The sequence below is a fragment of the Stegodyphus dumicola genome, chromosome 7, assembly GCF_044657685.1.
Source record: "Stegodyphus dumicola isolate Sdum_Otavi_A_Nest chromosome 7, ASM4465768v1".
In the NCBI taxonomy this organism is placed as follows: domain Eukaryota; kingdom Metazoa; phylum Arthropoda; class Arachnida; order Araneae; family Eresidae; genus Stegodyphus; species Stegodyphus dumicola.
Window position 1 is genome coordinate 122,105,643 of NC_140774.1, and position 223,953 is coordinate 122,329,595.

The following is a 223,953-nucleotide window of genomic DNA, read 5'->3' on the forward strand; positions in this document are numbered from 1 at the left end:
CTCTTAAAGCAGAGCGATAAACCAAGGGTATCTAGATATCTAGTTGGCCTTGGATCAACCATCCAGAATCCATATTAGACATGTATATCACCACAGTAAAAAAAAAGAAGTTAATTTTGATTGCAGTTTTTTTATATGAAACATGATTATGAATTCAAAGCAGAACTTTTTAAAATCCAAGTGTTCCAAAAAAAGAAGGTTTGGTTTGGTTGGTTGGTTTGTGTAATTATGACAAAGCCTCGAGGGCTATCTGCCTAAGGGAAGGGATGCCTTCGTAGAGGACTTTCTAAGGGAAACTGGCTCGTATACACGTTACACATGGGGAAAACCACGAAAACGCCCATTCAGCAAGCCCGTTCGCAGTATTCGAACCTCGGACCGAACTACCAGTGTTCAACGACTTTACCGCTCGGCCGCCCCCCAAAAAGGAAGTAATATAGTAGACTCTAATCACAAATATTTCCGTGCCCGGAATTAAGGCATGTGTCAAACTCTAAAAGAAGATTCAAAATCTTTCACTTAAATTCAAATTTACTGTTTGAATCTGAAACCAAAACGAAAGCTACAACTCAAAACAAATTCATGGAATACAGAAAACATTGAAACATGTACAAAAATAAAAAAACTAACCATTAAGAGTCTCTAAAATTACTTCTTGTTCAAAAGTGACGTCATATTTCATGAAGCTCGTAATAATTAAGGCTCTAGTAATAATTTTTCCTGTCAGCAAGTTTGAGAAAACGGCAACACTATGAAACATAATATTGGCCGGAAGTTTTCCGTTACGAGATGGCAATTTGAGTTATTTACTTACGACAACATAGTTTTTGTTTGGTGGTAATTTAAATATGTGTGTGGTTTAGAAATGTTAATTATGAAATGCTGATTGATATAATTGTGTATTAAATATGAAATATGCTACTAAAATATTTTAATTTTGTGGAAAATTGTGACAATGATGTATTTACATTTAAGAACATGTTTATTTCTCACGAGTTTACATTTCACAGGTTAATTCAATTAAGTAAAATTTTAAAATTGCTTTAAAACGTGCCCTGTTTTTTCAGAAAGAATTTATTCCCGTTAGTGTATTATAAATGTATAATTATTTGTATTTATTTACTCAATATGTTTTTTAATTGTTAATCATTTGCAGTTGTATACACAGCTTTAGTCCAGATGCGTGTGGTAAAAGATACAGCTAATTATGGGTAAGTCAGTACTTCTTATTGTTTTGCATAATATACATGAAACTGCCGATTTTATAAGGCACAGAATTTCAAGTAATTAATATAAGTATTTTTTCAGTACTATATCTTGCTGGAATTTCTTTCGACTCATTCAGTTGAAATATTTTCGTGTTTGAAGCTATCAAATTTTATAGTGTGTGTGTTAATAATTTTGTTAGCCTTGTTCATAATGTACTACGTGTAATTAAACTAGAAGAAGTTCAGAATGTTGATTTTAAGTGCCCATACAAAAGCATCTAGTAATCTTATTTCCCCTTTTTAAAAAGCAGTTTTCTGCGATATTATTATTCTGACAAAGTGTTTGCATGCATGTGCACTGTGTTATTATTATTCTGACAAAGTGTTTGAATGCATGTGCACTGTGTAGAGGGAAAATATGATTTTTTATTAGTCAATTCATTTTCTCCATGCGTAAAGTAAATAAGAGGTGGTTCCCTTGGGAAGATCTCCATGTAACCCAGCAGTTTTTAAGCTTCGTTGATTCAAGGAACCAATAATACTGCAATATTTTGCTTTTGGAATTCTTACAGTTCACAAAAGAATTAATGTTAAAAAAAGTATTGTTGCTTTATGTGGAAAATGAAGAAAAATCATTGTTTCACTGTAATAATAATAATAAAAAAAAAAAAAAAAAACGTTATTGAACAATTTGAACAAAGGCTTCATACATGCAGTTATTCATTTATGAAATGTTATTGCATTATGTGCATATTTAAAAAAATTTTTTTATTTATCTTCTCCTCCTTACGTAAGGTGAAAATATGTTTTGCTCAAATAAATTGCAGTGAATTGCATTAGGATCATTCTGAATATTCTGCATTAATATGTAAGTAAAAATTCTTTGAATTTTTGCTGATTTTAATTTTTAATGTTGAATCTGTAGAGATATCAATTAAATGCTTTCTTTCTAGCCCTAGCAACTGATCTGTTATATTGTAATTCTGAAATATATTTTTAATCCAGTCATATAGCTCAGTTTCCTTTAAGAAATATTATTTTTATTTTTTATCTAAAAAATATTTATTAGTATGCACATTTTAATACTGTCACCTAACTTTAAATTAATTTTCCATTAGAAAATAATTCAGTTTTCCAAAACATTGTATATTAATCTGATAGCCAAGCATTTAATATTATAGAAAATGCTATAATTTGTTCATTATTTAGTAATATAAATCTTGAGTGTTTGAAGGGATATATTATTAATTTCATTAAAATGGGAAAGATGTCTGTTAAATAAACCATAAACTGCAACCATATTTCATCAAATAATTTTGGATCATAACTGCATTTACATTTATTAAAAAAAATCTGAAGCTTCATCTTTCAAATTAAAAAATTAATGCAAGAATTTTTGGCTGGTCTTTGGAATATGGTAACTGGTAGTTTGGCGACATTTTGGAGGCGATAAAGGTTACTACCTAGGACTTTGGTAATAATGTGAGAAGTACTCAGTTCCGATTACGCATTATTTTGTGTGAGGTAAATGAGAGATCATGAGATATATCATGTGACATTAATGGACGAATTACTGTTCTTTAATCGGAAAAGAGGGGAAATCTGGAAATTTTGTATTTAGCTTTATTCCGTGTTGTGTGAAACAGTGTTGGTTAATTTTTTGATCCCATGGCCCTATCTAAAGTGAATTCGAAATGGGTATTTAGTAGGATTGAAAGAGGTAGTAATAAGTATTTTTTTAAGGTTGTGCGAGATAGAAGTAAAGATTGCTTATTAAGTTTTATTAAGTCTGTTTGGAGGATGAAGGTTTTCAACATCGTGCTGTGAACTATAAGTATGATTTTAAAGATCCTGAAACAGGCGCACATACGATTGCTTTTTATTTAGCGGAGGAAATAAGAAAAGTGTATCCGCCACGTAATCAAGATTCTGAAGAAGATTAGGTAATTTAGTATTTTTAATTATTTGAGGATATTATTTTTATGCATTGTTCTAAATGTAAGGAGTAAATAAAGTAATATGGTATTATTGGAAAATTGTTATTAGCAATGATTTAGTTTAAAGTAATTAGGATTGTAAGCTAATTTTTATTAATTTAATGTATGTGCTTATTTGTATTTTAAGTAGTGTTTTTGAATTTAATTATATTTTAATTAAATGATAGTTATTTTGTGAATTATATGTTTGTAGGAATTTGGTATACGTTTGAGTGGAAATAAACGTGCATGGAAATAATTTAAATATTTGACAAAGTATTTGTAATGTTTGCGGTATGAATTCGTTGGTGACGTTTATAATATAATAGATAATTTAGAGGTAAAAGATTTTGGATATTTTATTTATTTTGTATGTGGAAATGTTCATCTTTGGAAAGGGTATATACTTTTTCGCGATCAGGTAATTTCATATATGTTCTTTTTACCGGATTTAAAGATTCAGAAAATTGTCATGCATTTTCGTGAAATTTTTCTAATTTATGAGAAAAAGCAGTGTACATGGATATAGTGAAGAGTGTGCGCAATGCCATTTTTGTGCAATTCTGGGATGTTTTTTTAAGTAAAAATAAATCGACGTGTACATGGTTTTAGTGATATTTTAATTAAATGATAGTTATTTTGTGAATTTTATGTTTGTAGGAATTTGGCATACGTTTCAGTTGAAGTAAACGTGCATGGAAATAATTTAAATATTTGATAACTAAGTATTTGTAACCGTTTATAATGTTTGTGGTATAAATTCGTTGGTAACTTTATAATATAATAGATAATTTAGAGGTAAAAGTTTTTGGATATTTTATTTATTTTATACGTGGAAATGTTCATCTTTGGAAAGGGTATATACTTTTTTGCGATGCTATAATTTCATATATGTTCTTTTTACCGGGTTTAAAGATTCACAAAATTTTCATGCATTTTCGTGAAATTTTTCTAATTTATGAGAAAAAAGCAGTGTACATGGATATATTGAAGAGTGTGCACAATGCCATTTTTGTGCAATTCTGGGATTTTTTTTTAAGTAAAAATAAGTTGATGTGTACATGGTTTATGTGTATGTGCTATTCTGAAAAATGCGCAAGGAGTTTGCGATTGTGCACTTTTTCCCAATTTTGCAGTTAATATTTGTCATGATTAAGGAGTTTTGTTACATAAAATTTCTAGCATAAGTGTAATTCGGCTAGTAGATTGTTGGAAAAAGTGTTCAGTAAATAAAAAGAAAAGAAACATGTCTTTACTTCGTGAAGACAAAATGGCGGCGAAAAAAAATAGAGGGTTGCTGTAGCAGAGTTGGTCGCCAAAAAATAGCCAAGTTACCATAATCCAAAGATCAATCGAATTTTTCATACTCTTCTGTTATTGGGATCAGATTCAGAAGTGTATGTATGTATGTCTGCAGATGTTTATGTTTGTATGTGCATATATGTGTGTGTGCAGATATATACACACAGATACATTTTTACATATATACAGTCAAAAGTCATTAATTCGGACACCCATAATCCGGAATGATCTATAATCCGAACCTCAAAGCTAAAAACTTTCTGCGCATGCGCCGCGTTGACATATGCGCATAGGCGCTTACGTGTGCGCATAAGATCTTTTACGACTGCGCATATGCGTTTGCGCAAGCGCAGAATACGTTTTCGCGTGCGCGTTTTATGTATAACGGACGGTATCAGCTAAAATTATCTAATTATCTATTTCAGTTAATGTTGATGATTGCGTTGTTCCTTAATTTTCGAATTGAATCCGGCTTATTATTTTTTGAAGACCGTAAGCGCAAATTATAAAAGTAAACTTGAACTTTCGATTATGTCAAATAGAATTTCCGATTCTGGAGCTCTCAAAGGATTGTATAAAACGAAAATATGTTTCGATGTCCATCAAACAAAAAGTGGAATTGCTGCAAAAAATGGATAAAGACATGAAGAAAGTGACAGAGAGGTTAGTGAAAAGGAAAAAATTTCTATTGACAAGTTAGTCGGTATTCTCGGCACAGCAATTACGGGACTTGAACAGCGGAACTTTGTAACTGAACAAGAAATTGTGTCTGTTTATAGAATTAAAGAGAAAGTATTATCACATAAAACGAAGCAACTTAAAACAACTTACATTGAAAGAAATGTTTAATAAAGTAAACAAATAAATATTAAGCTTTTTTTTTTTTTTTTTTTGTAAATTTTGATACCCTTTAGATCATAATTGTTTTTTATTTCATAAATTACGGTTTCATATTTTTAATTTTAGTATTTCTGCATGCCATCTTACGAGATTTAAACTGATGATCTATAATCCGGAAAAATCGATAATCCGAAATCGCCGAAGTCCCGACGAGTCCGGATTAACGACTTTTGACTGTATATATATATATACAAGTCTGGAGTATCCGAGGAGAACGCACATCTGCTTGCATTTGATATCGGGATAGGTGCATTGCACCTGGTATGATGGTTTGGGCAACCACTGGGTACACGACAGCACATCACTAGTTTGGATTGATAGTAATTTTAACACAGATGGGTACATTTCTGACATCTTTCATCCAGGGATTGTGCCCTATCTTTGAGGCCCTCAAAAGCCATGTTCCAAAAAGGTAATGCAACACCACATGTTGCACTTCGTGTTCTGACCTTCCTTGGTACACAGGGTATTTTGTATTGCTGTGCTGGCCTGCACAGTCTCCAGATCTGTCATCCATTGAAAACATCTGATCATGGGTTACTGAAAGACTGGCCTGCCACCCCTCTCCAGGTAATAAAGTTGATGAAGTGTGGCATAGACTTTAAGCAGTATGGAATGAGTTGCTCATTTCTGTCACAAGCCCAGTTTGACTTCGTGCCTAATGAGGTAAGAACCATTTTAGCTGGATTTACCGTTTTAGCTAGCTAATGGGGTAAGAACTGTTTTAGTTTTTAACCTAATGGGGGTAAGAAGCATTTTAGCAAACAATGGATGGATTGATTTTTTCATCAGAAAAAATGGACTTGTTTAAGGAGAAGAACAATGCTTGCGGATTAATGAGAAAAGGCGTTAGAATGGGTTTGTGATGCAGCAAAGAACAAACTGCAATTATGATCTTGGGCATGTAGGAAATACAGATAAATTCTGTATTTTTAACATGCTTAATATGACTTCAGTTAATCAAAAGGGAACATCTAAATTACTAAAAATTACAGGAACTAAAAAGGGGCACTGCAAGTAGCATACAGTAACAGTAAAAAATTGCCACCTTTATCAGTTTTTAAATAAATGGAAGATGATACTGAAACAAAAACTTTCTTTTGGTACCATAGTAAGGGTAAATGAGGAAGGCTAGATGTTATCCATCTTACTGAAAGAGTAGCTCAAAGTTGTATGGAACTATCAGCCATATGCTCTTCAACATAAGAAGTCACTATTAGTCTTGGGCAGTTTCTTCAAGTATCTCGTGGAAAAACCAAAACAAACAAACAAAAAAAAGAATTGAACAAACACTATTCCTGCCATTATTCCTGCAAGGCCTCAGCAGAGTTGCACAATTTTATTAGAACTTGAAAATCAAAAATTATTTATGGAATTGATTTGCCCTTCAATAAGGTTCTGATTAATAAAATAATAATAGTGTAGAACTGCAAGAAAACAGAGATAATATCTAATGCTCTCAATGGTTCTGAAAATCATTACATGTGGGAAGGCAGACTTAATGGTGACAAAGATGATGGCAGTGGTGATGACTTGCACAGCAGACAATGCAGATAGCAGTTCCAGCAGCATTGAATAATTTGAGCCCTAGGAAGTAGCAGTGGGCAACTATGAACAGATGACATTCAAGTTACAAGGAAATAGAAATCAAGATATCTTGTGAGATACTGCAATGTTAATATTAGTGTATTTTTATTGGAATGTAGGTTTCTTTTAAAGAAATAATATAATAGTTACAATTAATTAATTTATCATTTGCTACATTTATACTGCTACCAAATCCTTTGGAAATTAAATTACTTGCATAATTTTCCCCATATGATTTTCAGATGATAAAATTAAAAAAAAAAGGGGGGGGGGAAATAGGCAAGGAAATATGGTATGTAGCAATAAAGACAGCAATTAAAATATTTAATATTTACTATATTTTATTCATGATATAGCTTCTTTATTCAGGCCCAGTAACTATTTTGGATCATTTGCATAAATATTGGAATATTCATATGTTCATTCATATGCTTATTAATAAAAAATCTTTTTCTGGGTCATTCTATCTATAAGAGGTTTGCCTCCCCAAAAAGGTTTTTTTTAGACTCTAGAATTAAAACTAACCTGTTACATCAAAATAGCCAAGCCAGCTACATCGTAAAATAGTACTAAGCCTGTAAATGAGATATTAATTCATCTTCATATAATAGTGCCATTCAGTGGCTCAACTAGAACTTTCGGGCCCCTATGCAAAAACATTTTTGGCCCCCCTATTAAATTTACAGTACTTTTAAGATGGATATATATTCTGCCAATTGCAATAAAAAAGTGAAGTGCACAACTATCTATTATAGCACTCCCATATACAAGATTTCAACGTTCTACGGCTAATCATCTTTGAGTTATGCGAGATATATATCTCTCTGTACGCGTACATATGCATGTATATGCGAACGTACAGATGTCATGAAACAAAATCCCTTTTGAATTCGTTTTAAACCCATTTTATAATCCTTTTTGAAAGGAAGAGCCCTTTATTCTGTCCATACATACAAATGTCACGAAAATAAACTGTAGAAATGGATTTGAGAACGGTCAAAATGGATATTTCCATTGAAATATACCCGGCATTTTGGTACGTGATTTTTGATAATTCAGTGTTAACTGAATTCAGCTTTTATGGGGGCACCTTGCCCTTGGTCATAGTATTTATAAAAGAATGCGTATTTTTTTAAGTTTAATCATGTGAATGTAGTTCAGGAGAACATTTAAGGGCCCCTTAAGCCTTCAGGCCCCTATGCAACGGCACTCTTTGCATACTCTTATTTACGCCACTGGTGCCATTATCTCAAACTATGTTTCTCAATAATGCTATCAAAGAGTTACATGCTATCAGTTTCTTTAACATATTTCATGAATCATATTTAATTTAATCAAATTTATAAGGTATTACATCTTTAACATATATTTATTAACTTATACATAATTGTATATGCTTCAACTTCCTTAGCAATTCAGTAACTAACTCAAAAAGGAGTCTTAAGAAATGTTAAGTTGGTGGAATATATGCATTTTGAGAATGCTCTTGTTGCACTTGTTAATATATCCAAACTCTCAACTACCTATTTCTTGCTTCTGCTGAAACTTTTAGACATTAATGTAGCAAAAGACTATGTATTTGAGTAATTCAAAAGAATAATTTCTTATCCTTTTGTCTCTATAAGCCCGGTAGCTCATTGGCTAGCGCGTTGCGCAGCAGCAACACCTCGGGTCCGGGGTTCGATCCCTGGGCTGGACAAGGTCGACTCAGCCTTTCATCCCCTGAAATCAGTGGGTCAATAGAATGAGTACCAAGTTCTCTTGGGGTCTAAACACCAGGGGTCCTGTGACAAGCTGACTACTTGTTCAGGGCATATGCTCACGCACCCCGGGGCCCACGGTCAAGAAAGCAAATTTTGAGCACTGCATGCCTTGGCCCATTAGGGCTGTTGCGCCAGTGAGTTTAATTTTAGTTTTAGTTTTTTTTTTTTTTTTTTTTTTTTTTTTTTTATCTCTATAATTTGTAATAATGAGATTTACAAAACAACAGATAAAGATTAGTTGGTTGCATTAATGATCAAGTGAAATTTATTACCTAAAAAATTTAAAAAAAGGGTGGATCATAAAACACAATACAGGTTTTTCGGCCAAAAAAAATTTCCACTACTTTCCCTATATTATCTTTCATTCATGATCAGTTGTGTAAGCTTTTTCTGGAGTTCCGAAATAGAAAAGGGGTGACATGTATTGTATAAAAACTAGCCATTAAAATTGCTGCATCATAAAGATGGCATACAACGATATGCATGAAAGGCACTACTTGCTCGGGTATGCAAAGGATTAGCATTCCAGTATGTGTGCACAAAGCAGGTATGAGTAGTGCTATCTGCATTATGTATAAATGGGAGGACTGCACAGCAGGTTTCTCATTTGGAAATCACATTTGAGCATTGATTATTTGTTTAAAGGTCAGTTATGCCTCATGTAAGAAGGAGAAACTCCTACCATCATGTGTTGGAAATCGGCTATTGCTGGTTTGGGGATTATTGGAACTGAGGTTTACAGTTCTATGACATTACTGCTCGATTGTTCAAAGTCCCATAACTATCAGGCAGATATGGAATCTGTGGGTTCAGAAGGGCCATACTGAAACCTGAGGCAATGGCGAGAACACAAACATCATGTCCTCTCGGCCTCGCAGGATCATACAGCCTTGTTATGTACCCTGAATCAGGAACTGCTGTGTAAAAGATGAAAAATGTCTGTGTGGACAGTGTGACGACATCTGCAGCACCTCGGACTGTCAACATGTTGACTATTGTTATGGCTTCTCTTAATGGTACAGCTGGGACAGGTGCACCTACAGTGGTATAGCAACACCATACACAGAAATGGCATCATGTCATCTTTTCAGATGAATCCCAGTTCTGCATATAATATCATGATATATGTATCAATGTGTAAAGAAGGTGAGAAAAATTAATTGTATTAGCTTGCATTTGTTATTGTATATAAGTCTAGCATTTGCAGAGCCTGGTCACATTTTGTTCACATAGCTAGCAATGTGGACAGTTGCCATTACATTTCTGATGTATTAAGGCCCGTGGCTGTACCCTGTCTTTGAGGCCTGCATGTTGCCTTTGCTGTTTGATTTTCTTCGATACAGAGGGTGTTCAATTGTTGCCCTGTCCAGTACATTCTCTAGATCTCTCACCCATTGAGAACATTTGATCATGGATTTCGAAGAGACTGGCACACCACCATTATGATTGACAAACTCTGGCACAGGGTTGAAGTCTGATAGAGTGAAGTACCAGTGCCTGCCATCTAAGTTCAGTTAAAATGATGCCTAGCTAGATTACAGTCATTGTCATTGTCAAAGATGGTAGCTGTGTATACTAAATTCTGCACACCCTGTACCCTAAACTACCTGCAATTTAATCATGTCTTCCTCCTATTACACCTCATGTGTACAATAAATAAGATTCTGCTAATCACTTTCCTTCCTTGTGCAGTGTTTTAATGGCCAGCATTGTATATAATATTACTAACAATTTTATTGTGTGACTAAGATGTGTTTATAAAATATTTAGTGAAGTTCTTAATTTTTAGGAGTTTTGGAAATATTTATGGGGATACTGACAATACCAATCAGCTATATACTTCAATCCCTCCAGCAAATTTTAGTGGACCAACATTACTGAAGAGATTGGATGGAAAATGCTATAATTTGACTCAGGAAAGGTAATTTTTTTATTTAAATCTTAAGTTTTAGATATGTTTATGTTAGTATCAAAGATTCAACATATAAAGACTTTTCAAAATACTTAAAAAATATCATTACAGCACTTTGTTACTTTTCAAAAATTTCCATTTAATATATTTACAGGAAATTCTAGGATTCTGATTCCTCAAGTCAATTTGATTTAACCATGTAATATTATTCAAGTCTCGGATTATAATATAGAATATTGAATTATTCAACCAGAGTGAAAAACTTTCAATAAAACTGAATCTAATTTGAAATTATAATAAAAGATATGTAATTTCCAGCAGTAACTGATCATATCAAATACTGTCATATTACACTTTTCCAATGAAGACTATTAAATTGCTCAAAATGATTGCATTTCATAATATAGAAATATAAAAATACAATACATACAAAATGTTTTGAATAATGACTCTTTTTAAAATAAAACTTAAAGAAGCATTCGTTAAACCATTTATTGAAAAAGAGATTTTAATAATTTAAAAAGGAACTAGATTAGAAGAGTTTTATTATTTACAAAGTTTTCCACTCTGGGGGGGGGAGGAACTGAAAAAAAAAAGACATCCAATAAAACCATGTCAAATTTATCCCCAAGATGGGGGGGGGAAACACTGAGAAGCATGTTATTTCTGTCCAATCTGTGGGGAGAAACCAGGTTTTTGTGTTCTTTCTTTAATAATTAAAAAATTCTTTTTGGTCTTGGTATTAAATTCATAAAATTGCATGTATGGTTATAATTTAACTTAATTATATATATATATATAGATGTGTGTTCACTGACAAGCCAAAACATTATGACCATCCCCAAATTTTTCAATGAACTCGTCTGGGTGACGTGGAGGGCATGTGATGAAGTGGAAATGGTATTTAACTGCTGCTGAAGAAGGTGAGAAATAGGGATGAAGTCCACCCGCCTCCTTTGAAGGCACCTTCATCTATTGGGTCTACACCAACGTCTACTACTACATCAGTTCCTGTGCCTGGATCCCAGAAAACAAATGCTCCTCAGCATACACGTTCCGGACGTAGAGTCCGATTTAACCCTCGGTACCTTTAATTCATTGCCACTGGAGGGGGAGTAGTGTGGTGACTCTGTAAACTTGTGTTGTACTCGCCAACCGCACGCCGTTATCACTAACTGTAACCGAAGGTGATATCAGCGACACACAGTCATGTCTCGTCGTCGGTGCGGTTGGTCACTCGCTTTCCTCCAACGTGATTGTCTGTCAACTGTACTAATTAAGTTTTACTATTGTAATGTGATTAAATGTTTTTGTTATCTAAAAATTGGCTCTTATGGCATGTTATGAATTCATCCTTAAAAACTCTGGCAAATTCCAATACTCATAGTTTGTTGTTGCACACAGCCGCAACCACGTGCAACACTGCACAGCACTTCCGATAATATTATATGGGGTAACAGTAACATAGAAACACATGAAGTAAGTTATATTGTGAATATCTTCTACACCTGGTACGTTCTCCAACTGGACTTTAAAAAGAGGCATATGAACCTTAGTTTTGAATCTGTGCATTTGTGAGACTTTACACACTTTATAGCCAAGAGCTGTAAGCTCTTCATGAATCTCATCTTTAGAACAATCTATGGGTAGTCCTCTGGAGATAACTTTAATAGGTTTTTCTACCTTGCTGATTATTAAATAATGATCTATCTGTTTGTCATCTGAGTATTTAGTAATTATTCTGTGGTCACTTTCTGTCTTAGGGAACACTTTCAGAAACTCACCATTAATTTTAACTGCAAATTCAAGTTTTGTATCATTCTTTAGTTTTTTAACGAAGTCAGAAAATTTTTCTACAGGTTTTACTGTGATAGGTTTAATTTTCGGGGGGGGGGGGTACAATTTCAATAATCTCGGGCTCACCCTGTTCCATGTTGTGATTACCATTATCATTTATGTTTAAGCCATTAAATTTATTACTTACTGGGATATCTACATTACACTTAATTAACTTAGACAGCCTAGCTGGGTTTTTCGGCTGAGTAAGGCCGTCATTGTCCGTGATATCAGTAGCTGACCTTTTATTCTTTTTTGATGGTCTCTTGGACTTAGCATTAACATTACCAGAATCATCATTAACATTTGATACAGTATTAATACCATTTACATCAGAGTCATTATCATTATTTCCATCAGTATTCTTACAGGCTTTACAGCTTTAACATTTTTAAGTTTGCTAGCCATAACTTTTTTAAATATCAATAACACTTAAATTAATACAATCAGGATCGTGTGCACCAAAAACAACTTGCACTTTCTTTTATATATCTCTAATAGTCTTTCTGCAAATCAGTGCTCCATGGCATAGATAGTCTGAATAGCCTGTGTTACCACTAGCACACAATGATTTCAAATCCATGTTGATTGTCATAATCTTTGTTTTCAGCTTTTCAATAGTTTGTAAAGCACACAAGTAGTCCTATAACATAAGTGAGTCCACATTTATTAAAGCACTCCAGTTGGCTCCCAAAAATTTATCTGCAAAACGAAGCATTTCGTTAGTCGGTTCTAGCATGTGGTTCTGAACTGTAGATGTATCCATTTTATCAGGCAGAGAAGATTTGTTTCCCACCATTGCACGGGGTCGTTAATCCTTGGTGAAGAATTCATTAGTCACAGTACATGAAAAATGTCACACAAATTTGAACTAATCCACATATAAATAGATACAAGATGATGAAAACAGCATATAAATCTATACTGTATTTATGCTATGTGCCATATGAATCTTCGAATTTAATTCCAAGTGACATTTTATTGTGGGAGTTTTACAAGGATATAATTTTTATACTTCGGCAGGCCATTATTCTCCAGAATTTTCGCCCTTTAAATATACATTAATACACCTATATTCTATGACCATAAACACAGCTCCAAACAAAAAGACAAATAAAAGCACCATGAGTTATAGTCAGTGTGTGAACAAGAATATAATCCATAAGCTATCACATAGTTGGCAGTCAGCGTGTTAACCCCACCACCACGTTAGAGCTCTCCTGAGTAGTCATCCATCTTTTATTGCTTCAAGTTGAATCATTCAACTCTGTATAAATATTTCAAGCTAAATATAATACTCATGTTCTCTTGACATTTACTGAGATTTCATATATCTATTTAGTTTCTTTAATTTATTTATTTTACACTTTGATTTAGAATGCACTTTATCACATCACACTTTTATTTACTTTATCACACATTAAACAGATATCCACTAATTGTTTTGACATAATAGCACATTATGATGAATATAGCAAATTTTAGTTTAGTTATCCATATGCATCTCCAAAGTAAACATTTGTTTGCCTGCATAATATTTATAAGGACTTTGCAGATATATTCTGTGGTTATCCTCTTTAATACCCGCACATATTTGTGCATTATTATATTTACACATTGTAAACATTTGTAATTATATATATTTACACACTATAAACATTTGTAAAGTTTTACTCTTAGCATTATAACTGAATGGCTAACTTTTAAAAAGTTAAAAGCATATGCACAATGAATAAAATATAATGCCCAATAAAGATATATAGAAAATGTACATAGCAAAATTGTTATGTTTACTCTTATTGATGTGATCTGTTATATTCTTTTTACAGCCTGTTATCAATTACTAATTATTATTCTATCTGCCATGATATATATTATGAAATGACATAGAAACATCAGCACATGTAACATGTATGTTAAACATATATGTGTTCATGATGTTATTACATGATGAAAGGTTGCTCTTATCTGGAAATAAATTTACTCAAGATATAAAAGAAATGTATTTTTACTGTTGTTTGGAGGGATTAAATTAATTTAATGACAGCAGCTTTCACAAAGATGAGTTCTTGAAATTAGACCTCATTCATCGTATGAATTCTATAATATGCTAAGCATATATCAGATTTTAATGAAAGTTTCCCACCATCGCAAATATCGTCTGCACAAACAGTGTGCATTAGCATGTTTAATCATATTTTGTCAAACGATTTTTGGCATTTGAAAGAAAGATACTTCCTTTAGAACACTGTGTTGTGAAATTTGTTAAAAATATTGTTAGCTTTAAGTACAAGGAACAGAACTATCATATTACCAGATTAGAACCATCATTTACTTCCAGTTCTGTTACAAAAAGTCAGCTACAGAATGTCACAAAATCATGTGCACAATTTTAGGTACTAATGTTGTATTATGTGACACTGTGAAGGTTTGATGCTGAAAGTTCAAGAAATATGACATTTAAGAAGCAGAGCGCTCTGGCTGGCCTACTGATGTTGATGAAGCCTTCCTACAAGAACTTGTGGAAGAAAATCAGTATGCAACCACTTGAGAGCTTGCTAAAGAGTTAGACGTTAGTGCTATATGCAACCACTTGACAGCTTGCTAAGGAGTTATACATCAGTGCTACATCCATTAATCACACTATGCGCTGCATAAACTTGACGCACAAGTTCATTCGCTGGGTGCCGCATGAGCTGACTCAAGCAGATAAGGACAGCATGTTTGGGCTTGCACTAATCTACTCATATATCAATGCAAGGACAAAATTCTGGACTGGATCATCAGTTGGGATGAACAATAGATTTACCTCAACAACACAGGGCAAAAAGGGGGTTGGTTTGCGCCTGGTGAACCCGCTGGCAATGTTACAAAGCTCAATTTGACTAACAAAAAGATAGATCGTGATTTATATCTGATGGGATTACTGTGTTATTATCCACAAAGAGTATCTGGAAAAAGTTAAAACCCTTGATGGTAAGGTGTACAGCAATATAGCAAATTTTAGTTTAGTTATCCATATGCGAGATGCTAGTTCGTGTTGATACTGCTATCAAGGAAAACCATCAAATTGAATTCCGGCAAAAGAAGGTAATGTTTCATCACTGTAGTGCAAGACCACATATGTTGGCATTCACCGGCTGTACTCTATACAGATTCGAATGGGATCTTTTGCCACAACCACCATATAGCCTTGACATCACTCCTGTGGATATCTACCTTTTTTCACACTTTCAGCTCTCTTCCATTCTGCACAGGATGTCAAAAATGAGGTTGATAAGTTTTTGGACTCGGGGCCACCAAGTTTCTGGGCCAATGGCTTTGAAAAACTACCAAAACGGTGGCAAAAAGTCATAGATTTAGGTGGTGATTACTACCCTCACTAAAGGTACTGCTTTCATGTTTTTTTTTTCCTAACTTTATTAAGAATTTATTTTTATTTTTTATTTATTATTAATATTATTATTATTATTATTATTTAGGAAAACTTTTGTTAAAGCAGATATTTTTATTTGCATGATTATATTGTTTAAAAATATTATTTTGGGAGAAAAATGTTTAAAAAAAATATTAAAACTATATTGAAGCATGTATTATTAAGAATTAAGAGGATTAAAATAGTGTTTTATGTTATTTAAGAACTTAATTATAATTTAAAAAATTCAACATTCCACTAAATTAAAATTTTCTAAATTTATTGGTTTGATGTATGATATGCCAAAATTTCCACCTTTCATATGGAATTTGTCCATTGCTTTGAAAGGAAAACTATACAAAATTTTCTGTCTTCAAATTTGAAATTAAAATATCTTGATGAAAAATTCACTCTTACAGAGAACTAAATCTGGATGAAGCTGCCATTTCCAAGCCATTCACAGCTTAATTCATGAATTCTGGATTATCAAGATTTCTATTTCAGTCTATATTTGTACATCTAGTTATGAAATCTTAATCAAGAAATAAGGTCTGATTTCTAATAATAAATAAATAGTTTTGCTTTAGACAGTGGTATTTATTTCATGAGTATAGCTTCAAATAATATCACATAGATCTTCTAACTGTTGTTTTTAACTATCTTTCTATCTAAAACGAAAAATGGAACATTTGTAAATTTGGTCGTGAATGGTAAATAATGTAAAAGCAGTAAGTCATGAATCAAAGATCATAGTTTAGAAAGTTTTGGAAAAGAAAATCTAAGAAAGGTTATATTATGATAAAATTATTGCTATGAAAGAAAAAAAGTCATAAAATTAAAAAGAAATTTAATGATATTTTAACAGGAACATATACTACTGCATTTTGTTTTTATGATATTTTCCCTGGTGTGCATGTGCACACAAACACTTCTTTTAAATTCATTTCAATTCAGTGTATTTCTCAGATTAGTTCTTTCCATTTTTAGTTTTTAATCATTTTAAAATTGTTTCTATTTTCAGGTATAAATATGAACTGTGTCCTTTTCAAAATATTACTCAGTATGAAATTTCTCCTAGATGGAATGCATATCATGGAATTTTGGGGTAATAATAATTAATACATATTTTTTATATTTTAGGTACTAAATTTTCTTTAAAATATATATCTTTAAATTATGGAAAGGCAATGACTGAAAAAAAAAACAATATTTTAGTAACCATATATAATCCATATATGCAATTAAAATATAAAGCACTGAAAATTAGGCAGAAAAGCAGCTGTAGATTTGGAATAAAATTCTTTTAATTTCAAAGGCAATCAAACCCAGGTTTCTCTTCTGCAAGTTCAAAATTATTTTTGCCAAATTTTTCTCTCTTGAAGGAATTTTTTTTTATTCCCACTGAAAAGAGACTTATGTCTGATTGTCTTGAAAGAAATCAATAGAATTTTATTTAAACTTTATGCCAAACTAAGTGTGCTTTTATGGTTACTTTTAAATTTGACATTGTTGAACTTCTTTTCCAATTTAATGTAAGGCATCATATAGAATTCTCTAAGGAAAGGTTAATGCATAACATTAATGCATAAATATATACAGAAGTCTTCGAGTTGCTTTTCATTTTAATGCTTCTTTAAGAAGCACTTCACTTTTAGGAGCAATAAATATGCCTTAATTTTTAAAATGAATGCAAAGATATTTATTGTACTGAAAGTCATATTTTATATATGGAAAAAAATTGATATCTTATTTCAGAAAAAGTCCGATTTTGTGCCAGAATACTTATATTAGAACAATTATATATATAAATCTAATACATATCCTAAGTCTCACTTTTGAGACATGAAAAATGCAAGGTGAATTTAGTCAATTGGAATGGGAGATATAGAACTATCCCTTTTTTTTTAGTACATACATACATATGTAAGAGCTCTCTAACAGGACAGTTGATGCTGGTGGAAGATTGTTTTAAAAAGAAGTACTATTCTTTTTCAAGTTTTGTTCCTCTCAATTTTGAAGGCTGAAGTTAGTTGAGTCATCTGAATTGTTGTCTTGACGATGTTGTGAGTGGCATCTCACAAATATGTCTAGAATAGATTGTGTAGTCTTGTGCAATATGTTATCATAGATAGCTTTGTACCTAGATATTTTATAATGGATATGACTTTTAACATTCTGGAACCACCTGGTGTTCAGATCATGCATTGTAATTTTGCTAGTGTCGCGTCTATGAAAACAAGGATACTTATGTATTATCCCATCAAAAATGAAACTGTCATCAAGCAGTGCAACTTAGTGCTAATTATGGATAAGTGTGATGTACCAACACACTCATAAACTCAACACATCTGTGCTTTTAGTTCGGTATAACCCCGATAGATTTTCAGTTCGGTTGATCTCTACCAACTTTCATGATTCAATGATAGCCAACTTTTACATGCAACAGAATAATACATAAGTACCAAAACAAATGACTAAACTAACCTTACGAATATCATTTGAATGCAAGAAGAACAGGTCAGAGAAAAGAGGATTTGTTTACTGAGTGCTTATTTCTAATTGGAAGATTTTAGTTTGAATGTTACAGCTTTTGTGCATTTATGTAAATCAAGGGATGAATCTAGCTAATTACCAAGTACATTATTGATACCTGGACTTTTATTCTAAGCTTTCATTTTTAGCTTTCATTTTCAAAGACACATACCATTTTCTTTTGTTATCTTTACCCTTTTAATCTGCTGTAATGATATTTAGTTTACTTACATATTTACAGTGCCTGGTTGCTATATCTTAAACTTGCATGTAAATTATGCATGTCATGTATTTCATAAATTTTGCTCATTAATGTTAATTTTTTATATTTCTGAAAATTTCATTAATTATCATAAATTTTTATCATAATTGATCAAAAATGGTATTAATTTTTATTCAGAATTTTATTTTGTATTTTGAAAGTTTGAATGTAGTGAGAAATCTTTTAATGAACATTTAAAATCTAAACAGTTGCCTAGGTTTTGGAGCCCATCCCTTCTTTAGTTTTCTGAGTCCATTAGTGAAACTTATGTATGCTTATTATAAAACATTTTTGTTATTATTTTACTGAATATGTGTAAAAGTTCGGTTTTTTAAACCATATGCATATTAAAAACTTAAAGCTTTCCTTGAGTAATTTTTTGCAGATATACATTTTCTCAAATTGTCAGGTGTGCAATGTTTAAAGTTGCATTAATTGAAAACTAAATGCTTATAGTTTTTGCTATATCTTGTACCTGCATGTAAATTATACATGTCATAAATAAAAATGTGTAAATTATACATTTCTCATATTTAGTTTTGAAGTTCTCTCTGTACATAACATTTTTCACAATCTTCTGCAATAATTTATTTTATTATTCATGTGTATAATAATTAGGCCATCAAGTTGATTTCTAGATCATTAATAAAAGGAAATATAGAATTGTACTTTAAGAAACAAGATAATATATGTAAAGTTATAACAAATCTGCTATTATAAATACATTGGAACCTTGAATCACAAACACCTCACTTCATGAACAATTTGATGCATGAGTTAATCATCTGAACAAAAAATGCCTCAGATGACGAACAGTGTCTCGAGTTACAAACTCTCAGTTAGACAACAAATAATTTTCAAAGGTGTTTCAAGGTGACCTATGTCACATAATTAACACCCAGAAACTTCTGGAAGCATCATTTTGTTGTTTTCTATTGCTTAACTTTCATTAGCAAAGCCTGACAGCAAGCGAATTACAAGATCATGAATTTGGCCTTTAGAAAATTATGGCCAGGCTGTTTTTATTTGTTATCTATGATACTGTCTCTCTAAGCAAAAGCTAAGTAGTCAACAATGAAGATGTGGAGCAGTTACTAGAGGACCATAAAAATTAATTCAAAAGATATTATGGATAACTTCAGAAGGGAAAGAACCCCACCTCTTCTACCACTTCATGAGCAGCAATAAAAGGGCAGTTGTAGAAGAAATATCATTAAAAAAAAGAGGAAGATAGAAAAATGATCCTAGTTCTCCAGTCAACAAAATGAGATAAAATGCAAAGTTTTCACATAATATTATCACTCTGATAATGCAGCAACAAGGTAGAGCATAAGCATTTTCAGTATCAAAGCCATGTCTCACTTGAGAAATATTTTAAAATGTGGACAACTCCAATAACATTGGACAAATTTTAATTGAACCAGAGGTTCAGTGGGTCCCAAGCAGTTTTGGCACTTGCAGACAAAGAAGAGATAAACAAATATGCGTTCTAAAGAATGCCATCCGTTCTCTTTTATATAGATGCAGTATTAAATTAAGGTTTCATATATTTTATCTATTTAATATTGTGTTAATCTCTTTTACTTTATATTTAATGATTTCCATCAATTTTGGGTTATGAACTCATGCATAAAGTACTGTTGTAAAGTGTAAATAAACAATCATCTATAATCCAGGAGCGAATAAATCCATTTTACATTAATTCCTATTGTTTCAGTTGACAAATGGCCATTCAGTTAGTGAATGAATTAAATTTATGAACCAAGGTTTCAATGTGTGAATATATATGCAATTGTAAGAGAATTAATGGTCACAACTGTAAGAGGTGATAGAACATGGCAAACGTTGCAGTTTTCATAATACAGTGTGTAGTGGAATGTGAATGTAAAGACACAATAAGTATGAAGAACATGGAGGATACAAAGCATTTTAATCCGATATTACAAAAATTAATATTTGATATTTACAAGAATTGTTCAAATGAATGAACACTAACTGCAATACATGCATCAAAATTAAAATAAAATTGCTGGCACTCATTTAGGAATATGTGTAGCATGTCATGAATTTCTTCAGGAGTGATAAAGTTTTCGGGAAAAAACAATTCTGCATTTTATAAATGCGATCTGTCATGATTGTGATGCATATATTGCAGTTGCTGGTCATTTATTTGAACAGTTTTCATAAATATCAAAACCTACTTCATGTAAATATGGATTAAATTGACTTTTTGTTTTTCATGTTCTTCATGTTTACTGGTTGATTTCACATTCTATCAGAGGCTTTACTACAAAAACTGTTACTTTTGACATGTTCTATCACACCTTGAAGTTATGACAATCAATTCTGCTACACTCTGTATGAAGTCCAGCAATTTGAAGGGTTAGCAGCCAAACTGAATGTGATATTTTGTGCATTCTTATTAACTTGTTATGTATTGAAATTACAATTAACTACCTACATTTCTTATAGTTTCTTTTATTATTATTATTTTATTTAGAATCTGGAGTCACTGGGATATTGAAAATAATACTTTCTCATCAATGATATATACTCATGGGGATCATTGTGGGAATATTAATAGAAAAGTCAAAGCAAGTATATTTTTTGTATACCAGTTATGATGAAATGTGAAGCTACCTAATGTATTTTATATGTTTTAATGCAAACATATAATTAAGAAATTGCATTTATTTTTTGTGCATTTGTCAGTAAGCATTAGAATGTTGTTTGTTTGCATATATGTTAAATTTGCATAATAATATTTACTCAGATTTTCTTAAAGAAGCATGTTAAGTGTAGCCAAAATTTTCATGATAAATCCTTAGCTACACTCAGGTTTGCCCATGTAACATGGATAGGTTAGAGTAGACTGAAGGGTACCCCTTGTATTATAGCGAAATTGTTATTTCATTTATCGCCAAGTTGTTGTTTCATTTATGGTAACCTGAGTAGTTGAATGTTCTGTAAATATACTTTTACCTAGAATTGGGTGCTTCTTTGACTTCTTAAGTGAAAATACATCGATGTGTACATGGACAAAGTCAAGGGAGTGTGCAGTGCCAAGTTTGTGCAATTCTGTGATTTTTTTTTAAAGTGAAAATAGGTCGACGTGTATATGGATAAGGGAGTTTGCAATGCCTAGTTTGCACAATTCTGTGAATTTTTTTTAAAGTGAAAATAGGTCAGACATATACATGGATATTGAGTTTGTGCAATTCTTTGACTTGTTATTTTGTCTTTGTGTAGCGGTGATTTTTGGCGCTAAAATCGCCGGTATCACAAAATAACAGGTCAAATAATTGCACAAACTCGGTATCCATGTACTGCCAAAAATCGCCAATTTTCGCCAAGGCGTATCCGTTAATATACTTTTACCCGTGGATACGCATAAATAATGCTATTTAAAAACAAAGCTGCAAATACGATTACCCCTATGAAAATTTTCATCAAAAGTAAGTGAAAAAAATTAATCTTGCATGCCTACAAATCTGGTGATTAATTCAGGCAGAACTTGAGAGTATGAAATAAATGTACAGTAGAAATGTTAAAGCATCAATCTGATATGCTTGAGAAAGCATGCTATGACAAATCAAGATTAGTAAAGCTTGGAATCTGTTAAGTTAAACAAAATCGTTAGATAATCTTAGCAACTGTTGAAATTACTTCTGTCTTAGCTTGGCAGTGGAAGTTACTTAGTACGCTATCCAACAGTTTAATATTATCCTTAGTTTTTCATAATTCTTCTTCTGCTCAAAAATCATTGATCTAACGTCTCAATGTGAAGTGTCGTGAGAATATTATAAACAATATTGTCATTGGTTTATGGACCAGAGCTAGTTATTTGAAGCAATGTGTCATTGTATGTGATCTAGCATTCCAAAAGATATATTTAAATCTAGCAAATAGCATATAAAAGCATGTTGTATTAACAATAAAATTTATAGTTGGAAGCATAATGATCTTGGGCCCTTTTTTTAAAAATAGTTTTAGACCTTGGATTTTTAATGTTTATAAAGATATTTTAGACATTAACAAGCTTTCAACAGCATGCTAAGAGTGTAGGAGGAAACTTTTTTTATTGCAGCTGCATAGTTTTGAAGTTTAAAGACATGCAAGTGGAAGAATTTCACTGCCCAAACCACTAATTATCAGCCCCATGTAACATCTTCTGTGAATTGTGGAGCATCAACTGCATGTCAGATTTGGCCATGATCACTTCTTCATCTTGCTATAAGAAAAACAGAAATAAATTCGTACTTTCAGCTCTCGAAAATTTATGTAATGTTTACCCTGATGAACAAAAAGAGTTCTAAGCTACTGTTAATAGATCATAGATCAGTGTATTGTAGTAAGTACCAATGAATAATAAATAACTTACTGCACATTTGATATTATCTATATAGGTACTGTGGTAAATATGGTAGTTAAGTGATAAAACAACACCAAAAAGTGAGAATTTTAGCTTCGGAACAGTAAAAAATATAAAATATTCACTGTTACCCAGTTGAGATAATTTGCTCAGAATGGTAATAATGGTGCTATCTGTAGAAACGTTTTCAGCCAAAAATGATGTAAATCAGTATAAGTTATCAGCTAACATCATGAAAGATAATTTCTGGTCATTATATCTGTAATCCATATGAGGGTCATAGAGTAGCCAATGTCTAGAAAATATTGAAATTCTGAATTATTCTACATATTAAATTTCAGAGTTAATAATAGCTTCTTGATATGCATATAAAAGTATATGTTCTATTAATAATTTCACTTTAGTGAAAGACATCAACAGTGTACAGTGGTTTTTATCTACATAAGTGTACTAACATGAAAATTTTATATAATTTTTTGTGGCATTCATATAAAAAGGAATCCAAATGTTTCTTTTAGATTATTAGCTTTTAAAATTGTAATTTACTATATTCAATAAACTTCTTTAAGCCAACTAAGAATGTGAGCAATTTTCTCCCTTCTAAGGATGTGGTTTCATGGTGTAATTGGAAGCACATATGCAATCTGAATGTCTGAAGTTTGAATTCCAGTGAGGTCATCGCTGATTGATTGTTTCCTGGCTTCAAAAAAATTCTGAATTGCTTTACAATTGGTGGATTAAAACTCACTACCACATGTATTTGGCGATGAGCTCCTTTCCTCAATTTGTTGTCCTTTTAAATGGTGGAGAATGAAGTGAATTTTTTCCATCCATACTATGGGTCTTCATGGCATAATTAGAAGTACATCTGGCTAGTAATTGAAGATCCATAATTCAAAAAGGCTGGTGATGGCATTGTTCATTTTTCATGACTTCTGATCCAAAAACAGATCTCTACAAGCATTTAAAGTAAAATTAGCATATCCATAGTTTTAAACTTGTAGGAAAAAGATAAATATTAGAATAAAGTTTCATAAAAACTTTTTTTCTTTTTCAAAAGTGTATGCAAATATGACCAAAAAAGAATTTTTTAAGAAATCTTGTTTCCAGAGACCATTTTGACAAGCACTGATAATTTTTTAATGCTATTTCTCAAAAAATATTTAAAAGTGTAATAGTAATAAACTCACAGTTATATAATATAAATCATCAGTTTTCAAAACAGGGTGTATGATGATATTTTATATCTAGTACTGTAAAATAATTCAGAAACCGGTAAGTGTAGTAACAAAATTACTAAATTAACAACACTGCCTACTGGTTAATTTTAAGACTGCTTTTTCATCTTTAACTCTTTAATAAAATTACATGAAAATGAAATGAACATTGGTGAGTTGTGACTCAGCCTTAGTGAAATAACTCCAGCCATTCATGAACTGTGCACAACAAGCAGAGCTGTCTCACATCCATTAACTCGAAAAATGTTTATAATTCTATAACATTTGCTAAAATGTTTTATGGCGTATCTTGTATTTATCTATGCATGAACCCTCTGACCGGCCCAGGGTTTCACTAAAGAAGCACAAATTTCTCAGAACTACCACAAGAAAGAATTATTTTGTTGATTTTAATGTCAAAATATCCCTGGTATTTTATACCTGGATTTTAACATATTGCCTTAATTTCTTGGACATATTTTAAGATGCTTGTAGGTAGAGGTTCTTACAAACATCATCAAAAATATTCTTGCCAGTCAGAGGGTTAAATGTATATAATTATTAGTAGAATTTAAGTGAATTTTTATGACTATAGATTTATTTAATTGCAAAAGGGATGCATCAGTTGCATACATATTTCCAGGTGTGTATGAAGTATAATACTGGAAACATCTGATGTAAATAATAGCATTACGTTTACATCTAAATAAGATTATGTTCCAATAAATTGGTGATATAGAGTACATTATCACATTATTGATGAACTTAATTTGTATGTTTCAATGTCCAACTGAGTTTAAACCAATTTGAGTAGATAGCTATAAAGTCTTGTTAAATCAACAAATATAATTGAGAATTATTTTTGAAAATTTAGGGAAATGAGGAATCCTCATTATTCTTCTAAACATACTTAACTTGATTATATTTTTATTTTATAAAATTACAATGATATTACTATGTTCAATATCATTTTCAGGTTCTTTTAGAGTGTGGATTTAAAGAAGAATTATCAAATGTGACAGAACCAGAAAGGTGTCAGTATGTAGCAATATTTAAGTCAAAGTATGTTTGCAATAGTGATGCTTTGCTAGTTTATCCAAGGTTGGATCCAGAATCAAGACATAAATGGGATCAACTAATAACTGATTTACATTATGGCTTTATAACAGAAAAAGTATGGGGACTTTTTATCAATATTATTTATTTGCTATTTTGATTAATAATCTGCAGCCTCTTACAAGGAAAGCTTTTAGGCTTTCCTAAAGAAATTGTCATGAAACTTTCAGGAATAAAATCACATGCAAAGTGTTGCATTTCACAATCACCTGCAACCTAAAAGGGTATACACAGTGGCATGCACTCCTGCAATATTTGCAGCCAAAGATTGGCAAACATATGTATCTGTAAGGTTTAAGATATTCTGTCACCAATAAAAAGTGCATATCACATTATAAAAATGCACATCATATACATACATCTGTCTATGGCATAATAAGATTGTGAGAGAAGGCAGCACTCTAAGCAAAGCTGATGCAACCACCATGAGTAGACAATAACAGTACTGGACTCGCAGGTACCAGTGCTAACATATGTGACACACAAATGAGGTTTATGTCTGAAATATAGGAGGTATTTGAGGTGGTGATGGAATTATATACTGGATTTAAAACTGGAATAGTTGTTTCTTTGGCCTAAATGCCAGTAGTGACTTGAGAGTTCCCTTATTAACTCACATCTGGAATTTGATGCACATATATTAGTGAATTTATGCACTTTATGTTACATTGTACTCAAGAACCATGACAATTAACCTCACTTTGTTTGATATCTTGCATTTCTGAGTAGTTGCTCCTGATTTTTTTTTCTCTCTTTCAGAATAAATAACTCCCATACAAAGTGCTTGTCAATGTAATGATAAAACCCAGTTTTTTATTAGGACTCTTGTGTCACCTCCATTGCTAATACTTGTATCAGAATATTAAAAGTGCTAACCATTTGACTAATTTTACACCATAAATAATGCTGCACAATACTATTTATAAACGGTTGAAAATTCTCATGCTGTCTATCACATTATTCAAGCAATAGTCAGAGTCCTGATATACATTCCACCACTAAATTAGTGCAGGTTTGAGAGCATGATTAGTGCAGGCTTATTTGAACTTAACTACTTTATTTTAAATTATGTATATATATATGTGTGTAATATGAAATATATTTATGAAAGGGATGCCTATTTATCATATAGAGAATAGGTTATTTAATTGCAACTGAGCTTATTTAAGCTTTGTGCCTTATAGAGCAATCCTTTAAATTGGAACTGATAGAAAAATTTTGAAACAAAAATAGTCCTTATTCATACTGCACATGAGGAAACCACAGAAACTCTTTTAGTCAACTGGGAATAAAACTCAGCATGAGTCATTAGTGCTTTATGATTTTACTGCATCACTAGTGCCTCTCATATATGGAATCTGAACTTCTATACACATGTAACTAATACAACTTTTTAATGTATTAGTGAATACATAATTTAGCTTTAAATTATACATTTACATATTCATCCAAGCATGAAATTTTGCTGTGTGTTTTATTTCGTTATTCTTTATCTACTGGGCACAAGTAACACCCAAGAAATTTTCAGTATTGCTTTGATATCGGAATAAAAAAAATATTGATGTCATCTTGTGAAAATTCTATAAAACTATTGATATGGTAAAGTTTTATAGAATTTTCACAAGAGCCATGCCTAGGTATTTTGTCAGAGGCACAGACGCAAAATGCATCCTTACATAAAATCAAATTAGTCTCTTATACTTCTACATTCAAGAAAGTTAGCTATACTAAATCATATCATAAAATTTATAGTTATAAATTTATGTATTGATAAAATTAATACTTATGATAATTTTAAATTTTTGAATGAAAACATTAAGAAGTATTCCACGAAAGCTAATAACACTGAAATAGCATAAAAAATATCACATTAATGTTCAAGCACTTTTTTTTAAATTTAATTTTTCTTGCTTTTCAAAATCTTCTTGATTCATTTCCAAAATCTATTTGATTATTTATGTTCTATAGAGAAAATAGTAATATATGAAACATTTTTGGGTCAAAAGAAAATTTAGCATTTTTAAAAATTATCATTATTTTAAGTTTTCTGAAGCTTCTTTCAGCTTAACAATAGAAACTGTCAATGTTAAAAACATTTTAAATTCAGTTTCCATATTCAGATATGATTAAATTAAACTGTGTTCTTGAATAATCTACAGAAGACTACATTTTGTTTTAGCAACCAGAATTATTGAAATAGCTTAGTTTCTAAAATCAGTTATTTCTGATGGAATATCTGGAGATTTATATCATTTGGATTTTTAAATGCTACATTAGAAGCTTTTTTCCCAAAATACTTAAGCCTCTCTCTCCTTATGCAGTTCTCGTTTGCTTTGCCACACTCAGTCTTTAAAACATCTAAATTCAATGATATTGTTTCACCCGTTATCAAAACTAAAAATCGGAATTTATTTCATATAATTTTCAATATCTTAATTTTAGTTGTGAGATTCAAATATAGATAATTTCTTTCATTTCTACCAAGAAATATTTTTTCATAGTAGAAATGAATAGTAAAATATGAGACTTTATGGAATTTTTTTTTTTTTTTTTTTGAGGAAAGCAGACTCATATTTACATTTTGTGGGAGGAATATGATGAAAACCCCATGCAGCCAAACCATTCGCTAGCAATTATATTAGGTTAATCTCTCTGTTAAGTGTGCAGCTTTATATATATTTTTAACACTAAATTCACATCTCAATGAAATATCTGAATGCTAGACTTTATTTACTTTTCATTTTCTTGCAGTATAAAATTCCACGAAGGCATGCATAATCTTTTGAACTGATTTGCTTAAAGAGGCTATCAAGTTCAACTTATTGTAATGATTTATCATTTGATGCCTTAGTAAGTTTGAATTTTGTGTAGATATAAAATAAGGAGTCAAAAGTCATATAAAATATGTGGTAATGACTTTTATACATTGAAATTTTTTCTGTAATCCTATTTAATTTATATGTTCATTCACATTCATAAGAAACAAAATTTTAACAGCATGTGATTGTATCCCTATTAAATTTCCTTCCAAACTCAGTCTGAAAAATATGACAAGTTTGTTAAATGAAAATACTATTGTACTGTATATCTACTTTATATGAGTTCAAAAAAAGTGGCTATAGGCTTTACTTTCTTAAATATCAACCCTTTGATGGCAGTAAATCACTTGGTTTCACAGCTGGTTGTGGCCTAAGCATGTAGTTTTAATTACACAATTTCTCAAAACATAACACAGAATTTTATGAAACAGTTATACAGTGAAGGGGGTAAATATAAAATTTACTTCATAAATGATACTCATAGCGTAAAAAATGTCCAGTTAGAAAACTTTTCATTATTTGTTTAATTTAATACAAAAAAAATTTAAAAAAAAAAATAAAAAATAAAAAAAATCCACACCTTTGCTTGTTAAATTCAGAGTGATATTTGAGAATGAATATATTGACTTAGATCACCTTTTAGCATTTATTATTAAGCGATTTTTGATTAGATCTCAACCAGTATAGAAAGAAACTACAAAATGGAAGTTGCTTGTTAGTGAGTAATGGTTCAGTATTAGGTTAGCACTCATTATTAACTAGCTGCCCCACAAAACTATTATTTACCAAATTCCCATGAATTCTGCAAGTAAATATATAGAACTCTTTGTATTTAACATAATACAATATAAAGAACATTTTACTAATTGGATTTTCTGTTGTATGGCAAGCAAATAAAAATTTAAATGCTGTATTCACAGAACCCTCCCATAAAAATGATTTCATAAAATTTTCTAAATTATTTTGAGAAACATTATAAATGCATGTCTAGAATCAATAGGTAAAAAAATGTAAGCTACCGACACATTTTTAAACACTTTGTATAATCATGAGAAGAAAAGGAAAGAAGTCAGTTTATAAAGCACATATTTAAATTTATTACGTAAAATATCTGATGTGAACACCACATGACTACCTTTTACGGTCTATTAAATTATACATATTTTTTTGCTGCACTTCATTTAAATTTTATTTCCTCAATTTCATTAGGGATATATTTCTAATTCAATCAATTCAGTTCTCACTTTGCAGCAAGGCAAAAATACATGAAAACTCATAATCTTCAATAAAAATTGTAAAGTACAGAAAAAACTAAAACACCAAGTACTTTGTAAAACAGTTAAAAAAATTTATAATAAAAATTGGAGTATCTATGTAAAACAAGCCATTCAGCAGCAACACATTTAAACATTCTCAGAAACAAAGTAAAATTACTGATTTTTTTAAGAAAAGAAAAACACGTACAATATGCATGAAAAATTAAGTTTGGGTAATCTGTGTTATCCATGACCTGCACTGTATGTATTAGTTCAGCTGATCTATTTCCTTACTAATGCATGTTGAAGAAATTTTTTATAGTGTAAAATCAGTAAAGCTGTTTATGTACTGTTTCAATTAAGGGCTATCAGGCAGGTTTACAGAAGTTGTTTCAATCAGCTGGTTTAGCTGAAACAAGAACTGCAAAACCACCAGATGTTGCAACTACAGAAACAACTTTTAGTGCTGGAAATACATTCTCTGATTTGCTGTCCTGTAATAAGGTAAGATACAAGTAATTATACACATTTAAATTTTAGATAAATGTGTGTATATTTTAACAGGAATCGATTTTAGAATACTTGAGCAAATGCAAAATATTAAAAAAGGGAAATGGGGACAGTGTGCAACGCTCCAAGAGTTATACTGTTACAAATTTTGTACATAGATAGATAACGTTGGTAAAAAGTTATATGTGAGATTGCTGTATTTCCTTTGCATAATGTAACATGAAAATTTAATTGAGTGAAGCTTGCCAGAAAAGTAAGAATGCACGGGCAAGTCTATTTAACACTCAGTAAATGGCTAATTTGGTGAGAGCTAAGGTTTTTGACAACTAATTTATGTCACCAGATTTGGCAAGAAATCCCTAACAGTCGGCAAACTTGGCAACATTTTGACCTGGTCACTATATTGCCATAATAGGTAAATTGAATAATCATAATCAATGTTTTCTGTAACTGTATTTAGTCCTCGTATGCCTTCCAGTAATTTCAAGAAGCAGAAAAAATTAGAAATATCTTGGCAGCCAGGTGAAAACTATATAAGGCCAGAAAGAGTATCTGCCCTGAGTAATTATTATTGTGAGATGTCAGTTCAGAGTGACTTAAGAGTATTGGAAGCTATGCCTTTTAGAAGAGCTTTGCTTGCATTTTGTTCAACATTCTTACAGGTTTGAAGTGTAACTACTGATTGTACATTGTGGTACTGGGAACACCTATATAAGTATTTCTGTGGAAAGTTCCAGAACTCTGAAGTGTTTCTTTTGATAAAATAAATTTTATCAACCTATCATTGGACCTGCGTGCATTCAATCTATTATGACCTCATATGCACGCAACAATATATATATATATACTTGTATTTCAAAGGGTAATTTTGTACAATTATAATTTTAAACATTCATGCAGTTAAAATCGTAATAAAAATGTGCTTCGTATAAGCACAGAAAAAAACACTGCTCCCAAGCAAGGACGCAAGAAACAAATTAGTGGTCATGTCATGGAGTGGAGTTCTGTGAAAGAAGATCGACATCAACAGAAAATCAAATGTTTATATCACATTTGGAACTCCCCTTACCATCACATGGCACATGAGGCAGATATTACAGATCCTTGCATACTCAGATTGGATTTTCTAAGGAAATACAATTTTTCTTTGGACTTTAAAAATAACAAACTGCATTCTGCCTCTGAGGACATAACCTTAATCAGACTTAATGATGAAGGGGTTAAATCTGTCCATCCAATCATAGCTCAAGACAATATCACAGTACAAGCAAAAACATAATTGTTACTTCCTTGATCCATAACCAAAAACTGAAATTTCCAGTATGGTGTATTGGAAAATCCCAAGAACTGTAGCACCCTGCAAGGAGTACTAGTAGCCTCGGCTTATTGAAGATAGTTATCCCAGTGGAGAGTTGCCAACATCAATAATAAATCGAAAATCATTAAAAAAGGTGAAATGATGGCAGCATGTACTCCACTGATCAATGCTAAACAAAATAGTAACCCTCTAGAATCTGTGGTTTCAGAGAGCATTACACTGGAGTTATTGCAGAATGTATAACTAAGTGATGAAGAGAGGAGTGCTGCCAAACATGTCATTCAAGATTTTTCCTCCCGCTTGTCATCTAACATGGGTCGAACCCAGAGTTAAAAAGAAGGGCTAGATCATGCCTTTGTGAGAGTCATCGTCACACCATCCTCATAAGGGGGATTAACATGAAGCAGTCTGATGTCACTATGTTGTATCTGCTCTGACTTCGCCTGATTAAAGCTAGGACACCCCAAATTAATTTTAATCATATATAATTATTTATAGTGGTGTCAAATCGGCCTTGAAGTAATTTTATGCTGCCTGCGAATATATTTCCCATAAATTAATTTGCATTACTGTGTGACAAAAATTTGAAGAAAAAGTTTAAGATTTTAATGGTTTGGAGTCCAGTTTTATGTTATATTTATCACCAAAAACGAATGCAACTCTTCAGAAAAATCTAGAAATACAGCTAATTAATTTGTACTGTGATATAAATCTTGTTCAAAGATTTTAAGATACAAATTTGATTAACTTTTATTAGTACTTGTCAAAAGATAACTATCTTGAGTTACGAATTTTTGCAGTAAGAATACTTGCTTTGTTTTTGAGTACAATTTACATGAGAACAGTTTTTTTTTGGGGGGGGGAGTAGTTGAAAATTGGTAAGTCTACAAAAAGAATCAAACTGCCGATAAGTATCTACAATTTGTGATAATACATTTTAGTAATTTCCCTTCAAGATTACAAACTTCATGAAAATCGAAATGCCATGAGGTGGTGTAGCTGAAAGGTATAGTAAAAAACAAAGATATTTACATACAAGTATTATTTTTTCTGTTTTGCATCATAGAAAAATCTAATAAATAAAAGAAAGAGAATAGGTTGTCATTATTTATTCTGAAGTTTTTCCCTCTTAAGAAGCTTTCATATACTTATTTTTAGTTTAAATTAAAAGTAAGTTACTTAGAAGTTCAATATATTACAATTAGTTGAATAAACACTAGTCTGAAAATTTTTAATATTTAGCTGTCAAATTTTAATATTTAACTGTATTTCAATTTCAAATTGTGACCTATAGAAAACTCTTGCAGATACCAACTTTTAGATTTAAGGCAAAATATAAGCATAAATTTGATATTTTTCTTTGTGTTATTTTTATTCATATGTTTTCATAAATATCTAGTAAAAAGTTTTTAATTTAATTTAAAAATGCTGGTTTGCTAAAAAAATTTCCACTTTTTTTTTTTTTTTTTTTTTTTTTTTTTGGAGACCACTGTTATAAAGTATTGTTTATGTAATATGGCTTCTTGCATTCTAGCAATGTGCCATAAAATTCATGGAAATGAGAAAGATAAGGATATTGTATTTCATATACTTCCAAAGGGCAATTTGCTTTTGGTGAAAAACATGGATACATGTGTCGAAGGGAGTATTCTTTTAAAGTGAAAAGCACAAGAATTTACTGTGAATATTTTCTATGCAATAATTGTGAAGATGACTGCCACAAAAGAAACTGTTAAAATCCAGTACTGTGCCAGTCTCTCTTTTGAAAGATTAAGTAATTCATATATATCAAATTGGAAGAGAAATACGCCAATGTAAAATTTATAATTAGGTCAAAAAAGCAATCTTTGATTAGATTAAATTTTAAATGAAACTATCAATTTCAAGGGCAATCAAACGTAAGTTCCTTTTCTTTAGCTGCAGGGAAAAAAATAAAAATTATATATATATTTAAACATACACCAGACTAAGGTGTTTTTTCCTCCTAACTTTGAAAAGCTGTTATTATAGTTATCTTAGAAAGAGTGATAGAATTCTCCCATTCAGTATGCAGATGAAGAAAAGATAATGAATGCCATAGTTTTTTTTTTTCTTCATGATTTAATAATAGATTCACAGGGCAAAAAACCTGTAACTTTTAGGAAAATGTAGCATATTTTATCTATTATTTTAAAATTAATAAATAAGTATTATTAACTTTTTAAATGCTATAAATGTATACAGTAATAACACCTTCTCTTCTGCATTAAAGAAATTTTTTCATGCACAGTTTTTAAGGCTGCTGTCCCCCCCCCCCGAATTTACAATATTTATTTCTTTGCTGGGAATTGCATCTTTGCAATCAGTGTGAACATGATTATGTCATCTCTCCTCAATTCCTGTTTCAGGAGTAAGGGGTCTATGAACTAGTCCTTCTCTTCTAAGTCTTGTACATGAGCGATCATAAAAGACAGAGTTCTTAATTTTTATAAAATTTATTTTTTAAAATTTAAAAATACAATAACATGAATATGTGCATCATTTCAAACATTTCTATAATTATATAGGTCTGTGTAAGTATTTCTCAACAATCATCGGCTGCAAATAATAAAGGCTGCATAAGGACTTTTACAGACGTGTTACAGTGCATAGGAATATTACACAGTGTTATAAATTTTTAGTCCTTAACTGATTTGGTAGCCGTGTATATGACATTGGAAAGTATACGAAACTTATCTCTTTTAGGATTGGATTATTTAAGCAAAGTGCACGAGAGTTCTCTGCCTAAGCTCTATCCCAGTTTTGATTGACAGGCTTTTTTTTTTTCTTTTTTTTCCAAAATTTAAAATGTTTATTTCTTTGCTGCAAATTATGTCTTTGCAGTCAGTATCAACATGAATACGTCTCTCGCTTCAACATGACTACACCATGTTATGTTGGGGAAGTCATGTCACTCCTTACGGCATTATGCACAGGATGAGGCTTATTAGCCCAGGAGCCTGATACAACGTGCACCGCACCTGAGCCTACAACATGACTATGTCATCACACCTCACTTCCTGTTTCAGGGGCAAAGGCTCTATGAGTTGGCCTTTCTCTTTTAAGTTCGGGGCCGAACCAGTTTAACACAGCTAAGAATCGATACTGGAGGTTATCCACCAATCAAGCAACATTCAAAATGTCTACCAATTGATTGCTAAACAGGAAGAGGTAGGAAAACTTCTACAGGCCATGCAAGAAAGCATCATTATTGAGCATTCAGGAAGTCCCTCGGCCTCTCGCATTGTCCTGGTCAGAAAGAAAGATGGTTCAACTAGATTTTACATTGACTATCACCAGCTGAACGAGGCTACAAAGAAAGATAGCTACCCTTTTCCTAGAACTGACAATATTCTAGACACTTTTTGTGGAAGTAAATGATTTTCGATGCTTGATTTAAAGAGTAGATATACACAGGTAGATATACACCCTAATAACCAAGAAAAGACAAAACATGCCCGTTATGCACACAATACATATGTGTACTTGTAATTTCAAATGGTAATTTTGTAGTTGTAATTTTAAGCATTGCAGTTAAAATCTTAATAAAAATATCTCTCTTATAAGGAAGAAATTCATTCTTTATTTTATACAAAACAGGAATAAAATACTACAGTAGCTCTGTCAATAGATTTATATACTTTTATTAAAAGCACAGTTGTGTCAAAGTATATATATATATTTTTTATATCAATATATGTAGTTAATTCTTTTTAATTTTATTATCTCTGGAAATTGTATGACATTCTTTTTTCTTTTCTAGGAATATAAAAATCTTCAGAATGAAATCTCCCAACTAAATCAGGAATTAGAGGCATTAAAGTTACTACTTGACCTTAATAAAATACAGAATAGAACAAATAAACCTAAGTAAAGAAATATTAAAAGTAGATTCTGATATATTAAAAGTTAAATAAATATATATATTTGCAAATTGTAGTTATTTAACTTCATTTTGTAATGATTTTCTCAGAACATCATAATGATATATTGCCAGGATGAAAGAAGCAAAAATCTTACACACTCTATAGCATAAAAAGTGATGCACCAAGAAGGAGGTTTTGTCTGAAAGGGACAAAAATCGGTAGATATGATTTACATGTATCGAAAACAAAATGCTAACAGTTTCATATGAATTGAATATTTAATTCAGGAAATACAACTATAAGAGGGAAAAAAAAATCAACACGTTGGCAAATGTCCTGCAAAATTGTTCGCCATACACATTCTAATTGACGAGTTAGAATGCCAGTTGGATGCCGAGGATGGTTGGAGATGTCTGCTTATCAGAGCCCAAACAGGCCATATTGACGAAGATTTGGTGATCATGGGATGTGTTGGAAAAGCATAAAGATAAGCAGGTCCACAGCATAAATTGTGTCCTGTGGATGGCCATTCTCTTGATAAAATACGAGGCGTATTCGGAAACTAAGTACCGTTTTGAAAAAAAAAAAATAGTAAAACAATTTTTTCGAATCCCAATTTTATTTTTACATGAAAATACATGTCTTAAACTATTTTTCAACATAGTTTCTGCCAATGATCAAACACTTGTCATAGCGGGTGACCAGTTTTTGTATAGCATCGTCAAAGAAACTTCCCGCCAGTTTCAATAACCACGACTCCACAGCATTTTTCGAGTCATCGTCAGATCCAAAGCGGTTGCCACCAAGCTCGCGCTTCATGTGTAGGAACATGTGATAGTCGGATAGCGCCAAGTCCAGGCTGTACGGCAGGTGATCGAACTGGTCCCAATGAAACTGTCAAATTAACAATTGAGTGACACCAGCAGTATGGGGCCGAGCATTGTCATGGAGCAACACAATTCCTTTACTGAGCATTCCTCTTCATTTGTTTTGAATTGCACGCCTTAGTTTTGTTAAAGTCTCACAATATCGTGCCGCATTAATGGTTTCACCTCTGGGAAGAAATTCAGTAAGCAAAATGCCTTTCCTATCCCAGAAGACAGTGCACATGATTTTTTGTGATGACATTGTTACTTTGAACTTTTGTTTTTTCGGAGAATGAGTGTGTCTCCACTCCATCGATTGTTGTTTTGATTCTGGTGGGAAATGACACACCCAAGTTTCATCACCTGTCACAATTTGGTTTAAAAAGTTTCCTCCCTCATCGCTGTACCGCGTGAGAAATGTCAGGGCACTACCAAGTCACTTTGTTTTGTGAACATCAGTGAGCATTTTTGGAACCCATCGGGAACACAGTTTGGGATAATTCAAGCGGTCAGACACAATTTCGAACAAAACAGTACGTGAAATTTGTGGAAATGCCTCTGAAAGAGTTGTCGTTGTGAAGCGTCTGTTCTCATGAATTGCTTCATCAACTTTCCTTACCAAATCATCGGTGACAACAGAAGGCCGACCACTCTGAGCCTCGGCGTGGACATTTGTTTGACCTGCATTAAACATTCTTACCCACTTTCTCACCATTCCATCACTTATCGCGTATTCACCGTAAACTTCTGTCACTTGACGATAAATTTCGGCCGGTTTAACATTCCTCGCGTTCAAAAATTTAATCACGGCATGAAATTCACAGTCAGCAGGAGAACTAATTGTCTTAAACATTTTGAATGTGCACAGCAAACTGAAAACACAACATAGAGCAACCAAAATGGCGACAATTGAAAGTCAGTGAACAAGAAAGACTAGTGCACATGCGCGGGACACCTACCACAACACTAGAATGAAACGGTACTTAGTTTCCGAATACGCTACGTATATGGTGTTGTGTAGCAAATTTAACGTAATTAATTTAATCACAGAAATCAAAATTTTAATGTGTTGATATTCTAAATTTTAAGCTACACAGCATGTTTTGGTTTTATTAAGTTATTGGTATATTTTGATCAATTTAGTTTATCTGAATTTACACGAAAAGATTAGTCAGCGTCGTTCTCTTTGTCCACTTCGTTTTCAAACTTGTCGTACTCGCCTTTTCACTCAGACAATGGATATAGGTGAATTTCCAAGTAATAAACTCAGTTTTTCATGACAAGAACTAACTTAAACCTTTTGAGTTTGATATCATTAGACACAAAAAAATTAGCACTTTGAGACTACTTTCATAATCCTAGCTTTAATCAATTTTAAGTTATAGCCTTTTAATTAACGAAAACTTCCTAAATTTTTTCTCTAACAAAAAGGGGAGAAGAAGAGTTACAAAAGTTCACTTTCAACAAAAAAATGTACGCTCTTTTGGACTTGAAAAGCCACTTCCTGTCAGGTTTGCCATTCGGGGTCACTGTACCTGTACAGGCTTGGCGTTGTTTTGGCATGATAATGAAGTTCTGGTTTAGTTAAACTCTCGGAAAAAAGTAGAAATTTTGCATTCCTTAAGGCGTGAGGTTTTGGCAACTGTTTTTTTTTTTCACCTTTTCAGGCAGGGGTTTAGCCAAGCTGGCTGTCCCGTCATATCTAAAAGGGGTTGTTTTCAGGGCGAAGGTCACTTTTCACTTTTTTCGTTACTCTACGGTTGCTGCTCAATTTTTGTCGCATACTTTTGCACGCTCAGATTGACTTACGAAATGGCAGTGGTTCTTCCCGCCGAATCTACGAGGCAGTTCGTCCCAGTGGCATTGCAGTTCTTCACGGACATTAAATTTTAAACTTCTCGACCACTCAAATCATAGTCGATAGTAGGTCCCTGCATAGTGAATTCATCTACTGGCTGCAGATTCACTTTTCGATCAACGTACAGCTACTATGGGCCGACTTACGGTTAAATGTCTTCTAAATTCCGATTGTACTCCTAAGAGTTCTCTCTCAATTATCTGAACGTCTTCAATAGTTGAGGTAGAACCATGCCGGATACTTGTCATCGAAGTTGTTTTGAAGTCACTTGTCATCGAAGATGTCCTGAAAGATACTGGTCATCGAAGTTATCATTGAGGCTGCATGTCATTTAAGCGTAACTCTAGAACTTTCGGTTCTTGTCATCAGGATTTGGTCTGGTTGTTTCTGCTCCTGGCTTAACGATGATCCAGTTTCAGGATGCCCCAGGCTTCATCTCAAGTAATCAGCTAAGTTCACCTTTATGAAAATTCTAGTTTGTTAAATCTTAATTAATTCTCATCTTAATTTTCTTCTGAATAATTTGATTTCCATAGAAATTTAGTCACATTAGTTTGGTTCTCAACTCTTGTACGCGTTCAGAAAATTATCATGTACGAAGTATTAATGCAAATTTAGTCACATTAGTTTGGTTCTCAACTCTTGTACGCGTTCAGAAAATTATCATGTACGAAGTATTAATGCAATTTCCTTTCTGAAAAGGCTTAAGAAAATTATCATGCATGAAGTATTAATGTAATTTCCTTTCTGAAAAGGCTTAAGAAAATTATTATGTAGGAAGTATTAATGTAATTTCCTTTTTGAAGAGGCTTATAAACCAAATGGTTGCTATGATAATAGAGCTGTAGGTGGATCCAAAACTGAATAGTTTCTTAATCCCAAATCTTAATAACTACCCAATTTGTTTTAATGCTAAAAAGTTAAAAATGTTAGGGTGATTTTTCTTTTCTTTTTGTTGTTTCATGTAACTCCATGAACTATAATATTTTGTTAAAATTAATTATTAGTGAAGTCTCCTAGCTAGGAATTTCGTTAAAAATTGTTTTCCTTTTATTGATGTATTATGTGCAATATGTTGAAAACTAATTTGTTTTACAAAAGTTATCAAATAACCTGTATGATGATAATTCGACTTTAGGATTAAGAAAGTGAAATAAGAATAGATTATAGATTTCGGTGATAAAATGTTAAACTTAATAGAAATGGAATGTGAAATATACATCCTATGATGGGTTCTTTTTTATTTATTTATTTATTTTTTAAATTTTTCCCGGGAATATCTATTTTTTATTTTTTTATTTGATTTTATCACATTTATAATTATTTGAATTAATAGATGTTCATTTCTAAATAAACCAACTTCTTTTCATTGAAATATTTAAGTGTATGTTTTATTTGATTTGTTCATGTCATTCACCAGCTCACCTAAAATTTGAATTAGGGGTTAATCCAGTAAACATCAAACACAACGCAATGTCTTGATTTGAATAGGAGTAGGTTAGCCAACTAGGAAAATTTAAATTTTGTGTTTCTGTGTCTTTCTTAAAGGGTTCATAGAAACTCATCGATGTACTGCCTTAGTAAAGGATGTTATAGATGACAATTTAAGGGATCAAGCTGTTAAATGAAATGTCATCCCATACCTGGTTCCTCCTCCTGGTTATCAGGCCGTGTGGCAGATGATAGTTGGGTGAGTACAGATACCTCTTTGCTAGTCATAGAGCTTAGTTCGAAACAGGACTCATTGCGTAAAACAATTTTCTAGTCCGTAAGATCCCAGGTCGAAAATGCTTGGCACCACTGCAAACATGACAAATCGTATGCAAAGGCGAGGGTTTGCCAGTGCAATGGCCTCCATTACCTCAGCCCTTGGTTAGTTGAATCATTTATTAATGATCATTAAAGTCACTTGTGGCCCATTTACACATCAGATTTCTTAATAAGGATGAATCAGGGCTGTCAGCACCAACATCACTTTGTCTAATGCTACCTTCTATTGATGCTCTGTACAACTATAGTTTACCCATTCCTGCCATCATCATTGAATGGTCGCTTCACTCCAATCCAAATGTCTAGTGATCCTGCAATTTGACCACCTGACTTCCTTTAATCCAGTTGCACATCCTCTGTCAAATAATGACATCTGCTCATACTGTATGCAAACAATTTCATGTGAGGCATTGGGACACGTGGGTCAACGAAACCACGTTTACATGAAAGTTATTGCAGTGTCCTTTGTTTTATACACCATCTGGATGCTCTATTGCAATGCACTGGAGCTTCAGCTATTTAGTCACCGGCTACCTAGGGTGTCAGGATACATAATTTAACCCCATTTAGATAACTCCTTTGGTGCTTTCCCTTTCATATTATAGAATGTATTTGCATAGTAAAAAATTTTTTTTAACTAACAGTAAATTGAAGTTTAGTTGTGAAGTTGCATATTATCCGAATACCATTTAGAAACTGAATAAATTTGCTATTTATTTATGTTTTTAATGTAATTTTAAATTGGTAAAGATTATAACCTAAAGATAGTTTTATTCCATACATACACCACTTCTGAACCTCACTTGATTTACCCACACAACATACAGGTGAGAAAAGTTTACATGCCCTGTTAACACTTTGCCCATATTTTTGTTTCTCATTAGTTCATAATTTTATCAAGAGATATAAAGCAGTTCACTGAAGCATTACTGTTTTAGTATTCTCCCAACCCCAATTTCATGGAGATTAAATTTCATGCTGTACTAATGTAAAAAATGAAATTATAATATGAATATAAAAAATATTTTTTATAATTATTATTTTTTTAGGCATATGGTTCTGAACAACATGTTAATTTTAAGTAATAAAATTTGTAGAAGTTTCCTCATAAAAGTTGCTCTAAATGCTTATATTTCAAAAGTTGAGGGCACTGAAAAAAAATTACGCTTTTTGGACCAACCTGCTTACAAAAAAGAAACAGTTAATGAGTTTAAAATAGCCTTATCTTTATTTTTCCCACAGTTTGTTAATTTTAAAGTTCTTTGTAATACAGTGAAAAGTCTTTAATCAGGACGTCCATAATCCGGAATGATCTATAATCTGGACCTCAAAGCTACAAACTTTCCGCGCATGCATTAACGCATGCGCATAATACCTTTACGCATGCACGTAATACGTTTGCGTTTAATGTATAACGGCGTTGTTCTTAATCTTCTAATTGGATCCGGTGGCTTATTTTTTGCAGACTGTTAGAACAGTTTTATAAAAGTAAGCTTGAACTTTCAATTATGTCAAAAAGAATTTCTGATTCTGGAGCTGCCAAAGGATATACAAAGTGAAAGCATGTTTCGATGTTCATCAAACAAAAAGTGGAATTTCTGCAAAAAAATGGATATATCATTTGTTTCTCTAACCATTCCGAAATCTGTTTATCAATTTCACGCTGCTCTGCGGGGAGAGGGGGGGGGACACCTCGGCACGCAATGATATAATTTCTGTATGCCATCTTACCAGATTTAAATTGATGATCTATAATCCAGAAAAACCGATAATCCGTAATCGCCGAAGTCCCGACGAGTCTGGATTAAAGACTTTTGACTGTATTCATTTATAATTCTTAAATCATTTTTAGAAATTTTCATTAGCCCACTACCTTTAAAAAAAAAAAAAAAAAAAAAAGTTTGATTTGCAGGATAACTTTCACTTAATCATATAAAAAGAATAATTATGTTATTTAAATACTGAAAAGCTACACAGGTAATTACAATATATATCAAGAGCATAATTACTGCTAATTATAACAGCCATATCTAAAAAACACATAGGTAATAATGTATCGTTAGTTTTCTAATTTTTCTTTCTGTACAATAAATAGACCACTGTACTCAGATAGTTAACATTTCATTCTAATCAGAACCTAGCGATTATCAAATACTCATTTTTATTTCTTAAAATTTATCTTAAAACGTAAGGGTTAGTTTTTGAGTAAATATAGCATACTTGCCAACCTATGACACTCAAAAATCAGGAGATTTTTTAAAGAAATCAGGAGATTTTTCACAATGTTAAAAAGACTTTTTAAATGATAAAAATATAGTTTTTAATAATGAATTAACTTTAAATAGTTACTAAGTCTTAAATGCAAGCAAAACAAAAATACCTTAGACATAAAAAACATTTTTATTACTTTCATCGTTAAAAAAAAATAAATAAATAAAAAAAAGGCACTTTAATCAGTTTTCATACAAATGTTATGGACAGTGGCAGATTTTGCTCTCATTAAGAAAGAAACTTCATAATTTTGTTCATAGCAATTGCCACGTAGGCCTGCTTTCGCTAATAAAAGTTTTTCTAATGTGTCATCACTAATATTAGATCTAAATTTAGTTCTCGTTTTCGCAACAACACTGAAAATCCTCTCACACTCCGCATTACTATGGGGAACTGTCAAGATGGCCAACATAATTCTAGAGAGTTCACTATATTTTAAAATTACATCAGCACCTTTCAATTTTCCAATTAACCTCCACTGGGTGTCAATCCTAGCTGATTTTATAACTTCATCCAAGTTTTCTAATTGTAAACTGCAAAATTGTGACTGAAGTATATCAGTAGCAACATCAATATCATCATCTTTCATGACTAAACGAAGTAACACAGGAAATCTGTTCAAAAAGTACCTTATATCAGAAAAAGATGCATTTGCTAGAGCAGAAATATCAGCAACTTTAGCATGCAAAATCACTTCATCGTTGGCTGGAAATTTATGTAGTGTGTAATCACATACTCGACAGAAGTAACTTCTAACATGAAGATAAAACTTACTTTTGTTTTCTTCTGAAAGTTCTTCCACTACTTTTGTAGTTGCAGCTCCTATTACCAAATCTTCATCTTTCTTCCGATTTTCTGTTTCACCATAAATCACATCATATATAGAATTACAAGACAAAACACAGACTGGTTTTACAAACTTTGATAAAATGTCTTTAAACAGATCATAAATCATTGATTGCAAAACATGAATTAATGGAATTCTGCTTTGTAGAATTGTGTTCAGAACATCGAATGCTGGCAAAATGAATTGTAAAAAAAAGCAAAAAGCTTAAATATTCGTTCTTCACAAGATAAACTTACAGTAATCGGAAAATGTTTCGTGTGTTGAGCAATTTTTTTTTTTATTTTGAGAGAAATTTGTATCAGCTTTACGCTTATATTTTGCAGTATTATTTTGAGAACTGCCAGTTGAATTGCTGAATGATGCAGAAATTACTTTATTTTTCTCAAACCCATTTTTAACAATGGAAGTAGTAACTACATCTTCATTTACTTTAGGTACTTATAACTTTCAATAGAGCCTTTTATCTTAACTCTCGAAGCATTTACTTCTTCTTTAAAAAATGCAAGAAGAGGGTTCCATTGATCGAGGATTCTAGATAAACATTTCTTTAAAGACAACCAGCGTGTACACACGTTTCAAAATTTTTCTCATTTCAGTATTATGCAGCTGTTGGAACTGTTTCAATTTTTCCTTTCTTTTAGAACTCCTTTCAAGATAATAATAAATATCAACAATGTGTTCATCCACATTTAATGGTAAAGAAGCTGCCCTTTTTTCAGTTGCTAAATTTAAGAGGTGACAGGTGCACCTCATAATCTGCAAATCTGAATTTGCCTTTCTTAAAATGCCTGCAACACCAGTCATCAAGCCTACCATTACTGGTGCATTATCGGCACCAAGTGCTAAGCAATTATTGAGAGGGACTGCATTTTCTTTTAAATTTTAATAATTAGCTGTGCTATATTAAAGCCTGTCAAATGTCCTTCTAAAGTGGGGACAGAAAGTAAACTGCACTCAATTTCTGAAGACTCTGGATTAAAAAAAGAAACAACAATTGGATACAGTTTTGAATTGGTATTATTGCTTCCATCCGTAGAGAGGCAGAACAGAGCTGTTTTAATGCAATCAATAACTGAAGATTTATTTTTCAAATCCATTTCTTTAAAAATTGCACCTGTTTTGGTCCTTGCACTTGAGTATTTCTTAGCGATTTCACTATCGGGAAACATTTTTCTAAATAAAGCTGCAGCGTGATCCGATGCATTCAGTGGCAGGTTGTGCTCCAGTAAAAAGGCAGAGAACAGACATTCTGCATTAATCACTTTTTGGTCTTTTGTTTCCGAAGAAAAATTTAATTTTTTGTTTTTTCAAAACAACTCATGTTGTCCTTGTGTTTATGTGTACGCATATGTTTGAGAACATCTGCCCTTCCACCAAGCGAAATCGAAAAATCGCAATGACAGATGGTACCCATCGCAAATTTATTACACTTCCTTGAAGAAATAATGGAAGGAAAGTCAACTGTGTACGATTTTTGAAACGTGCATGAGTATTTCACCTTTCTCGCAGACATATCAAAAGACGATAATTTCTAAAACTATTTCCTAAAAGCACGTGTACTCACACAACTCAGGACAAAATGAACGAAATAGCGAAAGAACGGCCAACTGCCTTGAGCTTGCTTTATGCTCATTGGCTAATATATGCCAGATGACACGCAGTGGAGCTCGATGCCCATTGGAGAACTGGAGAACGACGTTTCTGGATACGTATGCTGTCAATCACAAAGCAGAAATTCTCATCTGATTCGCAAGGTTTCATTTTAGATATAATCTAGAGAAAATTCAGCTTTCAGACGTCCAAAATCACATTTTTTTTTTGTTCATATAACAAAGTATTAAGCCAAGTTCCATAAAAATCGTGAGAAATATTAAGAAAGAAAAAGTCGGGAGAAATATATTGTAAATCGGGTTGGCGGGAGAGCGGTCGAAAATCGGGAGTCTCCCGCCTAAATCGGGAGAGTTGGCAACTCTGAAATAGTAATAAGCTACAGGAAACTTTGAAATATTCTGAATAAGGATATTTTAAACGCATCATTTTATCACAACTGAAATTTTAACATTTTTCAGTCAACATCTTAATTACAAATAAAATAAATGTAATGGTAAAGTTCAAAAAAGGTTCTAGGATACGTTATAATACGTTACAGCCTTAAAAATATTTGTGTGCAAACGCTTTGTTACATGAATGCTAATTTTAAATTTATATGAAATAAACAAATACTTCCTACACTAACACTACAAATTTATGCTATTCAACAGAAATCAAAAAATAAAAACCATATAAAAAGTTTTTTATTCACATATATTTACACTTTCTTCTTTTTGTTAACCACTTTGTGTTTGGCTCTCATAGCCAAGACTGCATGAGAAGTTCTTTTTGCTTTTTGTTTGAGAATTTTAGCTTCTTTTTTCTTTTTTCGTCTCTTTAAAAACTCCTGGAAAGTTTTAGGTTTTTCACTCTGTTTATCTCCTTTCTGTTTTTCTTTTTCAATGGTTTCATTTGAAAATTTCACCTTTTTGGCTGTTTTCCCCTTATCAAATACAGCTTTCCTCTTTTTCATACTAGGTAAAACATCTAGAAGATTAAAAAAAAAAAAAGTAGTAGTAGTAGTAGAAGAATATCACAGATCTGAAATGACAGGACAAAATATTATATATACCAACCCAATAAGCAGACCTGGTTTTTGTTCCAACAGTAGCAGCCAGCTGTATTGCTATTGACTCAGAGATGTTCAGCATGTTGCCAAAGTATCTGCATTGTAGGAGGAACATGTGAGCTTTTCAAACTAATCTTTTTTTAGTCATCCCATAAGTTCTCAACTAAATTATGAAAAGTAATGAGACCATCTTAAGTTTTTTTTTTTTTTTTAAACCTTTCTCTAGCCTAGTTACCATGTGGAAATAATATGAATTATCTTGCTGGAATGATCTTACTGTGTTAAAGGGAACACATTTATGACGAGAGAGAAATGATTGGTAAGGAGAAAAATGTAACTTAATAGTCCTAGAGGCTTTTTTCATGAGTATGATTGTTATGAAATGACATTTACCAACACAATTCTAGCCCTATACAGTTTATCTTTGATGACTTATGCAAAGCAGAGCCTAATTTTTCAATGTCTTGCAGTGAAAGAGTGACAAGATACAGAAAGGTGTTGTCATAACTTATTTTTATAATCATAAAAAAAAAGTCTTCCTACAAAGACCCATACCTAACGACATGTGAGCTAGGAGAAACAAGCTTCTCCTTAACCATAAGAGTCAAAACAGTTTCTGAGGAACCTGTGTCCTGGGTAGATACGTTGGACATTTCACAACTGGAATTAAAATGTTTCATTTCAAGTTGTGTTCCCCATATGTTTCCTCCAAAGAACTGGTTTCCATGTAAATCAACTAATCAGATATCCCAAAAGTGAAAATTTGAGGAAATGTTTAACACACTATTGAAGGTACAGTATACTTTTGCTTGCTAGATCTACTTATGGTACAATGTGATAACTGCTGTTTGTATTATCAAGGTGTATATAACAATTTGTCCTTTTATCTATGCAAATTAAGAACTGGAAAAAATTTATATAGCATGGAGAAGGTGATACTTACTTTCATCAGGATCTTCACCAACTTCCTTTCTGTACCAATTCAAATCATCTTCTAATTCATCATCACTTACTTCTGTATCTTTCTTTTCCCCCTTCATTTTCCTTTCAACGTTTTTCTTCTGTTGCTCTCGTCGATGAATTTTTAAAGCCCTTACAATATAAATTGAATACTTATTAACGCTAATATATATTTAAATGCAAAGCTATTAAATATTATTTTTATTTTTCTGTTTCCTTAAAAGGAAAAAATTTAAACAAAAATAAAATCTTTTATTTTATAATAATCTAAAAGTCCATATAACAGCTGTCAGCACTTTTATTACTAAGTTAAAATATTTGTTTGTAAACTGAGTTAATGATTTGTATAGATTCAAAATTCCGCGGTCTTGCCAGAAATAGAAATCCTAACTCTTCATCTGCAACACTTGCATTTAACCATTATGCATTGCCTTACCCACTTTATTGAACTCAAATAATATGTACACTGCGGGGGAAAAAATAAAAACAATATCTCCCGTCCTACTGGGCCAATTGACAAAATTCAAATTGCGTTTTTGCATCATGTCTTGCGTCAAACAGTCGCAAGGTCTCAAAAGCACAACTTAGGATATATATTAGATTTATATATAGCATTGTTCTAACATAGGTATTTTGGCACAAAATCGGACTTTTTTTTAAATAACATGCACATTTTTCCCCATATTTCGATTCTACAATTCAAATTATGCCTATATTAAATTCTGTAAAAGTTGGTTTGAAATTTACGGAGAAATTGAAAAATTTATCTTTATGTCAACATATTTTCCTTTCCCTTCCATTATGCCAGAGCGGAAAAAAGGCACCTCGTTCTCACCTTTTTACATTGTGCATGAGCGGAACAAAAAGTCACATCATTCCTACTTTCAAATAATTTTAACAAAGCGTCTAAACCACATTTGATGTTTTATCGCTTTTAACAAATATGCCAAATTTCAAAATGTGCCAATATATAAATTCAGGTATATCTTCAGAAATTTTGAATAAAAAACTGTAGTTTTTGGCAGTTATGCTTAGAAATTTATCTACTTTATGATGATGGTAAAAATTTTATAGATAATTCAAAATTTTTTTGAAAAATTTATAAAAATGATTTAAAAATACAAATTTAAAAAATAAATCATAAAAAAGGGATGAATTTTATTGGGAATGAACCTGAATTTCGAAATGTGAAAGGAAAAATCAAATAAGCTTAATAAAAAATAAATAAATAAATAAAAAATTAAAAAAAAAATAAAAAAAAAAAAAAAAAAAAAGAGAGAGAGAAATTAATGAATATATACCAAACTCAATTCACATCGAGGAGCTAAAATTTTTAGAGTTAATTTTTTAAAAACTACTCATGTGATTTTTACAAAACTTTGTAGTTTGGCTTAATTTGAGTCATAGAATCAAAATATGGAAAACAATTAGCATGTCATTTAAGAAAAAGTCCGATGTGTCGAAATACCCATATTCGAACAATGTTATATATAAATCTAATACATATCCTAAGTCACGCTTTCGAGACATGAAAAATGCAAGTTGAATGTCATCAATCGGCCCAGTAGAACGGGAGATGCAGAACTGTTTCCCCCTTTTTTTGTGCAGTGTACATCACTTAACTTTGGATTCAATTTTCTTGCTTATTTCTGAGAGATCTGGCTCAGATCAACAAGTTCATGGTTGTACTACTCTTGTAAATCTCAAAATTAACAAATATGTTAAATAATTACTTAAAAAAAGGAGATCTGAATTTTCAACTAAATGCTAGTTTTTATAATGTCAGTTTTCTGTATATATTGCTGCATTTAGATGTAAGCAGCTTCAAAGTTGGATTAACAGCAATTTTATATTACACTAAAAATCTAAAAAGTTTCAGATTTTAACAGTCGCCCAAAAGGGTTTGTTAAGGTATTTTACATTCTTGCTGAGCTCACAGTCCACCAGCCTGCTAATTCCTTTCCCCCCTTTTTTTTTTTGTGTGTGTGTGTGTGTATTTGCCTTTTTATCTTTATTAGCATAGCAATGTATGTTTAGAATTAACGATGCAGCGTTAAGTATTGGTATACATCTTTGTTTTTTTCAATCTTTTCTCAGATTATGCCAGAGTGGAAAAATCATCATATCAATGTTTAGTTTTCTTATCAAGATGGCTTTACAAAACTTTTTTGTCTTTTTATTATTAATATTTTGTGTGTTTACTTTATCTATTAAATATCACATTCTTGGCACTTGGGTCACACGAAATTCGATTCAACAGCAAAATATTATTTAAAAACAGCATATCTTTAGAACTTTTGATAGGCAGTCAGTATCATATGCTAAAAATATTTTATTCTGTACAGTGTTGCTGACTTTGAAATCCCTGAGTTTCTTAATCAAAATTTCATTAAAGTTTAGCAAAATATAAAATAGGTAATAAAAAAAAAATCAGAATTCGAGCTTCCAGGTGCCCACATTCGGGTGGAGGACTACATTATTCAAAATTTGGTGGCTCTATGTACCATTGTTTTTTCACTATGCAAAAAATATACATATCCCTTCTGGGCTAAAACTTTATTTTCTGTGTAGCCATTGTCATTTTAAAACTGAATTTTACCTAAATTCATCTTTACCATTCTTAGGGGGTTATTACAAAAATTTAGCTTCTTTTATATACGCATGCCAGTTTGGCAAATGAATTTTAACTACTGTTTTTTCTTGCATAACTCATCCTCTGCTTTTACTAATTTTATTGCTTGAAAGCAGAGAGAGTAAACTTATTACATATGTATCATTTTTGAAGAAATAACCTAAGGGAAAAATCTTTTAGTTTTTAGTAAAATGAAAGTCCTATATTAAATCAATAGGTACACTGATATTATTGTATTACATAGTTAAAAAGTCACAGCAGTTTATTAACTTATTCATTTTCCTACCATTTTTCTTTTTGCTATGATCTTTTGAAATTAAATTTCCTGTTAAGCTACATAATTTAAATCTACAAATAAACATTAAATATTATAACAAATTTTGAAACGGTATAAACATGATTAGAGCAAAAATCCTTTTTTTTTTTTTTTTTTTCTGAATTCCAAGAGGAAGTAAAAATTATGTATATAAATAAAAAATTTTAAAATCATCATTAAAAAAACTAGGGAGGAAATGCACAAAAAATACAGGTAGAGAAATGTAATTCTTATTTCCAGCAGTTTGTAGATAGCTATCCATTTAAAGGAAGGAATGTCATAATGGAGGTCTTTCTTACAGAAACAGATCTGTTTTTATGTTAGACATATGGGGGGGGGGAAAGGCAGCCAGCTTATTCAGTAGCCTGAAATATAACATGGATTAATTTATTAATGTTTTATGGCTTTAACTACTTTGCCATTGATGAATCTCCTGTGCTAAAACCTTTTGAACCTTGTCTTCAGGGATGTGTCATTAATTTAACCCAAAACAGATGAAAAATTTAATATTTATTCATAAACTTTCACCTCACATTTTATCAAAAACTATATCGAGTAGCTTTGAATTTATAAGACATTTCTTATGACAAAAATTAATGACCTAACTAAGGAGTCCATAAATATTCATCTTAAAAATAATTTAATTTTAAAATATGAAAAATGCATACTTCTTTTCTAATATTCTAGCCTTTAGAGCTTCAATTTCTTCTCGACTTTTAGTTATGAATTTATGGTACATGACTTCACCTGTCATTAGCCCTTCTTCAATCTTTACCAATTGTAATTGTATTCTGGGGCCTATTTCATAAAGTCTGAAAATAAAGTTATGCATAAATCAAAATTTATTAGCACAGTTTATAGTCATATATATGTTTAAATCTACAATAGAACACTATTTTTTGCTACATATATATAAAAGATTATACAGCAGGTCATGAAATCTCTATTTATTTATTAAAAATATTTTTAAGGTGTCTAAAATCAGTACTGCAATATGTGACTGGAGAAACGTTTTATTGCTTTAGGTATTCTACAACCATATGAAACTGTCAGCAAAGTCCTTGTTTGGGATGTTATTCAACTTGCGTGTGTGTGTGTCCATGTAGTTTGGATATCGATTATATGGTCATAGAATAGATCCTTCCAGTGCAATTCGATTTTGGGGAATTAAAAACAAATTCCTTGTGGGTAATTGGAGCACCGACGTTGCTTATATGGCAGGAAGAAAATCTGTCTTGGAGCAAGTTTTTTTCCTGTTCCAAGACAATCATTTTTGTCTTGGAACAGTCTTTGGACAGACATTATATTCTAAAGGGAAAAAATTCTATGTATAACTGAATGAAGCAGTGATTTTAGGTGGCTTAGTGGTGCCTAAAACTTTGGTGGCTAGTAGATATCTTTCTTCTCATTAAGAGAAATAAAGGACAAATTACTACATCTGTTAATGCTTTGATAATGATGGAGTGGGCTATTTACACTGTACAGTGTTTCTATTTTGGAGGCTATCTGAATCCAAAGAGTCACTCAGAAATCCAATGTCAAGTTTATGTTATGCATAGAGCGGCTAATGGACATGGCACTAATGCCTAACACCTTAGCAAGATCTCGAGTGGTTGCATACTGATCTTCCACAAATTCTCGCAGGTAGGCCTCATCAACATCAGTAGGCTGGACAGAGCACTCTGCTTCTTGAATGTCATATTCCTGGCCCGTATTATGGGCTAACATATATGTGTGTATCGTAGTGTATTTATTTTCAGAAACTAAAATTGTATGTTTACTGCATGCAATTAAATTAGTTATTAATATCTGGTTTGTTTTATTTTGGTGGCAATAACCAGTGTTTTAAATGTAAAGAAGTTACCCATTTGCTAATTGTTTGGGTTCCAATTTTGTATTGTTTTATACTGGCTTCAATGTAAAATTTTATTTTAATCCATGGTGCTCAACCCAGAATTATTTGTGATGATTTATGTTTCTCCAGGGTTCACACACATTTCTGCACACTGAAATTAAGTACTTTTAAGGACCGTTAATGAAAAAAATTAAGGACTTATGAACAAATGGGAACTGAATAAATTCATTTAAAAATATTATCTATGCCTGAACTTCACTTTTATAACACCATCCTAAAAATAAAATAGATCTATAAGTAGGATGCATTATTATTAAACATAATTATTAATAAGTTTGAGAATAAAATAAACTGTTTATCAAGTAGCATTAAACATTTTACAATTATAATAGTTGGACATATTTGAAAGAAGATACGTGACATTATTTTTACATCTTACTAACAGTTAGCATTATGTTTTTTTTTTTTTTTTTTTTTTTTTTTTTTTTTTTTTTTGTCTCTCAGACTACAGGTTTAGTTATTAGCAGGTAGATTTTATGTAAAGTGGCACAGATTAAAATGAGAAATAAAATAATAATCAGTATGGTTCATAACAAAGACTGGCTGTATTCACCGCTGCTGCATGCCTAGAGAGAGGTGTGATCAGAACAAATCTGAAAGGCCTGATTTAGGCATGGTTGGCAATTTTCAAAATTAATTGGGCTCTGTCTGACGATTATGTGTCGCAGCTTCGTGTAGAGTTCCAGGGGTTGTAACCCAGTTAATGTATTTTACAGTTCCAATAAGCCACTAAAGCGCCAGAGGTGATGAGTTGTTTTGTATTATTTTAAGTCTCACTAGATGCAAAGAATAAGTTTTACATGATTTTTTTTTTTTTTTTTTTGTGTGTGTGTGTGTGTGTGTGTGCGTGTATTTTATCTTGTGACCACGGTAAGGATTAATGAAATTCAATGGCACGTTTTCAATATGCAGAGATAATTTTTAAGTGTAAGCAATTAGTTACAGATAATTAAATTAGGTAGTTAGATAACCTTAGTCATTATGGATTTACATGGCCACTATTAAATTTTATATATTTTTAACAATATTTGTTAAAAAGCCCTATTAAAATCACAATCCAATAAAATGTCACAGTTTAAAATACATGTAATTTATGACATTGATTCTTAAATGATATTAGGATAATTCCACATTAAAAGCTACAAAACATAAATGTTTTGTAGCAACAACTCTCAACAAATTATTTATGTGTCATTTTAATTTGAAGCCTTCCCAGACATTTTGGCTAATTTATATTGATTTCCTTCTCTTTACATATCTTTTCTAACAATTAGAAATTTGTCTCAATATGCAAACCAGTGTTCTCGCTAGTTTCTGCGTATTTTATTTAATAACTTAAATCTTTCCACAATGTATGAGGTTTACTTTATCTGGCAAAAGTTATAATCCACCCAACCGACAGCAAATTATCGCTATGTCTTAAGTTAAAGGTTTAAATAAGCCTCTATAAAGGCTAAGAAAATAATTTACAGCTCTTGGTGATGTAATTAAACAAGAAGAGTCAAATTCAAACTAAAAATGTGGACTAGTGGTCAGAGACTATACAATTTTAATTTAAGCTGGCTCAGCAATTCTATCGTCATAACAAATTCAAACTTTATATAAAATACATCCATTATGTGTTTATACCATGGAGACATTTTTCATTTTGTCACATTTTTTTAAAAATCTTCTACAATTGTGCATCTGGCCTTCAAATCCTTCTTAACTTTCTAAGCTGCAATGTTTAAAATCCTAAAGAAAATTACCTCTACCAATTCTGTAACAGTGGAAAGCCAGAAATATTTTGGAAAGGAAAAAATCAAAGGGAAAAAGTGTAAAATTAATTTTATATAGAAAACTAATGCACATTCTGAGACAATTACATAGGAAAAACTCTTACCATGAAAAAACTAAAAAGACATTTTTAATTAATTACATAGCTTCTTTGCTTTTGCTAAGAACTGTTTTGTAAGCTGTGCTTTAAGCATTATACCTTGTTTATTTTTCAGATTCAAAATAAGTGGCCAAAATGGAACTTTATTATATAAGGTTAAAAAATAAAAATGCTTCATTCTTAAGTTATTTTTTAAGCATAATTTCAATATATTACCATTATTTAAATGAAATTTATCAATGTTACTATGTTTTAAAAGAAATCATCAAAAAATTCCCAGATCTCAAAATGAAAAATTTTCTACAGAAACTGATCTTAAAATCGCCAAAATGTTGATACGTTGCCAAATTTAGAATCGTTTAATAAAAAAATTCACATCTCCAAAAGCAAAAAGTTGTTTAAGAGAAAGTTGTCATTAGAAAAAATGACACGAAAAATGAATTTTGAAATGCTTATGTTTCACTTCTTGCTCAGAACTTGAGTATCCCACCATTTATCTTAGAAATAAGAACATATTATAACCCATGAACCCATTCAGCAATTCAAAAGATAACCAAGCTTGTTTGTCAGTGAATTGCCAAAAATATTCCAATAAAATGCTAATTCACACTCAAAATGGTAGTCGTAAAAACAGACAGAAATTTCAGATCAATAAAATTAAGGACCTTCTGCTGATTTTGACAAAAATTAAGGACTTTTAAGGACCAAAAATCTACTCCAAAAAACTTAAGGACTCTTACGGACCATACAAACCCTGTTCTCTGTTCAACTTAAATTGACATTTATGTGACTCTAGGAGATGTAATTTAGAGACTAGCCTGGACTTCTCCAAGCTCCTAGGAAGAATTTGTTGTACCATTACAACATGTGATTTCAATTAATGGTTAAAAAAGCCCAACCATTCAGACAGCCCTTTGGAGAGTCTTCTGCAGCAAAAGAGAAAAGTTCCCAAAAAGGAAGTTTTGGACTTGACTTCCCTGCTGTATTTCATTACTCGTTACAGAGCAGAAAGATAAGGAGGAGAGAATGTTTTGACAGCTGGTAATAAAAAGATGCATTCATGCATCTATGGGGATTTTTCTGCCAGCAAAAATACTATGTTCTTGAGTTTATCACGAAATTTATTTGTTAAGATTTTAAATACAGTTATAAATGACAATCTGCCTGATGTTTCTTCCATTCTGGAAGGTTAAGACTTTATTATATAGGTTGATCGAGAATCTAGTTAGAAACCAGTGATGCACATCTAGAATATGGTTGATTTTTACAGCTTCTACCTCCATCTCTGAATTTTTTAAACAAGTGAAAATATGTGCTGTTGTCAAAAGCATCTCTCTCCTCTGCACTCGACTAATTTCATAATGCTAAGACTTCAATACTACCCCTATCAAACTTGTACAACAAATAATGCCTGATATCCTCCTTATCCTTTGTCATTTTCATAATTTGAAATTTTTTACCGAATGATTTACACTTAAAAGCATGTTGCCTTTACATGCTGTCTCCTACATGTTCTATTGACATCATAATGTCATGTAAGATGTCAGATTCACTAGTAATTTAAACCTTAAAAAAAAAAAAAAAAAAAAAAAAAAATTTGCATTAACCCAATATAAAGACGAAAAATAAAAACTGAAAAGTAGCTGGTGAGTGGTAGGGATTAACACAGCAAAGCACTGCTTGAATTCAAACTTCATTTTATTTCATATCTTGATCAAGCTTTAAATACATACACAACATATATGACATTCTACAACATATTAACTAGCTTCCAGTAAAACAAGCCAATGATGTAAAGTTTCATAAGTGCTTTGTGAGTTTTTATTTCAGGATTGAAATACAGTTTTTAATAACTGAAAAGCACTGCACACACATTATATTTATATACATTTATTATACAAGGTGTGTCTATTAAACTCCAGGACTGTACGTGTAGTTAATGAATGAAAATGTGAAGGAACACGTCATCATGCAGATGTGATAGCGTAACCAATGAGGACCGAAGGTGGAACAAATGTGCAGTTATTGTGTCAGCATTTCCCGTTTGAAGAAGCCCACCAGCGGCCGAGCGGTAAAGTCGCTGAACACTGGTAGTTCGGTCCGAGGTTCGAATCCCGCGAACGGGCTGGCTGCATGGGCATTTTCGTGGTTTTCCCCATGTGTAACGTGTATACGAGCCAGTTTCCCTTAGAAAGTCCTCCACGAAAGGCATCCCTCCCCTTAGGCAGATAGCCCTAGTGTGCTTTGCCATAATTAAATACACCACACCACACCACCCGTTTGAAGAAGGTAAATGCAGGTGGTTCATTAGAGCGCGTGTCATGGTTGGTGATGGAGCAAAGACTGAATATCAAGTTTTGTTTGAAAATTGTGAAAATGGCTAGTGAATCCTACGAGTAAACGAAAATTGCATATGGAGATGCTGCTATGTCCTGCTCCTATACTTTCGAATGGTATGCACGCTTTTGCGATGGTAGGGAAAGCACGGAAGATGACCAGCACAATGGGAGACACATCACAAAACGAACAGAAAATGAGGTCCCAAAAGTCTATGCTTTGGTAACTGCAGATCACTGAAAGACCTTTAGGATGCTTGCGGATGAGTTAAATATGGGAAAGGACACAGTGTACAAGATTTTAAGGGAGAATTTTGGAAAGAGAAAGATTTGCTTGCGGTTTGCGGCACATTTTTTTACAGACGATACGAAGCTATGCAGAATGGAAGCTTGTGGGGACTTGATTGACACAGCTGTCCGAGATCAGTTGTTTTTGCAATCGATTGTGATAGGCGAAGAATCCTGGTGTTACCAGTACATTCCTGAAACAAAAAGACAGAGTGCCAAATGAAGATTACCATCTTTTCCAAAACAGAAAAAATTCTGTTTCCAGAAGTCAAAAGTGAAAGTCCTGTTGATTGCTTTCTATGATGCACATGGACTGATCCATCTTGATCGTTTGTGCCACCTAATCAAACTGTCCACAAACAGTACTATGAAGCTGTTTTGCATCGGTTAGTTGAGTACACTGTGTGCGACTAAATATGGATAAAGGCATCTGGCTCATACTGCATGACAACGCGAGGCCCCACTTTGCTCTCAATGTGAAGTGCTTTTTGACAAAACATGGAAGTTAATCATCCTCCATATTCTCCTGATTTTCCACCTCCTGACTTTTACTTTTTCCCAAAACTTAAGACTGCTCTGAAAGAGCACCGATTTCAGGACATAAAGAAAAACATAATCGCTCAACTTCAAGGCATATCTTCAAAGGACTACAAAGCGAGTTTTCAGAACTTGTACTGCCATGCACAAAAGTGTGTGACTGCCGCAGGTGATTATTTTGAGGACTATTAAACATATGTTTGTTTTTATATTATTCATTCCATTGTATTAGTCCAAGTCATGGAATTTAACAGACACCTTGTATATGTATGTATGTATATATATATACACAAAACATACATAAAATCATTTTTAAAAATTATTCTTACCTAATAGCACTTTTCTCAGATGCGATATTACCTCTTGAGGAGATTGGCTGTGGAAGAGTCACTGTATTTACAGCATTGTCTAACTCTGCTTCACTTTCTGAAAGATTTCCAGACTTTTGTACAAATTCTGTAATATCTTGATAATGACTAAGATCTGGGACTTTACTCTGGATCAACTTTTTAACAGCCTTGCTGACTCCAGTTGGAACCACTTTTATGGCACTGAAATATAACATTCTTAACACATTTTTTTTTTAATTGTAACATTTATGAGGTATTAAAACCATCTTTTTTTTAAAAAAAAAATTTTTATTTCTTAACATTTCAACTTCTTTTAAAATAGTGCAGGGTGGTCAGAGTTAACACACCCATACTCTGGGCTCTCTATACATCGAACTACTGAGTGTAAAGGCTCCCAAATTGGTGAATATACTATTCAAGATGAGACAGATTAAATGAAAAAAAATTAGTTCCAGAAACACCGATAGATGGAACTGTACAACAGAAAATATGCTGAAAAGATTTCAAATAATCTCAAAAAAAAAAAAAAAAAAAAAAAAAAAAAAAAAAAAAAAAAGCTCGTGCGGTAATGGAATTTTACCTTTTTAATTTCTATTGCTGACATAAAAAAAAGGAAATAAAAAAAGTGAAGAAACTTAAGCTGTCATGCTGTAAGAACAAAAATTCGTATAAAACCCTGGTTCACAGGTACAGTTCTGGGCATAAAAGAGGATAAAATTTAAAAAATGTCATACTTATCAGCGATGGCTGTCACACTGCCAGAACACACTTTGCTTGTGAAGTTGTTTTATGAAAACAAAGGAAATGCTGCAGCTGCATTTTTGAGAGTTTTGTCGACTTAAGAATTTATGCAAAGGACAATTACTTCCACAAGCTCTCAGGAGGATGATCGCTTGATTTGAGAACCCTGGAGCTCTTAAGAGTTCTGCTGGGTCGAGGACGCAAATCAACTCATTCAGATGTTACTGAAGATGTTGCCACCGCTACTGTTGAACGGTCAATGGATAACGTTGTAGGCTGTAGTAGTGCACGTGCAGTGTCACAGCACCTGGGTCTTTCCCTACAGTACAGTGCAGAACGTATTGCGAAAAGCATTACATTTTTACCGTACAAAATTCGTCATAATCAGCAGTTGCTACCCATCGACATGGAGAAGTGATTGACGTTTCCATTGACATTTCTTGCTAGAGTTGAAATGGAAGCAGTGTTTTTTTTTTTTTTTTTTTTTTTTTTTTTTTTTTTTAGATTATTTAAAATCTTTTCAGCATATTCAGAAAATATGCTGAAAAGATTTCAAATAACCTAAAAAAAAAAAAAAAAAGAGAGCTTGTGCGGTAATGGAGCAGCAGATTGTATGGAGCAATGAAGCACGTTTCCATGTAAGTGGAACAGTTAACATCCATAACTGTCACATTTGGGACATGAAAACTCCCATACCTTCCAAGAGATTCAACTTCACCGAAAGTTACAGTCTGTTGTGGGTTCACAGCCACATTCATTCTTGGACCTTTCTTTTTCAAAGTGGCTACGCGCAATGGCCCTGCGACATGCACCGTGACGGCCAGGAGGTGCGTAAACATACTAATTAATATGAGTAATTAGTCTTGCGTTTCTGATATAACCTGGCCACCTCGTTCTCCAGATTTTAATCCCTGTGATTTTTAGCTGTGGGGTTACTTAACAAATCTTTTTTATCGAGAACATGCCTGATAATCTTGGCAGATTTGAAAGACAGTATCACTCTGCAAGTGAGAAGCATGTCAATCGACCAATTACGATTCACAGTTGAACAAGCTGTTCTCAGAGTGCAGATTTTACATCTGGAAGAAAAGAACCAAATTAAGCAGCTTGCTTTGTATCAATAAGGTCGGTGTGATATGACTGTTTGGTACATTTGAATAAAATGTGTTACAGATATGTATTTTGTATCTTTAAAGCATATTTTCTGTTGTACAGCACTATCTATTGGTGTTTCTGGAACTAATTTCTTTTTCATGTAATCTGTTTCCCCATGTCTTGAATAGTATGTTCAACAATTTTGGAGCCTTTTCACTCAGTAGTTTGATGCTCAGAATAGGGTTTTTTTTAAAATTCTGACCACCTTGTGTTTAAATTTAAACATACCCTAGAAAAATATACATTAGTCCTATTGCTTAAGGTATCCTTTTTTCCTTTTTTATAGAAAAACATAATTTGATACTTATTCATCAAAGTTTAACATATGATAAGTTTTTAAAGCTATACTGTGCATTCAAGTATTGTTTAAAATTCCAATTTATAGCATATAAATGTTTCTCTCTTTTTATTAATTATTATATACAATCTCAGCAGTGGCATAGCTAGAACTTTTGGGCCCCTGTGCAAAACATTTTCCTGCCCCCCAATAAATTTACTGTGCTTAAAAAAGGGGGGAAGAAAGTCTAGATTTGCGGAGACTTTTAAATAAAATCCAGTAGGTTTTACATGCCAGTATATTTCGAGTGGCAAGTATATTTCGAGTTTCTATATAAAATCTGCGCCAATCCAAGTTTTTTTTTTTTTTTTTTTTTTTTTTTTTTTTTGCTTAATTTAGCTAGCTAGTAAATAACTGGTTATGTTATAAACTGACAGACAACATGATAGGTAAACGTACAAAAAAGAAATTACACTAATATATAGCGCTCTGTGATCAACTGAGCTTATGAACATGACTTATGCAATAATATACAAGTCCTAAATAAGAACTTTTATAATGTAAATGATACAATTGTTAAATATAAAACATATTTATCATAAATTTCATAAAGAAAACTATTTGAACATACAATTTTTGTAGAAAATAAGTATGGTAAAGATTTCCCCCCTTTCTTTTAAAACTTTTTGGTACACTAAACTACTCGAATACATGATTTTTATACATGTTTTAAGTTTTTATTTTAAGTTTAAATATGTAAATGTAGTTCAGCAGGACATTCATGGGTCCCCTAAGCCTTCGGACCCCTATGCGACTGCATTCCTTGCATACCCTTATTTACACCACTGAATCCCAGTTTCAAATAAACTTGAATTAAAAGTGAGTTGGTTTAAAATAATGCAAGCTGAAAATTTGTAAGAAATTACTACACTTCCCCCAAGCATTCTCTTGTGGTTAGCATATCTTAACTAACAATCTAGGTTTAAATCTCAGCAATGGCTAGTTGATTTTCCCCTTTTTATCTTCCAAAAATCCTAATAATCTCTACATGGCACCTGAACTAAAGTGTGGTGGATAATAACTCATTACCAGTTTGATTTGATTGTTTATATCTCATGCATCTCCCCATTTTACCTTTAAGTAAGGAAGAATGTAAGGAATTAACACATTTTCCTGTGCATGCTTTTGTGTTGTATCTAACTATATATAGGAAGATCAGTGGTTCAAATCCCAGTAAGGACACAGTTGATTTTTCACATTTCCTCTGGAAATCCTGATAGTCTTTAAAAGTTGGTTTAAAAGAACACAAAAGAATTTTCACCTTTAACTAATGTCAGTTATAAAACTGATCTACTTCAGAGAATACTTTATAAACTGATTTAAATGTATTATTTTTACTTAACTAAACTAAATATTCACTATAAGTAAAATAAAAGCAACATTTCTACTTTTATGGTTAATCATAATTCTGCACTTCCACAATGTATTTTGGCAAAATAAAATGAAACATAATGGGATGGGGTACATAGGAATTTTTTTTATATTAGGTTTTTATTTGCTTAAGTGAATGAATTGGCAGCTCCCAGATATGAATACCTCCAAGTTCACAAATTTTATTAACAAGTTACAACTTTATTGATCCTGATGTTTGATGCCTTGTGCAAAATGGCAAATTAAACTTCAGTGTAGCATTGATTGCCACCATCTAGATCCCTGACTTATCAAATTTATGTGGCAGCGAATGATAAAACAAATATTCTCTTGTCTATGTTAAAATCGTCAATTTATGCTTCCTTATAATCTGAAATTAATCTGGTAAAATATATTTTGTATTCATCTTAATTTTTTGTATTTAGATTTAATAAAACAGTCATGCTTGTCGTGAAGCTTTACATATTGCTAGGACTGCTGCCATGTTTCGATACTGAGTGGCATCCTATTAACAGAAAAGTACTGGGAAATAAAACAAATTTAGATGAATGAGAAGCTACAATAAAACTATTTTTCATACACAGTTATTACAAGAATTGGAAATCATTTTTGACTTGGGTGTAAACTCATATTATTCAAAACTGCGTATGCAGTAGTGCTTTTTACTACCTTTGATGCAGAAATAACTATAATTAAAATATACAGGCATTTTTACATCTTTACAATAACAGGGGGGAATGCAAGTTTCCAAATATTGAGTCCAAAACAATGTTAGACACTACTGTACTATTACTGCTAGTGCTCTGTAAAGGATTCTTTTGATTTAGCTAAGGCCGAAATCCTACTTTTTTATACAATATGAAAATTATTGCCAGTGATTTAATAGTTTTATCTGAAAACATAGCAACATTTAAATATTACAAGAAATGATGTCAAACTTTAAAAAGAAATAAGTAAAAAAAAAAAAAAATAACTTTTAAGTACAAAAAATTTAAAATAAGAAGAATTATTAGTTAGAAAAGACAAAAAAATTCATCCTCCAATTTTGCTAACAAAAGCTATCTGAGTGTGTTAGTGAAGGAGATGTAAGTAAAAGAGAAGCATATTTTGAATTTGCAGGGTAAATGTTACCTGCTGTTTTGAAACATAAGCTTTGATTATTGAATTATGGGAAAGCACACTACGGCTACTAGTCTTCATAAATGAATTCCTAAGAGAAACTGGCTTATATTCACATTACACATGGGCTCAAAAACATCAGAAAGCAGTTTTAATGATATACATCAGTTTTCTCAGACACAATTAAGCCAGCATTTTGAGCTTTAATTGAAAAATGATAAATTATTAAAAAAATTCTTGATTTCTAAAGATCCTTGCAAAAAAGCCCTATTCACACAGATAAATAAGCTTTATGACAAGCTTTCAATTATTCAAGAAAAATATTCGAAGACATTTAAAGCAAAACTGAGAAAAGCAAGTAATTAAAAGAAAAATTACAGCATATCAAATATTAAAAACTTTTGCATCAAAATTTTTTAAAGAAGCAATAATGAGTGTCAAAATCCTGGAGGATATCCAACTTTTATTCCCCCCCCCCAAAAAAAGTCGCAAGGTTTACTCTTTGATCACAATCAGGGGCAGATGGGATTGGTCTAACCAGCATCGACAACTTGAGAAAAAAAGTGGCAGAACCTTTTTCACAGTTACCAGGTTTTATTAAGGTGCAAATATACTAGCCCCATTATGACATTCAGTGCCATGAGGAAAGCCATCCTCATCAAGCCTGCCAGAATACCATGTGCAGGTTAATCTTCACAAACAGTCACCAATTTACATAGAGGGGCTAGCATCTTTATAACATTCTATGGAATCCTCCAAGTGGAGGGAATAGAAAATTCCTTACTTTTGTATCATAAAGAATTAGAACAATAATTATGAATTTACAATGAGCTAACAACAATGGGTTTAAGACACTGAGTTAAATATAGTTACCATTAGTTCATCTTATTTTTCCTTAGTTAATCATTTTTTATGCATCAATTCTACAATTATGATTAATGTTTCATCTTTTTTTAAAACATCAATATCAGGTAACAAAGCAGCATCACATGCCCTGGCTAGGGAAATGTTTTTAATGCCCAATAGCCTTATCCATCCCTAATCAAAATAATCATGATGCGCTATTATATTACTGAATAAAGACATATTTGAAACACAGCAGTAATCTTTAATATTAAATAATGTGCTATACAGTATAGTTTTACTTCTTTAGTATCCCCCCCCGGCTCCATTTTACCAAACTTCTCTATTTCTTATTTTGCTGAAAGAGATTTGAAATGGAGATAAAAGCATTAGTTATCATCTTCGTTAGTACCATAAATGATTTTATCTGATTATCTACTTGACATATTTTTGTTTGCTTTGTGGCCGCAAAAAAGATGTTCAGTAATCATTACATTGATTAGTTTGTTTGTTGGGGAAAATCTAATACCTAATGAAAATAAGATGCTTATAAAAATCATCATATACCATTTAAAAAATAAACATATTAAATTTGAAGTTTAAAACTTTTGACATGACTTACTACTGCCTAAGATCAACAATATCATCAGCATTATAATGTAAAAGCAAACATCTTCTAATTGCATTGAGATTAGCCTGAAAAGAAGAGAAAATGGGACTTCAATTTTCCAAGAATTTATACATAAAACTTTTTTTATAGAAAGAAGATAAGGTGCATAATGTTAGCTGAAAAAAGTTCAGATGGCAAATTAACTTAGGTACCAAATTTTGGACTACTGGTTCATGAGAAGAGTCCATGTCTGACTGCTTCTTTTAAATGAATCTGTTCATTTAAAATCAACCCCAAGCCTTCAAGCCTAATTTCAACTTCAAGCCTGAAGTTGAAATTTACAAATTTCACTGATCAACAGTCAAAAATATTTGAAGATAATACCAACACATTATGCATTTTGAATTGGTGAATTAAGTGCCATTAATTTTTCTCTGCAACATCATATTTATACTACAAAGTATATTTCTCTGCCTGTGCATACACAATGTAACTATAACATTCTATGAATGCCAATTTAGTCACAGCAGACTTGCCAGATAATAGCTTGTCATAATAAGTACCAATATATCATTATCTCTTTATAGAAGAGTTTAAATGGAATTTTTATTTCCTAATCTGTATTTGCTATTTTGCATTTAAAGGATGAAAAAAGTAAAATGTTAAGGATTTAATTAATATGGCAAATAGTAATTTTAATTTTTTTTAAAAAATCACTACTACATTTGTTTTGCTCATTACATAAATTCAAACTGATAACTGTCAGCATAAGCGGAAAAAAATCATCCTGGCTATGAAAACCTTACTTTTAAAAACTTCAAGAACTGACCATATTTTATTTATTTAATTGTTGGCAGAGTGTAATTCCCAAGAAAATTTTGCTTGAAAACAGAACAGACTTCATACCTTAAAAAAAAAAAAAAAAAAAAAAAAAAAAAAAAAAGCAGTGAATGAGCTACTGAAAATAATTCATCATGTTAGGAATAAGAAAGTTTATAATGGATTTTGGTACTTTCTGATTATCTGCCTCTCCCCCCCCCTGCCAAAAGTCACAAACTGGACAATTTTAGAGAGAAATATCTTTACACCTATTTTAACAATGTATCCAGTGTCAACCTTTTGTTTTACATTCTTTTTTTTTTTCCACACAAGACAAATGCTACTCTTCCACCACCACCACTGCTGTTCTTTCCATGCACACAGTGATCAATTTTCACTTGAAGAAAAAAAAAAAAAAAAACATTTCACCAATGATGATGAAAATTGCAATATGCAGTCTATTGCTATACTTTAAAAAATTGTTTTGTTTCCCATTTTTATGAAAAAAATATATATTCCCACAAAACTTTTACCACAGTTTTTCCCACTGCAGGCAAATTTTACATACTTTAGAATTGAGTTAAAGACAAATAATATCATGATCTGTCTATAAAAACTGTTTCAATAAAAAGAACACATGAAAATGGCACCATTGCTTGTTAAACCTGAAGAACTTTTATGTGCATTGTTGCCAAAGTTTGGTACATTCTGAAAATTTGATGATTTCTTCTCAGGTAGTTGAACTAAATATAAGTACCAGCATTTATTTGAGATATAGTGATATCAGGACATAGAGTGGCATTTAGGTTATTCAGAAAAAAAGTCTCTGGAAAATCATATTTCATACAGGTACATTACATACCATAGTTTGGAAACCAAGAAAAGAGCAATATCTATGCAAACTCTAGGATAAACTTATTTATATGCAGAAAGACTACATGTTAACAAGTTTATTAGCCTAAGTTGTGTTTATCAGTTAACAGTTAGGGCTATGTGGTACTTGTTATTAAAAAAAGTTATATGAGTATATTTTTTATAAGTATACACAGCTATAAGTGCATGTGATCACAAAAATTCATACTTAATAAAGTATGAATTTTTGTAACATTCACTGGAATTTGTTGTTTGCAGAAAATTTAACCGACTCATCTTCTAAAGATCGGCTTTCTGTGTTAAGTCATTTTCAAAGTTTTAGGACTATTAGTAAAATGAATGAATATACGTGTCAAATGAGAAATTGTACGTTTTAACATATCATAACTTTAAGATAAAGGAAAAAATGCATTGCAAAAAACACAATACAATAAGCCCTTGGATTTGCAGAGCATAATTTTGCACATACACTCTACCTTAAGAGTAAGCTTTCGGAAAAGTGAATGTCACCTCTCGTCAGTAGATGGCACTGATTTTTGGAAAGATTCTCACTGAGGTCAAAATGAAATTTTTTATAAAAAAATTAGTTTTTATAGAAAAAATGAAATGCCAAAGAGAACTGAAGCTAATGACTGGGATAAAACAACACTGCATTAGGATTTAAATAAATAATGCGATGCCTTAAGCTATGAACACCATTTGAAATACTGGACAGTTAAAAAAGGCTTCTGTAGGGGATCTATAGGCCTTTTTCAAAGCAGCAAGAAAATACATTCAGTGATTGAATGTATTGCACAAGTGAATGGTAATATTTTCTTTCAGACATTCAGCGATTGTCTTAAAGAAGATATTACCATTCACTTGTGCAATGCTAGTAATGTAATAAATTAATATTTTCTGTTTATTCATTGCCTTCTGTTGATTTAGTAAATTTCAGTTACAATATTTAAAGACACTGATTCACTTATTAGAATTATAAACCCTAGGATAACAATTATTAATAATCAAAGCCACCCTTTTATCTCCCCCCAGAAAGCTAGCATTACATTGTTTTTATTCTTTTTTTATTTAGGAATTTTGATCGATTCAGCACTGGACATTATCAAATTTTTACCAAGGGACAAAAGAATATAAAAAAACGTTCAATCATATTATAGTCGAACTTCTTGAATGATAACTTAAGGGGTCCACCTCTGAAAATGACCAGTATTTCTGAAACATACATAAAACATTGAAACTGAACATCATTTCTTTTAAACAATCACCTTCACAGAAAAGCAATCTTTTGGAAATAAGGAAGATTATCTTAGAAAGGGTATATTATTCTGAAAATTTCTTCGATTTGAATGATAAATTAGAAACTGAAGAAAATATTTTCATAATCCTCACAATAAAATCATATATATATGTATATGTCATACATGACCAGTGGCATAACTAGAACATTTGCTGTCCGCTCGGGCAATCTTCAAAATTGTCACACCTCTTCATATAAGCAAATAACTTTAAAGAATGTAAACATGACACAGAGGAGAATAAATTAATAAATCTACCTTTATTTCTGAAGAAAAATTTTAATTCCATCATTTTAAAATTGCATTATTATTATTATCATCATCATCTGTTTGTAAAACCACCTATTACAGAGTAGAGGCCCACTTGATCACTCCATTTGCTGTTACACTAATACATAGTATAGAACTATTTCTTAAATGCAAAATTAAACATTTGTCATTCTAAAATGATTTTTATTTAAAAAACTCTTAGCTAGAAACACTTACAGCAACTATGAGAAAAGCTCACAACAGTATTACATTATTTGGAACTTTGTTCTGAAGAACTGCATTTTAGGATAAATTGCAAAATATCAACACTCCCTTCCACATTCCTGTTTTTTTTTTTTTTTTTTTTTTTTTTTTTGAAACACTTCTGTCTTACTGAGGAATTCTTCCTTATTAACCTTTTGATGGTTATTAATGAGATAGCTCGCATTTCAGTTAAGCATCGCAGTGGGGTGCAAACAAACGCAGTTGGCACTGCAAACTTACGAATGACAGATATCAAGCGTATATGGGAAGAAAGAAGTGCTTAATCTTGCAACTCCTGAAGGCTTAATGTCACCGTGATCATAATTTCATCGATATTCATGATTTTCAAACTTTGAGGAATAAAAATGGTATAAAAGTGTGTAGCTGCTGAAATCTCAAGGTGATTTCTTTGGATCCCTGACCTACAGAAAAATCTTCTTAAACTAATTCCATATGGCAATTCAGAATCTTGGTCTTCATCTGCCTGAATGATCCACAAGGCTAACCTCACCACCACAGGTCTTACTATTTTCACTTGAATAGGAAAATTAAAATTCAATGATTTTTAAAATAAGAAGTGATGCCAAGCCAAGTGCTATTATACTTATAATAAGGAACTAGCTGACTGAATATCCATTGATATGCAATATACATCAATGCACACATCATTAATGCCTATAAATGGCAGTGTTGCAAACCATGCATTAGCTTCGAATTTTTACATATATTAAAACAATTTTTAAGATCCATCAAGCGGCCCACAGTAAAATTGTTGAAAACAGGTAGATAAACTCCAGTTCAAATCCTGGCGAATGAAATGTCTGCATGGGAGTTTTTGTGGTTTTCTCCTCTATGTAAAATGGATATGAACACTAATTCCCCTTAAAAGGGCCCCATGAAAAAATTTATGCATTTATAACTTATAACATATCAAAACAATACCAGGATATTTTGTAGCAAAGCTGGCAGCATTAGCAAAATTTCACTTGCTTTATAAATGAAAAAAAAAAAAAATTAAATATAACATAATACTTTATATCTAATGGACTTTTTGAAAGTATAAAAGGGAAAACTTGGTAGCGAAACTATCATGAAAATTTTCCCCAGGTATCCAGAACTTTTACATTTTCAACTTTTTGGGCACAGAACTCCAGTGATTGCCTTGGCTTCTTCACAGTTAGATAAATATCTGATTTCTGTGTTAGGAAGAATCTTTTCCCATTGACTCTCTTTCGACTTTTCATTCAATTTTCCATCGAATATCTGTCACAAGCAGAGCCGTAGCTAGGGCTTTCAGCATCCAAGGACAAATGAAGATTTTACACCCTTTCTGTTTGTTAAGAATGGAAAAAATTTCGTTCTAAAATTTTGAAACATTAATTTGGTACCCCCTGGATGTTGCACTTGGGGATAGATGTTTCCCCTTGGCTCCCTCTGGCTACAGCTACTGTTCATAAGTTAGTTTGAAAAGACTGAAAGTTTAAAAATGTTTTGACCTATGCTATGTTTTGACCATACTGGGTCTCTTCAATCATAGCTACCCACATTCAAATGCTATCACAAATTTTGTATGTGATTATAATTGCTCATTATTGAAATTGTAAAATAATGCTTTAATTGAAAATGATTTATGCAGGCTTTATGCTGTTAAATAAAATGAATTTTAAAACAAATCTTTCATGTTATAGCAAAACAGAAATAAGAGATCCGAGTTTTCAAATTTTTTCATGATACACACTTAATGACGAATAAAAATATTGTACTTAAAAAAAAAAAAAAAACTGTCTGAAAACTAGTAGCCCCATCAGTGGCCAAAAGGTTCAGACTGTGAATGCTGGAAGTTGTGACCCATGTTCGATTCCAGGCAAATGGACTAACTGCATGATTGGTTTTAAGGGTTTCTCCCATGAATAAAAGCCACTTACAATTTTATAAACGAATAAAAGCCACTTACAATTTTATAAAAATTAAGTTTGAACTTTCAATTATGTCAAAAAGAGTTTCCAATTCTGGAACTACCAAAGGATTTACAAAGTGAAAGCATGTTTCGATGTCCATTAAACAAAAAGTGGAATTGCTGAAAAAAATGGATAAGGCTATCCATCTCAAAATTATGCGAGAAGTATGCCATTGGAAAGTCCAACTCATGACACAAGAAAAAGGAACTTTTTGTGGAAGCATCTTAAACAACTTACATTGAAAGAAATGTTTAATAAAGTAAACAAATAAATATTAAGCTTTTTTTTTTTTTTTTTTTTTTTTTTTTGTGTGTGTGTAAATTTTGATACCCTTTAGATCATGATTGTTCTTTATTTCATATTTTTAATTGTATAATTTCTACATTCCATCTTACAAGATTTAAATTGATGATCTATAATCCGGAATCGACGAAGTCCCGACGAGCCCAGATTACGGACTTTGTACTTGCTAAATTTTAATCCATATGCTCCCATTGGCCGAGTAGGCGAAATCATGAAACACCGGACTCGAGTTGGAATTCCAGCAAAAGGGTTGGCTTCATAGGAATTTTCATGATTTTTTTCCATGTATAATGTGAGTATAGAGCAGCTTTCCTTAGAAAACTGCGTGCAAGGACTTTTTGTTCCCGTAATGACACTCTTCATGTGCTTTCTCAAGTTCAACTAAAGAAATCCGGGTATCACATTAATTCATTCTTGTCTCGATGAAAATGCTATTTTCACCTTGGCTTAGCACTCTTCTCTATCAAGACCATACAGAGAAAAGACCAATTTAGTACTTGCACATTATTTATATAACACCTTCATTCACATTACTTCTCAAATGTATGCATTTGTGGATGCATTCTCAAATGGAGACATGGTTGCAACTTATTTCAATGAAACCATTTATATTACAATAAAAATTCAGTCTTCGCAAACTTAGTTCAAAATTCCCACGAGCAGCAATGTGCCTGCTCATCGTCAGATGGAGATCTATTTATCAAATATTCTATCATCTGTTATTCCTAGATATGGATACGTATACAAACATGAACATAAAAAAAATTAAACAGCATCATCCAGTAAACCAAACCAAAACTTATATAAAATTGCTTCAACTTATTTCAATGAAACCATTTATATTACAATAAAAATTCAGTCTTCGCAAACTTAGTTCAAAATTCCCACGAGCAGCAATGTGCCTGCTCATCGTCAGATGGAGATCTATTTATCAAATATTCTATCATCTGTTATTCCTAGATATGGATACGTATACAAACATGAACATAAAAAAAATTAAACAGCATCATCCAGTAAACCAAACCAAAACTTATATAAAATTGCTTCATTTGTACATTTGAGTAGCATATAATAATCTCCAAGCAGATTAACATTTTAATTCATTCAAGTTAAATTACTTAATTCTTTTATGGTTATAAACATCAGTTTTTATTCGGGAAACTATCGAAAAAATGAGAGAATGTCTAAAAACTAAAATACTGTCACAGGAGGACGAAACTTTATATACGGCAATTAGTTGAGCTTATTTCAGCCGACCTCGATATCCAAGATTAGACACACAGGACCAGAGGTATCACCTAATAACAGAAAACAGCTACCAACTGCTATTGTAAAACATGATCCTAAGTCTCTTGAATGTTCTGGCAGATTTCTTGCAGATTCATTATATGCTGACTTATCAGCTGCTTTGAAGAAATCGTTATTTCTTTTCATATAACTGTGGATATCTAGTTTAAGATCGGCATGAATTTGAAAATTAAAACTAAATTACGCATTTAGAATTACTCCAAGAATTTTATTTTTAACAATTTTATACTTTTTTTTTACAGTAGGCATTCCATAAGACACATTGGCATTATGTTTAATTAATATGTATACTATATATTTGTGAAGCAATTCTATGGTAAGACTTGTTTCAATTTCCGAAAAAAAATGGGCTTTCTTAGCTTATGACAACTAGTTCTCTCGAACTGGCAATCATTGAAGATGAAAATTTAAATAAATAGAGGTAAAGTAATTTTTGAAAAAAGAACTTCATAGATTCCTTCATGGCTTCTAAGCTACCCGAGGAAGTTAATTTCACAAATCATGTAATCTAGTAGAAATCTTCAGTAATCTAGTAGAAAGAACAGAAAACTGCAATAGTTTTCCCTCTCATGCTATTACTTGAAACTGCATTTAAAATATTGCAAGATCCTTTTATTTATCAAATGTAAATTATAAACATTGTTTTATCTCCCTCTGTTACAGAAAATGTCCCCTCTGTTTTCTACTCTTATATTATGAAACTGTGTTCTATTCTTATGTTTGTTTTCCATTATATGGAATAGATACTGCATATCTTCTCTTCTTTTGAGAATTATGGAAGAGAAATACAGCTCTTTTTATTATCTGTTGTAATGTATAATGCTAAATTATATGCTTTGCAATGTTTAACATATTTCTTGATTATACTTCAACAGTTTCACCTCATTTCTGAAGATAACAAAGAACAATCTCTCTTCTTTGAGACTCCTTTTATTGGTTCTCTGTACATATTCAGAGGAAAATGTCTTCAGTCTGTCAATGTGTTAGCTTAGTCATTTATTTTTATTTTTTAAATGTATTTTGCTCAGCTGCTCTGCTTTCAGAAATACCTCAGATTAATGATGATAAATATTTTGATTAAGGTACAAATGTTCATTTTATAAATGAATAAAATGCTTTCCAACATAGTAATGTTAATATAAATTACACATTTATTTGGTTTAGAATTCTAGTGTATGTATGTGCGTAAAACTACTTTGACTGAACTGAAAGGTACATTTTAAGTAATGATTGTAATATCATCAGCATATACTGTGAATGTGGATTAGAGAATATGCTGTATGTTTTTCAGATAAAAAGTGAGTAGCACATGATTTAATAACTAACTAATAATGACCTAAGAGAAATTTAGTCTGAACTGGTTAATTTGTGAAGTATGTAATTTGGTTTTGCATTATCAAGGGCCTACCTAGATAAGAATTTAATAAGTGTGTAATATGTTCTAGTTAACCCAAAATATTTCGCAGAGTACTGTGTCTAGCAACGCACCGTTGAAATTTATTGATATTTAGAAAGACTGTCTCATGGTGATTGCTTTGTAATTCATCAGAGATGAATTCAGGTTGGTTTGGTTAAAATATATTTATTGCTAATATTTAAGCTTCTTGTCTTCTTGCTAATATTTAAGCTTCTTGAAAATAGTTTCAAACCACAAATATCATTGATTCCCCGTATGGGCGTTAAGTTGATGTATTTTCACAGGATTATTTTAATATCTAAAATTTGATTTTTTTTTATTTCTTATAAATCAAATATAATTTCTGATTTTCTAATTCACTTAGGTCATGATATGTTGGTTTAAGTACTTTCAAGCGCATTTGGAAGGACAATTCTTGTGCTCATAGTCATCATATGTTTTGTTCAATTTCTGTTTTTCCTACATTTAACATTTCCAAGCTCAGTCTTTTTCTAGTATTTTTTTAAATTACATAATGTGGTTTCTGAAGTGTCATATTCCTTGTTGCCCAAGCATCTAAAATTTGCGGTAACAAACAGTCAAAGAAAAATGAAGCGAGTTTGGGGAGAATATTTTCACAAAATATCTCATTATGAAATTCTTGTTCTTTTACTTTCAGCGTGCAGTGGACTGAAAATGAATGTTACATATAAAGCATTCAGATGAAAACAATCTTTTGTGCAAATATTACTCTTCTGCACACATTTCTACAACCCACAGCTATATTTCTGCTTTACTTATTTAACAGAAAATATTGAAGGAACAGTGCTCAGAATATGGAGATCTTAAAATGATCTTCAATGCTAATCAAAGCTTAAAATTATCATTAGCTACAGCTAATGATAATTTTTATAAGGTTTATAGTATAAATATCCTGATCGGATACTTTTTATAAGGTTTATAGTATAAATATCCTGATCGGATACACTGCACGGATACTTTGTAAAACTATATCATCATAAATATCTGTGCTTAATTTATTTATCCAACAGTCATGAAATATTTTTTATAACTTTTTATATTTATTAAATCATAATTAGCTCTTTATGCATGTGAAAATATAGCCAAGTTTCTCTAGGTGGCTGGCTATCTTACCTAAAACGAGCACTTTTGAAAGCAACCATTTCTGAGGACTAAATATTGCTCTCAAACATCTCTCCAAGAAAGCCACCTCCATATATGGTCAGAATCATCTGAAACCATGTGGGTATCTTGGATGATCTCGGAGAAAGTTTATTGTATTCTAAAACCGGCAAAACAAATACTAAACTAGCATCACACGCATGTTTCGTCACATCACATGAACACATTGCATAAATGGCAATATTTGTTTTATTTTACAACCAGCTGAAATCTGACATCATTCAGCTGCTTTTTCAACAACCCAACAGAACTCACCGGCTATGCGCTGAACTTAAAATCGAATTTATTATAATACATTAATTCATGACAGAAATTAAAGAAAATTATATTAAATTTCAGTACATATATTGCACAGCCATTCAAATGATTATACAAAAGCAAAAACTTTCACATACATGTAATAAAACAATTTTAAGACCTATTGGTGGCCTTAAACAGTAAAATCGCTCAAAATTGCCAGATCGACCAATGTGCAAATCCTCATGGCAGTTTTCATCATTTTCCCCATGCATTATGTGGATAAGAGCCAGTTCCCTTTAGAAAGTCTCTTAGGAAGGCAGTCCTTTCCTTAGGGAAAGAACCTTCATATGCTTTGCAGTAACCAAAATCATCAAGTCGAAAGCAATGTTTAAAAGCTACAGAAAGATGCAGTTTCAATTAAAAATGTCAGCATTTTATTTGGAACATTAATAAAGTTTAAAAAAGTATTCTGAAATTATTAAAAATTTCCACCTTTTTGTTATTATGCCGCCATATATGCATCAAACATTTAAATTCGTTAAGAGACAGAAAATCACATCCGACTTAGACTAAAATCAATAATGAAAAAAATCTGATATGGCATGATACTCTTATACACCTATTAAATTTAAAAAAAAAAATTATACACTTCAATTAAACTTACTTTCTTGACTTATTCAAACTTCATTAACTGATCCCTTAAGGCAAGTTGAAAGTGACATCAAGAAATGAAAATTTTAAAATTAAATATCCATGTTAATTTTTCTCGTACAGGAGTCAAGTTTCTTGCACTTTTATTTTTTTGTAACTAGAACTGGGGGTGGGGGCTATATTAAAAATTAGATTTTGTTATTTGTCCAAAATTAATTTTTTTAAATCTGAAATTTAGTAAATGAATTTAATATCTATATAGTAAATAATTTAATAATCTGAAATTTAATACTTTTGTCATTTAAAACATTTCTGCAGTATATGTCTATGACCCATGATTGTGAAAATAAAGGCCAGTTAAGGAGGGTGGTTTTATTTTGTATGTGGGGTGGTTTTATATACATGGTGGTTATAATTAAAGTTCCAATTTGAAATGGTCATAAAAGGAAAACTACTGGACCAAATGTTATCAAACTTGGGAATCGTGTAAAGGAGGTTATGGGAATTGATTTTCCGTCGAAAAAAAAAAAAAGAGTTCAAAAACTCACCACCAGGGAAAAAATGGCGCTGTACACAGTATTGTTAAATGAAATAAGATATGAAAACATCTGTTTAAAATGAATTTAATAGTTTCCAAAACGTGTTACAAAGCATGTTCAATGTAGCGTCCAGCATTTTCCGAAAGCAAGTTAAATCCTGTTACTGCATACTCAACAGCAGCTCTTATCATATAAGGAGGAATGTTATGGACATGTCAGTGTATCACATTTTTCATTTCTGCCAAATTGTTTAGATTATCACCATAAACAGTGCTTTTGAGATAACCCCATAGCCAAAAGTCACAGAGGTTGAGGTCTGGTGGGAAGAGGGGAAGTGTTGGCCTATAAGATGTTCATTTGTGAAATGTTGTATAAGTAACTGTGCGACACACGTGAGGTGGGGTCCAGCCCTGCATAAAAATCGTAGTATCTAAAATGCCACGTTACTGCAGTTTATGTATCACGTAACATTTCAACATTGACTCTAAGCGAGTTGCAATCACAGTGGTCCAGCTGTCGACTGCTATTCAGAGAAAAATGGTTCAGTTATGCAATCGAATGCAGTAGGAGAATGCAATGGAACTAAGTAGATATCATGAGCGATTTCTTTGGCCCAAATCGATGAAAAGCGTTTTGAATCAGTATATTCATGTTTTAGGACCGAATTCAGGCTTCAAAAATTACAAATTAGCGGTCTGTAAAAAAACGACTTCCAGATTGTACGCAGTTGTGCGAGTGATTTGCGATCTCACATTTTCTAATCGCTAATTCGTGGTTTTCACGGACGAATTTGTCCCTTGCACGGATGGCGCGCTCGACTTTTATCGAATTTAACGCCTTTAAATGGTAATTCTTCAAAGTTTCTTAAGGGTATATATACAACATATTAAAACCGTGTAACAAAAGGTTAAGTTAGATTCCGACCCATATTTCGTTTAACAATATTGCATACAGCGCCATTTCCCCCCTGGTGGTGAGGTTTCGAACTTTCTTTTTTTCGCGGAAAATAAATTCCCATGACCTCCTTTACACGGTTACTGAGTTTGATAACATTTGATCCAGTAGTTTTCCTTTTATGACCGTTTCAAAGTGGAACTTTAATTATAACCACCCTGTATATATATATATATATATATAAAACCATCACATATACAAAATTTCAATGTTCTACAGCTAATCATTTTTTGAGTTATGAAAGATACACACATTTATAATAACAGATGTCATGAAAAAAACCCATTTTACAATCCATAATAGTTTGTTCTATCCGTACATGCAATGCATGCCAAAAAAATTGTCAAGATATTTCCACTCATATCTGATAACCAAAAATTTTCACGATTATAATACTTCCTTTACTTTGTGTAAGGAAATAAAAAGGTAAATGTATATTTAATAACAATGAACAAGTAAATTTATTCATTTAACATAAAGGCTCTTCACATAATGCTGCACGATTTTGAACCTATTCAGTATAATGGATAATCACAAAAAGCATATTATCAAGATTTACCGACTCACACAAACACCTTTCAACTCCAAATGAGTTTTAAAATTCTGCTCGGGCTACCATACATTACAGGTACCCTCCAGACAAGTGGTTCCATGTTTAAACAGATGGTTGAGAAGAAAATACAGTAAAAAAAAGGTTGGTGCTGGAGACTATTCAAGTAATTTTAGTATTAGATGTCCTGTAGAGAAGTACTGTGACAATTTTGCTGGATAGATAGCAGCTATAACATACAGCATTGATAAATTAAAAAATAGCCTAGATCAAAATATTGTGTTTTTCATCAATTCACAAGCTACTATTTTATCACTAACCAATTCTAACTATAATGAAAATGCCCAGGTTCATTCTTGTGAAATTAAACTTTTTGAGTTAAGGGAAAACAGAAAGAGCATTGTGATATTTTTGGAAATGACTTGTCAAGGCTGGATCCCTTAGGGCCCAACCTGATTTCCCTTTGCATAATAATAAAATGAAAAATAGCAGCATATCCTTATATTTTGATACAGCAATGGATAAGAAGTGGAATATCCTGCTTAACAAAAGAAAATTCCTACTTCCTTACCTCGACTTGAGTCAAGAATTCAGCTTGTTGTTCTCTGTGTCATCAAGGTTATATATGGATCGTAACCACCTGAAGAACTGCTCCATTATTTTAAAGTTTATTAAGACAACCCCATAGAGGCTAATTTTTACCCTTGCTTTTTTACACTCTCAACATCATTTTATTGGGCTACTCATCAACTAATGGCAGAAATGCTGAAGACGGGTGTAGGATTAAAAAAAAATTTACCAAGGACTTTACACATGGACAGAGAAAGCTTGATACACAAAAAATATTTATGAAACAAGAAATAATTGTAATAATTAAGATTTTAGACACCAATATGCAGCATGTAGTCAGAAAATGAAAAAATTCCTGTTCTCTTTTAATGATTTATGGTGAGAATTCTGCAAGTAACAGAAATAGACATTATAATTTACTTTTTCAATACCACTTAAAATTTTATAGCTTTAATGAAAATTTAATGAAATTTAATGAAAATAAATAAAAATGCCATCCACACGTATTTACATGTAATACATACAGCAACAAGTCGCAATAATCATTGAAATTTTAGTATGTATGCTTAGCAAGGTAAGGACACTTCACCTGTTTTACCATTAATTATTATTTGATGATTTACGATGAAAGACCAGACAAAGCAGACAAAATATCTACAATGTAAATTTATTTTTTACCTGTTGTTTGAATTCTTCTGCAAAACCCGCTTTATTATGGCAGCAATTTCCACAAATTTTAAGGGATTTTTCATGGTTTCACAATATTAAAAAAATTCATGTGCATTTTTCTGATTTCTATTGAAATTTTAAGATGGCTTCTCATTTTTAAATACTTTTAATATTTGATGACATCTTGAATGACCTATTTTTGAATTAAAACCATATTACATGATATCATATTATCAAGTCAACCAACAGCCGAGCGGTGCCAGTGAGCCATCTGTTATCACTGAAACTGGCAGTTCAACCAGGATTCAAATACCAGCAAATGAACTGGCTGCATGGGTATTTTCGTGATTTTCTTCGTGTAGCAGGGATATGAGCCAGTTTCCTTTAGAAAGTCTTTCCAGAAAGCCTCCCTCCACTTATGCAGATAACCTTGTTTGCTTTGCCATAATGAAATAGACACACAAAATCAACAATGATAACAGATATATGGAAAAAAAATTTTTTGTGTGTTTAAAATGCATCAAATTACACTATCAGCTTAAATCAAGATCTTGATCTCTTGTGATAGTACTGTTAAGACTGGCAAAGCTTGACTTTTTGAAAATAAATAGAACACAATGTGTCATTATCTAACGGATTCTTTGGATTTGTAAGTGAAACAGTTGAGAAATATTGGCTGAATTTTGCAATTTATTCTTCCAGATTTTCAATAATTATCAATTATGCCATCCTCCCCACAATGAAATAACATAAATTTACAGTATATGATACACGAAATAATATTGAAATATTCAACAAGAAGTGGCAATATACAGTAACAATTACTGAAAAGGCCAAATTTACTTTATGAATATATCATAGAAACAACACATTATCCCTAATATTACAAGATTATTTTAAATTTTTAATTATGCTTAATTTCTACATATTCAATAAAGTGTTGACCTAATCAGTAAATATAAGCATAATTTAAACACATTTTTTTTTCAATGTTCAAGTTATATAAATTACCCCAAAGTAAATATCAGTTTAGCATTCAAGGTTTTATGTAGAATGGTTCAAACTGATTTTTCCCACCATAGAGGCAATTTTTAAAATATCCCCGATATTCTCTTAAAAAAATATTGAATGATCTTTTCCCATTCTCACAAAACTCTTTATGGAATATTTATTAATATTATTTATCAAATAATTTATTATTTGAATTATATTCAGCAGAGAACCAAACATTGTGCTTTAGAAATTTATTGTTGAATGCACTAACTCATTAACTGAAGAGCCTTGGAAGTAATGTTTCACACTGGTTTCCAGAATCTATAGATGACTATTGTAAGCACTGAACGTTTTGTCCTAAATTGCTTGAGAGAGGAGGTATATACCTTAGTAAAGCCTGTTCAACTGTGCAGACAATCAACAACAAATGACATGAAAAAATTCACCAAGAATGCAATGATATTAACAAAACCTTTAGGTATTTGTATAATCAATGTATGTGCACATTTTCTGATGTAAGAATAACATTTTTATGTATGAAATTGCATCATGGTGAATCTGTAAGTGTTACTTTTGTTTCTACAAGTAAAAAAATAATCACTTTAATGCAGAAAAATTAAACGTTTTCCAAAATGAAAATTGACTATCACCTTAAAAGCAGTTGTGACATGCTCTATTTTTCAACAATGACACTAACTGAAAAAAATACTAAAAAATAGAAGTATTATTCAGCAAATATTTAGTAATAATATGATAAAGCAAGTCATTATTTTTTAATTCTGTCATTCCACCTTATTTGTTTCCACTTAATTTGTCTAAAGCTGGAATTTCATTCATACGTGGTGCATTGTTGCCATAGCAATGCATACATTATAAGAGAATACTCAAGCATGCAACCAGCATTTTGGAAGTGATTCAATATCAATTCACTGTATAGAAATAACTAAACTTGCATGGGAGCAAGTGAATTCATCAACACTGACTGATTGCTGGCATGAGGTCTGGTCAGAAGTTGTCAAAATTTTTTAACATTTAAAGAGTTGTGTCAGTCGTTGTCCCAAGCAAAAATCACCAGCATTAAAAACAAAAATTATAATTATATCACATACCCACTTATTAAGTACTAATAAAAATCTTTTCAATTAACTTTTGTTTTCATTTCTCCCTTTTAATTACAACAATATTCAGGTTCGATTAAATTGCAAATTCTTTCATAATTTGAACTATACCTAAAATATTTTTCCATGCAAAGATATTTTTCCAGAACAGAATTTTGCCAACTGCTTAACATATTAACCCTCTCGCTGCATAATTTTTTTTATCAAAATAGGTTCGAAAATTGCATAATTTTTTAATTACATATTTCAAATCTACATATATTTTAGAGTTAAAATATACAAAAAGTTTCTGTAAAAGAGTTTTTTTTTTTTTTTTTTTTTTTTCCAGTATAGAATTAGCTTATAAGAAAAGGTTGTCAGAAAGTTTAAACTGAAGAATAATCATATGAAAGGAAAATTTTGAAAATTAATCTTGGTTAAATTATGATTTATTTTATAAAATATAAAGGTAAAACGTATATACTAATGAAAATATGCAAACTATTTATAAAACATTTATTAGAAATGAAGTGTAATATGATAAACTTCGAAACAAGGCTCAAAGCATTCTATCTCGCCATCTTTGCACCAAATACGCGTTTCTTTAAGAATTTTTTTGCCATTTTTCGTTCTTTTTTTAGAAACAATCAGCACAATGTCTATGAGTTTCTTTCTTGATTGAATTGGAGGATATATATCTAGCAAAATGTCGAGCAGTTAGTCTCATGTGATTGAGAGTTGAACTACAGACACTTTTGAGCTTTGAAAAGAGCGCGGAAAATGTGTATATTTCACAAAAATATGGACAACTAATGCCATCTGTTAACCCAGATCTGATTAAATAATTGAACATCACAGAAAAGCCAAAATGATACCATGAACAGGAAAAGAGCGGGTTGCACAGTTAAATAACCGAAAAATATGCATCTCTGCGGAAATCGTGGGTTGCACAAATTTTGCTACTTCTATGTTGCCCGTGGAAATCGCGGGATACACAGCGAGGGGGTTAATAACATAGCATCCATATTCAACCAGATTTATTGCACAACATTTATCTGTAAATAATAGTGTTAATAAAAAAATTCAGGGTATTATATAGCCAGACGATAGATGACATATAATGTGATTACCTTATTCACATTGATAGATGGAAACATATTCTGGAACATTGTGGTCATCAGCTTAAAGTGCATTCCTTCACCACTGAAATTGTTCAGCACTAATAATGGATGATGTGCAAACAGCTTTTCATATATTATAGATTTCTTTTGTGAAGAGATAACATCTCTAATAAGAGAATATGCTTTTATTTGAAAAGTAAGTGTAGGTCCATGAGGTAATTTGCCAATGCGAAGAAACATTGCTTTCTTGGATTTTGAGAACATAACAAGATGAGTTACATTCAAAGGACCAGCCATATGAACAAAATCCTTCAATACATTTTGTTTTTGAACCTGTAATTGAATAATATAGTAAATTACACATTGAAAATAAATGCCTTTAAAAATTATTAATAACATCTGCATACATTCAAACTTGCAAATTTACATCTAGCGAAGATATTTCAGAAATGTTAAGAATACCCTTTTAAACTTGCCTTACATGTATATTCTTACATATATATATATATATTCATGTAAGGCATTAGTGTTGAATAACATTTGAATAATAGCAGGTTTGTATAACCAATGGCATATAATTACAACGAATAGTTACACCCAATGAAATCCTAATTAGTCTTTTCTTAGTTGGCATCATTTTATAATTAGCCTTTTATTTGAACAGTAGACTACTATTCACAAATTGATTTCTTTTGCTACAAATTAACTTACTAGTAAGCAAGCAGATATAATGTTTTATTTAGTACTGTAACCAAAATACAAACTCTGTTAATCTAAACTATGTTGGACTAACTGTCGCAATTCGGGTGCCCTCTGGTGAGTAGCCAGAGAAAGACTTCAGTAAACGACAAGTGATGAACCTGTTAGGTTGCATCAGACTCTTGCTCTGTAATAGTCTTAAAATTAAGTGTGATGTTCGTGTGTAATTTAACCCTGTTAATACATTATTGCTACACTATAAATGACTCTTTTTATGACCCCATCCAAAATGACCCCCCCTTATAATTGACGCCCAATGTAAATGTTTAAGAATTTTCATTTAGTCTTTGCTCAATTTACCTTTCAGGAACAGTACTTGCATCTACACCGTTGGATAACCCAGGTCCTAAAACTTCGTGTAAAATACCCAGGTATGATTTTTTTTTTCTGCTGCTCTGATGGCTTACAAGCAACAAATAGTTGTTGTCAATATTATTTGTTTTGCATTTAAACACTAACATTCTGTAATGTTTTAACTCTTGCTTTTACATTGGTAGAAAATTGTTTATATTTGATGATTTACAGTACGGCATGATTCTCTCTGGCAAAATATTTTCTTTTAAGGAAGAGAGATTTTTTTCATGTAATATTTTGACACTGTGTTATATAAACTGGTGGGCAAAACTTAAGCAACAATGTAAAAATTTAGCAGATAGCCATGAAATTGCAGAAAAGGAGGTCTGTAGATCAGTATGATGAACACGTAAGTCAGTAGAAACGTCGTGTGTATGCAAATATCAGGAACAAAACATCAGAGGCGACGTGAGCATACACAAAACGTGTGATGTCGGCGCGTGCAGTTCAACAGTAGAATAAAAGGAAGGACGGAGACGCAATTCAACATATTCACTGCAAGTGCCAGTGAGTCAGTTTGTGAAATATGGCTAGAAGAAATCACCTGGACGACTTCACACGTGGAAGAATGATCAGAAAGCTGGAGGAGGGCCGTACTGTCACCAGTGTAGCTGCAGAGTTCGGAATCAATAAAAGTGTCGTTTTGCAAGCTTGGAAAGCGTTCCAAACCTCAGGTACAGCTGTTAAAAAGGTTGGTGGTGGCCGCCCGAGGACGACAACTGCAGGGGATATATCATCCTGCAGGCGAAAAGAGGCCGACAGCAGTCAGCGAGCGCCATTGCTCAGCAACTCTGTACAGCAAAGGGGCGAGAAGTGTCGCGGTTTACTGTGGCCAGATGCCTTCACAAAGGGGGCCTATTCGCTAGCCGTCTGAATGTTGCTTCCCGTTGAAAGTTGGCCACCGACGCCACCGTTTACAGTGATGCAGAGAGCACAAAAACTGGACAACTGATCAATGGAGTCGTGTCCTCTTTACAGATGAGAGTCGGTTCAGTACCAGACGCGATTATCAATGCGTTTTGATTTGGAGAGAGGTCGGGACCTGGTTTTATCCCAGTAACATCAAGGAAAGACACCGTAACGGTGGTCCTGGAGTTCTTGTCTGGGGAGTCATTATGCTGAATGGGCAAACTGAGCTCCACGTTTTCGACAGAGGGTCTGTAACCGGGGATCGCTGTTGTGAGGAGGTACTCCTTCCCCATGTGCGTCTGGTCCGAGGTGCCATTGGCCCAGACTGAATTTTTATGGATGACAATGCATGGCTACATCGGACTCTTGCTGTTGAGGAGCTACTGGAAAGTGAAGATATCACTCGAATGGATTGGCCAGCGTACTTCTCAGATTTAAATCCCATCGAACATGTGTGGGATGCTTTGGGGAGACGTATTGCAGCACGCTTAAATCCTCTGGAGAACACCTACAACTCAAACAGATGCTGATTGAGAAATGGGCACTCCTACCGCAAGAATTGTTGCACCAGCTGGTTCTGAGTATGCGGAGACTGTGCGAAGCAACCATTGCAGTGAGGGGAGGGCATATCCCATATTAAGGAACATCTGCTTGTTGTTCTTCCTCTTGGATAGACAATCATGAGTCGCGATACAAAGCTTGTTTTTGTTTGTTTCCATGCCATATGCATTGTATTTCCTTTTCAGCTCCAATGCTTTCATCATCCTTTATGTACATAGTACTCTCCTTCAATTCTGCATTTCATGTCTCTCAGTTTATTTCTCGTGGAGTTATGGCAAAAAACCCTGCTGTTGCTTAAGTTTTGCACACCAGTGTATATATTTTTTTCATATTAACTAACTTTAGTGTATTTACATTCTTTAGTAAAATGACTTTATAGATCTTTTCTAGGTAAGGTGACCTCATTACAATCTTTTACTTAGTGCCATAATAAAGTTTTTTTCCCGCTTCGAAAAATTTATTTTAAATGAAACACGTCACCATGTCGTTTTTTGCTATATGACTGAAATAAGATACATGTGTTCTAGCATACAAACTTGGTGTGAATGTTGCTGAATAAATGACAATAGTTGACATTAAGGATGCCATTTTAATGAGTAAGAAATACAATGAAGAGTTCACAAAAGACCTATTTTTTTTTAGCATAACTGAGGAATGAAACGTAGAGGTACATGGATTTAATGAAAGAAAAGTGCATGAAAAACACGAATATAATAAAAGAAAAGAGCATCAGCGACATGAATGTAATGAAAGAAAGAGATAGAAGAATGTAAGCATGAGATTGAAAATACAAACAGCTAGTTCAGGTGCTAGTAATAATTCCACACCTGCTTTGAAACTCATTGACATGGATAGCTCTAAGCTACAACTAAAAACTTTCCTCACTTTAATCCAAAAACTGATAGCGTGAGCCTTTTCTCACTTTATTTGAAAAGCAACTAAAAATTCTGAATGCACCTTGAGGGAAATGGGTAGTGTATCTCTTAGGTGTGTTACCTAATGACGATGCAAAACTAATTGCAAAGGAATCTGCTGGTGATGCACAAGATTATGACATCAAACAAATTATCTTAAAATGTTTTAAATTAGGCACTGAAAAGTTTCGGCAATTATTTTCGCAACATGGCAAAAGTCCTGATAATACATGGCGAGATTTTTACTTCAATTTGAGAACTTTCTTTGATGGCTGGATTGGCGAATTAAAAGCCAATACTTTGAGAAGTTAACGGATTTGTTAATATCTGACCAAATTAAAAGACGCTCCCCTTCTGAGTATAGAGACCATTTTGTGGATCCCTGGTTCGAGTGGACTGGTCTTCTTCAACAAGTTGATAAATTGGATTTATATAAAGAAGCTAAAAACATCAGTAAGGGCACTCCAAAACCTTCTAACGTAGTCGTCCCTAAAATTATAAAAATAACCCTCAAATTGTTAAAAACTCGGCGGTAAGAAATGCTGGCATGTGAGAAGATCAACCGACTGTTAGTTGTTATGGTTGTGGAAAATCAGGCATCATTAAGATTAAGTGTCCAACCTGTTCTCCTTCTTTGAATAAAGAACCAGCTGACTTCAAAGCTATAAACTTACATACAATATCTGTGGAAACACTTCACATGGTTCTTTTAAGAGTAAAAATCAACAGATTTATGGGAATTGTTTGCGCCAACACTGGTGCTAATCACAATACAGTGGAAGAAACATGATATATAATCTCTTGAAAGAACATGGAACAGAATTTAAATTTACCATCGGCATAAGTAACTATGAAAGTCATGCTCGCCGACAGTATTCAAAGGGACAAAGAGGTCCACATGACCCAGGTAGACATTCACATTGAAGGAAGATCATTCCGCATAACTTTATTTGCGCTCCCCTTAAAACTTAGAGCAAAGGGTGACAGGACACTTTTAGGATCGGATTTTCTTAGAAGCGCTGGGATTGTTATAGACCTATTAAGTGAATGCCGGTTTTACCACAATAATCCGAAACAGAAGTTAATTGATGATGGTTTTAAACCAAATGAGCAAACCGAATGTATGCCGGAAGTTGACAATGTACTGTTAAAAGAAGGTGAAGGACAACCTCTATCACCTCATCAATGATCAAAATTAAATGAATTATTGAGTCAATATTCAACTATCTTCCAACCAGGGGAAGAAGCAACACCTTTCATAGAATACAATTAAAACCGGAAAGCATGTCCCAGTAGCTGTACCACTGCACAGAATGAATCTTGTCAAGAAAGAAATCTTAAAGCAGGATATTGAAAAGCTCTTGTCTGAAGGAATAATTAAATAATGTGAATCACCTTATGCATCCCCAGTTGTTTTAATACCAAAACCTAAGGGAATAGAATGCCTCTGCATAGATTACCGGAAACTGAACACTATCACAGTTACGGATTCCTACTCACTTCCGAGAATAGCCGACCTGTTACCTGATGCAAAACCTACTCTTTTTATGTCAATTTTTGATCTTCATGCAGGTTATCACTAAGTGAAGGTTCATACTAATGATGAAGACAAGATAGCATTTGTGTGTCTCTTTAGAACATATTGCGAATGCCCTTTGGTCTTCTGAATGCCCCAGCAACATTCCAGAGATTGATAGACCATTTTCACAATGGACTTGAGGACATCCTAGCCCTCATCTATCTGGATGACATAATCATTTTATCAGAATCATTCAAGAAATACCTTTCCAATCTCATAGCTATTTCTGAAAGGCTTTTGCTCCTTCTTGTGTGAAATATTTGGGATTTTGGATCACAGAAAAAGGAATCAAAGTTGATCCAGAAAAAGTTTTCTCTATCCAGAAAATTCCTTTTACCAAAAGCATCAAGGAATTCCAGTCCTTCCTTCAAATGTGTTCTTGGTTTAGAAGATATATACAAAACTTCACAGAAATATCACGATCCCTTAGTGATTTGACGAAGAAGAAAGTCTAATGGAAATGGGCTTTCAATCAGCAAAACACATTTGAAAAACTTTAAAAAACTGCCTCAAAACACCTCCTGTGTTGAAGCAAGCAAATAGAACTCAACCTTATACTCTTCCAACTGATGCATACAGTTATGCTCTTGGAGCTGTTTAACTTCAAGGGGAAGGGTCAAAAGAGCACAAAATCGAATATGCCAGCCAATTGCTTTCTCCTGGCTAAGTGAAGCTATTCGACGACTAAATGAGAAGCCCTCGCTGCCGTCTGGACCTTGAAGAAATTTGGTTGTTCCTTCGAAGGATCAGAAATAACTGTAGCATCTGATCATCAATTTTTAAAATGGCTTTTGAATCTCATGTCTACAACTGGATGACTTGTTAAATGGGCGCTTGAAATTTAGTCTTTCAACCTAAAAGTATAATACATCCCTGAAAAGGCAAACATCATCGTTGACATGCTGCCCCATCCAAGCTCCGAACATGAAGTTTCACCTTGCAAGATTTCAAATACAATTGTAGCTGTCATGCCCATAAGAAGTCCAAATCCCAACTTAAAGATGAAAATTTAACAAACATTATAGAAAGTTTCGAATTCACTCAGTAAACTGAAGAATGTGCCATTTGGACCGAATGGGGATTCTTAATGAATCAAAATTTCAATGTACAGTCAAAAGTCGTTAATCCGGACTCGTCGGGACTTCGGTGATTCCGGATTATAGATCATCAGTTTAAATCTGGTAAGATGGCATGCAGAAATTATAAAATTTAAAATATGAAGCCGTAATTTATGAAATAAAGAACAATTATGATCTAAAGAACAATTACAAAAAAAAAAAAAAAGCTTAATATTTGTTTACTTTATTAAACATTTCTTTCAATGTAAGTTGTTTAAGTTGCTTCGTTTTTTATGTGATAATACATTCTCTTTAATTCTTTAAACAGACATAATTTCTTGTTCAGTTACAAAGTTCCGCTGCTCAAGTCCTATAATTGCCGTGTCGAGAATACCGACTAATTTGTCAATTGAAACTTTTTCGTTTTCAATAACCTCTGTTACTTTCTTTGCTATCAGAAGCGAATTATAATGACGAGGAATTTGATTTAGATCATATCAAAGATGGAGTACATCGAGATGAAATACTACATTTAATAAGGAATTATAAGCCAAATAAAATAAAAACATCTGCCTTGAAGATAAGGATAGTGCTGACAGATCAACTTCCAATTCAATGCACGACGTTAAAGATAAACAAAGTTTAGATAAACAAAGGATATGCCTTTATCCATTTTTTGTAGCAATTCCACTTTTTGTTTAATGAACTTCGAAACCTACTTTCGCTTTGTAGATCATTTACATATTAATAAATATATATCAGAAATTCTATTTGACATAATCGAAAGTTCAAGCTTACTTTTATAAAACTGCTCTACAGTCTGCAAAAAATAATAAGCCGGATCCAATTCGAAGATTAAGGAACAACCCAATCTGCAACATTAACTGAAATAGATAATTAAATAATTTTAGCTTAGCTTATACCGTCCGTTATACATTAAACGCGCACTCGTAAATGTATTTTGCGCACACGCACAAGCATATTCTCAGCCGTAAAGACCTTACGCACCGCGACGCATGCGCAGAAAGTTTGAATCTTTGAGGTCCGGATTATGGCTGTCCGAATTAACGACTTTTGACTGCATAAGTACTTTTTTAATTTTAACTGCCTTCACATCACCAAACAAAAAATTGCTGTAGATGATAGATACTCTATCCATGGCTTATTATTTTTTTAAAGACAAAAACTAAGGGTGTGGCTTACATACAAAAGAATAATGTAGAAACTATTTTTGACATAATTGAAAATTTGGATAAGAGAGCTACAATAATAATGGCCTTCAAAAAATAATGAACTATATCAAACTGAACTTCTTCTGAATCTATTTCTTTCTCTCTTCTTGCAGTTATGCCAACAAAAGAAAACACGTATTAGCAGCACCCTAGGCCAGCACTATGCATTTCGCAGTGCACATTTACACAGCAAAATATTTTACCCCCCTAAATTCTGTTTCGTAGAATTTACTCCCCCTCCCACAAACTCCATATCACTCCAGAGCCATAAATGTGGTCTCAAGTAACATCAATCACTGTACTGTCATTGGCCGCAATGGGTGCGATTTCCTGGCCAATAAGTGTTGAAAGTTACATACAGAAATATCAGTTAATCAGGAGGAAAATTGCTTTTATGGCATACCTATGTTTGTTTTTAGAATACTGCATTCTTCATCTTAAATTTTGTCTAAAAAAATATTGCTGGTGGTTTAAAGGTTTGGATTGTTCTGAATACTGAACATTTGGACTAATTGTTGTATATATAAGGAGAACAACAGCGGGGGAAAACATTATAGCAGGATTTCTAAAAAAAGGTAAATACTTGATTACCAATGTTTCATCTTTTCTTAAATTTTATTGATTGCTCTTTTACGGAATTTTTAGTGCAGAGCTATTTTGAAAATAACTCTTGCCTTTGGCATATCAGCTTGGTGAAAAGTTTTGAATCTCATCAAGGAGTATTCTGTTTTGGAAACTGAAAAGAACCCTATACATGAAAAAAAAAAAAAAAAAAAAGTGATGAAAAAATTATTATATTACTATAGTTTCTATTATAATTACTAGTTTTAATTATTTATTTCTTTTGGGAGGAAAATGTTCAGCAATTATTGCTTCAAAGGATCTTTTACAGTGAGCTTCATTTTAGCTCATGTGGTGGCAGAAAATGGTGTCTTGCTGTATACCTAAGTTTCTTGATCTGCTATTTTGAAAAACTCCATATCCGCATGATATTTTGCATATGAACTCATTTTTTTTCATATACTCTTCGATATTTTGCATACGTGCTCAATATTTTACATACGAAATCTACAAAACTGAGTTTGTAGTTCACTTTAAAAAGCTCAAAACCTTCCTTCTAGAATTCTTCTGTTTTATACGAGGCTCATGATTCAGATATGGTCATCCCTTTTTTGATCTCATTGGGTTTTTTTTCCCTGCGCACTATAACACACCTGGCAAATGCAGCCAAAAACCCACTGAGGCAAAAGAATGCAAGAATGCTGAGTAAGCCTTCATCACCTATTATTATTTTTTTATTTTCATGACTGCATACTGTAGATGCATATTTGTCTCAAATAACTCTTCCAGTCTATAACAGTAATGTCAGCCACGTTCAATTCTCGGAAGCAAAATTTTATTGGTGTCATTTCCTTACACCAGCAGCAGATGAATCTGACGGCAGAAACACGTAGAAATTTACTTATCTAGCTCTTCAGCTCCATTATGCTGAAAACCAGTTGCCAATTCACATTCCCACAAATTCCATGTATTTTTTAACATCCTCTTAAGCTCTTCGTTTGACTAAAATGAAACTTCATTTCATGCAGACTGGAACACTGACAGTTACTGAGCAATATACAAAGTGGTTAAAATTAAAACACCCCTACTCTGAGCTCTCTATACACTGAACAACTGAGTGTAAAGGCCCCAAAATTGTTGAACATACTATTCAAGACATGGTGAAACGGATTACATGAAAAAAATATTAGTTCCAGAAACACCAATAGGTGGCACTGCACAACAGAGTATATGCTGAAAGGACACAAAATACACTCTATAACACATTCTATTCGAATATACCAAACATTCATATCACAAAGACCTTATTGATGCAAGGGAAGCTACTCAATATGATTTCCTTCTTCAAGATGTAAAATCTGCAGTCTGTGGACAGCTTGTTCAACTGCAGATCATAATTGGTCGATTGAGATGCTTCTCACATGCAGAATGATACTGTCTTTCAAATCTGCCAAGGTTATCAGGCATGTTCTCGATAAACAAGATGTGTTAAGTAATACCACAGCCCAAAATCACAGGGATTAAAATCTGGAGAACGAGATGGCCAGAGAGCAAAATTGCAGTTAGAATGACAGTTTAAGTTTCTTAACTTTTTGTGTGTGTGTATTTTTCACATTAGCAATAGAAATTAAAAAGGAATATTTCTATACCTCATGACTTTTTTTTTTTTGGTGATTATTCGTGCCTTTTCAAGCATATTTTCCATTGCACAGCACTACCTATCGGTGTTTCTGGAACTAATTTTTTTTTCACGTTATTCGTTTCCACATGTCTTGAATAATATGTTCAACAATTCTGGGACCTTTACACTGTAGTTTGATGAATAGAGAGCTCAGAGTAGGGGTGTTTTAATTTTAACCACTATAACCAATCCCTTAACATAAACTGTTGGACTACCTGTGACAACAAGGCTGCCCTCTGGTGAGTAGCCAGAGAAGTACTTCAGTAAAAGCCAAGGCTCCCACTTTATAGGTTGGACCAGACTATTGCTCTGTAATTTTTCTTAAAGTTAAATGTAATGTCCATGTGTAACTTAAACCTGTTAATAAATATTTGTTACACTATACCGGACTCTTCTATGACTCTATCTAAAACGACCCCTTTACAAAGTGACGCCCAACTTTATTTTCCTTGGCTTTTGCTCATTTTCTTTTTCAGAAACAGTACTTGCGACCACACCTGCTGAATCTAACTCCTAAAACTTTAGGAAAGGAGATACCTTGCCCGTCAGGTATGAGTTTTTTTTGTGTGTTCCACTCCGATGGCCTATCAGCAACAAATAGTTGTCGTTAATGGTATGATTTGTTTTGTATTTAAACACTAACGTTCTATAATGTGTTAACCCTTAATGTTGAAAATGTGCAAATACTTAAATATGAAAACGTAAAAATACTTTACTGTGTTCTTAAAGTATATATGTATATCTTGAATATTGTATCTATGAATATATGCACATCTATGAATATTGTATCATTTTGAAGTGATTAAGAAATTCTTTCTTTTTGTTTACACCTGAGTGCTCTAGAACTGCATAATCATAATATTCAGTTTTGTTTCGAAATAGTAAATGTGGTAAAGCATAAAAAGTATAATATATTCAAAGCGAGGCAATTTAAGAGTAAACTTCTGTATTAGAAACTGTTATTATAATATGCTGAATGTATTCAATCTTATAAAGGTAGTTTTGATTTGAGCTCAACTTGACGAACCAGTGACTCAGTAACATGTTTATTACCCTGTTGCCTCCATAATGGTCTTATATCACATGCTTATAAAAAATGAATAGCATCACCTTCATTGTTTAGTAAATCCCACAGACCCATGTCAAATTATAAACTCTATTCTGCATTTTATAAGTAGTCTTAAAACGTAGTGATGTTATACGGTTCCAATAGCTATTAATTTGTGTTACGATGTCGTAGTTGGCAACTATTTAATCTTTTTTGGTGAATTGACTTTTTCTTCCTTTAAGCTCAGTCTTGTCTCATAATTTTACTTTTTTGGAGAATATACAAATAACATTTCAATGTATAATAATAAACATATAGCTAAAAAATAATACAAAGAATCCAGCCCAAATAACAACTTAGCCATGCTAAGTGAAATGCACGAGTTTCATTTAATATTTTATATTCAATCTGTAATCTTACTTTTAGATGTGATGCTGTAAATGGCTCCATTATTTTTCGAAAATTAAGCATCAACTCAGTGGCATTCTTTCCCAGTCTACTTCTGTTTATGACAAAAGAATGTGGAGCTTTCACCAATTCTTCAGGTTCGACATCACATTTATTTTTTGCATTGCGAGCGGCTCGTCCTTTCTGTAAAAAAAAAAAAAAAATCATGTATCACAAACTTATAAATAAAAGATATAAACCGATAATCCCGCGATGAAACCTCACTTCTGGTTACCATGATAGTTTTCACTTTGTTTTTGCTTCCTGATTTTATTTAAATGAATAGAGATTGATGTGTACATGGACAAATTTAAGCCAGTGTGCAATGCCTAAATTGTGCAATTCTAGGATGTTTTTTTAAGTGAAAACAGATCGATGTGTACAAGGGCACAGAGTTTGTGCAATTCTTTGACTTCTTATTTTGGTTTTGTATAGCGGCCACCTTGAATTGTGCCTTCATGGCGCCGAATTTGGCATCAAAAAGAATCGCCAAAAAACAAGGGGCACCCAATTGTAAACTTTTACCAGCAATCATAATATCCCTACACTTCACATTCTTATCCCGACAAAATATACTGTTAAAAGGATTACGAAATTTTTTAATGCACATGAAATAAACAGAAATCATGTTCCTTTAACACCAATTTTTTAAAAGTTCTGCAAAAACGAATAGAACTTCCAATGTATATTTTAAGAGCAATTAAATTCTAAAAACTATTTATGGTACGCTTCTTACAGCCTGAGAGGGGAAACTTCGTAACTGCAAATAAATACAGGTATATTTTATATGTGAAGAAAAATACAAAAATATTTACTTTATGCTTCCTTTTACCCATGTTTATTTCTAACCACGAAGTGTAAATAATACGTGCTTTTAACACATGTGCTGTTTTATGTTGGGTTGAGGATATTTTAGCCTGATATTGTTATTTATTTTTTCCTCTTCTACATGAGATGAAAACAAGATGTAAAACATAAAATATAAAGAAAAATAAGATACGAAAACACTTCAGAAATCTTAATAATAAATTAAGAATTCCAGTGATTGTTAGTGATATACTGTTTCTTATAAGCTAATTTATATGGCCGAACTGAGGCTCAAAACTCGTGATTCACTCATGTTGCGATGAAAAAGTTTTTCTTTTAAACACAATTGTTATTGGAAACACAGTTTGTGTTATAAGATATCTTTTTAAATGCTACGAAATTCTTTTCTCTCTTTATAACTTTTCTTCTTTAATAGCTAAGCTTTATTATTCGCCTTGTGGGCAGAAAGACTTGGCGGATGCTAAACAAGAAATCTTTCTACTCTTCTTTCCGTAGAGCATAATGCAGCTATTATTCTGTTTACTAAAATTAAACTTTATACACTGAATTTGTTCATTTCTGAGATAATTGTATTTTTCTTTGGTAAAAGCGCAGAATAGGCTGCATCAACAAAGTTCAGTATGAGGAGCTGCGTGACGTCATTAAATGGGTGGGACTAAGCTTATGACGTCACAATGTAGTCTCGCATTTACACTACGTGTACTTTCTATTTTCTCTTAAAAATAACAATAATAAATTGTTTATTATTGTAAATTAATATCAAATTAGTTACTTTTAATTTACATTTATAACATTTAAGTTTAGGCGTTACTGATAATAAGTATAATAAATCGTTTATAAAATTACCATGATACAGTGAGCGAATTCTACCAATTATTAAAACGATAAACAACGTCGCAGTCTCTAATAGTTGTAGAGCTTCAATATTAAATTATTATTTTTTTTATTAATTTTTTTTATTTATACAAATAAACTATTTTTTTTTTAATTTAAATTCATATTGCGGAACATTTCAATTTTATCATTTTTACAAATTACCTTCTTGCTACGTAACGACATAATTCCTTACATACCAATAATTAGACAATTTTCATTATTTCTAAAAATTTTAAACTTTACGTTAATAAAAAAAGAATATTTTTTATTGCATATGAACATCATTACACAGCTTTCATATCAGTTTCTAAAATTCCTAAATCACGCTATATTCTGTGCAGGCATGCTACAATTCTACGCATTAATAAATAAAAAAATCTAATTTCTCAGAATGAAAGAAAATAATATAATAAAATAAATACTACAAACTTGGAACACTAAGCAATGCTTCACATACGCACACACACACATATTATTTGCAATTACGATACCAAACACTACGTATTAAAATATGAGGTAAACGTTACTTCAAGCGTTAAAGTTTACAGTTTTGCTACTGTTGAGTCGATCGTCGGACTATCCATATATATCGTAAATCGGAAAGCGTTATAAACATATCAAAAAACAAAAAATTAAAAATACAATTTAAATGAAAAATTATGTCTTAAATATAATTCACAATTAAAACAACAATACAAATTTAAAATACACAAACGATATGTTAAACATTGCACATAAATAAAGTCACATTACTCCTCGACATCACGCACAACCTCGTTTTCCCTTTTACACAACGATCAGTATTCGCTCGAAAAACATTAAAGAATTCCACAAACTCGGTGTCCTTGTGCTCATTTATCTATTTTCACTTAAAGAAAAATCAGACAATTGCTCAAACTCGGCATTGCGCACCACATTGGCTTTGCCCATGTGCACATCAATCTATTTTCACTTAAAAAAACATCCCAGAGTTGCACAAACTCGGCATTGCGCACCACATTGGCTTTTCCCATGTGCACATCGATATATTTTCACTTAAAAAAACATCCCAGAGTTGCACAAACTCGGCATTGCGCACCACATTGGCTTTTCCCATGTGCACATCGATCTATTTTCACTTAAAAAAACATCCCAGAGTTGCACAAACTCGGCATTGCGCACCACATTGGATTTGCCCATGTGCACATCGACCTATTTTCACTTAAAAAAAACCCAGAATTGCACAAACTCGGCATCGCGCACCACATTGGCTTTGCCCATGTGCACATCGATCTATTTTCACTTAAAAAAACATCCCAGAATTGCACAAACTCGGCATCGCGCACAAACTCGGCATTGCGCACCACATCGGCTTTTTCCATGTGCACATCGATCTATTTTCACTTAAAAAACATCCCAGAGTTGCACAAACTCGGCATTGCGCACCACATTGGATTTGCTCATGTGCACATCGACCTATTTTCACTTAAAAAACATCCCAGAATTGCACAAACTCGGCATCGCGCACAAACTCGGCATTGCGCACCACATTGGCTTTGCCCATGTGCACATCGATCTATTTTCACTTAAAAAAACATCCCAGAGTTGCACAAACTCCGCATTGCGCACCACATGGCTTTGCCCATGTGCACATCGATCTATTTTCACTTAAAAAAACATCCCAGAATTGCACAAATTTGGCATCACGCACCACATTGGCTTTGCCCATGTGCACATCAACCTATTTTCACTTAAAAAAACATCCCAGAATTGCACAAACTCGGCATTGCGCACCACATTTCTGGATCTTTAAAACTCAAGCTATGATTGACTTTCAGGTGCGCATACCCTTCGAACTCGAGACAGTCGTACGCTTTCTAACAATCGGATATAATAATCGATCCTGGTAGAACATTCTCTTTAATGATTTCTAGCAATGTTTCGGCACCTCTGTTTTCAACAACTCTAAAGACGCATTTATCTATTCCTCTCTCAACCAAACCAAAAACCCATTTTCCTTCGACTCTTTTACTTCTATGATACTTTTGCTTGCCAAACTTGCTTTCGTCGATTTCGACAATGACACCTTCCCCACCCAACTTAACATTCTCCTTCAAACATAACTCCATGCATACTTCTCTACAAAAACTTTTCCAATCTGTCACCGTATTTTTAGCAATACGTAATTCCGTTCGTATAAAATCATTCCCGCACTTACCCAACCACATATAGGTAACTCGCAAAACATCACACATGCTCAATTTACTCTTCGCAAACCAGTTCTTTCGAATTGATCTTGAAATTCGATGGCTACATTCGCTTTCAGTAACTCTGCACATCCACTCAAAACCGTCTATAAGGTTTTTTCGCTCTACTAGTTTCATATTTGTTCCACAAATTGGGCACTTATACGATATTGCAATCAAACCTTTCTCCATGCACCCCTCAAAAACGCTTTTTTTATCTCTTCGCTCCAACTGATAAAAAAATCCAGATTCAGATACTCATCCATTCTGCAGTAAGCACTGAATTAGACACACTCATCAATAATCAAAACATTCTTTAAGCAAAAGAATTCTTTTCTCTATTTTCAGAAGTTACGGTTATAATTTTTAATTCATGCATTCAATATTTTCAGTCGTTTGCTAATGATCGTTTTCAATCTTTTGGTACCTTAATAATACATTTGTGAGAGATAATTCTTTGCGTTAAATGCTAACACTACCACACAACACACAAAAGTAGATTTATAATTAAAAATATCTCGCGCAGAACATTATAAACCTACCATTTCAACTCAGTTAAAATATAATTTAAGTTTTCTTTAAATACCAAGTTATAGAATACTTATAACTTGTTCTTAAGAAGAGGTGTAACCCATGGACCTTATAAGAAATAGCCTAACCCAAACGGGTTTCCTCCCTCGTCTGAGGCGTTGCCGGCTGTCACCTTATTCACATCCGGAGGAGTAGGGACAACTTGCAGAAATTTAACATTAATTGCCTATTGCAGCGTGTATAATTGTCAAGAGAAAGCTGGTTGTAGCGCACATTTCACAAATTAGAATTTCTACATATTTTTATTTTTGAAATTGAGATTGATTTTTAAAAATTTTAATTTTTTAATTTTGTTAAAAAAAAACACAATTGTGTTCATGAGTGTAGTCAAAGTTGTTATCATTTACATTAAATACAGTCTTCCAGGTGTGTGTAATGAGTGTGTTTTGTAAAGCTGAATAGAGGTAAAGATGGGGAAAATTAATAATAAAATAATAAATTTTGGGGGTCCAGTCACATAACAGTATAAGTCAGGTTTAGAAGCTAACTTTTGCTATAACAGGGAAACTAAAATTTAAAATTTTTTAAATTTAAACTTTTATTTTTTTACATGGAAACCAATATTAGCCTCTACCTTGAGACACAGTAACAGAAGACACATAAGATCAAGATACATATAATATCATGCAAAGTTATACATTAAACTAAGTAACATCATCTATTGCGGTTTCCAACATATTTATATATTCAGAAAACACCATCAGATAAAATCATAAATCCAACACAAGGCGAGATCATATCAGCAAAAATAAATAAGTAAATAAATTACGGAGTTTTTTTATTATTATTATTAATTAATTTTTTTTAAAAAAATAAGCATTTTATTTATTTATTAAGTTAATGGTCATAATTTATTATATGTGTACTATTTTATCAATTTGAGGCACACTGCATTAATATATGCTTTTAATTTAAATAGATAGGAAATATAGATTAAAGGAGCAAAAACTACAACTCTGTACATTCATTGAGGCCCGAGATCGTGTTTTTAGCTCTCGAGACATTCCTCAAAGGGGCCCCAATGGGTAGGGCTAACACTACTGATAAGGGCTAAGGCTCCTCTAAGGAGCCTTAATAAGGGCTACTGATAAGGATAGCGTCCCTACGAGATAGTAACCAAAAAAGAACCACATGATTTAAAGCAATTACTAAGTATTTAATGCCAAAACATAATAAAATGAGCATAATAATAATAATGATCATAATAAATGAATGAATTTAAAGGTACTTTAGTGACAGATATTTGATTTAGCTTAGAGAAAAGAAGTTCTACTTATCTGAACGCTCCGTCTTAGTGCTGCAAAAGATTGCAAGGAAGACAAGACCCCCCAGGTACAGGAGAACTCCCAGCTTTGAGAACGAGACAATGCAGAGGATATTCGCGAAAATTTTCTGAAATAAATGAAGATTTTCCGGAAAACACCTTTGAAAATTAAGGAGCTCTTCCAAGATCCTGCCTCCATCGTACGTGATCACAGCGCCCTCCTCTTTAAGCAAAAGACAGACAGACAAAGTAGACAGATGTCTTGTTTTGCACCCGCTAAGTCTTTCTGCACCGATGGGCGAAAAATCAAGCATAGGTGCGAAGGAAAGGTATATAGAAAGAGGGGCAATTTCGTATTTGAGGAGAGTAAAAAGGAACTTCGTACATCTTGTACGAGTTCAAAAGGCCAGGAAGAAAAGATGGGACAAAATAAAATTTAAAATAAATGGCCCAAAAATAATAGAGGGAAAAAGAAAAAAAAAAAAAAAAAAAAAAAGGGCCTATAGAAAGAAAAGAAAAAGAAGTAGAAAATATCCTAAAATACGATTGTGTCCATGAGTGTAGTTAAAAGGAGAAGAAACTGTCTTCATTTACAATAAATAGTGTCTCACAGGTGTGTTTGTGTAGTGAGTGTGTTTGGTAATGGTGAATAGATGTGTTACTGGGAAAAAAACAAATATTGACGGTGTTAAAATGCTTCGTATCAAGGTATTTAGCATGGAATATAAAGTAATATGTACGCTTGCATCCTGAGATATCAACAAAGGTCATCAAACAAAAGTATATATTAATTTAACCAAAGTAACTTATGCTACTTTCATTCTCAACATTTTCATACATTTTTCAAAAAGCAGCAGCAGACTAACAACATAGAACCATATACAATACAAGACCACAACCGCATACACCCAAAAAATAAATAAATAAATAAAATAAAATATAGATATATATATTTATGTGTGTAAATAACTGAGTATATGTATTAAAAACACAAATTAAACAGTATTTATTAATTTAACTATCATAATTTATTACAAGATTAATTATTTTACTATCATAATTTATTACTAGTTAAATAATGTTAATATAACACAATGAGGCACACTGTTATTTATATAAGCTCATAGTTCTAAAAATTCATTTAAGGCGGTGAAGAATAAACCATCCCTTACATATGGACATTTAACAGATAGCAAAGAACAGTATGAGAAAAAATCGGTGAGGTATAATATTATTTAAAGGCGAAACTATATTCAAGCGATCTAGAAAGAAAAGAGAATCCAGAAGATCCGAGAGGGAAATAGCGCGATGCCCAAATTATCCCTCTCATCCCCAAATTTTCCCTCTCTCGAGATTCTTTAAGGGCTTTGTAAGTGTTGACAGACGTGAACTGATAACGCTGGCGTCTGTTTCGAGTTGATACACAAAGGAAGCCACAAGCAATGGCAATTTCAAGTATTTTTTAATGCTTTAAACTGATGAAAAATTAAGATTTATTGATTTAAAGGTACTTATTTATAGAAATTTGATTTAGTTTAGATGAAAGAAAAGTACTTATCTTAAAATTCCAGGCTTTTGGAGTATATCCTTACATTGTCCGCTGTTTTATTCTCGTCAACATCGGAGCCGAAATTCATTGGAATGATATAGGTTTTGTAGGGGAAAAATAAACATTTTTCAAAGAAATTTAATTGATAATCACCAAGAGGAAAGCTCATAGTTCTAAAAATCTGTGGCTGTGTGATCACCAAGGCGAGCGCAGGATCGTGCTGCCGCTTGCCTCGGTGATCACACAGCCCCCGCTTCTAGAAATTACTAGAAAGCAATATGAAGGACGAATCTCTTTAAGCAAAAGAATTCTTTTCTGTATTTTCAGAAGTTACGGTTATAATTTTTAATTCATGCATTCAATATTTTCAATCGTTTGCTAATGATCGTTTTCAATCGTTTGGTATCTTAATAATACATTTGTGAGAGATAATTCGTTGCGCTAAATGCTAACAATACCACACAACATACAAAAGTAGATTTACAATTTAAAAAATCTCGCACAAAACATTATAAACCTACTATTTCAACTCAGTTAAAATATAATATAAGTTTTCTTTAAATACGAAGCTATAGCATACTTATAACTTGTTTTGAAGAAGAGGCGTAACCAATATTACGTCATAAAAAGGCGTGTCCAAGCATAAGAGAAGTAAACACAGCATCGACTGATGCAGCCTATTCTGCGATGTAGCCTTTTCTTTTAAATCTAAAAATTTTATTGATTTAAAAATTAGTAATTATGCATCGTATTTGCATAGTAGGGGCAGGTATTACAGGAGCTTTGACTGCTATGATGTTAAAAGAGAAATTGCAGCAAATAAGTATCATTATTTTTGAAAAATCTAAAGGAACTGGTAAATTGTTTAAACTAATAATTGTATTTTGTGTGTGTGTGTGTGTGTGCGTGCGTGCTAAAATTTCGCTAATCTTACTTTTTTCTGTAACTGACTTTCTCTGAGCAAATGTGTAAAACCAGTTATTCGAATATATTCTTCCTTGTTTTATTTTTCTAATCTTTTAACAAGAAAGAACTGAAAAGAAAATAGTCAACAGTTATGGTTTGAATTTCATGATAATTACCAAGGGAGATTCTTCAAAATACTAAGAAATAAGATACAGTTGAGATATAAATTCACGACATAACCTAATTGTTATTTTCATTAAATAATGTTGAGAACTTGAGTGCGTAATGAATAGTTGTTATTAATGCTCATATCATTATCTTATACCATAATATCATCTTATCTTAAGCATTTTTTGAAGTAAAAAGAAAGTTTGGATCCTCGCAGAGTCCACACCCTTGGCGCGAATGATTTGGTTATGGCGCGTATCGATGCGTACATGGATAAAGTCAATGGAGTGTACAGTGCCAAGTTTGTGCAATACTCTGATGTTTTTTTAAGTGAAAATAGGTCTATGTGCACATGGATACAAGTTTGTGCAATTCATTGACTTGTTATTTTCAAGTTGGCGATTTTGCGTGCAAAGTAGTGTGCACTTTCCCAGTTTGTCATCATCGGTGTGGGCTCTACTAGGATTTTACCAAAAAAATTTACAAATAATCATACTGAAGTCGTATAACTAATTTGCAGTATAATTCATAATTTCACGATAGCCGTTAAATTATTTTGTACATCGAAATTGTAAATACCATTGATTAATATAAGACATAGTTCTTTTTGGCAAATATAAACTGAAATTAACATATTCTACAAAACTTCATAAATGTCAGTTACAAATTTAATTTGGAATTCTCGTAAGTTTTGTCATGTGCAACGTTTATGTTAAATATATATTTTAAAACCTAAAGTTGAACATTTAACTAGAATTGCATAAAAATTCATGAATTATGTATAATATAATCATATGCTTTTATTTAAGTTTGTGATAGTGAAATAATTATCCTCTGCAAAGAATTTTTTCCTGATCTCTTTTACAAAAGCATTTTTGTATGTTTTTAATAATGACAATATGGTATTTTCTAGTGTATTAAAGTACAGTTTCTCTTTTCTGCTGTACAGGTGGGCGTATGTGTACAAAGAGGAGTCCATTTGGAAGTTCTCTGGATATTGGAGCACAGTTTATAACTAAGACATCAGATATAAATCACACACAGAAAAGGTTAGAAATAAATACTGAGATTCTTTTGAAGTGAAAATGTTAAATACGTATACGTCTTTGGTCATTCTAGACTTATTGAAACTTAGGTGCACGGAAAAAAGTCGCCTGGAAAAAAAAGAAATGGGAAGGAGGGCACTCTTGCCAAATAATATTGCCAATCCGAGTTGGAGAAAAGAGCCAAATTCTCATTTGACCAGCAGGGTTATATCGGGCTGTCTTGAGGGAGGCGTTAAGTGCAAGACGCTGAGCTAGCTGCATTTTACCAAGGTCATTTAGGAAAGAGATTTTTTCAAGATGCGTCTGGAAAGATTGCATTTCTCCCCTACTTGTTCTACAATAGATTTATTTCGCAGCATTCTGGTAAGAGATCCAGGTTGAGGGCAGGTCCCCCGGTAGATAAGAATTAATGGGGAGACAATTTTTCTATTCTATTCTATTAATGATTATCGTTCCTGTAACTAAATGATTTCATCAATCCCTTACTGAAAATTAACAGTTTGTTCACAGTCCACAGCTCGATTTAGTCCCTTATTTATGTTCTCGTTAAAGCCTGGAATCCGCCATTTCATAAAATATCTATGTTACATGAATTACCTTATTGAATCGTTTAAAATATATATAATTGTATTCTACGATATAACTAGTTATTTTATAGAATAACGATTGCCCAATTGTTACATAGTACAGATCCTTCGTTAATGTATTTGAAAATGCCTTATCATTAGTAAAGTTGGCACGCAAAAGCTGCTTTACTGCCAGCAGGACTAAGTAGCCTAATAACTTTTATAAGTTTGTAGGGTTTAAATTTTTATTTTAAGTTTAAGCTATCTTTCCTGTCAAGCCTTTACTTTTCCCTAGAATTGCCAATGCCAGAGTATGTAAATTGTAGTAGAACACGCAGTATATTCAAATTTTAGCAGAAGTAAGTTGAGTTTAAATAGAAGGGAAACGAGATTGTATGTGTGCTTCTTGAATAGCGAGCGTGAAGGTTGCTAGGTAGAAATTTAAGAACCTTGTGTTTCGGCTTGTGTGCCTATTTCGGCAGTTCATTGAATCTTCAACTGCTTAATCAGTAAGCTTGGTGAATCTCAGCTGTATCTTAGAATGCGGTTAAGTTAGTTACGATTTTAGAGCCTCGTAGGTAGTGATCTCGTTATTTATTCATCCTGTGATTTATTTTTAGTTTCACATTTCTGTTTTGTTAAAATGCCGGGTCGGCGTAGTTTGTTAGCGTCAAGTGAACGCAGCTGTTATTTCTAAAGTGGAATAAAAAGGGATTTAAACCCTTCTTACGAGTTTTTGTAATTTACAGTTCATAGCAGTCACTACCACTGTTGCTGACAAGTTGGGGCCATGCAACACTATATTGGTGCCCGAACATCTTACGAACTGAGATGGCCGAAAACTGGATGGAAGCTCCTGTACAACTCCAACAGCAAGAAATGGTGAACCAGTTAGAAGGATTTGGATACCTGGTCCAAACGATGAGACTATCTATCAAGCCAAACATCAATTTCAACAGAAAAAATTCAGTTGCGATATTTTTAGAAGGCCTCGAAAATCACTTCCAGTTATACCCTGTGCCTGAAAGACAAAAAGTTGCCATTGCCACGTCTGCACTAAGAGGACAAGCCTCACTATGGTGGAAGAGTATAGGGAAATTTTTATTAGGAGAATTCGGAGGCCAAACATATACCTTTGAAAATTTCAAAATATCATTATTAAAGGCCTTCCCCATAATGAAAGACCGAGCAAAGCTAGAAGCCGAACTGTATAGTTTTTATCAACGTAATATAGAAGATTTGACGGACTTCATTCTGCGAAAAGTTAAGCTGACAAACATGCTATATGGGAAGAAATCCGACTCAGAGATAATTGAAATAATATTACTACCTTCTTTCCAAGATTATTTAGAAATCCGAAATCCATGTACCTTGCAGGAACTCTTCAAGTTGGCGGTCAAGTTCCAAAATTGCAGAATAGCGGAAAAAGCTAGAGGGGTATCGTATTCTCAAGATCTCCGAAGGCAATCCTCAACTGAACAGGCCAGAAACACAAATCGCTCTTATGGGGGAAAGAGCTATCAAGCTAACTCATCAAAGCTCGAAGGTCAAGGCCCAAAAAGGAAATTTGAAAACAACCGTCCGCGTACCCAGAAGGCAGAAGTTGAAAGGAAAGCTTTAAACGAGTAGAGGGGCCTGTAAAAGCGAGGGTTCAGACCCCGGAAGTTTCGAAAAACCCTCAAGAAGATACTTGAACACAGTCATGATAAAGAATTCCCAATTACCAATTATACAAGTCCTGGTTGGCGATGTACCAGTAGAAGCCCTCATTGATACAGGGGCAGAAGGTAATTTTATGAGTGATACATTTTTCAAGAAGAATTTTAATAGGTTACGATTATTTAAAAATAAAAACACGGAAATCATAGCGGCCCAAGGAAAAACCTGTCAATGTATCGGGAAATTATCATTAAAAATACAGATAAAAGATGAAAGCCTTAAAGTATTAATTTTTGTGGTGAAAAATTTGCAGAATCCAGTCATCTTAGGCATGGAGTTTTTAAAGGCTGCGAAAACCAAGCTAAATTTTCAGGAGAATTCGATTATGCTGGAAATGGATCGGAAGGTGGTGGAGCCAGTGAAACAACCGCAGGTAGACCTTAGCCATTTGAGTGTCCATGAAAGCCAAGCCATCCAGCAAGTGGTGAGTACTTTTTCAAACTTGTTTTCAGAATGGCCTGGTAACTGTCAAATTGTAACACATGATGTACAACTAACTGCCGATAAACCCTGTAGGACTAAACCCCACCGGTATGATAAGCAGAAAGAGCAAATTATCGAGGAACACATTCAGGAAATGCTGCAGAACCAGATAATAATGCCCATAAATAGTGAGTACACGAGTCCAGTCGTACTATGTAGGAAAAAGAACGATTTCCCTCCTTCGAATAAAAGGGCTTGGAGGTTTGCTATCGATTACGGAAAGCTTAATAGTATTACTAAGTTCCTGGTTTACCCTTTGCCGGTAATAGAGGAAATTATTAGAAAGATTAAGTCTACGAGATACATGACTACGTTGGACTTAACGTCTGGCTACTATCAAATAGCTATGAGACCTGAAGATATACATAAAACCGCGTTTTTCACAAAATCAGGCACTTATGCATTTTTACACATGCCCTTTGGGTTGTGTGGGGCCCCGTCAACATTCCAGAGAGCTATGGACATTGTTCTAAAGCCTGTCCTAGGAAAATCGACTTTAATCTATCTAGATGATATAATTATAACGAGTAGTACGTTGTAACAACATATTAAAGATTTGGAAGAGGTTTTTAAATTATTAAAAGAGGCCGGTCTTACAATTAACGCATCAAAATGCAAGTTCGCGACTAAAGAACTTAAATATCTGGGTTATAAAATTTTGCAAAACGGTATAGAAACTCAGGATTCAAAAATAAAAGCCATCAAGAATTTCCCACCTCCCAATACCGCCAAGAAACTTTCTTCTTTCCTTGGGTTATGTTCTTATTATCTGTCGTTCATAAAAGATTTCGCAAACATTGTTGAACCGTTGCTAGTAGAGTCAAAAGTCGTTAATTCGGACACCCATAATTCGGAATAATCTATAATCCGGACCTCAAAACTAAAAACTTTTTGCGCATGCGCCGCGTTGACACATGCGCATAGGCGTTTACGCGTGCACGTAAGACCTTTTACGACTGCACATATGAGTGTGCGCAAGTGCAGAATACGTTTTCGCGTACGCGTTTTATGTATAATGGACGTATAAGCTAAAATTATCTATTTCAGTTAATGTTGATGATTGCGTTGTTCCTTAATTTTCAAATTGGATCTTGCTTATTATTTTTTACAGACTGTAAGAGCAATTTTATAAAAGTAAGCTTAAACTTTCGATTAATATCAAATAGAATTTCCGATATATATTTGTTAATATGTAAAGGATCTAAAGCGAAAGTATGTTTTGAAATCCCAAATCTGTTTATCAATTTCACGCTGCTCGGCAGGGGGAAAGCCGCGGCGGGCGCGTAATGAATTGGAAGTTGATCTGTCAGCACTATCCTTATCTTCAGCGCAGATGTTTATTTCATTCAGCGCAGATGTTTATTTTATTTGGCTTATAATTCCTTACCAAATGTAGTATTTCATCTCGATATGCTCCGTCTTTGATATGATTTAAAACAAGTTCCTCGTCATTATAATTCGCTTCCGATAGCGAAGAAAGTGACAGAGGTTATTGAAAACGAAAAAATTTCAATTGACAAATTAGTCGGTGTTCTCGACACAGCAATTATAGGACTTGAACAGCGGAACTTTGTAACTGAACAAGAAATTATGTCTGTTTAATAGAATTAAAGAGAAAGTATTATAACATGAAACGAAGCAAAACTTAAACAACTTACATTGAAAGAAATGTTTAATAAAGTAAACAAATAAATATTAAGCTTTTTCTTTTTGCAAATTTTGATACCCTTTAGATCATAATTGTTCTTTATTTCATAAATTACGGTTTCATATTTTTAATTTTAGAATTTCCGCATTCCATCTTACGAGATTTAAACTGATGATCTATAATCTGGAAAAATCGATAATCCGGAATCGCCGAAGTCCCGACGAGTCTGGATTAACGACTTTTGACTGTAATTAAAAGAAAAAAAAGTAAGCTTACGTGGACAGCAGAAGCAAATACAGCATTTGAAAGGTTAAAAGAAGCACTCATCAATGCCCCTGTTTTGAAATTCCCGGAAGGGGACGAAAACCTGGAAATTGCAGCAGATGCGTCGGACTATGCCGTAGGTGCGGTTCTCGTGCAGAATGGCCATCCTTTGGCATTTTTTCGTAAAACTTTCTTTTCGGATCATGTGGCTGTTGGTAGACTTTACTCGGGGGAAAACCTAACGCCCAGGTTAATAAGATGGGCTTTAAAACTTTAAGAATATAATCTAATAATTAAATATAAACCAGGGAAAGAAAATAATGTAGCTGACGCACTATCCCGAATAAAACTGGACGATGAAGGGAATGAATTCAAATGCGCTGTGTTGACTTCTAAAATTTTAGATTCTAGAGAAACAGTTATTGCTAAATTGAAAGCTGATTCTGAATTTGGAAGTATTTATGCTTATTTAAAAGACCCCGAAATATTTGAACATACAGATGTCGCCGCAATAAGAAGTAGAGCAGAAAACTATGAAATAATAGATAATTTATTGTTTTATACGAAATCAACAAACGAAAATTTTGAGTACAGACCAGTCATCCCAGCCTCTCTTCGATTGAGCATTTTGAAGGAATTACACGACGCGCCAACATCGGGTAATTTAGGGGTCAGAAAGACTTTAAAAAGGGTACACGAGGCGGTATATTTCCCGCAATTATACAAAATAGTAACTGCGTATGTCAGGTCCTGCAGTCAATGTCAATTAATAAATGATATTAATTACAGCCCGGCCGGGTACTTAAATAGCATTTGCACTACATTTCCGAATGAAATTTTAGGCATAGATCTTCTTGGTCCTTTTCCCCAGAGTGAGTTAAATAAAAATAGTTTTCTTTTTGTAATTGTAGATCATTTTTCAAAGTTGACAGAAATTGTTGCACTTAAACGCACATCAGCCAAAACAGTTGCAGATGCATTCTTACACAGGTACATTTTAAAATACGGTGCACTGATAAAAGTCATTAGCGATAACGGTAAACAATTCGTTAGCCAAATTTTTGAAAACATTTGCTCTGGACTTGGCATACACCATATCAAAATGCTTCCGTATATACCACAGGCAAACATCGCAGAAAGAGTTAATAAAAATACTGTAAAAATAATTCGAAGCTATGTTAGCACACATCACAAGCACTGGGATAGCTACATAAATGAGTTAGCCTATGCTTTAAGGACAGCAAATCATGATACTACTGGAAAAACTCCAGCAGAATTATTTTTAGGGTGTAAGTTAATTACGCCAATAGATAAATTATTCTTTGTGCAACAAAGGGAAGAAGAGTTTAAACAAAAAGATGTACAGAAATTTATTGATCAGGCGGTTAAAAGTTCGGATACGGCAAGAAATAGACAGAAACTTTACTATGATCAAAAACGACGTGAAGCAGATTTTAGAGTAGGTGATAAAGTGTTAAAGCGGAAATTTTCTCTATCAAGTGCCCCAGATAATTTCACTGCAAAATTGGCTCCAAAGTTTGAAGGCCCCTATGTAATACAGGAAATCAAGGGAGTCGTATTGTATCTTAAGAACGAGAGAGGGGAAACCTGTAAAGCAAGTCCCGACCAGGTGAAAAATATTATAATCAAAATGATTTTGAAATCCTTAAAAGTTTCTTGCAGGACTCAAGCACAAAAGAAGTGGAAATTCCAGAATTAATGCCACCCGCTCCACCTCCCAAGAAGCAGAGAACAGAAGAGGAACCTAGCCCTTCTACACAAGTTATTCTAGGGTCCCAAAAAGAAGGAAGGAAAATGGTCACACTCCAGTATTCAAGAAGTGCAGGAAATCAACGCCGCCTCGTAAAGAATCTTAGGTAAACAGGAAAAGACCAATTACAACTTCCTACAGTAGAAAAATCTGCGTCAAAGAAACCACTTCCAGGGCCAGAAAGTCAGGAGCAAACAAGGCCGCCGTTCATGAGAAGAAAAAGACAGATAAAGGAATGAAAAGATTGGCACCGACAGAAGAAATTCAAGCAAGATTCCAGACCGGAGGCCGCCAAGACCAGCCGTCCAGGGGCCAAACGGAAAAGACAGCAACCCGACGACTACCACTCCAAGAGGCCAGCATGCAGAGGGCAAAAAAGAAAAAGCAACATGGACGACACTCGGAGGACACTAAGGAGAAGACTGACGTCGATGAAACCTATAACGTGGGAGCAGTTCTGCCAGAAGAGGATGTCGGAGTTCCAATTATCGAAAACTCAAAGATAAGTTAAAATCTTCTATAAAATTTTTTTCTTTTGTTCCGAAATGTTATGCGTAAATACGAAGTTCTATGTTTTGATGGAAGTCAATGTGTCTCGGTTGAGACTTAGTTTTGTTTTACTTTATTTATCTAAGGCAAAAGTATTATTTTCTTTAAGTATAAAATCTAAGAACAAGCAGTTTCTGTTGGTCGAAAGACTAATTCTGTTATGTTAAAGCCAAAATTTGGCCGAAGATAAAAATAACTTCGTATTCTTGTATTAATGGAATATTTAGTTTCAGTGCCGCCAGCTTGGCGAAGAAGGCGTGAAGTAAAATTTTATTTTTATCTTATTCATCTTATTGTAAATTGTAAAAATCATATGTACTAGAATTTTGTAAATATAGGTAAATACTTGAAAGTTATGTAAAAGTAGAATTTAGTCTAGAAGCATAAAATTTTAGATGCTAAAAGTAAATGCTCAAAAGAAACGAGTACAAATCTAAGTATTAAACAGTAGATAAAATCATGCTTTAGAGCAGTGTTTCTTAACCTTTCTAGCGAGTCGCACCCCATTGAATCTGAAAATATATCTCCGCACCCCATTGAAAAAAGTGTTTTAATTTTTTTAGTCTAGAAAAATACATTTTTTGCAAAACTTATTGCTGATTGAAAAACATTATACATTTTATATGAATACAAATTAATATTATTTGTATTAATGACTAGTCTGTTGTTGTTTGTTCATTATTATACTGGCGAAGCGAGGTCCTTTTTTTGCAAGACATACGCGTAAGTCATCACTTGCATTTAAGCGATTTCTCGCTTTAGTTTTTATATGCAAAAGCGATGAAAATCCTATTTCGCATAAGTAGGTGGTAGCAAAGGGTAAGAGTAACTGCAGTGCTCCGTTCGCCAACTCTGGATAACGTTGTAACTGTGAACACCAGAATTGTTGCAATAATTCAGTGTTCCTGTTCGAATTCCATTTGAACATGTCCATTTGCTTCGAATTCCATTTGAACATGTCCATTTGCTCGCATTTCTATAAGTTGATCTTTTTTCAGATCACTGTCATCCATCAAATTTAAGTCAAATAGAAATGGATCCAGTATCCATCTCTGAGTTTTGGTAATATTTCCAGTAGAAAATTATCCATTGAATGATTCTCTCAATCGTCTCAAATGTCTCAATGTCGGGTATAATTGTATTCTTTTCATTTTTCGCAATAACAGAATCAAGCAAGGGAAAGTTTGCAAAATTCCCCTTTTCTACTCGAAGTATCCAAATTTCTAATTTTGCGATAAATGAGGATAATTTTTCACTAGATATTATTATATTTATACGAAATCCTTGCATTGATAGATTCAATTCATTTAAATGACTAAATATGTCTGCTAAGTAGGCAAGCCTCAGCATTGCATCATTATTCTCAAAATCTTTTACTAAATAACATTTTTGACTTGTCAGTAATTGAATAATTTCCTCACGCAATTCAAAAACTCTGTGCAGCATGCGATCCTTAGATAACCATCATATTTCGGTGTGATATAGGAGCACGGTATGATCAGCACCGATTTCTTCACAAAATGCACGAAAAATGCGATGATTAAGATCGGATGTATTTTACTACATTTACTGCTGTAGTTAGATGTTGTTTTGAACTTTCTGGCAATGCTTTCGACACAAGTGCATGACGATGCAACATGCAATGCGTTATTATAACTTCCGGTAATTCTCTTTTCATGTGTGAAAAAAATCCTGAATTTTTGCCTAACATTGCTGGGGCTCCTTCAGTGCATATTGAGCCAAACCACATTCATTGGTAATTGATATTTAGTAAAAAATTTTTGATGCAATTGAAAACATTAATTCCTCTCGTATTCACCTCAGGCTCACAAAATAGAAATTCTTCTATCACCTCTTTTTCCTTCACATACCTGACAAATACCAAAAGTTGGCTACAATTATCAACATCAGTTGACTCATCCAGTTGCATGCTTATTTTTAGTGGAGTGATTTTTATGTCTTCAATTACTTGCATTAAAATATCTTCACTGAGATCTTGTATTCACGATGGTATAATATCATTCGATAATGGAATCTGTTGGATTTTTTTATGTGCTTCCGAATCTAAAACTGTTTTAGCAATAATTAAAACAGAAGGTTTAATCAACTCTTCAGCGATCATGTGAGGTTTCTTTTTTTTTGGCACATAAATATGCCACTTGATATGATGCTTCTAACAAAGGTTTTTGAATTGCTGGTCAGCACAATTTTAGGATAATTCCACTGGTATCAAACCGAGCCTTCTTTGACTTCAAGCTGTTCATGCTATGCGCTTTTTCGCCACCATGCAGAATTCAATGAAATGCTCTAATAACTTTGATGGTCTGAGATTGCTGTTTGAAAATATTTTGTAACACAAGATGCATTGCGGTCAGCGCATGCGCAAACTGGGATAACGTTCTCCTGTTGTATACCCACAAAGTTTTTTTCTTTTCTTCATCATCTGGCTGCCTGTTCGCGTTCGTTTGTAGCGTTTTAGGCCTTTTCGTAGCGTAGTGTATACGTCCATTGGCACCGGCTCTTTCCTGTGTCTTTTGCCGATAAGTGAGCTAGGTACCAATTTTTATGAGCTTCAATCTTGGGGACACTATCGCAGATTTCAAATATTTTATTATAAGAAATTTAATAAATGATATTTAATAATTTTTATGGTTAGGTAGAGGCTTCTCCCGCACCCCCCAAAATACATTCCCGTACCCCCAGGGGTGTGGGCACCCCTGGTTAAGAACCACTGCTTTAGAGCGAAAGCCTGCATGTCTAAAGATGAATGAGGGGGAATTTAGAATGAATGTGTTTTGTAGGGTTCTCCACCTACACTTGAATTTTAAGAATGTTAAACATAGCTCATCGAGTTTCAGTATGTTGGATTAAGGTGTGTGAGATTTGGTCGTTTGAATTCTAACTAATCATTGTGGTTAGGGGAAGTGTTGTAATACAAAAACACGAAGATTCCCATTTGACACCATACACGGTGGAGAACCAGGGTAAAGTTAAATTCATGTTTGAATATTTGAATGAATGTGAATGTAAGCAGTTAAATAAGGAAAAGAAAAGGATCGAAAATGAAAATGTATCGAGTGTTAAAAAAGTGTAAATCATAATGTATTTCCAATAAGTATCAGTATACTTATTCCTTCCAGATGCTGGAAGGAAGAGAAAAAGATTGATTGATGAAGACCAGAAAGGATCCTGTAAGAAGATATGGTAATTTAATCATCTACAGAAATGATTGTAATTGTTTTAGGAAACAGTTTGTTTTATGTAAACGGGGCTCTTAAGTCTTAGGTCAGAATATGGAAACTTTTTCAACAGGTCGTTTCTAGGACCTGCTTCCATGTTTACCAAATTCTGGCAGTGGCAAATGTAGGGTTTATATTTATTTTAACTAACATTTATTTTAAGCTATCTTTCCTGTCAAGCCTTTACTTTACCCTAGAATTGCCAATGCCAAAGTATGTAAATTGTATTAGAACGCCCAGTATATTCAAATTTTAGCAGACGTAAGTTGAGTTTAAATAGAAGGGAAACGAGATTGTATGTGTGCTTCTTGAATCGCGAGCGTGAAGGTTGCTAGGTAGAAATTTAAGAACTGCATGTTTCGGCCTGTGTGCCTATTTCGGCAGTTCGTTGAATCTTTAACTGCTTGATCAGTAAGCTTGGTGAATCTCAGCTGTATCTTAGAACGTGGTTAAGTTAGTTATGATTTTAGAGCCTCGTAGATAGTGATCTCATTATTTATTCATCCTGTAATTTATTTTTAGTTTCACATTTCTGTTTTGTTAAACCGCCGGGTCGGCGTAGTTTGTGAGCATCAAGTGAACACAGCTGTTATTTCTAAAGTGGAATAAAAAGGGATTTAAACCCTTCTTACGAGTTTGTGTAATTTACAGTTCATAGCAGTGACTACCACCGTTGCTGACAAGTTGGGGCCTCGCAACACTATAAAGTTGTAAAAATATAAATACAATTATTAGTGTGATTTAGTCTGTTATTTTTTATTACTGTTTAAATGATCTAGCAAGAATATTATATATTCTGTTTTACTTTATTATTTGTCAGTTAATCTAGCCTTATTTGTCAGTTAATCTAGAATTATATATGAAATGTATTTTTCAAGAGACTAATGATTTGTCATCAGTTATTTTATAAAACAAAGGATTTGTTTTAATGCCAAATTGTTTATTTTTTTTACTTTAAAAATCTATCTTTAGTTCATTTATAGAATAACTAGTTATTTCATAAAACAGTTAATAAAGTGTGAAATTATTAATCCATTGTTGTTGTTGTCGAGACTTACCTCCCTTGTCTGACAGTGACATCAGAATAAAACCACGAACTTCATCATGGCAAGGAGTGCAAGATTGCATTGGTAATAGCCGTCGGCACTCTACAGTTGACAGTATGACTTTGCTCAGTTCCGCCCCCAATTTTGAAGGGGGCCATCCTGAAGTGGGGTGCGTCCGAGGGTCTCCCACCGCTTCCCCTCTGCAACCAACCTCTCAAGAGGCCTTTTGGCTCACCGCAAATTTAGAGTACTCGCATTCCACACAGACACTATAAATTTACAAACATCGGCCCTTTGATACTTCAGTCAGCTTTATTAACCACTATCTCAAAAGAAGAAAGGATACTAAACACTGTAAGGGATAATCCTTCATCAAGCTCAAGAGTTGTAGGATGTGTGCTGGGTATGAGCCATGCAACTGTTTTAAGGACTTTACATGAACACAGTATACATCTGTATGATTTACAGAGAGTAAAAGTAATGACTGGGATGATTATATTCCATATCTCAACTTTGCTTTTTAGTACCTACAGCAGTCGGCATGCAGACTTTCCCAGCTGCATATGTTTTATTCATTGATGAGGCTACCTTTACACGGTCAGGTAACATTTTAACATTCATAATTCTCAACTGTGCGCTCTTGATAACCCACATGGCACAATAACACACACCTACCTAGAAAGGTTTTCCATTAATGTTTGGGCAGGCATTGTGCAAAATAACTTAATAGGACCGTACATTCTACCCAATCATTTAACTGGCCACATGCACAGCATCTTCCTACAGGAGGTCTAACCTGAATTTTTGGTCGATATTCCTCCAGCTGTTCGTGGACAAATGTGGTTCCAGCAGGATGGAGCCCCAGCTCACTTCAGCCGGAACATCAGGAATCACCAGGGCATGTCTAGGGCCAGCATTGGATAGGACAGGACAGACCAGTTCCCTGGCCACCGTGTTTTCCTGATTTAACCTGCTTGGATTTCTTCTTTTGGAAGTCATATTAAAAACCTTGTGCACGAGAGTCCAATCACATCTGCAGAAAATCTTGTTGCCGTTTTGTCTGTTGCTGCTGGACATGTGCTCTACATGACTGACATCTTTTCTAATGTACGACGATCCATGCACCGCCGCTGTGAATCTTGTATCGCTGTTGGTGGCTGCTCTTTCGAGCACCTATTGTAAACTGTTAATATTTTTTTTTCTTTTTTCTTTACAGTTTTCTGATTCATACTATACATGCTAGCTCCAGCTAGCATGCTATTCATACTATACATGCTTCATACTATACCTTCCGGCACGCGCGCTTGGCAATTTTACATGAGCATGCGCGCGTCATATTTTTTACGACATCCATTTGTATTGTTTTTGGCACAAAAAAATGACAGAAATGAATGAATATTGATAATAAATTTGTTAAGAAATAAAATAATCTTATTATTGCAAAATACAAATGTATCACATTCAAATATAAGTAAATTATTTTTAAATGTTAGTGAGATGGAGATGCAATGATGTATTTCACTATAGAAAATTTTAAATTTATTTTTAAATAATCATATTTTAAAACTGAAGCTAATTTTAATATTCCTCAAAGACAAGTATAGACAATAAAAAGGAAAACACCTTGGTAGGAAAGTTTAGCATTACTTACTTCTGCAAGGAAATTTACTTCTTATTGGTTAAAAAATGCACTTTAAAATAATTTTAATGTTTTTATTTATTTCTAAGAAATAGAAATAAAAGAAAATAAGGAATGGAAATGGCTATTCTTCTCCCATCCAAAGGTTTCCTTTTTTTCATCAGATAATTCTTGAAAATCCAAACAAAATCAGCTGATTGCACATATTTTTTTGCCATGAAAATCGATATAAAATTTACCGAGCTAAATGTATTCCAATTAAAATAATACATGACAATTAATAACACAAAATTACAAAATATTTGAAAAAAATATGTGCCGAATTTTAAAACACGACCACGTGTGTGTCGTAACTTTTATGAAAAAGCTGCCATGTAGCACAGAAGCCCAGTTAAAAAAAAAAAAAAAAAGACTTCCTGTTGGCACATGTGGAAGGGGGAAGGGTAGAAAAGAGAAATAGAAGTAACCTTCAAACGTCTCAGCTTCGATATGCGAAAAATGTGCATTGAAAACTGAATTTGTCGTAAATTTTGCACATATGTGCGTGCTGGAAGGCTAATACAGCATTACCGCACACACATTCCTATGCGAAATCTGCTTACCGAGGTTCCTTCTACCTGCCTTTACATTTTTGACATATAGTTTTGAACTATTCTCTATACTAGGTAGAACCATCTCATGAATGTTGCTTATTATTAATAAATCATCATTTTGAGGAAGTGGATTAAAATTTTATGTTTATTTTCCATCTATATCATTCTGGTGTTCAACTTATGTTATGGTGTAATCATAATAGTATGTAACCTGAAGCCATTAAAACAGTTTATTAGACCAAGCTGTTTAGACTTTTTGGTAGGTATGTAAAGACATTAGGTATTTTTTTAAAGCAGGAGAGATGAAAAATTAGCAATGCCCTCACCGGGACTCGAACCATGGACCTCTCGAATAGGCTCCGAGTGTGCTGACCACTACACCACAAAGGCATGCTAAGAAGGCGGGAGAAATATCTTATAGATATTCAGAGAATGTCATAAAACTTGGGCATGAGAACAGGAGATCACTAGAGCAAAAAGAGAAGGAAAAAAGCAATGGAAAAATCTTACTGGTAAAAAATATTATAGAATATACCCCCTTAGAATAATTAGAACTATCTCTATGGTCTTTCATTCTTTAATGTTTTGTAAACATTAAAGAACAGTGTAATTTTTTTAAATATAAATGATGAAGGGTGTAAGAAATAAATAATTTTTTTAAAAAATCGGCATTATATTTTCAAATTTTCACAAGATTGGTTTTGATGGTTTTACCAAACCATAATCTTCACCTGCAAAAGCGCAAGTGAACAAGATATAGTGATTAGATAAGATAAGGTAAGAAAGGCTGGACAGGAGTTAAGCTACTGGTGCCATCTGTTGATGAAATGAGAACTAAAGCATGATTTCCTTAAAGGCTGAAGGCAAAGATGGATTTGAATTAGGGTCGTTAACTAGAACAGAAAGATTTTTTTGAATGTGAAATGGCTCTAGAAAATTAATTCACTGTTGGAAGATGTTTTTTGAATAATTTTGGCTGCAGAAGAATTGAAAGTGTGATTTTCAGACCAACAATGCCAGGCAACAGAAGACTTTTGTGTTTTCTTTCTTCCTTTTCTCTCATGTTCCTTAATGTGAAATTTTAAAGCTCTCTTAGTTTGACCAATGTAAATTAAACCACACAAGGCAAGGAATCCTGTAAATACCCCAGGAATTCATATCCGGAATGAGGTCCTTGTGTATGGAACTCGGAATTTTATTGATATGAGAAGGACTTAATGTCTGTCAGGGAGTTTTGGACTATTCAACTTTTACCAGATAAAGTAAACAATCATAGGTACATTGTGGAGAGATTGACAAGTTAGAAGATAAAGGACGCAGAAAGTAGTGAGAAAACTGGTTTGCATATTGAGTCAAATTTCTGATTGTTAGAAAAAGGTGCTTAAAGAGAAGGACATTGATATAAATTAACCAAAATGACTGGAAAGGCTTCAAATTAAAAAGAAGGAGAAATATTTTGTTGAGTGTTGTTGTTACAAAACATAAATGTTTCATAGCTTTTAATGTTAAAATCCTAATATATTAAAATCTAAATATAGTTTAAGAATCAATGTCGTAAATTACATGTATTTTAAACTGTGAAATTTTATTTGATTGTGATTTTAATAGGGCTTTTTTAACAAATATTGTTAAAAATAAATAAAACTTAATAGTGGCCACGTAAATCCATAATGACCAAGGTTATCTAACTACCTAATTTAATTATTTATAACTAACTGCTTACCCTTAAAAATTATCTCTGCATATTAAAACGTGTCATTGAATTTCATTAATCCTTACTATGGTCACAAGATAAAACACAAAAAAGTAAAAATTCATGTAAAACTTATTCTTTGCATCTAGTGAGACTTAGAATAATATAAAACAGTGTATCACCTCTGGTGCTTTAGTGGCTTATTGGAATCTCAAAGTATATTAACTGGGTTACAACCCCTGGAACTCTACACGAATCTACGACAAAAACTGCATCAGGCAAAGCCCAACCTAACTTTCAAAACTTACCAATCTTGCCTACATCAGGCCTTTCAGGTTTGTCCTGATAAGCAGATCTCTTTCTAGGCAAGCAGCAGCAGTGACAACAGCCAGTCTTTTGTGATGAATGATGCTGATTATTATCTAGCTTCTTATTTTAACCTATGCCGCTTGACATAAAATCTACCTGCTAATATTAAACCTCCTTTAGACTGAACAAGTATGTGACAAAATGAGACATGACGAAAAAAACATAAAGCTAACTGTTAGTAAAATGAAAATAAAATGTCACTTATGTTCTTTCAAATATGTTCGTCTATTATAAGTGTAAAATATTTGCTACTTGATAAATTTCATAAAGTTTATCATATTCTCGAACTTATTAATAATTGTGTTAATTTATGTTTAATAATAATACATCTTATTTATGGATCTATTTTATTTTTAGAATGGTATTACAAAAGTGAAATTAAAGCGTGGATAATATACAGTCAAAAGTCGTTAATCTGGACACCCATAATCCGGAATCATCTATAATCCGTACCTCAAAGCTGCAAACTTTCTGCGCATGCGTCAACATATAATGCGTTCACGCATGCTCGTAATATCTTTACGCATGCGCATAATACGTTTACGCATGCGCATTTAATGTATAACGGACGGTATAAGCTAAGCTAAAATTATCTAATTATCTATTTCAGTTAATGTTGCAGATAGCGTTGTTCCTTAATCTTCGAATTGGATCCGGCTTATTATTTTTTGCAGACTGTTAGAGCAATTTTGTAAAAGTAAGCTTGAACTTTTGAGTATGTCAAAAATAATTTTCGATTCTGGAGCTGCCAAAGGATACCTACAAAGCGAAAACACGTTTCGATGTCCATCAAACAAAAAGTGGAATTGCTGCAAAAAATGGATAAAGGCATATCCTTTGTTTCTCTAACCATTCCGAAATCTGTTTATCAATTTCACGCTGCTCTGTGGGGGAGGGAAACGTCGTGGCGCACAATGAACTGGAAGTTGATATGTCAGCACTATCCTTATCTTCAGGGCAGATGTTTTTATTTCATTCGGCTTATAATTCCTTACTAAATGTAGTATTTCATCTCGATGTACTCCGTCTTTGATATGATTTAAATCAAATTCCTCGTCATTATAAATATCCCGAATACACATCAAATAGTTTTCTGGTTGCAATTTTCTAATTTCGACTATGTGTAATGTATGCTTTACGCATGCGTGCGTTGAAAGAATGTTTAATAAAGTAAACAAATAAATATTAAGCCTTTTTTTTTATTTTGATACCCTTTAGATCATAATTGTTTTTTTATTTCATAAATTACGGTTTCATATTTTTAATTTTAGAATTTCTGCATGCCACCTTACCAGATTTAAACAGATGATCTATAATCCAGAAAAATCGATAATCCGGAATCGCCGAAGTCCCGACGAGTCCGGATTAAAGACTTTTGACTGTATTTAATTGAAATTATTCAGTAAATTTTTTTCATTTTTTCATTTCCTTAAAAGTACTTAATTTCCATATTCAGAAATGTGTATGAACCCTGTTAAATCCTCTGTTAGATGATTATCCACGTTTCTAATTAATTTGGTATTCGATGGAGGTGATCATCTTAGAGAGATAATGCTCAGTATAAGTGTTTATTTCTACTTTGTGAAATTCTTTTGGAAGAGGTCGCCATAAGAGGGTTCATTGTATATTAAATGTTTAAATCTAGATCACATGGTTATAGGATCCATTTTAATTAAATTTTAAAATTTTAATATAATTTTGAAATAAACCTCTTAATTTTTTATAACTGTCATTTTTTTATTTTCCTGTTCAGACTTAAATGCAAAATTAAACAATTGTTTCCTGTGCAAATACGTTACGTTTAATTAAAATTAAACGAGCAACCCAGCTTGGTGATCTTTCTAGACATGCCTTAGTTTTCCCATTGCAAACAAAGGGTGACTTACTTTCCATTTCTTAATTTTACGTTCCTTTTTTTCCTACTACCGAAAAGTATCATATCTGCCAAGAAATAACAAACAGTATTAACACGGCGGAAGTTGCACCAAGAAAAGTTACTAGAGTGAGGGTGTGGGGTATCACATACCCCAATATTTAAAATACAATAAAAATAGTTTTATTTAGTTTTAAAGCTGTTTTCCTTGTTCTAAATACGTGAAAAAATCTAAAATATGCTATAAATACGTGAATAATAATTGGGTTTGAAAAAAATTAATTTCCAAAATAATCTTCGAGTTAAAATTAAGATAAATGAAAATATAAAAAAATAAACATCATGCCTCTAAGATTCATTGCATCTCTAATACACCATGCTTATTTTATTTCTTCACACTTTGAACGAAATACATTCATGTGCTCTTGGCACAGAATGTTTTCACATTTTAAACATTGCATTCACATTCTTCTGTTCTTGGTGCGAGGGCAAAAAATTTATCACATCTTTCATGCTTAGTTGTTTCGAATTTCATGTATTCGTTTTAATTCTTCGTCGAAACTTCTGCTTTTGTTTTGCATGCAGTATGTCAATTTCTGGGAAAAGTATTAATCTCTGTTCTTTGTTCAATACTTTTTTTCATTAATTGTAATGCTAAGTCCTTCAAAAACGGACTTCTGTTTCTGGTTGGTGGATTAGCAGTTGAATGTAATATAATTCAAGCATTTATTACAGCAACATTCAGTGCAGGAAAGAAAATTACCATTGGCCACCTCCTTGTTATTCTGGCAATTAAATAATTGGCTGACATTTCATCTCCCATATGCACTGCTCCTTAATTCATATCATAAAAACATGTAATTCCTGACGTTTTATTTTCTCCAATAGTATCATCTATAGTATGATTGTTGTATAATGTTGAAAGCATAAGGACAGTTTTTACTTTTTTAGGGACATTAGGAATTAATGTTTTATCTTTTTCGAAACCAAAACAGTGTAGAAAATATTCCTAGTTTCATCTTCAGTTTCCAAAATGCAATCTTCCTTGCTTTCAAATATTTCTAATAAATCTCACTGGCGTTGCATCTCCAATTAGGGAGTCATTCTTTTTACCTTATTATAACGCATAATTAGAAATTTTCAAGAATTTAATGTCAAGTACTTTAAAATCACTTGCGAGTAGAAATATTTAATGTTACACTCTAGAATTAAATTTCTGAACTAAATATTCGGTCAGAAAAACACTTACACGGACAGGCGCGTGGGGTGTGTCATACCCCAGTTCCAACAAAATACTGATAATTTTTTTTTTCTGAAACACACAGACAAAGAAAAAGCGGTTCTGAAAGTCAACCACAACTAGAAACTCAGCTACTGAATGCAGCACAGAATTTCAGTTTCTCAAGTTAGGAATATTCCACTTTTATGTAAGGGTGGGGTATGGTACACCCCACGCGCCTTCCTGCGGGTTAAAGAAAACATACTGTAGGCAAAAGTTAGGCTTTTTCCCCAAAAAATATATTGCATACAAAAATTAATCAATTGTTTTCTAATTTTAAAATTGAATTGGAAGGTATAGAAGTGAGCAAAGCATCAGATTTCACCATTAATCATATAGTCCTTTCATGCTAATTGTACAGCTGCACTCAATTTTGATTGAGAACATCCACAAGGTGGTTAGATCCAAAGCTTTCCCACTCCTCTTCCCCAAAAAACTTGCGAGGACTTTTGGCTTGCCTGTATGTTAAGTGCCCCCATGCTATACAGACATGTACTTACCAACATCCATGCCTTCTCCAGGATTTGAACCTGGGCCCAACCAAATGGCAGCCAGTGTCACAAACGAGGCAGCTTCCTTGAATAGCATTAGTATTAAGGACTCGCACACTTGAAAATTCATGTATAATGTTTGCTTTGGTACTTAAGTATTATCCCGTTGACCATGAAAGTGTCACTAAGCAATGCAATTTAGTGCCAGTTATGGATAATCGTGATAAAAAACACTCTTATAACATCTATGGTCTTGTCGAACGGTATTTAAGACACCCGAGTCCCTGGACAAACCCTACCCCAAATCAAAAAATACAAAGCTTCAAAATAGTATCTCAATTAACTTGATTGATTATAATAAAATTATATGTATAGATTTATACTATTATTTCTTGTTTTTATTTCTAATGATTTAAAATGTATTAAAATTTGTCCCAGAAAATGAATAAATGGGGGAAAAGTAACATAATATCTATGCTTTTGTCTCATAGAGCTCCTATTTGTAACCCTGATTGATTCTCATTAACCAGTCATTTATTTTTATGAGCAAGGATGCAAATTAACAAAATCTATTTTTTCTTCCATTCGTAACACAATTATTAAAATTTGAACTTGCCTTCTACAAAATAGCAAACAGTAGATTATTTTCAAAGTTATGAGATCCTACCATAAATAGAGTGGGTATTAATGGATATGATATGGTTTGCTGAAAATAGCCCAAAAAAAAAAAAAAAAAAAACAGTAATAGACTGGAACTAATACTTGTGGGAAAATTGTACTCATAGCATTTTAAACAGAGCTTCCTGTAAAATCATAGGACCTAAAACTACTAGAAATTGATGAGAGCCTTTTTATGAAGGAGGTCTAATACTGGTTATTTATTGAATAAAGAGATGTCATATCCTCCAGAATTCCATGTTAGGATTGGCATTACTTTTGAGTGATCTCCAGCGGCTGTTGTGGTTTGATGGTAGTCAAATTTCGTGATCGACAGGATAATACAAAAATACGTTTGTCTTTTCAAAAGTAATTGTTTAAGAATTATTATAGCATGTACTATAATTAATCTTACAGTAGCCCTCTGAGCATTACGGGTTTAGCCTCAAATTTCAAAGTTCCTTAAAATGTCATTAATAAATTTTATTTTAATTATAATTTTAAAAAAAAAAAAAACGACTCTCTCATTTTTTACCTTGATTCCTTTCCTTCCAATATATAACCAACCTGAAGTCAGATACATTAAATGCTGGCAGATATTTTCACATGTAATGTATACAAAAGCCAGCCTTCTAGACGAAATTCTCCATCTGTAATGCTGAGAGGGCTAGATATGGTTTATCTTTACATTTGTTAAAATTTTTTTCATTCCAATAGTATGATGTTAAGATGTGCAGGTGTTTTGCAAATTTTAACTGTTTACTTGCACCTTTATCATTATAAGACAGTAGAGATTAGTATCTACACAATTTTATGCATTTATGACAGGCATCTCTAATTTTTTTTAAAACTTTTTTTAATATTTGAGGACCTTTATGGTTTATGTGTTATTTTCTCAGCAAATTCTTCTTCTTCTGAGTAAATCTTAAAGTTTTCAGGAAGGGGAATCTGCATATAAATGAACCCCCGCGGTTTGAACTTGCATATTTTAGACTAACTGTTTATGTCTCCGTTTATTATTATCATGGTCTGTGTATACTGTGATTATTACACTGTTATATTTCTACAGAAATTATAATTATTAAGAAAATGTTATTACTCTTAAAATTTTTATTTATTTATTTTATTTTTTATTTTTATTTATTTATTTCTTTATTTTCAATTGAAGATGTTATAGTGAACTGTTTCAAACTGGTCTGCTAAAGCCTTTGCAAGGAACAGTTGAAGGGTTAGATGTATCATCATACAGTGAAAACTATGCGTGTTCCTGTGGATCTGGTTCTATTGTCAAGCATTTTCTTCAACTTGCAGGTTATTTGTGATATTAAAGTTGAGTGCATTAAAAATCAAATTGGTAAAAATTACTTATTGAGTGCAAGTTTAGGATTTGTTAATTTTTTTAAAAAAATCTGTTGATATTTATTATAAGTTGGCAAACATTATCGACATATCAAATGAAAGCACACTTAATACTAACAGCAATTTAAAAGAGATATTAAAAATATAAAATGCCTTTTTTTTTTGAGAAATCCTGCTGTAAATTTTGCACTGCTGTTTTCCCTATTTACTCAGTGATTTAACTTAAAAAAAAAAAAAAAAAAATCAGACAATGCACAAACTTGGTATTACGTGCTATTCATGCTCACAAATGCCCAAGAACAGTTGAAGCTTTATTCTATGCTCCAACATAAAGAAAATAAAGGAAGGATTCTGTTTTCATTGTTTAGAAATAAGCCATTTTAAAAATAATAAATAATAATCAAAACAGAGAACACATAGTTGATACAAAGAGAAATATCGGTTAGCCTATATTTAAGGGTGCCCCTTGGATTATTGAAAGTTGTTGTTTCATTTATGGTAACCTGAGTGATTGAATGTCGACTAATGAGACAGTTGTTCCATTAAATTTTATCTTGCTTCTATCGCCATTGAGACAATTAAGCCTGAATTTTATTAGTTAAGTTATTTATTATACTTATGTGTATTTCTTATGGCTTATCAGAGTTCTAAATAAATAAATTCCCACATATACTTAAGCCTTATTGACGGCCTGTGCTAGATATCTTACCGCCTGTTGCAGTCAGTCTCTGTGGGTCGTATATTCTACGACTCGGTGTGGCCATACGAGCCCTGGCGTTGGTTCTGGATTTATGTGAATAACAAATCAGTTATTCTTAATTCAAATAGCCCTAAATGTAATCCTTAGGTCATTTTAACAATAATAAATAATAATCAAAACAGAGAACACCTAGTTGATACAGAGAGAAATATCGGTTAGCCTATATTTAAAGGTTTCCCTTGGATTATTGCAAGTTGTTGTTTCATTTATGGTAACCTGAGTAATTGAATGTCATGGATATCCTATTGTGATGTAATTGGTTGCGTGATTGCAGTGAATTTGACTGATGGGAAAAGGTTTGTAAGGACTTGTTTGTGTGTTGGATGTTGGTTAGGAAGTATGTTGCCAATTTTGTGGTTTTACACGGTAAAATGGCTGAATTTGGTAAGATTAATTTGAAGTTTCTAAATGATTTGGAACGAAAGGGGAAGAAAGCATTGACTGGAGTGTAAATGAAGATTTACTTAGTAGCCAATACAGTACAAAGTCCAAAATCCGGACACGTCGGGACTTCGGTGATTCCGGATTTAGGATTTTTCCGGATATTAGATCATCAGTTTAAATATAGTCAGATGGCATGTAGAAATTTTAAAATTAAAAATATGAAATCGTGATTTATGAAATAATGAAGTATTTAGGATCTAGGGGGTATGAAAATTTACAAAAAAAAGCTTAATATTTATTTGTTTTGCCTTATTAAACATTTCTTTCAATGTAAGTTGTTAAAGTTGCTTCGTTTTTTTGTGCTAATACTTTCTCTTTTCTGTAGACAGACATGATCTCTTGTTAGTTAGTGTTAGTTACATTGTTGAAGTCCTGTAACTCCTGTTTTGAGAATTCCGACTAACTCGTCAATCGAAATTTTCTCATTTTCAGTAACTTCTCTGTCACTTTCTTCACTATCGGTAGCGGTTGTATCTAAAACCATACTATGGATTTCGCCATTCATTAATTGATAGATGATTGAGAAGCATTGTCATCACAATGAAAAACTTCTTTTATATCATCTTCATTTATTATTGTCTCTCCACATTTCTTTACAAAATCTGTTAATTTAAAAATTTGGGGCTTTGTTTTGTGATATCTAAAAACCTTTAAAATTAGTGGCTATCATCATCAAATTTAGCTATCCTTCACTATACAAGTCCTGTAACTCCTGTTTTATACAGATACAATACTTATATTGTACTTTATACAATACTTATATCCAAAATGATTTAACCTATGTAGTTATTTAATGAAGAGCTCTTTATTACTAAACAAAAAAAAAATAAAAAATAAAAAATAAAAGGTGTCATCTATGCATCGATTGAAGGAATCATATGTGAAAAAAATGAACTCTACGCTACAGGAAGGAATATAATAATTCCCTTCCCATGTATCTGACAACAAAGGAGGATCTAGCTACTCACACTCTGGTGGCAGCAGTGGGATTCAAACTGAAGAGACTAGAGAATGTGACTAGAGATGACACCTTTTATTTTTTTGTTTAGTAATAAACTTTAGTAAGAAATAACTCTTGATTAGATAAGAACATAGGTTACAATCATTTCGGATATAAGTCCGGCTCTGTCCTCGCTGGACAAAAAAACAATCTCTGCATTAAAAAAAAAACGGCGACAGTCCTCCAACCAAAATATCCAGGGCCAAAATGTCCCCTTGCCCTCACTATCCTTTTCATTCTTTTTCTTTAACCTAAAAAAAAAGGGGGGAGCTCTCTCTCTCTCTTTTTTTTTTTTTTTTCTTAATTGCTTTTGTCCAACAAACCAACTGGTTTTGCCGGTGATTGGTCTGTTGGAGTAATTATTTCTCTCGCCAGGCCTTTTTCCTTCTCCTCATCGGACTGTAGGCATTACAGAGGTACAATGCAAATATTGGTTTGGGAATTACGCTTAAATTTAGGAATACCGTAAAATTTCATAAGCATCGTTATGTAAAACCGAAAAAAAAAAATCATAAATGTATGCAATATGTATTTATGCATAATGAACTGAGTCTGTGGTTTGAATAAGTTATATATTTATACTAATGAGCCAAAACATTATAACCATCTCCACATTTTTTAATGAATATGTCTGAATGACATGGAGGGCTCATGATTAAGTGGAAGTGGTATTTAACTGCTGCTGGAGAAGTTAAGGAATCATTCTTACACTACATTTGCAAGTGATAGGAAAGGCTGCTAAGCGAGTTTGATAGAGGGCAGATTGTAATAGCCCAAAGACTCAGAACGAGTATCTCCAAAACTGCGCAACTGATAGCTTGTTCATGATCTGCTGTTGTTAGTATTTATGCAGAGTGGATAAATGACAATGAAACTATCTTAAACTATCAGTAGATGACTGACTGGTCTACTGACAGACTAACTGACAGTGAAACTACCTGTAGACGCCAAGGTGTTGGACATCTACTCATCATCAAAGAGAAAGGATGTCGGAGATTGTCCCACTTGGTACAGCAAAATCGGCATAAGACAATGGCTCAGCTGACAGTCAATACAATGCAGGTCCAAATGCAAGTGTTTCACACAGTTCAGTTTAAACACTTGCATTTGGACCAAGTTCAAGACTGGACCATGGATAAATGGAAGACAGTTGCCTGGTCGAATTAATCACAATTTCTCATTCATCATGTCGATGGTTGTATCAGGGTATGCCATCTTCTAGGCAAACAGTTGCTCCACCCCCAAACAGCAGTCATAAACAGGCTGGCGGTTGTGATATTAAGGTTTGAGGGATGTTCCTATGGGAAGCTCTGGGACCCTTAGTTGTAGTAGTAGACCATGAAAGCTAAGGACTATCTGAACATAACTGCAAATTAGTTGCACTCTTATATAGTATCTGTCTTCCCAACTGGAAATGGAATTTTCCAGTTGGACAACACCCCATGTCACAAAGCTTGAACTATGTTGGAATGTTTTGAGGAGCATAAGCATGAATTCCACTCCGGCTACCTGACTCGCTGGATCTTAACCTGATAGAGGATATTTCGTATGTCATGGAGCGATAGTTCACAGCTCAAAAACCACCAAGTCGGAATATCTCGACTTTGCCTAACTGTTGCTTACACATTTGGTATAATCTATCTCCTGATTTATGAAACTAAATCTGTCTTGATTTAGTTTCATCTACCAAGAACTTCTCACATCCATGTCAAGGCGAGTTTCAGCATTTTGCAGGCCAAACATAGTGCAATGCATTATTGAGTAGGTGGTCATAATGTCTTGACTCTTCAGTGTATTTCTTTTATATTTATAATTGTGTCTTGCTGTCCTTCTGAATTTTATTCCCCCCCTTTTTTTTAGGTTGTGAAATTTTGTTTGATCACAAAGTAACAAGAATTAATAGTTCACATAATAAATTGAAACTGCTATGTGATAATAATTCAAGCCATGAATTTGACACTGTAATCTTAACCATACCAGTTCCCCAAGTCTTGCAATTAGATGGAATAACATCATTTATTCAAAGTAAACATTTTCTTTTTTAAATTTATATGTGGCAATTTTTTTATATACGTATTCTACACATTGCCATTAAATTACTTTATTTGATGTGTATGTATATAGAAATGATTGAAATTTCTCATATCTTATTATATTGTTGTAAAATTTGATTTTGAGATTTTTTATTAGTAGTGTGTTCAGAAAATCAGACATCACAGCTGGCAATTGTATGAATTTATAACTGTCGTAAGACTAAGTTATATATATATATAATATGTTCTGTCACTGACATATAATCAATATATGGTCTGACCTCCAACATAGATCCTCCATATTAAGCAGGAGATGGGTGTGTCAGGCAAAAAATTATTAAAATCCCCTCTGTGCTGAACTGGTCCCTAGGGGCCATCACTACCTGAGATCAGAGACCATAAAGAGAGGGGAATGAAGATTTGACAGGCAGCTTTGTTGCCTATCAGTACTATACGGGCGGTCCAGTACTGAAGGGATTACCCAGAATACTGTGGGCAATGTTCAAGCTGTTGCACTGCTACTGATACTTATGTGGAATTGCACGGAATACAGATCGAACGGCAAGCCATGACTGCTACTGATACCACCAGATTGAGGACTTGCCACTACCAAATCTGTGAAGAATTGGGATAAAGTCCTTCTTCCACAGCCCCTGAAAAACCACTAGTTTCGTCATTTTTATTCCTGGTGCTAGGCCTGCCAAAGTACGGATCAAAGCCTGTGTTATAAGCAACTGCTAGAGGGGGGGGGTTATAACCCTGGTAATGCTTTTTCATAGAAAGTTTAGTTATTCATTACTTTTCCACATGATCTGCATGCATTTTCCACGGTAAGGGATAAATTGTCTCATTCTGACTTTATCAAGAAATGCATCCACCTTGCTGAAAAGCATATTGAAAATTGTTGAATAATATAACTTATGAGGGGATTCAGTAGGATATCAATATTTCATTTCCGATTACAACAAAGGAAGATGGAATTTTTGTCGAATATTTTTATGATATTAATTTTTCACCTATCTTATCTTTTGTTGTTTGAAAATCAATAATCAGGATTGTGTTCTTCTATTTAAAGATGCTAAATTTCATATTACTGTGCTAAGTGGTCTTAAAGGTAGCATCAGTATTTAGAATTATTTTAATCATTTAGCGAAATTTATTCTTTTGTAATGCATATTTACATTACTTTTCAATTATAAAAATATAATATTAATGTAAATTTTTTAGATGGAGAACTGGGAAAGTTGAAAGCTGTTGAGTATTGTTCCAGATTTGCTTTAAGTCTCTTTTATAAATATAATACAAATTTCTTTGATAATCTTTCCTGGACTGCAAAATATATTTCAGAAAATCCTGTGCTTCGCTTTGTTTCTATTGATAATTTAAAGAGAGGTAAGTTATCTACATGGCTAATATACAGTTCAAGTTCTGAAGAGATTAATGTACTAAATAAGGCTAATATATCATTCAAGTTCTGATGAGATTAATCTACCAAACAGATATTCAAATTGGTCATTATTTTTCTGATAAACTGTCATTTCTACAAATGTAATTCTAGAAGTTACATAATCAAATGATTACATAGCTGAGTAAACAATCAGTGTAAAATTATCAAGTTTCTTAATTTGTTGATTCATTGTTTTTATTACGTGCAAATTCTTCACAGCAAACAATGTTTTTATTGTAACTTATTTGTCTGACTTAATCTGAACAATTTATGAATTTTACTGTGGCAAACAGTGCACTGTTGCTGGCATGAGTCTTGAGCAGCAAATAAGTGACAGCAAGCCTTTGCCCATCTTCATGCCAATTTTTAATGGAAAGCATGCCAGGAGATGGGTACAAGGGTCTGCTACTCTTCTTCCCCCACCACCAAACTACTTGAGACGACTTTTGCCCTGCCATGTATTTTGAGTGCCACCATGCCACACAGATACCGTACGCTTACCAAGATAGATGCTTTCTTTGAAATTCGAACATGAGCCTAACAAACAGTACTGTAGCCAGGAGCACTAACCACTCTATGAGTTGGAACAGCTCTCCAAAATGTTTTTAAGAAATACTACAATTTCACTGTAGAAAAGTTGTAGGTTAATAATAATATGTAATTTGAAATCATGATTAAACACATAGAGCCTGCGCATAGAAAAGAATTATTTTTTATCTCATGCTTGAAAAGCTATATAACTTAGCTTATCTCATTTCACAAATGTTTACTGGGACTGAATTTTCCAGTTAACCAGCCATTTAAGTGCTTCTACTTGCATATCTTCAAATCATTAAGCTAGGCTCCTTGCTTTTCAACAGGTGTATTGTCAAGTTGAAACAAGAAAGGACCAGACATAAATAGTTGCCATGATGCAAAATATTAGGAAGATATCAGACATGATTTGTTTAAATCATGAATTAGTTTAACCATAATATGGTACAGAGTCGGAAATTCAGACCACCATTTTTTTTTTTTTTTTTTTAAATTCTTTCCCCTTCCTTAAGAAAAAGAAGGAATGTTGCAAACATGGTTTTTCTCTTGATTAAATGAGATCCCCATATGGAATTAGATTGAGGAATATAAGTTCAATTAATATAGTAAATTATGCTCTTCCCCAACTTTCTGATTTGAAGCAGTTTATTATTTTGATCTATTTATTATTATTTATCTTATAAAAATTACAGTTTTAGTAAATGATAACGTCTCTATTTTACTGTTTCCCCAAAATGGTTTCAGTCAATCATTCAATGGATGTTGGAATTTTGCACTTACTAAAATGCAGGTTTAAAGTAACTTTTCATAGGAAAACCATCTAAGAACTTCAAAATTTTTTAATATAAAATCTAATGTGGGATCTGTATAATCATGATAGAACGTGTTTGGAGATATTTTTTTAAATGCTTGGCATAATTTATGGCTAGCTACCAAATTAATTGATGATTATGGTGAAAACTGTGGATTCAATTGTGTTTGGTATCCAAAAAAAAAAAAAAAAAAAAAAAAAAAAATTTCTGATTAATGGAATAGGAGATGCAATGCTAAATATAGCTGGAATTTTATTTTGTGAAGGCAGTGAGTGCTTCAGTCATTTAGTGGAATGGTGAATATCTGTAATATGATTTAAAATCCAGAAAACATCACTATCTTGGCTTCAATTCATGTTTTAATTTATGTGGTGATATCTTTTTCTATGCAATTATAGAATATTCTGAAATATATAATTTTTACCTGCAAATGTTACTGAAAATGTTTTACCTGCAAATGTTACCTGAAATCCAAATGTTGGGCATTGGACTGTGGTTAAGTCTAGCATAGTCATAGAAAACCTTAGACCATTTTCCTGATATCTCCCAAAATACTACCACAATACACTACTCTAAATGGGCTACAATGCCAAACCAATTACATGTTTTGTCACTCCATAGGACTCTCTCTATTAATTTGTACTCCAGTGACAATATTTATATGCAAATGATGTCAAATAATGGCATATAGATTTATGGCTTTTGCGTAACCGTAAAAACTAAGTATAATCTTTTTTAATCAATAATCTTATCACTGTCCTCTAAATAAGAGGCAAATTACAAGAAAATTGATTAGTGAAGCTCTGATAATCATTTCTACAACTATGAGACCAATCTGAATGTGAATAAGTTTTTTTTTAAATGTGTGCACCAAACCAAATTATAACTTAGCTTTTAAGTGTAATTTTCTAAAACTAAGCATTACGTGAAAAGAATTTATGAAATTTGTAAATATTCCCTTTTTACCTTCATTTTGTATTATCAGAACATATTTATTCTTAGGTAAACAACATGAATTACCTTCAGTACTAATTCACACTACTAAAGAATTTGGGAAGAAAAATGTAGATGCAAGTTTAACTTCTGTTCTGCCTGTTATTCTTGAAAGTTTGGAGAACATACTTCCAGATATGCCTAAGCCATCCGACATGAAAGTTCACAAGTGGAGATATTCCCAGGTAGTTTCTTAGGTTACCTATTCAGTCTTTATATGAATTACATCTTTTATGTAAATTTTATTGCACTTATAATCATACCTAACAATTCAGCTGCATTACTCTTGTAATGTTACCAAAGAATTTAGTGCTTTGTGTAAAACTAAAGAGGGAGAATATCTATACAAAGGCTAAGTAGATAATTTTCCAGATAATATGTCTCTTAGCACATTTTAAGCAAGTGTTTTCTCACCATATAGCGAGCAATTTTTTGCAGTTTCTTCATGGTTAAACCACAGCCCGTTAACCCTATGATGCGCGCGAAATTATTTGTATAATTTTAACTAAAAACTCTATAAATTGAATATTATGATCTTAGAGACAAATAATATATGAATTAAAAAAGTCTACTCTTACCCATTGTTTTATGGGTAGTGGTCGCACTACGAAACCACCGCACGTTTAGGACTTTGAAACTTACTGAGGTAGTAGGGGAAAAAAAAAAAACTTACCTTTTTCCGTGCGCATTTCCAATAAATGATGAAATTTACGAATTTTAAACAAATGTATGTAAGGATTGCATTATATGTAATTTTAATATAATATTTTACAAAGTAAATAGTCAGAAAAAATTAAAAAATAAACATTTATGCAATTTTTCTATAGCAGTGAAAATATAAATACTTACATAATAAATACATTTAGATAAATGGAATAAAAAAACTCAGTAAAAAAAAAGGATTAAAAAAACTCAAGTGTTTTGTTTTTAAATTTCAAAAAACTGATTTTTTTTGTGACACTGTTCAAAGCATGTTTTGTCTTTTTCGTACATGCATAGATCCACATTGCACGTTTCGCGCATGTATCTTGCTCTATGAGGTTTCTTCCTTGTGCTACAAAATGTACACTGCCTGAATCTAAATTTAACTGCTTCATGTACAGCGTTATTTAGTTTCTTTTCACCTGGCACATGAAATGTTAATGGTAGGGGGGCTTGGTCTTTTTGGCTTTGTACGGATCGTTCGTTTCCCATTCATATTTGTTTTATTCGTATTTCGTCCCAAAATATTTAATAAAAATTTAAATAAAACTTCTCTTGATTTCTGTTTTTAATTATGGCAAAGTATATTTAAATTAAATTTTAACTGCAGGAAATAATTTATAAAGTCACAATACTAGCTTGGGGAGCAATTGTGTTGAGGTCAGAGAAAAGTCTTTGGAAAAGAGAGACCTTTTTACTGAGCAGGTGCATGTATTGTTTAGTAATAAAATAACTCTGGGGTTTGAAAACCCCTTATCTATATTTGGGTAAAAATAAACATTCCTATTTGAGAAGCAAGCAAAGGCCACTGTGAAGAGCATGGTTTCAAGACGCGACTACCGAGCCTCTACCATTGTGAACATTGTGACACAATGCTCTAGTGGCGCAGTGGTCACGCTCTGAAACCACATAGCAAATGCCATACATATAGAGGTTTTTTTTAATATATGCAGTTTAATTATTGCAATTTTTTATTGTATATGACAGAAATCATGATGTGCTATGAATAACTTTTGAAATTTAAAATTGTTTATATTAATAAAAGGAAGTTATTTTATCTCATTGAAAACAAAATTTAAAAGGCATCTGATTTGAAATACTAAGACCTAAAACATGTATGATTCTGCAGTCATTTTGTGTTATTTAGAGGTAAAAGATCACTAATCAATCGATCTTCACTCAAAAATTTTGAAAAGAAGAGGAGAAAAAAATTCGAAAATTGGTGGTTTCAGGGGGACGCGTCAAAGGGTTAAAAAAGAAATAATTGACAGAATAAAGAAGCTTGCACAAGAGGATATGTACCTAAGTGATGCACATACTGTATTATTATGTTCATTGCCATCATCAAATATAATATTAGAAGGCCAGAAGCAGGATATTCTAATGAAACATATGATTAGTCTCAATTATTTAAAGAAGAAAAATGTACTCGCCGAATATCCATAGGATTGAGCAACTAACAATTAATTAAATAAAAGTCTTTTCAAGCAAAAAAAAAAAAAAAAAAAAAAAGAAAGTGCTAAAATGGAAAAAGAATTAGTTGAAGATAAAGTGAAAATGTATTAAAAGCGAATTTCCTGCACAAATTAGAGCACCCAGCTATACACAATTATTAAGTAACATATATGCCTAGTTCAGGTAATCATCCAGACATAAGCTTTATGCTCATGTCTCAAAGTATCTGCAGTAACTTTGTGGATTTTCCAAAAAACAAACAATGAAAAGACAATTAAGAGATAAGTCAATAGCTGTAGTGGCATCTAACAAAGAAGGAAAGTGCATTTTTGCAGTTTTATTGAAAACTTTTGATTTAGGAACTAAACACATTTTTTTAGAGGGGAACATAAGTAAATTTGTCAGATGCTGTAATTCTTCTCCTTGCTTTCAAGGAATAGTTGACATGTTTAAAAACTAAACACATTTTTTTGGAGGGGAAAATAAGTAAATTTGTCAGATGCTGTAATTCTTCTCCTTGCTTTCAAGGAATGCTGAGGAAATATGAAACAAAATACTCTAAAGCAGTTGTTCTCAACCTTTTCATTAACGTGTACCATAAGTACCACTACTACATTTTACAATGATTATTTTTAAATTTCTCAATAGAAATATTAAATGTATACATATATTGCCATTTCCACAACCTATTGGCTATTTGTATGAAATATGCACACATTAAAAGATATTAGATTAAAAATTAGTTACAATTATAACTATCAAAATTTAAGTCATAATACTTTAATTCTAAAATTTGAGCCTGTTTAAGAGAGATCAATATCTTTATGTCTGGTCTTATTTCACTTAGTTTTAACTGCTTTAAATTTCACCTTAAATTTTATTTTCAAACACAACACGAAAGAAAATCCTTGTTTACACAAATAGGTTGCGCAAAAAGGCAATAAAAATTTAATAGCTTTATTTGAAATACTTTTAAATTTTTTTCTTCGGTACAGCCCAAATGTGTTATTTTTTAAAGTTACCAAGTGTGTTATTTTTTAAATCTTCAGTTAGAGTTCGATCTCAGAAAATTTCTATCAATTGTTCTTTTTTCTTGAGATAAAATTTCAGGTATATTTGAACAAAATGGATTTATATTCCAATTTTTTTTTGCCTCTGAATAACCACCTTACTTTGGAATTAACAAAAGCGTTTCATGTTCACTGCACATCTCTTGGCATAAAATCGTAAATATTCTTTTAATAAAATTAATAATTTTCACAGCTTGATTCAAAACATTTTTCAGGATTTTGGGGGTTGTTTTGGCTACACGATGAATGTAGTACTGAATAAATTTAGTTTCAGGTGCGAATTTCTTTATTTGAGAAATCCCTCCAGAATGTTTTCTTTTTAACGCCCAAGCTCTGTCACTGCATACGGCAGTGCACTTATTCCAAGGGATATCATTTTCAGACATAAAATTGTCAATTACTTTGAAAAATTTCACTTGCAGTTGCTCTATCGTGAAGAGATTAACAAAATAAATACTCTTCGGCAATTCGATCTTCGAAACATATATAACACAGTTCATTATATCAGTACACTTTGCATTTATCTTTGTTGAATACAGCCCTTTTCACAAACATCTTACAGTAATCAAAGAAGACATTCACATCAGTGTCATAGATTCTTAAAACACAACATTCTGTAATAAAAAATTAGCAAAGGTGAATAGATATTCAAAGCCTTCATAGTCCTATTAAGAGTGTGGAGTGTAAAATATATTTTAATACAGCATCATAATTATGGAAGACACAGAAAGCCAAGAATAAATGAGACTACAACAAGGTCTTTTTTTTTGGGGGGGGGGCGGGTATTATTGCAGTAAATTTGCAAATTAATGAAAAGTTTTCATTTTTGGAAACTTGATTTTTTTTTAATGTGAACATTATATGTTTTATTGTAGAAATTGCTGAATGACAGAGAAACATTACCAAATGAGTGATTGAGTCACCAAGATTGCTTAAATTTGATTTTGGTTCACCATTTAAAATGGTGGGGGGATGTAACCTTAGGTTTAGATTCTGAATAAAACTATGGTTTTCGAGGACAATCAGACAGATTCCTCTTATCCAAGAACAAACAATTTTCAGCAATTTTTTCTTTTGCTCCTTAAACATGTTTTACATTCAACCTAGTACTTGTTATTTGTTTGCTGGACTGGATGGTTTAAAACATCTCATGAAAATGCAGAACTAAAAATTTTCTTTTTACATTTTCATGGTGTAAGATATTTATACATATTTGAATAACTTACCTTTAATTAGCTGAATATTGCATCAAATGTTATCAAAATAATCTCTTCACAATATTTCTGTTAAGAATAGTTTACTTTTATTCAGTTTACATCAATAACTTCATTTTCTAATATTTATGCAAAAAACACATACATTTCATATGAATTAAACATTAATTAGGCATTATTTATGCTAGTAATTGCTTATTTGTTTAAATATGTGTTTACAAAACAATACATAGGCAGCAAATTTGTGCTTGATACATAAGGTCTTGATTAAGTCAGTAAATATGAATAGTGTTATAAAAGTATGTTAATATTTTAATCATTTTGTCACTGCTTTTCAAATGTGGTATCCATTCAATCAATAATAAATATATTTATCACAAGAAATATGCATCGTTTGCATTTCAAGAATGTAAATATAACAGTGAAACATTTTACCGATTTTTGGGAATCTTTTCATTTTAGGCTCATTTTCAAAGATTAAATTTCTCTTATTTCTATATAGTTTTTATATTTAGTCTGTTTTAACATTTTACATAACTGTAACATATGAGCAGGCACTAAGTAAATATTAACATTAGTGACAAATATAATAAGTTATTATAACGTTATTATCCGTTATTATAACGGAACTCGTAAATTACTTATTCTGTATCATTTCGGTCAAGTAAGGTTTTACTGTACTTCAGGACAAATGCTGCAGGAAGAAAACACAACCTTTCTGCTTATGATTATCTTCCAGTATGTCCAAAACGTTATTTCTAAATGTGACTGCAATTTTTACTATTCAGAAATTTTTATCTTGTTTGATTTAATTAATTATGTTCATAAAATAGACATTCGGTATTCCAAATTTTCAATAGAATGATTTGTGTTAAATATCTCATGCAGGTAGAAAAAAGCTACAGTGGAAACCCAGGCTGTTTAGTTCTTTCTACATTTCCAGTTCTTATATGTGGAGGAGATGGATTATCTTTTTCAACATTTGAAGGTTGTATCTTATCAGCAGAAAGTATTGTAAAAAATTTCACTGAAAATTTCGTAACTTGATTTTTCATCCCTTCCACAGTAATAAATTACATACAAAAGTTAAGGTAATTATAATATTTATATGATAAATTTCCTGAAATACATAAAACATTAGCTGCTAATTTCAACATTTTTCTTTTAAAAATAAGTTTTTATGCTTTATTATTTTAATATAATAATAAAACATTTTTTAATGTTTGAGTACACTATGATAACATACTTTGTTAAATTTTTTCCTTTGCTCCCATTTTTATTTTTAAGATCTTTAATTAAGAAACATATAAATTTTACAAAAAGGATGTGCTAAGTATTTAAATTAACCTTTTACATGCTATTGTTCCTTTTTTTTTTTTTTTTTTTTTTTTTGGAACATCACGTTTAATATTTTTTAATGAATAAACTATCATATCAGTTTGAAAAATTTACCGTTTATTATAGAAGGTATGACTTTTTTTTTTTTTTTCAATAAAGTCTATTTTTTAAATATGAATATTTCTGCGTTGAAAAGTTTCTAAAAATCAGCTTTTATTTTTTTTTACAATTTTTACACCTCTTTAGAAAAAAAAAATTCTATAAAATTCCTAAAAATTCAAATCTACCCAAATATTTCCCCCATCGTACTTGCAAAGGGCAAGTTTAATGAGTTAATAAAAGAAATTGAAATATTTCTATTAATATTCCCTCGCGACTGCTTGAAACTGCAATGTTCCAAAAAAAGAACATTGGCATGTAACGATATACAAAATCAGTAATATGAGACGCATATTTTTCTTTATTAGATTTAAATACATTCAGTGATCATATCTTGTAAAAATGCCTTTTTTGAGAGGCATTAACAATGAGGCATTTGTTTCTGAAGAAAGGAGGGGGGTCTCATCTCTCTCTCTCCAAGAGGAGGTGGTAAATGGTTTCAGCTGCATTTCCCTGTTTTGAGCTCCGACAGCTGCTTGTTTCTTTTGTTGTAAATGACTACATGTGCTGCAAATCTCTCCCTTTTATGAAGACTGGAAAAAACTTGTCAGTTTGGATTTTTCCATGAAAATCTTGAGTATCAATGAATCCATTGTTCCGTGTTATGGATATCATTCTGCTAAGATGTTCATATGTGGAAAACCAATTTGCTTTCATTTCAAAGTTTGGGTGCTCTACTCAGCAAATGGTTATCCATATGCTATGTCTATCTACGATGGAAAAAGTTTGAAAAAGGAAAATTTGCCATTTGGATAAAAAGTTTTCTCCGAACAATTATCTTTTATTGACAATCCAGCGAAACACATTTTTTGATAACTTTTTTACATTGCATAGTCTGCTGACAGATTTATCTAACAAAGGATTTATGGCAATCAGCACAGTACGAGATTCTAGAATGGAACAATGTCCTCTTAAAAAGCAAAAGAAACGTTGAATTTGATTACTGATGCGATGGAGAAGTTTATATGTGCCATTGGAAAGATAGTTCTGTTGTAACCATTGCATAAATTTTATCACTCGCGAACCATTAGGAAGAGCACAAAGGTATGTCCAAGCTAAAAAAAAAAAAAAAAAGAAAGAAAGAAAGTTGATGTTCCCCCAACTTGCATTATAAAATTATATAATGAAGGAATGGATGGAGTAGACCTGTTGAATCGACTTCAAAGTTATCGACCAAAATTTCTCAGCAAAAAATGGTACTGCAACTTATTTATCAATGCACTTAATATGTTTGTGGCTGCTGGCTGGATCTTGCACACTTATTTACACAAAAACACCACATTAGAAATGACTAAAGGCCCGTTTCCACTACTGCGTATGCGTTTCTCCAATCAGCGAGCGAATTCACTTTGATTGACATCTGCAATCCGGTCGGTGTGCGGTGACGGATGACATACGGATGGAGTTCAACAATGTTCAACTTCTATCCGTATGTCTGCGGTTGCGTTGGGGTCACGTGGTGAAAAAGGAGCAATCAGGTGCAGTGACTAAAAATTAATGGCGGCAGAAGTAGCGATGAATGCTCGCTAATAGGGAAAGAATGTTTTGCTAAAAAATACTTATTTCTGAATTAACATTATAGCGAGAAATCTGCGTGCTGAAAATGACAGCAATCAGCTGAATTTAGTTTAAAATGATAAGAAAAACAAGATAACTGCAACTACAGTACTTGTTCATTCAAGAAAATCAGCAGCAAAAATTATCATTCCAAGTCCATGAAATAGCAAAATTTGTTCTGATAATCATTTTTTAGTTCTGCATACTCATTTAGCTTTAATGAAAATGAATGTCTGACTATATCAAACTGCTATAGCAAATTAGATATGATTAAAAGATTTGCTATTTTTTTCTTTTGAAACAGGTAAAAACTAAAAACGTTAATTATAAATTAAATTTGATAGCCTTTTAAATACTCCAGTTCATTGAAGAGTATGTTAAATTTGTATTTCCCTTTATAAATATATCTTTTTGGATAACATATATTTGTAAGCACATGAAATATATTTTTAGCAGCCCGTTTAAACTTCAATCGGAACGCCACTTTAAAAGATAATGATTTTTCCAAAAAATGTACTAGAAGCTGAAGAACAAACTCTGGTGAATTTTTCAGACAATAGCAAAGTGAAATAGGACCAAAAAACTTAAGTTTTAAGAATTGATTTACTTGATGATGTATATAACCCAAAATATGCATGCGACTTACGTGTAATCCTAGCTTAGTGGTAAAGCTGATGGTAACGATGTCCACTTTTTGGAGTCGTGAGTTCGAATCCCATACGCTTTTTGCACCATGTCTGCAACTTTCTTACCTTTTTATTCCAATTTGATCTATATTCGTGTTTTATAATTTATTTCTATTATTATATGCATTAAATATATTGTTTTATTTATGCTCTTATTTATTTAAATTTTTCCTGCAAAAAAGTTTGAAAATTATATAATACTAATTTAAAGCATATCCTGTACATATATATTTGAATTTAACAAACATTCTCTATTCGTAAAAAGCAAATTTAAAGTTAATTAAATTTAAATGAAATTTAATGCAAACAAAGAAATGATTAATTATTGCTGTGCAAGTATCAAAATCCATGAATAAATATATAATTCCAAAAATTTATTAATCCTTAAAAAATTTATAAAAATGCATAAGTGAATAATGGGATAGATTATTAATCCTAAAAAAATTATAAAAATGCATAAGTGAATAATAGGATAGATTATTAATCCTAAAAAAATTATAAAAATGCATAAATGAATAATAGGATAGATTTAATCCTAAAAAACTTATAAAAATGCATAACTGAATAATAGGATAAATAAATTTTTGGAATTATATATTTATTCATGGATTTTGATACTTGCACTTGATTTACATATGCTCTCAGAATTTAAATGACATTGTATATTAGTTCGCAGCAATAATTAATCCTTTATTTGTTTGCATTAAATTTCATTTAAATTTAATTAACTTTTAATTTTTACGAATAGAAAATGTTTGTTAAATTCAAATTTCATTCCTTGCAGCAATGGCGCAAGAGAATTATTTAAATTTAATTTATTTTGAAACCCTGCAGATATATATATATATATATTTGTTTCACTTTTATGTGAATGTATATACATGTGCTCAGACTTTGGGATGTTTACGACTCTAAACTTTCATTCCAATTAACATGAGACAGTATTAATGCCCTAAACATTTTTTTAACAAAAAATTACTATAATAATTGCTTTTAAATTCAGTCTTCTCCTGCAGAAGCGCAGGAATTAATTAATTAAATATTTCCATTTTCTTTACCTAATGTGTGTATATATAAAGAGAAAAATCTTATTTTTATAACTTCTTGTATAAAAAGAGATATGAATTAAAAATGTTTAAATTAAAAATAATATTTTATGGATTATGTATAAAATATAACTGCCCATAGTGCATTTTAAAACAAACGAGATTTCTAATAAATTATCCAGCTATGACCCTGAAGTCAGCGGCATACAAGCATAGCAAATTTTGCTTAAATATTGTGAACCTTTCCTTACAGTTGCTCTGTACTTTTAAAGTATCAACTATTTTTTAATCCCTTTAACTTTTTTATTTTATGTTATTTATTTGTTTACTTTTTCACTAACAGTACATTTTAGTTTTAATAATATATATATTATTTCATAATATTTAAGGCTTCTAGAAACACAAAAAAATTTTTTTTTATTTAGTTCAGCTTCTATGGAATTCGTGATGTTCATAATATGCATTATACTTATCTAAAATACTTATCTAAAAATCCATATCAAATCCAAAACAAACAATACTCGCTTAAGCGGGAAAAATTCAGATGTTCAGCGTCGTAACTTGCGAACTGCTTGCGCCAAAATATTACAGTGACACCTAGCGGCGGAAAATGAAAATATTTTACGCATACGCAGCAGTGGAAACGCTTGTACGGATGCCGTAGGCGTGTCTTCAATTGACGCAACGCGTTCGCACGCAGTAGTGGAAACGAGCCTTAACGCGAATTTTAGAAGAGAAATTACTTTGAATTTTCTTCGAGCAAGGACTAAAATTCACGTTGTACCTGGACCCCATGCCCATAAGTCAACATCTGCAAGAAAAATCAGATGCACATTACATAGTTACATCATCACAAGGGCATTGTGTAATGTGCCAAAAATGCACTACAAACATGTATTTTGAATGCAAAAAGAAAAGACTTCATGTACACTGCTTTCCCCAATATTATGGATTCTGAGAAACTACTAAAAAGGATTCCCCCCCCAAAAAATAGTGTTTTAGAATGTTTTGTATTTTTTGTGCTATTGGTTGAAATTCGACGCACCTTCTAAATGATAAAATATTTTATTTTTTATTTGATAAGGTATTTTACACTTTTAAAATCACATTTATTCATATTAAATGTACATTTTTATTCAAGCTTGTGTTGTGGAAAATTGTTTTATAGATTCTTCATACTTTTTGCATTGCATTTCTTATAAAATGTTATGTTAATTAAAAATTATGTAAAATTTTTTAGCGAGTTTTACTTAAATTTTAGTAATTTCACATCAAATTGTTCAGCAAACTGTTGTTACAGCATAAAATTTTAAAAGATTCATTGTACATGGTTTTGTTTTCACGAAGAAAAAAAAAAAAAAAAAAAAAAAGAGAGAGAGAGAGAGAAAAGACAGTGTTACATGCCATTGTTCCAAAAATGGAACATCCTGGAAATCATAGGCAGAATTTTTTTTTGTTTTATAGTTTTATGGGTGTATTCTAATGTGAATTTGATGAATTAATTGTGTTTTTTATTCCTGGATCATAGTAAAAAAGATGAACTTCTATTTGAAACAATAACAGTTATATTTATTTGATTCATAGGAGAGAGGGCATGTAAAATGCACATAAAATTACCACAATACCTAATTATATTTTTTACTGCTCAAAACAAACTCAAAAATGAGGAAAATATTTCAAATCCTATTCTGATTAGTAATAACTGTGTTTCCACATTAATTGTTTTAATTATTCTCAACTTATTGTAGCCAAAAAAGCAATTCTGAAAATTAAGTTTTTTTTTTTTTTTAGACAAAAATAAAGGATTCTTAAATTACAAAAGTATGCATCAAGCGAGAACAGGTCATAATATAACTACAGCTAAAACATAATACAACAGCTAAAACATAACCAGTTCTTTTATACCATGAAAACCTTTGATTCATGTTTTAGTTGTGGCAAGAATTTATGCAAAGACTACTTTAGAGATTAATTGCAGCAACTGAAGCCTAAAATGTGTTTTCATGACAGCAGACCAGAAAATCAAATAACTGCTTTTATATACAGATGGGGTAAAAAATATATATATATACAAACACACAGGAAATAAGAGAAAATCTTCATTAAAAAAAAGTTGGGCCACCTTTTAGCTGAAGTGCACATTCTATGCAACATAGAATATAGATCTTGCACAATGAAGCTTAGGGCTCCATTCAGATGAAGCCTTTTTGATTGTAAGAGGAAAAGGCCAAACTTTATTGTTGGATAACCAGCCTTCACTATGTCAAAAAACTGGTTTAAAGATTTTGTCTAAATGTTCGACTTTATACCGACTTAGTATAAGAACCTATGAATGACAGCGAAGCAAACTTAAGCTGACATTTGGTGGATAGTTTTCCCCAAATCCAGCTGCACATTTATGCATGCAAAACTTTACCTTCCCAGATTGCCGACAGCTCAAACCCTGTTATTCTGTGTGAATGGACTTTATGGCATTTTACTCCTTAAGCCACAAAACCTTTGTTTGAACGAAGTATTAGGGTATACCAGCTGTCAAATATGAAGAGTTTTGCACTGCACATCGAGGCCATTTCAAAACTCCAAATTACTTAAATTCGCTTTATAATGTACAATTCAGGTTACTGTACTATTTATAATGCAATTCTGATGCAAAACATATACTAGTTAGATATTTTATATTCTTTGACTTATTTCATTTTAAAATTTATAAACTTTAATACTGAGAAAATACCAAATAGGAAAAGAAAAAACTTTTATTTATCAAAGAACTTTGAAATGAAATGAAAATAAAATTAAATAATGTACACTGCTCAAAAAAAAAAAAAAAAAAAAAAAAAAAAAGGGACAGTCCTATATCTCCCGATCTACTGGGCCGATTGACAAAATTCAAATTGCGTTCTTCATGTCTCGAAAGTGCGACTTAGGATATATATTAGATTTATATATAGCACTATTCTAACAAAGGTATTTTGACACAAAATCGGACTTTTTCTGAAATAACATACCAATTTTTTTACATATTTCGATTCTACAACTCAAATTACGCCTAAATATGAAATTTTGTAAAATTTGGAGCGAAATTCACAAATTTATGTTGCCACTTTTTTGTCAGTTTGCGCCAAGAATACTTGCCGAACTTCTTAATATATGGCAACCTAGTTTCCTTTCCCGTGAGAGGAAAAAAAGTCACCATCGTTCCTTTTTTCCAAATAATATTCTTTATATTATATTTTTAATTATAACTTATTATTTTAAGTAATTTTTTCTTTTTCGAATTTCATTTTAATTGTTTAAGTTGCACGTTTTTTTTTTTTTTTTTTTTTTTCCGAATAACTGTTTTAAAAATTTCTATTTACCTATTCGAACTGCGTAAATAAAGGTGCAGCGTTTATTATTATTTTTTTTTCAAATAGTTTTCTTTATATATATTTTTCGTCATAGTTATTATTTTAGGTCATTTTTAAATTTTTATTTTAATTGTTTGTGTTGCATTGTCTCTTCAGATAATTGCTTTAAGATTTTCTATTTATTCCTTCGAACTGAGCATTTTAAATATATTTATTAATATCAATTTTCCAGAATTTGATTTTATTTATTTGAACTGCGTTTCTTTCGGAAGAATACTTTGTAACCCAGACTACGATGAGTTTGAAAACTGCATACTATATTAAAAGAGAAAATGCAGTAAAGCACAGTTTTACACGCCTTTCAATGTTCCGTTCAGAAAAAATCTATATAAATAAGAGAGACGTATAACCGATATTTTAACTTAGGATAACTTGCATACACTGCTTTAAACAGTTTTATCATTGTGCCCATTGCTTTACACAATTTTATCCTACATTTGGTTTCTTAAAATGTTATTCATATTTTAGTCAAATATTTTATTTTTGAAATCGCAAGAATCAAATATCATAAGATTGAAAAGTTTTAAATTTAAAAAAATACGAATACTAAATTTTACGAAAAAATTTATTTTTCTTCTATTTTTCTTTAAGCATTCTGAAAGTATATTGAAAAGTATCCAACTTTTCGAAACATTTTGGCCTAAATATGAAATTGTCATTTTCTGACAATCATTTTAAATAAAGTTATCGCCTTCCATTTCATAAAGGCCCACAAACGGCCGAGCGGTAAAGTTGCTGAACACTGGTACTTCACTCCGGGGTTCAAACCCCGGTAAATGGGCTGGTTGTATGGGCATTTTCGTGGATTTTCTCATGTGTACCGCGTATGACAGCTGGTTTCCCTTAGAAAGTTCTTCACGAAATATTTCATGAGAGCCTTTATCAGTCTTTAGAGGCTAAACATTTTGAAGGTATGAGATGAAAAGAAAGACTGGTTTCATCAAAAGGTTTTGGTTTATTTTATTATGACAAAGCACACTACGGCTATCTGCCTAAGGGGAGGGATGCCTTCCTGGAGGACTTTCTACGGGAAACTGGCTCACATACACGTTACACATGGGGAAAACCACGAAAACGCCCATGCAGCCAGCCCGTTCGCGGGATTCGAACCTCGGACCGAACTACCAGTGTTCAGCGATTTTACCGCTCGGCCGATGTTTCATCAGGAAGGGAAAAAAAACATCTTTAGGTGACATCGACATACATCGCTGGATAAACTCCTGAATCTTCAAATAATTCGACTGAGAAAATCATGGGATTCACTATTTATGATACGATATGATGTTCTATAACGTAATTTACACAACCATATAGTTTAAAACCAGTCGCTCTTCACTTTAATCTGCAATGATATCGTTTTGTCTTTTCTGTTAACACAAGCTCAATTGATGGTATTTGCTGGTGTACACGTCCAAGTGTTTTCTCTTTGAACACCTAAATTCTTTGAAGTATTCTGAAAGTATATTCGAAAGCGTCCAACTTTTTGAACATCTTGGTATGTCTGACAGCCAAATTTCCCTGCAAATTTTTGCTTACTTTTCTCCCTAATTTTCTTCTTCCCTTCTACAGTTATTTTCAGTGCTCACACAAGAAAATTAAGATTTTTCGACTGCTAGACTTCCATACATTTTGCATTCTTGTCAATTTTTTAAAATATCAATTATATGAATTGCGTTTCAGCTAAAGACAGCTTTTCATTTTCTAGTCATTTTAGCTATTAATAAAGTTTAAAGCGAAGTCCAAAGGATAAATATTTTAATTAAAAGATTTTTGCTAAATGACAAAGAAATAAAACAGTCCAGCAGGGTTTATTCTGTACCACGGAGTGACCCGATTCTTATATCGGCTGAAACAATCTAAATCATACTAAAGATCATGTTGTTTTTATACAGTCTATAATGCGAGAGAAAAATTAGCTTCTTAAAACATTCTTTCTAAGAGGATTAATATAAAAGATTATATTTACATATATATTTTTAAAGCTGGGACTTGAACCAAACTGTCAAACTTTTAAAGTTTAATTTACATGGTGGTTATAATTAAAGTTTCAATTTGAAATGGTCATAAAAGGAAAACTACCGGACCAAATGTTATCAAACTTGGGAATCGTGTAAAGGAGGTTATGGGAATTTATTTTCGGCGGAAAAAACAAAAGAGTTCAAAAACTCACCATCAGGGGAAAAATGGCGCTGTATACAATATCGTTAAATGAAATAAGACACTAAAACATCTGTTTAAAATGTGTTTAATATTTTCCGAAACGTGTTACAAAGCATGTTCAATGTAGCGTCCAGCATTTTCCGAAAGCAAGTTGAATCATGTTACTGCATTCTTAACAGCAGCTCTTAGCATATCAGGTTTGGTTTTGGTTTGGTTTATTAGATTACGGCAAAGCACTCGAGGGCTATCTGCCTTAAGGGAGGGATGCCTTCATGGAGGACTTTTTAAGGGAAACTGGCTCGTATACACGTTACACATAGCTTATCAGGAAGAATGTTATCAGTGTATCACATTTTTCATTTCTGCCAAATTGTTTAGATTATCACCATAAGCAGTGCTTTTGAGATAACCTCATAGACAAAAGTCACAGAGGTTGAGGTCTGGTGGGAAGAGGGGAAGTGTTGGCCTGTAAGACGTTCATTCGTGAAATGTTGCCTAAGTAACTATGCGACACTCTTGAGGTGGTGCCCAGCCCTGCATAAAATTCGTAGTGTCTAAAATGCCACGTTACTGCAGTTCATGTATCACGAAACATTTTAATATTGACTCTAAGTGAGCTGCAATCGCAGTGGTCCAGCTGTCGACTGCTCTTCAGAAAAAAATGGTTCTGTTATAAAACTAGCTGTCATTCAACAGTAAACGGTGTGAAATAACTGTTATGCAATCGAATGCAGTAGGAGAATGCAATGGAACTAGATAGATTTCTTTGGCCCAAATCGATTAAAAGCGTTTTTAATCAGTATCTTCATGTTTTAGTGCCGAATTCAGGCTTAAAAAATTACAAATTAGCGATCTGTAAGAAAACGATTTCCAGATTGTACGCTTGTACGCACTTGTGAGAGTGATTTGCGATCTCACATTTTCTAATCGCTAATTCGTGGTTTTCACGGACAAAATTCTCACTTACAGGGATGGCGCACTCGACATTTATCGAATTTAACGTCTTTAAATGATAATTTGCCTACTTCAAAGTTTCTTAAGGGTATACAACATATTAAACCCGTGTAACAAAAGGTTAAGTTAGATTCCGACCCATATTTCGTTTAACAATATTGCATACAGCGCCATTTCCCCCTGGTGGTGAGGTTTCGAACTTTCTTTTTTTCGCGGAAAATAAATTCCCATGACCTCCTTTACATGGTTACTGAGTTTGATAACATTTGATCCAGTAGTTTTCCTTTTATGACCGTTTCAATGTGGAACTTTAATTATAACCACTCTGTATATTATTAAATTTTAATTTGAAGCTATGCGTTATATGTATACCATGCGTAAAATTTTCGCTTTTATGGAAAAATAAAAAATCGAAGCAAATATACTTAGTATAATGGACCAAAACTGAAAACATTTCCCCTCCCTCCAAAAATAAAATATTGAAATTTTGAACTTGAATTTATTGGGTTATCGAAATATTTAATTTGACTTATCTTCTAAGTCCTAGTTCCGACAACAATTCCGAATTACTTAAGCTAAAGTAAAAGATTTAGTATATATTCACTGTATGTTAATAAAGTAATCAGAGTGTAACAAAAAAAGATTATAGAATTTACGCTGATGTAACTTTTTGTCTGACTGCACAACATGTAATGGAAGAGAAGGCTTGTAGAGATCTGTTTTTGACATGCCTCTAAAAGTAGATGTCATATTAATTTTGTCTCTTCAATGTCAAAAAACTTTCCTTTAAGAGGCAACTTTAGTTTTTGGGAAAGAAAAAAATCACAAGAAGAAAAATTTGAAGAACATGCAGGACGATTGAGTACACATACTCATTTTCGGAACATAAGCGGTTCTCCGACTGGTTATTGAATAATGAAAAGATGCATTGTCATGCAATACAAAACATTTGGAGTACGTTTTCTGGCTGAATAACGTAAGATTAAAAGTCATCTGCTTAATTCACATCCATTTACAAGTCAACTACTCGGGCAATTGCAAAATCGTTTTGATCCTGAGCTTGTAAGACAAACCTAATATCACTGGATTTAAACACTTCTTTAATCTTCCGAGAACGTTCCTTCTTTAGCTTATATTCCAAGAATATTAAGTGAATACAATTATTGCCAAGGAAATTGAATATTCATTTGCACTACGGCTTGGTAGTTTACTAACGAGTTAACAAAACTTAAATTCTGCTTTTTGTGTCTAAGAATACAACAATATTTTAAATATTTACAAATAAAATATTAAATTGGAGATTTAATTGGAGCCTCATCAGTTGCCTAGCATTTGAAAAAAAAAGATTGTTAAATACTAATTGTTTGCTGCTCAGTCTAACCCAGGCTGCATGGTTGGTTTTCGTAGTTTTTTAGGTTCTCTTTACAGATTCTCAACGAAAGCATCTTAATCAAATATCTCCCATGTTCTTTCTATGTTCAAATAACCAACTAACCTAGTTTAAGCGCGATTTCCAAGTGAAGTTACTAGTAAAATCCGAATACTCATTAAAAATCATGTAGCTAGCCAATCGGGAGTAAAGATACGGCGCCAATGAATGAAATGAAGATACGGCGCCAATAATTGAAATGTTGTTACGGTACGCTGTTTCTTAACTTAGATGGTCATTCCTTAATTAAATAGCCCACCAATGGCCAAGCGGTAAAGACACTGAACACTGGTAGTTCAGTCCGAGGTTTGAATCCCGCGAACGGGCTGGCCGCATGGGCGGTTTCGTGGTTTTCTCCACGTGTAACGTGTGTACGAGCCAGTTTCCCTTAGAAAGTCCTCCACGAAGGCATCCCTCCCTTTAGGCAGATAGCTCTCGTGTGCTTTGCCATAATTAAATAATCCAATCCAATCCTTAATTAAATATAATTGATTGTAAATTCTACTAGAACTGACGGTAAGAATTGAAGTGGAAATAAGTAATATGGTGTGCAATCTTGATTAATATAAAATTAAAAATATTTGCATAGAAAAATGTTTGCATTCAAACAGAAAGTTTTTTGAAATATTTGCAATTACTTTATAAGAAGGATTTATTAATAACCGTAATAATTACTTATTATATTACTGATGATTAGGATTCAGTTCTTGACAATTACATTCTAAATTAGAATTTTAAGGATATAATGAAAATACGCTACGCACAAAAATACATTTTAGGAAAAAAAATGAGTTGATTTTTTATGTTTTAAAACTTCTTTAATTCATTTAGTAAACATCGCATCCTCGTTGTTTATTGAATCCAGAATGCTGGTGTCGTTTAGATAATTATTCTTACTTGTCCACAGAATCTGCTGACTTATCCAGCCATTACGTAGCTGCAGATCATTTCTACATAACCATTGAACTTCCATTAATTCAGTCTCTAGAGAGTTGTATGTTTATATCATAATTTGACTTTTATAAAAAATGATTATTCTAAATATTATGTTTCTATAAAAATATATTGTGCTTTAAAAATATGGATGATAGTATCAGCCGCTTTTTCAGCCACTTCAAAAGCAACAGTTTGTTTAGAAATAAATTATGCAGTTAATGTCATAAAATTCAAATAAATATCAAACGAAAATTCTCAGTTTTAGACAATTCGATTTAAACGAAGCAAAGTAGCAGACGATAAAACGCCGAAGGTAAAAATTTACTCTTAAATTTTTTAAAAAAAGAAAAGATACGAAAGAAATTTAAAAAAAAATAGTTAAAAATTTGAATAATATCATCTATAATTTAAAAAATAACCTTTCATATAGTATTAATAAATATTTATTATGCAACATTGAGGGAAAAAATGTCATATAATTAATTCTCTGTAAAATTTTACTTGAAGTTTAAGGTTAAAAATAGCTGTGGCATTTCAGTGTAACAAAAATCCATAGACCACATTTGGCGCTATTATCGCTCAAAAAAAAGGTGCCAAATTTCAAAACGCGAAATTATGTAAATTCGTGTATATCTTAGAAAATTTTGAATAAAAAAGTCTAATTTTTTGCAGATATGCTTAAAAATACATCTACTTTAAGATGATGGTAAAAATTTTATAGGTTATAATTCAAAATTTTTTTCGAAAAATCTATAGAAATTATTTAAAAAATAAAACGCAAAAAATGGGTAAATTTTATTTGGAATGAACCAAAATTTCGAAATGTGAGAGAAAAAATCAAAAAAATTTAATAAAAAAAGAGATATTAATAAATATTTGCCAAATTCAATTAACATTGAGGAGCTAAAATTTTGAGAGCTAATATTTTAAAAACTATTCGTACGATTTTTACAAAATTTGGTATTCTGGCATAATTTGAGTCGTAGAATCGAAATATGTAAAAAAATTGGTATGTTATTTCAGAAAAAGTCCGATTTTGTGTCAAAATACCTTTGTTAGAATAGTGCTATATATAAATCTAATATATATCCTAAGTCGCACTTTCGAGACATGAAGAACGCAATTTGAATTTTGTCAATCGGCCCAGTAGATCGGGAGATATAGGACTGTCCCATTTTTTTTGAGCAGTGTACATACTGTTGGGTAGATAAATTTAGCAATGAGCCATTTATTGATGTGAAACAGAATTAAATATGTATATTAACTGAATATATATTAATTAAATGGCTGAATCTTCATAAGAATAATCTTACAAGCATCTATAAAAGATTAAGACAATTCAGATGAAATAAAATTTTGTAAGAAAATTTTATTTCATCTGAATCATTCAGAGAGGTTCTGACTGCTTCATAGAAATAAGCTACTAGAGTATCCCTCTCCCAATTAAAAAAATTCAGAGAATTAACAATCAGTAAAATTACCACTAATTAATACTTCATAACCACGATTCCATATTGTCCTATATTTTGTTAATCATGGTTTTCCTTTTTGATCAATTAAAAAATGCTAAAAAAAAAAAAGGAAGGGAAACCAAATCAAAAGAATTCTCAATAGAACATAAATCTCACAAATTATGAAAACTGATTTTTTTTCTGGATTTATTTCATCTGTACATCATGTTTCTTGAAGACAACTGGCTATTTTTTATGTAACATTCCATGCTCCATTATTTTATTTTTTGATTTAATAACCCACCAACTTTATAACACGTATTTAGTTTAAGCCTTTGACTCGCACAGAATTTTAGATCCATCATGAAGTCCGGTATTTAAACAGCATTTATTAATTGAGTTTCTAAATTACTTATTTTAGTCTGTATTTTCATAAACGTACATTCATTAAGATGATATTTACATTATTAAAGAAAATAAGAAAGCAAAATATCTTAAATTATAGACTAATATATGCCAAGTAGCAAAACTTCTGATGACCGAATAAAGATGCTCATAACGCTCGGGCTACAAGTGCAAAATTTTATTATAAAGGATTTTATACATTTTTATTCCTTCATCCATTGGCTGAAATTTTAAAAGTGAAAATGTGTATGTATACACAGAATTTAAATTAAAGCAAGGTAAAATATTTTAGGCTAACATGCTGAATCCATGTTTATAAATGAAGATAAAAATAAGAGCTTTCGCAGACAATTCATCTGCTTTGTAAGCTGGAGCTGGAATACTGGGGTTTATCAAGTTTTTGTCTTTTTTTGCTTTTGACAGAGTTGCTGTACTCAGAATTGACATCCTTTAACCCTTTCCAGACAGCACCCCAATCACCTGCCTTATCACTATGTGACGGAGTGCTGAGCTTCCTGTGATGTCTCCATAGGAAAGATGCTTGCTCACCAAGCCTAATTTTGCTAAAAAATACATTTTATTCCACTTAACTCAATTTTTTTTCAAATATTAAAGAAAATGCATCTACCTTTATGCTTGGTGAACTATAAAATTAAGTAGTACATGCAATGTTTGCAATTGTTATCATATATGTGAGGCACTTTCTATGAAGAGCAAGGATGGTAATGCCAGCAAAATGCATACAAAAACAGTAAAACGGATCATGCAGAACAATCATTGATCATGACATGTTGTTAGAAAAGTGAAATAGAATAATGGCATCATAGGGTTAGATTATCCTCATCTTTGGAATCAGATTATGAAGACTTCTTTACATTGTTTATGTCAGCGCTGTCCAACTTATCACAGCCCACGGGCCATATTTTCTTCACCAAACATTTTGGGGGCCAAGAAAGTTGATAAATGAAGTCAGTTTATGTTAATTAAAAAAATATTTTATTTATGCTAGAAAGAAAACTTAAAAATATTCATGAAAACATTGTGGCCTGTTTAGCAACAATATCCTTTATGTCCACATCAATATTTGTTGTGGCAAGTCTAATTATATCTTCAAGAGTGGAATCTTTCAAACTGTTTCTATATTTTGACTTTATATATTTCATATCGGAGTATGCATGCTCGCAGATATATATACTTCCGAACATTGATACAATTTGAAGTCCAAAATCTCTCAATTTCGGATCCTTGTGTTATTTATAATGAATCATCAAAGAGTGGATATGGTAAAACACGCGAAGAAGAAAGTGATAAGGAATTTCCTAAATGCTGATGCTCTAAACTGATGAGCAGCTACACTGACTACCAATAAGTATTTGGACATCTATGCAAATGACGATATCATTTGCGGTCCCAAGGTACGTCATGGACTCTGCCGGTACATATCATGTAGGAAACAGCATCGGATTTAGTCGCATGCAAGATGCCTTGCAGTTCGGAGCTCTCTGATTTCGAGAAAGGTATAATTATCGGGTATCACAAATGTGGCCGATCCTTATGGGACATATCTAGCGATCTGAAGTACCCAATATCTACAGTGGCCTATGTGATTAAGAAGTGGAAGGTGGGCGGTGATTGTCGGAATGTGCCCCGAGTCGGCAGACCAACGAAACTGGGGGATAGAGACCGACGAGTGCTGTTCAGAGAAATTCGGAAGAACTGCACCCAACCGATAGCCCTCATCCGCGAGGAGTTTCAACAGGCATCCGGGAGTATTGTTTCGATGAATACCATCCGTAAGGAAGCACATCTGCTTGGTTTTCATGGTCGTGCTGCTGCCCATAAGCCTTTGATCACAAAGTCCAACCACGCTGCTCGGTTAATGTGGTGCAAAGCACATCGAAATTGGACCGTACATCAGTGGAAACGGGTTCTTTGGCGTGACGAATCAAGGTTCACCCTTTACCGTTCGGATGGCAGGGTCTGGCTTCTACCTGGAGAACATCTCCTGCCAGAATGCATTGTGCCAACAGTCAAGTTCGGCGGAGGTAGAATTATGGTCTGGGGGTGTTTCTCCTGGAATGGGCTGGGACTCTTGGTCCCCATTCATGGTAAGCTCAACTCCGATGCCTACTGCACTATTTTGGATGACAATGTGCTTCCTACGTTGTGGCAGTTTTACGGGTTGGACCCCCGTTACTTTCAGGATTACAATGCCAGTTGTCGTGTTTCTACGTTAACCAAGGCTTGGTATGGTGCCAATGGAGTTCATCGAATGGACTGGCCTGCACAGAGTCCAGACCTGAACCCTCTCGAGAACCTCTTGAACGAGTTGCATCGCCGAATTCAGGGGTGCACTACCCGTGCACAATCGGTGAAAGAACTTCTATGTCTTCTCAAAGCCGAGTGGATGAAAATACCACTAGCTGTCATACAAAGACTTGTGGAAAGATACCCTGGAGGGTCCACCCTGTAATTACCTCTCGTGGAGGCTCTACCAACTATTGATTTTGAAAAACGTTAGTTTGTCTTTTCTATCAAAGGTGTCCAAATACTTATTGGTAGTCAGTGTACTCACTGGGAAGAGATTTGAATTTTATAAACATTTATGAAAAATTTGCTAGAAACATTTTACTTTTATAATATACAGTATCGAAATCTTATGTTTTAAGTATCCATGTTTGTATTTATATATTGTTCATTTAGTCAAGTTCAAGGAAAGTTTATTTTTTTAATCACACTGTTTGAGCACCCAATTAAATGGGGAAGAGCAAGGATGCCAGTGCTAGAAATATGCGAAGAAAAACAGCAAAACGAACCATGCGAAATGATTATTGTGTTGTATTTGAAAACAGATCATGCAGAATGCACTAAACGGTTTTAAAAATAAAAGGAAATCTTAAATGGTGAGACATAGGAAAGATATAGTTGTTGTACTGTATTACTTTGAATAAAAATGTTTAAAAAGCACAAGTTTTTTTGATATTTGACGCCAAATAAGGTATGAAAAGAATCCACAATCGTCGGTCACGACAATAAGAGAGGAATTTTAAAACGAAATTTCAGCAAAACTGCAATTAAATATTTAATATAAAACAACAAACATAGGGGCACATCTACATATTTACAACAAAATTTAAAAATTGGTTATCTGTGTAATGTTTTCTGAAGCATGGTTCCATGCAGTCTTACATTACAATCTCTGCACTCAAAGCAAGATTTTTCCCCGAAGCTTGCTTCTTCTGTGTAATTTGAGAGCAAACAGTTTATCTACTCATCTTCTCTTTCTTTCCATTAAGAATCAGAGATGGGAAATGCCTTTCTGAAAGGCAAAATGGCATCGGTGCAGCTAATACCTAAAATTCACTTTCTCTTCTTGACATCACCCTCTCCATAATTTGTTTGATTACTGTCAATCAAAACTGATGGAATTGCCTTTTTATACCATTTTTTACATCGTACAAAACATGAGCATTATATATTGATCATAATGTGAGGGAGTCCAAAAATAATTTCTTATACCATTTGAAATATTTTCCATAAGATGGAAAATAAGTAGTCATTGCATCTTTAATATCCACTCCTATCACATTTTTGTTATACTGCAGTATACAATTTAGTTTTTCAATACTTTCCCGTTTTTTAATTCTGTTTACTACTAAAACCACCGACATCACTGCTACTCAGATCTTGTAATAAAGCTGTATACTCAGTTTCTGATATGCTCATATTTTGACAAGAAAAAAAAAATTCTTTGTAAAGGAAAAAATACCCTATTCTAACATGAAGAAACTAAAAACTGCGTTAATGCAACATAATCCTCCCTCAGGAAGCCACTCAAAAGAAACAAAAGTATGCACATAAAGACTCGGCATAAATGAATCCCACAATTTACCCTTCAGAATCAAATGAAGCAATCTAAGGTCATAGTTTAGGCATCATATTGCCATTTATCTTGGTACCACTATCATAGGGTTCATCTGTTAGAATTTAAAATCTTTACATTTTGTTTGCTGCGATTGTCTTTTATATGTTACAGACATCTAGCTAGGCACTAATCCTCCAAGATGCAGACATCAACCAATCGATGAACTGCATACTATGGTGGTGTTTACAACACATTCGTCCAGAAAGGGTTTTTCAGGTTTCTTTTATTCCAAGGTTTGACAATTTCAGCACTGGTCCTATATAATCACTGAACGTGGATGCTTGGAAAAGTGCTTAGCTACAAAAGTGCTATTTTCAATGAAGAACTGGTTAACTTTGTCTTGTTTTAACCATGTGTGCCAATTTATTTTCACAAATAATTTAAATTTTTGTTATCTACTTATATTGTACAGATTGGTTAAAAACAGCAAGTTTCCTCACAGCAGAAAATTTTCAATCCACGTTATACTAGTAGCATTTAGAAACCACACTGCTCACCTAAGCTTTAATACTTTTATAAGAAATGGATGATGCTTTACCAATTTCAAAGCAACATAAATTTTTTGTATTTCTCTGTTGCTATCAAAGACTTTTTTTTGGGGGGGAGGTCTTCATTATTTCCCAGCATAACAGTGATTCACTGGGCATACAGTTACATTCCATTTAAGTTTTCACATAGCAGATTAAAAAAAAAAAAAAACACTTGACCGTTGTTTACTAAGAAAAAAATTAATGATTTCATTATCCTTTCAAAAAAAAATTAAACTGTGAATTTTTTCAAGTTAGATCAATAAAAATACACCCTACAAAAGGAATTATATAGATTTTTAATTTAAACTTGCATGATCTTTTTTAAGCTTACTAATTAAGTTATATTCCATTTATAATTAAATTCATCTTATAATATAAATGAAACATGACATAATGTGATGATAATGACTTAAATTTATTTGATGATGAAAAACATGTGTGTGATTATAAACTATGAAGTTCATAATACTACAAACATGTTTTATAAATTTATAACACACAGTAAGTATACAAGTCAATAAATTTTTGACACTGTTAATACAAGAAAAAGAATAAATGTTATAAAAGTTCTCATTTCTGGGATTTGAAAGATACTTGCAATGGCTTGCCAAAAAAGTTACATCCATTCAGGGATTCAATGGCAAGAACTGCTTCATCATAATTAGGCATTGTCACGAAACCATAACCTTTGCCTGCTCCTGTTCCACCTTCACGTATCACATTGACCTTCTGCACTGTTCCATAGCGTGCAAAAAGTTGCCAAACTGTTTTTTCATCTGTATCAGGTCCAATGTTATATACAAAAAGAATGTGACCTTCACCACCAACTGACAATGCTGATGGGGCAGCGTATCCATAAGCACCCATTCCTCCTACACTATTTGTCATTGGGTTGAAACGGAATCTGCCTTGCAATGAATGCCTTACAGGACCTCCAGCAGTAAATCTTCCAGCCATACCTGTACCAAAAGGATCAAAAGCCGGTGCATTTACAGTACCAGGCATAGGGGCACGAACCTTTTTAGCGTTATCTTCAGCATATTTAATTACAAGTTGTTCAGTGCCACCTTCCAGTACCTGTCCACTTAATTTTTTAATTGCTTCTTCAGCTTGCTTACGCTGATCATAAAGAACAAACCCAACACCTTTGTTTCGACCACCAGTAGCATCTTTCAACAGCCGACACTGTATTATCTCACCATATGGAGACAAAAGTTGTTCAAGTTGTTCTTCTGTCATAGTTTTTGGAATTCCTCGCAGATATAAATTAGCATTCTTTATATTGTCTCCACCTGGACGAGAATATGCAACTTTTATCTTTTTATTCTGCAGCTGAAATCCATTCAACGTTTCAATAGCTCGAGCAGCATCTAATTCACTCACATACTCAACAAATCCAAATCCGTAACTGTAGCCAGTACTCTTATGACGCACAATTTTTGCAGCCTTGATAGGACCAATACTTTGAAATAGATTTTTGAATTCATTATCCGTCAGCATTTGTGGGAGATAGTTGATGATGAGATTAGTCTTTCCTTGATTGTTTTCCATTTTCAGGAAATATTTGAGTTTTCTTTTAGTTCTTTAAAAGGTTTATTGCAGAGATGATAGCACTTTATTAATATCCACAAATATGCCTAAAAAAGACAATATATTATTATCATTACTTCATACAGTAGAGTCAATATTAATAATTTAATGACATAAATGTTTCATACCTTTAACAGCTGATACTATATAAAAGAAATGTAACCTAATTAACTTCTATTTTTATAGTATGGTAGAGAAAAGAATATCGATACAAATATACACACATAGAATTTTTTTTTAATCATGAACTAAAAAAATAATACTGGCTGCAGTTAATTACTTCAATGACAGAAATATACAAGTATAATAAGATAACTTGTAATGAAATTATCCATTTTATCAACAAATCAGACGCCTGGGAAATAGCTGAATAAATGAGCAAATGCTTAGAGATATAATTTCACAACTGTAACCAATGGATAAAAATTCATAAAGAGCGAAACAAATGTCATCTTTGTCATATATTATGTTTCTTAATGTTTGTTCAATGCCTAAATATTTAATTAGAAGCATCCTCCATCCTTGTTATAATGTCACCTTACTTTATAGTGATATGTTTTTAAAGCTCCAGCAAAATATAATTTAAAATAAATTTGGGGGGGGGGGAATGCTTGCAAATTATTTATTTTGAATGATAGATTCAACATTGATGGATGAGGTCTATTTCTGCTTTGTTTTCAAAAATGAAATAGGGGTGTATGGGAAAGAAAAGTATAGAAAGGTTAACAATTATCAACCAGTCTTAGCAATTTTTAGTAGCTTATTCAACAGGTGGTCGGAAAATTCAGGAAGCCCCACTGCTTTAAGAATGAAAATTACTACCTGTGATATAAACAAGCCTTAGCAGCAAGAATCTGAATGAAAATAATTACGCATCTTGTAAGAATTTGATGAGTATTAACAGGGCAGTGTTTAGTATAGATAACGGTATGATCCAAATATAACACAAAACTGAAATTTTTTATAATCTTGCTATTAATGTCACCAGTGTTATACAGCCTATTAATCAAGAGTGATTTAAAATATATAAATGAATTAGAAATGGTTTCTTCTTAAAACAAGACTGCAACTGTAGACAATAAAAAATATTCTACATTTCTGTCTTGCATCCACTGAAGAAAGCCAAAATCTTATCTTCCAATGCAATCACTCATTGTTCAGGCTGGATTAGTTTGCTTATTTAAGGCAAAACACATGAGAGTTAATGCTTCAGACTTTTTATGGACTCTTCAACGAGACATTCAGATTTCTCATTACCTTTAAGACATAAAAGGTGTTGACATTCAAGAACTAATAACAAGGTACAGATGTAGATGATAATTCTGACAACACTACTTCAGAAACTGTTTCATAGATTTAATGATGATCAAGTTGAGAATATACATGATAATGTCTATACAAGGGTGAGAGGAAGTACCTGAAACTAATGCATTAACTGCTTTAAATACTCTATAAAGATTGGACAAGAAACATGCCAATGTAAAATTTAAAGCAACCTTGGTGTGGCAGACTTTTGAATAAACCATCCATTTTCTGGATAATTAGACACAGGTTCTTCTTCAGGATGGGGAAAAAGATTTTTAAAAAATTGTTGTTTCAATTTTTCCTCCCTTCATCTAATCGCCCTTGAAATTGATGGTTTGTTCAAAATCTCTGCCATATTAAGGTAGCTTTTTTTATTAAATTTAAAACCCTATGAAGATTTTTAGCAATATCTGATGCAAGTGAATTTTTTTTAATTTATTAAAAATTTAGGGAAAAAACTTGCATTAATGATTTTTTTAATAGTGAACTATTTTTAAATTCAAAAGTGTTTGCTTGTTTATAAAAATATGTAAATAACTTATGCTTACATCGAACATTATTATTTAATTCAAACTTTAATTGTACCAATTACCTTATTTTTCTGCACACAAATCAACTCCATGAATTCATCCAAATAATCATTAAATTTATGTATATTCAGAATATAAGTATGAGGTTTGCAGCATCTAATGGTTTGGTATTAAAAAAAAACACTTATCCAATAGCAGAAAAAAAAAAAAGGGTGTGAACATTTTTACCTCAGATGATCGATTTAAAACCTGCATCTATGATTTTAGGTTAGTTAATAAAAACAACTTCACCTACTAACTTTACTTTTTAAAGTGTTTCAATAAGTACAGGCCACCAATTATTTTCCTGTCCTTTCATAAAGTTTTATAAATTAATTTGTTTTGATTTTCAAAGTAAATTTTTAATTCAATGTTTAATTATATATCGGGTTTTAATGAAATTTTCCTGCCACTACAAATATGGTGTGCACAAACAGTTTGCGTCAAACGATTATTTTGTCAAATGATTTTTGGTATTTGAAAGAAAGATTTGCTTTAGAACAACAGGGTAGTGAAATGGAACTATCACGCTACCAGATTAGAACCAGCATTTACTTCCAGTTCTGTTGCCAATATATATATATATATATATATATATATAAACAGCTACAGAATTAAAATAAAAACTAATAGAAGGCATGAAAGAAGAGCATGTTTCTGTATTTCCTTGTGTCCCTCCCCCAAGCATTTCAGCACCTGGTTCTGAAAATTTTAAAAATATTCAAATAATTTTCCTCTACCTCAATGTGCTCAGACAGCGAGTTACTAAAAAAATGGCTTTATCAGCATGATTGTCTTCTCGCCATCAAAGACACTTCAAACCACCTGCAAAGGTCATAACAAACCTTTCCCTTCAGCTGCAAGTTTAATGGATGAACCGACCAACACAAACTCGCATTCAGTCTACAATTTCAACGAGAGAGCTGCACATTCCCCTTCTCTAACTGTTTAAGGATAATTCAAGGTCTTCAGAATAACAATGACAACAATAAGAACGATGATTCAAGCTACATAAAAGTAGAAAAGAAGATATTTTAATGTTACTAAGCTGTCTTATAAGAATGCAGGTTTCTTTTAAAGAAATAATTATTGTGATAGTTACCTGTAGTTTACCCATACTGCTTTCATTTGTTATATTCTAACTGTACTCATGTCCTTTGGAAATTATTCACACAATTTTTAGATGATAAAAATTAATGAAAAAAATAAAAATAAAAAAAAAAAATCTGAAAACATTCAAATATAGATTATATATTACAACCAAAGGGATGTTTTTCTCATTTACACATACACACATTTTGAGAGCATTTGGGCTAAAAATACTTAAAAACAGCGTATCTTTATAATTTCCGATAGACAGACGCTGCAGATAAAAACTATTCCATACAGGTGTTACCCCTGCTCACTTGCAAATTGTTCAGTTTCTTAATCAAAAATTCGTTAAAATTGAAAAAAATACTAAACAGATAATAAAACAAACTTGAAATTCAAGATTTGGGCTTCCAGGTGCATTGTTTTTCACAATGCAAGAAACATACATACATTCATGAAGATTCTTCATTATTTAAATTTCTTTATATATAATACAGGACAATAATTTGAAAACTAATACAATGGTTTACAGTGATTCGATGCAAAATGCTATTTCGAGACTAATAGCTCTTCTGGGCTAACACCCCTTTGGAGTAAAAAGGAGGGGAATTAGGTTAGGAAGTATGTACTCATCTTGATGCCTAATATGAACTTTCAAATTAGTTTAATTTTTGAAGAATGGTCACGCATTAGTTTTTTATGCAATTTTATTCCTATATATAATGCAATGTATGATCAGAAACATTCACACTAGAGAAATATGCAAACCAATCAGAGATATTCTGTTACTGATACACAGAATACTCCAACTGCAGAACATCAAGTTCATACAGGAACGTTCTTCATTACAATCAATTTCCATGATATACTGCACATCTTTTATTGCACTATAGCGCTAGATATTCAAAATGTTGAAGAAATATGTATCAGTGTAAGCAATATAATGTATGAACCTCAAAAAAATTGATACACTGCTTTTATTTGAATAACCAGTAGTGATGTTAACAGTTCAGCCACATGTATTGTTTTAAGTGAGCTTGCCAATTATCATTGTGCATTAAATATGACATAGATAATGAATTATTGTCTTATAATAGGATCAAAGGCAAATTTACATATATTTCTTTATAAATAAAACTTTCTAACAAGAAAAAAAATTATCCTATTAAGAAGAGATAAAAAAGTAAAAACAAACCAGTGCCTTACTGCCTTTATACTTTTGGCACCAGGTTAAAAAAAAAAAAATCTTACCAGAAAAAAAAATTTCTCTCAATGAAGAGCTTCAAAAAAATGAGGAATTCTGGAAAAAAAATCGCAAACATTTAATAAATTAATGTAACACCTTTGGAAGGAAAAAAAAACATTAATACGACATGTAAATTACTAAACATAAAAATAAATATTTTAGATCAGCTGAATGAAATATGTTTTTCATAAAAAAATAACTGCTTAGCTGAAAATCATAAATGTAAGAAAGTGTCTGAAGTTGCTATGAATTTCATACTATTTACTTTAAATGAAGCTTTGCAGAAACAATGTTATTATTCCATTTAATATGGAACTTTGCAAAACCACTGTTAATTTTATGCATAAACAGGAAATTTAACACAAAACAGAGAATGCAGATAGCGACTTTAAATTACTAATCCTTCCAGACAAATATATATGTTGGTACAATACATTATCCCACACATGTGAGTAATTTCCTTTCCTGCCTCAAAAATGTTTGCATATAATTATATTTATAATATTTAAAATAGAGATAGTATGTTTCCTACCCTTGCATGCATAATTATACATCAGAAGTGACATAAGTGAGAAGATTAAGTTATTTGAATATGGTAAAGCACATGACAGCTATGTACCTAAGGGAAGGGATGTCATTGTGGAGGACTTTCTAAAGGAAATTGGCCCATATTCATTTTACACATGGGATGAAACACGAAAAACAACCATGCAGTCAGCTTGTTTGCCTGCATTTCAATCCAGATCAAACAACCAGTATTCAGCAGCCACTGGTGATACACATAAACCGATAAAAAAGAATGAATTTCTCTATGTACTTTAGCACAAAACAATTTGTTCATGTAATACTCAAATATGTATAACGGAAAGCATATTTTCAATGAATATTTTCTTCTGAATGAAATACATCCTCAGCATTAATATTGAAATGTACGATATATGCACACAACAAATTCCTCATTTTGATGCTTTCGATATTTGCTCTGTTTGTTGCATAACGAACTTCAAAAGTATATTCAACCTCATCACCAATTACCATTTTATGAATTTAAGCTGCAATCCTTTACTGTGAATCAGTGATGAATAAATTTTATGTTAGCTGGAGTAGCATGTTAGAATTCAGGAATATTTAAGAGCCATAATTAAATGTTTATCATTTTAAAAATTGCTAAACTGTTTTCAAAAAGAAAATACCAAGGATTTCACAATTAGTTATGATCATTTAAAAGCATAAATAAATAATTCTTGTTATTTCTGCTCCAATTTCATGGATTTTTTTTTTTTTTTTTTTTTTTTTTTAATTTTTATATAACGTACTCAATGTTTATTTACTTTTAGATCACCATCTAAATATTTTCTTCTGGTTTCTAACTCCACTCCCTTTTATAACTGTCAATAGATTTTTTATCACAGTAAACATGAAATAAGATGTGATTTTTCTTTTACTTCAAGAAATGAATAATGCAATACCTTAAAACAGAACTTGAAAAATTAACACTACCATACACACTAACAAATGAATGAAAGAGGATAGAGCACACTGGAAGAAACTGCAATTTGAGACACAAAAATTTTACTGAACCTGGAAACTTAACAAGAATTTTTGCATAAAAAATAACTTGATTCTCCCACACAATTAACATAATAGCCAACACATGGGGGATCAAGCATGGCTCCTAGCTTCAGATCATCTAAGTCATGAGAAGTAAACTAGATAAGCAAGTAAGTGCCTCTTTTTTTTAATCGAAGTTATAAATATGTATATTCAGGTTTTCAAGATTTGGACTACATGATGGATGCATCATGTTTGCCAGTTAGTCTTTTTTGCTGTCTTGATATCCACAAACCGTTATAAAAATAATATTACTATAGCAAGTGTAAGAAACAGAATTATTAGCTTTTTATATCCAATGGTAAGCACACAGTTTGAAATTGCTGCATATTTCTCCACCAACATAAATTACCAAATGACAAAAAACCATGTCATACCAATATTTCTAAAAAATTCAATTATTTGTTACAAAGAGTTGCATTTAAAGCGGCACTTTTATATTTCATATTTTTTACTGAAAAAGTTAAGAAGGAAACTTAAGCATTTAAAAATTGAAAATGAGTAGAAAATGAATGCAACTTACAGCACTTAATAGAATTTTAAATTTACATAGGTCATTAATAAATTGATCTTTTTTAATAAAGTTTTACTCATATTTTTTCATGAAAAATACAGCCTAAGGTTCAGAAAAAGGAAGTTAATAAGTACATGAGGCTACCTTTATAAAAATTGCTTAGTTAATTATCAAATTTCTTTTTTTCATGTTTGTTAATCTGATACTGTTTTGGTGAAAAAATATCTTGTTTGTTTCCATTTATTTTTAAAGTGTCGCTAACATTTCTTGCACTTCAAAATCTTTACGTGAATATGCATGTACAACTTTTAAAACCTGAAAAATGCATGTATGTGATGTGATGATTTGTAGGTGCTTATTTTTATCATGATATTTTCAACGACAATGTTTTTAAACTGCGAAGTTTTTTAACTGCTTTATTTTCGACAACGATATTTTGCATTTTAGAACTGCAATGTTATTTCTTTACTTTCTTTTCTCCCACGATGTTTTCACACTGTGTTGTTTTCGCTGTAACCCTGTTAAGTACTAAAAATCCCAATCATTTCATCAAGCACAATGTTTGCTTCTTATCCATCAAAACAGAATCCTCTGAAAATAGTCTGTGGTATAAGATTTGTGCTTGCTTGTGGTACAAACTAAATTATTACACCTCTCTTAATCCAGGAACTGAGAAATTTGTTATTCATATATGGTTTATCATCTCTACCTGTGAAAACTTATATTGCTTTGCTAGTTTTTTGTCACTTGAATCATTTCAACATTTTGGAAATAATGTGTTTTTATAACACTGGCATACTCATTTAATTCTTATCCTGTTCCCAGAGAATAGTTATGACAGGTTTTTAGTGATAATAGGATTTGAAGGTTGTTAGGATTTGAAACGTTAAAAAAAAATGAGGTACTTGCACATTAATGCAAACACATTAGTAGAAGACACCAAATTATCAGAACATGCCAAACCCTGGCAATCATGAAGATAACAGTACTTCAGTCGCTATTTTATTATGCATTCTTTTTGTTGTATTCCTGGTTACAGAGACAGAAAAAGTGTGATACTTTTTGCCATAAACTCTCAGCATAATGGGTTTTGCTCTGAAATTTCAAAGTTCCTCAAAATGTTATAAATAAACGGTGGTTTCTTGATTATAATTTTAAAAAGATTCTCTCACTTTGATTCACCTCAAATCCCTTTTCTTCCAATATACATCCCACCCAAAATTAGATACATTATAACCTGGCAGAAATTTTCGTGTTTAATGAATATTAAATTTTCCGCACATAATGCTGAGATGTTTAAAGTATGCGATTGTCGAATTTGCCCACACCAGAACTGCAGGAATATAGTATTTTGCTGCAAAATTACTACAGGGAATAATGAGGTGGCATGTCTGGTACATAGCTGATGAGCAATGCCCAACTTATGCAATTCACTGGCATTTTTCAAGCTAAAGTAGATCAATGCATACATGGTGAAAACTTCAAAAAGATTTACAGGTTTTCGCGATAAAAGTTTTATTTTTTAGTGTATAATATAATCCTCAGCAATTAAAATTTATATTTTAAATTGCTAAAGTTTATTTTAAAATATATGGATAGTTTAACAATCTTTTTAAGGAAACTTGCGAAAATCACTAGCTCACACATGATACGTAACTTTTACCTTTTCATCTGTAAAAGCACTATGCAAAGGTAGTTGTGTTAATATGCAAGTAGCAAAAATGATATTGTATTACATAAATTAGCAGAAACTTTATATTCATAGTTTTTATTACAAAAATGCCTTTGTCACTCAAGTTTTCAGTCATTCAAAATTATAACAGTCCACAGTACCTTGGATAAGCTGGGTTTACGATATTACATATCATAATTATTATATCATATAGCTTTCTTACATGGGGAAAATGCAGAATCTCCCACTGCTTCGTATGTTTCGCAAAATCGCCAACTTCAAAATAACTAGTTAAAGAATTACACAAACTCAGTATCTAGGCACACATCAACCTATTTTCACTTGAAAAAAATTGGAGAATTGCACAAACTTGGCACCGCACTCCCATTACTTTGTCCATGTACACATTGATACGTGCCATATAAATGGGCGATTCTATGTCAACTTGAAAATAACAAATCAAAGAATTGCACGAATTCGGTATCATCGTACACATCAACCTATTTTCACTTAAAAAAACATCAGAGAATTGCACAAACTTAGCACTGTGCACTTCCTTGACTTGTCCACGTCCATATCGACAAGCTTCATATAAGTGGGCAATTCTGCACTTTACCCTCTTAATACTTGACGAAAGAAGAATATTCTTAAAAATTCCTTTATAAACGAAACATAAAGCAATGAAGCAATTACCATACATTTAAACAGGAAACTTAATATTCCCAGGCCTTCAGGAAATCATATCAAATTGTAAAAAGAATTACTGACACAACATATAAAATAAAAACAACATACGTACAGTGTATTTTTTCCTTAAAAATCTGTGTGTTTTCAAGTATGAGATCTTAAAAATCTCAGAAAACTGCAAGTATATGACTGGATAAAGGTAATAAGGTGTACAAAAATGAATTATCATATTATATTTTATCACTTTGTACTTATCAGTCACTGTTTAACAGTTTTTATACCTGCTTGCTGCAATGCTGAAAGTTAAAAAAATGTACCATTATGCTTTGGTTGATGTTAAAAGCTTGAAATACAAGAGAATGCCCAATTATTTAGACTGATACCTTTTTTGTTATATAGTCTCAGTATGCAATAATAATATTCTGCAACATTACTCTACAGCAGTATGTTCTAATGCAATCAGACTTGGGGGGGGGAGGAAGAAAGAGTGCAGGGTATTTCATTTTTTATGCTTCCTCCTCGAGTACATCTTTGAATTTCTTTCATTAATCACAAAGGGTGACTATGTATATGTTCAATGAAAGCAATGTGCTGCATATCTGTGTTTAATTTAATACATGCATCCTCTTATATAGAGCACAGCAATTAACATTTTTTTAAAAAAAGAAACTGATAAACAAGTATATTTATTTAGAACGTTTTCATTATAAATTACCATTTCTTTTTAAAACATAAATTTCCTTTAAGCCTCGAGCCTTAGTATGAATTACAATTTGATATAGCTTGATAATAGTGCATTAAACAAATTAGTTCAAGATTTCAAACTTTCAATGATACTTTTACACTAGCAACCAGAAAAGTTTTACTGACTAATTACAAAAAACATTTTAACCTGAAGAATAAAAATCTGACGGGAAAACAATTAAAGATTAAACAGAAAGTAACTGAAGTTATTCTATATATTATAAAATAATAATTCTCTGCCCGTGATAGCTCTAATTCATAAAGTAAATCCTATATAAAGGTTTATATAGTACATAATCTGTAATCCGGATGTCCATTATCCGGAATGATCTATCTATAATGTGGATCTCAAAGCCACAAACTTTTTTTTATATGCTTTATGCATGCACGTTTAGCACAAGAAACGAAGAAGCTTAAACAACTTACATTGAAAGAAATGTTTAATAAAGTAAACAAATAAATATTAAGCCTTTTTTTCTTGTAAATTTTGATACCCTTTAGATCATAATTGCTCTTTATTTCATAAATTATGGTTTCATATTTTTAATTGTATAATTTCTGCATGCCATCTTACCAGATTTAAATTGATGATCTATAATCCGGAATCACCGAAGTCCCAACGAGTCCGTATTACGGACTTTGTACTGTACATAATATGCAAGTGCTTTGTTAGTAGTAATCTATATTTACATACTTGTTAAATTATATGTAATGACATATCAATGAAATAAATAAATGTGCATAGTATGTTTATGGACTCAAAAAATTATTTTTCACAGTAAAGTAATAAACATGTCATCTACATTAACTTAATAACGTAAAAATATATGCTATATTCTTTCACACTTTTGTATTATTTAAATAAATGAAAATTAAGAAACACAAATTGATAGAAATTTTTAAGCAACATTAAAAGGGAAAAGTTGTCCAGATAACTGCAATTCTGAATTTCAGATAATTTTAATGCATTTCAAATTGACTTAAATATGTAAATTTCAAATACTAGTAAACATGAAATTTAATCATCATTTAAACATAAAAAATTCATAAAATCATCTGACACCACATATCAAAGAAAAGGCATTCATTTTTACTTGTTTATAACATGCAATTAAGTCTAAGAGTCAATTCTAAATGAAATGAAAATATAGCTTTTAGACATATCGTTCATTATTTTCTACCAGTCAATCTCTCCTTTATCATCTAAAGCAGTGGCGACCTTTGCCCTCTAGCGAGCCCATTTCCAAAACATCAACATTGTTGTTAAATATATTTCCATTCTTATGGGATATATCTGAAATACTAATTTTGGCAAATGGGTTCAAGACGAATAATAATATTGGTTGAACTTTATGGAAATTAGAGAAGCTGAGTTCAAAATTATTTTTCAGTGCATTTAGGTTTTCTGAGTATTTCACTGTTTCAATTGCCTTGTGGTTATTAATATGGCTTGATAAATTCTGAAAATAGGTGAAATTTTTTTCTTTTATCTGATTTATCCACAAATTAACTTTATCTGAAAAGCTGTTACAGTCCCAGTCAATTGAAAAAGGTTTGTTTTTTCTTTTCCCTGGAGATCTTCGTTCAGTTTGTTCAGTTTAGCTGTTATATCCATGAGAAAATACAAATCGGATAACCAATTATTATCACCCAATTCTTTATAACTTTCGTTTCCGGATTCCAAAAACTGTTTTATTGGCAAAAGAAGTTCTACAAGTACTTTCCCCCTGATGAGCAATCTAATATAGAATGAAGCAATAAGATTCCATGTTTGCTATCAAGTTCATCAATCAGCAATAAATTATTTCATAACATCTTGCAAGATATCTCTTATGACTATAAATGCTTACCATATTTTAAAAATCAAGAAATATAAATGAATGAATGGTTATTTTTAAAATATTTTTTGTTCATAGTACCTAATTGGGCTGACGAGCACAAGGTTGGACACTGCTGATGTAAAGCTTCAATTTTTAATTTGCTACCTGATCATTCAATTACTTTCTTCATTCATGATTCTTGAAATTACTTCTTCAATTAAGTATACCTGCTACCTTCATGCAGTATTAAAACGCTTTCTGAGCCAAGTGAAGAGTTACAGTTAGCCAACAGGACATTTAGCTGACAAGGACACTTAGCCGACATGGACAGTTAGCCGACAGGACATTTAGCCGACACAGACAGTTAGCCGTCAGGACATTTAGCTATGGGACACTTAACTGTCAAGACATTTCTTCAACAGGTTACTAACCCGACAGTGATGTTTTTAACTGACACGTACCCAAAAATTATTAAACTATCAATTACAAAATTTCTCAACTACTCCATAAGTTCAATACTTAAGTCATTTTTTTCACCTATCAGTAAAATTCATTTTTCGATTCTTAAAGATCTCATATGTGCTATTAATTATTATGTTAATTTAGCATCATTTGATATGTTTCATGCTTTTTGGTTTACATTGGCAAGTTGAAAATGCGCTGAAATTTCTCGTCAGGGAATATGAATTAAATTTCGAAAGGAAAAAAGAACTTTTTAACCTAAGTACGGCGGCCACTTAATTACATTTTAATATGATCTTCAAAAATTATCCGTAAAGCTAAACCAAAAACGAGAAAGATAAGGAATGAAAGAGGGAAAGAAATATAAAATTAATGAAAAATGAAATGAAAATTTATACATTTTTAATAGATACTGCAAAAAGTTATATTTTATAAGAAAACATTAATATAACATATTATATTGAAAATTACACATTGCGACTTTCAAAACATAGTACACAATATTTTCTATTTACATGACTGTTCTAGCTAAATCTAACATCGATAGATAGAATCACATTACAGCGACTTATACGATGTGACGCCCTACATGGTTTGTGGCCCCCTCCTTCTGCAGCTTCAGTTATGAATAAAACAAAACCTTAAAGAATATTTTACTTCTAAATTAAACATTATGCACTAGTTTAGGGCTATAAACATTAATTTAAGTAAGTATTTTAAGAGAGAGGCGTGGTCAATAAAATGTTATAAAATTTTTATCTCAAGAATGGTGACATGAACTACAAATTATAGAGGTGACAAACAATTTATACTTTTGCTTGTCTTAAAAATTCACTCTTTAAAATTGTTTTTAATAGCAAAATAAAATATATTTGCTAAACTAACCCTCACCACCATGCGTTTCTATAAAAAGTATAATTCAAGAATAACAATTTTTATTGCATTATTCAGATTTTTCATCACAGGGAAATTTCATTAGTGGGAGGAGCCAAACGATTTTGCAAGGGAAAGAATGTAACATGATGTGATGAGTAAAATAGTAATGAAACGTAAAGGTATTAAAAATTTGAAAGCATCTGGAAGAGCGAGATTGGAAAATTAATATCATTAAGTAAACAAGAAAAATTATTAATGAAGTGTAAGTGTTCAAAAGAACCCAGTTGATTAAATGAAAAAGCTTTATGGATAATTTTTGAAGATCTCACATTAAAATGTAATTAAATGACCACCGTACTTAGCTAAAAAAATTCTTTTTTCCTTTTGAAATTTCATTCTTCCCTGACGAGAAATTTCAGCGCTTTATCAATTTGGCCAATATACACAACACAGCACGATACATATCAAACAATGCTAAATTAACACAATAATTTAAAGTACATATGAGATCTTTAAGAATCGAAAAATGAATTTTGCTGATAGGGAAAAAATAACTTAAATATTGAACTTATGAAGAAGTCGAGAAATTTTGTAATTGACAGTAAGTTTGAAAAATTATTGGGTACGTGTCAGCTAAACGTCACTGTCGGCTTAGTGTCCTGTCCACTAAATGTGTTGACAGTTAAGTGTCCCATAGCTAAATGTTCTGACGGCTAACTCTGTGCAGGCAAAACATCCTGTAGGCTAAATGTCCATGTCGGCTAAATGTCCTTGTCGGCTAAATGACCTGTCGGTTAAGTGTCCGCGACCGGAGATTAACATATTGATGACACATGGAGTTTTATTCTTACAGTGACAATCTAACCATTATTTAATAAATTTTTAAATGAACTGATAAAATACTATCTATGATAAAGTGACCACATTTTCATTGAGACAAATGGAATGAAATGAGAATTGTAATTTAGTTATGAAAGCAAGATCAATAATTAAAGAAAATATTTTATTGTATACATTCATATACTTGTCTATAAATATACAAAAATATATTATTAACTATTGGTAACTGTAAAAATATTTGTAAAAAACTAATTTGAATATTATGTTTTTTAACTAATTTAAAAAATTATGATTTTCTTTCACAGTCATTTTTTATCCGAGTGAATACTTTGCAATAGATTCGGATCATTTATTAAAACGTCGTGAAATTTCTCACATGAATTGGTCAAATTATAGTTTAAGCTTAATACAGAATTTAAAGTTCTAATGTTCAACTGCATTTTTTCAATTGTCCATATTTTATCGATACTAGAAAAAACACATTATGTTGCTACATTTGTTCCTGGAAGGGAGAGCGTGTGTTCTACAATTTTAAAATATTTTCATAAGGAATATTACTCTGTTTAAAATGAAGGAATAACTCCGTCAATTTTGTGTCTGTTGCCCCCTTTGCAGACAACCAACAATTAGCTTTTTTTCAGTAATGTACCTTTTTATGACACCTGATCAAAGAGATCATTTTCGCAAATATTATTCTTCGGAAATGGTTACTAATATATTAAAAAGATTTTTCCACATATTCCCATAAAATCTAATTTTTTAATGTCACCCAATGAAAATTTTTAATAACCTCAAATTGAACTGTCTGTTCTTCAACATATTCCATGTAGTTATTATTAAAATTACTGACTTCTTTCAGAAAATCAGGTCATTTAATGGCAGCTTGTTCTTTTAACCTAGTGATGCCCTTTCTTAGGTAATTAAAGGAACTTAATCGTTATCAATTCTTTCTCACTATTTTGTTTTTAAATTACTGATTTCATTTGTCCACTTTAATCATTTTCACAGCATTGTGAAATAATGTAGCTTGGTTGTGGATGAACTGAAGCCAAATTTGTGATGTGACATTTTCAAAAAAGAACTGCAATCTTCTTGGACATTTATCTTGTCATAAAAAGTATGATTTTTAATGGTTCGTATATTTAAAAAATATTTTCTACAGCTGGTAAAGAGCTAGCCATCGTGTTTTGCTGTAATCAATAATTCTTTTGTATTCGATTTCTGCACTTTCGCAAAAATCCTTCAAACTTTCAACACGTACAGTATATATATATAATTACGAATAAAAGTTTTTAATAATATTGCCAACATCCACTGGAAGTCAGATGCTGTTTGAATAGAATTGTGCAGAATGTGGGCTGCATAACCTACTCAAATAATATTTTTGTTCAAACGTTCGTTTAAGTTTCGTAAAAACGTAATTGATGCCTCTTCTAGCTTTTCCACCAAAACTTGCGTTAGTGTTATCCTCACAATAGGTAATAATTTTATTGTTCAAATTATTCTTTTTTAAAATAGTACATATTGAATCAAAAATTATTTATGAAGTTTCGCCCGGCAATGAAACAAAATCTAATATTCTAATTTAAATTCCTGTTTCTGGATCAAAAAGTCTAATAATTGTAGGAAATAACTTTAAATCTTTGTGGTTGAAGCATCATAATATATGGATACAACTGCACATTTATCTAATTCTTTCTGAAATTGTGAAAACGAATACAGTGACAAAACATTAGAAATAACTGCTTCAGTTTTTGTCCTTGCATATGCAAATTTTTTGTCGTACAATGTTTTGATCCTTTGTAAAGTACAATTAAGGGATTTGAAACTTTGATTGTGGTTTATGGTGTGGAAAGCAAATAGCCCTTCAGCTAATAATAATTGTTCCTCCGTTAGCAATACATATTCCTTGACGAGACGTAACAACAATAATCGAATACCACCGAATAAAGCTAACTCGTTACATCGCCTAATTTAGTTTACCCTGCATGCATTTTATGTGTCTTGGTTTAATCCTATTATCCGGTGCACACGGGATTTGGCTACTTTATGATGAGCAGTAAAAACGGGACATATACGATGAGTAGTTAATGGGTCATTCAAAGAAAATATACAGTTAAACATAGTATATGCTATGTATATAGCATATATACTATGTGTGTATAGTATATATATATATATAGACGTTATTTGGATCATTTTTGGTGTTGGCGATAATTTTCAAAGTTGCGCCAAGGCTGCACCGTATACTAGGATTTTACCAGTGTCTTTTTAATGGTGAATCTTTGGATTCTGGTAACTTGGCGATTTTTTGGCGACCAACCCTGCTACAGCAACCTGCAAGTTATTTTCTGGACGCCATTTTGTTTTCACAACATAAAGGCATTTTTTTTTTTTACTCAACATTTTTTCCAACAATCTGCTAGCCAAATTACGCTTATACTAGAACTTTTATGGAACAAAAGTGCTTAATCATGACGAAGATTAGGTGCGAAATTGGGAGAAAGTGCAGAATCGACCATTGCTTGCCGCGTTTTTAAGAATTGCACATACACATTATCCATGTGCACGTCGATCTATTTTCACTTAAAAAAACATCCCAGAATTGCACAAAAATGGCATTTCGCACACTCTTGACTTTATTCATGTGCACATCCACCTATTTTCACTTAAAAAGTCAAAGAAAATTGACAAAAATCCAATTTTTCCTACTCTTGTAAAAAGCGCTAAACAAATAAGTGGGCAATTCTGCACTTTAGCAGCGAAATTGTTTCTAAGTGCTTATCAGATAAAATCATGATCGGAATTTTTCAAAAAATGTCACATTACATGTCTCATGATCTCTCATTTCTCTGAGACAAAATCATCCGTGATTCGAACTGTGTACTTCTCAGATTATTGCTAAAGTCCTAGCTAGTAACCTTTATCGCCTTACCAAAATGTCGCCAAACTACCTGTTACCATATTCCAAAGATAAGCCTTTTTAATTTATAATCTTTGTACGAGTCTCTTTTCAGCCTGAAAAAAAAAAAAGAACCTAAATATCAACAAATGCTGATTCAACACAAAAAGAATTTATAAGCCCGCACAGCTGCTTAAAAATATTTGATATAATTAACCTTCATATTAAAAGTACACATAATAAATAACATTAAGAATGAGAAAAACTACTTATTCAGAACTAGTTATACTATTTCAGTTAATGTTAACTGAAACTAGTTATATATTTCAGAAGTAGTTATAAAATTACAGTTAACGTTAAACTGTAATCTTATAACTAGTTCTGAAATTGACGCTTACAGACTTTTTTGTTCACTTGTCCTACATATTTTCTGTCAAAGCATATCAGCACGGGCTTAAAAATATCAGAAGTTCATATTACAAGATGGTGTTATATGCTATATACTCTTACTAATTCTAATGAAAGAAACAACTTTCACTAAATTTATATAATCCACGAAAAGCGAAAATGGCGAAAGTACGGGAGGGCTTTACAACGCGACTCTGCATAAAAGGAAATGCTTCAGATACAATAAATGATAAAAAACGAAATCATAATACAAAATTTAAAAGGTACAAAGATATAACTGCTAATTTATTTACCATTTGCAGAAAAACGAACTTCATAAATTTCAGCACCGGTATCCTCTCTTTTAACAGCGCGATACAGTTACAGTTAAAATATGATTATTAATATTCAGTACTTTTTAAAAAGCAATGACCAACTCTTTGACAAGTTGATGTTAAACGAGTCGCAATGACATAATATTTTGAAGTTTAATAAAATACCTGGCTCTTGATCTCCGCATTTAAATATCTTAAGGCGAGAATGAAATATAATTGCAAAAGTGATCACTTTCTGCAGTTATCGCTTAAGGGGCGAATTCAAGTGCAACGCTTGTCATGGTAACCGCTCTTGCATTGCAAAATCGAATCCAAGTGCAACGCTTTTCGGACACACCTTTTGCAAATACGTCATTACCATAGAGGAATTTTGCAGCTACTCCTGACTAGAGCTACTAGAGATAGTAATAATACTAGAGTAGACCCTTTTTATAGTAGCCTTACTCCTGACCTGCCTCAAAAACTGCGACCAAGGAGGTTGTAAACAAGATATGTGAAGTGATTTTGCTCAGACGTTTGAGAAATGCTGATCGAATGCCTACGTAATCCTTTTGAAATGTCGGAGCTTAAATTCATCAGTAAATTCAGATTAAATCGGGTCGCTTCAATGAATTGAAACCTTTTTCAAAGGCAACTGCCAATGAATATTCTGTGCAAATGCAGATTTGCTTTTACTTTACATTATGAAAACTGAAATATTTCTGGAAATGTTACTGATTCAAAGACTATGCTTAAATGACCTATATGAGAATATTATATATTTTTATACGTAAACACACAAATTTTTAATGTTCATGTGTATCAGGATTCTTTCTTTTTCAACCCGTTTCTTTTCCGTAGTAATGATCCAAACAGCATTGTTAATTACTGCGAATTTTGGAATTCAGTAATAATATCAGCATTAATTTATCATTTCGCGTTTTAATTATTCTAAAACGTAATCTCGAAGAAACTGTTTCTCTAACAGAAATTATGCATATGCCCGCCTTTAATATATATATATGATTAATGTTTTGTAATATTACAGTCAAAAGTCTTTAATCCGGACTCGTCGGGACTTCGGCGATTCCGGATTATCGGTTTTTCCGGATTATAGATCATCAATTTAAATCTGGTAAGATGGCATGCAGAAATTATAAAATTAAAAATATGAAACCGTAATTTAGGAAGTAAAGAGCAATTATGATCTAAACGGTATCAAAATTTACAAAACAAGCTTAATATTTATTTGTTTACTTTATTAAATGTTTCAATGCGCGCATGCGTAAAGCATACATTATGCAAAGTCAAAATTAGAAAATTGCAACCAGAAAACTATTTAATGTGTATTCGGGATATTTATAATGACGAGGAAATTGATTTAAATCATATCGGAGTACATCGAGATGAAATACTACATTTAGTAAGGAATTATAAGCCGAATAAAATAAAAACATCTGCTCTGAAGATAAGGATAGTGCTGACAGATCAACTTCCAGTTCATTGCGCGCCGCGACGTTTCCCTGTCCCCGCAGAGCAGCGTGAAATTGATAAACAGATTTCGGAATGGTTAGAGAAACAAAGGATATGCCTTTATCCATTTTGTGCAGCAATTCCACTTTTTGTTTGATAGACATCGGAACGTGCTTTCGCTTTGTAGATCCTTTGGCAGCTCCAGAATTGGAAATTCTTTTTGACATAATCGAAAGTTCAACCTTACTTTTATAAAATTGTTCTAACAGTCTGCAAAAAGTAATAAGCCGGATCCAATTCGAAAATTAAGGAAAAACGCAATCTGCAACATTAACTGAAATAGATAATTAGATAATTTTAGCTTAGCTTATACCGTTCATTATACATTAAATGCGCATGCGTAAAGGTATTATGCGCATGCGTAAAGGTATTAAACGCATTATGCGTTTACGCATACGCAGGAAGTTTGTAGCTTTGAGGTCCGGATTAAAGACTTTTGACTGTATATATTTTTTCATGGTTTTAGATACGTGCACTTAATTTACATATGCTCTAAAAATTTAAATGATGTAGTAAATTAGTTCGCAGCAATAATTAATCTTTGATATGTTTGCAATTAAAATTTCATATATTTAAATTTAAATTACCTTTATATGAATAGAGAATATTTATTAAATTCAAATTTCATTCCTTGCAGCAATGGCGCAAGAGAGTCATTTAAATTTAATTTAACTTTACTTTTTATTCTTATGAAATAATATATATATATATATTTTCATTAACCGAAGGAGTAAAAAAGCATGAATTTTTCTTAGTTGTTTAAACAGTTTATATTGCGATAAGGTCGCATAAAGGTACTTGGTCTACGACGAAAGATTTCAAATAGCAAATTCAGAGTGCAATATCCGTGATGAAATTGTGAAGTAAGTTATTAAGTTATGCATTTTATATATTTAAAAAAATTATATTTCCGAAATCATTGAAAATCCCATGTTAGCAATTATTTACTGGTGAAATATGACTTTATTTATTATATTTAAAGTAAGGACGAATTTATTTGAATTAATATGCTGACATAATATGAAACATTTTTACCGCATACAGAGCAAAAAGTGAAATTTTCGCAAAGATGTGATTGTGCGTGAAGATGTATTCACGATTACAAATGGAGCGATTTTAAGAATTCCGAAAAAACGTCCAATGTTAAAAGACGTTGCATATCCATACATATTTAACGGCTGTCCAAAATATCTGACGGAAAATTAATGGAAAAGGAGAAAGAAATATTAACACTTTTAATGGAAAACGACAAAATTAATGGCTTTGATAAATTACTAATAAATGTTGACATCAAAATTAGAGAAACTGTGAACAAAAATACGCAATTCATTACCTATAAAAGTTCTGATAAACTGTTTGTTACGTTTTTCTCCATTTCCATGTATTTAAAAATGCTTGGTTTAATTCTAGTATACGGTACTCTCGGGATTTGGTGATACTGACATTACAAATGTTTCAGCGATCCCGAAAAATATTTTTTTTTTTTTTTTTTTTTTTTTTGTAAATGTAATCTTGTGAACATTGTTCGTAATTCTATTCAGTTGAAATAATTCTTCTATGCCATTTAAAAAAGATTCTATTAAATTATCAGATGAACCGTCGAAAGGTTTAATGCCATCGTATAAACCGCTGAAAAGTTTAAACTGAACTGCTGTTTGAGAGATTGACATTCCATGTACATATTATTTACTGGATGATTATATAAACGAACATCTGAGGTCGAGGCTTGCGCGCTTTGGCTAGCTGCCAAATTCGAACATGTCAGTTAACGACGCAATAATGTCAGACACCATTTTATTTTCAAAAATATTTTTTTCACGGTTTTGTAATTCACCGTTGGAATTAAATACTGGAGAGCTTCAATACAGCAAGAGAACGATGGAAAAGAATATAATGATGGCAGTTTATTTTGAATTGAGAAGATATGATGGTGGTAATGCAGAATTTCTGCTTATTTTGTGTGTTAATATCTGCTCTACAATGCAATGTGCTAAAATCGTCCGACAGTGAAATAATGCTCTATTTTGGTGTTTTATGTTTCTGGTGATTAAACTTCTGTTTTGCACAGGCACTACACTATAATTCAATAAACTCAGGAACAATGGACTGTATTATATCTCACTTTAATTCTCATTAATTTACATCATTCATGGCCACTCGAAGCCACGAATTCTCTCACACGCTCTTAGCTCACAATCTCATGTCACAAACTCCAAGAGCTCAAGACGCATGCGCCGACGCTAGTAATGAAATGCGCGCGCAGGCGCAACATACCGCCCGCCTTGACATGATGTAATCATTCAAAATTAAATCTTACAATAAAAAATTACACAGAGTGACAATACGAAATACAGGTAAATAATTGTAAACATCAAATAATAACATCAACAAAATCAAACTACTATAATAAGAAAATACAATAATTAATTACAGACATACTTTTTGTTTAATTTGGCATAGGTAAAAGACAAATTTTATTAATTGATCTCTTAAAAATTCCTCCTTTCGTTTTCACTGAAGCTACTCTAACCTTATTGTTTTTACCTAAGAATATCTCTACGATTCTGCCAAGAGGCCAGTTACATACAGGAACATTATCAGTCCTTAAAATTACCATAGTTCCAACCTTGACATTGTCTTTTTCAAAGAACCATTTAGTTCTTCCTTGCATTGCACTCAAATAGTTATTTCTCCAATACTTCCAAATTGTTTGTACTATTTTATTCAAATTTTGCCAGCTCTTTAATCTATTATCGTTAACGTTTAAAATATTAGGTTCTGCAATAGCCGTGATAGGTCTGCCTATCAGGAAGTGGCCTGGTGTCAAGATATCAAAATCCTCTGGTTCAGATGATAAAGGTTGCAAGGGCCTAGAATTCAAAATGCATTCAATTTGAGCAATTACTGTAAGAAACTCCTCATAGGTTAGTTTCAAATTGCCTACTACGCGTTTCAAATGAAACTTAACAGATTTGAGAAATGCCTCCCAAAGACCTCCGTGATTAGGAGCTCTAGGGGGAATGAACGACCAATCAATACTCTCACTCGATAAATAATTACTTAATTCATCATCTGGTTTGCTAACGAGCCTATTCAATTTCTTTAATTCTGCGTTACTACCAACAAAATTGGTTGCGTTATCTGAAAATATGCGTGCACACTTGCCTCTCCTGCTGAAAAAACGCTTTAAGGTTGCAATAAATACTTGACTAGACAGGTCCGATACCAACTCAAGATGACAAGCTTTGGTAACAAAACAACCGAAAATGCACACATACACCTTGTTAAGGCGACCTTTTCTCTGATGTGGGTATTTTATAAAATAAGGACCAAAAAAATCAACTCCAACACAATTGAATGGAAAATTCGGGCTGACTCTTTCTTGAGGGAGTTGACCCATAAGTTGTTGACAGAGCACTGGTTTTGCTTTGAAACATACGACACACTCATGTACTATTTTTCTACAAGTGTTGCGCCCGTTTAAGGGCCAAAACCCTTGTCTAACAATAGACAGTAAGCCTTGTGGACCAATATGCATGTATTTCTTATGAAACATCACAATAATTAGATTAGTCAATTTATGATTCTTTGGTAAGATTATAGGAAATTTTCTATCAAAATTCAACTTACAATTAGCTAATCTGCCTCTAACTCGTAAATTCCTTATTGATCTAAAAATGGAAAAACGCTTCTTACCTTGCTATCTGGAGATACCTTACACTCCTTTTCAAGGCTTGAGATTTCTTTTTTCAATTCACTATCTTGAATTAGCTTAATCAGTTTAAGTTCAGCTAATTTTAATTCTGAGCTCTGAAGAGGACCTGAAACCTTGTCCTTCCCCTTGCAGTTGTTTACAAACCTAAAAATAAAACTTAAAACACGAATAATTTTAGTGTAATTGTTACTTAAATTTAAGAAATCCTCAATGAAAGGGTTAGCTTTCACATTAAGAAAAATATTAGAGTCACTAAGGATTTTAAGTTCGTCTGGAAAGTTCTTCACAATGACTTCCACCGGAATCTTTCTATTTGGATAGTCGTCGTATCTCAGGAACAGAGGGCCTTTCCACCACATATCATTTTGTAGAAGTTTACTGGGATCCAAGCCTCGGGATATAAGATCACTCGGATTCTCCTTTGATGACACATGACGCCATTGATGACCATTAGTCAACTCTTGAATTGTTGCCACTCGATTTGCAACAAATGTCTTCAACTGGTAAGGCTCCTTTTGTATCCATGAAAGCACGATCATGGAGTCACTCCACAGATAAACTTTGTTCACAGGAATCTCTAATGCAGATATTACTCTAACCATCAACCTTGCAAGTAAGACTGCCGCACAAAGCTCCAGTCTCGGAATAGTAACTCGTTTAATAGGCGAGACTCTGGATTTACTCGTCACTAGCCTTGTCTTCACTTCTCCATCTCTCGAACGGCACTTGCAATATATGGTTGCTCCGTACGCTACCTCAGAGGCATCTGCAAATCCATGAAGTTCCACATAGTCTACTTCTGCAATAAGAATAAACCTTTCAATTTCTATTTTACTTAAAACTTCCAGTTCAGTAGAGAACTTCTTCCATTCATCAGCTTCCTTTTTTGGTAGTGATTCATCCCAATTCAGCTTTAACAACCACAACCGTTGGAGGAATATTTTGGCTTTACTTATGATTGGCCCTAGTAAACCAATCGGGTCAAATAATCTTGCAATTGTGGACAATATCTGTCGTTTGGTAACAACTATGTCATTATCGAGTTTCACTCTAAAACAGAAACAGTCTCTTCTAGACCTCCAAGACACTCCAAGTGTTGTAGATTCTGCTTCATTAGGAAAGGAATAGGAGTGATCTTCCGCAAGTTCAGCATGATTACTGCACCACTTGTGCAGTGTCATTCCTGCACTCTTCAGTATTGCAGTTAACTGAGATTTAAGCTCCTTAGCTGTACTCAAAGATTCCGCTCCACTAAGCACATCATCCATATAAAAATTTTTAAGTAAGACTGGCGCAGCTAATGGAAATCTTGACCTTCATCAATCGACAATTGTTTAAGAGTTCTCATAGCTAAGTATGGTGCACTAACTGTACCGTAAGTCACAGTGTAAGGATCTTAAGTTTTACTAACGTTTATTTTATTTTAAATCTTTACTATCACTTCTTATTTTCTACTTCCGGCCAGAATTATAAGCGTTAAGGATTTTATGCAAAGTTTGTCTGGCGAACGCCAAGTATTTAAGTGTGGCCTTTTTGCCAAGCGAAAGAGAGGAAGCAGTGAGTTCGAAGCAGGCCGCTTACCTTAGAAGTTACGCAGTTGCTATTTGCCTTCCAGGCCAGAGGTTTTAATCCTCTTAATAAATTAAACGTATTGTAGTGTTCACAGTCTCTGTGCTACATACGCTTCCTGTTATTATAAGGCCAATCTTCCACGTGTGTTATTCTAAAGTTAAATTAGAGTTTAGTTTTATTTTTTATACCTTTTACGTTAGACCCCGAGTGGAGGGTCATTGTATTCCGAAGTACGGAAGTCATTGTATATAAAGAAAAATAAAGGGTTTTGTATACCCTTCGTCTGTATCCTGTCTACTTACTACAATTAGTGAACATAGCTTTAGTAAGCTCTCTGTTCCTAGTCAGGTCATTGTATGTTTCCGAAGAAGGTTAGAAGAAACATTGAACCTGATAGTGGCGCCCGACGAAGAATAACCATGGCCGAATTTCAAGAAGAACCTGTGCTGCCTGCAGAAACGGCTCAGAATCCAGAAATGCCAGCTGCCGCCCTGGAAGGATTTGGGTACATCGTCCAGACCATGCGCGCTTCGATGAAACCAGAAGCAACGTTTAATGGAAACTCACCGGTAACCAGTTTTTTGGAAAAATTGGATGACCACTTCATGCTCTACCCCGTGCACGAGTTTCAAAAAGTTACCTTAGCTACCAGCGCTTTGAGGGGCCAAGCGCTTAACTGGTTCAAATGTATCGGCAGAAGTCTCTTGGGTCAAGCAGGAAGTCCCACCTATACTTATGAAAATTTCAAGACTGCCCTACTAAAAGCCTTCCCTGTTGTAAGGGATCGTGCGAAATTAGAAACGGAACTTTTTAGCATATATCAACAAAGAATCGAAAACCTGTCGAGCTTTATTTTAAGAAAAATTCACGTTTTCAAGCTCTTGTATGGAAACCGTCCGGATCCTGAAATAATTCAAGTGATTTTGCAGAGGTTACTACCCCAAGTGCAAGACTTTATTGAATTAAGAAATCCCACTACACTGGAAAAGTTATTTGAGCTAGCAATCCAGTTTGAAAGTAGAAGAACGGCGGACGTCGAAAGAAGACGCCAATATCAACAGGGAAACCAATTTGGTACGCCAAGACTACAACAAACTCAAGCATACGGCTACGGAGAAAAAGCGAATCAGTGGGCAAGGAAACCCGAGCATTCAAAAACAGCCGGCGAACGTCGACAGTTCAATAGCAACCCAGGAAAAAAGTCTCAAGGCCAGGGGAAAAAGAAGGAAAGCACGGAAAGGAAAAATAATTTAAACTAAAACGGATTTCTGCTGACGAGAGGGTGCGGAAATCCGAAGGCCACGAAAACCCCTCTTCCTTCAAGTTAAATACAGTAATGGTGAAAAATTTGACTGTTCCGAAGATTGAAGTGTTGGTAAATAATATCCCGGCCACCGCACTCCTGGATACCGGCGCGCAGTGTTCCTGTGTGGCAGAAGTCTTTTTTAGAAAGTATTTTCGCAAATACCGCATATATAATGCGGATAATACGACAGTATTAGCGGCGCAAGGAAAAGAATGTAAGTGCGTAGGTAAAGTACCTTTATATATCCGTATCAAGGACGAACAAGTAAAGGTGATGTTTTTTATAGTAAAGAATTTGCAAGCACATTTAATCCTAGGAATAGACTTTCTTTCAGACGCACAAGCTACACTGGATTTTAATGAAGCGTCCCTTAGGCTGACAATGAAACCAGTGCGTGTAGAAAAGGTTGAACCGCCAAGGTTAAGTCTTGACCACCTGCCTAATGACGAGCAAGATAGAATCCGACAAGTGGTAAGTGAATTTGCTTCCTTATTTAGTGATATTCCAGGATTTACTCAGGTTACTAACCATAGTATTGACACCGGAGATGCATTGCCGGTTCGTCAAAAACCATACCGGTATGATAAGAATAAGGAAAAAATTATAGAATGGCATATTACCGAAATGCTACGTAAAAAGATCATAACGCCCATCTCAAGTAGTTATGCTAGCCCGGTGGTTTTATGTAAGAAAAATAATGATTATCCTTTGGAGCATCCAAAAAGGTGGAGATTCGCTATTGATTACCGTAAATTAAATTCCATAACGAAATATCCGGTATATCCGTTACCGATCATAGAAGAAATTTTAAGGAACATAAAATCAACCAAATTTATGACGACTTTAGACTTAACGAATGGTTATTTTCAAATAGGGGTCAGGCCTGAGGACGTGCCTAAGACTGCTTTTATAACCAAGTCTGGCACTTATGCATTTTTGCGTATGCCGTTTGGCCTTTCAGGGGCCCCAGCAGCATTTCAGCGATGCATGGACATTGTGTTAAGACCTGTTCTTGGAAAGTCCACATTTATCTATTTAGACGATATCATTATTACTAGTGATAATCTAGACCAACATGTACAGGATTTAAGACAGGTGTTTTCTTTATTAAATGAGGCCGGTCTAAAAGTTAATGTCGAAAAGTGCAAATTTGCAGCCCCTGAATTAAAATATTTAGGTTACAAAATATCGCAAAAAGGGATCGAGACAGATGAATCAAAAATAATCGCTGTACAAAAGTATCCGACTCCAAACACGGCAAAGAAGCTCTCTTCTTTTCTAGGACTTTGTTCATATTATAGGTCCTTTATAAAAGATTTTGCGGCTATCGCTGAGCCATTGTTAAAATTAAAAAGGAAAAAGGCAAGATTCTCGTGGACGGCCGAAGCCAATAGTGCTTTCGAAAAATTAAAACAAGCATTAACGCAAGCCCCTGTGTTGAAATTTCCTGAAAAGGATGAAAATTTAGAAATTTCAGCGGATGCTTCGGATTATGCGGTAGGAGCGGTACTTTCGCAAAATCAGCAGCCCGTGGCATTTTTTAGCCGAACTTTAAATCAAAAACAAAGAAACTATTCCGCGACCGAGAGAGAGGCACTTGCAGTTCTGTTAGCAGTGCAAAAGTTCCGAGTCTATTTTGGAAAGGCGCCGATAACAGTATATTCTGATCATGCGGCGGTAACTAGATTGTACTCAGGGAAAAATTTTTCCCCAAGGTTAATAAGATGGGCACTCAAGCTGCAAGAATATAATCTGGTAATCAAGCATACCCCCGGAAAGGAAAATATCGTAGCAGATGCCCTATCACGAATTAAATTAGACGAACAGGGTAATACCGTAAAAGTTGCAATGCTTACAGCGTGTACAATAAATTCCCGAGAAACTGTAATAACCGAACTGGGTAAGGATCCTGAGTTTGGAAGTATTTATGAGTATTTGAAGGATCCTGAAAATTTTAGCCACCAAGATATTGTGGCGATAAGAAATAGGGCGGCCCATTACGAACTAATAGATGGTCTATTATTCTACACAAAAACTACGAATTCCAACAACGAATTTCGACCTGTTATCCCAGCTAGTCTTAGATTAAATATCCTGCAAGAGCTCCATGACAGCCCTTTAGCTTCTCATGCTGGTATTCGAAAAACTATCCAACGCGTACGCGAGGCAGTCTACTTTCCTGAACTGCAAAAGTTAACAAGGGCGTATGTCCAGTCCTGCCCAACATGTCAAGCCGTTAATTATATTAATTTCCGCCCGGCCGGGTTTCTAAATAGTATTAAATCCGAATTTCCAAATGAAATAATTGGCATCGATTTATTGGGCCCTTTCCCAAAAAGTCAGTTAAATAAAAGTCGCTATCTCCTTGTTATGGTTGATCATTTTAGTAAATGGACCGAAATTGTTCCCTTAAAACGAGCCTCCGCGAAATTAGTTACTGATTCTATTTTAAATAAATATATTTTAAAATACGGGGCGCCCCTAAAAGTTATATCGGATAATGGTCCTCAATTTGTAAGTAATATATTTGAAGACATGTGCCAAAAACTGGGCATACGTCATTTAAAAATGGTCCCGTATCGGCCGCAATCAAATATAGCGGAACGGGTCAACAGAAATATAGTGAAAATTATCCGTAGTTATGTTAAAAATTTTCATAAAAGCTGGGATAACTATGTCAATGAATTTGCTTTCGCCCTTAGGACCGCAAAACATGATAAAACGGGAAAAACTCCTGCTGAGTTATTTCTAGGCAGAAAGATTATAACACCGTTAGATAAATTATTTTATGTGCAACAAAGAGCCCCAGAATTTAAAATGGGTGATATAGAAAAACTAATAAAAGAAGCAAAAAAGAATACGGAAGTAGCACAAAGAAAACAGAAGTTATATTACGATCTGAAACGACGGGGAGTAACTTATAAAGTAGGGGATGAAGTACTAAAAATTAAGCATTCACTTTCTTCAGCACCAGAAGATAAAACTGCCAAATTTTTTCCACGATTTGAAGGACCATATGTTATAGAAAAAATAACTCACGCTGTTGTAGTGTTAAAGGCCAGAAATGGTGAAACTTGTTCCGCAAATATTGATCAAATTAAGCCCTACTTCGATAGTAATAAAATGCAAATCTTTTCAGATCTTTTGCAGGATCCGGCACGGCAGACACCTCAGGTACAAGTTCCAGAGGTGGGAAAACGACAAGTACAAGGGCAAGCCAATGAGAGACAGAAGCAAGTGAAAAGAAAATTGCCCCGCGGAAAAATTGAAGGTAAAAAGAAAAAGAAGCCGTTCCACCGTCCAGAAAACAGAGTTCACGAACACCCCCAGAATGAAGAAGGGAGAAGGACGACATATGTGAAGAGGACCAGGAGAAAGGACGGCAACTATAACCCGGCTTTAAAACGGAGGATCGACTCATCCGACAGAACTCTCCGCAGCAAAAGTCGCCGAACTGCGGAAGGGCCATCAGCGGCGGAGGAAAAAGTACAAGAAAAATTTGAACGGCCAACAACGAGGTCCAAGCAGGATCACGACAGAAGTTTCCCGGTTCCGCCAAGACCAGCTGCCTTCAAACGGCCAAGACCACAAGCAGAGGGGAAAAGGAAGGTGTTCAAGGGTGGCCGTACTGGTGAAAAACGGAAGCTTCCAGAGGAAAGCACTGAAGGGCGAGCCCGTACAAGAAGGAGGATAAACCAGGCTACGGTCTGCAGTACCTTTAAAGACTGGGCCCAGAAAAGGATGTCCGAATATTACAAAGATAAGTAAAATTTTATGTTACGTTGAAAACTTAAGTTAATCTTTCATTCTTACTGCAAGTGGCAGATTTCAAGAAGTTTTACCTCATGCGAGGTCTACCTTTATCGCCAAAAGGGCGAGAAATGAGTTGTGACCGATTTTCTTATAATGTTTTTCAATTACTCGCGCGTAAAACTAAAGTTGATGTATAATAGCGTTGTGTAAAGACTTAAATATTGTAAAAAGTTATTGTATAAATTTTATTTAAAACATTCTAGCAAGAAAGAAGTTTTAGTCTGAAAGACTTTTTGAAATGTAGTATTATTTCAATGTAGAAAGAATTGGCACTTGCTTTGAAAAGAATAGAAGTTAACAATGTACTACTAATGTATGTTTTCAAATGTGTAAAAGTAACGGCATGTTGATATGTTCTTATATACATGTGTTCTGTTATTTTAAATGTTAAGAAATACCGTGATATGGTAAAAGTGAAAGTAATGTTAAAAATTTGTTATTCGTGTGACTGTAAAGACTAAATCATGGCGAATATATGTTAAAGGTTGAATGATGTAGTTAGGCTCTCTGACGCTACACTTTAGAGTTAGCCACTTTTAGAATAGTACCTCAGGGTTTAGAGTTGAAAGTAGGGTGTGTTAAGAGGTCTCGTTATGTTGAATTTTAACACGTGAGTGTTTTGATTGTAGGAGGAAGTGTTGAACACATAGACATAAACACATTCGTGTTTGGTGTTCTTTTACAACACATGTCAGAGAGCACGGGGAGAGATAATTAAAATAGTCATGAATGAAATAAGAATGTTAAGAGAAGTATATTCTATATGTTATTTGCAATGTCATTGTGTAACATTTCATTAAACTAGTTTTCGTTCCAGATCTCTGGAAGGAACCAGAATTGAATAAAGCTCCTGTTTAGATGCAGTACAGATGAAAAAAAAAAGATTGTTGTAGATCCTGGGAGCTGCTATTGTAACAAATTTCTTTCTTTTAAATTTTCTAGTTTCTAACGAAGTTATGATTGTAAAAGGTTGGCCTCGCGTTATATTCTAGAGCTAAAAGTTTTCAACAAGGTCGTTTTAGACCTCAGTTTCAAACTAATTAACTCTGGCGGGAAGTATGTAAGGATCTTAAGTTTTACTAACGTTTATTTTATTTTAAATCTTTACTATCACTTCTTATTTTCTACTTCCGGCCAGAATTATAAGCGTTAAGGATTTTATGCAAAGTTTGTCTGGCGAACGCCAAGTATTTAAGTGTGGCCTTTTTGCCAAGCGAAAGAGAGGAAGCAGTGAGTTCGAAGCAGGCCGCTTACCTTAGAAGTTACGCAGTTGCTATTTGCCTTCCAGGCCAGAGGTTTTAATCCTCTTAATAAATTAAACGTATTGTAGTGTTCACAGTCTCTGTGCTACATACGCTTCCTGTTATTATAAGGCCAATCTTCCACGTGTGTTATTCTAAAGTTAAATTAGAGTTTAGTTTTATTTTTTATACCTTTTACGTTAGACCCCGAGTGGAGGGTCATTGTATTCCGAAGTACGGAAGTCATTGTATATAAAGAAAAATAAAGGGTTTTGTATACCCTTCGTCTGTATCCTGTCTACTTACTACAATTAGTGAACATAGCTTTAGTAAGCTCTCTGTTCCTAGTCAGGTCATTGTATGTTTCCGAAGAAGGTTAGAAGAAACATTGAACCTGATAACAGTATTAAGCTCGTAGATTTTCACAGGTGCATCACTTTCCTTTTTCCACAGGATTCGCTGCAAGCATCTCTGTTCAGGGTTAATTTCAATCATTCTATACATTCTTCTAATATCCGCCGTAAATGCGAATGGGTACTTTCTAAATCTAAGCATGATTGAAAAGAGATCATCTTGAATAACCCCTCCATTACGTTGTAAAGAATTTAGCGAAATTCCATTTGATGTTAAACATGATGCATTAAACACTGTTCTCAATTTAGTTGTTGTTTTTTGAGGACGGTATATCCCATGATGTGGCATATAGTACACTACCCTAGGCTCATTTTTCTCTTCAACCTCAGTCATATGCCCTAGCTCTTCATATTCCTTTAAAAAATCCTGATACAGACTCAAATATTCAGGGTCTTTAACTAATCTTTTTCATATGGAATTTAATATCTCAAGGGCAATATCCTTTGAATTTCCTAAGCAAATAGGATCTTCTTTTAGTGGCATTGTTACAAAGTATCTTCCTTCTTCATTCCGCTTATGAGTTTGCACATAATGTTCTTCACATATTGCTGTTTCTTTATTTTTTGGAATGGCTGTTTCAACATTCTCTATTTCCCAAAATTTTCTCATTGTTTGTTTTAAGTCATTAGAGGTTTTTATTAACCCACAATGTACGCGGCTCTGTTCTTCTGATGTAACGCTTCCCGACACTATAAACCCGAACACGCTGTTTCGTAAAATAAGACTCGAGTTTTCATTGCGAAGTTGTTCAGATTTTAATATCTCAAAGAAAACCTCAGCTCCTAAAAGCATCTCTATACGTTCTGGAACATTAAAATTCTCATCAGCTAATTTTATGTTACAAAAATCCTGCATTTTAATATCAATTTTCCTTGTAGGAATCAACTCTTGCGTGATTTTTGGTACTACTAATAAGTCTAAATGTCTCACGTAATTTTTATCTTTATTGCTAATGCATGCCGAAACTCTTTTCCGAATTATAAACAAGGAATCATTTAATCCGGAAATCGCAATGTTTACCTTCTCAGAATCAAAGTTGAATTTATTCGCACAGTCTCTGCTTATAAATGATGAAGTACTGCCGCCATCAAGTAATGTTTTGACTGGATGTAGCTTACCCATACCATCACTAATAAAGCAAATAGCCATGCTCAAAAGAACACTTTTTTTGGATCTGTTTACACTAGTCGCTGTAAGTAGAGTATTACCGCTGTTAGGCAGAAAGTCTGGCGCTAAGAAGGAAAGCACACTGGAACTACTCGCTGTTTCGTTTTTATTTTTTTCCTTCTCTTTCGATGATCTATTTTCTACTGGAAAATGCAGTGTCATGTGGTGTCTTTTCCCACAAACGGAACACGAAAACTTTGATTTGCAGTTTTTGACGGAATGGTTTAATGTTAGGCAATTAAAGCATAATTTATGACTTTTGGTGATTTCAACCCGATCATTCACCGGTTGTTTCAAGAAATTTGGGCATTTTGCCAAAAAATGAATTTCCTCACAAAGAACACACTCTACACATTTTGCATCGGCAAGGAATACCTTTGAAACATTTTTTGACGTTTTGCAATTGCTGCGATATTTTTGAAAACTGTACACACTTGCGGCAAGGGACTTTCCGCGAGATGTGAAAAATAAATCTGCTTCCTTAGCCATTTGTTGAGGCGGAAACAAACTTTCAGCTTGCCTTACAGAAATATGGGCTGACGTTTCTCGATCTAATGTCTCAAACAATTTGTCTGATATTATTAATTGCTTCAGAGTTTCAAAATCAGACACTTTCCTCAATTTTAAGTAATATTCGAAATTTATGGTTAATCGCGACACGAACTGCACATGGGACTCATTTAGACGTTGAGCCTTTTTAAAATTTTCTAAAACAATTTGTGGTGTAGGTTCGAATTCTTTTAGAATAATAGCTTTTACTTTTTCATAGTCACTTAGCTGCTCATCTCTAATATACACGATAATGGTCGACGCCCGTTCCCCTAACAAGTTTAACAATATTTCCGCTTTAGATTTCTCAGGCACATTTTTTGCCGCGAAAGCTCTTTCTAAAGACGAGAAAAATAACTCCAGTTTTCAGGTTTACTCGGAACCTTCAATGTTAATGTTCTTATACTTTTAATAAGGGAATCTAAGGAATCGGAACTTTCTCCTTTAGTTTCGTTTTGATCATTATTAACACTTTTGGTTTCAGCTCGCAATCGAGCAATTTCCAGTTCTGCTTTACATCTCTCTAATTTAATTTGTTCTAACTGTAATACTTTAGCTTCTTCAGATTTACGATGCTCTACTATGGAATTACCCAACTCTATTACCGAATTTGGATCGGATATAAAAGCTTCACTACTTTTAATCCCTAAATTTAAATCTGTAACAGTTATCTTTTCACTTAATTCTATATTCAGTTCTAAAGCCAATAGCTTTAAATCCTCTTTAAGAGCACCTTTTATCAACATTGTACTCTTAATGAAATAACACAAAATAATAAGTAATTCTTCTCAATTACTTAAACACAGTATATAAATTTTCTCAAAACTCTTACACAGTATCTCAAAATAACAAAATGGCACTTTATTCTTAAATCGAAACTGCTGACTTACTTGTTACTTGTAAATAACTCTTAATCCATAGATCTCTGGCCCAATACGGACAACGATGTTTTGCACAAGCACTACACTATAATTCAATAAACTCAGGAACAATGGACTGTATTATATCTCACTTTAATTCTCGTTAATTTACATCGTTCATGGCCACTCGAAGCCACAAATTCTCTCACACGCTCTTAGCTCACAATCTCATGTCACAAACTCCAAGAGATTAAGCCGCATGCGCCGACGCTAGTAATGAAATGCGCGCGCAGGCGCGAGAACTTCCATGGTGGTGTTCTTCAATCTTCAGTAATCCCTCGGTGCAATATTTGGATACACGGATTCGGTTATTGTTTTGCACAGGCACTACACTATAATTCAATAAACTCAAGAACAATGGACTGTATTATATTTCACTTTTATTCTCATTAATTTACATCGTTCATGGCCACTCGAAGCCACGAATTCTCTCACACCTCTTCGCTCACAATCTCATGTCACAAACTCCAAGAGCTCAAGGCGCATGCGCCGACGCTAGTAATGAAATGCGCTCGCAGGCGCAACATACCGCCCGCCTTGACATGATGTAATCATTCAAAATTAGATCTTACAATAAAAAATTACACAAAGTGACAATATGAAATACGGGTAAATAATTATAAACATCAAATAATAACATCAACAAAATCAAACTACTATAATAAGAAAATGCAATAATTAATTACAAACTTTTTGTTTAATTTGGCATACGTAAAAGACAAATTTTATTAATTGATCTCTTAAAAATACCTCTTTTCGTTTTCACTGAGACTACTCTAACCTTATTGTCTTTACCTAAGAATATCTCTACGATTCTGCCAAGAGGCCAGTTACATACAGGAACATTATCAGGCTTTAAAATTACCATAGTTCCAACCTTGACATTGTCTTTTTCAAAGAACCATTTAGTTCTTCCTTGCATTGCACACAAATAGTTATTTCTCCAATACTTCCAAATTGTTTGCACTATTTTAGTCAATTTTTGCCAGCTCTTTAATCTATTATCGTTAACGTTTAAAATATTAGGTTCTGCAACAGCCTTGATAGGTCTGTCTATCAGGAAGTGGCCTGGTGTCAAGATATCAAAATCCTCTGGTTCAGATGATAAAGGTTGCAAGGGCCTAGAATTCAAAATGCATTCAATTTGAGCAATTACTGTAAGAAACTCCTCATAGGTTAGTTTCAAATTGCCTACTACGCGTTTCAAATGAAACTTAACAGATTTGAGAAATGCCTCCCAAAGACCTCCGTGATTAGGAGCTCTAAGGGGAATGAACGACCAATCAATACTCTCACTCGATAAATAATTACTTAATTCATCATCTGGTTTGCTGACGAGCCTATTCAATTTCTTTAATTCTGCGTTACTACCAACAAAATTGGTTGCGTTATCTGAAAATATGCGTGCACACTTGCCTCTCCTGCTGAAAAAACGCTTTAAGGTTGCAATAAATACTTGACTAGACAGGTCCGATACCAACTCAAGATGACAAGCTTTGGTAACAAAACAACCGAAAATGCACACATACACCTTGTTAAGGCGACCTTTTCTCTGATGTGGGTATTTTATAAAATAAGGACCAAAAAAATCAACTCCAACACAATTGAATGGAAAATTCGGGCTGACTCTTTCTTGAGGGAGTTGACCCATAAGTTGTTGACAGAGCACTGGTTTTGCTTTGAAACATACGACACACTCATGTACTATTTTTCTACAAGTGTTGCGCCCGTTTAAGGGCCAAAACCCTTGTCTAACAATAGACAGTAAGCCTTGTGGACCAATATGCATGTATTTCTTATGAAACATCACAATAATTAGATTAGTCAATTTATGATTCTTTGGTAAGATTATAGGAAATTTTCTATCAAAATTCAACTTACAATTAGCTAATCTGCCTCTAACTCGTAAATTCCTTATTGATCTAAAAATGGAAAAACGCTTCTTACCTTGCTATCTGGAGATACCTTACACTCCTTTTCAAGGCTTGAGATTTCTTTTTTCAATTCACTATCTTGAATTAGCTTAATCAGTTTAAGTTCAGCTAATTTTAATTCTGAGCTCTGAAGAGGACCTGAAACCTTGTCCTTCCCCTTGCAGTTGTTTACAAACCTAAAAATAAAACTTAAAACACGAATAATTTTAGTGTAATTGTTACTTAAATTTAAGAAATCCTCAATGAAAGGGTTAGCTTTCACATTAAGAAAAATATTAGAGTCACTAAGGATTTTAAGTTCGTTTGGAAAGTCCTTCAGCGTTTTGAAGACGGGATGACTTCCAACGGAATCTCCCTATTTGGGTAGTCGTCGTATCTCAGGAAGAGAGGGCCTTTCCACCACATATCATTTTGTAGAAATTTACTGGGATACAAACCTCGGGATATAAGATCACTCGGATTCTCCTTTGATGACACATGACGCCATTGATGACCATTAGTCAACTCTTGAATTGTTGCCACTCGATTTGCAACAAATGTCTTCAACTGGTAAGGCTCCTTTTGTATCCATGAAAGCACGATCATGGAGTCACTCCACAGATAAACTTTGTTCACAGGAATCTCTAATGCAGATATTACTCTAACCATCAACCTTGCAAGTAAGACTGCCGCACAAAGCTCCAGTCTCGGAATAGTAACTCGTTTAATAGGCGAGACTCTGGATTTACTCGTCACTAGCCTTGTCTTCACTTCTCCATCTCTCGAACGGCACTTGCAATATATGGTTGCTCCGTACGCTACCTCAGAGGCATCTGCAAATCCATGAAGTTCCACATAGTCTACTTCTGCAATAAGAATAAACCTTTCAATTTCTATTTTACTTAAAACTTCCAGTTCAGTAGAGAACTTCTTCCATTCATCAGCTTCCTTTTTTGGTAGTGATTCATCCCAATTCAGCTTTAACAACCACAACCGTTGGAGGAATATTTTGGCTTTACTTATGATTGGCCCTAGTAAACCAATCGGGTCAAATAATCTTGCAATTGTGGACAATATCTGTCGTTTGGTAACAACTATGTCATTATCGAGTTTCACTCTAAAACAGAAACAGTCTCTTCTAGACCTCCAAGACACTCCAAGTGTTGTAGATTCTGCTTCATTAGGAAAGGAATAGGAGTGATCTTCCGCAAGTTCAGCATGATTACTGCACCACTTGTGCAGTGTCATTCCTGCACTCTTCAGTATTGCAGTTAACTGAGATTTAAGCTCCTTAGCTGTACTCAAAGATTCCGCTCCACTAAGCACATCATCCATATAAAAATTTTTAAGTAAGACTGGCGCAGCTAATGGAAATCTTGACCTTCATCAATCGACAATTGTTTAAGAGTTCTCATAGCTAAGTATGGTGCACTAACTGTACCGTAAGTCACAGTGTAAGGATCTTAAGTTTTACTAACGTTTATTTTATTTTAAATCTTTACTATCACTTCTTATTTTCTACTTCCGGCCAGAATTATAAGCGTTAAGGATTTTATGCAAAGTTTGTCTGGCGAACGCCAAGTATTTAAGTGTGGCCTTTTTGCCAAGCGAAAGAGAGGAAGCAGTGAGTTCGAAGCAGGCCGCTTACCTTAGAAGTTACGCAGTTGCTATTTGCCTTCCAGGCCAGAGGTTTTAATCCTCTTAATAAATTAAACGTATTGTAGTGTTCACAGTCTCTGTGCTACATACGCTTCCTGTTATTATAAGGCCAATCTTCCACGTGTGTTATTCTAAAGTTAAATTAGAGTTTAGTTTTATTTTTTATACCTTTTACGTTAGACCCCGAGTGGAGGGTCATTGTATTCCGAAGTACGGAAGTCATTGTATATAAAGAAAAATAAAGGGTTTTGTATACCCTTCGTCTGTATCCTGTCTACTTACTACAATTAGTGAACATAGCTTTAGTAAGCTCTCTGTTCCTAGTCAGGTCATTGTATGTTTCCGAAGAAGGTTAGAAGAAACATTGAACCTGATAGTGGCGCCCGACGAAGAATAACCATGGCCGAATTTCAAGAAGAACCTGTGCTGCCTGCAGAAACGGCTCAGAATCCAGAAATGCCAGCTGCCGCCCTGGAAGGATTTGGGTACATCGTCCAGACCATGCGCGCTTCGATGAAACCAGAAGCAACGTTTAATGGAAACTCACCGGTAACCAGTTTTTTGGAAAAATTGGATGACCACTTCATGCTCTACCCCGTGCACGAGTTTCAAAAAGTTACCTTAGCTACCAGCGCTTTGAGGGGCCAAGCGCTTAACTGGTTCAAATGTATCGGCAGAAGTCTCTTGGGTCAAGCAGGAAGTCCCACCTATACTTATGAAAATTTCAAGACTGCCCTACTAAAAGCCTTCCCTGTTGTAAGGGATCGTGCGAAATTAGAAACGGAACTTTTTAGCATATATCAACAAAGAATCGAAAACCTGTCGAGCTTTATTTTAAGAAAAATTCACGTTTTCAAGCTCTTGTATGGAAACCGTCCGGATCCTGAAATAATTCAAGTGATTTTGCAGAGGTTACTACCCCAAGTGCAAGACTTTATTGAATTAAGAAATCCCACTACACTGGAAAAGTTATTTGAGCTAGCAATCCAGTTTGAAAGTAGAAGAACGGCGGACGTCGAAAGAAGACGCCAATATCAACAGCGAAACCAATTTGGTACGCCAAGACTACAACAAACTCAAGCATACGGCTACGGAGAAAAAGCGAATCAGTGGGCAAGGAAACCCGAGCATTCAAAAACAGCCGGCGAACGTCGACAGTTCAATAGCAACCCAGGAAAAAAGTCTCAAGGCCAGGGGAAAAAGAAGGAAAGCACGGAAAGGAAAAATAATTTAAACTAAAACGGATTTCTGCTGACGAGAGGGTGCGGAAATCCGAAGGCCACGAAAACCCCTCTTCCTTCAAGTTAAATACAGTAATGGTGAAAAATTTGACTGTTCCGAAGATTGAAGTGTTGGTAAATAATATCCCGGCCACCGCACTCCTGGATACCGGCGCGCAGTGTTCCTGTGTGGCAGAAGTCTTTTTTAGAAAGTATTTTCGCAAATACCGCATATATAATGCGGATAATACGACAGTATTAGCGGCGCAAGGAAAAGAATGTAAGTGCGTAGGTAAAGTACCTTTATATATCCGTATCAAGGACGAACAAGTAAAGGTGATGTTTTTTATAGTAAAGAATTTGCAAGCACATTTAATCCTAGGAATAGACTTTCTTTCAGACGCACAAGCTACACTGGATTTTAATGAAGCGTCCCTTAGGCTGACAATGAAACCAGTGCGTGTAGAAAAGGTTGAACCGCCAAGGTTAAGTCTTGACCACCTGCCTAATGACGAGCAAGATAGAATCCGACAAGTGGTAAGTGAATTTGCTTCCTTATTTAGTGATATTCCAGGATTTACTCAGGTTACTAACCATAGTATTGACACCGGAGATGCATTGCCGGTTCGTCAAAAACCATACCGGTATGATAAGAATAAGGAAAAAATTATAGAATGGCATATTACCGAAATGCTACGTAAAAAGATCATAACGCCCATCTCAAGTAGTTATGCTAGCCCGGTGGTTTTATGTAAGAAAAATAATGATTATCCTTTGGAGCATCCAAAAAGGTGGAGATTCGCTATTGATTACCGTAAATTAAATTCCATAACGAAATATCCGGTATATCCGTTACCGATCATAGAAGAAATTTTAAGGAACATAAAATCAACCAAATTTATGACGACTTTAGACTTAACGAATGGTTATTTTCAAATAGGGGTCAGGCCTGAGGACGTGCCTAAGACTGCTTTTATAACCAAGTCTGGCACTTATGCATTTTTGCGTATGCCGTTTGGCCTTTCAGGGGCCCCAGCAACATTTCAGCGATGCATGGACATTGTGTTAAGACCTGTTCTTGGAAAGTCCACATTTATCTATTTAGACGATATCATTATTACTAGTGATAATCTAGACCAACATGTACAGGATTTAAGACAGGTGTTTTCTTTATTAAATGAGGCCGGTCTAAAAGTTAATGTCGAAAAGTGCAAATTTGCAGCCCCTGAATTAAAATATTTAGGTTACAAAATATCGCAAAAAGGGATCGAGACAGATGAATCAAAAATAATCGCTGTACAAAAGTATCCGACTCCAAACACGGCAAAGAAGCTCTCTTCTTTTCTAGGACTTTGTTCATATTATAGGTCCTTTATAAAAGATTTTGCGGCTATCGCTGAGCCATTGTTAAAATTAAAAAGGAAAAAGGCAAGATTCTCGTGGACGGCCGAAGCCAATAGTGCTTTCGAAAAATTAAAACAAGCATTAACGCAAGCCCCTGTGTTGAAATTTCCTGAAAAGCATGAAAATTTAGAAATTTCAGCGGATGCTTCGGATTATGCGGTAGGAGCGGTACTTTCGCAAAATCAGCAGCCCGTGGCATTTTTTAGCCGAACTTTAAATCAAAAACAAAGAAACTATTCCGCGACCGAGAGAGAGGCACTTGCAGTTCTGTTAGCAGTGCAAAAGTTCCGAGTCTATTTTGGAAAGGCGCCGATAACAGTATATTCTGATCATGCGGCGGTAACTAGATTGTACTCAGGGAAAAATTTTTCCCCAAGGTTAATAAGATGGGCACTCAAGCTGCAAGAATATAATCTGGTAATCAAGCATACCCCCGGAAAGGAAAATATCGTAGCAGATGCCCTATCACGAATTAAATTAGACGAACAGGGTAATACCGTAAAAGTTGCAATGCTTACAGCGTGTACAATAAATTCCCGAGAAACTGTAATAACCGAACTGGGTAAGGATCCTGAGTTTGGAAGTATTTATGAGTATTTGAAGGATCCTGAAAATTTTAGCCACCAAGATATTGTGGCGATAAGAAATAGGGCGGCCCATTACGAACTAATAGATGGTCTATTATTCTACACAAAAACTACGAATTCCAACAACGAATTTCGACCTGTTATCCCAGCTAGTCTTAGATTAAATATCCTGCAAGAGCTCCATGACAGCCCTTTAGCTTCTCATGCTGGTATTCGAAAAACTATCCAACGCGTACGCGAGGCAGTCTACTTTCCTGAACTGCAAAAGTTAACAAGGGCGTATGTCCAGTCCTGCCCAACATGTCAAGCCGTTAATTATATTAATTTCCGCCCGGCCGGGTTTCTAAATAGTATTAAATCCGAATTTCCAAATGAAATAATTGGCATCGATTTATTGGGCCCTTTCCCAAAAAGTCAGTTAAATAAAAGTCGCTATCTCCTTGTTATGGTTGATCATTTTAGTAAATGGACCGAAATTGTTCCCTTAAAACGAGCCTCCGCGAAATTAGTTACTGATTCTATTTTAAATAAATATATTTTAAAATACGGGGCGCCCCTAAAAGTTATATCGGATAATGGTCCTCAATTTGTAAGTAATATATTTGAAGACATGTGCCAAAAACTGGGCATACGTCATTTAAAAATGGTCCCGTATCGGCCGCAATCAAATATAGCGGAACGGGTCAACAGAAATATAGTGAAAATTATCCGTAGTTATGTTAAAAATTTTCATAAAAGCTGGGATAACTATGTCAATGAATTTGCTTTCGCCCTTAGGACCGCAAAACATGATAAAAGGGGAAAAACTCCTGCTGAGTTATTTCTAGGCAGAAAGATTATAACACCGTTAGATAAATTATTTTATGTGCAACAAAGAGCCCCAGAATTTAAAATGGGTGATATAGAAAAACTAATAAAAGAAGCAAAAAAGAATACGGAAGTAGCACAAAGAAAACAGAAGTTATATTACGATCTGAAACGACGGGGAGTAACTTATAAAGTAGGGGATGAAGTACTAAAAATTAAGCATTCACTTTCTTCAGCACCAGAAGATAAAACTGCCAAATTTTTTCCACGATTTGAAGGACCATATGTTATAGAAAAAATAACTCACGCTGTTGTAGTGTTAAAGGCCAGAAATGGTGAAACTTGTTCCGCAAATATTGATCAAATTAAGCCCTACTTCGATAGTAATAAAATGCAAATCTTTTCAGATCTTTTGCAGGATCCGGCACGGCAGACACCTCAGGTACAAGTTCCAGAGGTGGGAAAACGACAAGTACAAGGGCAAGCCAATGAGAGACAGAAGCAAGTGAAAAGAAAATTGCCCCGCGGAAAAATTGAAGGTAAAAAGAAAAAGAAGCCGTTCCACCGTCCAGAAAACAGAGTTCACGAACACCCCCAGAATGAAGAAGGGAGAAGGACGACATATGTGAAGAGGACCAGGAGAAAGGACGGCAACTATAACCCGGCTTTAAAACGGAGGATCGACTCATCCGACAGAACTCTCCGCAGCAAAAGTCGCCGAACTGCGGAAGGGCCATCAGCGGCGGAGGAAAAAGTACAAGAAAAATTTGAACGGCCAACAACGAGGTCCAAGCAGGATCACGACAGAAGTTTCCCGGTTCCGCCAAGACCAGCTGCCTTCAAACGGCCAAGACCACAAGCAGAGGGGAAAAGGAAGGTGTTCAAGGGTGGCCGTACTGGTGAAAAACGGAAGCTTCCAGAGGAAAGCACTGAAGGGCGAGCCCGTACAAGAAGGAGGATAAACCAGGCTACGGTCTGCAGTACCTTTAAAGACTGGGCCCAGAAAAGGATGTCCGAATATTACAAAGATAAGTAAAATTTTATGTTACGTTGCAAACTTAAGTTAATCTTTCATTCTTACAGCAAGTGGCAGATTTCAAGAAGTTTTACCTCATGCGAGGTCTACCTTTATCGCCAAAAGGGCGAGAAATGAGTTGTGACCGATTTTCTTATTATGTTTTTCAATTACTCGCGCGTAAAACTAAATTTGATGTATAATAGCGTTGTGTAAAGACTTAAATATTGTAAAAAGTTATTGTATAAATTTTATTTAAAACATTCTAGCAAGAAAGAAGTTTTAGTCTGAAAGACTTTTTGAAATGTAGTATTATTTCAATGTAGAAAGAATTGGCACTTGCTTTGAAAAGAATAGAAGTTAACAATGTACTACTAATGTATGTTTTCAAATGTGTAAAAGTAACGGCATGTTGATATGTTCTTATATACATGTGTTCTGTTATTTTAAATGTTAAGAAATACCGTGATATGGTAAAAGTGAAAGTAATGTTAAAAATTTGTTATTCGTGTGACTGTAAAGACTAAATCATGGCGAATATATGTTAAAGGTTGAATGATGTAGTTAGGCTCTCTGACGCTACACTTTAGAGTTAGCCACTTTTAGTATAGTACCTCAGGGTTTAGAGTTGAAAGTAGGGTGTGTTAAGAGGTCTCGTTATGTTGAATTTTAACACGTGAGTGTTTTGATTGTAGGAGGAAGTGTTGAACACATAGACATAAACACATTCGTGTTTGGTGTTCTTTTACAACACATGTCAGAGAGCACGGGGAGAGATAATTAAAATAGTCATGAATGAAATAAGAATGTTAAGAGAAGTATATTCTATATGTTATTTGCAATGTCATTGTGTAACATTTCATTAAACTAGTTTTCGTTCCAGATCTCTGGAAGGAACCAGAATTGAATAAAGCTCCTGTTTAGATGCAGTACAGATGAAAAAAAAAAGATTGTTGTAGATCCTGGGAGCTGCTATTGTAACAAATTTCTTTCTTTTAAATTTTCTAGTTTCTAACGAAGTTATGATTGTAAAAGGTTGGCCTCGCGTTATATTCTAGAGCTAAAAGTTTTCAACAAGGTCGTTTTAGACCTCAGTTTCAAACTAATTAACTCTGGCGGGAAGTATGTAAGGATCTTAAGTTTTACTAACGTTTATTTTATTTTAAATCTTTACTATCACTTCTTATTTTCTACTTCCGGCCAGAATTATAAGCGTTAAGGATTTTATGCAAAGTTTGTCTGGCGAACGCCAAGTATTTAAGTGTGGCCTTTTTGCCAAGCGAAAGAGAGGAAGCAGTGAGTTCGAAGCAGGCCGCTTACCTTAGAAGTTACGCAGTTGCTATTTGCCTTCCAGGCCAGAGGTTTTAATCCTCTTAATAAATTAAACGTATTGTAGTGTTCACAGTCTCTGTGCTACATACGCTTCCTGTTATTATAAGGCCAATCTTCCACGTGTGTTATTCTAAAGTTAAATTAGAGTTTAGTTTTATTTTTTATACCTTTTACGTTAGACCCCGAGTGGAGGGTCATTGTATTCCGAAGTACGGAAGTCATTGTATATAAAGAAAAATAAAGGGTTTTGTATACCCTTCGTCTGTATCCTGTCTACTTACTACAATTAGTGAACATAGCTTTAGTAAGCTCTCTGTTCCTAGTCAGGTCATTGTATGTTTCCGAAGAAGGTTAGAAGAAACATTGAACCTGAAAACAGTATTAAGCTCGTAGATTTTCACAGGTGCATCACTTTCCTTTTTCCACAGGATTCGCTGCAAGCATCTCTGTTCAGGGTTAATTTCAATCATTCTATACATTCTTCTAATATCCGCCGTAAATGCGAATGGGTACTTTCTAAATCTAAGCATGATTGAAAAGAGATCATCTTGAATAACCCCTCCATTACGTTGTAAAGAATTTAGCGAAATTCCATTTGATGTTAAACATGATGCATTAAACACTGTTCTCAATTTAGTTGTTGTTTTTTGAGGACGGTATATCCCATGATGTGGCATATAGTACACTATCCTAGGCTCATTTTTCTCTTCAACCTCAGTCATATGCCCTAGCTCTTCATATTCCTTTAAAAAATCCTGATACAGACTCAAATATTCAGGGTCTTTAACTAATCTTTTTCATATGGAATTTAATATCTCAAGGGCAATATCCTTTGAATTTCCTAAGCAAATAGGATCTTCCTTTAGTGGCATTGTTACAAAGTATCTTCCTTCTTCATTCCGCTTATGAGTTTGCACATAATGTTCTTCACATATTGCTGTTTCTTTATTTTTTGGAATGGCTGTTTCAACATTCTCTATTTCCCAAAATTTTCTCATTGTTTGTTTTAAGTCATTAGAGGTTTTTATTAACCCACAATGTACGCGGCTCTGTTCTTCTGATGTAACGCTTCCCGACACTATAAACCCGAACACGCTGTTTCGTAAAATAAGACTCGAGTTTTCATTGCGAAGTTGTTCAGATTTTAATATCTCAAAGAAAACCTCAGCTCCTAAAAGCATCTCTATACGTTCTGGAACATTAAAATTCTCATCAGCTAATTTTATGTTACAAAAATCCTGCATTTTAATATCAATTTTCCTTGTAGGAATCAACTCTTGCGTGATTTTTGGTACTACTAATAAGTCTAAATGTCTCACGTAATTTTTATCTTTATTGCTAATGCATGCCGAAACTCTTTTCCGAATTATAAACAAGGAATCATTTAATCCGGAAATCGCAATGTTTACCTTCTCAGAATCAAAGTTGAATTTATTCGCACAGTCTCTGCTTATAAATGATGAAGTACTGCCGCCATCAAGTAATGTTTTGACTGGATGTAGCTTACCCATACCATCACTAATAAAGCAAATAGCCATGCTCAAAAGAACACTTTTTTTGGATCTGTTTACACTAGTCGCTGTAAGTAGAGTATTACCGCTGTTAGGCAGAAAGTCTGGCGCTAAGAAGGAAAGCACACTGGAACTACTCGCTGTTTCGTTTTTATTTTTTTCCTTCTCTTTCGATGATCTATTTTCTACTGGAAAATGCAGTGTCATGTGGTGTCTTTTCCCACAAACGGAACACGAAAACTTTGATTTGCAGTTTTTGACGGAATGGTTTAATGTTAGGCAATTAAAGCATAATTTATGACTTTTGGTGATTTCAACCCGATCATTCACCGGTTGTTTCAAGAAATTTGGGCATTTTGCCAAAAAATGAATTTCCTCACAAAGAACACACTCTACACATTTTGCATCGGCAAGGAATACCTTTGAAACATTTTTTGACGTTTTGCAATTGCTGCGATATTTTTGAAAACTGTACACACTTGCGGCAAGGGACTTTCCGCGAGATGTGAAAAATAAATCTGCTTCCTTAGCCATTTGTTGAGGCGGAAACAAACTTTCAGCTTGCCTTACAGAAATATGGGCTGACGTTTCTCGATCTAATGTCTCAAACAATTTGTCTGATATTATTAATTGCTTCAGAGTTTCAAAATCAGACACTTTCCTCAATTTTAAGTAATATTCGAAATTTGTGGTTAATCGCGACACGAACTGCACATGGGACTCATTTAGACGTTGAGCCTTTTTAAAATTTTCTAAAACAATTTGTGGTGTAGGTTCGAATTCTTTTAGAATAATAGCTTTTACTTTTTCATAGTCACTTAGCTGCTCATCTCTAATATACACGATAATGGTCGACGCCCGTTCCCCTAACAAGTTTAACAATATTTCCGCTTTAGATTTCTCAGGCACATTTTTTGCCGCGAAAGCTCTTTCTAAAGACGAGAAAAATAACTCCAGTTTTCAGGTTTACTCGGAACCTTCAATGTTAATGTTCTTATACTTTTAATAAGGGAATCTAAGGAATCGGAACTTTCTCCTTTAGTTTCGTTTTGATCATTATTAACACTTTTGGTTTCAGCTCGCAATCGAGCAATTTCCAGTTCTGCTTTACATCTCTCTAATTTAATTTGTTCTAACTGTAATACTTTAGCTTCTTCAGATTTACGATGCTCTACTATGGAATTACCCAACTCTATTACCGAATTTGGATCGGATATAAAAGCTTCACTACTTTTAATCCCTAAATTTAAATCTGTAACAGTTATCTTTTCACTTAATTCTATATTCAGTTCTAAAGCTAATAGCTTTAAATCCTCTTTAAGAGCACCTTTTATCAACATTGTACTCTTAATGAAATAACACAAAATAATAAGTAATTCTTCTCAATTACTTAAACACAGTATATAAATTTTCTCAAAACTCTTACACAGTATCTCAAAATAACAAAATGGCACTTTATTCTTAAATCGAAACTGCTGACTTACTTGTTACTTGTAAATAACTCTTAATCCATAGATCTCTGGCCCAATACGGACAACGATGTTTTGCACAAGCACTACACTATAATTCAATAAACTCAGGAACAATGGACTGTATTATATCTCACTTTAATTCTCGTTAATTTACATCGTTCATGGCCACTCGAAGCCACAAATTCTCTCACACGCTCTTAGCTCACAATCTCATGTCACAAACTCCAAGAGATTAAGCCGCATGCGCCGACGCTAGTAATGAAATGCGCGCGCAGGCGCGAGAACTTCCATGGTGGTGTTCTTCAATCTTCAGTAATCCCTCGGTGCAATATTTGGATACACGGATTCGGTTATTGTTTTGCACAGGCACTACACTATAATTCAATAAACTCAAGAACAATGGACTGTATTATATTTCACTTTTATTCTCATTAATTTACATCGTTCATGGCCACTCGAAGCCACGAATTCTCTCACACCTCTTCGCTCACAATCTCATGTCACAAACTCCAAGAGCTCAAGGCGCATGCGCCGACGCTAGTAATGAAATGCGCTCGCAGGCGCAACATACCGCCCGCCTTGACATGATGTAATCATTCAAAATTAGATCTTACAATAAAAAATTACACAAAGTGACAATATGAAATACGGGTAAATAATTATAAACATCAAATAATAACATCAACAAAATCAAACTACTATAATAAGAAAATGCAATAATTAATTACAAACTTTTTGTTTAATTTGGCATACGTAAAAGACAAATTTTATTAATTGATCTCTTAAAAATACCTCTTTTCGTTTTCACTGAGACTACTCTAACCTTATTGTCTTTACCTAAGAATATCTCTACGATTCTGCCAAGAGGCCAGTTACATACAGGAACATTATCAGGCTTTAAAATTACCATAGTTCCAACCTTGACATTGTCTTTTTCAAAGAACCATTTAGTTCTTCCTTGCATTGCACACAAATAGTTATTTCTCCAATACTTCCAAATTGTTTGCACTATTTTAGTCAATTTTTGCCAGCTCTTTAATCTATTATCGTTAACGTTTAAAATATTAGGTTCTGCAACAGCCTTGATAGGTCTGTCTATCAGGAAGTGGCCTGGTGTCAAGATATCAAAATCCTCTGGTTCAGATGATAAAGGTTGCAAGGGCCTAGAATTCAAAATGCATTCAATTTGAGCAATTACTGTAAGAAACTCCTCATAGGTTAGTTTCAAATTGCCTACTACGCGTTTCAAATGAAACTTAACAGATTTGAGAAATGCCTCCCAAAGACCTCCGTGATTAGGAGCTCTAAGGGGAATGAACGACCAATCAATACTCTCACTCGATAAATAATTACTTAATTCATCATCTGGTTTGCTGACGAGCCTATTCAATTTCTTTAATTCTGCGTTACTACCAACAAAATTGGTTGCGTTATCTGAAAATATGCGTGCACACTTGCCTCTCCTGCTGAAAAAACGCTTTAAGGTTGCAATAAATACTTGACTAGACAGGTCCGATACCAACTCAAGATGACAAGCTTTGGTAACAAAACAACCGAAAATGCACACATACACCTTGTTAAGGCGACCTTTTCTCTGATGTGGGTATTTTATAAAATAAGGACCAAAAAAATCAACTCCAACACAATTGAATGGAAAATTCGGGCTGACTTTCTTGAGGGAGTTGACCCATAAGTTGTTGACAGAGCACTGGTTTTGCTTTGAAACATACGACACACTCATGTACTATTTTTCTACAAGTGTTGCGCCCGTTTAAGGGCCAAAACCCTTGTCTAACAATAGACAGTAAGCCTTGTGGACCAATATGCATGTATTTCTTATGAAACATCACAATAATTAGATTAGTCAATTTATGATTCTTTGGTAAGATTATAGGAAATTTTCTATCAAAATTCAACTTACAATTAGCTAATCTGCCTCTAACTCGTAAATTCCTTATTGATCTAAAAATGGAAAAACGCTTCTTACCTTGCTATCTGGAGATACCTTACACTCCTTTTCAAGGCTTGAGATTTCTTTTTTCAATTCACTATCTTGAATTAGCTTAATCAGTTTAAGTTCAGCTAATTTTAATTCTGAGCTCTGAAGAGGACCTGAAACCTTGTCCTTCCCCTTGCAGTTGTTTACAAACCTAAAAATAAAACTTAAAACACGAATAATTTTAGTGTAATTGTTACTTAAATTTAAGAAATCCTCAATGAAAGGGTTAGCTTTCACATTAAGAAAAATATTAGAGTCACTAAGGATTTTAAGTTCGTTTGGAAAGTCCTTCAGCGTTTTGAAGACGGGATGACTTCCAACGGAATCTCCCTATTTGGGTAGTCGTCGTATCTCAGGAAGAGAGGGCCTTTCCACCACATATCATTTTGTAGAAATTTACTGGGATACAAACCTCGGGATATAAGATCACTCGGATTCTCCTTTGATGACACATGACGCCATTGATGACCATTAGTCAACTCTTGAATTGTTGCCACTCGATTTGCAACAAATGTCTTCAACTGGTAAGGCTCCTTTTGTATCCATGAAAGCACGATCATGGAGTCACTCCACAGATAAACTTTGTTCACAGGAATCTCTAATGCAGATATTACTCTAACCATCAACCTTGCAAGTAAGACTGCCGCACAAAGCTCCAGTCTCGGAATAGTAACTCGTTTAATAGGCGAGACTCTGGATTTACTCGTCACTAGCCTTGTCTTCACTTCTCCATCTCTCGAACGGCACTTGCAATATATGGTTGCTCCGTACGCTACCTCAGAGGCATCTGCAAATCCATGAAGTTCCACATAGTCTACTTCTGCAATAAGAATAAACCTTTCAATTTCTATTTTACTTAAAACTTCCAGTTCAGTAGAGAACTTCTTCCATTCATCAGCTTCCTTTTTTGGTAGTGATTCATCCCAATTCAGCTTTAACAACCACAACCGTTGGAGGAATATTTTGGCTTTACTTATGATTGGCCCTAGTAAACCAATCGGGTCAAATAATCTTGCAATTGTGGACAATATCTGTCGTTTGGTAACAACTATGTCATTATCGAGTTTCACTCTAAAACAGAAACAGTCTCTTCTAGACCTCCAAGACACTCCAAGTGTTGTAGATTCTGCTTCATTAGGAAAGGAATAGGAGTGATCTTCCGCAAGTTCAGCATGATTACTGCACCACTTGTGCAGTGTCATTCCTGCACTCTTCAGTATTGCAGTTAACTGAGATTTAAGCTCCTTAGCTGTACTCAAAGATTCCGCTCCACTAAGCACATCATCCATATAAAAATTTTTAAGTAAGACTGGCGCAGCTAATGGAAATCTTGACCTTCATCAATCGACAATTGTTTAAGAGTTCTCATAGCTAAGTATGGTGCACTAACTGTACCGTAAGTCACAGTGTAAGGATCTTAAGTTTTACTAACGTTTATTTTATTTTAAATCTTTACTATCACTTCTTATTTTCTACTTCCGGCCAGAATTATAAGCGTTAAGGATTTTATGCAAAGTTTGTCTGGCGAACGCCAAGTATTTAAGTGTGGCCTTTTTGCCAAGCGAAAGAGAGGAAGCAGTGAGTTCGAAGCAGGCCGCTTACCTTAGAAGTTACGCAGTTGCTATTTGCCTTCCAGGCCAGAGGTTTTAATCCTCTTAATAAATTAAACGTATTGTAGTGTTCACAGTCTCTGTGCTACATACGCTTCCTGTTATTATAAGGCCAATCTTCCACGTGTGTTATTCTAAAGTTAAATTAGAGTTTAGTTTTATTTTTTATACCTTTTACGTTAGACCCCGAGTGGAGGGTCATTGTATTCCGAAGTACGGAAGTCATTGTATATAAAGAAAAATAAAGGGTTTTGTATACCCTTCGTCTGTATCCTGTCTACTTACTACAATTAGTGAACATAGCTTTAGTAAGCTCTCTGTTCCTAGTCAGGTCATTGTATGTTTCCGAAGAAGGTTAGAAGAAACATTGAACCTGATAGTGGCGCCCGACGAAGAATAACCATGGCCGAATTTCAAGAAGAACCTGTGCTGCCTGCAGAAACGGCTCAGAATCCAGAAATGCCAGCTGCCGCCCTGGAAGGATTTGGGTACATCGTCCAGACCATGCGCGCTTCGATGAAACCAGAAGCAACGTTTAATGGAAACTCACCGGTAACCAGTTTTTTGGAAAAATTGGATGACCACTTCATGCTCTACCCCGTGCACGAGTTTCAAAAAGTTACCTTAGCTACCAGCGCTTTGAGGGGCCAAGCGCTTAACTGGTTCAAATGTATCGGCAGAAGTCTCTTGGGTCAAGCAGGAAGTCCCACCTATACTTATGAAAATTTCAAGACTGCCCTACTAAAAGCCTTCCCTGTTGTAAGGGATCGTGCGAAATTAGAAACGGAACTTTTTAGCATATATCAACAAAGAATCGAAAACCTGTCGAGCTTTATTTTAAGAAAAATTCACGTTTTCAAGCTCTTGTATGGAAACCGTCCGGATCCTGAAATAATTCAAGTGATTTTGCAGAGGTTACTACCCCAAGTGCAAGACTTTATTGAATTAAGAAATCCCACTACACTGGAAAAGTTATTTGAGCTAGCAATCCAGTTTGAAAGTAGAAGAACGGCGGACGTCGAAAGAAGACGCCAATATCAACAGCGAAACCAATTTGGTACGCCAAGACTACAACAAACTCAAGCATACGGCTACGGAGAAAAAGCGAATCAGTGGGCAAGGAAACCCGAGCATTCAAAAACAGCCGGCGAACGTCGACAGTTCAATAGCAACCCAGGAAAAAAGTCTCAAGGCCAGGGGAAAAAGAAGGAAAGCACGGAAAGGAAAAATAATTTAAACTAAAACGGATTTCTGCTGACGAGAGGGTGCGGAAATCCGAAGGCCACGAAAACCCCTCTTCCTTCAAGTTAAATACAGTAATGGTGAAAAATTTGACTGTTCCGAAGATTGAAGTGTTGGTAAATAATATCCCGGCCACCGCACTCCTGGATACCGGCGCGCAGTGTTCCTGTGTGGCAGAAGTCTTTTTTAGAAAGTATTTTCGCAAATACCGCATATATAATGCGGATAATACGACAGTATTAGCGGCGCAAGGAAAAGAATGTAAGTGCGTAGGTAAAGTACCTTTATATATCCGTATCAAGGACGAACAAGTAAAGGTGATGTTTTTTATAGTAAAGAATTTGCAAGCACATTTAATCCTAGGAATAGACTTTCTTTCAGACGCACAAGCTACACTGGATTTTAATGAAGCGTCCCTTAGGCTGACAATGAAACCAGTGCGTGTAGAAAAGGTTGAACCGCCAAGGTTAAGTCTTGACCACCTGCCTAATGACGAGCAAGATAGAATCCGACAAGTGGTAAGTGAATTTGCTTCCTTATTTAGTGATATTCCAGGATTTACTCAGGTTACTAACCATAGTATTGACACCGGAGATGCATTGCCGGTTCGTCAAAAACCATACCGGTATGATAAGAATAAGGAAAAAATTATAGAATGGCATATTACCGAAATGCTACGTAAAAAGATCATAACGCCCATCTCAAGTAGTTATGCTAGCCCGGTGGTTTTATGTAAGAAAAATAATGATTATCCTTTGGAGCATCCAAAAAGGTGGAGATTCGCTATTGATTACCGTAAATTAAATTCCATAACGAAATATCCGGTATATCCGTTACCGATCATAGAAGAAATTTTAAGGAACATAAAATCAACCAAATTTATGACGACTTTAGACTTAACGAATGGTTATTTTCAAATAGGGGTCAGGCCTGAGGACGTGCCTAAGACTGCTTTTATAACCAAGTCTGGCACTTATGCATTTTTGCGTATGCCGTTTGGCCTTTCAGGGTCCCCAGCAACATTTCAGCGATGCATGGACATTGTGTTAAGACCTGTTCTTGGAAAGTCCACATTTATCTATTTAGACGATATCATTATTACTAGTGATAATCTAGACCAACATGTACAGGATTTAAGACAGGTGTTTTCTTTATTAAATGAGGCCGGTCTAAAAGTTAATGTCGAAAAGTGCAAATTTGCAGCCCCTGAATTAAAATATTTAGGTTACAAAATATCGCAAAAAGGGATCGAGACAGATGAATCAAAAATAATCGCTGTACAAAAGTATCCGACTCCAAACACGGCAAAGAAGCTCTCTTCTTTTCTAGGACTTTGTTCATATTATAGGTCCTTTATAAAAGATTTTGCGGCTATCGCTGAGCCATTGTTAAAATTAAAAAGGAAAAAGGCAAGATTCTCGTGGACGGCCGAAGCCAATAGTGCTTTCGAAAAATTAAAACAAGCATTAACGCAAGCCCCTGTGTTGAAATTTCCTGAAAAGCATGAAAATTTAGAAATTTCAGCGGATGCTTCGGATTATGCGGTAGGAGCGGTACTTTCGCAAAATCAGCAGCCCGTGGCATTTTTTAGCCGAACTTTAAATCAAAAACAAAGAAACTATTCCGCGACCGAGAGAGAGGCACTTGCAGTTCTGTTAGCAGTGCAAAAGTTCCGAGTCTATTTTGGAAAGGCGCCGATAACAGTATATTCTGATCATGCGGCGGTAACTAGATTGTACTCAGGGAAAAATTTTTCCCCAAGGTTAATAAGATGGGCACTCAAGCTGCAAGAATATAATCTGGTAATCAAGCATACCCCCGGAAAGGAAAATATCGTAGCAGATGCCCTATCACGAATTAAATTAGACGAACAGGGTAATACCGTAAAAGTTGCAATGCTTACAGCGTGTACAATAAATTCCCGAGAAACTGTAATAACCGAACTGGGTAAGGATCCTGAGTTTGGAAGTATTTATGAGTATTTGAAGGATCCTGAAAATTTTAGCCACCAAGATATTGTGGCGATAAGAAATAGGGCGGCCCATTACGAACTAATAGATGGTCTATTATTCTACACAAAAACTACGAATTCCAACAACGAATTTCGACCTGTTATCCCAGCTAGTCTTAGATTAAATATCCTGCAAGAGCTCCATGACAGCCCTTTAGCTTCTCATGCTGGTATTCGAAAAACTATCCAACGCGTACGCGAGGCAGTCTACTTTCCTGAACTGCAAAAGTTAACAAGGGCGTATGTCCAGTCCTGCCCAACATGTCAAGCCGTTAATTATATTAATTTCCGCCCGGCCGGGTTTCTAAATAGTATTAAATCCGAATTTCCAAATGAAATAATTGGCATCGATTTATTGGGCCCTTTCCCAAAAAGTCAGTTAAATAAAAGTCGCTATCTCCTTGTTATGGTTGATCATTTTAGTAAATGGACCGAAATTGTTCCCTTAAAACGAGCCTCCGCGAAATTAGTTACTGATTCTATTTTAAATAAATATATTTTAAAATACGGGGCGCCCCTAAAAGTTATATCGGATAATGGTCCTCAATTTGTAAGTAATATATTTGAAGACATGTGCCAAAAACTGGGCATACGTCATTTAAAAATGGTCCCGTATCGGCCGCAATCAAATATAGCGGAACGGGTCAACAGAAATATAGTGAAAATTATCCGTAGTTATGTTAAAAATTTTCATAAAAGCTGGGATAACTATGTCAATGAATTTGCTTTCGCCCTTAGGACCGCAAAACATGATAAAACGGGAAAAACTCCTGCTGAGTTATTTCTAGGCAGAAAGATTATAACACCGTTAGATAAATTATTTTATGTGCAACAAAGAGCCCCAGAATTTAAAATGGGTGATATAGAAAAACTAATAAAAGAAGCAAAAAAGAATACGGAAGTAGCACAAAGAAAACAGAAGTTATATTACGATCTGAAACGACGGGGAGTAACTTATAAAGTAGGGGATGAAGTACTAAAAATTAAGCATTCACTTTCTTCAGCACCAGAAGATAAAACTGCCAAATTTTTTCCACGATTTGAAGGACCATATGTTATAGAAAAAATAACTCACGCTGTTGTAGTGTTAAAGGCCAGAAATGGTGAAACTTGTTCCGCAAATATTGATCAAATTAAGCCCTACTTCGATAGTAATAAAATGCAAATCTTTTCAGATCTTTTGCAGGATCCGGCACGGCAGACACCTCAGGTACAAGTTCCAGAGGTGGGAAAACGACAAGTACAAGGGCAAGCCAATGAGAGACAGAAGCAAGTGAAAAGAAAATTGCCCCGCGGAAAAATTGAAGGTAAAAAGAAAAAGAAGCCGTTCCACCGTCCAGAAAACAGAGTTCACGAACACCCCCAGAATGAAGAAGGGAGAAGGACGACATATGTGAAGAGGACCAGGAGAAAGGACGGCAACTATAACCCGGCTTTAAAACGGAGGATCGACTCATCCGACAGAACTCTCCGCAGCAAAAGTCGCCGAACTGCGGAAGGGCCATCAGCGGCGGAGGAAAAAGTACAAGAAAAATTTGAACGGCCAACAACGAGGTCCAAGCAGGATCACGACAGAAGTTTCCCGGTTCCGCCAAGACCAGCTGCCTTCAAACGGCCAAGACCACAAGCAGAGGGGAAAAGGAAGGTGTTCAAGGGTGGCCGTACTGGTGAAAAACGGAAGCTTCCAGAGGAAAGCACTGAAGGGCGAGCCCGTACAAGAAGGAGGATAAACCAGGCTACGGTCTGCAGTACCTTTAAAGACTGGGCCCAGAAAAGGATGTCCGAATATTACAAAGATAAGTAAAATTTTATGTTACGTTGCAAACTTAAGTTAATCTTTCATTCTTACAGCAAGTGGCAGATTTCAAGAAGTTTTACCTCATGCGAGGTCTACCTTTATCGCCAAAAGGGCGAGAAATGAGTTGTGACCGATTTTCTTATTATGTTTTTCAATTACTCGCGCGTAAAACTAAATTTGATGTATAATAGCGTTGTGTAAAGACTTAAATATTGTAAAAAGTTATTGTATAAATTTTATTTAAAACATTCTAGCAAGAAAGAAGTTTTAGTCTGAAAGACTTTTTGAAATGTAGTATTATTTCAATGTAGAAAGAATTGGCACTTGCTTTGAAAAGAATAGAAGTTAACAATGTACTACTAATGTATGTTTTCAAATGTGTAAAAGTAACGGCATGTTGATATGTTCTTATATACATGTGTTCTGTTATTTTAAATGTTAAGAAATACCGTGATATGGTAAAAGTGAAAGTAATGTTAAAAATTTGTTATTCGTGTGACTGTAAAGACTAAATCATGGCGAATATATGTTAAAGGTTGAATGATGTAGTTAGGCTCTCTGACGCTACACTTTAGAGTTAGCCACTTTTAGTATAGTACCTCAGGGTTTAGAGTTGAAAGTAGGGTGTGTTAAGAGGTCTCGTTATGTTGAATTTTAACACGTGAGTGTTTTGATTGTAGGAGGAAGTGTTGAACACATAGACATAAACACATTCGTGTTTGGTGTTCTTTTACAACACATGTCAGAGAGCACGGGGAGAGATAATTAAAATAGTCATGAATGAAATAAGAATGTTAAGAGAAGTATATTCTATATGTTATTTGCAATGTCATTGTGTAACATTTCATTAAACTAGTTTTCGTTCCAGATCTCTGGAAGGAACCAGAATTGAATAAAGCTCCTGTTTAGATGCAGTACAGATGAAAAAAAAAAGATTGTTGTAGATCCTGGGAGCTGCTATTGTAACAAATTTCTTTCTTTTAAATTTTCTAGTTTCTAACGAAGTTATGATTGTAAAAGGTTGGCCTCGCGTTATATTCTAGAGCTAAAAGTTTTCAACAAGGTCGTTTTAGACCTCAGTTTCAAACTAATTAACTCTGGCGGGAAGTATGTAAGGATCTTAAGTTTTACTAACGTTTATTTTATTTTAAATCTTTACTATCACTTCTTATTTTCTACTTCCGGCCAGAATTATAAGCGTTAAGGATTTTATGCAAAGTTTGTCTGGCGAACGCCAAGTATTTAAGTGTGGCCTTTTTGCCAAGCGAAAGAGAGGAAGCAGTGAGTTCGAAGCAGGCCGCTTACCTTAGAAGTTACGCAGTTGCTATTTGCCTTCCAGGCCAGAGGTTTTAATCCTCTTAATAAATTAAACGTATTGTAGTGTTCACAGTCTCTGTGCTACATACGCTTCCTGTTATTATAAGGCCAATCTTCCACGTGTGTTATTCTAAAGTTAAATTAGAGTTTAGTTTTATTTTTTATACCTTTTACGTTAGACCCCGAGTGGAGGGTCATTGTATTCCGAAGTACGGAAGTCATTGTATATAAAGAAAAATAAAGGGTTTTGTATACCCTTCGTCTGTATCCTGTCTACTTACTACAATTAGTGAACATAGCTTTAGTAAGCTCTCTGTTCCTAGTCAGGTCATTGTATGTTTCCGAAGAAGGTTAGAAGAAACATTGAACCTGAAAACAGTATTAAGCTCGTAGATTTTCACAGGTGCATCACTTTCCTTTTTCCACAGGATTCGCTGCAAGCATCTCTGTTCAGGGTTAATTTCAATCATTCTATACATTCTTCTAATATCCGCCGTAAATGCGAATGGGTACTTTCTAAATCTAAGCATGATTGAAAAGAGATCATCTTGAATAACCCCTCCATTACGTTGTAAAGAATTTAGCGAAATTCCATTTGATGTTAAACATGATGCATTAAACACTGTTCTCAATTTAGTTGTTGTTTTTTGAGGACGGTATATCCCATGATGTGGCATATAGTACACTATCCTAGGCTCATTTTTCTCTTCAACCTCAGTCATATGCCCTAGCTCTTCATATTCCTTTAAAAAATCCTGATACAGACTCAAATATTCAGGGTCTTTAACTAATCTTTTTCATATGGAATTTAATATCTCAAGGGCAATATCCTTTGAATTTCCTAAGCAAATAGGATCTTCCTTTAGTGGCATTGTTACAAAGTATCTTCCTTCTTCATTCCGCTTATGAGTTTGCACATAATGTTCTTCACATATTGCTGTTTCTTTATTTTTTGGAATGGCTGTTTCAACATTCTCTATTTCCCAAAATTTTCTCATTGTTTGTTTTAAGTCATTAGAGGTTTTTATTAACCCACAATGTACGCGGCTCTGTTCTTCTGATGTAACGCTTCCCGACACTATAAACCCGAACACGCTGTTTCGTAAAATAAGACTCGAGTTTTCATTGCGAAGTTGTTCAGATTTTAATATCTCAAAGAAAACCTCAGCTCCTAAAAGCATCTCTATACGTTCTGGAACATTAAAATTCTCATCAGCTAATTTTATGTTACAAAAATCCTGCATTTTAATATCAATTTTCCTTGTAGGAATCAACTCTTGCGTGATTTTTGGTACTACTAATAAGTCTAAATGTCTCACGTAATTTTTATCTTTATTGCTAATGCATGCCGAAACTCTTTTCCGAATTATAAACAAGGAATCATTTAATCCGGAAATCGCAATGTTTACCTTCTCAGAATCAAAGTTGAATTTATTCGCACAGTCTCTGCTTATAAATGATGAAGTACTGCCGCCATCAAGTAATGTTTTGACTGGATGTAGCTTACCCATACCATCACTAATAAAGCAAATAGCCATGCTCAAAAGAACACTTTTTTTGGATCTGTTTACACTAGTCGCTGTAAGTAGAGTATTACCGCTGTTAGGCAGAAAGTCTGGCGCTAAGAAGGAAAGCACACTGGAACTACTCGCTGTTTCGTTTTTATTTTTTTCCTTCTCTTTCGATGATCTATTTTCTACTGGAAAATGCAGTGTCATGTGGTGTCTTTTCCCACAAACGGAACACGAAAACTTTGATTTGCAGTTTTTGACGGAATGGTTTAATGTTAGGCAATTAAAGCATAATTTATGACTTTTGGTGATTTCAACCCGATCATTCACCGGTTGTTTCAAGAAATTTGGGCATTTTGCCAAAAAATGAATTTCCTCACAAAGAACACACTCTACACATTTTGCATCGGCAAGGAATACCTTTGAAACATTTTTTGACGTTTTGCAATTGCTGCGATATTTTTGAAAACTGTACACACTTGCGGCAAGGGACTTTCCGCGAGATGTGAAAAATAAATCTGCTTCCTTAGCCATTTGTTGAGGCGGAAACAAACTTTCAGCTTGCCTTACAGAAATATGGGCTGACGTTTCTCGATCTAATGTCTCAAACAATTTGTCTGATATTATTAATTGCTTCAGAGTTTCAAAATCAGACACTTTCCTCAATTTTAAGTAATATTCGAAATTTGTGGTTAATCGCGACACGAACTGCACATGGGACTCATTTAGACGTTGAGCCTTTTTAAAATTTTCTAAAACAATTTGTGGTGTAGGTTCGAATTCTTTTAGAATAATAGCTTTTACTTTTTCATAGTCACTTAGCTGCTCATCTCTAATATACACGATAATGGTCGACGCCCGTTCCCCTAACAAGTTTAACAATATTTCCGCTTTAGATTTCTCAGGCACATTTTTTGCCGCGAAAGCTCTTTCTAAAGACGAGAAAAATAACTCCAGTTTTCAGGTTTACTCGGAACCTTCAATGTTAATGTTCTTATACTTTTAATAAGGGAATCTAAGGAATCGGAACTTTCTCCTTTAGTTTCGTTTTGATCATTATTAACACTTTTGGTTTCAGCTCGCAATCGAGCAATTTCCAGTTCTGCTTTACATCTCTCTAATTTAATTTGTTCTAACTGTAATACTTTAGCTTCTTCAGATTTACGATGCTCTACTATGGAATTACCCAACTCTATTACCGAATTTGGATCGGATATAAAAGCTTCACTACTTTTAATCCCTAAATTTAAATCTGTAACAGTTATCTTTTCACTTAATTCTATATTCAGTTCTAAAGCTAATAGCTTTAAATCCTCTTTAAGAGCACCTTTTATCAACATTGTACTCTTAATGAAATAACACAAAATAATAAGTAATTCTTCTCAATTACTTAAACACAGTATATAAATTTTCTCAAAACTCTTACACAGTATCTCAAAATAACAAAATGGCACTTTATTCTTAAATCGAAACTGCTGACTTACTTGTTACTTGTAAATAACTCTTAATCCATAGATCTCTGGCCCAATACGGACAACGATGTTTTGCACAAGCACTACACTATAATTCAATAAACTCAGGAACAATGGACTGTATTATATCTCACTTTAATTCTCGTTAATTTACATCGTTCATGGCCACTCGAAGCCACAAATTCTCTCACACGCTCTTAGCTCACAATCTCATGTCACAAACTCCAAGAGATTAAGCCGCATGCGCCGACGCTAGTAATGAAATGCGCGCGCAGGCGCGAGAACTTCCATGGTGGTGTTCTTCAATCTTCAGTAATCCCTCGGTGCAATATTTGGATACACGGATTCGGTTATTGTTTTGCACAGGCACTACACTATAATTCAATAAACTCAAGAACAATGGACTGTATTATATTTCACTTTTATTCTCATTAATTTACATCGTTCATGGCCACTCGAAGCCACGAATTCTCTCACACCTCTTCGCTCACAATCTCATGTCACAAACTCCAAGAGCTCAAGGCGCATGCGCCGACGCTAGTAATGAAATGCGCTCGCAGGCGCAACATACCGCCCGCCTTGACATGATGTAATCATTCAAAATTAGATCTTACAATAAAAAATTACACAAAGTGACAATATGAAATACGGGTAAATAATTATAAACATCAAATAATAACATCAACAAAATCAAACTACTATAATAAGAAAATGCAATAATTAATTACAAACTTTTTGTTTAATTTGGCATACGTAAAAGACAAATTTTATTAATTGATCTCTTAAAAATACCTCTTTTCGTTTTCACTGAGACTACTCTAACCTTATTGTCTTTACCTAAGAATATCTCTACGATTCTGCCAAGAGGCCAGTTACATACAGGAACATTATCAGGCTTTAAAATTACCATAGTTCCAACCTTGACATTGTCTTTTTCAAAGAACCATTTAGTTCTTCCTTGCATTGCACACAAATAGTTATTTCTCCAATACTTCCAAATTGTTTGCACTATTTTAGTCAATTTTTGCCAGCTCTTTAATCTATTATCGTTAACGTTTAAAATATTAGGTTCTGCAACAGCCTTGATAGGTCTGTCTATCAGGAAGTGGCCTGGTGTCAAGATATCAAAATCCTCTGGTTCAGATGATAAAGGTTGCAAGGGCCTAGAATTCAAAATGCATTCAATTTGAGCAATTACTGTAAGAAACTCCTCATAGGTTAGTTTCAAATTGCCTACTACGCGTTTCAAATGAAACTTAACAGATTTGAGAAATGCCTCCCAAAGACCTCCGTGATTAGGAGCTCTAAGGGGAATGAACGACCAATCAATACTCTCACTCGATAAATAATTACTTAATTCATCATCTGGTTTGCTGACGAGCCTATTCAATTTCTTTAATTCTGCGTTACTACCAACAAAATTGGTTGCGTTATCTGAAAATATGCGTGCACACTTGCCTCTCCTGCTGAAAAAACGCTTTAAGGTTGCAATAAATACTTGACTAGACAGGTCCGATACCAACTCAAGATGACAAGCTTTGGTAACAAAACAACCGAAAATGCACACATACACCTTGTTAAGGCGACCTTTTCTCTGATGTGGGTATTTTATAAAATAAGGACCAAAAAAATCAACTCCAACACAATTGAATGGAAAATTCGGGCTGACTTTCTTGAGGGAGTTGACCCATAAGTTGTTGACAGAGCACTGGTTTTGCTTTGAAACATACGACACACTCATGTACTATTTTTCTACAAGTGTTGCGCCCGTTTAAGGGCCAAAACCCTTGTCTAACAATAGACAGTAAGCCTTGTGGACCAATATGCATGTATTTCTTATGAAACATCACAATAATTAGATTAGTCAATTTATGATTCTTTGGTAAGATTATAGGAAATTTTCTATCAAAATTCAACTTACAATTAGCTAATCTGCCTCTAACTCGTAAATTCCTTATTGATCTAAAAATGGAAAAACGCTTCTTACCTTGCTATCTGGAGATACCTTACACTCCTTTTCAAGGCTTGAGATTTCTTTTTTCAATTCACTATCTTGAATTAGCTTAATCAGTTTAAGTTCAGCTAATTTTAATTCTGAGCTCTGAAGAGGACCTGAAACCTTGTCCTTCCCCTTGCAGTTGTTTACAAACCTAAAAATAAAACTTAAAACACGAATAATTTTAGTGTAATTGTTACTTAAATTTAAGAAATCCTCAATGAAAGGGTTAGCTTTCACATTAAGAAAAATATTAGAGTCACTAAGGATTTTAAGTTCGTTTGGAAAGTCCTTCAGCGTTTTGAAGACGGGATGACTTCCAACGGAATCTCCCTATTTGGGTAGTCGTCGTATCTCAGGAAGAGAGGGCCTTTCCACCACATATCATTTTGTAGAAATTTACTGGGATACAAACCTCGGGATATAAGATCACTCGGATTCTCCTTTGATGACACATGACGCCATTGATGACCATTAGTCAACTCTTGAATTGTTGCCACTCGATTTGCAACAAATGTCTTCAACTGGTAAGGCTCCTTTTGTATCCATGAAAGCACGATCATGGAGTCACTCCACAGATAAACTTTGTTCACAGGAATCTCTAATGCAGATATTACTCTAACCATCAACCTTGCAAGTAAGACTGCCGCACAAAGCTCCAGTCTCGGAATAGTAACTCGTTTAATAGGCGAGACTCTGGATTTACTCGTCACTAGCCTTGTCTTCACTTCTCCATCTCTCGAACGGCACTTGCAATATATGGTTGCTCCGTACGCTACCTCAGAGGCATCTGCAAATCCATGAAGTTCCACATAGTCTACTTCTGCAATAAGAATAAACCTTTCAATTTCTATTTTACTTAAAACTTCCAGTTCAGTAGAGAACTTCTTCCATTCATCAGCTTCCTTTTTTGGTAGTGATTCATCCCAATTCAGCTTTAACAACCACAACCGTTGGAGGAATATTTTGGCTTTACTTATGATTGGCCCTAGTAAACCAATCGGGTCAAATAATCTTGCAATTGTGGACAATATCTGTCGTTTGGTAACAACTATGTCATTATCGAGTTTCACTCTAAAACAGAAACAGTCTCTTCTAGACCTCCAAGACACTCCAAGTGTTGTAGATTCTGCTTCATTAGGAAAGGAATAGGAGTGATCTTCCGCAAGTTCAGCATGATTACTGCACCACTTGTGCAGTGTCATTCCTGCACTCTTCAGTATTGCAGTTAACTGAGATTTAAGCTCCTTAGCTGTACTCAAAGATTCCGCTCCACTAAGCACATCATCCATATAAAAATTTTTAAGTAAGACTGGCGCAGCTAATGGAAATCTTGACCTTCATCAATCGACAATTGTTTAAGAGTTCTCATAGCTAAGTATGGTGCACTAACTGTACCGTAAGTCACAGTGTAAGGATCTTAAGTTTTACTAACGTTTATTTTATTTTAAATCTTTACTATCACTTCTTATTTTCTACTTCCGGCCAGAATTATAAGCGTTAAGGATTTTATGCAAAGTTTGTCTGGCGAACGCCAAGTATTTAAGTGTGGCCTTTTTGCCAAGCGAAAGAGAGGAAGCAGTGAGTTCGAAGCAGGCCGCTTACCTTAGAAGTTACGCAGTTGCTATTTGCCTTCCAGGCCAGAGGTTTTAATCCTCTTAATAAATTAAACGTATTGTAGTGTTCACAGTCTCTGTGCTACATACGCTTCCTGTTATTATAAGGCCAATCTTCCACGTGTGTTATTCTAAAGTTAAATTAGAGTTTAGTTTTATTTTTTATACCTTTTACGTTAGACCCCGAGTGGAGGGTCATTGTATTCCGAAGTACGGAAGTCATTGTATATAAAGAAAAATAAAGGGTTTTGTATACCCTTCGTCTGTATCCTGTCTACTTACTACAATTAGTGAACATAGCTTTAGTAAGCTCTCTGTTCCTAGTCAGGTCATTGTATGTTTCCGAAGAAGGTTAGAAGAAACATTGAACCTGATAGTGGCGCCCGACGAAGAATAACCATGGCCGAATTTCAAGAAGAACCTGTGCTGCCTGCAGAAACGGCTCAGAATCCAGAAATGCCAGCTGCCGCCCTGGAAGGATTTGGGTACATCGTCCAGACCATGCGCGCTTCGATGAAACCAGAAGCAACGTTTAATGGAAACTCACCGGTAACCAGTTTTTTGGAAAAATTGGATGACCACTTCATGCTCTACCCCGTGCACGAGTTTCAAAAAGTTACCTTAGCTACCAGCGCTTTGAGGGGCCAAGCGCTTAACTGGTTCAAATGTATCGGCAGAAGTCTCTTGGGTCAAGCAGGAAGTCCCACCTATACTTATGAAAATTTCAAGACTGCCCTACTAAAAGCCTTCCCTGTTGTAAGGGATCGTGCGAAATTAGAAACGGAACTTTTTAGCATATATCAACAAAGAATCGAAAACCTGTCGAGCTTTATTTTAAGAAAAATTCACGTTTTCAAGCTCTTGTATGGAAACCGTCCGGATCCTGAAATAATTCAAGTGATTTTGCAGAGGTTACTACCCCAAGTGCAAGACTTTATTGAATTAAGAAATCCCACTACACTGGAAAAGTTATTTGAGCTAGCAATCCAGTTTGAAAGTAGAAGAACGGCGGACGTCGAAAGAAGACGCCAATATCAACAGCGAAACCAATTTGGTACGCCAAGACTACAACAAACTCAAGCATACGGCTACGGAGAAAAAGCGAATCAGTGGGCAAGGAAACCCGAGCATTCAAAAACAGCCGGCGAACGTCGACAGTTCAATAGCAACCCAGGAAAAAAGTCTCAAGGCCAGGGGAAAAAGAAGGAAAGCACGGAAAGGAAAAATAATTTAAACTAAAACGGATTTCTGCTGACGAGAGGGTGCGGAAATCCGAAGGCCACGAAAACCCCTCTTCCTTCAAGTTAAATACAGTAATGGTGAAAAATTTGACTGTTCCGAAGATTGAAGTGTTGGTAAATAATATCCCGGCCACCGCACTCCTGGATACCGGCGCGCAGTGTTCCTGTGTGGCAGAAGTCTTTTTTAGAAAGTATTTTCGCAAATACCGCATATATAATGCGGATAATACGACAGTATTAGCGGCGCAAGGAAAAGAATGTAAGTGCGTAGGTAAAGTACCTTTATATATCCGTATCAAGGACGAACAAGTAAAGGTGATGTTTTTTATAGTAAAGAATTTGCAAGCACATTTAATCCTAGGAATAGACTTTCTTTCAGACGCACAAGCTACACTGGATTTTAATGAAGCGTCCCTTAGGCTGACAATGAAACCAGTGCGTGTAGAAAAGGTTGAACCGCCAAGGTTAAGTCTTGACCACCTGCCTAATGACGAGCAAGATAGAATCCGACAAGTGGTAAGTGAATTTGCTTCCTTATTTAGTGATATTCCAGGATTTACTCAGGTTACTAACCATAGTATTGACACCGGAGATGCATTGCCGGTTCGTCAAAAACCATACCGGTATGATAAGAATAAGGAAAAAATTATAGAATGGCATATTACCGAAATGCTACGTAAAAAGATCATAACGCCCATCTCAAGTAGTTATGCTAGCCCGGTGGTTTTATGTAAGAAAAATAATGATTATCCTTTGGAGCATCCAAAAAGGTGGAGATTCGCTATTGATTACCGTAAATTAAATTCCATAACGAAATATCCGGTATATCCGTTACCGATCATAGAAGAAATTTTAAGGAACATAAAATCAACCAAATTTATGACGACTTTAGACTTAACGAATGGTTATTTTCAAATAGGGGTCAGGCCTGAGGACGTGCCTAAGACTGCTTTTATAACCAAGTCTGGCACTTATGCATTTTTGCGTATGCCGTTTGGCCTTTCAGGGTCCCCAGCAACATTTCAGCGATGCATGGACATTGTGTTAAGACCTGTTCTTGGAAAGTCCACATTTATCTATTTAGACGATATCATTATTACTAGTGATAATCTAGACCAACATGTACAGGATTTAAGACAGGTGTTTTCTTTATTAAATGAGGCCGGTCTAAAAGTTAATGTCGAAAAGTGCAAATTTGCAGCCCCTGAATTAAAATATTTAGGTTACAAAATATCGCAAAAAGGGATCGAGACAGATGAATCAAAAATAATCGCTGTACAAAAGTATCCGACTCCAAACACGGCAAAGAAGCTCTCTTCTTTTCTAGGACTTTGTTCATATTATAGGTCCTTTATAAAAGATTTTGCGGCTATCGCTGAGCCATTGTTAAAATTAAAAAGGAAAAAGGCAAGATTCTCGTGGACGGCCGAAGCCAATAGTGCTTTCGAAAAATTAAAACAAGCATTAACGCAAGCCCCTGTGTTGAAATTTCCTGAAAAGCATGAAAATTTAGAAATTTCAGCGGATGCTTCGGATTATGCGGTAGGAGCGGTACTTTCGCAAAATCAGCAGCCCGTGGCATTTTTTAGCCGAACTTTAAATCAAAAACAAAGAAACTATTCCGCGACCGAGAGAGAGGCACTTGCAGTTCTGTTAGCAGTGCAAAAGTTCCGAGTCTATTTTGGAAAGGCGCCGATAACAGTATATTCTGATCATGCGGCGGTAACTAGATTGTACTCAGGGAAAAATTTTTCCCCAAGGTTAATAAGATGGGCACTCAAGCTGCAAGAATATAATCTGGTAATCAAGCATACCCCCGGAAAGGAAAATATCGTAGCAGATGCCCTATCACGAATTAAATTAGACGAACAGGGTAATACCGTAAAAGTTGCAATGCTTACAGCGTGTACAATAAATTCCCGAGAAACTGTAATAACCGAACTGGGTAAGGATCCTGAGTTTGGAAGTATTTATGAGTATTTGAAGGATCCTGAAAATTTTAGCCACCAAGATATTGTGGCGATAAGAAATAGGGCGGCCCATTACGAACTAATAGATGGTCTATTATTCTACACAAAAACTACGAATTCCAACAACGAATTTCGACCTGTTATCCCAGCTAGTCTTAGATTAAATATCCTGCAAGAGCTCCATGACAGCCCTTTAGCTTCTCATGCTGGTATTCGAAAAACTATCCAACGCGTACGCGAGGCAGTCTACTTTCCTGAACTGCAAAAGTTAACAAGGGCGTATGTCCAGTCCTGCCCAACATGTCAAGCCGTTAATTATATTAATTTCCGCCCGGCCGGGTTTCTAAATAGTATTAAATCCGAATTTCCAAATGAAATAATTGGCATCGATTTATTGGGCCCTTTCCCAAAAAGTCAGTTAAATAAAAGTCGCTATCTCCTTGTTATGGTTGATCATTTTAGTAAATGGACCGAAATTGTTCCCTTAAAACGAGCCTCCGCGAAATTAGTTACTGATTCTATTTTAAATAAATATATTTTAAAATACGGGGCGCCCCTAAAAGTTATATCGGATAATGGTCCTCAATTTGTAAGTAATATATTTGAAGACATGTGCCAAAAACTGGGCATACGTCATTTAAAAATGGTCCCGTATCGGCCGCAATCAAATATAGCGGAACGGGTCAACAGAAATATAGTGAAAATTATCCGTAGTTATGTTAAAAATTTTCATAAAAGCTGGGATAACTATGTCAATGAATTTGCTTTCGCCCTTAGGACCGCAAAACATGATAAAACGGGAAAAACTCCTGCTGAGTTATTTCTAGGCAGAAAGATTATAACACCGTTAGATAAATTATTTTATGTGCAACAAAGAGCCCCAGAATTTAAAATGGGTGATATAGAAAAACTAATAAAAGAAGCAAAAAAGAATACGGAAGTAGCACAAAGAAAACAGAAGTTATATTACGATCTGAAACGACGGGGAGTAACTTATAAAGTAGGGGATGAAGTACTAAAAATTAAGCATTCACTTTCTTCAGCACCAGAAGATAAAACTGCCAAATTTTTTCCACGATTTGAAGGACCATATGTTATAGAAAAAATAACTCACGCTGTTGTAGTGTTAAAGGCCAGAAATGGTGAAACTTGTTCCGCAAATATTGATCAAATTAAGCCCTACTTCGATAGTAATAAAATGCAAATCTTTTCAGATCTTTTGCAGGATCCGGCACGGCAGACACCTCAGGTACAAGTTCCAGAGGTGGGAAAACGACAAGTACAAGGGCAAGCCAATGAGAGACAGAAGCAAGTGAAAAGAAAATTGCCCCGCGGAAAAATTGAAGGTAAAAAGAAAAAGAAGCCGTTCCACCGTCCAGAAAACAGAGTTCACGAACACCCCCAGAATGAAGAAGGGAGAAGGACGACATATGTGAAGAGGACCAGGAGAAAGAACGGCAACTATAACCCGGCTTTAAAACGGAGGATCGACTCATCCGACAGAACTCTCCGCAGCAAAAGTCGCCGAACTGCGGAAGGGCCATCAGCGGCGGAGGAAAAAGTACAAGAAAAATTTGAACGGCCAACAACGAGGTCCAAGCAGGATCACGACAGAAGTTTCCCGGTTCCGCCAAGACCAGCTGCCTTCAAACGGCCAAGACCACAAGCAGAGGGGAAAAGGAAGGTGTTCAAGGGTGGCCGTACTGGTGAAAAACGGAAGCTTCCAGAGGAAAGCACTGAAGGGCGAGCCCGTACAAGAAGGAGGATAAACCAGGCTACGGTCTGCAGTACCTTTAAAGACTGGGCCCAGAAAAGGATGTCCGAATATTACAAAGATAAGTAAAATTTTATGTTACGTTGAAAACTTAAGTTAATCTTTCATTCTTACTGCAAGTGGCAGATTTCAAGAAGTTTTACCTCATGCGAGGTCTACCTTTATCGCCAAAAGGGCGAGAAATGAGTTGTGACCGATTTTCTTATAATGTTTTTCAATTACTCGCGCGTAAAACTAAAGTTGATGTATAATAGCGTTGTGTAAAGACTTAAATATTGTAAAAAGTTATTGTATAAATTTTATTTAAAACATTCTAGCAAGAAAGAAGTTTTAGTCTGAAAGACTTTTTGAAATGTAGTATTATTTCAATGTAGAAAGAATTGGCACTTGCTTTGAAAAGAATAGAAGTTAACAATGTACTACTAATGTATGTTTTCAAATGTGTAAAAGTAACGGCATGTTGATATGTTCTTATATACA

At 33.4% G+C, this 223,953-nt stretch overlaps 3 protein-coding genes and 1 pseudogene across 7 annotated transcripts; 2 read left to right on the top strand and 2 right to left on the bottom strand.

Moving 5' to 3' along the window:
• Positions 1-794: 794 nt before the first annotated feature.
• Positions 795-35,258, top strand: LOC118197855 (N-acetylglucosamine-1-phosphotransferase subunit gamma-like). Its single transcript, XM_085820775.1, has 8 exons — positions 795-1,010; positions 1,157-1,211; positions 10,526-10,657; positions 16,921-17,004; positions 21,194-21,287; positions 25,259-25,456; positions 29,837-29,977; positions 35,083-35,258. Exons 1-8 carry the CDS (start codon positions 956-958, stop codon positions 35,191-35,193), a joined length of 870 nt encoding a protein of 289 aa, XP_085676901.1. The 5' UTR covers positions 795-955; the 3' UTR covers positions 35,194-35,258.
• Positions 35,259-45,073: 9,815 nt separating this feature from the next.
• ppan (Brix domain-containing protein peter pan) lies at positions 45,074-91,947 on the bottom strand. The gene is made up of 8 exons (XM_035369409.2): positions 91,813-91,947; positions 90,971-91,141; positions 79,904-80,227; positions 62,855-62,928; positions 56,646-56,867; positions 50,033-50,176; positions 46,400-46,548; positions 45,074-45,374 (listed from the first exon to the last, which is right to left on the bottom strand). Exons 1-8 carry the CDS (start codon positions 91,831-91,833, stop codon positions 45,106-45,108), a joined length of 1,374 nt encoding a protein of 457 aa, XP_035225300.1. The 5' UTR covers positions 91,834-91,947; the 3' UTR covers positions 45,074-45,105.
• A 7,022-nt stretch (positions 91,948-98,969) lies between these two features.
• On the top strand, positions 98,970-136,735 carry LOC118197852 (renalase-like). 3 transcript variants are annotated; one of them, XM_035369407.2, is made up of 7 exons: positions 98,972-99,186; positions 100,354-100,453; positions 121,498-121,640; positions 125,753-125,917; positions 127,153-127,317; positions 129,721-129,896; positions 135,041-136,735. In XM_035369407.2, exons 1-7 carry the CDS (start codon positions 99,072-99,074, stop codon positions 135,197-135,199), a joined length of 1,023 nt encoding a protein of 340 aa, XP_035225298.1. In that variant the 5' UTR covers positions 98,972-99,071; the 3' UTR covers positions 135,200-136,735. The 3 variants fall into 3 exon arrangements, with proteins under 3 accessions (XP_085676902.1, XP_035225299.1, XP_035225298.1); XM_085820776.1 differs by lacking the exon at positions 127,153-127,317 and having other exon boundaries at positions 98,970-99,186; XM_035369408.2 differs by lacking the exon at positions 125,753-125,917 and having other exon boundaries at positions 98,971-99,186.
• A 17,796-nt stretch (positions 136,736-154,531) lies between these two features.
• LOC118197851 (ELAV-like protein 2 pseudogene) lies at positions 154,532-172,869 on the bottom strand (annotated as a pseudogene). 2 transcript variants are annotated; one of them, XR_015042190.1, is made up of 3 exons: positions 172,767-172,869; positions 159,943-159,991; positions 154,532-155,772 (listed from the first exon to the last, which is right to left on the bottom strand). The product of XR_015042190.1 is annotated as an ELAV-like protein 2 pseudogene, transcript variant X1 (transcript). The 2 variants fall into 2 exon arrangements; XR_015042191.1 differs by lacking the exon at positions 159,943-159,991 and having other exon boundaries at positions 172,767-172,859.
• Between the last annotated feature and the right edge of the window lie 51,084 nt (positions 172,870-223,953).

Coding starts and splice junctions, on each gene's coding strand:
- LOC118197852 (XM_035369407.2), top strand. CDS start 99,072: ATGCATCGTATTTGCATAGTAGGGGCAGGTATTACAGGAGCTTTGACT. Junction 99,187..100,353: donor TGAAAAATCTAAAGGAACTG/GTAAATTGTTTA, acceptor TCTGCTGTACAG/GTGGGCGTATGTGTACAAAG. Junction 100,454..121,497: donor ATAAATCACACACAGAAAAG/GTTAGAAATAAA, acceptor TTTCAATTGAAG/ATGTTATAGTGAACTGTTTC.
- LOC118197855 (XM_085820775.1), top strand. CDS start 956: ATGATGTATTTACATTTAAGAACATGTTTATTTCTCACGAGTTTACAT. Junction 1,011..1,156: donor CACGAGTTTACATTTCACAG/GTTAATTCAATT, acceptor AATCATTTGCAG/TTGTATACACAGCTTTAGTC. Junction 29,978..35,082: donor ATTTGCTGTCCTGTAATAAG/GTAAGATACAAG, acceptor TTTCTTTTCTAG/GAATATAAAAATCTTCAGAA.
- ppan (XM_035369409.2), bottom strand. CDS start 91,833: ATGGGTAAAAGGAAGCATAAA. Junction 80,228..90,970: donor TTACAGCATCACATCTAAAA/GTAAGATTACAG, acceptor ATTCAATTACAG/GTTCAAAAACAAAATGTATT. Junction 45,375..46,399: donor TGGTGAAGATCCTGATGAAA/GTAAGTATCACC, acceptor TTAATCTTCTAG/ATGTTTTACCTAGTATGAAA.